The 288,358-nt window shown below is 40.0% G+C and overlaps 4 protein-coding genes, 1 long non-coding RNA gene, 1 other non-coding gene and 1 pseudogene across 14 annotated transcripts in view; 4 read left to right on the top strand and 3 right to left on the bottom strand.

Moving 5' to 3' along the window:
- Positions 1-15,511, bottom strand: part of ARID4A (AT-rich interaction domain 4A) — a 64,729-nt gene extending 49,218 nt beyond the window's left edge. For 4 of the 5 annotated variants that reach the window (XM_078053761.1, XM_078053764.1, XM_078053763.1 and 1 more), the window contains exons 1-7: positions 15,353-15,511; positions 14,215-14,271; positions 11,791-11,901; positions 9,615-9,680; positions 8,542-8,632; positions 1,016-1,095; positions 832-926 (exon numbers count right to left, since the gene is read on the bottom strand). In XM_078053761.1, the coding sequence (XP_077909887.1) occupies positions 832-926; positions 1,016-1,095; positions 8,542-8,632; positions 9,615-9,680; positions 11,791-11,901; positions 14,215-14,220 (449 nt within the window). In that variant the 5' untranslated portion in view covers positions 14,221-14,271; positions 15,353-15,511. Of the gene's footprint in view, positions 1-831; positions 927-1,015; positions 1,096-8,541; positions 8,633-9,614; positions 9,681-11,790; positions 11,902-14,214; positions 14,272-14,378; positions 14,398-15,352 lie in introns of those variants that run through there. The other variant, XM_078053762.1, reaches the window with a different exon arrangement.
- Positions 15,512-15,930: 419 nt separating this feature from the next.
- Positions 15,931-52,371, top strand: LOC118521247 (uncharacterized). 3 transcript variants are annotated; one of them, XR_013440714.1, is made up of 7 exons: positions 15,931-16,196; positions 17,103-17,153; positions 19,440-19,522; positions 22,118-22,171; positions 33,344-33,512; positions 50,689-51,138; positions 51,384-52,371. It is a non-coding gene; the product is annotated as an uncharacterized LOC118521247 (long non-coding RNA). The 3 variants fall into 3 exon arrangements; XR_013440713.1 differs by lacking the exons at positions 50,689-51,138; positions 51,384-52,371 and having other exon boundaries at positions 33,344-46,228; XR_013440715.1 differs by lacking the exons at positions 22,118-22,171; positions 50,689-51,138; positions 51,384-52,371 and having other exon boundaries at positions 33,344-46,228.
- PSMA3 (proteasome 20S subunit alpha 3) lies at positions 35,285-58,961 on the bottom strand. The gene is made up of 11 exons (XM_036117478.2): positions 58,803-58,961; positions 54,709-54,791; positions 48,157-48,280; positions 45,336-45,437; positions 45,181-45,254; positions 42,797-42,869; positions 41,934-41,999; positions 39,561-39,607; positions 37,301-37,368; positions 36,119-36,183; positions 35,285-35,451 (listed from the first exon to the last, which is right to left on the bottom strand). Exons 1-11 carry the CDS (start codon positions 58,821-58,823, stop codon positions 35,407-35,409), a joined length of 768 nt encoding a protein of 255 aa, XP_035973371.1. The 5' UTR covers positions 58,824-58,961; the 3' UTR covers positions 35,285-35,406.
- Positions 58,962-62,838: 3,877 nt separating this feature from the next.
- Positions 62,839-62,911, top strand: TRNAK-CUU (transfer RNA lysine (anticodon CUU)). The gene has a single exon. It is a non-coding gene; the product is annotated as a tRNA-Lys (tRNA).
- A 4,788-nt stretch (positions 62,912-67,699) lies between these two features.
- ACTR10 (actin related protein 10) lies at positions 67,700-95,001 on the bottom strand. The gene is made up of 13 exons (XM_036117475.2): positions 94,832-95,001; positions 92,385-92,457; positions 89,282-89,364; positions 88,333-88,441; positions 86,685-86,792; positions 84,009-84,076; positions 83,452-83,531; positions 79,198-79,233; positions 75,946-76,025; positions 75,794-75,867; positions 71,216-71,297; positions 69,546-69,747; positions 67,700-68,120 (listed from the first exon to the last, which is right to left on the bottom strand). Exons 1-13 carry the CDS (start codon positions 94,906-94,908, stop codon positions 67,939-67,941), a joined length of 1,254 nt encoding a protein of 417 aa, XP_035973368.1. The 5' UTR covers positions 94,909-95,001; the 3' UTR covers positions 67,700-67,938.
- A 36,087-nt stretch (positions 95,002-131,088) lies between these two features.
- Positions 131,089-256,695, top strand: ARMH4 (armadillo like helical domain containing 4). 3 transcript variants are annotated; one of them, XM_036117472.2, is made up of 8 exons: positions 131,089-131,199; positions 140,373-141,807; positions 145,579-145,833; positions 147,758-147,970; positions 169,473-169,730; positions 242,143-242,174; positions 249,043-249,177; positions 249,414-256,695. In XM_036117472.2, exons 2-8 carry the CDS (start codon positions 140,430-140,432, stop codon positions 249,480-249,482), a joined length of 2,340 nt encoding a protein of 779 aa, XP_035973365.2. In that variant the 5' UTR covers positions 131,089-131,199; positions 140,373-140,429; the 3' UTR covers positions 249,483-256,695. The 3 variants fall into 3 exon arrangements, with proteins under 3 accessions (XP_035973365.2, XP_077909885.1, XP_035973367.2); XM_078053759.1 differs by lacking the exons at positions 242,143-242,174; positions 249,043-249,177; positions 249,414-256,695 and adding an exon at positions 240,928-241,303; XM_036117474.2 differs by lacking the exons at positions 242,143-242,174; positions 249,043-249,177; positions 249,414-256,695 and adding an exon at positions 181,087-181,258.
- Positions 206,169-208,353, top strand: LOC144382784 (small ribosomal subunit protein uS2-like; annotated as a pseudogene).
- Positions 256,696-288,358: the final 31,663 nt, after the last annotated feature.

Below are 288,358 nucleotides of genomic sequence, written 5' to 3'. Positions count from 1 at the left end.
AAATTTTCTGAATTTGATAATCATACTTTGACTATGTAAGAGAATTTCCTTATTCTTAAAGTGTTTAAAGGTAGGTCTGATGCTTGCAATGTCCTCTCAGATGGTGTGACCAATTAAAATTATCATTAAATAAAAAATAATTATAATAGGTACCTACAGAGTGAATGATAAAGTAAATGTGCCAAAAAAATTTAACAGTTAGTGAATCTAGATGATGAGTATATGAAAGTTTATTATATAATTTTTTTAAAAGATTTATTTATTTTTAGACAGAGTGAAAGGGAGAGAGAGAGTGTATGTAAATGGAGGGAGGGAGGGGAATAGGAAGAGAATCTCAAGGAGACACTCTGCTGAACACAGAGGCCAAAAGGGGGCTCAATCTCACAACCTTGAGATCCTGACCTGAGCTGAAACCGAGAGTCAGACGCTCAACTGACTGAGCCACCCAGGAGCCCCGAAAGTTGACGTATCATTTTTAAGTTTGAAATGTTTTTGAGATAAAAAGGCTAAAAAATATATATGCTCACTTAAAATAGAGAATACATTACATCAACTAAGGAATTTGACAAAGTAACTCAAGACAAAAATAGCCTTTTTGAAAAAGGCGTTGTTGTGATAATTCTTGGACAAAGTAATGGGAAGAATTAAGAACAAGATCTGCTCAAGGTAAAATATCTAACATAAGGATAAAAGATACTATGGAAAAGTTACCTAAACAATTTTAGCCATCCTAGAAAAATCATTTGTTTAATGTTATAATATTTACATTACTTGTTGTAATACTGTATTGTAATATTTATATTACGTTACTGTATATGAAAAAACACTCACACAGGAAGAGAGGACCTCCTTCCTCTGTTTGTCTTCTTTGCAATTACTGGAGTTCCAAAATGCTCTGGATTTGTTAAGGGAAGCTGGTCAAGTGTCTAGGAAAGAAACAACAGACAAATTAAATCACATTTTGCCTCGACGTTAGAAGTTATTCAACCCAAAAAGCCCATCCATGGCACCCTACCTCGCTCTCAGCAAAATGTCTCTCTCCTTTTAGGCAAAGTGAAGTGCGTCTCAGTGTTCTCTCATCACCATCATCAAACACTACAATAAGCAAGAGATACCAGAGAATTTATGCACACTAAGTAAAAATTTCACTGCAGAGAATGCTTTTATTCCTATTTATCTAGGGCTTAATATTTGTAAGAACCATTATTTGTTAGTTATTATTCAAAACCTTTTAAAATTAATGTACATACTACATTTTTCATTCTGTAGCTGCCAAACATACGCAAGTTAAATGGCTGCCCCCAACTGCTTAGGTATCTATGTTCACTTGTTCAATTTCTATCACTACAGAACCACCTTCTTGAAACCACTAGCAACCTAGTCAAAGCATGGATTATTAAATTATCTTTAATCCTAGAATGAGCAAAAACCTGGTTTCTGGGGCGCCTGGGTGACTCAGTCGTTAAGTGTCTGCCTTCGGCTTAGGTCATGATCCCAGGATCCTGGGATCGAGCCCTAATCGGGCTCCTTGCTCAGCGGGAAGCCTGCTTCTCCCTCTCCCACTCCCCCTGCTTGTGTTCCCTCTCTCGCTGTCTCTCTGTCAAATAAATAAAATCTTTAAAAAAAAAAAAAACAAAACCTGGTTTAAAAAAAAAAAGGTATTATGGGTTTGTTCCCAACAGTTACCAGAAGTATCTCTAACTTCCAGGAACTGTTTGCCTTCTGGTAATGCTTCTTGGATTATTGGACTCTTCTACTTATTTGCATGATAACTTACTATAGGAGAAGTACTGGCTGCCAAATTCTAAAGTCGTAAGATTCAACTTTTTTCTTTTGCTAGAGAATGTAAGAAGTTTAGAAATAGGGCGCCCCGGGTGGCTCAGACAGTTAAGTATCTGCCGTCAGATCGGGTCATGACCCCAGAGTCCTGGGATCGAGCCGGGCATTGGGCTCCCTGCTCAGCGGGGGTCTGCCTCTCCCTCTTCCTCTGCTGCTTGCTCACTCGCGCTCTCTCAAGTAAATAAAATCTTTAAAAAAAAAAAAAAAGTTAAGAAATGAACACTGAAACAAGGAAACATCAGAAAGATGAAATTCTTTTTTAATTCAAGAGAGTTAGTCATAATTGCACAGAAGCTTCCTCAAAAGCTTTTACTACATTTTTTAAAAATCATACTGTGTGGAAACTATGTTTAAATATTTCAGGGAAATGGGGGTAAGGAATTTAACATTTTATCACTTTTATTCTCCATATAACTAGCTGTATTATTTTTATAGGTTTAATTTTTCAGAAATGCACTCTTATTTACAAAGTTTATTAAAAAGAAAATGCTCTCAGAAGACACCTGATTGCCCAGCACTATGAAGAAATAAAAAAGATGGAATCCTTACCTCAGATACTTATAATGAAAACATCAATAAATGTTTGTGTATCTTATGAAAGTAACATATACACAAAAATAATTACTTTAAGATTTAATCCTAATGTAATTCTAGAGGTTTTTCCGTTCTAACAGAATTAAGTTAGTGTTAATAAAGGGAAATTCTACATTACTTTGCTTTAATAATATTTAATCATAAACTTATTTTTTCATGCTAAGAACTTACGTAAGAGCACTCAACTTCTTCAATATTTGTCTACCTCAGTCAGTTCTTCTCTTAGACTAAAGACATCTAGTTTAAATTCTCTTACATGCAAGAGACAATGCAGAGAAAATGAAAAGTTCCTGAAGCACATATTCAAAGAACCATAATGTTTCCACAAAAGGAGCTGTGTTGTACACTGTCAACGATGCAGAAATTAATGACCACCTACAGACACAATGACAGGATGAAACACAACATCCTCCAACAATTACATTACTAATCTACAACTTGATTAACAGTGCTCTAAACATTTGCAACAAAACTATGATTCATATGGTGTCAAGTCTAATAAATAAACCACTGTTCCTTTAAAAATTCAAGATCATGAATTTATTGTACCAAACTTAAAATAATTCATTTATAAATATCCCTAAGTATACTAAAGAATAAAACCTTAAAAGTTCCAATTTTCCTTAATGCCTAGAATACGAAAGATGGTGACAATGGACACACACATACATGCTCATATGCACACACATTTAAGTGGAGGTATGAGGAAGGAAAATGAGACTGTAAGACCAATCAATAATATCAAATTTATGCAACAAAATGTTTTCCACAGTGTTTCATCATTAATCAAGGGCAGCCCCAAATCAAATGTTCTGATGAAAAATTCCCAAATTTTTTAAATATTTTATTTATTTGAGAGAGAGAGAGCATGCAGGAGCAGAAGAAGAGGGAGAAGCAGGCTCCTCACTGAGCAGGGAACCCAACATGGGGCTTGATCCCAGGGTCCTGGGATCATGACCTGAACCAAAGGCAGACACTTAACCGATTGAGTCACCCATGCACCCCTCTGATGAAAAATTTCAACAATATCTTTAGTTCTTGCTTTTTAAAAATAATCACTTTGAAATAAATTAGGTGTTTTTTTTTAAAGATTTTATTTATTTTTGTGAGAGAGTGAGTGTGCCTGAGCACAAGCAGCAGGGAGGGGCAGAGGGTGAAGCAGACTCCCCGCTGGGCAGGAAGCCCGATGCAGGACTCCATCCCAGGACCCTGAGATCATGACCTGAGCCAAAGGCAGACACTTAAGCAACTGAGCCACCCAGGCACCCTAAATCAGATTTTTGAAGGAAAAAATGCATTACACTTCAACATACTTTATCATGGGTAGAAATAATGTAAGAACAAAAATACTTCTCTAAAGGGAATTGTGGTACCAATAACAATTTTACAGTTTTACACAGGAACACTTACAACTTCGAGTAAACAAAGGGAAACAGTTTAAATTTATTTTGAACTCCTAAAACTATACAAAGGCATGTATTTAAGTACTTCATACAAGTTTGAAAATCTATATTACTATTCAAGATTTTCTAAAAGACAGAAAACCCAACAACACAGTGAACCTATTAGTCATGACATCCCTGATTATCCAGATCATGAGGAAGTGCCATCTATAAAAAGCTTCCTCTATAACTTTCACGTTAGAAGTTGATTTATAAATCTATGAAATGTTTTGTACTTGCCAAAACTGGCATCTGAATAGACCACTGAGTGCAAAACAGTATAAAAGCAGCATCTCTGGAGGCACCTGGGTGGCTCAGTCAGTTAGGTGTCTGCCTTCGGCTCAGGTCATGACCTCGGGGTCCTGGGATCGCCCCAAGTGGGGCTCCCTGCTCAGCAGGGAGTCTGCCTCTCCCTCTCCCTCTGCCCCTCCCCACCGCTCGTGCTCTGTCTCAATTTTTTTTTAAAAAAGTGATATCTCTATTACTATGTTACATATAAATACTAAAACATAATTTGACAAAAATGACAAAGCTAAGTCTCTTTCAGTAATGTTAATCATACTAGACAAAACAATGCCTATGTAAACAAATAGACAAAGCCTAACTCTAAACTGTTAAAATTAAAAGAAACAAAAGCAACAGGGATCTATCTACTAAATACAAAAGCTCTACCTGTGATCATAGCGCCGTTAGATGCTGGAGGATAGTAAGATAACAGTATATTAACTTTATCTCTCCAAAGATATAATTAGCTATCACTTATTAAGCTTCTATCATGTACTAATCCTCACAACAGCCTCTGCAAGGTAGGAATCACTATCCTCCTTTTATGATGAAATTGAGAATCAGAAAGCTACAGTTTTATTAAGGGGGATCAAAATGAGTAATAAATAGGCCTGAAGCACAGGCATAAAATGAACACAGGAGAGAAAGTCAAGAATTCTGACTTTACAAAAAGAAAATCTTATTATTGTATCTGTGTAGCAGTCACAATTAATAGTATATTTATATATACACATTTATATATTAAGAAAATATTTCGCATAATGGAATTAAAAACTTTAAAATTACATACCTTGGGTATAACCAATAGTTCTGTTACATAAAATCATCTGTGATACAGAAGTCCCTCTGCAGCCAAGCTCAAAAACTTCAGAAACCAAGAAACTTAAGAAATTAGCACTCAAATGTATAATGAAATTGACAAACTATCATGGGAATGCTAATTCTTATGGAAGGCCATCTAAACAATAGGTTAAAGCGTATCACAGGAATGCATAGGTTTCTTTTGGCTTAGTACTTTTTTTCTTAATGATTTTCTAGTCAGTGGAATAACCACCTGGTTTTGAAAACATTTGTGGTCGATTTTGGTTATAAAAAAACTTGTCATAAGAGGTTCTAACTAAATTAAAAAGCCTTATAAGCCTGCAGCACATTCTACAAAAGTCAGTCCATTCACCAGTTTAATCTAAACCTCCTCTACTCCATTAACTAGAACTTCCATGAGATCTGATCCAATTGACGTGCAAAACAGTAATTACAAGGCCTGAAAAAATCCTGAGTCTTAAAAAGCATTTGTCACAAAAATATATAATCAAATAGAGTTTGGGATTTTTTTTTAAGTTTTTATTTATTTGAGAGAGAGCGAGAGAGCACACTGAAGAGCATGAAGGGGGAAGAAGAGAGAGAATCTCAAGCAGGCTCCGCGCCGAGTGCAGAGCCCAACATGGAACTCGATCTCAGGACCCTGAAATCATGACCTGAGCTGAAACCAAGAGTCAGATGCTTAACCAACTGACCCACCCAGGCGCCCACAATCAAACAGATTTTAGTGTAAAATTTGATAGCTTACATATGTGTGTATATGCATTTTATATGTAAATTACTAAAATTAGTAACCATTCTGTTCTTTACATTTTCCTATTTTTCAGGTACAATGTGTTATTTTTATATTCCAAAAAGGTGAAAGAAGAGTAGTTTTAGAGTGTCTTATTGATGACAGCTGTATTTACCAGGAGTTAATGGCAACATTCAAATGAAGATAAAAATTCCAATCCTAATTTTGATACCTTTTGAATGACTAAAAGGATAATGATACATTTCCATATATTACACATTCCTTGTCTTTCATGAAAAAATAAGAACTGCCAAATAAATAAATAATGCTAGGAAGCACTGTTTTATTATAAGAAGAGGAACCATTTCCAAGGCTCAAAGAAACAAACAAAAAAAAATCCATAAACTGGAGCTATTTATTATTCAACATTAGAGAGCAAGGTGTTACTAGATTTTTAAAAGTTAGGTTATATTAGATCTGTAATCTCTTTCAAAATTGGCTATTCAGCTATCACAGAAAAAATACTTACATTATGTAAGTCGTTACCAGACTCATTAGATAATTTTTGATCACCAATGATCGTAACTCTTATTTGATCCAAACCAGTGGTATGGTATCCTCTTTTCTTTCATTTTTAATAGTCAAATTTTGAAATCATTTAAAGTAAAAAAAAATGATATGGAGATCATTAATACTTTGTGTAACTTTCTGATTCTACTTATGTAATACTTCACTAGGAATTAGAAATCAAGAAAAATTTCAGAAAAAAAGGAATTAAACCCAACAGGTAGTAGTCACTCAATTAAAGAAAAACATAAAACATTCATGACCTGTGAGAGATGACACATTTTATTTTGCCATCTTTTAGGCTCATTATACTCTAATCATTCTTTATATGGGCTACATCCTTCAGTACCTAAATATTCTTTATAGCAGAGTGTTATATTAAATATACTTAAGTGAATAGTGCTTTTTAACATCTTAAATTTTTTAGGTCATTTGCTGTCATTATGCAGATGCAAAAAACTTAAATATTTTGAATTTTTCTCCTAAGTCTCTGTTTCTCCAAGTATTGACTATTTTACTAAATGTGTACTACCTGCATTAAGTTCACCCAATGTAATTATAAAAAGAAAGATTCATGGGTTGCCATCCCCAGACCTAGTAAACTGAAGAGATTTGAAGTCCTCAAATCGTCATTTTTCAAAACAAGCAAGTGATTCTTATGTACACTAATGCTTGATACACGAATTACATGCAATTAAGATTCTAAGCTCTTTCAGAACAAGAATTATACAATTTCTTCTGTAATTACCCATCATAGAAAATCACCATAGAGAATGCTCAGTAGCAACTAGCTTTTAGAAATGCTAAAATGCCATTCATAGAGGATAAAGATCGGCTATTCTGGAGTGCAGAAGCCCAAAATGTGAAAACCTGAAAAGTATCGCTTCTGCAGAAGCATAAGCATTATATCAGTAAAACTTCACAAGTACTGTCAATGCAACCTTGATATTAAGTACCAAATAGGAGGCAATATTAGTATTTGAATATGAATCATATAATCTTGCATAATTTTGCATATATGAATGCCTGTAATTTTTACCACTGGTTTAATATACTAAAATTATATTTACTTGATTTCTAAGAGTTAATATTAAACTTGGTTTCTAAATCTCTAACAACTATCAACAGCCACAACCAAGCTTCCTAAAAATATGTAGTTCAGAATAACAGCACTGTTGTGAACCAACACCAATTTCTAGGAGATCCAAGAAGAATAAAAACAGTTAGAAAATAGTAGTTACATAAAACAAATTGGTACTACTAATAGCAGCCACGAAGTTAAGACACACGAAGTACAATTTTTAACCAAAGCATGTTGTTCACAGCTTTGAGCATCACCTGAAGATGAATGATTTTTACCCAAAGCAACAAACCAAGTAAACTAAAAGTAAACCTATAGGATAATTTCTTTTCCTTCTTTAAGGAAACCACACCATGATTACATCACTTATACCAAGACATAAATATAAAAACCAAACAATGGTATAGATGTTCAGTGTAAAACAAAAGATTGGATGTTATCCACAGGACTGTATAGTATGAATGTACTGAGAAGAGATTTGGAAATGTTAATCATTGCTATTTTCATCAACATAATGACAGCAACTATATAACTACTACATTTAGGTTTTAGTTTACATATATTAAGACACTTGTTGCTACTCACGACAATAAAGTTTTTTAAAGCCAGTATAAGCTTATGCATGGAATGTTAAGTATGCATTCACATTAGTAGCACATATATCTTTCCTGAAAGGTGTTACGGAGACTTGACTGGGTCAAAAAATCAAAAATTAAGCTATGATCATCTAGACTTGAATCTACTCTAGTCAGAATTTTTTTAGTCTTTAAATTCTGTGGTAACATCTGTATTACCCTTATGTAATGACAGGCAGCAATACAATAAAAGATTACAACTGTACAATCTTAATTGTCATTACAGGAAAAGTAAAAAAGTCTGATGACTTACAATACCAACTTGTATGAACTTTCTAATGGAAGAAAATAACCATATAATTTAACTTTCTTGAAAAGAAATAATCTAGGTATTCTAAAAAAGAAGTACATTCTTGGATGAAATAGCCACAAGTGACCAAAGTAATTATTTTTGTTACCAGCAGGTGTCATTAAAATTTTAGCCAACTATATCAAGTAAATTGACAGTAAAGAATACATATTTCTCTGCCAACATAATTCAGTGTATTTACAAAATAGAGGTATGCAATCCCAAATTAAATCCTATGTATTAAATTAACTACTTACCCACAGTATACCAACTAGCATCTGTCAACTTGCTGATAATAGCCTCCTGAAAGGATCCATCAGATGTCCTTGTTTCAACAATAGCTCCAACCTAAAACCCAGTATCAAAATTTCATTACCAAATTTAAACAAACCAAATCACTCCCACCAACTATGACCTGGGTTGAAAAGAAAAAAATACCTATGGTAATTCTACTTTACATTGACTTAGATCTTTATCATTTATAGTGCTCATATATTTATCATGCAATTTGAACCCCAAAACGCTTTGGCACAAGTAAGGTTATTATTACCCTTACTTTACACATTGAATACTGTGGCTCGGATGAGACGATGAGAACCCAGTCTCTTCAGTCTTACTTCAGAGCTTTTGTACTATATCATATTGCCTTCAAGGAAATTGTGGAAATGTAAGAACCAGACACCATAAGATAGCAAAAGTAGCTTCAATTTTCTTTCATAGAAACATCGAATATTGGATTCAGCATTCGTATTTAAGGGACCTTTTAGATAAAGGTTCACCTGAGAGAGGGATGGACCAGTTGACCTTCTTTCAGCTTCCAGACCTTTGTATATCAGATATTAACCGAAGTGGTATTCTGACATAACAAAGATTTATTACATAAACAAATGGCCATAAATGGATAGAAAACACAATATAGGTACCCACTAAATTGAATTATGAAGTCAACATACTTTACTTGTTAAGTTAGAACAACATAAGATTCAAATTTATGATACCAGTATATTCCTTAGCAGGCTTAATACCTCTGATGACAGTTTAAAAAAAAAAAAAAAGAGGTATTTAATCCAAGAGTTCAAAACAAAAGGTGGCTGAAAACTCATGTTTATATGTACTAACTTACCCTCTGTAAGATGACTTATCTTTCTAAACTAAGGATACAGCCAGTGTAATATAGTCTATACTAACTCTGTAACACTTCATTTGTATTTTTGTTTTCTGATTAACATTCTTATAAATTTTAAAACTACCTACAAACGTAAAATTCAGTAATTTACCATATGTATTTGTGATTTATCATTACAGATTTTAAACTGCAAAACATACGTACTCTTAAAGGACCCTTTACTTGGTCATCTTGCACCAACTGTGTAGTATTATCCTGTTTCAGGAGTACCTGCAAAACATTTTTTGCACAATAATTTGCACATTACTTTTAAAACAGCATGTTTATGACGTCTTTAATCTATGTGTTCTTAGCATCCTGTGCTTACTTCTGTTTTAATACTTATTACACTGTCTTATATTTATGTTTACTCTCTCTCCCATTAACTGTGAGCTCCTTGAGGGCTAGAATCCTCCTTCATCATTACACCAGCGTCAGCAAATGTCAATGCATATTACAGGCACTTCATAAATGTTTGCTGAATTAATGAACTATACAAGATTTATAATTTGTAGTGATTATTGCAAAAGTTTAAAACTGCCTTCATTGTTTCTTATCAACAAGTTATAAAAGATTCTGTCACAAAGTATATAAAAAAACAGTATCAAACTTTTATTGCCCACATACAAGGTAAACAAATTAAAACCAGAACACTGTTGGTCCTTTATAAAGTGAACCTAAATAATCATGATATGTAGTTCAGTTACAAATAAGTACTCCTTTTTACTACAAATCCTCCCAAATACACAGTGTAATCATTCACATAGAGCAAGTACCCAAATATGAAAATTGAAATTCCATATAATGTATAAGACCTCCCCAATCACTGTACTGATTTTAAATAAATATATCAAGAGCCACAATATTAACAGAAAGTTTAAATTCTCAAAGAAATCCAAGTAAATATTTAGTAATCAAATCCCATATAGCTGACATAGTAAAAAGGCCAAATGAAACAAAGAAATGTCAAATGATACTGTAACAATACCTGAAGAAAAATTTCATCAGATCAAAATTTAAACAGAAATCTTATAATAATCACAGATAAATCTATTTATCTGCCACACAAATCATCCTCTCCTAGTTCAATGGTTCTCATACTTCAACATGTAGCAGAAACACTTGAAGGGCTTGTTAAAATAAAATCACTGGACCCTACTCACAGATTTTCTGACTCAGTAGGTCTGGGGTCTGGGCCTGAGAATTTGCACTTCCAACAAGTTCCCAGATAAGGCTGATGCTGCTGCTCCAGGTCACTTACTCATTCAACATATTCTGAGTGCCTACTATGTATTGAGCACTACTCTAGGTGTTGGGGATAGAACAAGTCTAACATTTCCTCCTTTCATGGTGCTTAATTCTTATAGGAAAAGATCAGATAATGGAAGTGAAAAGCAAATTGCAAAACTGAAAGTACAACACGATCCAATAACAACAACAACAATACTGTTATGGTAGGCACTGCATAGTATCTGACAGACCATATCGAATCTTTCTGGAGTGGTATCACAAAGAGGACATTCATGAACTTTATTATACAGCTCTGTAATGTTAAAGATGTTTATAATAAAATACGGATTACACTTGTAATTTTAGTAAGATTACTAAAAATATTTATATAGGAAAACTACTGGACGGAAACACAAAAATGTTAATAGTAGTTTCTGAGAGGTAAGCTATGGGTATTAATCCTTTGGTACTTTTCTGTATTTCCAAATATTGTATAGGAATAATGTGGTGACCTTTTTTCTGGTCATAAAAGCATCTTAAAAATAAAATTCTTGGGTGCCTGGGTGGCTCAGTCGGTAAGCGTCTGCCTTCAGTTCAGGTCATGATCCCAGGGTCATGGGAGCGAGCCCCGCATCAGGCTCCCTCCTCCGCGGGAAGCCTGCTTCTCCCTCTCCCACTCCCCCTGCTTGTGTTCCCTCTCTCGCTGTGTCTCTCTCTGTCAAATAAATAAAATCTTTAAATAAATAAAATTCTTAAATCATTTTTTAACACTGTCTTAAAAACAATTTCCACTATATTATTTTTAATAATCACTTGAAATCATCTCTACCTGAACATTATGAAAGGGAAGAAAATAGATCATAGCCTAAGTAAGCATGCCACAACAGCAGAGAGCCAAATAAAAGGAAGTCTCATAAACATGCTGTTTTCAGAGAAGCATTTTGGAATAACTTCTCATTTTGAGTTCTTTATTTCTTAATTCTTAATGTGCTTTTCCAACAGTTTTGTACAAAACAGTGCTTTCACGTAATAATGATTCAATAAAATGTTGATTTGCAGTGTTCCCTCCCCAATTCTCTTCAATCCAGGTTGCATTAAAAAAAAAAATTACCTTTACTTTTACCAGCCTTTTCACAGTCTTAATTTTTGCCTCACAGAAGGCACCTCGGTACTTGGCACTGACATCAGTTCCCACTGTCAGATAGGCAGGCTCATCCGCCGCCTGATGAAAGAACATAAAATGTGAATGTCACTACTATTCTCCCCTACTCCAACCTCAAGCCTCATTAAAAGTTTCTATATTTAAAGTAGTAAGAACATTATTTTTTACTAATGTCATTAATAATTTGGAAAATACCCCAAAGCAAGCAATTACATTCCTTTACTACATAAACTATATCCTGACAACAGAAAACATTTTAAGTTTTAACTGAGAAGTATCAGTAAGGACATATGATAATGTTTTTTCCTCCAGATACAAAATGTTTCAACAATTCTATAATTTATTTAAGAAATGAACACATTTAAAAACAAAACAAAAGCAGGGGCACCTGGCTGGCTCAGTCGGTAGAGCATGCGACTCTTGATTTCTGGGTGGTGAGTTCAAGCCCCATGGTGGGCGTAGAGCTTACTTTAAAAATAATAATAAATTACAAAATACAAAAAAAACCCAAAAAAACAAAACCTCCAAAATCAGAAAAGGTATATTCATAGTAAGTGTCTCATAAGACTTTATGTTATTTAATTATGGTCTGAAAATTTTGTCTTCAAATTAGAAGAAATATTGCTATTAAGATTAATGCTAATAATACATAGTTAAATGTTTAATATAGCTACATTAAAGCAATATCTTTTTGGATACAGAATAACTGCATAGATAAGAAATGAAGTCGGGTGCCTGGGTGGCTCAGTTGGTTAAGCAACTGCCTTCGGCTCAGGCCATGATCCTGGAGTCCCGGGATCGAGTCCCGCATCGGGCTCCCTGCTCACAGGGGAGTCTGCTTCTCCCTCTCCGGCTCCCCCCTCTTGTGCTCTCTCTCTCTCTCAAATAAATAAATAAAATCTTTAAAAAAAAAAAAAAGAAATGAAGCCAATCATTGAAGCTTTCCATAAGGTAAAGCATTATTTGGGGGAACCAATGGCTAAAAGCTACATTTAAAAAAAATCTAAGTCTTAGGGCGCCTGGGTGGCTCAGTTGGTTAAGCGGCTGCCTTCAGCTGAGGTCATGATCCCAGGGTCCAGGAATCGAGCCCCACATCAAGCTCCCTACTCAATGGAGAGCCTGCTTCTCCCTCTCCCTCTGCCTGCCGCTCCCCCTGCTTGTGCTCCCTATCTGTCAGATAAATAAATAAAAAAAATCTAAGTCTAAATTCAGCTGATAAATGCAGAGATATGAACTAATGGCTCAAAACTTGGTGCTGTACCTAGTTTATCACACTAATCTTCCTGGTATATTAAAAAAATAAGCTTTACTAAAAAACATCTACTTTTAACAAATGGCCATAATCAGAATGATACATTAAAAGATGTGGGAAATTTCATTCTACCATTCATTTTAATCTTGAAGTAACAGAATGATTGTTATTCTAAGTCTGTCATTTTACCTACTTCTTTTCTAAGGTTAAATGTATTCATATAGGCTTGATTCAATATTGCTAAGTGCAAAGGTAACAGTGTACACTTGAGAAATAACACTTTTAAGTAGAAAATGATTTTTCCTTTTCCAGTAAGTTTTCCCAAGTAACATTAAAGAAGGTAATGTGTCATTTCCAGGAGAAAGAAAGAGAAAGTTTGGGGAAATGCTGTATTTCAGAGTTTAATACACTGAAACAGTAAATGAGTAAGGAATCAAGTACCTTTTAAAGTTAGTGCATTTACAAATAATGCAAATTGAAGATACATATCTGACTTGAAATATTCAATGCCACTGCACTACACAATGCTGTAACTTCCTTTCCCTTTAAGTATCACATACGATGTGTGCACTATTAGCTATCTTCAGAAGAATATATCTTTTTAGGTTATATGTAGGTTTTAAAATATTTACTATAATGACAACTAAAACAAAACATTAGTATCAGTTCACCTTCAAATATTTTAGCTACAGAATTTTTCGAAAAAGAAATGATCTCTCCCTTACACAATGCACATAGTCCTTCCTTAGAAAATCATACTGGCACTGAGGAAGAAAAAAAATTTCAAAAAATCCCCCAAAGAACCAAAACAGGACAAAAGCTTTACTTCTGCAAAGGCTGCTGCCAACACAGGAAGTGTTAAAAATACTAGCCCAATGGACAACAATGGAAAGGCTGCACCAGCCTTTCCAAAGTGCTAACTGCTTCAGAGAGGGGCCGGACTGACTGCATTAGACACAATGATCATTTCTCACCGTTTCAACACGTCCTCATTTTCAGAAAGCGCTGCTTAGTAGAGGAATCAATTTTGAGTAGAAAAAAAATATGACATTCCACAGCACCAGCCTCACGACAAGCAGTGTCCAGGGCACGAGGTTCAGAGCAGCGCTGACTCCACTTACCTTCATTTTTATTGGTGATCTGTGGGGTTCCAGCTCAACGAGCTATCTTCTCCGTCGCTAGAACCATGGGGAGGGGAAAGACAGGCACAGAATCAGTCAACAGAGGGGAGCGACCCAAGGAAAGAAAGTAAACAAACGCCAGCGGGGAGAGGCTAAACCCTCACCAGCGAAGGGATAAGATCCCCCGGAGGGCAGCCAGGACGCAGGAGCTGAGGAAGCAGCGAGAACCCCTCGGGCGCCAAAGGGCAGCCCTTTCCTCCCCGGAGTTCGCCAGCGGCCCACCGCGCCCCCGCCTTGCTCGCCACTTTGACCCGAAATGCTCAACTCGGGAGCCCCAGGACCGAGCGCTCTAGAAAAGGGCACGGCGCCGTTTGGGCTTCTCCAGGTCCCCCGCAGGCGGGGTCGCCGAGCTTTCGCTCAGCCGCCCCCCAGATACCCCGACTTCGGCCCGCGCCCCGCCTCCGCCGCTCGGCCCCCTCGGCCCGCCCCGGGCCCGCGGTGGCGGCAGCGGAGTGTCACGGCGCCATTGCTCTCCTTCCTCCGCTCTGCACCATGTCAGAAAGGAGAAGCGCTTCTTCACCGATGGGGCAGGGGCCGCGGCCTTCAGCCGGGAGGCGCGAGAGTGAGGGGAGACCCGCGCGAGGGAGGGGGCTGGGGGGGCGGAGAGGAGGAGGGGAGGTGGCCCGAAGAGGGTGTGGGAGGGGAGGGGAGCCGCACAGCGGCAGCCGCCGCCTCCTCCCCGCGCCCGCCTCAACTTTTTGTACAGCCCAGAGAGGTACCTGCCCCCGGCCCCTCGGGTCCTGCCACGGACTCCACAGGGAAGGACGCGCCGCGGAGTTGGGGACCGGCTCCCCCAAGCAGCCCGCTCCTCACCGCGCGGAAGCAAACTTAGCGGCGCGGCCAGCCCCACAGCCATTTTCCCGGGGAAGCCGCCGAGGAGGCGGCTGCGGCGGCGGTTCCCGCAGTTGCTGCCGCTGCTCCACGACTTGCCCCTTTGCCTGCGCTCGCCGCACCGCTTGCCCAGCACCCCCTCCCCACCTCCGAAGCTTCCAACTGCACCGGGACCCCGGGCAGCAGCACGAGCTGCTACTGCCGCTTCGTCCACTCAGTATCCCCCACTTCCCTTCTCCCCACCTACCAACTGCGGGTGAAGTGCGCGCTGTCAGCACCCGAGTCCTCCGCCCCACTGACCCCCGTGGGCCCCCGTCCGGGCAGCACCACTCCCGGCCGCGGCGGCAGTTCCTGCACCCGGTTCCCCACTCGCCCGATTTACTGCCACAATCCACCAAATAACAAGCTGTTGAGCAGACTCGCTTCTACACGAACTCCTATTGGCTGCTCATGACGCCGAGGAGCTTCGGATTGGAGCTCGCTACCTGCCGTCCTCATTGGATGTAGCTATGAAACTTCACGGATTGGTGCGAAAAACAGCAGGTAGGACATCTTCCACTTATGATTGGCTGTCTCCGAAGGCTAACGTTACTGGAGAATCGGGTATTGAGTAATCAGGTCCTGAAAAATGATTGGTTGAGGCGACTCCGGATGTGCTTGACTGAACACTGATTGGTAAATTGAGGGGTCAGGAAGAGCAGTTCGGCACGAGGATTGGCGGCGAAGTGTCCCATGGAAACCGAACCCGGAGCTGCAGCCAGGATTTGCACGGGGGCGGGGCAGGGTCTTTCCAAGGCGCCTGCGCTAAACCGGCTTCTCGGCGCCATTTTGTCTGAGCGGTGGTGGTCGCAGCTCTATCGCTTTTTTATGTTTCTGGCGAGAGGAGAGCCGAGGCTTTATCCCATAGATTCATTTTAGTGCGGCACCTATCCGCCGTTCACTCCAGGACAGCACCTAGTGAAGGTCGGAGGAGTCGCGGACTTGTCAAAAAGGTCGGTTGGAAGCTGTGGTTGTCCGAGTGACTGGGGGATGGCGCAGCTTTAGCGGCACCGGCACCGGAAGTGGACGGGCCGCGCGGCGGCCATGGCAAAGTAAGGTCTCCCTGCGGCGGGGTGGGGAGTGGGGGGGGGGGGCGGGATGAAAGGGGCGAGGCTTCCTCTCCCGCCGCGAGAGAGAAAGGGGCGGAGGAGATGTGCAGGTCTCTTTCTCCGGGCGGGTCCTTTGCATGGCTCTCCAGAGATTTTCTGGAGTCTCCTCTCCGATCAGTTCTTCCTCCCTTTGGAAGTGCGTTTCGGGAACTTGTCATATCGTCCATCCAAGTGCCACCCGCTGTGGGCGCCTCCTTAATTAACGCGGGGAAAGGCAAGGTGTTTAGACCCATCTGCGTGGGGAGAGATTTCCGCGTGCTGCTCAACACGATTAAGCGTTGAGCAACCTGCAGAAAGCTGCAGGGTGGGGAGTTCACTGGCTAGCCCAGACTCTGCTACTCTAACCTTAGGTAGGCGGCTGTGCCTTTCGGCACGGGGCTGATGCTACTCTGAAAGGAAATCGTAGTGGTTTTGTAGGGACTGAAAACACCTTAAATAAGAGGACCTCCCCGATAGGAAGTTTGTTCGGGGCAGCCATTGATTTTGTACCTTTAGCAGAATCTTTGTGTTCTGTTTAAAAAAACACATTTGAAATGGTGGAAGTGGAGTTTGAATTGGCAAGTTGTTTTAAAGAATGAAATAAAAAAATGTGAAATATCGTCGAAAATCCACGTTGATTAAATTTACTCAGAATAACTACCTAAAATTTTCATTCATAGCAGTGATTTTTCTCAATTACTTTAGAAGGTGGACTGTAGGTATTTTTGAGTGACCTAGGCACACTGGTCTGGATAGCTGCTTAAAATTATGCTCCTAATACTTCTCTTTTGAACCCTGTTGCTGTATTGATGGGTCTCCAGACTAGAAACGATTGTGTGATTTAATAACTTCTTGGGGTTTTTTTGGCAGTTGGTCTGAAGAAAACAAGACTTTCAGTGACATATCCTAAGTATTACTGAGGTGAGTTATAATTTCTGTAAAAATCTTTAGAATTGGGTAGACTGGAAAAGTTTTTATGGACCAGTGCTGTGTACCAATAGAGCCATAAATAGCGAAAATGGAAGAACAGTCATTGAAAGAAGCTTGGTTTGGTCAGGGGTTCAAATGAATCTGTATAATTAGCTTCCTGATGTGATCTTGTAGAATGAAATCTCAAATTTAGCACATACTTATGAATTTATCCATTCATGTAGTTCCCATTTATTTAATATTTTTATCACAGAATAATATGAACATTTTCAGGATTTTTTTCCTTACTAAAAAATTTTAGTGTGTAGAAAAGATATGTCAGTAAAAGTTTAAAAGGGAGGTGATTTATTTTTTCTTAGTAAAATAGTAAAACAATACAATACTGCTGAACTGTCCAGGGGGTAATCATCTATAATTCCACTACCCAACTTAAAAGTACTATCTGATCCAAATAATGCATGGCAGTGGGCATTGGGAAATTACTAAAAAGCCAAAAGAAGAAAACAAAAATCTCTTGTATTCCTTCCACCAAAAGGTAATTACAGTTTATACTGTAGTTACATATAATGCAGAGGGGTTTCTCGTTTTCATCAGCTTTGCTTTATAAAATAAAGGTCATTCTAGCTGTGCTCATTTTGTCACTCATGTTTTCTTCTTTATGGAAAATACTGGGAACATGGGAAACATTTTGCCCATAAAGCATTTTTCATGGTTGCATAGTGTTCTATAGGATAGATGTACCGTACTTTATATAATCTGATACCTTAATTTTTCTATGATAGCAATGTAATGTTTGGTATCCTTGTGCATGTTTTACAAGAGATTTTGCCTGAGAACTGTCGTCTGTGGCTAAAATACCTAGGCATTCTGTACATTCCTGATTATTTGGAATAAACTCCTAGAAATGGAAATATAAGACCAAAAGGATTATATATTTAAGGCTTTAGTCTTTGTACAATTGTCCATCAGAAAGCTTTGTTCTTACTGCAGTTATATTTTTTGCTGTCCTTTTTCCTTTTCCCCCCTATTTTTTCTGTTTTTTTCTTTTGCTTTATTTTTTAATTTTCTCTCCTGGGTCTCTTTATTCAAGTAGAATTATAATTTTTAAGTCACACATACTGTAAAATAATTCTGAGAATTTTTATTGGACCTTACAAGTGATTTCTTAAATTTAATATATTTTTGACTCTAGTTAGGTGTTTGTATAGTGGAATATTTTGCTACACAGAAGTGACATTTAGAGGATACTAAAAACAAATACTGTTTTTATGGTATAGTGAGTGAGTTTATTTTATGTTTCCTCGTAGCTTTCCTTAAAGTTTTCCATCTTTATGTGCATTCTCATGGTGCTTTTGTACCCTCATAGTACCCTTTATATTGTCTCTCATCAACTGTTTTGCAGTTGTTAGGCTCTTTATTTGAGACTCCACTCCCAGAGGTCAGCAACTGAGATTTTTATCACTCTTATGTTTCCCTACCTGATACATGATAGGTGCTTTGTCAGTGTTTGTTATGAACCTGTATGCACTCTTGTAAAATATGTGAAGTAAACCAACTTAATGTTTTCTTTAACAGTAATACTTTTCTAAGAACTTGTAGTGTTCTACAGATGATGCTATCTTAGCCTTCAAAATTCTTATAATGATCCAAATACTTGTTTTAGTATTGATTTGTAATTGCTAATGTAATACAGATTTAGAGAGTCCATTGAGAATTCTTGAGGATTTTAAGATATATTAATGGAAGGTGACTGTAGATGAATATTAACTGAACAGTCACTAGACCATCTTTTAGGTATTAATGAGAGAAAATTCATTATGATAGATTTGTTTTTCGTAACCTATTTCAATGAGCCCAAACTAATAGAATAATGTTCCCTACAAAATCAAAATCACCAAAATTTTTAATGGTGTGTCAATGATGAAAAGCTATTTTGAAAGCAGAATGCTTTATTTATTTGGTCAAGGCTTCAAATGAAGCTATGTAATTAGCTTCTTAAGGTAGTATTTTACACTGAAATCTCAAAATTAGAACATTCCTATGGATTAGTTTATCCATTCATGTGGTTCCCATTTCTGGATTTTTAATCACGGAACATTGAACATTTTCCTGATTTTTTTTGAGCCCATGTTAAAGTAGTTGACATACAGGGATCTCATCAGTAAAAGTGTTTAGAAGTGAAGTTTTTGTTTCTTTGTTTTTTAAGGAGATTATAAAATAGTCTATGTTCTGAGGACTGTGGCATACTCAAAACTAAAGGAAGTCTTTGTCTTTTAGAATAAAGCTCATTTTGTGGGAAAATGAAGGAATATGTTCCAGTTTTAAAAGACCTGGATCTGCTATTGAAAATTGTATTTCTGGTATGTAGTTTTACTTTACCTTTTATTTAGTAATTAAGATCAGCTGTTGCTATTTTATGTATGTATGTCACGTATACATGTATCTTGAAAAATGATCGAATTTGTTCCGCTGTACAGTTTCTGTAAATGTCTATGTTGAGAAATAGAACAGATTGCTGTGTTGAATGTACCTGCTCTCCTAATAGTTTCGTTATTTTTTGGAAAGTTACATAATTTGCTTATTTGTTAACAAAGCAATCTTTGCAATCCCTGTATAGTCTTTTTGCCCTATTAGGTGTCACTGCTGATTTTTATGGCCACCTGGAGGCATAGATGACTGGGGTTTTTCCACATATAATTCAAACTAGAGTGACGTCGTATTTTAGGATTTGGATTCAAGCTGATCTAGGTATCTGGTGGTGTTTCTACATGGCAAGGATCTATGTTCAAGGAGCTTATTGTTAATAAAAGAAAACATAAATAAACACGGAAAGTTAATATAGTTATTTCAAAAGATTCAATTTAGGTACGTTTTTAAAGATTTAAATCATGGCTTACGAGAATAATAGATTTGTCAAAGTTCAGTATACAATCAGATCTAATTGTTTTTTAAAAGCCAAATTGTAGTTTTGGGTTTTTTTCTTGTTTGTTTGGGTTCTTTTTGAGGGAGGATTAGAGGCAGAGGAAGAGAGAGAATCTTAAGCAGGCAAGCAAGCTCCATGCCCAGCACAGAGCCCGATATAGGGCTCTATCTCACAACCCTGAGATCATGACCTGAACCAGAATAAGAGTCAGACACTTAACCAACTGAGCCACCCAGGCGCCCCAAGCCACATTGTTTTATAATGCAGAACAAGAAGAAATTTACTTAGTGATCATTGAAGGATTTTCAAGGTTAGTGAGATATAATTTGTAAAATTAGAAGAAGGGGCAATCTTAGACTTTCTTAGTGGATGGAAAGTTGTGATCAAGAATTCAGTTATATGAAGAAAGCTATGTTTGGGGTAGTAAATAAACCAGTTTGGAGAAGATGGGTGACTAAAGATTACAAGGGGAAAATTGCGTGAGGCCAATTTATCAACATTTCTAGAATTAGCTGCACATCAGGAATTATATGGGATGCTTGTCGTCTATACAGGTTTGGGAACCTTGAGAGGGCCTTGAAAGCTGGGATTGAGCAGGAAATGAAAATTATTATTGTTCTGTTCTCAAATTTTACAAACCAAAGTGGAACTAAAAAAAAAAAATCACTTTTAATCCCGCTCTAACATCAGATTTTTAAAATTTCCGTCTTCCTTGTTCGTATGCATATTTTTCCTTTATAATTAGATGAACTTTTATTTTTCTTTGTTCCTTTAACATTGTAATAAGCATTCAATGTGACTACACAGTCCCTGTTATAATTTTAATGTCTGAAGATACTTCATCAAACTGTTTCAACTTCATTCTTCCGTTGCTTGACCTTTTGGGTTTCTGGTTTTTCAGTATTGTGTTATAATTATCATCTATGTGCATACAGTATCTTCTGTCTTTTGGACCGTTCTTTTAGGATTAATTGTCCCTCCCTAAGTTTAGCTGTCAGCATTGGGTAGCCTATAATTATAATCATTTTTGCTAATTTAATTGGTGCATAATATGTTGAGCTCTCCTTTTCTTTGTAGTATTTTTGTTGTTAACTAGTGAAGTGGGACCTTTTTCTGTAATTTCACTTACTGATTCATAGTAATAGACAAGTTCTGTCTTCAAGATCTCTAGCCATTTATGTAGCAGTCTTGATATTTTATTTCTTAATTCTTTGAGTTTGTTATATATTTAGTAGTAATTTGCTGCAGATATATTTCCATACAGTCTTCCTCTTTAATTTTAGTTATTTTTCTGGAGGGTTTTTGAATAGACATAGAGAGGTACAATGTACCCAAGATGTACTATTGGAAAGTCATTTGGAAACAGTGTCCAGTGTGACTGAAGAAATGACACAGGAATTAGAGGTAGAGAGACAGTTAAGATACTGTTGCAGTGGGGGCACTGCAGTTGATTAAGTATTCTGTTAAGTGTTCTGAGCCCTGCTGAGTGTTCTGAGCCCTGCGGTGGGCTCTGTGTGGAGTCAGCTTGGGTCTCTCTCCCCCTCCCTCCTCCTGCTCTAGTGCCCTCTCTCTAAATCTTAAAAAGATAAATAAATAAAGATACTGTTGCAGTGCATCAGCATGCTTGAAACTAAAGTAGGACCTGGAGAAAGAGGAAGGAATAGGTGAGCAAGAGATTGTGGGGGGGAGGGAGAAAAAGAGTTGGCAGCATGTGATCTCTACTTGATTACAGAGGTAAAGAAGAAAACAAAACACTCTAGATTTTAAAGAAGGGGGAATAGTTCATACCTTTAACAAATTTGGAAGGTCAGGAAAGGCCACTGATTAGTAAGGAAAATGAAATCAGTTTTAAACACGCTAGTTAGAGCTTGAAATGTCTGGTAAGCATTTATTATCAAAGTGCCTTTGAGGTCCCTAACTGGGACAAGGCAAATGCTCTACCTTACATTGTTTTCTGTATTTTGAATTCTAATTCCATCCTTCCATTAGATTTTAGTGTTTTTATCAAGGCTTTCTTATTTCTGATCTTTAGAGTACAACCTGGCTGCCTCAGTCAGAAGAGCATGCGACTCTTGATCTCAGGATGGTGAATTTGAGCCCCACGTTGGGTTTAGAGATTACTTAATAAATAAACTAAAAAAAAAAAAAATAATAAAGTACAACTTAAATTGAAAAGTTAAAGTGGATTAGTAAGTAAAATAAGTGCAGGGAAGCCAGATGATTCTCACACTAAAGGGGAGAGGTCAGTTCTTCGTTATTTAAAAAAATACAGTTTTAAGATAACATCTTAACAAAATATATGTATGCTTTTAAAGTGTTCAGGTATGTGGGGTGAAATATCTTCCCCTCCTCTTTTTTTCAGTGGACTAAATTTTGTGTGTTTTCTTTTAATTTTGTTTTAACAAAATACAGAGGTAACAGATGTGTGTGGAACATGAATGTTTAGCTAAGAGTCTTTATCTAAAATCTAAGTAAAAATGTTAATTGTCTTGTTTTTGGAAACCACTTTTATTTTATCACTTATACTGATAAGGAAGGGCTTGAACAATTAGAAATATTTAAAAAAAAAAAATTAGAAATAAAACATGGATGGGGCGCCTGGGTGGCTCAGTCGTTAAGCGTCTGCCTTCGGCTCAGGTCATGATCCCAGGGTCCTGGGATCGAGCCCCGCATCGGGCTCCCTGCTCTGCGGGGAAGCCTGCTTCTCCCTCTCCCACTCCCCCTGCTTGTGTTCCCTCTCTCGCTGTGTCTCCCTCTCTGTTAAATAAATAAATAAAATCTTAAAAAAGAAAACATGGATTAGGCTAATTTTTGAGTATTCTTCAAGAAGAAGAGCTTACTTTTACTAGTTAACTCTCTCGGTCCCTTTTTTCTTAGGGCTTTAGAAAATCTTATGTTTTCTGCTCTTTAGCAAGGGAAGAGTTACGATTTTATTTTAGAAAAAACAAGCTTTTTAAATATCAGTTTATCAGTCATAATATTAATTTTTTTCCCTTTTTCTTTTTGATTTGCCTTTTTAATCCATTTTTATAAAACTTAACCCATCTGGGATATGAGCTTAGGAAATTTGAGCCACTTTGTTACATATATCAAAATTGTGTTTGATCTCATTTAAATAAGCATTTAAAAATTTTTCCCATCATAGTGCTGGCTTTGAGTTACAAAACAATCTGTTTACAGATTGAGGAAAAAGTAAATACATTCAGAAACATTTATGCATTATAACATTTTTAGCATTTTTAGTTTGCAATGAGAATGTGGTTATTTTTATGTTTCCATTGCTTTCCTTTTATTAATCCCTTAACTTTGGTACCTTTTTCTTTTCAAAGATTGAGTGATTGGAGCTACTTACAGGATTTAGGTCTTCTCTGGGCCCCAATTAGAATGATAGCTTTTAGGGGCACCTGGGTGGCTCAGTCATTAAGTGTCTGCCTTCGGCTCAGGTGATGATCCCAGGGTCCTGGGATCGAGCCCCGCATCGGCCTCTCTGCTCAGCGGGAAGCCTGCTTCTCCCTCTCCCACTCCCCCTGCTTGTGTTCCCTCTCTCGCTGTGTCTCTCTCTGTCAAATAAATAAATAAAATCTTAAAAAAAAAAAAGAATGATAGCTTTTAAAAATAGTTCAGGGATAGCAAAGAAGATACTTCCAGCTTTAGAATGTGTAGGTGTGGCCAGGCTTTTTGTGAGAAGGGTGGTTTACAACAAATTTCTTAACTTCTCTGCCGCATCTGTAAAATGGGGATAATATATGTAGAACTGCCCTGACAATGTTGGAATTACTATTAAATGAGTTAATACATGTAAAGTGCTTAGAATGATGCCAAGTGTTTAGGAAGCAGATATTAGGTGGTGTTAGTGTGTCTGATGCTGTTACGTACTGTCACTCTGGCAGCTTTTAAAAGAATATGATATATTTATATACAGAAATAAAGCTTCTAGACTCTGCCTCCCATTCTAGACCTCCCAGTCTAGACCTAGCATTCTAGACCTCTCTCTCCAAACTAATTTGCAGTCACACTAAAACTATCATGGCTCCCCTGTACAAACTCTGTGTTTTCCCTAGTCTTTGTTTTTATTCACACTTTTCCCACAATCTGGAATGTTCCTCTATCACCACATAGTCAAAGACAGCTTTTTTTTTTTTAAGATTTTATTTATTTATGCATGAGAGACAGAGAGAGAGAGAGGCAGAGGGAGAAGCAGGCTCCCGAGGAGCAGGGAGCCCGATGCGGGACTCGATCCCGGGACCCTGGGATCATGACCTGAGCCGAAGGCAGACGCTTAACCATCTGAGCCACCAGGCGCCCCAAAGACTGCTTTTTAAGTGAAACTTTTGTTGATAACCTCTACAGCTATAGGTCATCTGTCCATATGAATTTCATATATTCTTAACATGATTCCTGTCACTTTCTGTCCTACATTGTAGCTTTTTATTCACTTAGATATCCCTTCACTAAATTCAGACATCCTTATAGACAGAGAACTGTACCTTATACACCTTTGTAAGTTTAGAACCTGTCGCAAACCTTGGCACTTAGGCTGTGGAGTGAAAGCTTACAAGATGTATAGTAATCTAAAAGGTGATATTTAATAGACAAATGCATGTCAGTAAAAATATGCTTTGTCAGTGTTTGTACACTAGGAACATCTTGCCTGATCAGTTACTTAAAATGACTCACTTGAGGTTTTAGAATTAAGTCAGATTCAGGAACATAATAGGGAGTAGAGCACTAGGGGGACTGTCCACAGGTCAAGGGTTTTCATTAGAATGTTTTTGTGCTGTTTTTTAAAAGGTGGTATATCTAATTAACCACCAGAGGTATTGGAGGTTTGGTTTTGTTTTGTTTTTTTAAGTAACTGATTTTTCACAGATCCACCCGCCCACCAATCTTCCTTATCCACAGTAGTCCAAATTTGTGAAAAGTTTGGCCAGGACTTAGAATACATCTGCTGCCAATGACAGAACATATAAGCCACCTGGCTCAATCAGTAATCTCACTTTACAAGTAACAGTTTTCTTACCACCATAATGCCTCTAGGCATGGAAAGTAGAGGTAATCAGAAGAGGAACTGGGTGAGATATTTCATGAGGACACTTACTTGATCCTCAGTTACTGAAATGTTGAGAGGGTCTTGACCTCTAGATTTAGAAGAAATGGGAATGGTGGGAAATGGGATAAGTTAAAATATCAGGCTCATGTTAGGCATTCATAAAGCTAAAGTGGCAAGTATTTACTCTTAGCTCAAAAATTCTCCGAATTTCTACAATAGTTCAGTGGGATGTTGGATTGAATAAGCATCTTAACATAGGAACACTGATTTGAAAACCGTATGTTCTGTGTTCTAATCATAAGCCTGTTCTCCTTGGTTGTGACCTGGGATACATTACTCTGCTTGAGTATCTGCTTTTAGAGATAAAGGGCACGGGGCTAGATACTTACAGCTCTTAATATACTTGAGAGTTCCAGTCCAGCACCATATTTTTCAAATAAGAATTACCAAGCGTGCTTCTAATATCTATATGTCCCTGAAAGGTTAACTGATTTTTAATAGCCTGTGAGAATCTGAATCAGATGTATCAGGTATTGACCCAATAATTTTATCACTTAAGGAAGTTGCTGCTATTCCTGTCCCATGGGATTCCTATCACATAGGATCAAATTCTGACAGAAGCTTTAATGTCCTACCTACCTCACTGTTTTAGTTAATAGGCATTCTAATTGCTTTCATTGTTTGGTTAAGACAGGTAGCTGAAATAATAGCTAAGGAAGATCACTAATTTCATTACAGTGAAGTTTCTGTTTTGTGTATGTGTGTGTACTGACCACACACAACAAATGAAAGTACAGTGTTCTCCAGTATTTTCTCTGGTAGTTCACTTTTTTTTTTTTAAGCCTATTATGACTGATAATTGATTTCATGTCTTACTGTGGACCTCAGCCTGCTTTTTGGGTGGGAAAAATGGACTAGGTAATAATGCCTTACATCATTTGTTAGTCTAACATTTACGAGGCACTTTGATATACTGCTATACTCATAAGTGTGATAGCTTAAAAGTTAAGATAGAACAAGATAGAAATTGTTACCTGGAAATACTTCTAGTTTCAACAGCAATGGAATTGGGCTGTGGGGGTTGGGGGAGGATGGAGAGAGCAGCTGAAAGAAGTCATGGAGGGGGGTTCATTTTCTTTTTTTCTTTTCAGTGGCTTATGGTATGTTTCATGGTGTGTTATTGAGTCTGTTCATCCTAATGGCCCACTTACGGATTTATATTTATTTGTCTTTGGGGCTACCCAATCCTGTTGAAGCATAAACAAAATCTTTTCTCCCAAGTTGATTCCCTCAAACCAAACCAAAAATCTTATTTTTTTTTCCTTTTAATATTTGTTTCTTAGTTTTATGTGTAGTCCTAAAATTGCCTCCAGTGTTTGTATAATTTTGGTGGCGTAGATCTTGGTCAGACAGGATTGGGGGGGTGGATTTGAAAGAATATAACAGAAATAAAAGCCATCTTCCCGTTTCTTATTCCTCAGTGAACTGCGTGATAATTGTCCTTAAGACCTTTAAATTGCCAAGGGAACCTTGGTAATCAAGGCAAATTTTTTGTTTTCCTCTTATATGTGAAGTTCTGCATTTTATTACACAGTCACGAAAAAATAGTTTGTTAACCAGTAAATATGTAAGCTACAGAACTTGCTCCTATATGCTGCCAAGTACTTGTTTTGTCAGATTTCCATATAGGGGAAAGAATGGATTTAGAGTAGACGAGCCTGAGTTTCATGTTTAAAGCATCTCTCCTGAATTTCAGTTTGGAAGATGTCCAGATATCTAGATGGGGTGGGGATGAGAAGATGGCACATCGTGTTTACAAGTGAAGTCATTTGTCAGAAAGCTTCATTTGGCTTTATATCCTGGAAGAGAGGGTTGCCAGGAAGGAAAAGAAACTTTTTGTTGTCAGAAATAATTAATGCATGACTTGCCAACTTTGTGGCTTGCCTTTAGGCTTTCCATGTCAAATGTATTTCAGTTAGTGAATGAATCATTATATTGCCTGCAAAGGAAGGATCTATGTTCATTTCTAGTAGACTTTTCTTCTAGAAATATCGAAAAACTTCCATTCAGCCACACATTTACTCCTTTTTCAGTAGGGACAGGTAAAAGGTCAATGGTGATTCAAATAGAAATTGGCTACATTGTGAATATTGAATATCTTTGGAGGAAGAGTTTGCAGTAAAATGATTTTAAGAATTCTTTTGCAACTGAAATAGTAAATAGAACATTTAGTTATACGGGATTAATTATCTGTTACTTTTTTTTTTTTTTTTAATTTATTTAAGTAATCTACACCCAACCTGGGGCTGGAACTCAGGACCCTGAGATCAAAAGTTACATGCTCCTCCAACTGAGCCAGCCAGGCACCTCTGTCTGTTACTTTTTTCTCCTGTGAAATGAACTTCTAATTAGGTGTTAATAGAGTGTGTTAGTGGAACATACTTTCAGTGTAAACCGGAATCCCCTCATATCGCTGGTAAGGGAATCTTGTATTAAGGTTCTTTTGCCGTGTGGAACCAAGTTCTATAAAATTTTCTTTGACCAAATTGACCTGATCTTCCTTAAGTCAGAGCTTTGTTTCTCTTTCTTGACCTGTCAGTAAAATAAGAAAATGCTGTTTAATCCCTGTGCATTTATGCTTTTTGTCCACCCTCATGTTGGAAAGTTCAGGAAACTGATACCAAATCATGAGATATTTGAAACCATCTACTATAAAGTTTCTACCAGAAACTTCCCTTTTCATCGTCTAGGTATGTGTTCCTATTTCTAAGACCTGTGTTTCTCTAAAATCCAGGGAAAAAAAGTTTTCAATAACCATCATGCCCTACAGCTTCATTCTCCATTTTGCTTTATAACAGAAATCTCATCTCTTGAAACCCTTTAACTGTCTCTGTTATGTTCTCCTTTTACTAAATCCAAATCAGTGATTCTCACATTTTAGTGTATTCACAAGCATCACACCAGATACTTGTTCAAAATCCAAATCCTGGGCCTCACGTCAGACCTTGTAAATTCAGATCTGTGGAGAATTCTTAGTTCTTTGAATCGGATGGAAAAACCGTTATGCATTCCCACTGTCATCTAGATTCTCTTCCTCATAGTCTTATATAGATTAGCCTTTTTACTTTGTTTCAATTATTGGCATCTCAGAAGTTTTTTTCTGCTAATTATTGACATCTATAGTTTTTCTCCTAAATTCACTGATTGGAGATCTCATCCACCAGATCTCTAGGAAACTGTCCTAGATTCCCTTCCTTGTTTATCAGAATTTATCTTCCTCCCCCTTCCCAAAGTACACATTTGAAGTTCAGTGTGTGTGTGTATTACACACAGTATATGTATTCATATTAAAACATGCACACATGGGGCACCTGCCTGTCTCAGTTGGTAGAGCATACATCTCTTGATCTCACGGTTTGTAAGTTTGAGCCCCACATTGGGTGTAGAGATTACTTAAAAATAAAATCTTTTTTTTTTTTTTTTAAGATTTTATTTATTTATTTGACAGAGAGAGAGACAGCAGGAGAGGGAACACAAGCAGGGGGAGTGGGAGAGGGAGAAGCAGGCTCTCTGCTGAGCAGGAAACCCGATGTGGGGCTCGATCCTAGGACACTGGGATCATGACCTGAGCTGAAGGCAGACACTTAACGACTGAGCCACCCAGGCACCCCCAAAAATAAAATCTTTAAAAAACAAACCCCACAAAAGTTCATTATGCTACTTCTTTTTTTTTAAGATTTTATTGAGCCTGAGCTGGGGGGGCTGGGAGAGGGAGAATCAGGCTCCCTGCTTAGCAGGGAGCCCAATGCCAGCCAGTCTCAGGACCTCGGTATCATGACCTGAGCCAAGGGCAGACCCTTAACCAGTTGAGCCACCCAGGCGCCCCGTACTTCTTTTTTACCAAAAGACCTACATTGGTACCTGTTAGTGCTACCAAAAGAAGCCTAAAGAAGATTTTCACTTTTATCAAAAAAAGGCAGAAAGCAAAAATTGTTGAGTGTGTTTTGCAGCAAGCTGTTAGCATGCACCCTGGCAGGGCGAGTGGCAGTGCAAGGCTCCTTCCCTGACAACTACACTCTGCATCAAGCCACCGTACCTTTGAATGTGTCTGTGAGCTTCTGCCTTTTATCTCCATATATTTCGTGCATCTGTTAGCAAGGTGCATGCTAAAGTATCAGAAAGGATTAAGAAAGGTTATTTTTGGGGTTTGGGAATGCTCAAAAATTTTTCAATATAAATTGTAATTTCTTGACTTGATGCCATTTTGGCTTATGAAAGGTTTCATAGGAACCTTCTACTTCTACTTTTCTAGACGGCAGGGGAAACCTGTACCTTGCTAATGATTTTTAAATGTTTTCCCCACTGGGTAAAGAATGTATCTTATTTAACTTGTTTATATTTAATCTTTCCTGGCAATATGATACATTATAGGCATCCAGATGTTTGTATTCAATCTTGTTATCACTTGGTTGCTACTGACTCAAACCAGCCGGTCTACTAAAGGTGATAGGTTATTGTCTTTATGCCTCCAGTTCTTGTATACCATTTCACTTTCTCTAAATTATTAGTATTTCCTTGATGCTTTTTTTTTTTTTTTAAGATCTTATTTGTTGGAGAGGGAGGAAGAGGGAGAGAGAATCTGAAGCAGACTCTGTGCCCTGAGCACAGAGCCCTGGGGCTCCACTCCACGACCACGAGATCATGACCTGAGCTGCGACCAAGAGTGGGACACTTAGCTGACTGAGCCATCCAAGCGCCTGTTCTTGGTGATGTCTTAAGAATAATCCTCTCAGCATACATTGGTCTTGAAGCCTTGTTGGCTTTTCCTGGTTAAAAGTTTTTAATAATTCCCTTTCCCATATGGATTATTAGTTGAACTCCCTATTTAAATGAATCTTCCTAAAATTGTGTTTCCACATAATGAAAATCAAAGTTCAAATCATACACTTCAAACACAAACTCAAGATGTGTAAGGACCCTTGCTATTCAACAACTTTTATGTATTAACCACAGTACACCGGCTTTTACTTTTTTTTTTTTTTTTTTTTTTTTTTTTTTAAAGATTTTATTTATTTATTTGACAGAGAGAGACACAGCGAGAGAGGGAACACAAGCAGGGGGAGTGGGAGAGGGAGAAGCAGGCTTCCCGAGGAGCAGGGAGCCCGATGCGGGGCTTGATCCCAGGACCCCGGGATCATGACCTGAGCCGAAGGCAGACGCTTAACCGACTGAGCCACCCAGGCGCCCCCACCGGCTTTTACTTTTTAAAAGAGTTGGGTGTTTGGGGCGCCTGGGTGGCTCAGATGGTTAAGCATCTGCCTTCGGCTCAGGTCATGATCCCAGGGTCCTGGGAATGAGCCCTGCATCAGGAGCCTGCTTCTCCCTCTCCTTCTACTGCTCCCCCTTGCTTGTGCTCTCAATTCTCTCTGTAAAATAAATACAATCTATAAAAAATTAAAAAAATAAGAGTTGGGTGTTTATGGAGTGCAAGGATACATAGAAATATGGTGGTTACCTCTTGAAAGGGGTGGTATAGTTTAAGAAGATACTTAGTTTTGTTTATTTGAATTGTCTGTTCAAATATTTGCCCATTTTTGTTTTGTTTTTAGAGGGAGAGGGAGAATCTTAAGCACTGGAGCCCACAGGGGGCTCAGTCTCACAATCCCAAGATCATGACCTGAGCGGAAATCAAGAGTGGGACAGGGGCGCCTGGGTGGCTCAGTCGTTAAGCGTCTGCCTTCGGCTCAGGTCATGATCCCAGGGTCCTGGGATTGAGCCCCGCATCGGGCTCCTGCTTGGCGGGAAGTCTGCTTCTCCCTCTCCCACTACCCCTGCTTGTGCTCCCTCTCTCGCTGTGTCTCTCTCTGTCAAATAAAGAAATAAAATCTTTAAAAAAAAAAAAAAAAAAGAGTGGGACACTTTGAGCCACCCAGGTGCCCCCAATATTTGCCCATTTTTGGATTGTTTTCTTATTGTTGGAATTTTGAGAGTTCTTTATACATTCTGGACACATGTCCTGTGTCAGGTGATTTGCAAATATTTTCCCCTTACAGTTTGTTTTTTTCATTGTTTTTAGGAGAGCAGAGCAGCAGCTTTCAATTGTGGTGAAATTGAGTATTTATGTATCATGTTTTTGGTATGGTATCTGAGAACCCTTTTTTAAAACAGTCTCAGAGATCTTGTTTTCTTCCTAGAAAGTTCTGGTTGAGGTACGTTTTGGTGTATGATCACTTTGACTTATGTATTTGGTACAACTTACGATTTGGTTTTTGGTGTTTATTTTTGCATGTGGATGTCCAGTTGTCCCGGCACCATTTGTGAAAAAGCACTATCCTTCTCCACTGATTCACCTTTTCACTTTTGTTAATTGACCATTATTGTGAGTCTCTTTTTAGACTTCCCCTGTTCCATTAATATCTATTACATGAACTTTATAGTAAGTGTTCAGACCAGGTGGTGTGGGCCTTGTCTTCTTATTCAAAATTGTTTGGGCTATTCTAATTCCTTTTCCCGTATAAATTTTAGAAACAGCTTGTTGATTTCCTACCCCCCCCCCCCCCCAAAAAAGAGCCTCTTGCAAACTGGGTTTTACATCATATCTAGAGATCAGGTTAGGGAAAATTGACAATACTGAATCTTCTAATAAGTTTATGTAGTTCATTGTTGATATCACCAGTATTTTATAATTTTCTACATTAAGTCTTACACAAATTTAAATTTCTACCTAAGTATTCCTGTTTTTGATGCCATTTTAAATGGTACATAATCCTTACTTTATAGATGAGGAAATTAACTTACCAAAGGTGACACTATTATATGACAAAGCTCATTTGAAATTGACATGGGCTTTAAACTGCTATCCTGGTTTTAATTAGGATGTTAATTTTCTTATTCTGAAGCTGTTGTGATTAGTGGTAGCAGAGAAGCCCTTCTTTTATTAAGAAAACTATTACAATAGTGCTTCTATTAAAAAAAATTAATCCCCCAGAGTTTATATATTTTCTGAGTTTGGGATTTCCAGAGCTGTCCCAGATCATAAACCATGTTCATCATTAGAAGCCCACAATGAATACAGTTGTGATCCAGTGTTGGGGGGGGGGGGGGCAGAGGGAGAAAGAGGATCTTAAACAAGCTCCACCCTCAGCAGGGGGCCCAGTGCAGAACTTGATCTCAAGACCCAGAGGATCATGACCTGAGCCGAAATCAAGAGTTGGTGCTTAACTGACTGAGCCACCTAAGCTCCCCTCAGTGTTTTTAAATAGTATGCCTTATCTTCCAGTTAACTAGGATTATTTTAATTTCAATTATTTATTATAAATTACTTCATTTTTTAAAAATTTGTACCTTTAAGCGTTTGAATGCCTACTGTGTGGCTGCTCACACCCAGTGGAGATACAAAGATGATTTCTCAAACAACTTCCATGGGCAGGGAAGGGGGTGTACTCTTAATTTATTACGGTGAGCACCATAATGGATGCATACACATGACAGTGGTAGAACAAAGGCTTTACTTGGTTGGGATTAAGAATAGCTGCACTCATACACACTTCATGTTTTGGAGTTCCCTTTTTAAAAAGAAAATAGTTTGGGGCGCCTGGGTGGCTCAGTCGTTAAGCGTCTGCCTTCGGCTCGGGTCATGATCCCAGGGTTCTGGGATCAAGCCCCGCATCGGGCTCCCTGCTCCGCGGGAGGCCTGCTTTTCCCTCTCCCATTCTCCCTGCTTGTCTTCCCTCTCTCGCTGTGACTTTCTCTGTCAAATAAATAAATAAAATCTTTAAAAAAAATTCAAAAAAATAAAAAAATAGTTTGACAACTTTTATGGGAAACACATAAAGGACTGAGAGGGAGAAATCTGACAATCATTTTAGAAAGCTTTCTTTGGCAGGTGGTACAAGTTCTTAAGAAAAACCACATAATAATCTAGGCATTGCAAATACAATACGGGTAATGGTAGAGCGCAGGAAAGTAAAAATAGAGATCAAGTCTGGGTTCCATTTCCAAAGGTCAGGAATTCAATAGAGAAATATCTGATTGAGTGTTCTGTATTAAGATTTGATTTTCATTTGTGGATTTTCTCTAGTTTCTTAATAGCATCTGGATAAGTGGGTGTTTTTACAAAATGAGAAGAAAATATTAATTTTTAATCTTAATTTGAAGTGCAAAACATATTGATGACCTACAGCTTGATTTTTGTCATTTATTTTTCAGGTCCCTTTATGAATGATGGAAATAGAAGCAAATGGATAGGCTTATCAGATAAGTGCTTTAATAGTCTAAATATATTTTATTATTTGTAATCTCTGAACCAAAACTTTGTTCTTTAAAACATTTTTTATTTCTCTTTTTAGGTAATACCAAGAAGGTTTACAGTAATAAGGTACTGGAATTTTTTTTTTTTTTTTAAGATTTTTATTTACTTACTTGAGAGAGGATAGCAAGAGAGAACACAAGCAGGGAGGAAAGGGAGAAGCAGGGTCCCTGTTCACAGCTAGATGCAGGGCTTGATCCCGGGACCCTGAGATCATGACCTGAGCTGAAAGCAGACGCTTAACTGACTGAGCCACCCAGGCACCCTGGTTCTGTTACCTTTTCTGAAAATAAATTTGTAGTCTTTTTTTTTTTTAAGATTTTATTTCTGAGAGAGAGCACAAGCAGGCAGAGCAGCAGGCAGAGGGAGAAGCAGGCTCCCCGCTGAGCAAGGAGCCATATGTGGGACTTGATTCATGACCTGAGCCTAAGGCAGATGTTTAACTGACTGAGCCACCCAGGTGTTCTTGTAGTCTTATCAAAGTAAAATGTACCAGCTTTCCCCCTCACCCCCCAAGGCTAATTGTATTTCTACAGTGCAGTTACAGTGCCCCCACTGTTGAGCCTAGATATCCATCCTATATAGAATATGTATAAAAGTCAACTGCCTCATAATAGCTGAAGAACCAGGTGTATCTGGTTATACAGTTTTAGATTTATCTGATGTTAGGGCATCTATAGTTTTAGGTGGCTTTAGCTGTTCAAATTTAGGTTTCTTTAGAGCCAGTGTCTATTCTTTTAAAAGGCTATTAGCTATATATACTATTGTGATTTTTTTTTTTTTTTAAGTAAGCTATGCCCAGCTTGGGGTTTGAACTCACAACCCTGAGATCAAGAGTCACATGCTCTACCACCTGAGCCAGCCAGGTGCCCCTATACTGATGTGAATTTAAAAAACAAAAAAAAAATAAAAACAGACTCACAGCACAGTAGAATATTTATGTGCCATTCATACTTTGGAAATGTATAGAATGGCCATTAGATTGGCTTAGGGAGCTTAGGGATAGTCAGCTTATTGATTAGGTGTATAGATAGACCCAATTTAATATTGTTTAGGTGTTTGTCATTCTTAAATATGTAAGTTGTAAAATGTAGTACATAATTTTACATAAAAGCCATGAAAATGACGTAATAGTTTTGAGTTGTTTGTATAGTAGTTAGCTATTCATGTATAATGATTTGCTATTTGAACTTCACAGATGTTCAAAGTCCAGCAGTATCCTGCTGCCAAACTCAATGAGTAGATTACCTTCTTAGGAAAGCGACAGTTGGAGTGATAGTGGCGTGAGCCCAGTAAAGGGTGTGTATACCTGGCATACTTGGCCTGAGTTACAAATGGTTTCTTCTCTGAGTACTACTGTTCAGGTTATGACAGTTCTTGTAGGCCTCAATACTGATTATATTCTAACTTCTTGTTTAGCATAAATTGTGGGTATTTTAATTGAACGGGTATTTTAATTGAACTTTACACATCAAGAAATTTTTTAAGTGACAGGATAGGTCCTTAAATCCACTCCTCACCACAATGAAAGGGGGAAAAAATTCTTCACTCTCCAACCTAAAACATCTTTCTTTTGTGTCACACTTAAAAGTGGCTGATGACCAACAATAATTTCACTAAATACAAAACTGGGTAATGGCATCAAGTAATACCTACTGAGTTGGCAGGGACTTACTGCACAAAACCCAGTGATAAATGATCTTTAGATTCTAGTTGAGTGATGAATGGAGCTTTGAATTAATGATTCCAAAGCTGCCTTTTGCAGTATCTTAAGGAATTTTTCAATAAGCGTAAACCTTCATTTTAATACCAAGGAAATATATACTCAGTTATTCCCCAACTTCAATCGTTACAAGACAAAAATTTAATAATGCAAATTGGTCAGTGGGTAGATAATAATCCACAGGGATAAAGAGTTACACGGGACTGTATTAGAAATTTAAAATTGATGCTGAAGTAAATGTTACATATTATCATCATCTGATTCATCTTCTTCCTTCAGTGATTCCTGTTAAGAGAAAGATAGTATTTAAAATCAATTTTTAAAATATATTTTTTAATTTTTTAATTTTATTATGTTAATTTTAATACTGAATCTAATTAAACACACTGAAAATTCTTTATAACTGAAGATGAACTGACTTAGAATAACATACCCAAGCAAAGAAAAGGATAATTAAGTGTATCCAAGCAAAGAAAAGGGTAATTAAGTGTATCTTTCTTTTTTTTTAAAGATTTATTTGACAGCAAGAGAGGAAGCACAAGCAGGGGGGTGGGAGAGGGAGAAGCAGGCTTCCTGCAGAGCAGGGAACCCGATGTGGGGCTCAATCCCAGGACCCTGAGATCACAACCTGAGCCGAAGGCAGACGCTCAACCGACTGAGCCACCCAGGCACCCCTAATTAAGTGTATCTTGTTCTAACAATCGACTGACTATATTCTTGATAGAACACACAGTATGAAAGCATTAAATGTCCTGGAAAACCCTTACCATTTTCACATACAAAGTTTTTGGAACCAGGGCAACCCTATCCCCACGGAGTATAACCTAGAAAATTTCTAACCTTAGTTCAGTTCAACTCTTAAGTGTTATTTAATAGAAATCAACCAAGTTCCTTTATTATTCAACACTTACTTTCATACTTTTAGCTAGAGTTTTCACACACTGCAGCTTACCTTAGCATATTTCTCTGCCTCTTCCCTTATATCTTTTGGAACAATTTCATGTCTTCCTTTTGTTACTGCAAATTAAGCCATATATTTAAATGAATTAGAAATGAGGACTACGTTGTGATTTCCAATACAATAAAATCTACCCAATCCATACATATAATCTACCTAATGTTAAAAGTTGTACTATGAGTAATACCAGATGCTCCGAACTTGTGTTGTTTTCTCCACGTAAGATTAAATCTGTCCAAATTTAGCTCTTATGAAAACAAATTATACAAGGATTTATCCTGATGCTATGATAAATTCTGAGCATTTATTAATGTGCAGCATGATTAATTTTTAAAAAGCTAGTCTTGAAATCCCATCCATGGTTACCATTGTAAGGAAAAAAAAATTGGTCATTTTTCAGTAAATGAATGCTTCAAAAAAGTAAACCATTCATAACATTAAGTCAATTAGGCAGAACTTCCCCCCTTCAAAAATACTACCTTGTAAGTTTGTTCTGGCTTTCTTTGTATTAGAAAGGCACTGAGTGGTAGGACACACTTTGGCACTACCCATTGCACTTGAACTTATGCATATTTCCATTACTCAGCAATTCTACTCTTGGAACAGAAATGCTACATACGTATACTAAAATTGTTACACAGGACATCCACAGCTGCACTATTCATTATAGTTAAAAAAGCCCACTGGAAAGAGCCCAACTAACCAGCAAAAGAGGAAATGAATAAATTGTGCGGTATTTGGACAATAGAATACTATACAGCAAGGCAAACGAACAAATACTGTACACAACACAAACAATGCTGAAGTAAAATCAGGGATAAAAGGATATACACTGTAATTCACTTATATAAAACTGAACAACAGGCAAAACTACCTATGAGTTAGAATTCAAGGTAGTGGTTACCTTTGGGGAGAAGGTAGAGAACTATAAATTCAAAGAGGCCCAAGGGGTGATCTGGGGAACTGGCCTATTTGTTGACCAGAGAGAGGACAGTGGTTATATGAGTATACCCATGTTATGATAATTCATCAATTCATCTGTTATTTGTATACTTTTTTCTGTGTGTATGTCATTACCAAATTAAGATTTTTAAAAAAGGGGAAAAACAGGCCCCAATTTTAAATTAGGTTTGGTACAGATGACTCAGAGCAAATAAATGTACAAAAATAACTTACTTTCACCAACCCAGCTGAGCTCTAATTCAAAAGCTTTATCCTTAACTTCATCATGTACTATGTAAATTCTGGAATGCAAAAGGGAAAATTAACATTTACTTGGTCATTTACAAACATGCACCCAGTCAACACAAATTAGAACACCCATACCTAATACAAACATTTATAAAATTACAGACACATTGTAGTATATATTTATGAACACTTCTAGAAAAGATAACAGGCTGGGTGGCTTAGTCAGTTCAGCATCAGTCTCTTGATTTTGGCTCAGGTCATAATCCTCAGGGCCAGGACCCTGCTTGAGAGTCTCTCCCTCTACCCCTGCTCTCCCTGTTTTTAAATTAAATTTTTAAAAAGAAAAGACAATCACACAAGGATGGATATATAAAATTAAATACTACAAAGGAATGTTTACAACCCAAGTTGTTTGATAGTTTAATTACAGACACACAACTCAAAAAGATACCTCAAAAGGAACACAGATTCAAATGGGGAAAGGCCATTATTACAACTGTACCTTTTCAGGATATTTGTTTATTCCTTTCATTAAATGATTATTTTTAAAACAAACTTACTAGTTTGCAATTATTACTGGTCTCTTCAATCTGAAGTTTCTGGCAGGTATCCTTTTTAAACCCCTTACCCATTTTATAAGAACTATATGCCCCTTAACCTAGCCTTCCAACTGTAATATATGCCAGATTGCAATAAACAAGGAGGCAGTGTCACACAACATTAAAAGTATCAGAGCAAAGCTTTCTTATTGTACCTTTTCTACCATCTTCACACACTTTTGGAGGATATTTTTAAAGCCTTGCTATAATACAAGAAAGCATCTTAATTTCTAGACTAAGTAAAAGATACATAGTGCTCCATTTTATTAAATGATAAGGGGATGGCTTTCCTACATGGAACTAATTAGTGTCTACTGTTACACCTAAACATAAAAAGCTGTGGTAAGGGCTAATTTCCAGAAGCACTTCTCAGTGAAGGAAATGGAGTTTATCACATTTAAACTGTTGTACAGGGGCACCTGGGTAGCTCAGTTGGTTGAGCGTCTGATTTGATTTCCAGAGGTCATGATCTCAGGGTTGTGAGACTGAGCCCCAAGTTGGGCTCTGCACTGGACATGGAGCCTTGCACAGGATTCTCTCTGTCCCCCCCCAATAAAAAAATAATAGTAAAAAGCTGTTGTACAATTCAGTGAGGATTATCTTCCAAGTGGTTCTACTGTAAGGTAATTCCCAGAGTTGCTCATGTTATTAACTGACAATCATAGAGTGGGTTCTGCTGCTTCACAACTGGAAAGGAGAGGGGTCTCTTGGTAAAAGTGGGGGAGGGAAGATAATGTGGCAGTAGCAAGAGTGATGACAAGACAAAATCATAAAACACTTCAGTATTTTATTACAACTATCAGTTTAGAAGAGATTAAGGGTACCATTTAAATATATATAAATATATAATGGAGCCTCTAGGACTTTATTTTCCTCGCATGTAAAACCTGAGACATTTGCACAAACTGCTGACTAAACCATGTTGATGTAATTCTAATGTGAAATAGTATGTTTATTACTTTTAAATCTGAAAAGCTGGCTGCAAAACTTGCATTTTATTGGATTTTTTTGAGATAATACATGCCTACATTCTTTGATCCGGAAGAATCATGAATTTTTTGAAGCATTCCACTCAGGTTTATGGACTTAGTTGTTACTTATTGTAGTCACATAAGCATTCTACTCTATGTACCTGTAATATGAACCACTTCAGGCTTTTTTAAAGCTGTTTTTAAATGTATTGAAATACCGCTCTTCTCATCTTCTTAGAAAAGATTTTATGACTAACATATCTTGCCCCCAAAAAGACAGATTGTATAAAGGAGCCAGGTTCATGGTTCATGTGTAGAAATAACTAGCTATAAACCTAAAATAAGTTTGTAAACCACATTCCTATTACTGGGATTTCTGAGATCTGAGAGAGTAGGAGTTATCAAATGAAGCTCCTAGAGGTCCAAATGTATCCTCCTACTCTTGAATTCTTTTACCTAAATAGCTTTATTTTGTCAAAAGCTATTTTTTCACATCCCATTCACTATCACTTGAAATATGGATATTCTCCTTAATGAGACTTTTTAGAATGTTAAATTCACCTTCTAAAAATTAGGCACGAAGTTATTTTAAAACACAAAACAGACCTTTAGAATTAATGTATTAGGTAAGGTCAAATGAAATATTTGTCAATGATAATAAAAGTTTCAACTTACATTTTTGCAACTTCTTTAACAACATCACGGCAGGTCATTTCTTTCATCTGTAGAAAATAAAATATTGAGTCATGAGTCAAAAGAAGTACTTTCCACTTACATAACTATTTTCAGATTCTTTTCACAACTTTGTCAATAACCCATATAAAATCAAAACCATGATACTGAATTTAAGAATACCAGTCTTGTTAGGAAATACACAAATCTAGTATGAAGGACTAACTACAAAAGCAATTGACATGGGCTTCAAAAAATTACTCCTGGAGGGTGCCTGGTGGCTCAGGTCTGACTCCTGATTTCAGCTCAGGTTGTGATCTCAAGCCCTGCATCAGGCTCTGCACTCAGTGTGGAGCATGCTTTGAGATTCTCTCTGTCTCCCTCTGTCCCTCCCTCCCCCTAAAAAAACAAATTGGTACTGGGAGAAGGGTAAGACTTACTTATTTGTGAGAATGGGAGGGAGAGCACAAGTCAGGGGGAGGGGCAAAGGGAGAAGCAGACTACCCGCTGAGCAGGGAGCCCTATGCAGGACTCACTCAATCCCAGAACTCTGGGATCATGACCTGAGCCAAGGGCAGAAGCTTAACCAACTGAGCCACCTAGGCAGCCCCCCTTTTTTGGGGGGGGAAGACTTAAAATAAGATAATTGAAATTCAAAGTGTGAGCCTTAATTATATCATGGTTTGAAAAAGTTACAAAATGACACTTGAGAATACAGAGGCAGTGTGATTACAGACTATTAGGTGTGATAATGATATTCTACAGAGATGAATACTGAAGCATTTAGGGATACAGTGTCACTGTAATTGTTTCAAATAGTTCAAGAAAAAACAAATGGATAAAACACTGGAAAATAACTTCAATCTAGATGGAGATAGTTGTGCTATTCTCTGATGTTTAAATGTTTTCATGTTAATTTGGGGGTGAAGTGGAAAAAAAGAATACCTATCTCTTCATATTTTTTCCCTTATAGGTTAAGTTCTATGATGAGTAAATTAATTTTATCATAATAAAGGCAAATTTAAGCAAACTTGAAAAAGCACATTTTTTCTTTAGATTTATTTTTTTGAGAGCACAGGAGTGGGGGGAAGGGCAGAGAAAGAGAATCTTCAAGTAGACTTGAGTGTGGAGCCCAACTCGGGGCTTGTTCTCACTACCCATGAGATCATGACCTGAGCCAAAACCAAGAGTTGAACGCTTAACCAACTGAGCCACCCAGGCACCCTAAAAAAGCACATTTTAAATGACAATTATATTTTTATATATGTTCATGAAATTTTTATTTCATAACATTCTTGGTAAGCAACATCAGAAGAAAAACAAGCCAGAGCAATGATGTAGAGCATGGGTTGGCAAACTCCTTTCTGTAAAGAGCCATATGGTCCATATGGTCTTTGGTCTCTGTTCAAACTACTAAACTCTACTTTTGTAGGGTGAAAGCAGCCAGAGACTGAATGTGACTGTGTTCCAATAAAACTTTAGAAAGAAGACAGTGTGCCATAGTTTGCTGACCGCTGATTTAGAGCATGTATTTGTCATTAAGTATACATACATGCTCCTCAAAGTGATGTTTCTCCATTCTTAGCTAGGATATGTTGGTAGTCCTGTATCTTGTTAGGATTTAACCTCAGAAAGGATAGATGACTGCTCTAAATACTGTATTTTTCGTGTGCGTGCGTGCGTGCGTGCGTGCCTGCCTGCCTTTAAGGGAAGTTTCTGATAAGAAAGAGTGAGCAAATACTGTTTCAACACTGAGTTGATCAATTTGGCTGAAATGAAAACAAGCACGTTAAAACAAAAACTTTTACACTAATAATTTATGGCTCTTGGGGGAACAAAAAGTGAGGAGTTGTAACAGGTTTTATGCCTTATCTAGCTAGGAACAAAGAAAATAGAAGCAGAAGGACACAGACTGTTCATGGTAAGACTTCACAGACAAAAGCTGTGCTCCAGAGAAGAAACGAAATAGTAAAACACCAGAGCTCTCAAACTAAGTAAGGCTCACAGAGCTCCCTCCAGATTTCTTAGTCTCTTATATTCAGAAAGCTCTGCTCAAAACAGCAAACTAGGGCGCCTGGGTGGCTCAGTTGGTTGGGCGACTGCCTTCGGCTCAGGTCATGATCCTGGAGTACCTGGATCGAGTCCCGCATCGGGCTCCCTGCTCGGCGGGGAGTCTGCTTCTCCCTCTGACCCTCCCCCCCTCTCATGTGCTCTCTCTCATTCTCTCTCTCTCAAATAAATGGATAAAATCTTTAAAAAAAAAAAACAGCAAACTATACTCTATGTATCCTTAAATGAAAAGGTTTCATTTGTGGTGATAAAACTTCACTACATGAGGATAATGTTACAGGAAAATTCAAGCATTAAGTATATTACCTGAAGTTTTTCTATTTCTGTCTTTGCAGCTTGCCTGGCTTTGCCAATGGCACAACCCCAATAACCCTATTTAAAAACACACACACAAAATACAGATATTAAGTAAATTGATACAATATCCTAAAATCATTATTGGCTATGACTGTCTATTTAAAGGTTAACAAAAGGATGTTAAATGACTTTCAAAAGTAAGTATGGAGTATTAAATACAAACATGTGTCTAATGAACACTAGGGGGCTCAAAAAAATTAAACAATTCTAGAATAATGTGGATTATTTTTAATAGAGGTGCTATACAAGAAAAATTAACATCATTATATATACTTCATGAACTAGAGATGTTTTTGAGATTAGGAATGGAAAAATTTTTAGCAGTATGACAAAAAGAAACAGGTAATTGCTCAATTCAATACTCTAAACCATTTTTTATTATACTGAAAAAGTTTTTTAAATGCAAGGATTCCCATTTATACTTGCATATAATAACAAAATATAAAATCTTTTTTGTAATTAGTAAAAACCATAAATATGTCAGAAGAGAGGTAAGGTAAGTAAAAATGCAAGAAATCCCACTTAAAATCCTTTTTTTTAAGGGAAGGTTTTAGTTTTAAGACATTGTTAATATTTATCACAATAAAGGAAATACCACATATTGAAATTTTTATGTTCACTATGTAGTTTCTGTAAATAGCATACTGAAGGCGATAAATCTTTCCTCTGCCTCATAACCACAGGTGGTCATGATAAACAAGAAATTGTTACTTTCTTTGAATTAATTTTAAAGAAACTTCATGTAATCCAAATACATGCTAATGAGATACCATTAAACTAGAAATAGGAACTCATGATTCAAAATTACTCACATATGAAACTCCTGACGGGTCAATCATGTAGAGCTGTGCACCATCATTCACACTGTAAGACCCTAACATGAAACTACATGAAAGTAAATTAATAGTTTAAACCATGGTTTTAATACCATAAAAATATTAAAAATTCAGTAAACAGAAAATTATACTTTCTAAGATAAACGAGTACACATAACTTATAATAAACACTTTGATGAAGTAATTTCAAAAAACTAGTATATACTTGAAATTGTTCAAAATTTATATGGCTTTGTTTAGTACTAAACTTGCTGATGAAACTTTCCTGGGAGGACAGCAGTGTAGACAAAGGAGTAATGACAGAGAAAAAACTAATGAGAAGGCCCAAGAGGTAAAGGCATACACATGAAAAAGCCAAGATAACAAAACTAACAGAAATACATTCAATCTGCCTCAAACTCTTGTTACATCCCTCATTCTTTCTGGGCTGTTCCCCAATATTCCTCCAGTTATTTTTCTACAGTAATCCAAACTCATTTAAAGTATTTTAATATGCTCGACAAATTAAAATTAGGCTGTTAAACAATCATATGAATTAGTGATTTTCTGAAATTTGGATTTAGTTTATCCTAGTAGAAAAGAAACCAGCTTTATCTTATGTATCAGTTCATGTACAGACTACTGTAACAGTAGCTGTCCAATTCCCACCCCTACAATCATTTCCTTCCATATTCATGAAACTTACCTTGCAGAATATATAACTGGTTATAATTTTAAAGCCCTTCCACGTTTCCTTAGTATGGAACACAGACTTCTGTATGATCTTGCCCCTTCCTACATCTTCAGTATCCCTCCTACACACCAAGAATACTGACTAGCTCTGCATTACCTGAAATGCCCATGTTGTTTCATACCAGTCCCTTTGCATGAAATACTCTTACCATTCCATCTACATCTCACATTCTTTTCCTTGCCATCCCTCCAAGAAAGCAACCATTCCCTAATTGGTGCTGGGCCCACTATAGTCAGTGTATATCCTATCATCTATAAAACTGTATCAATGAAAACTTATTCATGTTTGTGTCCCGCCCTCTCACACATATCTATGACTATCTCATAGTTTATGCTCAATATTTACTGAAAAAGTTCTCCACTATTCTTATTCCCTTAGAAATAGAGAAATGATGAATTCAGAGCGTTGAAAGGTTAAAAAAAATTGAAAGGTATTCTATGAAGTCTAAAAGCAAAGTGTTTCAATGTAATTTAAGTGAAAACCTTAAGAACAACTAATATAAAAAATGTCCACAGGCCTAACTTACTGGTGGTAGAATAAAACTCAGATTTTCGCTAAAACTCTGTCCTCAGTAATTTAAATATGACTGATAATAAACAACGGAAAGGCAGGACTGTAGCTAATAAACTTTCTACAGCCTTTTAAGAGTGGCAAGCAATCAGATGTTAGTAAATGTTTGACTTTGATCAAACAAGGACTGTTTATTTCTTTAAAGTTACAAACTAAACATGTCTTTTTAGGAAAATCTAGAGTGATGACAGGTCTGAGCCCTATTTAAATATTTACATGTATTTCAAGTCTTGATGCAACTGAATCTCAGCTTCCCTCCCCCCAAAATAAAAATACCAGCATTTCATCTTAACAACAGAAATAGGAAACTGACTAATGAGAACTATGAAATGCAATTTTGTATGGATTCACTATGGACTGCTAAACTCCCAATTAAGAGCACTGCACCTAACTGCTTAAAGTAAGTGCAGCCAATGGAAATTAATGAGAAAACTGAAGTGTCCCTTTAGTTGGCTACCTAATAATGTCAAGAGAGAATATATTTAAAGTCCGTTTGTTGTTTCCTGAAAATGCTGGGGTCTGACACCAGAGAATTTTTTTCTGGTTTTATTGAGAAATAATTGACATGCATCACTATACAGTGTACAGCATGATGGTTTGATTCACATGTATTGTGAAATGCTTACAGTAGGTTTAGTAAAATCCATCATCTCATAAAGATACAATAAAAAGAGAAAAAAACTTTTCTCCTTGTGAAGAAAATTCTTAGAATGTATTTAACAACCTTCCCCTATGTCACACAGCAGTGGTAACTAGTCGTCATACTGTACATCTCTAGCACTTACTATCTTAGAACCTTTATACCTTTGACCACCTTCCTCCAGAGAATGTATTATAATCAGATTAAAGTTATTACTAGGAGTTCTGTGTTTTATTATCACTCCAAATTTGTAGAGTCTTTTTCATTATTCAGAGTTTTTGTTTTGATGTACAGAGTTTCATTTAATCATTGCCCTAATACTTCTTGGGTCATAGCTCATACTTTTAAGGATATAAAAGGCTAAGATACTGGGGAAAACAGTACACATCTAACTGAATATCTCACAGAATTTCATACCTGCAGCCAAAAGGTCGAACGGCACTGTAGAGTGTATATGCATGTACATACATGGCCACTCTGTCTGCAAGATGCTATGAGGGGGAGAAACAGAAGAGCATATCAGCAAATTTCTATTACTGTTCAAAAGGCTCCTCAACATATTATCAACTTACTTTTAATGGAATGTTATAGCCAAAATTAGATCTAAAGTTGGAAGCTTCTTCTCTTGCAATGTCTGCTAAAGAACGAGCATCTGCCAACAAACCCGCTACTGCCTGAAAGAAAGGAAGTACCAATTTAGTAGATAAATACATTCCTAACACAAATCAAGGAGAGTGTATAATTACTGTAGGCTTACTTTATAACAAGCATCACCATTAGAAATAATTTGGCTTAAAGGTCTTTATAAGGCATTCTGGCATTCTGATTGGGTGGGATCAAAATAAAAGTATGGAATTATAATTCAGAAATTTACCAGGTGTGACTTGTTTGTTGAATGACGACATTCACAAGGAGTATTTCTACATTTAATCCTCCATGTCTCCCAATTTACCAGTTCACTATAAATAAGCAACAACCAGAATAAAACTGCTGGTCTTGATGAGGACTGATCTCTATTTAAAGTAGTTCTGTGTTCAAATTACTAAAGGTTTTGGTCTAAAAGGCACAACCTCAAATCTTTTTCAGCTTACGATTAAACTGCAATGACAAACTAAAACATGACAAACCACACATCTTCCAAGACTGGTAGCTTACAACTACAGTTACCAAACCACGTGCTGAGAGATGCTAGGGCACCGTACTGAACTCAGTTATGGAACACCTGGAATTTGGGGGATAGTTGTTGAAGTAGTTCAGTTTCAGCATTAGATCATTCAGTATTCCTTTTAATGCCATCATATTGTTAAGCACCTGGGTTGCTGCGATAAAAAATAAGTACCAAAAATCCGTGTGGAACAAGAAATGGGGGGGGGGGCCCACACATAATCTGATTCCAAAGTTTAGGAAGTTGTGCAGTGCACATTAGTAACTGTGATTGTTTAAAAATAAAAATATTTTTCTTTAATCATTATGTGTATTTTTTTCTCTTATAAGCTACTAAGTTTTTAAGACATAAACACTAAGTCATTTGGACCTAAATTCATAATAAGAACCACTGGGTACTTATTTTCGCATAGGGAAGCCATGAAAAAAAAAACTCACTGAAATACTTAGTACTGGGAACCAAGAAAGTCCAGGAACCACCAGCTCAGGAGATTTACAGAATTTCAAAGTAAGTGATATCAGAATAACAGGCTTTTTTCTACTGCTACCTATTAATAGTAGTAGTGATGAAAATTTCTAAAACATAGTGAGCACTTATTACATGCTAAGCATTTTATGTAATTTTTAACCTTGTAACAACTGTTATGAAGTAGGTCCTATTACTACCCTACTTTTGCAGGTGAGGCAGTTGTGTTTAGAATAACTTCCCCAAAGTTACCCAGCCAGTAAGTTTCACCATTTAAAGAATCTTCTATTGTTTTGGAGAAAGCTTACTGTGAAGTCCAATAATTCCCAAACCACTTGAAGATGACAACTGTGGAGACAATATTAACCCTTCATTATCTCCAACCCTCTTCAACATGTGATGTTTTGCCATTCCAGCTATTAGGAATGCCATCAGTTTCCTGGCTTTAAATAACAAATGGAACGAATTTTAAAGTTCTAAGACAAAGTTTTCCCATCACTAAAGTACCTTTAAGCATACATGATTTTTTTCAAAATACACCGGCCTAACGTTTGTTTTGTTTTTACTAAGTGAAAGAATGCATAATTCACTAGTTCCCTCCTATCAGCTGGGTTACAATCTGGCAAGTTTCATCAAAACATACCAGTTTCATATTGTGTGTCAACTATACTCAAATTTTAATAAATAAATAAATGTAGAGGTCCAAATGACAGAAAAAAAGTCGTATCAGTTTCACTGGCAGTAATTTGTTCAGGAGAGAAAATATGTTCAGAAAAAATAATCACTGAAGAAGCCAAAAAAAAAAAAATTATCTGTAGCTTTATAGTTTATTGCTTATATTTTATTGGTCCTTTTTGTGTTTGTAACACATCTCATTTAGAAATACCAAAGGTAACAGCAGAATGAGAGGGTCCTATAAGATCTCACCCTGCACAATGGACTCTGAAATAACTCGCAGACCATGCAGACCCCAGTCTGAATCCCATTTTATTTCTTTACCAGCTGTGAGTCTTGTTTTCTTATCTGTAAAAATGGGATTAATACTACTTTCACTGCGATGTCAGACTTAAAGGAGATAATTTATGTAAAGTGGTTCTAGCACACACGTCTTTTCTTCCTTGCCTTTTCAGTAAACAGAGTTAGAATCACTCCTTTAATTGTTTTGCTTATTGTCTGACTGAACAAAGTCTGACATCTATACAGAATGACTTCAGTATATACCAGTAATGTATTTATGGTTTCACTTGCAATTATGCAAATCAGTCACTCAAGACACCAGCTGCATAAAATAAATACAGTGATGTCTATGAAGCTATTAAAAAGGATGTGTTCACTTTTCCTTTCATTAAACATCCTTTCTTAGTGCTCCACCTTACTAAAAAGGTATTCTCTGATAACATCTTCAATATGACAGTGATCCCCACAAGAGATATGAAAAGCTAAAGATTCTATGCCTCTCAAGCATTCACCTTATCTACACTGCCAAGATCTCTTTCCTGCACATACTTCCCACCCCTCTCTCCCCTCGTCCCTTGAGGCAATTTGGTTTTTCATATACGTCTCCAATCAGGTTATAAGAACACTACCTTTCTTAGTGAACTGTAACTCTCTCCGATTACTTCTGTGGCTGCTCTCTAATCTGTTTCTGCCTCAATGCTGAAGTAATAAATGGGTTCTTATAATCACATTTTAATATATTCTAAACAGTTACTTCACAAGAAATTGGACAAGGCAAAAAGGAACATTTTTTAAATATGACCTACCATTCCAACATGCCGATCAACATTAAAAAGTCGTTTGTTGGAACCTTCTTCATAAAGTTTAGAAAGGACTAACTTTTCTACCCCAAAGACAACGCCATCTTTACATCTGATTCCAATAGCTGTACTGGAACAAGTAGAAGAAAATCAATTTTTTTAACAAAATAAAAGAAACTTCATAAATTAAACCCATAAAAATAGGTAACATTTAGTTTTTTACAGCATGCTAGTACTTTAAAACAAATACATTTGAAAACTAGAAAGAGGACAACCTAAAGTGTGATAAATTAGGTCCATATAAATGAACACCAGGTGACCAAAAAAAATCTAGCATACCATGACATAAAAAGATGTTAATACATATGCGAGAAAAGATGCCAACAAAATATGTACAAAATGGCAGAGTGTCTGGCATATGATATCCATATTATAATAAATGTTGATTTAGTTCATGTCCATTAAAAATGGTACATAAAATGCATAGCAAAGACAGGTTATATACAAACTTAAAAAGTTAACAGTGACTAATCTAGGTGGAAAGCTTAGAATTCTTTTGCTAATTTGCCTTTTCTGCAACGACCACTGCTTATAGCAAGTATATGAAAGAATATAATACACATTTTATACAACTGCTTAAAACAAAATGGATCTTAATCTCTGAAATGTGGAGAAATTATATTCTACCGTTTCAAGATAAAAATACATCATTAACTTTTTTTTTTTTAAGATTTTATTTATTTATTTGACAGAGACACAGCGAGAGAGGGAACACAGGCAGGGGGAGGGGGAGAGGGAGAAGCAGGCTCCCCGCAGAGCAGGGAGCCCGATGCGGGGCTCCGATCCCAGGACCCTGGGATCATGACCTGAGCCAAAGGCAGACACTTAACGACTGAGCCACCCAGGCGCCCCTCTTCTGAAATCCTTTTAATAAAAAGGGAATTCTGATGAGAAACCAGAAAAATGAACAGAGCCACACATATATATATTCCACAAAAAATTTCAGGCTTCCCTCATATTTCAGGTATTTTCAATGGCTCCCTTTCCAGTTTAAACTCCTTGGCCCAGCTTTCAAAATTCCTGAGAATCTACAAATTAAATTTGTAGCTTATTAAATTTCCTATTATAAATCCCACACACTACTGAATTCAACCTCACTAACATGCCCCAAACACCTATGTTCATTTTTGCTTTTATGTCTTTGTTGAGGTTTTCCTGGGTTCGAGAATACACTTCCTCCTCACCACTGTATATTTAAATAATTCTCCACAAACTTTTGCAAACTAACTTGAACTTAAACTCTACAACCTCAGGTAGCCTTTCCTAATTATTCCAAGTCATCGTCATTCTCACTATTTAAATCTAAAACATTGCTTATTCCAAACTACAAGTTCTCAAAGTATGGTCTGTGAACCCGAGCATCCCTGAAAACCCCTTCGAGGGGGTATGGGAGGTCAAAATTATTTTCGTAAGAATACAAAGACACCATTTAGTTTTTCCCACTACGTGGACATTTGCACTGCTGGTCCAGCGCAGAAGCATTCGTGGGTCAAACTGCCGGCACTTTAACACAAACCAAGGCAGTGAAACAAATGGTAGCAGTGAACTACTAATCACTGTATTTTTCATTTCTATGCTCTCACATTCAAAAAAAAAAGCTCACACAGTTAAAAAATTTTGTTGGGGCGCCTGGGTGGCTCAGTCGTTAAGCGTCTGCCTTCGGCTCAGGTCATGATCCCAGGGTCCTGGGTTCAAGCCCCACATGGGGCTCCGTGCTCCGCGGGAAGCCTGCTTCTCCCTCTGCCTCGCTCCCCCTGCTTGTGTTCCTGCTCTCGCTATCTCTCTGTCAAATAAATAAGTAAAATCTTTAAAAAAAAAAAAAAAATTTGTTAAGAATGTCCTTAAGAATGACGCCTGAATGGCTCAGTTAAGCGTCCGCCTTTGGCCCGGGTCATGATCCCAGGGTCCTGGGATCGAGCCCCGTGTCAGGGCTCCCTGCTCGGCAGGGAGCCTGCTCCTCCTTCTGCCTGCCGTTCCCCATTTGTTCTCTCTCTCTCTGATAAATAAATAAAATCTTTAGAAAAAAAAAAAGAATGTCCTTAAGAAAGCAGTAATTTTTTTTTTTTTTTAAGATTTTATTTATTTATTAGAGAGCGAGTGAGAGAGAAACAGCATGAGAGAGGAGAGGGTCAGAGGGAGAAGCAGGCTCCCCACTGAGCCGGGAGCCCGATGCGGGACTCGATCCCAGGACCCTGGGACCATGACCTGAGCCGAAGGCAGTTGCCTAACCAACTGAGCCACCCAGGCGCCCCAAGAAAGCAGTAATTTTTAAAAGCTGTTTTAAGATTAAAAAAAAAAGCAATAATTCTACTAGATGACAACCCTTGAGTACCTGTCTTTTTATTATTATTAAGGAAATGGAAGATACTCAAACATAAAATATGGTTGCCTAAAGGAAAAAGTACTGGTAAAACTGTTAAGTTCTGAACTTTTTCTTTTTCTTTTTTTTTTTAAAGATTTTATTTATTTATTTGACAGAGAGATAGAGAGCACAAGTAGGCAGAGTGGCAAGAAGAGACAGGGAGAAGCAGGCTTCCCGCTGAGCAGGGAGCCGGACGTGGGGCTCGATCCCAGGACCCCCGGATCATGACCTGAGCCAAAGGCAGCCGCTCAACCGACTGAGCCACCCAGGCGCCCCAAGTTGTGAACTTTTTCATGGAATACCTGTTTTTACCATCAAGCAATGTCAGACAAACTACAGTTATTTACACTTACATACGTATATGGCAGACTTTTTTTTTTCCCCCTAAAATGAACAAAATAAGCCTGTCAACTTCAAGGAAAAATGGACAGTATTTTGTTGCCTGTGATAAGACTCAAGTTTTCAAGCATAAATTGGAATTTTAGGAAACATATTCATCACCGTGAGTTCGTCTGTTTCACAAAACTTACAAATTTTTATAATCAGATCAGTGGTGATATTAACAAGTGTGATGTTTCCTTTTTTTTTTTTTTTTTAAAGATTTTATTTATTTATTTGAGAGAGAGAGAATGAGAGACAGAGAGCATGAGAGGGAGGAGGGTCAGAGGGAGAAGCAGACTCCCTGCCGAGCAGGGAGCCTGATGCGGGACTCGATCCCGGGACTCCAGGATCATGACCTGAGCCGAAGGCAGTCGCTTAACCAACTGAGCCACCCAGGCGTCCCTTTTTTTTTTTTTTTTTTTTTTTTAAGTGTGATGTTTCCAATTGTTCCAATAGATAGATGAAAAATATCAAATTTGGAAGATCTGTTATAGCACAGTGAACCAGTATTTTCCAAATGACTAACTTACATGCACGGGTAAAACATCTGAAGCGCAAGACAGTCCAACAGATTTTAATGTAAAACTACAAAAAGTTCATCATTAAGTTTTCAGAGGCCACACTGCAACTAACCTTTAAAAAGCTATCATTTGTCCAGTTTTGGTATAGCATCAAAAAACAACATCCATAATTATCTGAAAAGGCTATTAAAATATGCCTCACTTTTCCACCTACTTATCTGTAAAAGCCTTGATTTGCTCCACAGGCTTCAACAAAAGTAACAACATATTGAAGCAGATATGAGAATGTCTTACATTAAGCTTCAATTAACAACTGAGATTTACAAAAATGTAAAACAATACCAGTCTTCTCACTACACTTGTTTATTATTGTGAAAAAGTTACTTTTCATTAAAAATGTTAATATTAAATAGTTTACTTAATTTAAATTACTACTTACATTAACATGCAACTGTGATTATTTTAAATGAATTAAATATTTTTTATTTTCTCAGTTTTAATTTCTAATATGATAAATATTGACAGATCCAATAACATGCATAAATAAAAGTTCACTGGTCATGGTAGATATTGATGGAACTAAAGCCTAATAAATAAATGCTCTTTGAAGTCCTCAATGTTTTGGGTTTTGGTGTTTTTGTTTTATTTTTTTACAAGTAAAAGGGGGTCCTGAGATCAAAATTCTGTATAATTTTTGTTCCAAGCACTCTAGCCTTCATTGTTACATTGCACAATCCTCCTTTAATACCTGGGCTCCTCAATGCAGCTAATGGGGAAAATTATAATTTATAATTTAATCTTTCCATTTTTTTCTTGTGTATATTACCTTCTAGGGGAATACTTTGATAAAATAGTTAGGATCATGGTATATATACTTTAATAAAGTGCTTTTAAGTATTCACTTATATGTCATTGATTATTTGTTTTAGTAGTTCCTTCCTATGCTTAACACAATAGGTAGTCAGGGGCGCCTAGGTGGCTCAGTAGGTTGAGCATCCCATTCTTGGTTTCGGCTCAGGTCATGATCTCAGGGTCCTGGATCTAGCCCTGTGTTGGGCTCCACGCTCAGCGGGGAGTCTGCCTGCCCCTCTCCTTCTGCTCCCTGCTGCCCCCACTCATGCTTGCTCATGCTGTCTCCCTAAAATAAATAAAATCTTAAAAAAAACACAACATGTAGTCAAAAATATTTGACTTTTAAACTCCCAAGATTAAATTTCTTTTCTTTAAAAGAACTGATCCGCCCCCACCATTTTTAAAGATTTTAAGTAATCTCTACACCCAACACAGGGCTTCAACCCACAACCCCAAGATCAAGAGTCACATGCTCTTCCAACTAAACCAGCCAGGCACCCCAAGAATTGATCTCCTTTTGATGCCAGAATATAATCCTAAATATTTGACTAAACATTTTCTAACTATTAGCTTGTATGTCACACTATTATGAAAATTAATATACAACCTAATTTTTCCATTTTCCATTCTGTGCCCAAACAGCACTTAAAAATCGTCCAAATGTTTTTACATATATTTCATTCTTATGGTAAAGTATGTTAGGTAGTTAGGGTAGAGGTCTACATCCCAATTTTATAAACAAAAATAACATTCAGAGGACTGAACAGAGGCATCCTATATAATATTTCCATTAAGCAGCAGCTAGAAGGAAAATCTACATTTTCTGATCCTCATTCAATATTCTATTATACCCCTTTAAAAGAGGAACTTCTGTGGTATTTTTTCTTTATGCAGAAAAAAATATTCATTTTTAATGTTTTAATTTTTAATTAATTTGCTATAATGTTAACTATTTTAAGCCATATTTAGAAATAACTTTACAGAAAACAAATTCCGAAGACACATAGATCCTCATAGCCTAGTCTCAATTTTCTGTATTACATATGGTTTCAAAATGTATCTCCAGTTTTTCTCAATCAAGACTTCCTTTTCCAGCTTTTTAAACCAGTGAAAATCCAACACTGCAACAGAGGAAGAGAAAAACAGTAACTTTTTCCAAGTCTTTCTCCAGCTCCCTGGTCTAAGGGCCTATCTTCTGTTTACTAGGTCAAAAAAAAAAAAATCCTTGAAGAGATGTGAATGATATATTATGAAATATATATATATATATATTTTTTTTTTTAAAGATTTTATTTATTTGACAGAGAGAGACACAGCAAGAGAGGGAACACAAGCAGGGGGAGTGGGAGAGAGAGAAGCAGGCTTCCCGCCGAGCAGGGAGCCTGATGCGGGGCTCCGATCCCAGGACCCTGGGATCATGACCTGAGCCAAAGGCAGACGCTTAACGACTGAGCCACCCAGGCGCCCCTGAAATATATTATTTTTTAAAAGTCTCTTAATTCATCCCAAAGATTCCAAGATACAATGATCATGTAAGTATAACTGACTGGAAAATTTCTTCAATAAAGGACTTAACAATTTGTCAAGAAGCTAGTAATTTAACCAAGATGTTACACGGGTACCAAGTAATCATTTTGGCGCATTACTCTAAGCAATGAAAGAGTGAGGGAAGTGAGTCCAACGGAAGATATCTTAGTGCTCCTACACATTTTGGAGTACAGCAGCAGAACAGAAAAAAAAAAAAATCCTACTGGGACAAACCTGACTAACTGCATAGGACATTTAAAACACAAGTAAAGGGGCGCCTGGGTGGCTCAGTTGTTAAGTGTCTGCCTTCGGCTCAGGTCATGATCCCAGAGTCCTGGGATCAAGCCCTGCATCGGGCTCCCTGCTCGGCGGGAAGCCTGCTTCTCCCTCTCCCACTCCCCCTGCTTGTGTTCCCTCTCTCACTGTGTCTCTCTCTGTCAAATAAATAAATAAAATTTAAAAAAATAAATAAAACACAAGTAAATAAAAGATAAAATGACAAAGCAACAAACCTAATGGCCAAGGAAACGAGGAAATAAATCAAGAATTTCAAAAATGAAAATGGGCTAGCAAAGATGATAATGAATTTGGTTTTATACACTACATTTGAGACACAGGAGCACATCTAAGTGGATTATCTCGGAACCAACCGCAAATATAGGAACTGAGGTTCATGGAAAGATCTGACCTAAAAAGAGATCTGGAAATGACTAATAAATTGAGATTATTTTAGGGCAACTATTATTTTGTGTCAAAGTAACATAACAAAGCCTAATTACCAAAAATATAGAAAAGGAGATATTTAATACCTAGTTAAAAAACATGCTAAATTCCAAGTAAAACAATGTTTCTTACCTACTATTTTCCACAGCCTTCATAGCATATTCAACTTGAAAAACTCTTCCATCAGGAGAGAATGTAGAGGCTGACAGGTCATACTAGGAAGAAAAAGGCAACAATAAGCTTAAATAATGTATCTTTGGCAGTAATAACCTCACCATCTTTCTTTCTAAATGGGATTACCCATCAGAAATGTGTGTTAAGGGGCGCCTGGCTGGCTCAGTTGGTAGAGCAGGCGGCTCTTGATCTTAGGGACGTGAGTTTGAGCCCCACCTGGGGTGTAGAGATTACAACAGGCAGGCAGGCAGGCAGGCAGAGGAAAGCAGAAACGGGTGTGTGTTAAATCTCAAAGGTTTTGCTTTGAAGAGGAAAAGGAAGCATGTCAGAGCAGCAACAGCTCCTAAGAAGAAAGCTACTTTAGATGTCTGCTATTGAAACGCTGGCTTGGTCAGTAGAGCATGCAACTCTTGATCTTGGGGTTGTGAGTTCAAGCCCCACGTTGTGTGCAGAGACAACTTAAAAAGAAAAGCAACAGATACAAATCCTAGTTTAAGTCAGAATTTTTTTCACACAGAACACAAAGTTCATTTTTGTACAAAATGGAGATACTCTGGATTCCAGACCACCACAGTAAAGTGAATAAAATGAGTTGTCTGGATTCCCAGTGCATATTAAAGTTATATTTCGGGGGTTTTTGTTTGTTTTTTGAGAGAGAGAGAGAAAGCGTGAGTGAGGGGAGAGGTGGGGGGGTGGGAAGGAGAGAATCTCAAGCAGGCTCCACGCTCAATATATAGCCTGACAAGGGACTCAATCTCAGGACCCTGAGATCATGACCTGAGACAAAATCAGGAGGTGGATGCTTAAGGGGCACCTGGGTGGCTCAGTCGGTTAAGCATCTGCCTTCGGCTCGGGTCATGATCCCAGAGTCCTGGGATGGAGCCCCGCATCGGGCTCCCTGCTCGGCGGGAGCCTGCTTCTCCCTCTGCCTGCCGCTCCCCTGGTTTGTGCTCTCTCTCTTTGATAAATAAAATCTTGAAAAAAAAAAAAAGAGTTGGACGCTTAACCAACTGAGCCACCCAGGCGCCCCTAAAGTTGTTTACACTAGACTGTAGTCTAAAAAAAGAAAACAAAAAACAATGTACATACCTTAATTAAAAAATACTTCTTTGCTAAAAATTGCTAACCATCATCTAAGCTTTCAGTGAGTGGTAATCAATGATCACAAATCACCATAACAAACTTAATAATGAAAAAGTTTGAAATATTTTGAGAATTACCAAAATGTGACACAGACACAAGGTGAACAAATGCTGTTGGAAAAATGGCACCAACAGACTTGCTTGATGCACAGTTGCTACAAACCTTCAGTTTGTAAAAAAAAAAAAAAAAGAAAGAAAAAAACAATGCAGTATCTGTGAAGTACAATAAAACAAGGTATGCCTATAGTATGGTATAGTAGAAATAGAACTAAAGTCAGAACATGTTAATTCATTGCTGTCGCACTAACAAACTGTATGACCTTAAAGAAAAAATATAGCATTCAAACATTTGATAAGCATCCATTACATGTAGTCACTATAAGGAAATATAAAGAATACTCATTCTTGAAGTCTTTCATTTTCAAAGGAGACCAGGCACCAATCTAGGAGCTGGAAACCAGATAAAGGATTATGATGAAAATTCAGACAGGGTGAAGTGACAGTCTGAGAGCCTAGTACAGACAACCTGATCAGGGAAGGCCTTGCTAGAGCAGTTATGTTTAATTACTTAGGCTTAGCCAGACCTAAATAACAAGTAAGTAGCACTTTAGGATATGGAGGGTAGAAATAAGCCTAGCACAATGAGGGACAAGAAATAGGCCACTGTGTCTTGAGCACTAAGTGGTAGAGAGAAGGATAAATCATATCAGAGGCATGTAAAGACCAAACTATTTTGAGTCTCCTAGGCTGAAGCAGGAAGTTTATATCTTATTCTAAATGCAACTGGAAGTCATTGGAGTTTAAGCAGGATGGGGGGGGGTCCCGGGGGGTGATAGGATCTAATTTTTTTTTCAAACTTCATCTAGAAAACGAATTGTAGAGGGAACAAGGATGGAAGCAGAAATCAAGTATTCCAAAGGTAGTGGTTTAGACCAGAAAAAGAGAAAAAGACAGTATTTTTGAGGATAAAGTTAAAAAAACAAAACAAACAAAAAAAAAAACACCTTGTTATTGGATTGGCTCTAGGAGTAAAGAAATTAAACGTGAATCATGGACCTTTTTCACTTGAGCACTTAGAATTGGACCATTCACTGAGCTGAAAATTGTAGAAGATGCAAAATGGCAAGGGGACAGGAAAAGCCGAGGTCTCTTTTGGACGTATAGTTTGAAATGCCTATTAAACAATCAAGTGGAGGGGCGTCTGGGTGGCTCAGTCCCTTAAGCCTCTGCCTTCAGCTCAAGTCTCAATCTGGGGGTCCTGGGATAGAGCCCCACGTCCGACTCCCTGCTCAGCAGGGAGTCTGCTTCTCCTCTGCCTCTGCCCCTGCTCATGCTCTCTCTCTTGCTCACTCTCTCAAAAAAATAAATTAAAAAATTAAAAAAAAAAACTAAAAAACAACAATCAAATGGAGAGAAATGTCAAGTAAGCAGGTCTTCTTCATACCTGGAGTTCTTGGGAGAAGTGAAGACCAAAGATATGCCTTCAACAGTGGTGCTTCCTGAGTCTCAATTTCCTGATTTATTAAACGAAGATTAACTCTACTATTGTAATACCAAAATACCTCCCATGTTTATATTTATCAAGTATTTTTAAAGAGTTTTCAGGGGGCACCTGGGTGGCTCAGTCGTTAAGCGTCTGCCTCGGGCTCAGGTCATGATCCCAGCGTCCTCGGATCGAGCCCCGCATCGGGCTCCCTGCTCGGCGGGAAGCCTGTTTCTCCCTCTCCCGCTCCCCCTGCTTGTGTTCCTTCTCTCGCTGTGTGTGTGTGTCTCTCTCTGTCAAAAGGGTTTTCAGAACAAAACACTATTAATTGAAGGTAATATTAATGTAGTTGCAAAATCAATTTGCTACAATATGCTTAAATGAGCATCTACTAATTTAAAAATGTTATGACATAAACTTAGCATCTCATAACCGAATGAATTAAACCATTCGAAACATAAATCGCCTATTATCAAACTCGGAAAACCAGTATCTGGCCTTAATGCTGAGTATCAAAATCTTTTTTAAAGTGGAACTGATGAATTTAGAAACCCATTATTTAATGCCTCTAGTGCACACAACCAATAAATACTTCTAAACAAAAACTAGATTTCCTATATGGAAAAATACATAAAAAGAATAAGCAAAAGACTGCATATGTACAGTACGTTTAACACAGGAAAGTAGTAAACTGAGTAATAAGTTAAGAAGTCCAACTCCAAAACCCTCGAGTCCATTAACAGACGCGGTTAAGTCCCTAGCTAATGATTTAAATGTTTACGGTACTGATATCTCCAAGTGATGTTAAGTAATTTGTACAGGAAAAGCTGGGACAAAAGAAAAATGTAAAGGACTCTTCAGATTTCACTTTTCAGACAATTTTTCTATTAGCTCTGCCCCGACAGGGGTTCCAGGGACCCCTACTGAGCGGACGGTCAGTAAACACTCCAACGCAAGATGGGGAAGGCCCAGTGAGTCAGCAGCACCCCGGGACCTGCAAAGACGGTCCACAGAAAGCTCCGTCTCAGACCCTGGAATCTCAAGCCGCCCTGCCTCAGTGGTTCTCAAGAAGCTCACTGTTGCCCAAACCCTGCACACGCTATTTCAGGCTCCACGAGTTTCTACTTTCGGTTTCCCTAAGCGGCTAAAGAAAGTGACTCAGCGATCCAAAGCGGCTCCCAATCCTACTGCTGCGCCGCCAAGCCCGCTACACCTGAGCTGAAAAGCTTCAGCTCACGATCACCGCAAACGAGGGCCTACAAATTAGCGCAGGAAAGACTGCCGGTGACCGGACAACTGGAAGCGGCCCACTTGGCCGAAGGCAGTCCCGCCGCACCCCGAGGCGGCGCACCCCAGGCGGTCTGTCCGAGTTCCCTTCAACGCTGATCCGTCAGCTAGTCCGTTACGCCAAGACACAGCAAACTCACCCCAGTCCCGATGGAGCTCATCGTGATGAAACCTCCGGGGCACCAAGGGCTTCAAGGCCTAACGCGCTCCCCCAATACCGCAGCCCGCAGACTAGTAACAGGCTCTCTCATTGGCTGCTCTTTCAACCAATAGCCTTCCCCTCCGAGGCTCTTTCCTCCAAGTCAGCCCGAGGAACAGAGGATTGTGGGAAAAAGGGGGGGAATTGAGCGTGGTGGGCGGTGCGCGTGTACAGAAGCGAAGGAGGTGGGGTAAGGGGAGGGTAGCCGGGCTTCCTTCTTATTCAGTTTCTGTCAATCTCTGTGTCGCTGAGCCACTCACAGGTAATCGACTTGTTTGAGGAGGGGCTCCATTCCATTTCCTAGAAATTATTATTTACCTTTTATATTATCCCCTTCTTTCGCTACTTTATTCTTTCTTAAAGCAAAACGGAGAGATGTTCTTACACTCCTACAAAGACCAGAGAAAGTGATAGGGGAGAGGTCTCCCTTCACCCTGGGAGTCCTGGTTCCGACCCAGTATCTTGAGGGCATCCCCTTCCCTTTCTCACAAGAAGGAAGGAAGTTTCACTCTAAAGTGCACGTGTGCGCTCAGGTCGGAATTTTACAGAAGCATTAGTACCTTTTCTATGAGTATAACTCTATTTAGTAGAATTAAGGATAAGACTGATTATTTATTGAGTTCTAATATGTCCCAAGTACTGTGTTGAACACTACTGATAGAAACGGTGAAGGAGATAATCCTATCCCTAATGGAGTTTACATTCAATGAGAGGAAATGAACCAAAAAAAAAAGTAAATAGGCAAAATAGTTGCACCTTGTAGTTAGAAGGGAGAAGAGACAACAGAGGTTTGAACTTTAGGCCTGGTACTTAGGGAATGACTTTCTGATTGGCTAATATTTAAACTGATCGTTATAGGAATATAAGCTTGTTATAGGAACTGTCAGGTCAGTCTGACCTGTCACGGTGATTAAGGGGTTGAGGTGACAGGAGGTGAAATCAGAGAAGACATGAGACCGGACCTAGTGGTTTGGATTTTAATCTGGTTGTAAATGGAAGGCCATCAGCATCTTTTTTTAACTGTTAAATACTTCAGTATATTTCCCCCCAAACAAGAGCATTCTACATATTCACAATACAATTATGAAAATTAGAAAATTAACAATACTATTTTCTAATCTACACACTTTATTTAGATTTTGGCAATTGTCTCAGTTCCTTTCATAGCAAAAGAAAATCCAAGATCACCCGTTGCATTCAGTTGTCATGACTCTAGCCTCCTTTAAGCTGGAAAATAGTTGCTTAATATTAGGTTTCATGGCATTAACATTTTTGAAGACTACAAACCATTTATTTTATGGGATATCCCTCAATTTAGGTTTGTACGATATTTTTTCATGATAGGATCCAGGTGATACATTTTTGGCAGGAATGCCACAAAAGTAACCTTGCATTCATATTAGAGCATTAATATTAGGAGGCACATGATGCCAATTTGTTCCATTACTGATGATGTTAACTTTGATCACTTGCTTAAGATTTATCCACCATAAAGTTTCTATTTTGCCCTTTGTAATTAATATCTTGTGAAGAAATACTTTTGACACTATCCTTGTAAATATCCTGCTTCTCCTCAATCTTTCACCCACTAATTATAGTATCTGATGATTCATATTTGAATGGATTATTTTTATGATGCTTGCTAAATGGCGATTTTCTAATTCCATCATTCGTTCCACATATATTATTGCCTTTCTACTGTCAGGTCATCAGCAGTTTTTTAAGCAGGGGAATTATATGATCTAATTTAAGTTATTAAGTGATCTCTCTTGCTTCAGTGTGAAGACTGATAGATAAGGGAAAGTAGAAGCATGGAGACTAGTTGGAAAGCTATTGTAGTCCTGTGGGCAAGAAGTAACAAGAATGATTTGGACTAGACAGTGGCGGTGGAAGTGGAAATGTGCAGATGGATTTTAGATATGTAGGGCTTGCTGAAATATTGGATGTAGACAAAAAGGGAGAATGAGGAATTTCAGTTGCTTCTCCCGCTAATGAAGCATTATAATGAATGGTTAGTTTTTATACTTGAACAAATGGATAAAAGATCTGAATTTATTTGGAAGACAAGCCATTGAATTTACCTAACCCTCATTGAAATATTCTAGTTGCAATTTTTTCATGAGGAGTTTTAACGAGAGTATTTTGACAGGGTAGGCCGATAAAGTGCTAAAGAAAGCTTGAAGGTAAAATAAATACTACAGACTTGGTTAGGGGTTCAGTTAAACTTTTAACTAACTTCACTATTTGTGTATGATAAATGTGATTTGAGTGCCCAGTGACTACTATATATTCATTAATTAAGAATCTGGAGCTCTGGGGCGCCTGAGTGGCTTGGTCAGTTAAGCCCATGGCTTTGGCTCAGGTCATGATCCCAGGGTCCTGGGATGGAGCCCCAGGATGTCAGGGTCCCTCCTCAGCAGAGGAATTTACTTCTCCCCCTCCCCCTGCTCATGTGCTCTCACTCACTCTCTCTCTCTTTCAAATAAATAAATAAAACCTTAAAAAAAAAAAGAATTTGGAGCTCTTTCTAAACTTATCAGATGAATTGCCTATTTGGGAGCTGGACTCTTGATGTATCTTGTATCTTGGAAGAATGCATTGAATTGTGGTCTCAGGTTCTTGATTTGCCTGATTCACTGGGAAACTTAAAAGGTGTGGGTATGGATTTGTTTGTTTTAATTAAGTTACTCCAAATTACTTTTGGAAGTAGTGCATATAAAATTGGTATGTAATTTGCACGTATCTTTCTTATAGGATGGTAAGTTTTTTAAGGTTTTCAGAATCTGTTTTATATTTCTATCTATCAGAATACATAACTCAGTGCTTTGTATATGGTAAGTACTTAATAAATGTGTTCAAAATACAAATTAATATCCCAGGTACATTCTGCCAACTTATAAAAATAAACCGGAGTTTGCAATTGCAAGAAAAAAACTGTTAATGAATAATTGTATTTTAATACTTTATAAATCTTGAATTTTTAAATATTCTACTTAAATCCTAGGCATACCTTAAGTAATTTAAATGTATAATATTATTTTATGCCATACCTTAATATTTTTTTCAATTAAGTAGCTTAGAAAATGTGATGATCAATGTGTTTAATTTCTAAATACTGAACTTCAAGTATTCTTGTTATTCCTTGTTATATACAATTAGGCTTTAGATTGTCCCCATCACAGAGATTTGCAGAGTTCCTTGTCTAAAGTTCACTAGTATCTCAGAATATGTATATTTCCATAGGAGATTATTCCATTGTCTCAGCTTGTCAAAATTTGATCAAAATCAGTTCTTCTCTCTTTTCCTTTTAGAATTAATATTCTTTACCATAGGATTCAATGATTCTATAACCCTTTCATCCCAGCTTCTGTCATTTGAAGTGGGTGGTACTAACAACCTCTGAGAGTCCTGTCTCCATTGTCAGGCAGTTACTGGAAAGAGATCTTATTTTAATTGAACCAGAATCCGCTTCCTCAATTTAACTCTCCTTGGCTAGATCTCATTAAAGGAAAAATAGCTAAGCGCTACTGTTCTTCAGTGAAACTAACATCACAGAGGTTGGACTTTGTTTTCTAATGTTGCCCCCCAAATTGTAGGAATCCAATTTGCCTTTTGGTAGAAAGTCGCTAGCCTTAATAAGTGTTTCTGCAAAGAATATTAACACATTTGGCAGTAAATATTTTAAAACACTTAAGAAAAAAGATTCATTCACTGTAATAATATAGACTTGCATAAGTTTTAAGTGATCTTGGGATACCACGCAATAAAAATTATTAAATCTAAAAAAATTTTTTTAAATATTAAATCTAAGAACAATTAAAGAAATGTTTTAAAAGATTCTTAAAAATAATTCGGAAGTGCTTATCTAATAATATGTTACAAAATTCTTTTATGAATAAAAATAATGGTGGGGAAAAGAAAAGCAAATGTAGTTGAATACTCATCAAGAGAGAGAAAAACGCAGTTGCTTCCTAAGCGCCCGGCTAGCTCAGTCGGTAGAGCATGGGACTCTTAATCCCAGGGTCGTGGGTTCGAGCCCCACGTTGGGCGAGTGTTTTGGGATTTGATACTTTCCATTTTCACCTAAACATTTTAGGGTTTCTCCAAAGTATTATAACTAAGGAGAGTTCTTTAAACCAAATTAATCCAAATACTTTCAACATTAACCAAATCTATGGAAAAAAAGACTTCATTTTGCAAACAAAACAGGTCTCACGCTTGCGCACTTGAAAGTAAACGTTTCTCTTCCGCGATGCCTCCCCCAACCGCCACGTTAAGGCACAGAGGACACTGAAAGGTTTAAAGTCGAGACTGGTTTTCTGTGTTACTATGCATACTTGCACAGTTGTTGGTAGAGGGCGATTTTTCCTTTTGTCAGGACAAAATGATGAGCGCCAATTTTGGCAGCTTTCCAAGAACTAAGAGATCCTGTGTAAAAGCTGGCTTCCTTTCACGTCTATTTTACGTTTTCTTCCTCTCAACATAGGGCGTGTCCTGAGGAAAGGGGCGGGAGGCGGGCGACGAATACCCCCTGGAGGAATAAAGAAAGAACACCGTGAGAAACGCTTCTTGCCGTGGTCGGCCTTACACAGACCGTGCACACATCCAGTTTTCTTCCATTGTTCCTGGGACCGTCCTTGGGATCCATCCATCCAACTGGGTGGAAATCGGGAGGTTAGTATTCTGTTAAAGGTGAGGCTCTTTGACACAGAGGCACAGGAGAGCGGAGATGTGAAAATTCGGAGAGGCAATTAGGTATTTTGGGGAGGCAGGACTTCCGCCTTCTTCCCCGCTCTCTGAGAAGTTTGAAGTGATCAGCAAGAGAAAGCACGCCGCCCGAAGGCCCGTCCCAGGAGCTCACTGACCCCGCCAGGAGGGGCACGATCCAGGCTCCCAGCCCAAGCCAACCGCACCTAAAGCACCAGTGCCTATACCTCCGCAGGTTATCCAGCGGCTTTCCTGCTACTAAACGACCATTTTTTCCTCTCCCTTCCTTCAACAAACAAACATGCTGTTATTTCTTTATCTTAAAACAGAACAAAAACTTTGACCTAATTTTCCCGCAGGCGGTTACCATTCTATTTCTCTGCAGTCGCCTAAGCTCACCATTCGTCTCCCATGCCCTTCAAAAAACACCAAAAACCACACCTGTAGTTGAACCAGTTTGGTTTATTAGGCATCGCATAGAGGGATGTGGGGTGTCTGTTATGAGGGTGTTAGAAAGAACCTATTATAGGATCTGGGCTTTCCTTGGGTAATTTTGCGGGGGTGGGGACCCCTAACAAGTGAGGGCCCCTTCTGGTTTGGGTGTTCTCGAAAGCAAGGGCAATTCTACCATCTCCATAAAACTTATTAATAGGAAGAGTAGACTAAAGGAGGGATAAAGCTGAGATTGGTAAAGTCACTCATTTAGCAAGAGGATGTTTGCTGTTTCCTGTTGGATAGTGACCAATTTGTCTCAAGTGGATTTTTTGTGAGTCTGCAATGCAATCCCAGGCCTCCTGCACTTCTGACCAATTGGCTATAAATCAGGGATTCCCATAATCCTCTTCTCCAGGTTGATAATTTCCTGGAATGGCTCACAAAACTCAGAAAAAGTTTACTTATTCCAGGTTTATTATGGATACAACTCAGAACCCCCGTATGGAAGAGGTGCATAAGGCAAGGCTTCCATACTGTCTTCTGGCACATCCTCCTCCCAGTGCCTGGGATGTGTTCACCATCCGGGGAGCTCTCTGAACCCCGCAGGTTAGGGATTTTTAATGGAGGCTTCAACAGGTAGGCATGATTATTAACTCAATTTCCCATCCCTCTCCTCTCCCTAGAAGACAGGGTGTGTATGCATGTGCAAAAGTTCTAAGCTTCTGTGGCTTGGGTCTTTCTGGTGAACAGCCCCTCATCCTGAAGTGATCCAGGAACCCATCAAGAATTGTCTCATTAGAAAAAAAGACACTCTTATTACCCAAGAAATTCCAAGGGAGTTAGGATTTCTGTGTAAGATGCTCCTAACACCCCCATCACACAGGAAATTACAAAGATTTTAGGGAGCTCTGTGTCAGGAACCAGAGACAGAGACCAAATATGAGTTTACATCACACTTGCCTAACTTCTCTTTGTTCAAGTCATAAATGAGCCCAACCCTAACCACTGTTTTAATCAGCAACTACCCCACCATCTACTTTACCCTACACTGTTTTTCCCCTAAGTTATTTTCTAAGTCACTGTTACTATGTTTCTTCACTTTCTCCACCCCTTAGAATGGAAGATTTTTGTCTTGGCTCATTAATGTATCGCAAGCACCTAAATTAGTATCTGGCAGATGTTCAATAAATACATGCTGAACTGGTGAATTAAGTAGGGTGTATTAGTTCCCCTGGGCTGCTCTAACAAAGTACCACAAACTGGGTGGCTTAAAACAATGGAAATTTATTGTCTCACACACAGTTCTGGAGGCTAGAAGCTTGAAATCAAGGTGTACACTGAGTCATGCTCTGACAGGCTCTCTTGAACATTTTATGCTTGTTTCTGGTGTCACCAGCAATCCTTGGTGTTCCCGGGCTTGCAGCTGCCGAACTCCCATTTCTGCCTTGGTTATTACCTGTTTTCTCCCTGTGTACCTGTCTCACATGGCATTCCCCTCACATTATAAAGATACCGGTCATATTGGGTTAGGGTCTACCATAATGACCTCATGTTAATTTGATTATATCTGCAAAGACTCTATTTCCAAATAAGGCCATATTCACAGGTACTGGAGGTTAGGACTTCAACGTATCTTTCTGCAGCACACAATTCAACCCCTAACAGAGGGCTCGATTCCTTAACCTCAGCCAATAGGTGTCTGTCACTTTATAGCTACCTACCTATAAATCTCTGTTTTAGTCAGAGATCTTTTTCATACTATTCAGTGATGAAAAACCTCATAAATAATCAACAGAATTTTAAAAATCACGTTTACTACAAAAAATGATGTTACTAGTGAATCCATACTATTGATAACTAATGGTACACCTACTCCTGGCAATCCCACTGAGAGCTTTCAAAGTTAAGAAATAAAGGGGCTTTGTTCTTATGGAGCTTACATTCCAGAAAAGATAAAACCTGGATAGGAACAATTACAAGGTGAAAGTTGTAAGTGCATCAGTTATAGATACGTGCTTATGGGAAAAATGACTACTTTGGGGGAAGGGTGCTATAGAAGAGTGGCAGGTCCAAAGGATAAAAGAACCTCACTTTTCAGAATGAATATATTAGGAAACTGGATGGCAAAAGTGATCTTTCATAGTTTTAGTCACTGCTTTTAATATAGTTTTCAAGTTCTTCATGACCCAATCCTAAATTATAATTAGCAATGCTTCATCCCAATGCCAAATGTTTTAAGATTTTGTATAGAGAATTCAGTTCATATAGACTGGAATAACTCCAATTCTTAAAATTCTACTCATCCTTCAGGAACAAGGGTAAAAGTATATAGCTTTCTTCAACTCCGTGCTCAGAATTAACTACATCAGATGGGTTGAGGGATGGGGTAACCGGGTGGTGGGCATTAAGGAGGGCACGTGATGTGATCAGTACTGGGTGTTATATACAACTCATGAATTATTGAACTCTACATCTGAAACTGATGATGTACTATATGTTGGCTTACTGAATTAAAAAAAAAAACCCAAATATTATTTACATGAAAAAAAAGTTAACTACATCAATAACAAGCAATTGATATCCTTAAGGCTGCTACCACATTCTGTCTGTATCATCAGTTGCGTACCCGCCACTTCTGTTAATCTGAAAACCTCCTAAGGGTAAAGGTCCATGTCTCACTGTTGTAGCACTTACAGTGTCTGAAACTACACTAAACACACAGCAGTCAATAAATACTGAGTCTTAGTCTTGTGCTACTATAGTAGTAGTAGTACATGGTGACAAAGTACAGCTAGTATTTTTAAATGCACACACACACATACACACCAGTTCTTTCCTTTTTTTTTTTTTTTCTCCTTAAATTCTTTCCTATTCTTAATGCCAGGAACCAGCTCTTTCAAGTGTTAGTTGGTGCTGGTGTCTTCACACATAAAGTATATGGCAAAACTAGGAAGGACCCAAAAAGGACAATCAAAAATGACTAAACTATAAGAAAGAATGGACATGGGTTATACAGTCCAGAAAATGTATCAATTCCTACTCTGTCTTCAGGAATATGAGTACATTCTTCAGGAATAGGTGTATGTACTTTCACAGGCACCTGGAAAGAATAAAACCAGCAAAATTTCAGTAAGAGGTAGTTTGTTAAAAACAAATCAAAACAAATAAAAATTACAATTAAACGGTGACTGAGTACACATTTCCAAGAACCCCTATCCTGAGAAGATAAAAAGTACAAAAGAGATTAAAAACATTATGAATACATGTTTATAAAGCAGTTTCATAAAAATACATAAAATACCTTTGCATAAAAATGAAGTATCTTTCTTCTTAGAAATGTAGAATTATTCATAAAGAAACTGTAAAGTTAAAAAGGAAACATTTCCATACTTTGCTTAACAAATGTTTACCTAATCTACTAAACATTCTCAGTCCAAAGGGTCAAATATATTCCTGGAAAAGTAGCATTCTAACATGGACAGATAAATACCAAAACAAAAGGATTTGAAGAAAGAGACCCATGTTAATATTTGAAATACCTGGTAATGGTTAACATTATTTCTTCTTTAAATGAAACAACTGCTAAAAATAATGAAACTGATGGATTCTCCAATGCTCAGGGCAGATTATGTGAATTGTGGAGGGACAATGTTATTATTCTTTCTGTAAACTAAACTATGTAACAAACTTCCAAAATTAAACTGCTTTACTATATTTTATTGATATAAATACAACAAATTTCATAAGCATCAGCTATTTTACTGTTACACAAGAAGAACAACAGTCAAAAGAATTAAATATTAATGCAAAAAGTAACTAAAGAAATGCTTTCACTTCCATAAAATCATCTCTAACAGCATCCTATATACTTTGTACAATTTGCTTATAATTGATTAGATACTTGATACAAAGCAAAGCTGAATTTCAATCAAATTTTATTTCTCAGTGGAAAAGGCTCTCTTCATCAGCGGTGGCTGAGCTTTCCCGACATCAAACATCATTTCCAAAGGTGGGTTATTAAGAGAACACCAATCAGGTATACGGCCTGTCTGATTATAATACTCCTTTGAGACTGAACGGCTCCCAAGTATGTCCTGCAGTGCCCCAAAAATAGCTCCTGTGTGGTAAAAAATATTTTTATAGTTAAGATGAAAACTTTTACCAGAAAATTTTATGTACACATAAAACCACTTCATTATATGGCAAGAGAGAACAGGTGAAATTCAGTAATGCATATTCACACTCTTCAAAGTAATTGCAGTTCTTTTATATCCTGTATTTTGAATAACAGGGTAAGCCACAACTCCTATGTTGAAAGTAACTTAAATGGCCTATAGCAGATTATAGTGAAAATGCTAGCAAGCATTACTGTGTCTAAAAGCAGGTGAGGTAGAGAGGGGTGGAAACTATTTTCAATTCTGTGTAAATACAGTAAATAATACCTTTAGTTTTCTTTGCCACAACTCTAAGATTGTATGTCAATAAATAAAACAGCACTGTAAAACCCAGTAAGCATCATTATAATGCCACCCAAGTCTATGCTGAAGACTTTATAAAGACCCACATGGCAGTCTTTAAAAAATAATTTGGTAACTAAATCCATTTGTCCTAGATCAAAATTACATTTTTACCAAATTCTACAAGAAATACAATATTCATTTAAAATCTCAATACTTTTTCTAATGATCAAGATACATATTAGCTGCAGATGCATTTTAAAACACGTATCAGAACATATATAAATATACACATCCATGATTGTTTTTCTCTTCAAAGTAGTGTCTCTCTCTCCCTATATATATGTATCTTCAAAGTAGTCTCTCTCTCTCTCTACATATATATATAGTCTCTTTCTCTCTCTCTAGTCTCTTTTCATGTATATAGGCTATTTCCTTATTTCAATGAAACTATCATTTCTTATGAACTATCATTCAATGAACTCAGTCACAAAATAAAGTATAATTATAAAATAAAGAGATCAATTCTCACATATGGCTCACAAATTGGCTTTAGAAGGAATTAAAACAAATGTTATGAGCAACGGTAGTACCACTGGAATAAATGCACAGCTATCCATCACTAATATGAGAAATGACTTTAATTGGATGAAGTTTACTTAAAAAATTAAAGTGCAGGGGCGCCTGAGTGGCTCGGTCGTTAAGCGTCTGCCTTCAGCTCAGGTCATGATCCCAGGGTCCTGGGATCAAGCCCCGCATCGGGCTCCCTGCTCAGCGGGGAGCCTGCTTCTCCCTCTCCCCCTCCCTCTGCTTGTGCTCCCTCTCTCGCCGTGTCTCTGTCAAATAAATAAAATCGTTAAAAAAAAAAAAAAAATTAAAGTGCAAATGCCAAGAGAAATAGATATATGATTCTGACAATAACTTGAGGAAAAGTTAGTGTTCAAAGAAAATTATTTAATAGTTCTATTAGTTTGTTAAGTGAGCAATTTTTAAGACTGAATCATCTATTCTAATATATCCATTAATAATACCATTCAGGAACCAATTACTATATAATCATTATATCTTAAAAACTAAATTCTTACCTCCCAACCAGGCCACACAATTAGCCTTTGCAGGTGGAGTATGAATTCGGAATGTCTTGGTGCCAAGTGCTTTTTTATATTTTGGTTTTTCTACCAAATACCTTATTTCTGCAAGCAATCTGTGGAGGAATCCTGGCAACATAGATGTGCCACCCGTGACCACCAAATTCTCTGCTAGTTGCTTTCTGGTGTCTATTGGGCACTGTTATTGAAAAGAAAGAAAAAAAAATTTATTCTTAACTGTATAAATAATGCTTGATTGGATTCAAGAAAATATACAGATTATATATTACAAATTAAATAGGTGAGCATTACTATTACAAAAAAAAAAAAAAGGCACAGCAAGGTTTCTTTAACAAGGGAGTTTTTCATGCAGCAAATATAACCATGATAATACTGCCATATACTTAATATAGAACTTTAAAGATTTCAAAATCTAATAGTATAGAATTTAAAATTCCACAGAGTATATGGTAGTTATATGTGAGTATTCTCATTTTCAAGACAGAATGACTCAGTTGAGCAAAGAACATGAGAAGAAATAAAACAACTTTCTTTTTTAGTAAGTAAGTATGTGGAAACTTAATTTTTCTAAGGTGGTAACTTCACAGTTATTATATCCAGAGCCAGTTGTCAAGTGGGAAGATAACATTCTTGGAAAAATTGTTTCTACATCAGTTCTAAAAATTAGAATGTTAAAGTCTTTCACTGATGCTATGTTTTTCGTAAGAGTCTCTGAGTAGAACTGCCAGAGGTAGACAGTATCTTCCAAAGCGCTGGCATTTCACATGGAGTTCTGTGATGCCATAGTCATTAAACAAAAGAAACATACTATCATACACCCTGTGGAATTTAAAATTCAATACTACACAAACCTGCATTTAAAGAAACTACAAGCTGTACTAGGTACAAAATAAAAATCTGATACTGTTGCTACAGAAATAATACATGATAGCACTACTTATCCCTGAGTCTGACATGTTGTAAATACCCTATCTCAGTGCCAAAGTAAAACTCGGTAACTGTAAAATTTAACATAAAAGCTAAAAATTGTAACCAGTGGCTAAAATATAAATACAGGGGCGCCTGGGTGGCTCAGTCGGTTAAGCATCTGCCTTCAGCTCAGGTCATGATCCCAGGGTCCTGGGATCGAGCCCCACATCGGGCTCCCTGCTCGGTGGGAACCTGCTTCTCCCTCTCCCTCTGTCTGCCGCTCCCCCTGCTTGTGCTCTCTCAGTCAAATAAATAAATAAAATCTTTAAAAAAATAAAATAAAATATAAATACAGAATAACATTTAAAAATTTTCTCAGGTCGCCTGGCTGGCTCAGTCAGTAGAGCATAAGACTCTTGATTATGGGGTTGTGAATTCAAGCCCCACATGGGATGTAGAGATTACTTAAAAAATTTTTTTCTCAGGGCGCCTGGGTGGGACAGTCAGTTAAGCATCTAACTCTTCGTTTGAGCTCAGGTTGTGATATCAGGGTTGTGAGACTGGGCCTGGCATCAGGCTCCCCACTCAGTGTGGAGTCTGCTTAGAACTCTTTCCCTCTCACTCTGCCCCTCCCCCATGCTCGCTCGCTCTCTCTCAAATAAATAAATCTTTAAAAAAAATTTTTTTCTCTAAAGGGCTGTAGTTGTAAATTGAAACTTTTTACGAAATCAAAATACCTGTATAAGGGAATCCAGTATTAAAGTGGCAACCGATTTCTCTTCATTATCTTGTTCAAAAAGAATCTCCACAACTGAATCTCTAATGAGATCAAAAACAGAGTGCTTTGTCGGCATCATATAGTATGATACAGAATATACCATTAGTTCTATTTTTTTAAGTAACAGTACTATGTTAACATAGAATAATTATTAAACACAAGGTGTTTGCATTTGTGAATGAGAGGAATAGAAGCACCTGCCTCACAGGTATTGAGGTGAGGATCCAGTGAGTCAAGAGAACACTGCCTGGGGCGCCTGGGTGGCTCAGTTGGTTAAGCGACTGCCTTCGGCTCAGGTCATGATCCTGGAGTCCCAGGATCGATTCCCGCATCGGGCTCCCTGCTCAGCGGGGAGTCTGCTTCTCCCTCTGACCCTCCCCCATCTCGTGCTCTCTCTCCCATTCTCTCTCAAATGAATAAATAAAATCTTTAAAAAAAAAAAAAAAAAAGGAGAACACTGCCTGGTACAAAGGAGGCGCTCCCCAAGTATTAGCTACAACTATTATTATGTACAGATTAACATACAGTTTGTCCAGTTATACTTCCTTAAGCCTAATAACAGGAAAGGAGTGAAATTCTATAAAAATAGGATTCAAGAAGCATATCCACAGTGATACAAAAGATATAAAAAACAATCCTCTCCCCAAGCATTTCTTTGTTTTTAAAAATAACATATGGCAAAGATTGTTAGTTGCCTAATAAAATATCCATTTTCCATTTTCCTGTTCATTCTCAAATTAAAAGAACCCTATTTTGGGGTAGCACAAGGAAGATCTTTGTAGTGATGGAATAGTTTTATATCTTGATGGTGGTGGTGATTACAAAAATCTGTGTGTGATAAAATTACACAGAACTATACATACACATGTTACACCGACACCAATTTACTGGTTTTACTATTGTACTACAGTTAAGTAAGATGTAACCACTGGGAGAAACTGGGTGAAGAGTACATGAGCCTCCCTATATTATCTTTGCAATTTCCTGTGAATCTGTAATTATTTGGAAGGAAAAAAAAAAGATAGAACTCCATTTTTAAGGTGGATACAATGCCTCTCCCGAGTTAAACACTGTATTTACCTGCCTCCCTTGTAGCTAGATGTGTAGCTAAGTGACAATGAGATGGAGGTAGAAGTGGTATGTGGGACTTCTAGAAAGTCTCCTTAAAAAGGAGTGGAAGCAGGGGCTGCTGGGTGGCACAGCTGGTTAAGTGGCCAACTCTTGGTTTCAGCTCAGGTTGTGACCTCAGAGTCATGGGATCAAGCCCCGAGTGGGGCTCTGCACTCAGCACAGAGTCTGCTTGAGACTCTCTCTCCCTCTCCTTCTGCCCCTCCCCCCTACATAGATTCAATCTCTCTCTCTCAAAATAAATAAATTAAACAAAACAAAACAGAGAGGAAGCACTTTTTTCTTTTCCTTCCTAGGGGTCCTTACTTTAAACACAGATATAGTAGCTCCAGCAACCACCCTGGTCCCTAAGGACAAGGCTACCCCCCAAAGGATGAGAGAGATGGAAGGATATTTACATCCCTGATGGGAGTTGTCATACCATCCCTGGACTATCTACCTGTGAATTTCTTTTAAAAGAGAGACAAACTTTTTTTTTTTTTTAGGATTATTTATTTGAGAGAGAGCACGAACAGGGGGAGGGATAGAGGGAGAGGGAGAAGCAGACTCCCTGCTGAGAGGGGCGCCTTATACAGGGCTCAGTCCCAGGACCCTAGGATCATGACCTGAGCCAAAGGCAGACGTTTAACTGACTGAGCCACCCAGGTGCCCCGAGAGAGAAAAAATTCTATCTTGGTGAAGCCACTACTGTCAGGTTTGTGTAATTGGTGGCCAAACTGAATACTAAGTGATGCAATATAAAACTATCTATACATATGCATATATAAACTCTATTTCTTAAAAATAAAATTTAGATCATACAATGCATAGAATTTTGAAGCTTTCTTGAATCTTTTTCAAAACATAAAATTCTCAACCAGGAAAGTATACTGAGGCCTGCAGAACACTCAACACTCACAGGTGGCCACTTGCTGCTACGCCTGCATACCTCCATTCCTACCAGTTGAGATGAATGCTTACAGAGCATCAGTTTTCTTTTTCCAAGTCTTTTATTGTCAATAGATTTGATATTGAAATTATATAATTTTACAATTATTACTTAACCAACAAATACTAGGGTAGAAAATAAGTTGTTTTTCTATGTGAGCTACGCTGAATGCTTTGAAAAGACAAATACTTTTTAAATCTTTTTTTTTTTTTTCAAGATTTTATTTACTCATTAGAGAGACAGAAAGCATACAGGGAGGGGTAGAGGAAGAGGGAGAGAGAATCTCAAGCAGACTCCACACTGAGCACGGAGCCCAACACAGGGCTCGATCCCAGGACCCCAAGATCATGACCTTAGCCAAAATCAAAAGTCAGATGCTCAACCAAATGAGCCACCCAGGTGCCCCTAAAATCTTTTTAATATGGGTAATACAACCGTAAAAGTCTAGAAGAAAATGTCTATAAGAATTCTGTACCAAGACTGATTCACAAATAACTAAGTTTTCACTGCACTTAAAAACGAAAACAGAAACAAAAAACTTGGAAATAATAAACCATGAATTTCCTGGTTTATGTACACTTAACTCCAAACTCTCGAAGCAGACTTACCCTCAAAGAAAAGGTTCTAGAAAAAAGTTTGGCAAATAATTACATATTTATATACTTTAATATGTTTAATGTTTAATATATGGTTTTTTAAAATGGTCTTTTACTTTAAATGACCCTTCTGATTTACCAACAAACTACTGGTCTGAACTATGTCTATTAGGTTTCAAATGAACTAGATTTTCGGGGGCGCCTGGGTGGCTCAGTTGATTAAGCGACTGCCTTCGGCTCAGGTCATGATCCTGGAGTCCCTGGATCGAGTCCCGCATCGGGCTCCCTGCTCAGCAGGGAGCCTGCTTCTTCCTCTGACCCTCCCCCCTCTCATGTGCTCTGTCTCTCTCATTCTCTCTGTCTCAAATAAATAAATAAAATCTTAAAAAAAAAAAAACAAATGAACTAGATTTTCGGTAGGAAAAACATGTTAGCAAACAATCGTAAATTAATTGGGTTTAAAAGGTGAGACACAGTGGTTTTTTTATTCCCAACCTATTTTCCTACTATTACGTAACCAAAAAGCTCCGTATTAATTTCCTTCAACATCTATTTTCTTCTCTTATTTTGGGCTCCACTCAACAACCTGGAGAAAATTTAAAATAGTAATTTAATGAATATAACTTAAAAAAGAGGTAAAACGATTAAAGTTACTATCAAAAAGTATTACATTCTCACTTTTTTTGTTCTACCCTACCATCTTTAACATCTGTGTATTTATGTTCATCCTTTTAATATCTCAACCTCTATATTATCTCAGAATCCAACAGGCTCTTCAATGTTTACATAACTTTTTTCTGTACATCTTCTGATCTAATATTTTACAAATGAAACTTTCATAAATACAAATTTTATAAAGCTTGTGTATAAACATAAATGCTATTGTTACCAATATAATTATGTAAGTCCTTAACTTATATTGCATCACTGAATAGAATAATCTAATGAATAATGAAAAAGTGAATCACTAACTGGTCCTTAAGATTTAGCATATTTGGGGCGCCTGGGTGGCTCAGTCCATTAAGTGTCTGCCTTTGGCTCAAGTTACGATCTCAGGGTCCTGGGATCAAGACCCACGTCTGGTTCCCTGCTCAGTGGGGAGTCTGCTTCTACCCCTCCCCCTGCTCCTTCTCTCTTTCTCTTGCTCACTCTTTCTCTCAAATAAATAAATAAAATCTTAAAAAAAAAAAAAAGATTTAGCGTATTTGGAAGAATGCATTCTTTCTAACATGAAAACATTCTAAAGCAAGAGCCAGCAAACTGTGGCCTGCAAGCCAAATCCAGCCCGTTTTTGTAAATAAAATTTTATTGGAACACAGCCATACTCATTCATTTACATACTATCTATGATTGATTTTGCACTCCAACTGTAGAGGTAAGTAGTTGCAACACAGATCATATGGCTCACAAAACCAAAGCTTGGCTCTTTATGAAAAAGGTTTGCTGAACCCTGTTTTAAAGTATTATGCTTTAGGGGCACCTGGGTGGCTCAGTCGGTTGAGTGTCTGACTTAGATTTTGGCTCAGGTCATGATTTCCTGAGATCAGCTCCCCATCAGGTTCTGAGCTCAGCATGGAGTCTGCTTGAGATTCTTTCTCTCTTTCCCTCTGTCCCTCCCCCCAGCTCACGCATGTATGCTCTCTCTAAATAAATAAAATCTTAAAAAAATGTATTATACTTTATTCTCTACCATAGTTCTACTAGTAAATTAATTCTGAATTACTTAAATTTTTTAAAATTAAAAAGTTGAATAAAATTAATCATAAATGAGGAGGCCTTATGAAAAACACATAATTGTTAAATCAGCAATATTAAAGGCTTAGATATTTTTAAAGCCCAAAAATTCATTCTTGTTCATTATTTGCTCATAACAATTAAGGTCTACCTGATTGATCCAAGAACATGTAAAATCTTCTCTCCATCTAATGGGTAGTCAACATTTGGAGGTGGTGAGGGACGCTGAAATATAAATATCATAAGCATAAATATATAGGTTATAACCTCTGGAAAAAGAATATATATTTATTTTTAACTTACCTCAGTATTCCCATCAATATTAAATTTTGCTGCTTGGATTTTTAATCCACGTTTTAGATCACTTACAAAGCAAGTGCGCACTTATGAGAAAGAAAAGGAGACTGTGTTATGGTTTGTGATTGAATCAATCTATGTCCAGTTAAAACAATTCTATTCAAGTGAACATGCTAGTTATCCATTCTTTTGGATTTTATAAACTATCCCTGGCTTTAGTTTGGTTATGACAATTTATTCACAAATAAAGAACTTTTTCATTCACTGCGGAATCATAAGACATGTTGCATATTCATCTTTCACAAAATCACATAAAAAAAACACCTCTGAGGAAACTTTTTTTTTTTTTTTTTAAGATTTAATTTATTTTAGAGAGAGAGAGAGCACACGCAAGAGCAGGGGGAGGGAGAAGCAGACTCCCTGCTGAGCAGGGAGCCCAATATGGGGCTCGATCCCAGGACCCTGGGATCATGACCTGAACTGAAGGCAGATGCTTAACCAACTGAGCCACCCAGGCGCCCAGAGGAAACTATTTTTTGGTATTCCCTGTATAAAGAGTACCATAATAAAAATAAATTTTAGCATCATGAAAATGTAGCATGTTTCTTTGAACCAGACTGATTTCTATCTCTGTATCTAATCTTATGTATCTACCTATCTGATTCTTTTTAAAAATCTTGGTCAGAACACAAAGCTAAATTTTGCTCTTAGCCATAGTAACACTCCTTAGTTTAGTGTTTATTGACATGATTATTTTCTCCTTCTTGGCATAGCCCAACACTACCATTTTCCTTCTACTAGATCACCTTTTTTTTGCACTTTGAACATTTATTCTTTCAAAGATTCTTTTTTTTTGAAGATTTTATTTATTTGAGAGAGAGACAGAAAGAGAGAGTGAGAGAGCATGAGCATGGGGGAGGAGCAAGGGGAGAGGGAGAAGCAGGCTCCCTGCTGAGCAGGGCGCCCGATATGGGGCTCGATCCCAGGACCCTGGGATCATGACCTGAGCCGAAGGCAGATGTTTGACCAACTGAGCCACCCAGGTGCCATCAAAGATTATTTCTATTGCAAAGTACCTTTTATAATAAGTTCCTTCAAATTATTTTCACAAATATGGCGCCTGGGTGGTTCAGTCGTTAAGCGTCTGCCTTCAGCTCAGGTCATGATCCCAGGGTCCTGGGATTGAGTCCCACGTCGGGCTCCCTGCTCAGCGGAAAGCCTGCTTCTCCCTCTCCCACTCCCCCTGCTTGTGTTCCCTCTCTCACTCTCTCTCTCTCTCTGTTGAAAAATAAATAAAATCTTTAAAATAAAAAAAAATATTTTCACAAATAGGTAAGGAATAAAGTTTTAAGTAGAAACAAAACTGATGTTGAATGCAATCTAATGAGTTAATTCCTTGTAAAACATGTTAGTTAAATATATATTTATATTTTACATAAAATTCTTCTCATTCACTAATTCAAAATATATTAAGAATCTCCAATATGTTAATATGCTAGATAGTAAGCTAGGTGTTCAATACGCTAGATGGTAAGCTAGGTGTTCAAGCTACTTACATATTTTTTATTTTATTCAAGTCCTCATAGCTATCTTTGTCATACAAGATAAATACCTAGCCCTTAAGATCTTAGATACTTGGCAGAAGAAGCCACTGCAATAAGCATGTACAAATGACTCAGGTTTTACAATAACTGAAAAAATTTTAGGTAATTATACCATGTAAGTAAATAATAAAATGAAGAACAAGATCCATTTTGCAGCCCTAGCTCTAACTCTACCTTTGGTGTGACACTGAACAAATCACTTAATATTTTAACAGATTATCCCCAGGTCTCATTTAATTCTCTTATTAATTTTACATTGACATTCTCAGTACTGAAGAATATTAAATTATATTTTAAATGCCTTTTCTTTCAGTGAATCAAAATACCAGAAAACTGGGGTGCCTGGGTGGCTCAGTCAGTTAAGCGTCTGCCTTTGGCTCTGGTCATGATCTCAGGGTCCTGATCAGTGGCGAGTCTGCTGCTCCCTCTCCTTCTGTCCCTTCCCCTCCTGCTTGTGCTCTCTCGCTCTCTCTCAAATCAATCAATCTTACCAAAAAAAAAATCCAGAAAACTCCATTTAAAAATTATAAAAATGCACTCTAGCAAGGGAGAGGTAATATATCCTAGTAAAGTGAATCCAATATACTTTGGCCCCAAATTAGAACTTCCAAAGTCAGTAAAATGACCTTACAAATATGTATTTAAAAACTAGAGTAAAAAAAAACCTCGGGGCACCTGGGTGGCTCAGTCATTAAGCATCTGCCTTCGGCTCAGGTCATGATCCCAGGGTCCTGGGATCGAGTCCCACATCGGGCTCCCTGTTCCGCGGGAAGCCTGCTTCTCCCTCTCTCACTCCCCCTGCTTTGTTCCTGTTCTCACTATGTCTCTCTCTGTCAAATAAATAAATAAAATCTTAAAAAAAAAAAACAAAAACCTCTATACAACATAAAACCAGTATCTTTCTGAAGCAATTTATCTGTTAATTCATACTGTGCAAACTGTTAATTCCCTAGTAATCCTGTATACTCTATAATTGAGAAGTTTCTTCAATAAGACATCATAGGGGCGCCTGGGTGGCTCAGTTGGTTAAGCAACTGCCTTCGGCTCGGGTCATGATCCTGGAGTCCTGGGATCGAGTCCCGCATCGGACTCCCCGCTCAGCGGGGAGTCTGCTTCTTCCTCTGATCCTCCCCCTCTCATTCTCTCTGTCTCCCATTCTCTCTCTCAGATAAATAAATAAAAAATCTTTAAAAAAAAAAAAAAATAAGACATCATAAATAATGCCAAAAGCTTCCATAAATCTAAAGAAAAATAAAAATTTTATTTACATTATTCCATAGCCTATCCTGTATATTAAATATTTTTAGGATATTATATTATGTACTTAATATTATTTTGTACCTCTGTAAATATTTCTAGAAACACATGCCTTCTAAACTAATACTTAAGGATATGGGGCGCCTGGGTGGCACAGTCGTTAAGCGTCTGCCTTCGGCTCAGGTCATGATCCCAAGGTCCTGGGATGGAGCCCATATCGGGCTCCCAGCTCCGCGGGAAGCCCGCTTCTCCCTCTCCCACTCCCCTTGCTTGTGTTCCCTCTCTTGCTGTGTCTCTCTCTGTCACATAAATAAATAAAATCTTTACAAAAAAATAAAAATAAAAAAATAAACTAATACTTAAGGATAAAAAGGACAAAAATGGGAATTTAGTTTACCTTTAATGTCCTCTAAGACACCTTCTGGAATTGAACCTGAAACAGAAATTTTATTTAGAACTACAGAAGTTCAATAATAAGCAGAAACAGTCTGCTAAATTGCACAACATTACCACTTTCCATTTCAGAAAAATTTTTAAAAATATAAGTACTATAACTTTTTAAAAGCCAAACAAAAAAGTTACCTTTGTTTCTAGGGAAGAAACTTCATCATTCAAAGTCAACACACACACACACACACACACACACACACACACACACACACACACACACAGGAATATTACCCAGCCATCAAAAAGAATGAAATCTTGCCATTTGCAATGACATGGATGAAGCTAGTGTATTATGATAAGTGAAATAAGTCAGTCAGAGAAAGACAAATACCATATGATTTCACTCATATGTGGAATTTAGGAAACAAAACATATGAACATAGAAGAACAGAAAAAGAAAAAAAGAGAGGAAGCAAACCATAAGAGACTCTTAACGATAGAAAACAAACTGGTGGGCGGGGGGATGGGTTAAATGGGTGATGGGTATTAAGAAGGGTACTTGTTCTGATGAGCCCTGGGTGTTGTATGTAAGTGATGAACGACTAAATTCTACGGATGAATCACGAAATTCTACTCCTGAAACCAGTATTATACTATATGTTAATTAACTAGAATTTAAATAAAAATTTGGAGGAAAAAGGAGAATGTATCTATTCAAAGAAATCTATACAATATAGAGAGCCTTTAGAAAGTGGACATTTGGATATATTACCATTGTGATGTGATTCTGTTGCTAAAAATCTAGTTATCCAAGTCAGACTCAGAAACATTTTCTAACCTAAATTTAAAATCTTCTAAACTCAGACTTAACTCATTATTAAATATGTAAAAATATTCTGATTTATAAAAACATTATTTACATCAAGGAAGACAGAAATTTAGAGCTGAAAATGGAATCATGATTTCATAAGGGTACTCATATGCACTTCTTCCATCAGAACCTACATATCTTGTTAGCTATATCTTTTAAGGTATGACAGCCACTGAAACAAAGTATTACTATAAATTAAACTTAGAAGCCACACCTTCAAAATGTTAAGCCATAACCTTTAAAAAAAATAATAAATAATATTAATCGCATTGCTTTTTTGAGGAGCAAAAAACTTTTAGCATTAGTAAGTACAGCTTTAGAATTATTATTTATCATTATCTCATCCTTTCCAAATTCCTACTTTTGTGTGTTTCATAATATAGCAATAATAGTATGCATATAATTTATAAATAAACATACATACGTATTGAAGGTACATGCTCCAAAGTTTTTTACTGATGGGGCTAGTGTGCGATCAAAAAGTTTGAAGACTTCTATCCTTATGTGTTGAAATTCACCTCACAAAAGGATAGAGATTTCCAAAAAAATTTTAATTTGGCTATAAAGAGATGAGAGAAATGTAACTAGATTATAGGAACCTATAAATTAAGAATAAGTGCTAAAAACTGTAGCATTTCACAACTGCTATATACTCTTTAGGGATATTCAGATGAATTCCAACATACAACAAATCTGGTAATATGAAAAAGTTTTCTTTAGGCAACATGTAAAGCAGGCTTGAAAATAAAGGGCTTATTTTAGCTGGGGTAGATGCTGCTTTGGGAAGGGCTTCCTTAATCTTAGTGAATAATAACAACTATTTAAACTTCTCAAATAAGAGGGGCGCCTGGGTGGCTCAGTCGTTAAGCGTCTGCCTTTGGCTCAGGTCATGATCCCAGGGTCCTGGGATTGAGTCCCACATCGGGCTCCCTGCTCCGCGGGAGGCCTGCTTCTCCCTCTCCCACTCCCCCTGCTTGTGCTCCCTCTCTCGCTATCTCTCTGTCAAATAAATAAATAAAATCTTTAAAAATAAATAAATAAATAAACTTCTCAAATAAGAAATAGAAACAAGAGGTATTCATGGTCTCTGGCTCTGAACAATCATATCTAAATTTTGGTTAATTTAGGAGAATAAGAAGCATAATATTTTTATATATAATTTATTTTTAAACTGTACACTTTTCAAATCAATGTACTTAGGTTATCCTTTATAAGTTACTATAAATATACTAAAGTATATTATAAAGTATATACGAAAGTATATTTATTCTTTTTGAACTAGGTTCCAAATACTAAATGAAAAAAGCTCATTCAGAGTTCATTTAAGAATACCCAAGTATACATAAAATGTGCACTTAATCCTTGCTAAGGACCTTGACAAGAGATATTTCAAATGTGTTTGCATTTCTGATCCTCCTAATAAGCATGTCATTCAGCAAATAATGATATGATTTAATTCCACAATTAGTAGGACTACAAGGCTATCACAGACTCAGACTTTGGGGATTATGTGAGAGAAAGATTAGAGAGTCCATGGTGGTTGGTTAAAAAACGGTGTCCAAGAATGTACAGTTCAGAATTTTAAGGTAAGTTATAATTAGTTTTAAAGAAGACCTTCATTAAAAATATCTTGGGATGCTACACAAACCCATTATCTTTGGACACTTTTTATAAATTAACTGTCTTCATGACATACTAAAAAAGTAACAAAGTTTATCTGGAAAAGAAAAATTATAATCTAATCTATAGAATAGAGAATGCTATTATCTTAACTACTAAAAGAAAAATTGGAAAACAATATACGCAAGGATATATGTCCTAAAAACCTGCCTTTCTCTTTCCAACATTTATTCAGTGCCCAGGTAGTAAACTAAGTGCTACTGATTGAAAAACAACTAAGACAGGGATCCTCAAAAGTCTACGAAGGGAAACAGGTGAGTTAACAGGCAAACGAGGATGTGTCATATGTGCTATAATAAATACTACTGAGGACTTAACAGAGAGGGGAGAAATTTATTCTCCTCAGGGGAAATGAGGAAGGCTTTATAATAAAATGACATTCCAGGGCGCCTGAGTGGCTCAGATGGTTAAGCGCCTGCCTTTGGTTCAGGTCATGATCCCAGAGTCCTGGGATCGAGTCCCACATTGGGCTCTCTGCTCCTTGGGAGCCTGCTTCTCCCTCTCTCTCTCTCTCTCTGTCTCTCATGAATTAATAAATAAAATCTTTAAATAAATAAATAAATAATAAATAAATAAATAAATAAATAAATAAATAAATAAATAAAATGACATTCCAGCTGAGTCATGTAGAGGGATCAAAAACCCAACATCCCAGGTAAAGAAAGAGAATAAATAAACGCTCATGGTTGTGGGAGGACTAGTGGAGCCTAGAAGACTATATGAAATTTACTGTAGCTGAAATAAGTCACACAGGGTTAAGTTTAGTAGTTTAGGGCTAAGAGGTAGAAAAAAAGTCAGATTGGGAAGAAACAAGTATATCAAGCAAATAATTTGGATTTTAAGCTGTGGAGCCAGCAAAAATCCTTAAGCCGTGTAATCAGACTTGTATTGTGTAAGTTATTTCTGGCAACAGTATGAAATACTAAACCAGTCCAGAGAGTCTCCTATAATAATCCAAGCAAGAAATAATGAGGGTCTAGTTTACAACGTCTTTGCTTTCAGATGTTCAGTAGTATAGATGATAGAGAAAAAGATATGAAATTTAAGAGAGATTTCTGAGGGAGAACTGAAAGGACTTTTAACTCCAGTTTTCTAAAATGAGAGATAAGGAAGATATCATCTTTATCTGAGAATGACTTGTTGAAATGAATTTGGAAGAAGAGATAATATATTCACTTTTTGAAGGTCTTAAGTACGAGGTACCTAAACATGCCTAGTTTACACCTAAAAATCAGTTGGAGATATGAATATCAAGAAGGGTCAGGCCCAATGATACATTTGAGAATCAACTGCATATTGACGTAGCTGAAGTTATAAAAATAGATGAGATCACTTTTAAAAAGCCAGGAGGAAGAAAAAATGAAAACCAGATACCTAGGAGAATATCAGTAGAGAAAGCAAGAGCAGAGGAAACCAAGGAACATCACATAATAATAGAACACCATAAAAGGAACAGAGGCCTGAAAGCAAAGAGAAGAGATAATATCAAAAGTATATGATAATCCACAATGTCAAAAGTTCTAGAAAGGATGACCAAAATTAAACTATTGGATTTGGTAATTAAGAGGTCAATAATGACCTTATAATTGGAGCAATGACATCAGTGATGTGAGGGAAAAGAGAGTAACTATACAATGAGGTAGAAAACAAATGAGTCGAAGAACGACAAGGGAATGTAAACCACCCTTAAATAGTTTAAAATAGTTTTACCCATCACGGAGGGAAAGCTCTGTTCTTTAGCAGCACCTGTGTCAACAGTACATTGCTCCAGCAGCTGAGTTTCCAACTCCCTGAAATTAAAAAAAAGTAGTTACTGGAACTAAAATATTGTACTTGATATCCTTCTCTTAATACTTTTACTACATAATAGGTTATAATGCTTTAAACTAAAGTGGTTTTATCCTGGGGCGCCTGGGTGGCTCAGTCGTTAAGCGTCTGCCTTTGGCTCAGGTCATGATCCCAGGGTCCTGGGATCGAGCCCCACATCGGGCTCCCTGCTCGGCAGGAAGCCTGCTTCTCCCTCTCCCACTCCCCCTGCCTGTGTTCCCTCTCTCGCTGTGTCTCTGTCAAAAAAATAAATAAAATCTTGAAAAAAAAGGTGGTTTTATCCTTAAAAGATGAATACATCTTTATATAGAAAGAAGGGTAATAGAAAATGGACTAAATAACATTAAATGTCCATATTACCCTTTATTGATCACTGTCAAAAAATTAACATGTTTTTGTGGTACAGGTGGAGCAAATGTGCTAAATCCCAAGACACTTACTTGTGAAGAGCTTTTCCTCCTAGGGGGAGCGCTCCCCAACAATTTAGTACTGGGATTCCTTCATATATCTATAGGGTAGTTAAGGGTACAACTATTTTAGGAGATAAAACATGGCTTCCTTGATACTTTCCTCACCTTCTGCAGTATTAAGTCAACTTTGGTAACAAAGTCTTCATATTTTTAAAAGAGTTACAGAAAAACCAGTCTTTTTTCATATTCTTCTTCAAAGAAAAAGGTTAAACACACACATACACACACACACACAAACACACACACACAGAATTCGTTAGTTACAACTAGGGTGTCTAATAAAGTAGCTACTTGAAATGTGGCCAGTCTGAATTGAGATGTGCTATAAGAACAAACTTGATACCAAATTTAGAGGACTTAATACGCACATACAAAAAACCCTATAAAATATCTCATAATTTTTATATAGTTTCTATGTTGAAATGATAATATTTTGAATATATTGGGTTAAATAAAATATAGTAACTTCATCTTTCACTTGTACTTTTAAAAATGTAGCTCTTAGAAAAATTTTAAATTACATATATGTCTCACATTGTATTCCTATTAGAGCTGAGAGGAGTGGACAATACTATACTGTGGATGTTACCTTATTTTCCATATTGTTTTTGCTGATGTATATAAGTACAATATTTATAAAAAAAGGAAAGAGTATATTGGTAAGAACATTGGCTTTGGAAACAAACATGAGTTATACATCTTGGCTATGTGCTTATATGACCTTGGGTATATATGACCTTGGGTAGATAACCATCTACCCCAACTTTCAATCTTCTGCTTTATATAACAAGGAGAATAATACCTATGTTGTAGGATTGTTATGAGGTTTTTGGTTTTTTTTTAAGATTTATTTATTTGAAGGGGGGAGGGGAAGAGGGAGAGAAAGTCTTTTTTTTTTTTTTTTTTAAAGATTTTATTTATTTATTTGACAGAGAGAGAGAGAGGGAACACAAGCAGGGGGAACAGCAGAGGGAGAGGGAGAAGCAGGCTTCCCGCAGAGCAAGGAGCCTGATGCAGGGCTCGATCCCAGGACCCCGGGATCATGACTTGAGCCGAAGGCAGACGCTTAACCGACTGAGCCACCCAGGCGCCCCGGGAGAGAGAGTCTTAAGTGGACTCTGAGCACAGAGCCCAAGGCGGGGCTCAATCTCACAACCCTGAGATCACAACCTGAGCCGAAACTAAGAGTCAGATGCTCAGCTGACTGCGCCACCCAGGCACCCCACTGTTAGGAGATTTAAACACAAAATACTTCATATATATTTTTAAAAGATTTTATTTATTTATTTAGTGGGGGGGGAGCGCACAAGCAGGGGGAGTGGGAGAGGGAGAAGCAGGCTCTCTGCCAAGCAGGGAGCCCGACGTGGGGTCCGATCACAGGACCCTGGGAGACCCAAGCCGAAGGCAGACACCCAACCGACTGAGCCACCCAGGCGCCCCAGAAAATACTTTATATTTTAAAAACTATTACCTAATTTAGTTCTTTAGGAGCTAATGATTCTTGATTTCACTCCCCCAAGTATTTCTTCTAATAAATACATATGTAGATCTCAAAACTTCCTAAGAGTCATGCACTTACATACTTCAACGTCCTTTTCAATGGAACAATATCCACTGTTAACAATTTTTTTTTTTTTTTAAGATTTTATTTATTTATTTGACAGAGGGAGAGAGAGAGAGAGCATAAGCAGGGGGAGCAGGAGAGAAGGAGGCTCCCCACTGAGCAGGGAGCCCGATGCGGGACTCCATGACTGAGCTGAAGGCAGACACTTAACCATCTGAGCCACCCAGGCACCCTCACTATTAACATTTCTAAGAGCCTTTACCTATACTCAGCTTACATGCTTCTAATGACAAGGAATGCACCAGTGTATAGTCACTAATTCCATTTTGGGATAGCTTGAATTACTAGGAAGTTCTTCCCAGTGGTGAATGATATAAAACTAGAGCACTGTTAAGCAAGTTATTACATGCCAGGTCATATGCTAAATACTTAACATACATTGTCTCACTCAAGTCACACAATATCCCCTTCATGAGGTGGAATTATTATAATTCCCATTACACAGATGAGAGAACTGAGGCCCAAAGAGATTACTTGATTAACATCATACAACTAGTAAGAAGCATTGCCAAGAATTACCACTTATGTGTGTATTTGATTCCAAAACCAAAATCATAAACCCTATACCCTACTGTGCCTCCAATGAGAGAAAAAGAAAAAAATGTACTTACTTTTCCACAGCAAGCCCTTCAGCTATTTGAAAGCAGATTTCGTGTTTTAATTTTTCTTGATTTAACTTTCTCATTTTAGTTTCTCCAATTACTCTTTGTATGATCTTTTCTTAGAACTTGACTAAGGTAGTCAAGTACTATGACACATCCTAATTAGCTAATGTTCCTCTTAAAAATTGAACATAATATTCATGAGGTCTGACCTCTGAAGTACATACCAGGACCAAGTCACAATGGTAATTTCTACAAAATTTAAGTCTCACAATCCTGTGAATTTTTTCCACATGGGAATTTATACTTGTATATGGTAACCCCAAATAGTTTCATTGCATGAAAACCACTTATAATAAGCCTAATTATGTTAAAGTAGGGTAAAAACTGAAAAATCAGCTGCTTGACAAAAAAAGATACAGGTAACACCAGGCTCTCCCTATATCCGCAATCCAGGACCATAGCAGAGTTTATCCCAAGTGTCAGAAGAGCCATTAGATGACTTGGAGCAAGCAGGACAGATGGAACCTAGAAAAGAATAAAACCAAAATAACAATAACAACAACAAAACCAGTAGTTGAAGGTGTTTCCCATATATTTCAAATATACTTGAAAAAATTCACAGTAACATTATATTTATGATACCTTTCAACCATTTTATGGTGCCAAGAACTAGTTTGTTGATTTATTTGAATTTACACAATCATGTAAATATACAATAAATAAAAACACTCTTTAAATTCTCTAAGTTATTTTATTCCAAAATGACAATTACGAAACTTTTTTTTTTAATTTTTGTTCTCTCTCTCTTTTTTAAAAGATTTTATTTATTTGAAAGAGAAAGAGAGAGCACAAGCAAGTGGAGCAGCAGGCCGAAGGAGACAGAGAAGCAGGCTTCCCGCGGAGCAGGGAGCCCGATGCGGGGCTCGACCCCAGGACCCTGGGACCATGACCTGAGCCGAAGACAGACGCTTAACCGACTGAGCCACCCAGGCGCCCCTGTTCTCTCTCTTTTGGAGGGAAAAATGAAAGGGATAAAAGAAGAGGTACAGAAACATAAATTCGAAAAAAGATGCTTAAATTTAAAAAAATAGATGTCTTTGCCATCAAAATGAAAATTAAGAAAAAGATTCTTGATTGTCTTAAAAAAAAAAAAAAAAAAAAAAAAAGATTCTTGATTGTCTTTATTTGCAAAGTTTGTAATATGAGCTCTACTTTTAAAACATAATATAGCAGTTAAAATTAAATTGAAGAGCTATAAAAATCCTTAACTCTGTGTGACATTTTCAGCGAGAATTTGCCAGATCTGGTGATACCCCAAATATCAGATAAATATTCAATCAAAATATGAAAGTCCTTATAAACAAATGCTAAAATATAATGGCCATATTTCCCTTACCTAAAGGTTGTGTCAGAGGGCAGGGCGGGGGATAGTTCTAAGTAAAGACATTGAAAAAGGCATGGAGGTGGCACCTGGGTGGCTCAGTCAGTTAAATGTCTGACTTCAGCTCAGGTTATGATCTCAGAGTCCCGGGATCAAGCCCCACAATGGGACTCCCCACTCGGCGGGGAGTCTTCTTGTCCCTCTGCCCCTCCCCTTGCTCATGCTTGCTCTCTCTTTCAAATAAATAAATAAAATCTTAAAAATAAATAAATAAATAAAGCCTAAAATGAAGGAACTGAAGAATTTAGAACAGTCAGCATAACTAAACAACAGAAACTAGAAAGACCTGAGGAAAAAAACACATTATAAACACCACAGCAAAGAATATACCTTTTAATTCTAAAAAAGTCCTCAAACAAAAAAAAACCTATGTTAAAATAAATAAATAACAGAAATATCAATAAGAAATTGTCAGTTACCTAAGTATTGGATGAAAGGCTGATTACACATGAAATAATCATACAAAGAAAAGAAAATAAATGGTCAATTTAAAATCGCTTGAGTTTAATCTCACCTGGTTTCTCAAATGCACGTGTAAAATATATATAATGAAGGAAATTAAACAAGGACCTTTTAGTTTAAGTTTTAGTACCTACAAAAAACAACAACATAAAAAACAGGTACCTCAAAATATTTGAAAAGAACCCGAGTGAGTGTCTCTCTGAAGTGGGAAGGACATAGTACCGACTCGATAACCACAACTCGGCGGTCTCTAGGATTCACCAACAGATGCCTGGAAAGTGATAGTTTTTACTTATGAAAGTAAATAAAAGTTGGTATTCATTTTGGCACATAATGCAATTTTGTTAAGAAAAGAGAAACTATACTACCTTAGCTCAAGATGTTTTATGACAAAAAGACATATTTATTTTATTACCCTGGAAACGTAACATTCCTGAACTCTAATTATTAAGTGCTAGTTACTGTGTCAGTATCTTTACATCTGTTACTTCATTTATCTCAGTAAACAAAAGCTACAGCCTAGTATGAATACACACTTGAGTCATTAAAAAGATTTTTTCTTTTTTTAGGTTACAAAAGTAATATATGCTCACAAAATTCCAAATATAACAGAAGTTTATAACTTGGAAAGTACAAATACCTTACACTTCTACTAGCCAGAAACTATCATTTATAGCAGTTTGTATATTGTCATTATGGTCCATGCATATGAATGTATTTTAATAGAAGCGTTTATTCCACAGATGTTCTGAAACTTGCTTTTTTCAATTATCAATATATCTAAGACACCTTTTGTATGACTACATATAGATACAGAACTCTTTTTTTAATGGCTGTAAAGTGTTTCACTATATGGATATATAATAATTTAATTATCCAACCCCCTTTATTAATGAACATTTAATTTGTTTTCAGCATTTCCTTATGCTTGCCAGTTATCTAGTCTTCAAATACATTTTGGAAAAGGTTGAAAATAAGCAAGTAAAAATGCAGTGGAGGTCAACTTTTTTTTTTGCATCAGATGTAACACAACCAAATATTACTATGACCGGCATTAGGAAAATCTAATCACAAAAGCTGGGGGTAAAAAACAAACACAACTGCATCTTACCTGAAATACAGTATGTGGATGAATTCCTTCAGGTAGGAATACAATTCTTCTGTATTGATATTATATTGAACAACTTTGATAGGCTATAAAAAAATTAAAATAATTTATTAATTTATAATAACAAAATAATCTCAAATTAAAACATGCTTATTTATTGTACTAATGCATTTTCTGATAATAAATCACAACTAATCTTTATTGGGAATAAATGCAAACATTAAACATAAATAAATCACTTAAATTAGGAATCTTTAAGAATGGGCCTAAGATAACAGAACTTTTTGCTTTGTGGGGATAAAAGTATGTGTCCACAAGTAGAAAGCTATGCTCATTTGCATTTTTCCTCCATCTGGACTTACCATTTTGGCAGGACTGATCAAAATCACTGATTAAAAAGTATCAAAAGCTTCCTCAAACACTCCAGAGTTGGTCCAGTCCCTGTAAGTCACACCCAAAGCAATAACACTTTCCCTTTTGTAAGATCACCCCACTTAATTACTTGTGAAATGTCTACCTTCCCATTAGACTACATACTCTAAGGTGCAAGAACTGTTCCTAGTTTGCTTATGATATATCCTCCTTCAACTGACACAGTACCAGGCACCAAGTACATGCTCACAAACGTGTGGTGAAAAACAGCACTAAACAGTATATGCAAACACTACCAGCCCATGAGTGCTAAGTCAACACCAATAGAGAACAAGGGCTTTACTTATGATCCTCAGAAAGCTGTAAGTACTCTGATGCATCACTGGCAGACCTCTCTTCATTTACTTTTAGTGGAAAGACCATTAGCTCAGCTGATTTCATGATTTTATGTAGCTTAAAGAAGGTTCCAAACCATGTATGGCTGATTATAGATTAATCTTCAAATACATATTTGTCTTTTCAAGATGAATATAAAAGCTAAAAGCACTAAGAAAAATATCAATGAGAATGTTAAAGTTCTAAGTCCAGTCAGGAATCTATCTAGAAATTTATCAAGTATCACATTAACCTCAATTATTATAAAGCAAAAGAACATGAAAAGTGAATAGACAGGAACTTCCATCACATTTTGAATACACACCACAAGTACCTACTATATTTCTAGCTTATGCAAGGATTTGCGGGGAAAAAAAATTGTATATACCTATCTTTTGTTCGTTCATTCATTCATTCATTCATATAGGCTCCCTGACCAGCATGCATTCATTCATTCATTCATTCATTCATATAGGCTCCCTGACCAGCACTGAGCCCAACATGGGGCTTGAACTCACGACCCTAAAATCAAGACCTGAGTTGAGATCAAGAGTCAGCCACTCAACCAACTGAGCCACCCAGGTGCCCCCCCAAAATTTTTATTTTTTTAAGTTTTTATTTAAGTAATCTCTAAACCCAACGTGGGGCTCGAACTCACAACCCTGAGATCAAAAGTTGCAATGTTCTTCTGACTGTGCCAGCCAGGCACCCCTGGAAAATTTTGAAATCAATAAAGTGATTCCCTAATCAAGCATAAATTAAAAAGATTTGTGAATCAATGTATTTCTTGTAGATCTTAAAGATGTATCCCATTACCAAATATAAACTGATGTACTAATCTATTTTGTTACAATATGTACTTTTATAAAACCAAATACCATATTTCCATTGCTAAATAAGGGAATAGTATCTACATAATGTGAAATTTGTATTAGTTCATGTTAGACAAGAGGAGCTGAAATGATAGCAGAGTTATAACTTTCATCAAGAAAAAGAAAGTTGGGGCGCCTGGGTGGCTCAGTCAGTTAAGCGGCTGCCTTCGGCTCAAGTCATGATCCCAGCGTCCTGGGATGGAGCCCCGCATCGGGCATCATGCTCAGCGGGGGAGCCTGCTTCTCCCTCTCCCTCTGCCTGCCTGTCTGACTACTTGTGATCTCTCTCTCTCTCTCTCTCTGTCAAATAAATAAATAAAATCTTTTTTTTTTTTAAAGATTTTATTTATTTATTCATGAGAGACAGGGGGAGAGAGAGAGAGAGAGAAAGAGGCAGAGGCAGAGGGAGAAGCAGGCTCCCTGCTGAGCAGGGAGCCCGATGCGGGACTCTATCCCAGTACCCTGGGATCATGACCTGAGCCGAAAGCAGACGCTTAACCATCTGAGCCACCCAGGCGCCCTAAATAAAATCTTTGAAAAAAAAAAAAAAGTCATCAGCTCAGTGGCCACACACATAGGCATCCTTTAAGATCTATTTTTCAAAAGCTTAAATGAGGGGCCCTAGATGGATCAGTCCATTAACGGTCTGCTTTGGCTCAGGTCATGATCCCAGGGTCCTGGGATAGAGCCCTGTGCAGGGCTCCCTGCTCAGCGGGGAGGCTGCCCCTCCCTCTGCCCCTCCCCCTGCTTATGCACAGGAGCGCAAGCGTGCGCCCTCCCTCTCTCTCTCTCTCTCTCTCACACGCGCGCGCGCGCTCTTTCTCAAATAAATAAAATCTTCAAAAGCTTAAATGATCTTCTGTAGCAGGGGCTCCCTTCCCAAAGCAGACCCTTTCATGACTCTTCATTGGGCTGCATTTCCTCTTGGTTCCACCTTAACAATAGCCCCACTGGCTCAGAACTGACTTCCATCTGCACTGGCTCAGCACCCACTGACCAACATTTTCAATCCATTATTCCATTTTATTTTTAATATCCCCGAGAGAGCCTCCAGGCACTCTCAGTTGCAAGCCAAAGCTATTCTAATTTTTTTCCTGAGGAATCAGTTATTACTTTTGCTAGTGCTGTAATTACAAAATTATGTGGGTTTTATAAGGTCTGCCCCACCATAAGCCTACTTTTATTTGTGATGGAAAGGTTTTTCAGGAATGCAAATATTAAGTTATGGCAGAAGCATCTGTATTTGATTTTAACACGTGAATTTTATGGCATGCAAAATTATTCTTCCTATTGCTCTACAATTCCTGGTTGGTCAAATTAGCTTTGGTAGGAAACTTAAAATGAAATAAAGATTTAAAATTTTTTTCTTGGAATACAGTCATAAGTTACATATTTAGCATTGTTCTAATCAATCTTACTTGAAGTCACATTAAAAAATATTTTATAGTACAGCACTTGTTTTACTAAATTGTTAAAAAAGTCAATACCTTAGGCAGCCCAGCTTTTTTAATCACACTAGGAATTATGCATCTTGGACCAGTTTCTCCAGCAAATCCACACCTGAAAATAAACAGAAAATTGAAACATTCAACTTATTGTAACATTCTATGTATTTGTCACAGAAACAAGTTTTTCTGCATTTGTTTCAAAGCAGTGGTCACAAAAACATATGGAAACATCTCTGATGTATTAAAAGGGACAAAGAAACTAAGAAAAAATTAATGCCATCTATATTCATAATTGTGTATTACAGGTAAAAAATTGTTTCAAATTAGTGATATCGAAATGAAACAGTATACTATTTTAGACCAGTATGTACTTTTTATAGTTTTTTTTTTTTTTTAAAGATTTTATGTATTTATTCATGAGTGAGAGAGAGAGAGCACACAAGCAGGGGGAGCGGCAGGCAGAGGGAGAAGAAGGCTCCCTGTTGAGCAAGGAGCCCAATGCAGGACTCGATCTCAGGACCCTGGGATCATGACCTGAGCTGAAGGCAGATGCTTACCTGACTGAGCCACCCAGGTGTTTCTCAGTTTTAAATTATAGCTGAATTTTAGGCAACACATCTCTACAACCCTGGATTATCTGACTACATTATATGACTTCACTTACATAATTCATGAGTTACTCATAATTTCATCACTCTAATATTAATTTCCATATTTATGTGTTTCCTTTTGGTCTTTTTTTTACATTATGTGTATTTGACATAATCAGGATGTTCAAATGTCATGAACTTCATATAATAAGCTTCTGCCCAAAATGGTCTTGGTATTTTAAAAACCTCATAATATTTCATCCTTAAAAAAATGGTTCACCTGGGACGCCCGGGTGGCTCAGCCGTTAAGCGTCTGCCTTCGGCTCAGGTCATGATCCCAGGGTCCTGGGATCGAGCCCCGCATCTGGCTCCCCCTGCAGGAAGCCTGCTTCTCCCTCTCCCACTCCCTCTGCTTGTGTTCCCTCTCTCACTGTGTCTCTCTGTCAAATAAATAAAATCTCAAAAAAAAAAAAAAAGATTCTCCCAAGTATTTAGGTATTTGCATGTATGTTTCATGTTAGTAAAACAAAACCTTTCTAAAAATTCTGCTAAAAATGATCACCATGTAAGTTTAGTCTTAACATGATCTCTTCTTATCCCGCCTAGTTTCCAGTACTGCTCTCCTATTCCCAAATAGCTCCTTCCATCTTCTACTAGTTACATCTCCATGTTTATTTGCACCAATGCTCCTCAAATACCCCAGGATGCAGCCCACTGGTTGACTTCAATTCCTTTCTTTTACTTCATAAATTCATCTTATTACCCTCCTCTTGATTTGTCAATAATCATCTTCCTGTATAGTAACTTTCTGCTTCTCATTTCCTCATAGCCAGACTAATTATCTTTGGGTGTCAGCCTCAAGGTATTTATTATGCTATTAAAATAAACATTTAAAATAAAACATAAATAAGGGAGGATCTTGCATAGAACAGTAAGAGAATGTCATGGACCAAGAATGTCATGGACCAAACACATAAACCTGTGTTTAATCCAATTCTGGAGCACCTGAGGTCCAATACTTAAATAGGCGGTTTTGACAACTTATTCAACAAATAATTATTAAATACCTACTATATACTAGGCAGTGTTCAGATATATATAAAGATTTTCAGATATTTCTATTTCAAATATCTATACAAGAGGCAATTCTCTTATCGTCCTCTTGAGCCCAGTACAAGGGCTCACAACCCCAAGTCCAAGGACCACTGTGATCGTCCGCTAACCTCTGAAACCGTGGGCAAATATTTTAAGGTTTGTGTATCTGTGGCTTGCTTTCGGTCGTCAAACGGATCTATGCCATCCAAAAGACTGAAAGCCACTAGTGTTTACAAGCTGCCTTTTAAAACATCTCAAATTTCCTAATTTAAGAGTTCGGGGCCGGGCACAACAAAGGATCTCGTCTTACCTACAGGGCTTCACCTCTTTGTTTATGTGTTCCGTCTCTCTAATTGGACTTCCTACTCTTGTGGAGCAATGGCCCTGTCTTATATTTGAATCTCCGGTACCAACAGACGCTCCATTCAATAAACGTTTACGTTACAGTTCGGTTGCTACCCTCCTAAGCAGGTAAGCCCAGGATAAGGTCTAAGCCATCGCTGTCATCCCCTGCATGGATCACACCAAAGGGTCCGTTCAATCCGGGGTGACAACCTGGGGCGGCGGCGAAAACCATTCTCCCGAAGCCTCCTGGGCCTCTCCAGGAGTCAGAACGGGATCCTCGGGACTCGTATAGCCCATGTTGAAAATAAATAATAAGGGCCGTAATTTGCGGAGGTGCTGGAGGAAAAAATGGAGATATGGCAAACTGCCCCGTGAGCCTGGGAAGAGGACCGGGGCCGGGCCTCGACCACCCGCCCTCCCCTCAGGACGACCGCAGTCAGCGCCGTCGCCACTCACTTGGTAAAAGCCTCTCCTAGGTCTATCACGACTGCCGTTTTCTCCCCGCCGCTCCCTAGGCCTTCATACAGCGGCATGGTAGTAAAGACCACCGCAAGAACGAGAGCTCCAAGGCAGGCCCCACAAGTTTCTGCTCTCAGTGGGGCGGAGCCGAGGCGACGGCGCGTGGGCGTGGCGACGGCGGGGGCTTCGAGTGGCCGCGGCGCGCCGGGCCCGGGCTGTTCCGGGCTATGCCTCACTCCACGTCGGATTCAAACCCTTGCAGGCGTCTCCGTCTCCGGTACTAAGGAAGAAGAGACACGGGCGGCCGCGGATCAGGGTGCGGGGGGATAAAGGGCAGAAGCGATCAGGCGCGCTGGGCGCCCCGAGTGGGGCGGAGACAACCGGGTCCTTCCCGCTGGCCACGCCCTCACATAGTGCCGGGGGCGGAGGCTTCCACTGCAGGGTAGCTGATAGTTTCTGGTCTTCAGGTGGAGGCCAGTGAACACAGATAAAAGCCTCAAAACGAACTTGTGTAGTCTTGGGGCGAAATTTGTTGTGCCAGGTGTTTTGCCTATCGTTTATGCTTCACAGGAAATACTGACAATAAGTGTTATTTTCTTACCTGTGCGAACTGAAACTCGGAGAGTTTAAATAACTTTTTGGTGGTCATTCCAGTGAAAGTTTTAATTTTAATCCAAAGAAAGCAGTGAAAGTGGCATCTGCGAATCTATGGAGGAACAGATGGGGTGGGTTAAGGAAGGAACAGTGATCCAGGGGTTTCTGTTTACTCTAAAACTGAGAACCTGTGTAATCCGAGAAAAGTTAGTAAATCTTTCTGTGCCAGTATGGGCACACAATCGGGGTTATATAACATGGACTGTTTACCAGTGTATCATGTCACTGCTCTACTTTTCTTCTGCTGAAGTTGCCCATGGATACGGGAGTTTGTGGGGTAAGTTGCTGCCTTGTCTCTATAGGAAGAGGAATGACCTGTTCATCCCCAGTATGTCTTCCTTACTTGTGTGGATAAGGTCTTTCCGTAATAAGAGTTAAGGATGTACAATGCAAGAGGTTAGAGAATGTAATTCACTGTAGAATTTATTGATCAGTGATCTTCCTGAAAGCAATTTGCCAGAAGTAAGAGGATGAAGTTGGAATTGTGATAAGGAACGAAGCTTTAAAAAGAGTGGAAAAGGATGAAGCATTTTGCTTCACAGGGTTAGAGTGAATAGGGCCCTTCACTCAGGTTCCAGTTCTGTTTCTTCTGCCACCTTCTGTCAAGTTTCTAATACTTCTGCTTATCCATTTTCTGTAAACTTCACTGCTACTTCACAAGGTATTTGTGAGGATCAATTGAAATTATATTTATGAAACAATTCTGAAACTAGGAAGTTTTATCACCCATCCTGTGTTTTCCATGAGTGTTCACCAACTGTCTTAATTTCCTAGAGATGCCATAACAGAGTACTATAAACTGGGTGGCTTAAAACAGGAGAAATTTATTCTCACAGTTCTGGAAGCTGGAAGTCCTGGATTAAGACCATGGCAAAGCCATGCTCTCTCTGAAAGTTCTTGGAGAGGATCCTTCCTTGCCTCTTGCTAGCTTCTGGTGGTTGCCAACAGTCCTTGGTGTTCCTTGGTTCCTAGGTGTATCACAGCAATCTCTGTCTCTGTGGCCATCTGGCCTTCTTCCCTGCATTTCTGTGTCTTCACGTAACGGGCTCTTCCCCGTGTTTTCATATCATTTTCCTTCTGTGCATCTCTCTGTGTCCAAATTTCCCTCTTATAGGAATACCAGTCATTGGATTAAGGCCCTAATCCTAACCCAATTTAACTTGGTTATATCTGCAAAGACCCTAATTCCAAATAAGGTTTCCAGTTGACAAGAATTTTGGGGGGGATACTATTCAGCCCAGCACACCAGCTAAATGTTAGTGTTCTCCATGGTTCTGCCCTTACACCTCTTCTTACTGTATACCGTTTTCCTTTGACAATCTCCGCCACTCCCATACAGACAGCTAGACTCATGTTTGTTGAGTTCTATTTGCTAGCTCTTTGCCCTCACAATAACTTTACGTGTTAAGTATTATTATCTCCATTTTACAAATGAGGATATTAAGGACAAGAGAGGTTAAATAATGTGCCCAAGGCCTCTCAGCTGGAGTGGCAGAGCAGGAATTCAAACTCAGTCTGACTCCAGAGCCAAAACTACACTGCATAATTATAAAGTAGTTATACATTAATTCAAATAATTATAATTTATCATAGAATTTTGAAATCTTAGTATATGAAGTAACCTAAGAAGTTTTCAAATCTAAAGTCCAACCTAATACAAGACTTTCCTGTCCATCTGTGATGAGAGTTTTCTCCCCAGATGTTTCCATTGATGAACAGAGGGCTCATAACTAGTTGGGATTTACAAGGTACTGAACATGCATTTGGAAATACAACTAGGGGTTTAAAAAAGAGCAAAATGCTATTAGGATAATCATTTTAAAGAAACCAACTCGGGGTGCCTGGGTGGAGCAGTCGGTTAATCATTCGACTCTTGGTTTCATCTCAGGTCCTGATCTCAGGATCTTGAGATCAAGCCCTGCCTCGGGCTCCGTGCTCAGCATGGAGTCTGCTTAAGACTCCCTCTCCCTCTGCCCCACCTCTAAAATAAAAATAAATGAATAAGTCTTTAAAAATAAAGAAAGAAGCTGAACTTTTCCAGCAGCTTGGTATAATGGACCAGAGTCAAGTCCTAGCTCTGTTAGCTGACTGACCTCGGGAAACTCCATTAACCTCTGGTGCTCAGTTTCCTCATTTGTAAAATGAGGAAGATGTACAAGCAATAATAATCAAAACTAGGTTGAACTGGGATCTGTATCCCTTGAGCCCACACTCCATAGTCTCCCCTGCTCTCCCAGCTTCTTTTTCCTAAGCCCAGCATTCCTATTCTTCTGACCGTTCCTCATTTTTGTAGTTTTCAGGCCACTTATGAGCCCATTTACCCACTTCTGGAATTTTCCTATTTTGTTAATATGCCCCATAAATTATACAACACCCAAGATATGTCTGAAGAGTTCATAGCATAACAGAGCTCAACTGTCTTTCTCCAACTGCTGTGCTTTATTAATTTGTAACAGTGGGTTTCTGTGTTTTATTTCCAGTCATGCCATACTGTTGATTCAGTTGTCTCTCACCTTGGAAATAAAAACCTAATGTGTACTGAAATTTGGAGCTTTATACCTCTTTATGTTAAATTTGATTTGGCTAGTTTTGGTCCATCTTTCCAGTCTTTCCAAATGATTAAAAAACAAAAATCCAGGTCTTTTTGAATCAAGAGTCTGGCATTAAACATATTAAATAGAGTGTCACCCTCAAGTTTGAGAAGCATGCTTTCAAGTTTTTCACTCCTTTATTTATTGAGGGCATATTATATGCTAGATCCAGAAACTACAAGAATAGGAAACAATGGTCTCTATTCACAGACGATACAGGGGAGATGGATATATAAAGTAGTAAGTCCTAGTCTGGAAATATATAGAAAGTATTAAAGGAGAACAGAGGAAGGGAACCAATCAATTGCCTATGGAATGGTTGGAACTGCTGCAGGGAGGTATCCATTCATCCATTCTTGAATTCAAGCTGATGCTCTGTTAGGCACTGGAAGTACAAACATAAAACAAAATTCCTAGCTTCAGGAGCTTATAGTCACATTTACAGACAAACTTTTAAAACTTGGTAAAAGCTAATGCTTGGATGAACATGGTGCTTTAAAGGCAGAGACCAAGGAACAACTTGAAATTTTTCAGGGAAGGTGGGACACACTACATGAACTCTCTAGAAGCCTAGAGGCAGTTTTCCAGTTGAGCTACAGAAAGGGCATTTCAGGTTGAGACAACTGCATGTGGCAAGAGTTTATAAGAAATTTGGTAAGGCTAGACGGGTAGCTGTCAATTGTCAAGAAGTGGTGGGTCCAAATCATTAAGCCCCTTACTGATATGCAGGAGAGTTTGGACCTTATGCCATAATTATTAGTCACCATTCAAAATATGTTAAGCAAGGGAAAGACAATATATTTGTGTTCAGTTTGATCAATTTGTGTTCACTTCTTCCCCCACCCCACCCCCGCCCTGAGGGGAGGGGGAGGGGCAGATGGAGAGAGAGAATCCTCAAGCTGACTCCCTGCTGAGCGGGGAGCCTGATGATGCAGGGCTAGATCCCAGGACCCCGAGATCATGACCTGAGCCAAAATCATGAATTGGACGCTCAACCAATTGAGCCCCCAGGTGACCCTGTGTTCACTTCTTTTACACTGGCATAGACCAGGGTGAAATGGAGCGGATTGAAATTGGTGGTGAGAAACCAATTTGCAAGCTATTGCGAGTCCATGAGAGAAATGATGACCATTAATTAGCAAATAATATATATATGCAACAAATTACCTTTAAAATGTTCCCCATATGGGAGAAGACAGAATTTGTATTTAATAACAATAAAATTGCAATAAGGCACTGATTACAATTTAGAGCTGTTTTTTCAGACACTGTGTTTGAAAACATGGTCAGAATGGCTTTATAGTTCCAATTGTATTAGTGCCTCTAAATAAATCAGTTTTTTCTAATGTACAAGACTTAATAGAATTGCAACTGTCATAAGGCAGCTTTATTTTTCAATTCTTTCTGCAGGTTATGTCACCAAAATGAAGATAATAACTAGCTCTTGAACCCATATTGATAAACTGTTCGCTCTTAGTCATAAAAGTCCTCTTCAAAGCTAACAATTACTTAGTTCAGGAATAATTTTGGGTCCAGAGTGGCTGGGAAGGTGACCCTAATCTTAGGTTTTTGAATGCACTGTAAAAGCTCTTCAGTGTTTGATCGATGAAGAAGTGTTCATTAGAACCAATGACTCAAGTAGTTGCCTTTGTAGCTAGCAATCTGGAAGTCTCCTAGCCCCTTCTCATTCAAACTTTTCCTATCCTAATCAGTTGCAAAGTTCTATAGTATAGTATAAACCTTATCTTTTCCATTCCTACTTTGTGATCAGGATTATAACAATACCTGCTTAATTGGTCTGCCTGCCCTCTCCACAGTCCCTTGTCTGTACGCAGGAGGAGCACTCTAAAGGGCAAATACAGGCAGCTGCCTGAATGGCTCAGTTGATTAAGGGTCTGCCTTCAGCTCAGGTCATGATCCCAGGGTCCTGGGACCGGGCTCAGCGGGGAGCCTGCTTCTCCCTCTCCTTCTGCCCCTCCTCCCACTCTTTCTCCCCCACACTTTCTCTCTCTCTCTCTCAAATAAATAAATAAAATCTTTACAGAAATAAAATGCAGGGGCGCCTGAGTGGCTCAGTCGTTAAGCATCTGCCTTTGGCTCAGGTCATGATCCCAGGGTCCTGGGATCGAGTCCCGCATCGGGCTCCCTGTTCCGCGGGAAGCCTGCTTCTCCCTCTCCCACTCCCCTGCTTGTGTTCCCTCTCTCGCTGTGTCTCACTCTGTCAAATAAATAAAATCTTTAAAAAAAAAAAAAAAAAGAAATAAAATGCAAATACAATCATAACACTCTGCTTCAAATCTTTCAATGACATTCTGCAGTTTTCAGATAAAGCAGTAGCTATATCAACCTACCAGTAGTTTCCCAAATATATCCTGCTGCTTCACACTTCCCATATTGTGCCTAGAAGGCCTTCCTTATCTAGCATCTTCGTTCTTCGTCTTTCCAAAACTTTGCTGAAGTATCACCTCCTCTGAAAAGCTTTTCCTGACCCCTGGTCTCTCAGTCTATTTAGATCTTCTTTAGCTGGGCCTCCATGGCTTTCTGTGCACATTGTAGCACGTGAAAATATTTTTGTGTTTAGCTTACAGTTGTATCCCTAGTGCCTAACAGAGCATCTGGCGTATAGTAGGTTCTGGATAAATAATTAATAAGTAACTAACACTTATTACTGTAATCTCTTATTTACTGCGCCTTTACCCTGACAGCAGGGATTTTGTAGACCAGCACCTAGTTAGAACTGAGTATGGAGTAGGCTCTGGCAGTTTGGGGGGTTTTGTTTGTTTGTTTGTTTGTTTAGAGAGGGAGAGAAAGACAGGGTGGAGGGAGGGGCAGAGGGAGAGAGAGAATCTGGAGCAGACTCCGTGCTGAGTGCAGAGCCCGACCCAGGGCTCGATTCCAGGACCCTGAGATCATGACCTGAGCCAAAATCAAGAGTCGGACACTTAACTGACTGAGCCACCCAGGCATCCCAACTTTGGTAGTTTTTTGAATGGATGACAATGGTATGGAAAGATGGCCAGCTAAACTGCTCCCAGCTCACATTGTAGCCAGTTGGCAAGGCACATATGAAATTGCTCTAGACTTTGTATGTAGCTATCCATCTGTGTGATTAACCACATACTCCTTTTGAAGCTGACCTCTCAACAAATATTTCATGCCATGTTTCATGAATACTCATGACACATTGTAATAAAACTTCAAAAAATGAACCAGAGCTCACAATGAGCTGGAATTATGGTGTGTGTCCTCTTTTGGGAAAGAGAAGTAGTTCACTAGAGAATAGTTACCAGGAACCGTGTTAAGGTCAGAACATATTTGGGCTGATTTATCACACTCTTCATTTTTGCAGAGCTACATAATGAAAATTTATTGCTAACTATAAGGTATGGCAAGATCTTGAGCTATCAATCACAGAATCCATTACTCACAAATATTTAAACTTATAAAGGCAGAGAAAATGGACTAAAATATTTAATAAAGATTTTAATAAACCATACATTGAGCATAAATCTATGTGTTTGTTGAACTAGCATCCTATTTCATTAATATTCTACTATAAATTATTTCATGCTGAGCCTACACATGGTAGAACAAAAATGGAAGTTTTCTCGTTTCCTCATATTCTTACCTCAAGCCAGGGTCAGGGTTGGAATAGAGCCTAATTTGGAGTTTTTTGTATTGTGCTAAAATGAGAGAATGAAGCTTTTTTTTTTAAGTATTTTTTTCTGTTAGTTTCAAACAGAAAAGTTTAAGATTTTATTCTGACAAGATAGAATACATAGGAATGGCTGGATATAGACCTGATTTTAAAAAAAAGAAGGTTTGCAATACAATGACTTAAGAGTGTCTATTTGTGGGGCGCCTGGGTGGCTCAGTCGGTTGAGCGTCTGCCTTCGGCTCAGGTCATGATCCCAGAGTCCTGGGATCGAGCCCCACGTGCGGGCTCCCTGCTCAGCGGGGAGCCTGCTTCTCCCTCTCCCACTCCCCCTGCTTGTGTTCCCTCTCTCGCTGTGTCTCTCTCTGTCAAATAAATAAATAAAATCTTTAAAAAAAAAAAGAGTGTCTATTTGTTACAGTTATACTACTCTAAGTATTCGTTTACATTCAAGGCAGTGATGGAAGGAACATTATTCCTTAGGTAACTGATCTATGCATAATAGCTTTATGGTTTTGTTGAGGCATCAGTAAGAAATAATAATGCTGATGAAAAAAGCTATTTGGGGGGGAAACTTTTGATAAGTTATACATTTTTATTATAGAAGATTCCTCTTTTATTAACAATAGCTATGATTTTTTGATTATCCACTCCATGCAGGCACAGTGCTAAATCCATTATCTCATTTTATCCTCACAAATCCTCATTAGTCAACAAATGAAAAATAATTCTTGCTCAGAGAGGTGAAGTAACTTGTATACGTTCATACCACTTGTATGTGATAAAACCTGGAATTGCTTTTTCTATTGCCCCCCACTGCATTTTGAGAAAGATGACAGCCAAATTATAAATGTGGACATCAGGCATGCCTGAAGGGAAAAAAATCCAGAGCCAAAACATTTAAATAAATGTGACAAGATGCCTCTAAAATTAAACAGTGCATTGAAGGGTGTGATTTGTTCAGCTACAGAGAAACTATTCCCAGACAGTCTAGATGATGTCTCTAATCAATATGCTTGGCGAGCGAAAGATATTCCATTTTTTGAAAAAGCTCCCACACATTTTAGCTGAAAATAGTTAGTCATTTCATAACCAAAGAGGGAGAGTAATCCTTTAACGTCCATATGGCATACGTTTTGTGAGCTTATTTTTGCATTCCCTTCGGTTTGTTAAGCCCCAGCCCGACAGGATCCCTTGGCAATGAGAAGAAACACTACCATGTGTGTTCCACGAGGACACATGCAAAGCGCCTCTTCTCCAGGTCCTTATCTGACAGAGCTTGTTTTGCCATCTGGGCTTATTGCTTGAAGTTATAAATTCAAATACCAGGAACAATGACTGGAAATTTTATATGCAGCATGTATTGTTAAAATATTCGAGATGCCATCGTGCTATGGTGGTTATGTTATTAACAAAAGAATTCTCTTGTAGAGTGGCAGGATAAAATATTTACAGATAAAATTATATGATGCCTGAGATTTGCTACAAAATAATATGAGGAGGTGCAGATTTAATTTATGGTTGGGGCAGATAGGCCACGGGTTGATGGCTTTGGGGCCTGTGTAATGGCTATTTGGGTTTCTTTTTCACACTACTTTATCTACTTTTGCATATTAAAACATAGAAGTTTTTGTAGGGCGCCTGGGTGGCTCAGTTGGTTAAGTGACTGTCATCGGCTCAGGTCATGATCCCAGAGTCCTGGGATCGAGCCCCGCATCGGGCTCCCTGCTCCTTAGGGACCCTGCTTCTCCCTCTCCCTCTGCCTGTCGCTCCCCCTGCTTGTGCGCTCTCTCTCTCTTTGTCAAATAAATAAATAAAATCTTTAAAAAAAAAAAAACCATAAAAGTTTTTGTAAAAAACCTAAACAATACAAGATTAAATCACCTCTTGGGACATGTATTCCTTTTATGATAGTTCTTACCTTCAAGGACGCCATTTAGGCTGTACATACAGTTCTCCAGGTATGTTCTGAGAGGGTGGCTGATTGTCCATGGGCATCAGTGCATATGGACAATATTTACATCAGGATCACATTTTTATTCTCATTTTGGTGTTTGATACTTTGATGTAATTTTTCTCATTGGGTGTCCCCCAAAATAGCATCATTCTTCTCACTATTTCCTGGGAGGTTTATTGTGGTGGTCATCATTGTCATTATCATTATTTTGTGGTACTGTGGTTTTGTAGTGGCAACAATTTGGGAGTGTATGAGTACATTTTTTGTGGCGTGTGGCAGGCATATGTCTTGTCAAAGTTGTCTATGGTTTGGAAATATTTATGATGCATTGGTCTAGTGATTGGTCTAATTATAATGTCTTTGTCCTCACTAACCACCAAGAAATCACTTTATACTTTACCAAAAAAATTGGCAAAGCCTAGCTTCACACTCCTAGAGAAAATGATATGCCAGACTGTCTAAAGTTGTCAGTAGGCATATTGATAACACAGAGAAAAAATTGTCGGTCTATGCACTGTCATTCAAGGGCAAAGGTAGAAGCAAAAGCAAAGTGGCATGTCAACTATTCTTAAATTTAAAAAAAGTCAAACCAAACCAAAACAAACAAACAAAAGCAAAAGTGACATATATCCATCAACTGGTGAGTAGATAAACAAAGTGTGGTATAGTGATACAGTGGAGTATATTCAGCAATAAAAAGGAATAAACCACCGATACATGCTACAACATGGATGAACCTAATAGTCATGACACTGAGTGAAAGAAGCCGGCCAAAAAAACCCCACATATTGTATGATTTATTTTATATGAAATATCCGGAAAAGATGAAAATATAGAGATAAAAAAAATAGATTAGTTATTTCCCAGGGCTGAGGTGGGGCCAGGGATTAATTGTAAATGGGCATTAGGGATTTTATTGGGGTGATGAAGATATTCTAAAACTGGACTCTGGTGATGATTGCATAATTTGATAAACTTAATAAATTTACTAAAAATCATGTAAGTGTATACTTAAAACTGATGAATTTTAGGTTATGTAAATTATACCTCTACTGAGGACTTGGTTTTCACTGTACATTTGACATTGCTGAACATGAGAGATGTGGTAAGTCATCAAAGCTGTTGAATGGGATGGCCTCTGGAGAAGGCTTGCTTGTCACCTCTTACAACATTACAAATGTCTGTTCTCCATCTGATTTGGAACTCCAGCACCAAGAAGTTTTGTACCAGAGATTGTGAGTGGATGGTGAATGTCTCTTAGAAATAACATCTGCGCCTGGGTGGCTCAGTCGGTTAAGCGTCTGCCTTCGGCTCAGGTCATGATCTCAGGGTCCTGGGATCGAGCTCCGCTTGGGGCTCCCTGCTCAGCCGGGATTCTGCTTCTCCTTCTCCCTCTCCACCCCTACCACCCCTCTTGTTCACTCTCTCTCTTCTCTCAAATAAATAAATAAAGTCTTTAAAAAAAAAAAAAAGGAAAAGAAATACATCTGCATGGCTTTCTTCTTATCACAGGGGAAAAGGCTTCCCTTTTTTGATCCAAAGCTAATCCCTCCGGTTGGACTCTGGACTTCATTCCCTACTCCTCCTGGGGGGTCTTGTTTCCTCAATTACCTGCCTTGTTTTCTTTCCCATCAGCATCTTTCCAAAAAGGTTAGCTAAGTCTTCCTTTAACCTATCTTTTCCTCTAGCAACTACCCTATCTCTTTCCTTTCCTTTCCTTCTCAACTAACCTTATAGAAAGACTCGTCTATTTTTGTTTCATCTTCCTTACTTTCCATTATTCCATAACCCACTATAGTCTAGATTTTGCCACCTGACCAAAATTGCTCTTGCCTGACACATCAGTAATTTTGTTGGTTCCTGAATCCAATGGACACATCTCAGTTTTAAACTATATGACCTCTCTGTACGTTTTCAAACTCTTTGACTCCTCTCACTTGAAACTTTCTTTTCCTTTAGCTTCTACAATGATACCCTGTTTTGGTTTATAATATTTTATGAATATTTCTCTGGAGTCTTCTACTATTCTGTCTACCCCTTAATATATATTATCCATCATTTTGCCCTTGGCTCACTTCTCTTCTCACCTCTACACACTTCTCCTTGAGTTATCTCATCCTCTTCCATGGCTTCATTGACCATGTTATATTCATGGCCACCCACCCACTCCCTAACAATCTATACCTCCAGCTTGGATCTATTCCCTGAGTTTAAAACCTACATTATCCGACTACCTACTGACTGATTCTTTGTAGTGGTCTCACAACTGTCTTAAATTCAACATGTCCAAATCTTAACTATTTACAGTTCACTGAAAAGTGGCCCTATGGCCTACATTTCTTATCATTCTAATAGACCTCCTTCCGGGAGCCCAAACCAGAAACCTAAATAGTCATTCTCAACTCCTCCTTCCCTTTTACTTCCCATATTGAACCAGTCGTGAAGTCCTGTGATTTCTTTTCTTGTATATCTCAGGTCTGTTACCTCCTCTCTATCCTCGCTACTACATGAGATCACACCTTCATCACCTTTCTCTTTCACTGTCTAATTTTGCTTGTAGTATGACACAACACGGTAGCCACAGAAGGATTCTGTGGGTTCTGTGCACTGTCGCTTGGGACTTTATGATCAGTAAATCCCTGAGAGGGAAATTTAGTGAATTCTGTCTTTGCAGAGTTCAGGGGTCAGATAGATGCAGGACTTGGAGAAAGCATCAAAGATGGCTTTAGCTAAGTCGCCCCATTGGCAGTGTAGCTCCTAGCAGAAGTATAGTGGTTATCCACATGAGTCCTCAGCAGCAGTGCCTTAGGCACAAGAACAGGGAGAGTTCATTTAAGGACAAGAGTAAGATGCACCCTAATGAGACCCAGCACCCTATCACCTTGCAGAGAGAGTTCACCTGGCAAGAATGAAGTGCTTATTGATCTTGTTCTTCTGATAGTAGCCTCATCTCACAGAAATTAAAGTAGCTTGGTCAGAATGATGGCACCATGGATGGTAGTTTGAATTTCTTGGGGCATTTGGACTGCCACATCAACCCAGTGGCCACATACAACTTCAGCCTGGGTCCTTGACTGCTCTGGGTCTCTTTCAGAATGGACAAGATCTTCAGGGCTTAGAGGGATTGCCCTGGAAAGGAGTAAAAAAAAAATCTCAGACTCCTTAGTGGACAAGGCAAAGAGATCTCCTCCAGGGAAGCAACCTCTGTCCCTTGAGCAGCTTGAATACCAGTACCACTCCTGTCTTAGGCCTCCAGCGTCCTGGTCATCACTGCCAAAGGCTTCTGTAAACTGCCCCAGCCCCCAGAGTCCTTCCCAGAGCCTCAGGGCCCAACCAGAGGCCCAGTGTCCTCATCTGCCATTTGGTGTGTTCTCTAAAAACCTAAATCACTCATCATTTCTTTCCTATGTTATTGGAACTGCTTCTTCACTAATTTTTCTGCCTTAAATATTGTCCTGTCCCTTCACATTTCTCACTTCTTTTTATTTCTTCACACTGCTGCCCAAGAGATCTTTCTAAACCACAACCCTGATCATATCTTCTTCCTGCTTAAAACCCATAACCATTAGGATGAATTCCAGATTAGTTAGTATAGCAGACAAAATCCCTGAGGACCTGATCCCTGCTTGTCTCTCCCTGGCTTTGTCTTCCCACCATTCCGGTCTTAGAACTATGCCAACCATGCTGAACTATGAGCAACTATGCTGTGTTTTTTCAGTTCGCTACTATGACTTTGTACACTGCTCCCTCTCCCTATCTCGACTGCCTTCAGCCTTCAGGATTTAGTCCAGACATTCCCTTCACTGGGAAGTCTTCCCTGGCCTTTCAGGTTATACTAGGTACCCTTTCTTTGGGTTCCTTTAATCTTTGGTACTAACCTTTCATTACATTGTCTTGTAATTTTCCTTTTTCTTGTTTATCTGCCTTTGGATTGCAAAATCTTTGGTCTGAGGATAGTGTTTTAACTTTGTATTCCCAGAGTTGAACATACAAAATATTCACTAAATGGATTTTTAAAAAATGCATCAGTGATGCATAGAATAATGAAGGAAGGAAGGATATGATGAATGAATAAAATAGAGCCTGTAATTTTTTCCCCTGATTTTTAACAGAGCATAAAGACAAGCCAACTTACTTTCAGAGGAGAGGTCCAGACTTGTTGCTCTAAATGACTACTGCATAGTACATAAAATGTCTACAGAGAAGGAAATTACGTGAAGGTTTAACCTAGTAAACTCAAAGAGAGCAAGTTCCCTTGATCGTTTATTTGTTCTGACCTTTAATGTGACTTTATTGTTTATAAAAACAATCAGCATCTAGTTTCAGACTTCCCAGACATAAATACTTTGATTTGGGGATTATTACTTCCTCTTGCATATGAGAAAAGGAAATCAGTAAGAAAACAAACAAGAAGTGGGTCATTTCAGGGGCGCCTGGCTACCTTAGTTGGTGGAGCATGTAACTCTTGATCTCCAGGGTCATAAGTTTGAGCCCAACGTTGGACGTAGAGATTACTTAAAGATAAATTAATCAATTAATTTAAAAAAAAAGTGGATTATTTCAATGGGTATCGTGTTGAATTCAACATCTTTCTTTCTTTCTCTTTTTCTTTCTTTCTTTCTTTCTTTCATGCTACCCACTTCTTCCTGGCTGCAGTCTTTTGCATTTACCCATCAATGTACACCACTGTGCAAATATATCATTGAGCATACCATCCTGGGGTAGCACTTCTCTCCAATTACATCAGTTAATTATGATTCAGTGTTTGTTTCTAGTTCGGTAAACAGGACATGAAAAAATGTCAAACTAAAGCTGGCAGATGTTTTGCTTTTGACATAAAAAACAACTCCCCCCACCCAAGTATAATTTGATTTTTCTGGAAAACTTCAAACATGTTTTGTAGTTTTAAACAATATTCAAGCATTTTAAGTACATACATCTTATTAAGTTTTTTTCTTGGCAAAACATTCATATTGTATAGAGGTATTTCAATTAAAATGTGCCCTTTCTCCATACACACACACACACACACACACACACACACACACACACGTTATTTTACACAAACGTGATCATTGGTCCTAAAAGTTTTTTTCACTTAATATACTTTTGATGTCTAAACTTGTACATATATTCTCACCTCTCTTTAATAGCTATAGTTTTAACAGTTTTCCATGGATTTTTTTTTTTTAAGAAGAGTCCTTTTGGTGACCTTTAGGTTATTTTTAGTTTTCCACTATTATCCAAAGCTACAGTGAACATCCTTGAAAAAATTTATATAATCTTTGGTACTTGAGCAAGTGTATCTATAAGATCAATTCTTAGAAGTGGAATTGCTAGGTCAAAGAATATAAATATATGTATATATCCTTTATATATATTTTTTGTTTTTTTTTTTTAAAGATTTTATTTATTTAACAGAGAGAGACACAGCGAGAGAGGGAACACAAGCAGGGGGAGTGGGAGAGGGAGAAGCAGGTTTCCTTGCGGACCAGGGAGCCTGATGCGGGGTTCGATCCCAGGACTCTGGGATCATGACCTGAGCCAAAGGCAGAAACTGAGCCACCCAGGCTTTCCTGCATTACTATTTTAATGTAACTTTCTGTAACGATAAGTGGGGCTAAATACCTTTTCATGTGGTTATTTTAGATTGCCTACTTATGTTCTTCATCCATTATTCCATAGAGTTGATTGCCTTCTTATTAGTGGCAACACCAGAATTCCTGCACAGGGAAAGCTTAAGATAAGAAACCTTGCTGGAAAGATTAAAGCTAAGGACCTTGCCTTGAAATTGTGATTGCACAGTACTTTACCTAAGGTTTCGAAAAAGTCAATTGTCCTTATCAAAGAATGGAGGGCAAGTAATGGAAATAGCCTCCCCATCTCCCAGTCCCTCCTTGATTTCATCACTGCTTTTATTTTTATAAGAGCTCTTTGTTTATTAAATAAATAAGTCTTTTATATTATGTTTGTTGGGAATATTTTTCCTGGTTCTTTCAACTCTATTTAGAGTAATGTTTACCCTTTAGAATTTAAATTTTTTTTTTTTTTTAAAGATTTTATTTATTTATTTGAGACAGAGAGAATGAGAGAGAGAGAGCACATGAGATGGGGGAGGGTCAGAGGGAGAAGCAGGCTCCCTGCCGAGCAGGGAGCCCGATGCGGGACTCAATCCAGGGACTCCAGGATCATGACCTGAGCCGAAGGCAGTCGCTTAACCAACTGAGCCACCCAGGCGCCCTAGAATTTAAATTTTTTATATGAAATATTTTATCATTTATTTATGGCTTCTGAAATAACTGTCATATTTAGAAAATACTTCCAAGATGCAAGACTATAAAATAAAAAAGTTTACCCATTTTTTTCTGGTACATTTATGTGGTCATATATTTATGTTTAAATTTCTGATCTACCTGGGGTATATTTTTGGCAAGAAAGAATACAGAGATCCAGCTTTAAAAAAGTAATTTGCTGGGGCGCCTGGGTGGCTTAGTTGTTAAGCGCTTGCCTTTGGCTCAGGTCATGATGCCGGGGTCCTGGGATCGAGCCCCGCATGGAGCCCCGCATGGAGCCCCGCATGGAGCCCCGCATGGAGCCCCGCATGGAGCCCCGCATCGGGCTCCCTGCTCGGTCGGAGGCCTGCTTCTCCCTCTCCCACTCCCCCTGCTTGTGTTCCCTTTCTCGCTGTCTCTCTCTCTGTCAAATAAATAAATAAAATCCTTAAAAAAAAAAAAGTGATTTGCTGTTTGTCTCATATAGTTATGATTTTAAAAAATGTTACTTCTAAAACTCAGTCACGATCTAACTAGAGGAAAATAAACACATGGGCTTCCTTTTCTTGTAATTCTTAGAACTTGTTCCTATTGCTTTGCAATATTTCAATGAAGACACTCGTTTCCCAGTGTTTATTCTGGTTCAGAATACATCTTAATACAAATTAAATGCTGTTAAAATAAAGTGATCTCAGGAGAGAACAAAACATAAATGGCTAGATAAATACATACAATTAATTTGACATAAAGTTGACTTTATTGTCATCAATACAAGACAATTCTTTGAGAGTAATTTCTATTATTTTTTGTGTGCCACTCAGCAAACTTGCTCCAAAGAATATATTATCTCACTGTTAAGGTTATATCCTATATTTAGGTGATTTCTTATTGTTCTCTGTTTAAAAATTTAAAAGAATGTTTATTAAAGCATACTTTTTTTTTTTAAGATTTTATTTATTTATTTGACAGAGAGAGAGATAGGGAGAGCAAGAACACAAGCAGGGGGGAGTGGGAGAGGGAGAAGCAGGGTTCCTGCTGAGCAGGGAGCCCAACACGGGGCTCCATCCCAGGACCCTGGGATCATGACCTGAGCCAAAGGCAGATGCTTAACAACTGAGCCACCCAGGTGCCCCAAAAGCATACTATTCTTAAAGGCAGAGAATATGTTTTATTCAACATCATACTGGTACAGAATAAATAATTTTTGAATAAGCAGGTGCATGTCAAACTGTGGAGTGTATATCTTAAAAGGTATATTGGTGATCATTAAAATTTGAGATTAAGACTTTTTAAAAAGGGAAGTAGATTTCATCCTGTGAATGGGGATTTTCTTCTATAGGTTTTTTTTCTTCTTGTATTAAGGAAGAAAAAAAAGAAACCTAAGTCATATTCATGTCCAGAGTTTATATACTGAGCATATTTTAATTCCAAATATATCAGGAGTCAAAAGATAATACTGTATTTTGATACAAAAGAACTCAACTGGAAGAATGTTCTCATTTATTAAAAGGATCACAAGTAAAATAGGTTAGCCAAGCCAGCCCCCTCTGCTAAGTCTTGGGAGTTAACAACCCAGGACATTAACACATAAGGCTCTGCTTCTGTGCCTGTGTCCTTGAGGCAGAGGGACTGTGACAAGGGTGTGGGGGACTGGGAGGAAGGAGTTGGAGGACAACAGTATAAAACAGTATAAAGGTCTGAGACCCGATCACTTGAAGCTTCTTTTTATTTATTTATTTATTTTTTAAAGATTTTGTTTATTTATTTGACAGTGAGAGAGGGAACACAAGCAGGGGGAGTAGGAGAGGGAGAAGCAGACTCCCCGCGGAGCAGGGAGCCCGACGCGGGGCTCGATCCCAGGACCCTGGAATCATGACCTGAGCCGAAAGCAAACGTTTAATGACTGAGCCACCCAGGCGCCACCTCACCTGAAGCTTCTGAGTGTGACATTAGATATTCCCCCACAGAATAAGGCCCTACAATTTTACCTAACTCCACTGGCCCCCCTCTCCAGCTGGGAAGATGGGGCAAATCCATGACTTGGTTTAGGATGCTTTATTCATACCACTTGCATTTTAAGCCGCATCCAACCCTGGGGAAAGCATGACTTGGTGATCTTCTATTCTGGGACTTGGGGCAGGAAGTTGGTTGATGGATGTCATTTTTATATTTCCTTTATCATCCCCTCACACCATAAATGGAATTTCTTTTTTCTCTTTTTTTAAGTGCATGAATTTAATAAGGGCTTGATTTAGTTTGATCATGCCGGTGGGCTTGGGAAACTACAGCAGGCTGTAATTTTTTTGTGTGTCAGCCTACAGAAATCATTCTGAACAAAAACAACCCTAGCTTCGGCAAAATGTAGGCAGTAATTAAGGTGAAGATGGGAGCTTTTTTCTTAAATGATTAAAAGAGTTTCTGTGATTTTCCTTACCAATGCAGCACTGGACTGGGAGAACAATGTGGTGAGATTTTCAAGCTCTGAGTTCCTGGAAAGAAAAAAACAAAAGCTTCTCAAGGACATTAAAAAAAATCATTCTCATTAAGTGCCAACAATTATTTCTATATTGACATATATTTGTTGATTGTTATATACATATGTAAAATATGTATTTTTCTTTATTTAAAAAATGTTTTTTCTTACCATTCCCTCTCCATTATCATACAATAAAAAGTTGTTCTTCTGTTGGTAATTATCACCCCATATATATTATATATATATATTATATATAATACCATTATATTTTTATTTTCAATTACAGAATTAATACATGCTTCCTTTTCTTTTTTTTTTTTTAAGGTTTTATTTATTTATTTGAGAGAGTGAGAGAGAACATGAGTGGGGAGGAGGGGCGGAGGGAGAAGGAGAAGCAGACTCCCCACTGAGCAGGGAGCCCAATGTGGGGCTCAAACCCAGGACCCTGAGAGCATGACCTGAGCCAAAGGCAGATGCTTAACCGCCTGAGCTACCTAGGCACCCCAATACATGCTTTCAATAAAATATTCAAGCAATACAGAAATGCACAAAGTAAAATTTTAAATTCTTCTTTTCTCCACCCAGTCTATTCCTTAGAAGTAGTCACTGATAAGTAGTATGGTGTCTTTCAGGTATTTTTCTGCCTGTAAAACATTTTTTTCAGGATCCAGTTTGTATTGTAGAGAAGCAACAACATTACTTTTTGGGGAGATAGTTTGTATTTTGAATTCCAAACTTGTAAGAAAGTTGCAAGAATAGTACAAAACCTTTTCATCACTCAGATTCTCCAATTATTAGCATTTTACCACTTTCATTATTTCCTTTTTGATTTTCTGTGTGTATACATACATATTATTTTTTCTGAACCATTTGTAAGTAAGTTGACTCATGCTCCCTTTCCCCTAAATACTTCAGTGTGTATTTCCTAAGGACATTCTCTTTCATAACCATAGTGCAAATAGCAAAATCAGGAAATTAACATTGATAAAATATACTATCATGCACTCCATAGCCTTTTTAAAAATTAAAAAAAATTTTTTAAAGATTTTATTTATTTATTTGACAGAGAGAGATACAGCGAGAGAGGGAACACAAGCAGGGGGAGTGGGAGAAGGAGAAGCAGGCTTCCCACTGAGCAGGGAGCCCCATGTGGGGCTCGATCCCAGGACCCTGGGATCATGACCTGAGCCGAAGGCAGATGCTCAACCGACTGAGGCCACCCAGGCGCCCCCACTCCAGCCTTTTTTTTTTAATGGTTTTATTTATTTATTTGAGAGAGAGAGAGAGAGAAGGAGCACTGGGGAGGGGCGGGGGGGGGAGAGAGAGAGAGAGAGAGAAGCAGACTCCCCACTGAGCAGGAAGCCTGAGGCGGGCTCAATCCCAGGACCAGGAAATCATGACCTGAGCCGAAGGCAGACGCTCAACCGACTGAGCCACCCAGGCGCCCCCACTCCATAGCCTTCATTCTATTTCTCCCATTGTCCCACGAGTATTACTTTTTAAATGTATCATATTTTTCAAAAGGAATATATCAACAGATATGTGCCTTGAAATTTTTGTACAAATGTTCAAAGGAATGAACTGGTTGACTAACCAGAGATGATTAAGGCACTTCTACCTTATCTCCACACTCCCCTCCAGCACCACAAACACACACATGTCCTTCTCCTCCTTCCCCTTTTCCAACTGGCAAAATCCCACTCTATCGTCATATCGTCAAAGCCATCTATTTGACGTTTTTACTAACCCAAACGCCATTATGTGCCCTTAGTTTTGCTTCGTTTGTGTGCCCTTAGCCTTTCTGCACAAGGCTGCTTTGTAGCATTTCCCATTATACCATCACTGTTCAGATTTCTACCTGGTAGCTATACTGTTTTAAGCTCATGGAAATCAGGGGCCCTCCAGCACCAGTCTAGAACTCAGAACAGAAAGCATCTTCAACAAATGCTGGTTTAATTCTATATCATCTATAAGTCTTTTCTTCTCCTGGGCGGGTGCCAACAAAATGAATGAGATACTAATTGCCTTCTTGTAAGTTGCATTCTTTTTTTATTTTATCTGAAGTGTGTCATATTGAAGAAAGGGAAAAAAATGTTATAACATAAGCATCTACCTGAATTGAAAGCTACAAAACATTGCTGACAGAAAGAGCACCTAAATAAATGCAAAGGCATTCTGTATTCATGTATTGGAAGACTTAATATTAAGATTAAGACTTAATACTACCCAAAGCTAGGGCGCCTGGGTGGCTCGGTCGTTAAGCGTCTGCCTTCGGCTCAGGTCATGATACCGGGGTCCTGGGATCGAGCCCCGCATCGGGCTCCCTGCTCAGCGGGAAGCCTGCTTCTCCCTCTCCCACTCCCCCTGCTTGTGTTCCCTCTCTCGCTGTCTCTCTCTCTGTCAAATAAATAAATAAAATCTTTAAAAAAATAAAATACTACTCAAAGCTAACTACAGATTCAACACACTCTCATCCACATTTCAACAGTGTTTTTTTGTTTGTTTGTTTGTTTGTTTTGTTTTTTGCAGAAATGGAAAAGATAGTCCTGAAATCCATATAGAATTGCAAGGGGCTCTGAATAAACAAAACAATTCTGAAAAAGAACAAGGTTGGAGTATTCCTGATTTCAAAACTTATTACAAAGCTACAATAATCAAAACAGTGTTATTTTGGCATAAGGACAGACATACAGACCAGTGGGATAGAAATGACTGGTTGGAAATAAACCCACTCATGGGGGCGCCTGTGCAGCTCAGTCAGTTAAGCGGCTGCCTTCAGCTCGGGTCATGATCTCCGGGTCCTGGGATCAAGCCACGAATCCAGCTCTCCGCTCAGCAGCGAGCCTGCTTCTCCCTCTCCCTCTGTATTCTCTCTCGCTTTTGCTTTCTCTCAAATAAATAAAAATCTTAAAAAAAAAAACCCATTCATGTATGGCCAATTAATTTTTTAAAATTGTTGTAAAATACACATCACATAAAATGTATCATGTTAGCCATTTTTAAGTGTACAGTTCAGTGACATTAAGTCATTCACATTGTGCAACTGTCACCATATCTTCAGAACTCTTTTCACCTCACAAATTTGAAACTCTGTACCCATTAAACAGTAATATGCCAATTGATTTTTGACAAAGGTGCCAAGTCTGTTCAATGGGGAAAGAAGAGACTCTTCAATAAATGGTTCTGGGATAAGTGGATTTCTACATGGGAAAGAATGAGGTTAGGTCATCCTACCTCACACCATATACAAAAATTAACTCAACATGGATCAACAACCTAAATATAAATATAAAGGCAAAACCCATAAAACTGTTAGAAGACTACATAGAGGTAAGTCTTCATAATCTTGGATTTGGCAATGGATTCTTAATATGACACCAAAGCACAAGCAACAACAAAAAAATCAGATGAATTGGACTTCATCAAAATTATAAACTTCCATGCATCAAAAGACATTATCAAGAAAATGAAAAGACAACCTCAGAATGTGAAAAAATATTTGCAAATCACCCATCTAATGAGAGTTTAATATCCAGAAGATAAACAGAACTCCTAAAACTTAACAAAATGATGAACAACCTAAGTTAAAATTGGACAAAGGGAGTCTCTGGATTGCTCAGTCAGTGGAGCGTGCGACTCTTGATCTCAGGGTTGTGAATTCAAGCCCCACGTTGGGTGAAGAGATTACTTAAAAAAATTTTTAAAAATTAAAAAAAAAAATAAAATTGGGCAAAGGAATTGAATAGACATTTCTCCAAAGAAGGTTTACAAATGACAAGTAAACACATGAAAAGTTGTCAACAGCATCAGTCATTAGGAAAATGCAAATCAAAACTATAAGGAGATGCCACTCCACACCTACTACAATGGTTATAGTTTTAAAAACTGGAAAATAAAAAGTATTGTTGAGGATTTGGAAAAATTGGAAACATCATGCATTGCTAGTGGGAATATAAAATGTTGCAGCCTCTGTGAAAAACAGTTTGGCAGTTCCTTGAAAAGTTAAACACAATTATCATACGACCCAGAAATTTCACTCCTAGGTATATACTCAAAAGAATTGAAAAGTGTGACTCAAACAAATACTTGTATGCCAGTGTTTATTGCAGCATTATTCACTGTAGCCAAAAGGTGGAAATTACCCACATGTCTATCAAGAGATGAATGGGTAAACAAAATGTGATATGTACATACAATGGAAATTTCTTCAGCCATAAAAAGAAATTAAGTTCTGATACATGCTGCAACATGGATGAACCTTGAGAACATGCTTAGTGAAGGAAGCCAGTCACAAAAGGACAAACACTGTATGATTCCACTTACAGGAGATACCTAGAATAGGCAAATTCATAGAGACAGAAAGTACCTTAGAGGTCATGTGGGAGAATGAGGAGTTACTGCTTATAATGGTTATAGAGTTTCTGTTGCGGGTGATAAAAAAGAAAAAACAAAAACAGTAGTGGTGGTTCCACAACAATTAATACCATTGATTTTTATGCTTAAAATGGTTAAAATGGCATATTTTATGTTATATATATTTTATCACAGCAAGAAACTATTTGAACCCTCCTCAGTCTGAGCCCCATATGGTTATTAGAGGCTAGTTACTTCCTAGAGAGAGTGAGGGGGGAGACATAAATACATAAATTCAGAACCAAGATGAGGAAGAATGTCTTTTATATAAAGTTTGGAATCTCAACCTCTGGGTTTTCAATTCTAGTTTGCATCGGATTTACCGGAACTCGATGCTTTGTCCTTACCCATAGAGATTCTCATTCCTTAAGTCTGAGATGGGCTGGAACACTGATATTATTTATAAGCTCCCCCAAGGTGAGTAGGAGGCAAAAACTGCAAAGAATTTGGCTCCGGCTACTGCCTGGAGAGACCCTGACTGCAAGAGTCCAGCAGATCTTTGCCCTTTTAACGCCAAGGTTAGGTTCTTGCTCTCAGTCTCTTCTGGCTCACAGTGAGCGCTCTGGACTTCCGTCTGCACCCCAGCCTGGGGACCAGTCAGAGGGTCAGTGTTCCACCGACTCAGCATCAGCTCACAGTGACTCAGCACCCGGTCTCAGCTGTTCCTCCAGATCTGATCTTGTCTTCCCAGCTCCAACCTTGCTCCCATTTTCTATCCCAGTTTTGATAATTGGGTCTTTGTTTTGTCCCCAAACCCCTGTCCTTTTCTCACTAGTTTTGTCAGGGGAGACGGTCCCTGAATCTTGGTCTCAGGACAAAGATTTTCCTGTCTTGGCTCAGTTTTGTTTTGTTTTAAATGTTTGAAAGCACTCACTTTCAAACTCTTTGTAAGCCCCCGTCTATTCCCCAATCCCTCCCCATTCCCAATCCCTTCCCATTCCCAGTCCCTCCAATATGCATGCTTCCCATTTAAATTCCTTTTCTTCTTTCCACTTGATCTCCAGGGGTTTGGTGCCGTCCTTAAGGTCCCCACTTCCGACCCCATGTACCTCTCCATGAATATTCCATCCTGAAGCTCTATCCCAGCAAGCTGCAGTCCAGCTGTGGAGGCATGTCTGCAAATGCAGTGGCACCTGGCCCTAGCCTTCTTCTCCATGACTTCTCGGGATTCCCTGGTCCTGGGCCCTGCGCAGATGCCTGTTGGAATACGTCATTCCCTCCGCTGTTTCCCGCTGCCCACTGCGGAGAAGGGAAAGGGAACAGTTTACCGGCCTCTTCAATGTTTTGGGTGCTGCACTAGCTACTTGGTAGATGGCATTGAATGTAATAGATCCTTTTAACTTCTTTGGGGGCGGGGATGAGAGTATATATGGCACAGAGAGGTAAGGTAACTTGGCGAAGGTGAACGCAGCCGGCTGACGGCATGACTAGGAAGTGAAGCGTGCTGGGCTCATCATGCGGGGCTGGACCACCGTGGGGGTCGGGTACAGGTGGGAGCGGCGCGGCAGGCTTCAGGCCTTCCGGGCTCCACTGCTCCCTTTCTCTCTCAGCTCACCCTCCCATGCCAGGCAGTGATGGACGGCACCAGGCACTTCTCCTGGTTTGTTGAGTATTTGCAGTAAGTCCCAGTGCCAGCATGAAGGATTTTTCCTCTTCTTTTTATGGTCTTGTTTATTGCTAATTCCCTTTGTGGATGATAAAATTAAAAGTATGTCTTTTAGGTGGCATATTTATAGTAACTAAATTCCTAAAAACATTTTTTAGATACTGAAGTATCTAAAAAATGCGGGAGTATATAGTGATAACCTGCAATCTATAACTATTGACCAGCACATTTTTTTTTAGACCTTCAGCAAATTACACGTGCTTTGATCTCATTGTCAAGAGAAACCCACTTCTCACCTGCTCGATATCTGTGTAGAGCAAGAAAGGAACCCCAAGGGGCTCCTGGGTGGCTCAGGCGTTAATTGGCTGCCTTTGGCTCAGGTCGTGATCCCAGGGTCCTGGGATTGAGCCCCACATCGGGCTCTCTGCTCAGCAGGAAGCCTGCTTCTCCCTCTCCCACTCCCCCTGCTTGTGTTCCCTCTCTCGCTGTCTCTCTCTCTGTCGAATAAATAAATAAAATCTTAAAAAAAAGAAAGGAACCCCAAAATTGACTTCCTCAGTTGTCCTATTAAGGGGGTATACACCCCAGAAGGTGTACCCTGAAGGTAGCTGGCTCATTGCCAAAATGCCCAAGGCATAGCTGAACTTTTTGAAATTTTCTGTAGGGAAAGGAGCCTCTCTAGAATTCTGATGATCCTTTTAACTATTCACATTTGTCTAGCCCTATACAAATTTTTCCTGGATTGCTTTATGGAGAGGGCCAATGCAATTTCCATTCCAGCAGAATTTAAAGACCTATATTTAACTATTTAAGGAAGTACATTTCAGTTCCAAACATAATTTAGTCAATTTCTATTATTAAAATTCAAATCATTCTAGATACCTGGGAATGATTTTTAATTTCTTCTTTTACTCTCCCAAGTCCAGGCAGTTACCATATTCAGCTGCCCCTTCCCTTTCTCCAACCACTTGCTCAGAATGCTTCCCTCTTGCCTTGTAAGTAAGGCCAACTTCCTTGGCTTGGCATTCACAGCAGCTACAATCTGGTCTCCACTTACTGCTCCAGCCTTATTTCCCATGACCCTCCTCTGCAAATTACAAGCATGTTCTCACTCCTATGTCTAGTTCATTCCAATCCCCCAACTGAATGCCCCACCCTTGTAACTCTGAGTCCTAATTTTCCTGTCGAGCTAGCTCAAGTCCCACTCTGTGGAGAATTTCCCAATCAGGTTAGCACACAGTTCTCTCTGCTTTCTCTCTTTCTCCTTTATCACATAAATCACATAATACTCTACTTAGCACAGTGATCCTGAAACCTAATAAGTGTTCAGCAGAGCGGATAAGAGGATGGGCTCTGGAACCAAACCGCCTGGTATCCCAGGTATCCCAGCTGGTATCCCAGCTCAGCTGCTTGCTTGCTTTGTGCCCTTTGACAACTTACTCAACCTCTTTGAACTTCAATTTCCTCATCTGTGAAATAAGGGCAATAACTGCACCTCATAGGGTTGTTGTATATAAAGTTATTTATCCTTTTATGCATGTATTCTATCTTTTTTACCTAATGTTTGCTTTTTGAAGGTAAGTATTGGCTACCTATGCCGTTCATCCCAACTACCTAGGAGTGTTCTGGTTCAGGTACAAAGATATACCATGGAGGAATACCTGAGTGAGAAAAGCATCATCTTGCAATGTAAGTTGTAGGATATCACAGGTGGAAAAAAGCCCAGAAGGAGAGAAAACAATGCTTGGCCCTGGAATAAAGGTGGGAAATGGGGGGCAGGGGGGAATGTCAGCAACACTTCTGGAGGAAAGAAATTTTTCAGATCCTTAGAGAGGGGAGACGAGAGGATTTTGGCCAGTGGATTGGAGGCCCAGTTCATTTCCTTTGGAAAAGGAGTGCCTTTGGCCACCTGGGGGGTTCCTCTGATTCTAGAGTGCTGAAGAAGCTAGTGCAGCACTCAGAGCCTAGGAAGTAGGACTGACGGGTTGCTCACCGGTTGGCTTGAGGCTCAAGGGAGCAAAGGAGAGGAGACTACTGTTTTCTTTTTGGGATGCCCAGTCCTGCTCACCAGTTTTGGAAAGGAGACAAAATTTCCATCTGGTAGTGCAGACAGTGAATTTGACTGGTGTGTTCCTAGGGCTGAATCACTTAGGCTGCTGTATGGTGCAGCATAGTGATGGTGTTAGTGGTATTAGCGGTGTGTGTGTGTGTGTGTGTGTGTGACTGGGTTGATGGGGGGTTGTATGTGACAGGCTGTGTGTTTGTGGAGGGCATTCAGGCTGGGGAATGGTATGAGTGGGGAGGAATACAGGTCGGAAGGTTCACGCTGGGGTAGGTGAATGACTCAGGCTATGGAATGGTTCCAGCTGGGAAGATGCATCCTGGGGAGATTCAGCCCGGGGAAGATAGACTGAGGGTTACGAATTGGGAAGGTACAGGCTGGGTGAGGTTGTGTTAGTTTTCTAGGGCTGTGTAACAAATTACCACAAATTTACATCCGTTCATTTGTTCTCAGTTCTGTAGGTCAGAAGTCCAGGCTCAGGGTGGCTGAGTTCTCCACTCAGGCTATCAGAAAGCTAAAATCAAGATGTCAGCTGGGCTGTGTTCCTTTTTGGAGCTCATATTCTCTTTCAGGCTCCATAATTGTTGGGAGGATTCAGTTCCTTTTGGTTGTAGAACTGAGACCCCCAGAGCATGAGAGAGAGAGAGAGAGAGCACGAGCAGGGGGGATGGGTAGGGGGAGAGGGAGAAGCAGACTCCTTGCTGAGCAGGGAGCCTGACGCGGGACTCGATCCCAAGACCCTGGGATCATGACCCGAGCTGAAGGCAGACACCCAACCAACTGAGCCACCCAGGCACCCCGAGACCCCTGTTTTCTTGCTGGCTGTTGGCAGGGGCCACTCTCAGCAAACAGAGGGCACCTTAGTTCCTTGCCACATGGCCCCCTCCATCTGTCCTGTCATGCTGACTTCCCCGTCTTAACTTCTTGACCCAGATTTAAAGGGCTCATGTGATTAGATGGGGCCCACCCGATTTTAAAGTCATCTGATTTGGGGTCTTAATTATATTTGCAAAATCACTTTATAGGAACACCCAGGTTAGAGTTTGATTGAATATCTGGGAGAAAGTATGTGCATATCAGGGGCCAAGAATCTTTGGGGCTGTCTTAGAATTCTTCCTTTCACAGAGGGATATATGCAGGAAGATATAGTCTGGTGGGAAGAGATGCAAGCTAGGGTGCATTCAGGCTGGGGTGACTACAGCTGGGGAGTGATATAGTTTGGTGGGGGGAAATATGTTGGGGGTATGTAGGTTGGGGAGGATACAGCCTGGGCAGTAATTGAGGCAGAATGGGATGCAGGAGGCAGGCTTAACACCAATGCAGAGACTGGGCACCTGAGACATGGCTATTCTGAACCTGAGTGCCATGACAGAGGCATGCCCAGGTGTAATGAAGAGGGGCACTCGGCCCAGCCTAGGCCACCAGGACAGTTTCCTTGAGGTGATGCTCAAGGTGAGTCCTGAAGATGAATAAGCATCTTTAGCCAAAGAAAGGTGAGACAAATGTTCAAGTCAGATAAAAGAACATGAGCCCAGGCACAGAGGCATCTATATAAATTATGATGCTTAACTGTAAAGCCAAATCTTTGATGAAGTCATTAAATATGTTCTTCTTTGATGAAGCCATTAAATATCCTTTGAAATAGGATAATGCCACCGAAGACAGCCCTGTGCAGAAGGGGAAGAGCCCTGGACTACAAATCCAGAGGCATGGGTTCCTGCGTGGGCTTTGCAATCTCTTGCAGTTTCAGTGTCGCATTTGATGAATAAGGAAATTGGGGCAGAGATACACCTACATGACTATAAAGTGTTTCAGGATCCCCAAATAAGATAAATATATTCAATGTTTGTAATAGGCCAGACACCATTACAGTTTGAACCTATTTACAGCTATGTAAGCGATATAATTGGTTCTAGGTAAGTGAATTTTCATAAAATGTTAGATCAGTTGAATAATAGCACAATTTCAGCAAATTAAAACATGTTTCCTGCCTATTTAAGAATATTTCTGGTTGTGGGAAAAAAATTGGTGTTAATGGGAATCCCCTGGTGGATATCATCCAAATTACTTAGTTAAACTTGAGAGCCTTCTTGATTAAATTTCTTCGGTGAGATTCTAAGAAAATTCTACAGAATTATGCCAAACTCCCACTCTAAAATCTAGCCCCAGAAAATTATTCTTTCCATCATAAACTTGAAATTTAAATAGGGGGATATCAATAGGTCTGCTTCTGCTCTCAGAAAGTTCCTCAAGGGGGAAAAAAGTCCATTAGCCATCAACTCAGGAAATACCAGCTTTTATACCTGAAAATCAATACCTCATCAACTGAGTCTGCACTGTGTTTCATATAATAGTATTTATTGACCGTGTAATGGGTGTTAAGGACACTGTGCTAAGTATTTTCCATATTAGCTCATTTAATCCTCCCAACAAGCCTAAGATATCAAAACTATCACTGTCTTGTGAAGCTAAAGGCACACTCCTAAGCACTTAGATTCTGGAACACTTGTTTGCTCTCTTACCCTAGAAGGGCCAAGAATCTTTAGGCCACCTGTGCAGCGAGTTCTCTTTCCTTCTGCAAGACACAGGCTCAAAGACACAGACAGAGTCTATGATCAGGGAGAGCCACTTTGTGAAAAAGTATCACCTGTGGACTCTTTGGCCTGAAATGGGCTTTTTTGGGGAGAAGGTCTATCTCATATTCACCCCCTAAATATGTCACTATTCTGCTTCAACCAGGGATGCTATTAAAAATACTTAGAATGGGGGCGCCTGGCTGCTCAGTCAGTAGAACATGCAACTCTTGGTCTCGGGGTTGTGCGTTGGAGCCCCACACTGGGTGTAGAGATTACTTAAAAATAAAATCTTAAAAAAAATCATACTTAGAATGGCATGAGTACTACACTAGCCAATCACAAGAGACATCTGACTGTGCCAGACATTAGTGGACCCCCCTTTCCTTGGGATGATGGGGAGCTGGTGAGGGAGTTGAGCCTGGGAAGAAGAGGGCATTGGGAGGACTTAGAGTAACAGCTTGCGGTAATGGATTTACACCAACTGATATGGAAATGCTTCATTATTTTAACAACCCGTGTGTGTATGAAGTAAAGCTCCACCCTGGCCCAATCCCACTGAGCTTTCCAGAAGGAAGGGCTCCTCTCAGACATATCACCCCCAGTCCTCAAAGTTTCTACCTTCAAGGCTGTTCCTGAAAAAGCTGGAAGAGGGAAAGGAGGAATCTGAGTCTCCTCTCTATCCCTTAACTCAAGTGCTTTGTCCCTCATTTCTCCAGTCAAAAGTCCACCTCTGGGCCCAGAAACCAAAGTGGACAAAGAGCAAGAGGGCGGAGGTAACCATGTTTGTCTCTGTTTCTTTCCCTGTGATGAGAAAATGTTTCTAGCTTCTAATATTTTTATGTCTTCCATATCTTTATCATCTGCTTACAATGCCCTTCATGTCTGCCACATTTCCTCCTCCCAGGTAGGGGGAGAGGGAGAAGAGGTGAAGCTAATTGCTTATATTTGTGCCGTGGGCAAAAGAATGGGCCTGTAAAAGTGCTCATGAATGAATAATGCATTGCACCACGTGGGATTGGGTTATAGTCCTCAAGGCTGCCTCAAACACAGCAACACGCTGGAATTCAAGACTCTGAAATCAAAAAGGATTGGGCCAAAGTGCTCAGGCTTGCATCTTTGAAACAGGGAACAATGTACACGATGGAGAAGACATTAAATTTCAAAAGCAACAGTACAGAATCTGGGAAGCCCGAAGTATGAGGAAAGGAAACCATTGAATTGGAGAATTGGAGTCTGACAGAGGAAAACAAGTTTTTTGTTTTTTGTTTTTTTTTTTAAGTTTTGTGTTTTTGATGAACCAAGCAGAATTTGATCTGAGTGAAAAGTGCTCATCCACGTAAGATGACTGCTGAGAACAATGTCATAAAATGAACATCAGCTGGCCATGGTAAGTACCTTAAAATGGCCTTTACAAAGAGAGAAATGGAAAGAAAACAAAACATGTCACTGTGTCTGAAAGCCACTTATAGAAAGCTCCTCAGAGCAAAAAGAGAAAAGAAAGAACATTACGTGATCATCCCATTTATCTTTACCGGGAACTTTTTGGAGACAAAGTCGTTTCTTCTTTTGTGGTGATGCCTCGCACTTTGGACCAGTCCAAAAGTAAATAATTTTCTCTGTATGAGACATATTTTCAATCATTCTGATTCTGAAGGAAATTTTTTTGCCTTTGGCTATTTTTTGTAATCAAGTTACGAATGAATTGCTTTGAACTGATTCTGCAAAATGCGTCTTTTATGTCTACTGTATATTGCCGGTCTTGACAAAGAATAAATAAAACAAAACACATTGCTCTGGCTATTTCAGAGGATCTGAACCTGGATGAAATATGAGTACTGGATTCAGCTTGAAGCAGTTTTTTTTTTTTTCTTTTTTAAAATCTTACATGCAGGGTATTTCTTGTTCATGAGCAACTCCTTTTTAAATAAATGTGAACTTTACCAGTTACAAAGATCACAGACTTGTGGTTAGAAGGGGACTTGAAATATCAATTGGCTCAGTTCTCTGGCTTCAGACAGGACATTTATATACATGGGGTAACCCCTTCTCATAGGATGAAGAAAATAATTAAATCTTGAGTCTCAAAGCCACTTACATTGGACTTTATCTTCCCAATTTGTATGAGATTAATATACAAGTTCTGAAGGTCATCAAACTTCCTTCTTATGTTGGTAGTATTCAGTTTATGCCTCCCCGTTGTAAAATGGTGAGCATTACTATGTTTATTTTGGTAATAAGCTTATGGCCATAATTAAATAGTTAACAAATACTTTCTCGAACAGCAGCTATGTCAGGGCACTGCCATGTTGTCGTGGGAGATGTGACACTATATAAAACACACTGTCTCAACTCAGAGAGCTTATAGTTTTGGGGGAAAGGAAAATGGTTACATAACACATGTACTAACTATATTAAGACGCATACTTTCCACATAGGCTTTATCAGATAGTTCCTCGCCATAGTAGTACAATGAAAAGAGGTGATGAAAAATGAGTACTACGTTTAGATCATTGAAGAAACATATGAGGAAATTTTATATTATATATTATTGGTAATATTTATGTGTGTATAACCTTTTCCTCTCAACTAAATTCAAAGTGTGTGAAGAGAGTTGAGTTCAATTGTATATCTCCACCCATACCACATACTTTCCACAAAACAAAAACACTTGTTGATTGATGAACCATGGAACTAAAGCCGATACCAAAATAAATGCATAGCCCACATTAAATGATCCACTGCTCATTGCTTCCTGTCTATGAAACACACAAGTAATTCTGCTGTCCTCTAAGACAGTTTGGCCAGAAGAATCAGACAAAATGTACAGAGGCAGGGAATTTAGCAGGAGGTTGAGTGCTATAGTGAAGGAAAATCTTAAAAAAATTTTTTTGGCAATGATGTCCAGGCCACATTTATTTTATTTTATTTTTTTTAAGATTTTATTTATTTGTTTGACAGAGAGAGGGATAGCGAGAGAGGGAACACAAGCAGGGGGAGTGGGAGAGGGAGAAGCAGGCTTCCCGCTGAGCGGGGAGCCCGATGTGGGACTCGATCCCAGGACCCTGGGATCATGACCTGAGCCCAAGGCAGACGCTTCATGACTGAGCCACCCAGGCGCCCCTACTCTTGTGTATTTTGAATATGATGTTAATACCTGCATCATATTTTTAGAAAGTAAAATGAGCAACATTTGTTGGAAGGCAGATAATTAACAATAATGCAGTTAGCCTCAGTAAATATATTTGGTAGTTTCCCCACATTTACAACTATTCCCATAATGTCCTTGTTGAAGGAGCTAATGGTGTTTCATCAGGAATCCCAGCCAGAATGAAATGAATCCTTTTTTAGAAACCTAGAACAAAAGAGACTATATAACCTCTTTCATTAGTCTATTCCAGTTTCTAAGAACTTTCTCTGATAAGAGTGCTTCCTTGGGCCTGAGCTTTGCCCTCCCTGGTAAAGCCATTCTCTTTAATTCTACCCTTAGTAGAGGCAGAGAAGAGTAAACCATCTTTCTTTGCAACATAGGCTGTAGATAATGTATACCATTAAGTCAGGAATAAATATTTCATGCTCATTATTTAAGATAAGGAATCTATTAAAATCACCGATTTATTTACCATTAGGCACATAAAAAAAGAGACAAGGATGGAGATGACTCTTTTGTCTGACAGAGAGCAAGGCAATTCATAGCTTTTCTAGAGCTATAAATATCATTTTGAATGCAGTTATTCACAATGACAAATTCATTTAGGATTAAAGCATATATTACACCTTTGATGTTCAAATCTCTTAAAAAGAATTTTTACAGGGCACCTGGGTGGCTCAGCTGGTTAAGCGTCTGCCTTTGGCTCAGGTCATGATCCCAGGATCCTGGGATCAAGCCCCACGTTGGGCTCCTTGCTCAGCCAGGAGCCTGCTTCTCCCTCTGCCTGCCACTCCCCCTGCTTGTGCTCTCTCTCTCTCTCTCTCTGTCAAATAAATAAATAAAAGCTTTTTAAAAAAAAGAATTTTTACAGTCTCACAAGGACATTATTTATGGCTGGAAAAAAAAAGGGATGAGATTTCTTTCTTGTAAATGGTTTAATCCTTGACTTTATCTAAAAAGTTTCTGTTTAATTGGCCTGTATTGTCAGAACTTTTGTTTCCGTACCCACATTAGTAGTCCTTTCCTCTCTTATCATGCTTTTTCAAGGCAACAGACAAAATTCGATTTGTTAGAATTGAATCAGAAAGTTCAGGGCCTGAAGAAATCTAACACTTAATAAGAGAATATAGAAAATAACAGATTTTATTTTATTTATTATTTTTTTGAAAATAACAGATTTTAAAAAGAAGGGAATGTAAAGCATATAATATTCTACTTCTATAATGATAAGGCTTCTTGGGGAGAGTAGAGAAGCAAGAGGATTCATTTGGGTGTTTGCATAATAAGAGTTAAAGACAGATAAATATAGTGGGCTGTTAACAGTTAAAAGCAACTACAGTGTATATAAACTTGCTGTTCCAAAGCTTTCTTTAAGGAAAACCATTTTCTTATTGGCTTTATTCTACTTACCCGTTTTTCCAATAAAGGGCATACTAAAGACATAATTTAGTATGAGGTAAAAATCTAAGCTTATCAGCACCCAAGTAGGTCATGTCAAGTAGTCTGAGGATTTTGGCTGCAATGAAAATATCTATCAGAATTAATAAAACAGATTCTACCATCGTTACCATTATTTACATCATCATCACCATAAGCATCAAATATTTATTGAATACCCAGAGTGAGTGGAGTATTCTTAGCAAGACTATTTCACACTAAAGTCTACTCCTGGGAATTTCACTTTAAAAATTAAAAGCAACTGGGAAGTCTCCAATACAATTAGGTTCAGAGAGTAGCTGGGCAGGGAACATTGGGAGATGCTGAAAAGCTTGTGTTCATAAACCTTTAGGAAGGTCAGAAAAGAAAGACTATCTTTTGTAGTGAAGACTTAAATATGCAATTGGCAAATGACTCCTACTCTATATAGCAGCAGCTCCTGTCCTCCTTCCATGGCCAGACGTCTTTGCTGGGTGCCTTGGGAAACTGTAAGAACAACACATCCAAGGAAGGAGTTTTACAGAGTTCAGAAATAAAGGGAGGGAAAACCACGGGGAAAGACAGCAACAGTTGTGAGGAGATTTCCAGGTAAACTCAGCCTTCCAGAAAGATTTTTCCTCAGATGCTTCTTTCATTTCTTTTGTTCTATTGCCTCAAGTGCTTGTTGCTGGTGGAATTTCAAATGAAAATAAGACGAAACAAATAAAACTAAAAACATCCTCAGGAAACAGTGGTGCAGTCTAGGGAAGTCCTACCAGCTGGTTTTCAAGTGCCCTTCTGTGAGACTTTAAGTGGTACTTATCTTGGTGACGTCAGCCCTACTCAGGGTCTCCTTTTCGCTTTTGCAAGAGATACCCAATTTTTGTGGGCATTGAAAGTAGATTTGTTATAAACAGACACACATAATCCAGCTCACATATTTATTTCAGCAGTGTCTTAAGGGCATTATACATGGGAAATCAAGCTGTCAGATAGTTACTTGGTACATGGGAATCAGAATAAAGAGAATTAGTTGGTACACTATGAAGCATTTCTACCCAATTTAAGGCTAGCCTTATCAAGAACACCATAATGCTCAAGTCTGCATTGCCAAGACTCTCCTTTCCGGATGGTATTTGAATGGACATTGTCCACTCCTGGCTCTTGGGGTTGGTTATCCGGTTGTTTATTACATGTGACCAGTTTCTTTCTGACACAAAGGCTTTTACCAGCTAGGATGAAATAATCATCGAATACTGCAAAGTTTATCAGGTAAAATACAGGATGCTCAGTGAAACCTGAATTTCAGATAAATAGTATTTTTAGCATAAATATGTCCCAAATACTGCACGGACATTCTCCATTTTTATTTACTAAATCTGGGAACCCCAAAACTTCATTCCTGAGCTTCTTTTCGTATTACTTTAATTGGAGTTTTGGGTGTTCCCAAATTTTCTTAACACACACATACAATTTCTTGCTTCACCCATAAAAGACTAAAAAACATTCATTGTGAGTGGATTTATTGACTTGACTTTTAGATACAGCTTTCCCTGATTTACAATTTGTGTGTGTGCTGGGGTGGAAGAGTGGGTCTTATTATCCCTGCCACGTACCAATAGCAGCTGTTGAGATAAATTGCATGAATCAGAGTTGTTTAAAGCAATACAAACCATTTGGGAAAGGAAAAAGGATTAGTATAAATGAGTTCCAATAAGATCACTTTTACTGTATAGCTGTATGACTGTATGGAGGAAAAGGAAAGTAAGAATTCTACTATGGGAGAAAGGTAATTTTTGAGAATGGAAAACTTTGAGTTTTAAGTAAGGCAAATCTGGGGAGTGGAGCTTTGTCGTTGGGACTTAGAGTATTATGGGTTTCAAGGACAACACTAGGATGTTAGAAAGGGATGCAGAGTGGGAGGCAGATGGATTTCAAAGAAACTTTGGACATTTCAAATATGTATATAAGACTAGCCTTAGATGCCTGGGGAGCTGGAATCCCTTTCTCCTCTTGTCTTCTCCTATTCTGTTTGGTCCTCTGGTTCAACCTGATTGGTCAGGTTGTTATTTATTAGTAGTAGTATTATTTTACATGCATTTGGGTCAAGTAGACCCAGTTTTGTGGTCTAGCTGGGAATCTTACCATACTATATAACATTGTTTTTATGAGATATGGTGTAAATTTCAAACACCTGACATAAAAATAAAATGTTGAAACACAACTTGCTCAGGCTGAGTATGGCTTATCCACCTGGTGGGTACTGAATTCAGGTAGAAGGCATGGTCACAGTAAAATGTATTATATTGTATTACATTGAATATACATAAGAAAACAGATCTTATATATTCAAATCAATTCAATCACATTCCATTCAACAACTCTTTGTTGACAGCCTTTCTGGAAATACAAAGATAATCTCTTCTAAAGAGAGGTGGAATGGGTAGGATAATGGTGAATATCTGAGATTGTGTTAGGTGTGTGGGGTCAAAGGTAAACAAGACCTTGCTGGGTCTTGAAGGTGTTTACAAATTACTACAAAACAGGACTAAGACAGCTGTTATAAAGAAGGGAATTAATAAGTACAAGAGATAACATATGTGAAAAGTGCTTTGCAAGTGTCAGCTTCTGTGGGGGTTGTTCTAGAAAGGGCCTTTAGATTCCTGACATCTCTTTTTACCCACAATGAGAGTTAATGGAAAAAGTAAACTGAATCATTGACAAACTCAAGGATGGAGGTCATGAATTCCTGGTGGCTACATTAGCCATAAGATCTTGGGCAACTTACACAGCCTTCAGCCTCAACTTCGTTCCCTGTTAAATGGGGATTGCCATTATTTCTTTCAGGGTTATTGAGTAGATTGAGCAGACACTGAATGAAGAACCTAGCATTGTTCTTGGAAGGAGTAAGGGCTCAATAAACCATACTTACTAGTTAGCACTTATTTTTAACTTCTCTGAGAAGGGAATGCTTTGTTTAGGGCTACTTTACACGATCCTACTTAGGGGCACGCCTAAACCGAACAGTTTCCACAAGGAATATCCTGCAGCTTCCGACGTGCATCCTTTGCCTTAATCGGACCAGAGAAATTCGGGCTCTTCCAGCGAAAACAGTGCCCTGGCCGTAGGCACTGAGGGAGTGCTGCCTCAGAAGCCCAGGCTTCGAAGAGGGACAGCAGGGCAGGGGGTCTTCGGCGGCGTCCCAGGAGCCGGGATCGGAGCGGGACGACCCCCCCCAACCCCCCGCCCCAACCCCGACTCTGCCCCGGCGCGGGAGCGGAGGCGGGGAAGTGGGCGCCGAGGGGCGTGAGGCGACGGCATCGGGTGTCAGTGCCAGCGGAGGCGGGGCGGGCACATCTTCCCGCCGCCCAATCCCCAGCTCTCGTCGTGGCCTCATGAATAAGCAACAAAGCGAAGCGTCCTCCTCCTGGCGTCCCAAACGGCTGAGGGAGCCGCCGCCGCTGCAGGGGCCGCGCCGGGGATGCCCAGCGCCGGCGCCGCCGCTCTCCTCCGCGCGCTGCTCGGCTGAAGGCGCACAGGTGAGCACGGGCCCGGCTCCTGGCGCTCGGGCGGCCGCGCCTGCAGACGGGGCTCCGGGCAGAGACGCGGCCGGGGCCCCGGGCGGCGCGGGGTCGCCCCGGGAGCGCTGCGGTCCGGGGAGCGCGGCAGCCCGGGGCTCGCCAGGCGTGCGCCCCGAGCCCCCACCGGAACGCTGTGCTCCCGCGCCGGGTGCGCGGGGGGCAGCTCGGGGCGCGCTGGGCGCGGCGCGCAGGCCTCGTAGGACCCGCCGCACTCCTCGCTCCAGCCCAGCCTCCCGGCTCCGCACCAGCGCGCGGGCCTTTGTGCTGGCGGGGCTTGCAGGGCTGGCTGCTTTTGTGTGGGCTTTTCTTTCTTCTCTCCCTCCACTCCCGATCTCACGGCTGTGGTGAAGTTCCTGAAGACTCCGGTTTGCTCCTTTCAGAGCATCGATCTTAATGTCCCCGATGCCAATCGGTGTCCGGCAGCCGAGGAGCGAATGGGGGCTGCAGTGGCCACCGAAATGTGTTCTGCTACTTTGCAGAAAACCAACAGTTGTGTGTTTAGCGCAGAGATGGCACGGAACCTCCTTGCTCAGACCCTGACCGGTCCCCCAGGACACGGCAGGAGGATGCTGCTTGGAAAGATCGCTTAATTGGAAAGAGGGCCTGTGGGCTAGACACGGAGGAGGTGACCGCAGAAGGGTTGGTAGGTGTCGCCTGGAGGTGCCCAGATATCGCATGTGCGTCCCGGTCACTGACAGAACCCGACCTTTGAGGTAACAAACATGGAAGCCCTGGCTGGTGAGCTGGCTGAAGGTAGCCGGGGTGAACAAAATCTAGGACTCTCAAGAGTTCGGAGTTCTCAAAGATGAGAAATCTTTGCCTTCGCAAGCTGAGCTCGAGGATCTGCCAGGATCTTGGCACCTAATTTCAGTGCAGAGCTGATGTGGAGGAGAGGAGAGAGGATGCTTTAAAGTGTCTGCATTCTTTCTTTGGAAGTTTTAGTTAGAAACTTAAGGGGGAGCAGGAGTGGTTCACAAAACCATTCATAGAGCTCCGAAGGACTTCTATAGGAAGGAAAATGTGTGGTCAGAATTTGCATGCCTCCCTTTCTTTTTGTGTATGTCCTTGCTCACCCTGTTGGACTCCAAGGAGTATTGTTGAAGCCAGGCTTGTTTAAAGTCATTGACTGATTTCTGCTCACTTGCAGGCAGAAGCCCTCTGTAGCATCTATTGAAAGAAACTCAAAACCGAGGTGAGATTTCAGAGTATCAGAGCATTGTTGCTTTTACACACAATACAGATTTAAGAGTGGTCTGACTTACTCTTATGACTAAGGTGGAGCTGTTATATTTGTCTTAATAATGAGACAAACACTTATGCAGCAGACTTGATATTGATTGTGTTTATTTGCAAAACTCCCAAGACTCACTAAGTCTAAGGTAGCTACAGCAACAGAGCCAATTAGGGAGATGTGGATTTGTCTTTGTTTTCATAGGAGGCTTCTTACCATTATATCCTGGTGTTTCTTGCTAGACTTTTCAATATCATAATTTGTTATTGCAGAAATGGTTTAAGGCAAGGATAGAATCAAAATGAGGAAGACGGGCTTACCTGCTGTAGAAAATTTCCACTCTTTCAACTAAAGGTGTACTTCAGTCTTTATATTTAGCAGATGTTTGCCTGAAAAGTTGTGTATGGAATTGCATTTTTGTTCATTGCATTTTGTTTTGTTTTGTTTTTCTCACGTAGGGAAGCTGGGTTTAATCTCTGTAGAATGAAAACTCATTAAGATGTGTGGTCAATTCTGTTTTTCCATATTGTGTTTACTGGGTGATTATAAGAAAAGTATCTGAATCAAGTTTCAGCTTGAAATGTTAGATATTATGTTTATTCCTTGAAGTGTCTACCTGGTGATTACTTTCTCTTTAAATGCCAGCTAGTACTTAGAGATCTTGTCAAGCAAATGAGGTTTGTGAACCACAAAGGACAGAAATGAAATGTCAATTTGGGTCATTGAAAAGAACTGTGTGATGGATGGAGAAGAGCTTGTTGACCAAGATGGATTCGGACAGGATTGTGCAAACATCAGGCAATTCCTCGGTCATTTTGTCCGCAGGAGAAGCTGAAAAAGGAAGCTCTATGGAAGTATCTAGGGGAAAAAAAAGGATGTTATGGATGGCTTAAATTGCTCACATTCTGTAGTTTGAGGGAAATGTATGTCAGTATCACACTAATATGTCTTAAATTGAATGATACTTAAAACTTTTTCTTCAAACTGTTTTCATGTCTATTATCACATTTTGTCTCTTTTCCACCCTTTGAAGAAAACAGAATGAGCATTGTCACCTCCACTTTACAACAAGGCAACCGAGTTTCAGTGATTTGCCCAAGGCAGAGCTGGAACTTGAAGCCAATGCTTAAATCTTCAGTTCAGCTTCTTTTCCCGGGGATAGGATGATGCACTAGGGGCTATAAGCACAGTTATCTTCATTTGTCTACACTGCTGACTTGTGGAGAACAAAGCTCTTGGGCTCAGAGTATGTAGAAGTTAGTTGTGGTCTGCAGGGATGGTAGAGCACTTTGCTGGTAGTTGCCCGTGTAACCTTCTTGACCCCAGCCTACTTACACTCTTCCCTGTCAGCACTGATGCTGCTTTCCTCCTGGGGAATGATGCTTTTCTTTGTGGTTACTCCGTTCTCCCTCCTTCCACTGTGGCCAAACATGCTGCTAAAAGGATCATCTGTCATTCCAGCTACTTAATTTATAGTGAAGAATGACGGGGGCCAGGTGATCTTAGAGCCAATATATTAGGCCGGTGACAGCTGTCAATAGCACAGTGAGTCAGACAGAGGGTAGTGTAACGCTGCGTGCCACAGTTGGTTTGATAGGGCCAGAGTCTTGATAAACTCAGCTTTAGACAAATGAAACAGCATTGGCAAGAGAACCTTAAGGATTAAAAAAAAAGGAAAGGTAAGACAATGACTATTGAGGATCAGGAAAAGTACAAAATGGAAAGATTATTAAGATATAAACAAAGAAGGGAAAGAGTTTTGTTTTTCCCTCATCAAGCAAAGAATCACTAATTGGTTTTTAAAATGTACGATGGTCATTGGAAGGCAAGTTGACCTGAAGCTCTGAGACTTGTCACTTGTAACTGTTGATCAATTTTTCTAAGGAAATAAACTCTGAAAACCTAAAATAGAACAGAAATGAGAATACAGGTAGTTATTACTATTATTAAAACGGTACATTGAACGAGTAGCCAAAATTGGCCAGGTGATGAACAAAACATACAGTTAGAGATGGATAGACCATGGCATGTCATTGAAAATCTGCATATAATGGAGACTCTGAACATCCTTTTTCACGTTCGTAAATGGTTATTTATATTTGCTTCACTCCAGCAAATATGTATTGAACACCTCCTCTGTGTGCCTACCATTATTAGTAATTACATGGCAAACAAAGGAAGCTAAAACACCAATGTTTGCACGCAAAGAACACACTCTTATTTGAGATGGCAAGACTTACAGATCTGATGATTTGTGCTGTGTTGGGAGAAGGGTGGGAAGAGATTGGACCAGGCTTTTTTTGTGACAGCAGTTAGTAAACAGGACGTGACCTGAGGGCCAGGGTTTGGATACCCAGGGTAGGGAAGGAGGGAGTGTTCTGGCTACTGCAGTCTTATGAGTGAAACTTGGGAGCCTGAAATGAGTATGTCACGTAAGGGCAATCTACTCAGCTGGTGATGGTTTGTACAGGGCACTAGTGGAGCGGGGTTACATTATAGATATGGACCTCGGCAGTTGGAAATTTGGTGACATTCAGTGATGTGTTTGGCAAAGGGAGGGAACTTGAAGTCTGACAGAATTCACAAGTTCAAAAACAGACATGATCACATAGGCAAGTTAATTGTTCTCTATAAACTTGTAGCTTTCTCTAAAAAAAAAATAATGGAGATTATGGAAGTGCCTATCTCATTAGGTGGTTGTTAGGATTAAATAAGGTAGTTTACATAAGACACTCCACACCTGGCCCATGGCGTCCTCCAAATGGTGGCCATTTTTGATTGGTTATTGTCATTTTTATTCTTAAGAATAAACCGTCTGGATTGTATAAAACGGACTGGAGAGGAGAGAGTCTGAACAGGATCATCATCTGGGAGGCCATTAAAATAATAACCATCAGTGAAGTGATGAATATCAAGAGATATTATGAGGTGAGGGATCCACAGAGGTTGTGAATCTAGAATGTAGAGAAGAGTTCAGGATGATACCAAAGTTTAGGTGAAGAAGATGGTGTGTCTGAGGTGGCACCCAAGTATCTTCCAGGAGACAGTGAAAACCTAAGATTAGGCAGCTTTCTTCCCCAAACCCTATGCCTGCTATTTATGGTATTTGTGTTTATCCTAAGAAGAGGAAAATATCAGGCAGTTTGTCCCTAGCTTTTTGGCATACTCTATAGGCCTCCTGTGTCTTTAGGGCAATGCTCATGTTCCTTCTATATTATAAATGGAATTAATTTCCTTGAAAAAAGTAGCTTTGTCACTGATGAGAATGTTTTCCCATGCTGGTTCCCCTTGTGTCTACATTTTGGTAACACACTGAGCAATAGTATACATTTTAGTTGGAAAAAATGTTGACCAAGTGTTTAAAAAAAACCCTGATTATTAAATCTAACAAGATGACTAAGTCTGTATTTTTTATGTTTTATGTTGTCTTTCATTTGTCTTTGTAACTTGAATATGCCTAGACTTGACAAGGAAACAGATTCTGGACTGTATCTATTTAAGATTGTCAAAGATAATGGGTGACAGGACAGCTTATCTGCCCACTGGTGGCAGAAATGCAGTACATTGTTCAGAGGCCCTCGGAGCCTGGGATACCTTGATAGCAAGTGATAGACGAAGTGCTGCTGACTTGCTCTGAAAGGGATGCTTTTTAAGCTAGTGTAGCAATTTGGTTAGAGTTTATTTACCTGAATTAATTTGCACTGATGGATAATAGTGGAAAGAAAGCAGCACTGCCATGGTGTGAAAGAAAAGTTAGAGAAATATTCTTTTGTTTGTTCAATATTCTTATGATTGAGTTAATTTAAGATAATTAAGACACACAGTACTAATTAGCAATGAAATTTCCCCACCTCCCCTTCCCCTACAAAGCAGGCTATAGACACTCCTCTGTTTGTTCAGCCAATATTTACTGAGCATTTCCTCTGTGCCAGGCTCTTTGCCAGGGAGGGGATACAATGTTGAGGAAAAAAAAAGAAAAAGGCGTATAGCCTTCAAAATATGCTTGCAGATGATTCTTTAGTTTTAGACATATGGCTGTTAAATTGACGACGGTCAGCCTTTTCTTATTTATTCTGTAATGTCATGTAGCTCTCACTGGGGGCCACCAAACTCATGGGAGTGGCTGTGTGAACTTGTGCTGTGCTTTGAAAGATGGAGAAAGACCTAGAACTTGAAGGTCATTTGCCAATTTATCTGAGTTGCAGACATACTACCTGCTGTCTCTTATAGGCTGTCTTTTCTGCGTCTGTTAAAGTGCAGGCATAGCTTGCAATAGTGGGGAGAAGGAACATATGGCCGCAATACACAGACATAGAATAGGCTCGCAGTTCACCCCCATTTTTTCTGTAGTTGGATTTAGGAAGCAGGTGGCTGACACTTAATTACAGAAGGAAAGTCTTTTAGAGCAATGGCAGAATTCCCTTCACACAAAAATTCTAAAACTCAAGATCTAGCTGAAAATAAAACCTGGAAGGAAAATTCTGTTTGGGAAAAGCAGTTGAGGTTATATTAAATCTGTATGGTTTGCTTCCCCCACTCTGATTTGTTTATAAGATTCTCCTCTCAGTCCACATGACTCCAGAACATGTAAATAAGATGTGAAACATCCATTCAATCATTTGAGTGCTTTGCCTACTTGATGGCGCCATTGTTGGAATACGAAAACGTTTGTATTTTAATTTTATGACCTGTAGATAAAATATGAAAATGGAATCATGGAGGTAGAAAGGATTTACAATGTTTTTTTGTTTAACTCCTCATTTTGTCAAAGGAAAGACTGAGGCCAGTTGCACAGTATCCCATAGCAAGTTTTAACAACAATAAAGCTAGGATTCAGGAATTGTTTTTCTGATTCCAGTCCACGTCCCTCTAAATTCTATTGTTATTCCGATGGCCTGTTTTTTTCAGGTTTTTATCCAGAAGCATGGGATCATGTAGACCAAGGTTTTAGGCCACACCCTACATTGTCTGGGATGTTTAGTAAGATTTCACTGAATGGGAAAAATATTTGTTCAGGGAAGAATAGATCAAAGGGTTCTATAGCTTTTACATATGTTCGACTATATACACTTTCATCGTTCAACTTGTCCGTACAACGATGTGGTTTCATCAGCCGTGAACGTTTACAGCCCTTCCGTGTTTTTGTTCTGAGGAGTGCAATTAGAAGCAGCAAGCCAAATACTCTTACCAAACCTGTTACCTGGCTATGAAGTGGGATTCTTTATGGATCATTTAAAGTAGGGTGATAACTAATGTTCAGAATGTGGACATACCTTGGCACATGCTATTCCCTCTTTTTCAAATATCTTTCCCATATTCTCTCCTTTTAAAACAATGCTAGCTGCTGGTATGTAATTTAATATTTAAATAAAATTGTTACAGACTCTCCTCCCACATGTGGGAAAACTTATCATCCCTCTCACTATCTCTGAGGAATCTTGGTGGGGTGTGGTGGCTTTTTTCTAGTCACCTCTGGCTTCAGTTTTCTTCTGCTGCTAAATTTATGATCCCTGATATGTGCTGTTCCTTTTCTGCACATCATCTTATTCCTGTATTCTCCCAAAGTACTGTGGATTCAAAATTTCTGTGTAACAAATCATCCCTAACTTGGTGGCAATAAATGCTTATTATTTCATACCATTTCTGTGCATTAGGAATTTGGGAGCAGCCACGTTACTAGGTGGTTCTGGCTCAAGGTCTCTCAAGAAGTTGCAGTCCTGATGTCAGCTGAAGGAAGCTACAGTCATCTGAAGGTTTGACTAGGGCTGGAGGATGCCTTCCAAGATGACTCATTCATGTGGTGCTGGTAGTTTGGCAGGAGGCCTCAGCTCCGAAACCAGGGGATTCCTCTTTCCTTGTATAGAAAAATTCAGCCTTCTTTTTCTCTTCAGCTGTCTAGATCATGCTCTAAGGACTTGACCTTTTCTTGGTCACAAAAAGACCTAGAAATGAAACAGGGAAGCTTTGAACTTAAGGGGAGAAGGCCCTATGAAAACATAAACTTTTATATTTTATGTGTGCACATTACATGCTTAACCCAAGTAGTTTAATGATCAGACATGAAAGAAGGAAAAAATAATAACTTTTATAAAGCTTAAGTTTTTATTTTAGAATTTTCATTCCTAGGTTTAACTTTCTAGAACATCTATAGCATCTGAGAAATTTCTGATGATGGGAGAAGAAAGCGCCCAAACAGCAAAGTAGATAAAACAAGAACTAAAACTCATAAGTTTGGGGGGGAAATTAGTAGTTTTGATATAGTTTTAGTTTTAACAAGAGTTTTTTTTTTTTAAATGCAATAAATCTCAATTTTATAATAGTATGTATTCAGTAAAGATTGCTAATTTAAAATGTGTTTTGGTTCTCTTAAATAGTTTTTTTTCCCCTAAAAACACATTTACTTGCCCTCTTTTACCTTTTCTACTCCTTAAATTTTGAAACATCAAAGGTTTGCCTATAATTTTTATAGTTGTCGCAGAGAAAAAAAATAATTTAAGTGTTTTAAAGAGAAATTTAAAAAAATACTTTATTTTTTTAAATAGGGCATAATTTTTAAATATGCCCATAAAAAAAGGGCATAACGACAGGCAGGGCCGGCAAGCCAGAGGGCCGGTTTGGCTGCGCGGCTACACGGGAGTGTGCGGTAGCCGAGGGCCGTGTCCCCGTAAAGCTGAGAGCTTTTTTTTTTTTTTTTTGTGCAATACACTTTTATTTTCCTTTTACCTTTGCAGTCATCTTTGAGTAATCGTTGTGTAAACAATAGAATGGAATGAAATTACATTAAATTGTATGCAAATGGCTCTAGAACACCTTAACAATTCTGACAAGGCAATTATAAATAACTTTTTCTTTCCTTAGTAATATATATTTGCTTTTTAAAGTGCATTAAAGAGTTGTCATATCTAGGGTTAGCTAGGAAAGAGCAATGGTACCATCCTGGGAGCCCACCTCCCTGAAAGTTTAGACTCCAATTTTGAAAATCCTAAGGTTTACTATTGCATAACATATAGTCAAACAGAGGGCTACTTGGGTTGAAAGTATTTATTCTTGAAATTTAACAGCATTTTACCTTTTTAGTCATTGCACAAAACCCTATTTTTCACTCCATCTGGGTATTCTGCCGAATTTCAAGTAAAACTCAGATTCTGGTAGCTTCAAGTTTATCAACTTTGGAACAACAAATCCTATCACTTAAGGAGAAGTCAAATCGGAGAGGGGTACATAATGAGCAGTCTAATAGAATGGCAACATTTTATATAGCATTCTATACGTTCCAATGAAGCAAAGTAGGCTCCACGTCCAACATGGGGCTCAAACTCACAACCCCAAGATCAAGAGTCACATGCTCTACTGACTGAGCCAGCCAGGTGCCCCTAAAGATAAATTTTAATTGAAAATCATTTATATACCTAAAGAAACCTCTTGAATATAACTGGTATTCAGTATTTTATGATAATGTTTAAAAAGTTTTAAACCATACTTGAAACTTTCTCTGAATGTAATATAAGTAAATGTGAGATTTACTTTCTATGTCTTGGATATGTAGCTATTTCTGTAGTCATTTGACTACATGATTAATAGCAGAATTTGGGGAGAATATTGCAAATGTGATTTCAAGGGTAATTTTTTCAAATAGGTATTTAAGAAGCAATGAACTTAGTCCTTGAACTATGTGTACCTCTTCTAGAGAGCTTCAAGTTAAATCAGCTGCAGAATTCAGCAGGGAAAAATGAACTGGGTTATCCATGTCCCAAAGGTACCAAAGAAATAGAACAGCCGTCTCTTCCATACCATCTCTGAGTGTGAAGTCAAGACTATTTTACTTAGGGTTTAATTTAAAGGGGCTTATTTACAAAATATACATTTATATGACAGCTTGATATGCTTTATTTTTCTGCAGGACTCAATTACTGGAATTGTCAACTTTGCTGATTTATGTGCACATTTCTCTTCCACTATGAGCAGACCAATTGCATTGCACATTTGTCTGGCATTCTGTAGCCTTGTACTTGTCAACTTTGCCACACAATGTGTGGCCTTCCCCAAAATGGAAAGAAGGGAGATAGCACATGTTCATGCAGAAACAGGGCAGCCTGAGAGGATGAACACAGATGACCTAGAAAATAACTCTATGACTTCAAAGTGCACTCCCCGGTTGGTGGTCTCTGAAGATCCAGTGATGGTGTTAGCAGGACCATCAGCAACGTCATTAAATAAAGTATTTCCTACTAGCAAAGAAGCCCATCCAGTAGGAGCTGGACTCATGCAGCCTAACAGCCCCAGCATTTACACTGCTACTGAGACAGTGGTCCCTGCCGAGGAGGAAATGTTTGTTTCCAGCCAGCCAGAGAGGGTGTCTCCTGAAAGCCGACTTTCCAAGGCCATGCTAACCAATCCTATCCCTGCAACTGCATCTCTGAGTGTCGATGAGAAGGAGGAACGCTTGGGTAGTACCATCATTCAGCCCATCGTAGAAGGGACCACAGAAGCAACACAGGGTTTTCTGAGCTATGTGGATGATCAGTTGTTTGCAACTGAAAGTCAGGAAAGAGTTAGTCTGGGACATTTACCTTCATCTGATATGAATACTAAAGGAATGCTAACCGCCAATCCCAGGACTGAGAAATTTGAAGCAGACACAGAACACAGGGCAGCTTTTTTCCCCGGTGCTGAGCCCGTAGTGGGCACGGAGCCTGGAAGCCCCATGCCTGAGAGGGAGAAGCCTTCGCAGATGACAGCTGATCATACCCAGACTGCTGCCATCAAGCACTGGCTCACAACCTCTGAGTACACCCTGAGTGTTGAGCCAGAAACTGACAGGCTGCTGGGAGCCCCAGGAGTCCCAGTGAGTGTCAGCACAGCTGTTCCAGCTGCCTCTGTCGGAAGTGATGAGTGGGATGACACCAAGTTAGAGAGTGTAAGCCAGATAAAGACCCCAAAGCTTGGAGACAACAGAGAGACTCAGGTGGGAACGGAAATGTCTCAGACAGCCCAAGAAACCGGTAATGACCCTATGGAAGGTATGGAAGAGGGCAAACCTATGACCGAGGCTGCAGAGGTGGCTCTGGGGCTCCTGGAAGGGGAAACACCCATGCAGACAGCCCTGCTAATGGCACATGGGGAGGCGCCATCATCTGCCTTCGCCGATCAAAGTTCCTTTACTCCCACAAGTCCTATGGAAGTTAGGAAAGTCTCTGTTGTAAGCCTCTTCCAAGATACCGCAGACTTCATGGAATCCACTAGGGAAAATGATGCAATGGTTTTCTTAGAGACCACTGTTTCCATCTCAGAATATGAATCTGAGGCTCATCAACCATTGGGAAATACATTGAAAGGTAAAAGAAAGAAAAACAAGCTTTGTTTAATTTGGAATGTTTCAATCTGATTTTATTATTATTTTTTTAAATTGAGATGTAATTGACATATAGCATGGTATTAGTTTTAGGTCTTGTTTTATGTTTTTTTTTTTTAAGTGATAATTTAGAAATAAGTTATCTAAGTTTTAATGAAAAACAAAAGTAAACAAAGAAAAATATATTTTGTATAAAAATTACACCCAAATATAACCTCTGCATACAGGCCATGGTATTCAACTGGGAACAGTTTGTCCCCACCCCCATCATTTGGCAGTATTGGAGACATTTTTGGTTGTTATAACAGAGGGGTGCCCCTGGCATCTAGTGGGTAGGGGCCAAAGAGGCTGCTAAATATCCTAAAACCCCCATCCACAAAGATTTTTCTGAGCCAAAATGTCAACAGGGCTGAGAAACCCTGACAGACTGATAGCTTTCAAACATGTTATTATGAAAATGTATAACTATTCAGGAAAATGTTAAAGAATTAGCTATATATTTAAGTGGTATAATAAACAGTATAGGATACTTATTTACACGTTGTTGTAAAAAATACTTACATCCCTGATATTTCTTACCAAAAAGCTTTACGTAAATATTTATCTTATAGCATTAGCCATATGAGTTCTTCGACTTTGTTTTCCCAAAAAGGTATTCATCTAGAAATCAGAAAAAACCCCAGTACTGATAAATCCTCTCTGCTGGCTTGATTTAACACTACTTCCTCTTGGTCTTTATATCTGTGAATTTTATGAGCTGACGAGCCTTATATTTGTTGCTGATGGATAATGTTTTTCTTTTGGTATGTGTAGTTGGTCAGATAACAGCATGAGGGAAGGATAGACTTAGTGTAATGTGCATATGCTTACTCCAAATTGTTTTGGAATATGTACATCTTGTTACTTCAGCTAAGTAGCCTAATTAATGGAAATATCAAATTAGTAATGTGTTTTATAAAGTGTTGAGATTGAATTAAAATGATAAGATTGAATTTTACATGTCCTATCCATTTTTTAAATTTTTTAAAATTTTTTAAAGATTTTATTTATTTGACAGAGAGAGACACAGTGAGAGAGGGAACACAAGCAGGGGGAGTGGGAGAGGGAGAAGCAGGCTTCCCGCGGAGCAGGGAGCCCAATGTGGGGCTCGATCCCAGGACCCCCGGATCATGACCTGAGCCGAAGGCAGACGCCCAACGACTGAGCCACCCAGGCGCCCCTCCTATTCATTTTTTAAAGACTGAAAGACCTAGCATACTATAAATTTTCATAGAAGCTTCGAGAAATTGGGATGCCTGGGGGGCTCAGTCGATTAAGCGTCTGCCTTCAGGTCAGGTCTGGGATCGAGTCCTGCATCGGGCTCCTTGCTCGGCAGGGAGCCTGCTTCTCCCTCTGCCTGCTGTTCGCCCTGCTTGTGCTCTCTTTCTGTCTCTCTGACAAATAAGTAAATAAAGTCTTAAAAAAAAAAGAAGAAGCTTCAAGAAATTGTTTTGTATGTTGGTTTTTAAAATTTCATTAAGAGAGTTGGGTCTCCATGACCATGAAGATATTGGGTATGACTGTACAAGAAGTTTACTTCGATTTTCCATAACATTTTAAGATATTCCTGGAGCATTAAGTCATATAGTTCCAGATTATTCATCACGTAATTGAATCTGTGATTCTTATGTATTAGAATTGCATTAGCTTGTATTAATACAGCCTAAAAGGTAAAATGAATTTGGTGATTGTCTGATTATTATTTTGATTATTGAATATACTCCTTACTTAGTCATAATTGCTTCACTTAACTATGGTCTCTCTCTTTTTTTAAGTTTATTTATTTTTTTAGTAATCTCTACACCCAACGTGGGGCTTGAACTCACGAACCATAAGATCAAGAGTCACATGCTCTTCTGACTGAGTCAGCCAGGTGCCCCTCCACTACAGTCTCTTAATAGGCAACTTCTTTTTATTCCCAGCACATAGCACAGTATTGGCACATAGTAGGTGCTCCATAAATACCAGGTCAGTGGATGCGTAAATGAAGATAGAGAACCATTCAGACTGAAGTTATCCAATTTGACTGCCTGCAATGTTCAAATTAATCAAAAAGTTTCTAAATGTTCTTTGTAGAGAGAGGAACAGTTAAATAATTCCTTTCACTTTAATTTTTTTGTTGTTCAAGCTAAAAACAATATGAAAAACTGAGATTATTGACAACAGTAGTTAGAGAATAACCAAAAAGCTTTCTACCTGTTTTCTGGCGATTATAAGTCTTTTTCAGAAATAAACAACTGGGGCTCCTGGGTGGCTCAGTCGTTAAGTGTCTGCCTTTGGCTCAGGTCATGGTCCCGGGGTCCTGGGATTGAGTCCTGCTTTGCGCTCCCTGCTCCGCAGGAAGCCTGCTTCTCCCTCTCCCACTCCCCCTGCTTGTGTTCCCTCTCTCGCTGTGTCTCTCTCTGTCAAATAAATAAAATCTTAAAAAAAAAATTAAAAAAAAAAGAGAAGTAAACACTCAAATGCCAATCATTTAAGGGCCTAGGAACTACTTAGGACATTATCTTCTTTAGGATATGCAATGATTTCTTTGTGTTTTTGGTTATTATGAACAGATGAGTAACCTGAGATTATCATCAGTTCTCAGATTCAGCTTATTCTTTCACAGGTTCAGTTGAAGGTCAGGTTTTAAAAGTAATCTATAATAATTATCATATTATTATTTTTTCTTTACAGGAAGTAGGGAGAATTAGAAATGTGAAGAAATTTTGAATGATAATTTAAAAATTTCCAGCACTGTTTCTAGTTCTTACTCTTTTTTTCTCTGATAGCAGTCACCACTCAAAGTTGATATTTGTTGAATACTTATATAATACTGGGGTATGTGCTAAGTGTTTTACATGTGTTGTCTATTTTATTTATTTATTTATTTATTTATTTATTTATTTATTTGAGAGAGAGAGAGAGAGAGCGTACACGCGAGAGCTCGCGCTGGGGTGGAGGGGCAGAGGGAGAGGGAGAGAATCTCAAGCAGATTCTGAGCTGATTGCTGATCATAGAGCCCGGGGAGCAGGGAGGCGCTCTATCTCAGGACCCTGAGATCATGACCTGAGCTGAAACCAAGGGTCTGAAGCTCAACCGACTGAACCACCCAAGGGCCCCTAAAGTCTGCATTCTTGACACTATGATATATGGCTTCCATGGAATGATATTAATACCTACCTCCCCTTAGTACACATTGGAAGATAAAATAATGTCCACCATATACTTAGTAGTGTGTGTATATAGCATATAATAGAATTATATGTGTATATAGCATATAATAGAAGCTCAGAAACATTAGTTACTGTAATAATTACTCCTTTATTCAAAATGCTGGCTTTCCTTTCCCCTTTAGAAATGCAAATGTGAAAATTAATATATATAAATGCTGAGAATTTTTGAATGTAACTTAGAACTATATAATTTGTTTCTTAACAAACTGGTTATGTTAATATTTATAAGAGGGAGCTCAACTGTTGATCTTTCTATTTTGTTTTGGATTTTATGTTTTACATATTAACTTCTTTATCTTGGTCTTAGATTGATTCATCGCTCCTGAAAGCAGCAACACTGAAAACATTTATTTGCTGGCATTTTGTGTCTGAGCGATGCGTTTGCCTTCCCATACTCTGAAATAGCTGTCTTCTTTTTTTTCCAATTTATTAATTATAGAGTGACATTTTAAGGCATAGGGAATTTGTCTATTTTAAAATGTTGTATCCCCCCTTTTAAGACATCATCACTCAAGAGATGACAACAGCTGTTCAAGAAGCAGAAGCCACTTTATCATTGGTGACACAAGAGCAGCAGGTTTCTAGCCTCGAGGTTACTGGAGAAAATTGTAAGACTGAGGAAGGAAAAGAGCCCCTCTCCGCCACATCTGGTGTTCCTGCTGTTACTCAGCTGTCCAGGAGGTGGGAGCCTCTGCCCACTACAGTTTCAACTACAGCCGTGCCTCTCTCTTTTGAAGTTACTTCTGCTCTGGAAGGTTTGTAAAGCAGGGGGGTGGGGGGAAGGGAGGGAACTTGGACTCAGAATTTTGGGGGTGGATCTTTTCTGAGTTATAAGCAATAGAATGAGTGTGGCACCTGGCTCTGTCCCCAGGGTATACACACACATCTCACCTGGAGAGTGAACCGGAAAGGTGGGTGAACTCTGTTGTTTGGAGGGATGTGACAAAGCCTAACAGGATGAGGGGTTAGTTCCCAAGTGAAACCTGGTGGCTCATCGCTGGGGCCTGGGAAGGCCAGACCTCCTGAGAACTCTCTCCTTGTTTGACAGCTCTGGCTGCTGGGAGGCAGGGGTGCAGCGAGAACAGTGAAGACCTCGGTTCAGACCCCAGCTTTGGCCCTCACTAGTATTGTGGCCTCAAGCAAGTCTCCTCACGTGTCCAAGCTTGGTTTGTGCATCTCTAAGTAATGCCTACCTGTCTTACAGGTTATTGTAAGGATTCGAAAGAATGGCTACAAAGTGCTTTCTATATAGGAGGCCCTCAAATGCTCTGATATCTTAAGGAGAGCAAAGTTTTTAAATCTTGGTGATCATCAGAATCACCTGGAAATTACAAAAATTATTATTATTTAATTATTGTTTTTGGACCTCATGTCTCTATAGCATTATTGGTCTAAGTAAAGACTTTTATTTATTAACTGAGTTATTTTTAACAAAGTAATAAGTATCTCCTAATCCTGCCCCTCCAAAAATACTCTAGGGCCTGGTCAGTAACCTACATGTAACCCCATCACCCTTCCCACTTCACCCTCGTCCTCTTCTGATGTTAACTGTCATCTTGATTCTTGTGTTCCTCATTTCCTTGGTTTCCTGCTATCTTAGTTTTATAGTATCTGTATTTATGCCTAAAATTATGCATTTAAAATATATTTTAGTAGTTTTTAACTTTATAAAAACAGTATTGTGCTGCAGATAGCCTTTTTGGGACTTGTTTGTTTTACTTAATAGTCTATGGCTAAGATTCACTTACTGTGAATCTTTTGTTTTGACTGTTTATAATATTCCACTATGAAAATAGATCACAGTTTATTCATCTCATCTTCATCCAGTCTCTCCTAGCAGTTTGCATTTGGGTCATTTCCAGGTTTGGCTATTGTGAACATTGCTTGCTGCCATGCGTACTCTCTTGTATATTTTCCATTGGACACGTGCAGGAGTTTCTCTTGGTTAATATACCTAGAGCTGGGTTCTAGGTATGAATGTTTGACTGTAAGGGGCAATGCCTCACTATTTTCCAAAGTGGTTGCACCAATGTATATTCCTAGCAGCAATGTATGTGAGAGTCTGTGGATCCATATCCTAGGAGCTTTAAAAAATAGTTTTTCCAGCTTCACCACAAAGGAGATTCTGATTCAGTAAGTTGGGATAGGTGGAAAGCATGGAGATGGACTTCTAAAAAATTACCTCAGAGATTCTGATGATCTACCAGACATGAAAAATAATACTATTCTAGAGTTTTTTATATTTGGGAAAACCTGGGGCTAAATCTGGCTGCGTTGAAATTGAGCATATTCTAGACACAGATACCCTTGCCCTTTGACTTGATTTTTAAAAGTAGTCTTTGGCATATATTTTAATACTTTTTTGTTACATTTTCTATCTTTGGCAGTAAATCATATAAAATTGTGCAAAATCCATAATATTGTCAGTAGAATAAATGGGAAATCAAAATTTAAAAAGAAAGTTCTGATTTGAGACAATACATCTTCCCAGACGATAAAGTGCCTTGCATAGCTGGATTGATGCACTGTGGGAAGGGGGGAGCTGGTCTAAAGTGCCAAACTTAGTGTATATAAGATACTGGTTTCATTGATCATTTCTTGCTTAAAAAGCAGAAAGATATGTATGCATTTCCCCTAATGATCATCTTTGGGTCAAGTGCTATTTCTTGTGTTTGACAGACCTAATAGACACTGTCACGGGGCCAAACGAGGAATTGTTCACACCAGTTTGGGGCTTTCCAGTGACTCCCCCTGGAATAATGGAGGAAGCAGCCAGCCTTTTCCCAGAGCTTCCTGATTCTGAGACGTCCTCGGAGAGAAGAACCGTTGTCCCATCCAGTAGCCATGTTAATACAGCTGCCTCATATGGCCTGGACCAACTTGAATCTGAAGGTACCCATGCTTTGAAGGGGTCTTTTCTAGGACTGATTGACAGAGTCACTGAGCAAATGTTTTTGAGAAAAGACTAAGGAGAAATGTATTCCATCTGCAGTGTAGATCAGGGGTCAGTAAGCTGTGGCCTGGCCAAATCTGGTCTGCCATCTATTTTGTATGACCTGCAAGTTAAGAATGATCTTTACATTTTCAAATGATTGAAAAAAAAATTAGAAGAAGCATAATATTTTGTGACATGTAAAAGTTAAATAAAATTCAAATTTCAGTGTTCCTAAATGAAGCTATCTTGGGACCCAGCTGCACGTGCTCATTTACATCTTGTCTGTGGCTACTTTTGTGCCAGATCAGCAGTTGAGTAGTTGTGACAGAGACTGCACACAAAGCCTAAAACATTTACGATATGGCCCTTTACTGAAAAGCCTGTTGACCTCTCGTCTAGATCAGTAGTTCTTAACTACAGGTGAACGTTAGGATCACTTTGGGGAGCTTTCAAAAAATTCTGATGCCTGATTCCCCCTGGATTTTCTTAGGGGGAAGTTTTAATGTGGATTGTGTTTTCACAGCACTGCTCTGGTTGTTAGTGCTGGGTTTTTTTTGTTTTTTGTTTTTTGTTTTTTCTTTATGAACATTTCCGGGTTAGGATGTTGGACTGTTTTGAGAGGAGCAGTCTTGTCACCTGTTACAACGGAGAAATGCATGCCAGATTATACTTTCCAAGACATTGGCTGTGAGCATGAAAAAGATGCCTGGAGCCCAGCCGCACATCCACAAACAAGAAGACTGGAAATGTGATGAAAGGTCATGTAATTAATCAGCATTTTGGCAGGTGAACGGCTTCTGGCCGGAGGTGCAGAATGTCCAGAGATTTGTCATGCCGAGTTTCTAAAACTAATCTAGAGGACAGGTAAGCTTTTGGGCACTAAATTAGCCATGGGCTTGATGCCGTAAAGACATAGGATGTGGTATTATTTGATATTTCGTCTCCTGTAGAGCAGGGAAGGTGGTTCAGCCAGGTTTGCCGCAGACTCTATCCCAGGCTCTCAGGGTAACACTGGCAGTCTTCTGCCAGAGAAACATGACATTTTAGGAGTATTCTGGAGAACGCCATAGTAGGATGCTGGTTTAAGAAATGGATCAAAGCAAGCTCTGAGGCTAACAGCTCTCGCACTCCACATTGAGATAAAAATCGTATGACTTGGAGGTTAATCTCATATTAGCTGTCTGCTCTCCTTGACGCCATCTGGAAAAAGCAGGTTCCCTCAAATTAACCTGAGTTAGAGATGACAGCTTTACCCGGCAGGGCTCATTAAATCAGAGAAAAAAAAATATATTTGTGAGTAATCCATACTTGTGAAACTGCAATAATTTTCTAAATTTAGTAGATGATGGCAGTTGCATTGAAATATGTGAGAATTTTCTTGACTTGCCTAAGATGTCCTGGAGTTTTAATGCTTTTCTTCTACACAATTCGATTCTAGCTTCTTTTTGAGAATATATTTTGTCAGTTTTTGATCGAAATTATGATCCTCATCAAGGCTTATGAAAGACATTATTGGTTTAAAAATATCCTTTCTGCTACATTATTGGGCTGAAGACAAGATTTTGAATGAACACACCTTTTCTTCTAGATCCTGGGAAGTATCATTTATGTTTAATTAGTGTACATTAATAATGTCACAGTTAATTTTATGCTGGTGCATCTACTCCTCTGGACTATGCTTATTTAAACAGATAAGCCGACTAGACTCTTGTACGTGTTGGAGGCCTCCAGTTTCAGTGCATGTTTTTCCACCTTGTCCAGGAATGTAAGCTTTGGGGGAAGGGTTTTAATTCTATATAGGCTTATACCTAGAGGCAGATAATTTATTCTTACCCAGAACAGTGGGTTGTACTATGTCAAGTTACCTACCTTTCAAGTTTTAATCTCTGTGATGAGTTGACAAATGACATACAGTTCTCCAGCTTGTGTTTATTTAATTATATTATTAAACTCCTTATATATTATTTTAGTATCTTCTTTCCCACTAGGGGGCAGAAGCACTTCTCCAGAGAATGGAGTATTTTTCTCAATGGGATATGGGCAAGACCTGCCCTTATTAGACAGCAGACAACCAAGAAGCCAAGAACCTTTGTGGAAATTTCTGAATGTTTATCTTTTCAGGGATAATTAAGGGCTCAAATGAACCTCAAATTTGTACCGAATTGGCACCCTGTCATCTTTGTCTCCTTCTTTACGTCTCTAAAACATCATCACTGAGTGTCTTAGTTTTCTAGGGCTACCATAACAAAATACCACAAACTGGATGGCTTAAAACAACAGAAATTTATTCTCTTGTGGTTTTAGAGCCTGGAAGTCTGAAATCAAAGTGTAGACAGGGCCATGCTCCTTCCAGTGCCCCAAGAGGAGGGATCATTCTTGCTTCTTCCGGCTTCTGGTGACCTCACGAGTTCCTTCGCTTGTGGCAACATAATTGCAACCCCCGCCTCCCTGTTCCCGTGGCTGTGATCCCTCAGTGTGTCTCTCTGCCCATATTTCCCTGGTCTTACAAGAACACTAGCCATTGAATTAGGACTCACCCTGATAACTTCATCTTCACTTGATTATATCTGCCAGTACCCTATTTTCGAAGAAGGTCACATTTACAAGTGTGGCAGGTTATATATATATTTTTTTTCTGGGGTTGGAATTCAGTGCATAACAAGGATCTGCCTCTGAGAAGTTTGCCAGCCGGTCTAAAGGCAGACGTGCTCCGGCTCTGTAAGACCCACCTGAGAGACGTGCATTGGTAGAGCCGGAGAAGTTTCAGTGTGTTTGCCATTTCTCCGTTGCTGAGGAAAGCCTGCCTCGATAAGTGCGTACTGCCCTGTGCCTATTTTGGTAGGTCTTTTACCTTGTCAGCAAAAATGTGGTGTGATTTTTGAAGGGATGATGGTTTCTCTGTCACCTTGCCTGATATATTTTACTTCTCTGTACTTTTTTTTTTTTTTAAGGGAATAAATGTTTTCAGGGTGATAAAAAATGCATTATACTTATCCCAGGCGTAACTCCACTAGGGCTGCATTCATCATCTTTGACATATAAACATGGCGAAATGTTCTAATTTTTTTATTCAAAGTAGGATAATGGCAAGTTAGTTGCATGTATATAACTGCATAAATGAATTTTTGAACATGATCTCTGTATAGGTTGATATCCATTTTTTGGTGAATATTAATGTCTTTCTCTGCTCCAGAATGGGAACTTAACAATTTCTGATTACTTATGATAATTTGCTTGGATTTTTTTAATCTGGGTTAACTGCCCTTATATTTTAATCCTAATAGCAAATGGACTAGGTCTTTCAATATTTCTTACTGAAAGAAGTTCTGCTTTTTTTTTTTTTTTTTTAAATTTAAAGATCCATTTATTTGAGAGAGAGTGTGCACATGCACGTGCACAGGTCAGGGGAGGGGCAGAAGGTGAGAATCTTCAGGCAGACTCCCTGCTGAGCATGGAGCTCCTGGTGGGTTCCATCCCACAACCTATGAGATCACACAACCTGAGTTGAAACCAAGAGTCAGTTGCTCAACTGACTGAGCCACCCAGGAGCCCCCCTGCTTTCTGTATTTTGGAAATCCAACTGAGGGTATCTATTTACTCTAAGTAAATCAAACTTATTTTAGCCTTTCCTGTATTCCCACAGAAGATGGGCATTTATCTGTGCTGAAAAATTGTAACAATAATTCCATAGGGTGGAAGGTTATTGCTTTAACAATTCAATATTCAGAAAAAAATCAATTATGGGTTTATTTGTCCCAAGTACTAGGCTTCTAAGTACTTGTGAGAGGTCAGAGTACAAAAAAAAGATTTCTTGTGATTAGGTTTTGGCAGTCCTTCCTCACACCGCCAGCCTTCCTCCCTTAATGTTCGGAAGGCAATATCTGGGCCTTCCAGCGAGTGGGAAATGGGAAACTACTTGGTGCTTGTCATGGTGCTGACCAGACAGACTTGGGAACATGGTGAATTTGCTTGGATTGTCTCAAGATTGCCCTGGGTTAGCTTATTGCTCGTCTGTAAGAGAAGAAGAAATACCAGTGTCCCTGGGCTGGAGAAGGTGAATTCTTGATCTGACTGATCCTATTTAATGTCTTTCTCTAGGCATAATAGGGTGAGTGTTGGGGCTGCTAATCCAGTGCCATTATCCCAGACAGTTCCCATTTCCTCATGTTCCACAGGCCCATTTATTACGGGCTTTCTTGAACAAACTCACAGTAATTGATTCGCTGGAGAATTACCTTTTTTTTTTTTTAACTTACAATGTATGTTATATGTAAACCTTTTTTTAACATATAAAGAGATTTTTTAATTCTTAGTATCCAACAGGAAAGTCATGTTTAACCTTTCTTTAGCATCTTGGTTTTTAAAAAATAAGATGAGATATATCATTTAATTTTAGCTTTTTCTTTCCTGATGGTTTTTTCCCCTTGTTTTTGAAGACCATTTTGGTAGTCCTTATATTTAGGTTTTCAAAAATTGCATTTTTGGCAGCACACGTAAGGCAGAATGCTGTCATTGTGTCATTTGTCGTTTATTCTGGTGACATCCATTTTCCTGCCTTTGTGAGTGTGTGTGTATGTATTTAATTTCATGGATGTTTTCTACAGTCCTCTGAGAGCATTTCCATTCTATATTTGCAGCACCTTTTCCTTTCTTCTGCTGAAGAAATAGTGGTGTTCTCTCTCCTTTCTTACTTGGAATTCTCAGTTCTCTCTGTCCTCGTTCTCTCTGCTGATAACATAGGAATTTCAGAAGAAAGTCCTGTTGGAAAAGTATGCCTTCATTCGGATGACTGAACGAGACTTCTGGCAGTGTGGCGGCCTCATAGTTGCTACTGAAGTCAAGATGCTTTATTTTCTTATCGGTCAATCAGAAATGAATTGGGAAATGCATTAAGTGGCATTGTGGAAAAGTCTCAGAGATGGTTTTCTTTAATAGCTCCATTGAGGATACTTAAAATCATGCATAGAGTTTATGAAGTGTTTGCTCTTTACTTGCACTTTATTCACAAAATCGATGTTTTTGGTCTTCCGGTATGCACTCCTTTTCGGAGAGTATTTTCCTATTATTTTCTCAATTCTCATGTAACTTTTCAACTCAGAAGGCAGCTAGGATGGATGAATGAGACAGAGTATTCAAAATCTTATCTTGAGGCCATATTTATGAACCCCAGTTTATGTGATTTACCTTTGGGTACTGCTCAGTGGAATATAATAGGAAAGATCAAGTAAGGAGTAAATTTGAACTGTTGCCCACCATTACTTGTAATACTGCAGTATGAGGTTAAGGATGTTCACTCTATTTTTTTTTTTTTTTACATTTTTATTTATTTATTTTATTTGATTATGTTATGTTAGTCACCATACAGTACATCATTAGTTTTTGATGTAGTGTTCCATGATTCATTGTTTGCGTATAACACCCAGTGCTCCATGCAATACGTGCCATCCTTAATACCCATCACCGGGCTAACCCATCCCCCTACCCTTCCCCTCTGAAACCCTCAGTTTGTTTCCCAGAGTCCATAGTCTCTCATGGTTCCTCTCCCCTACTCTGATTCCCCCCTTCATTTTTCCCTTTCCTTCTCCTAATGTCCTCCATGCTATTCCTTGTGTTACACAAATAAGTGAAACCATATGATAATTAACTTTCTCTGCTTGACTTATTTCACTTAGCATAATTCCCTCCAGTTCCATCCATGTCGATGCAAATAGTGGGTATTCATCCTTTCTGATTGCTGAGTAATATCATTGTATATATGGACCACATCTTCTTTATCCATTTGTCTGTCTCAGCTCCTTCCACAGTTTGGCTTGTGGACATTGCTGCTATGAACATTGGGGTGCATGTGCCCCTTCTTTTCACTACATCTGTATCTTTGGGGTAAATACCCAGTAGTGCAATTGCTGGGTCATAGGGTAGCTCTATTTTTAACTTTTTGAGGAACCTCCATACTGTTTTCCAAAGTGGCTGCACCAGCTTGCATTCCCACCAACAGTGTAAGAGGGTTCCCCTTTCTCCACAACCTCTCCAACATTTGTTGTTTCCTGCCTTGTCAATTTTTGCCATTCTGACTGGTGTAAGGTGATATCTCAATGTGGTTTTGATTTAAATTTCCCTGATGGCTAATGATGGTGAACATTGTTCACTCTAATTGTGTTAAGAAGGAATACAAGTTTTGGCCTTTGTTCTTGGAAATGCTTTGGGTTTCATTTCGCCTCAGTAACAGAGCCACTTAAATGATATACAAATGCGGAAGATGAGTAAAAGAGTATTTGATGGAATATGACCTTTGTTTGACTTTTAGTGATGAATTGATTTGCTGAATTAGATGCTGAATTCTCCCCTCCATGCTTGTTCTGGCAAAAGCAATGGAAATTTAATAAAAATTAATAATTTTATAACTATTAACATGAACACAGGAAACATCTAATACCATTGCCAAGTACATTAGGGAAGGATGATCTTTTTTTTTTTTTTACTTGTTTTTATCTTTGCATCTTCACATATATTACATGACACAGAATTGCTGGTGATTTCAGTTATCGATTGCCTTTTATAGTAAGTCATTTTGTTGTCTTGTCCTGAAGTCATCATACTTTCTCTGGCATTTATGATAGATCTCTGTTTTTAAGTACCAATATGTTAGTCCAGTAAATTACTTAGCACTCAGAATGGTCATCCCACGTTTGCTACTCATGTTCACAAAGCCAGTGGTATTTCAGAAATATTTAAGCAATATTATGATGTATTACCCTAAAGCTTTGCTTATAAATTCTGCTGTTGAAGAAAGATAACTGACATGACTAAGTTTTCTAGTATGCTTTCTTATCATAAGGAATTCATTTATTGGTATGATCTCAATTAAGCAAAAATTATCCTGGAGCTGACTTTTTCCTTTTTTTTTTTTGGAGAATTGTTGCCCCCCACTAGAAAGTAGAAAGTTAGTACTGCTTAGTAAAACTCACCCTTAGACACACATGAAATTTTACATGATGGCTCAGGATGACAAAAGGATTTTGCCTTATGTATATCCAGAGGTTTTGTTCATTCATTAATGTGCACATTTAGCAAGTATTTGTTTGGTGATTCAGATAATAAAAAAGAAGAGATGGGAGTGGATCTTGCATAAATGTTAGTAGAAGAGTTAAGACAGATACATAAATAACAGAAATACAAGGTAGAAGGTGGGAAAGTATCGCATAACATATATATACTCATTGTTCTATTGATATTTATACAAAAATAAGTGATGACAGACCCAAAAATATGGAAAACATTCTAAAGGGTGGTGAATAGATACCACATATACCACACTAGCAGTCGGTTTACAGACACGTAATCAAGCATATTTTTCTAATTTAGCTTATTGGTTAGATGAATTATTTCTTTTTAAAATTTTTTTTTAAAGATTTTATTTATTTATTTGACACAGAGAGAGAGAGGGAGAGCACAAGCAGGGGGAGTGTCAAGCAGAGGCAGAGGGAGAAGCAGGCTCCCTGCTGAGCAGGGAGCCTGATGTGGGACTCAATCCCAGGACCCCGGATCATGACCTGAGCTGAAGGCAGTTGCTTAACCGACTGAGCCACCCATAGATGAATTATTTCTTAAGAATAGGATTTTTTATAACTTTTTAAAAAGATTTTTTATTTATTTGAGAGAGAGAGAGAGCACGCACAAGCAGGGGGAGGGGCAGAAGGAGAGGGAGAGAAGCAGACTCCCCACTGAGCTTGACAACCCTGAGGTCATGACCTGAGCTGAAATCAAGAGTCCGACGCTTAACCGACTGAGCCACCCTGGCGGCCCAAGAATAGTTTTTAATAACAGAAGCAACTGCCTTTCAATGTAGAGGAGGCACCCAGGGGCTCCATCTCAGGCTAGCAAATATTTGATTTATAGGAAACTGCAGCATGTCTCTCTCGAGGAGGATGTTCAGAACGCAGGCAAAAGGATTGGTTCTGAGTGATTCATCTGGGCTCGTACTCCAGTGTTGTGAATCCTTGTGAGGACTGGTCCAAACGGGGCTTTCCACGTGTGGTGGTTTTGTGCAGTTGTGGAAGCAAACGTGTAGCTTATAACCACATAATAGGCTGTGGAGATTTCAAAGGCGTTTTAGATATTTGCAGAAAATTAAGGCATTTTTAAAAGGCATGCTTTTTCAGTATGAAGCTAGACATAACTATCCTTTACTGGTGTAAACATGATAATTTTATTGCATGAGTACAAACAATCATAAACCTTAACAATGTATAAAATAACATAAGGATATTATCAACTGCACTTTATCAGGCTGTATTCATAACCATGAAGTTGTTTTGGCATCAGACTACCTCTTATCACTTCAGTGTATACACAACCCCAAAGGGAAAGAGTAGAATAAAAACATAATGCATCAATTTGAATGGCCTTAGAAGATTTTAAGAATGTTCACACTTGGAAACATTGCATTTGTCTTGAAAGATTAACATTGATTCTGCCTAAATTTACCAGTGCCTTTTCTTCTTCAGCCGTACTACCTCCTTCTACATTGTTCTCCAAACAAAATAGTCTATGGAAATTTCTTCTATTAAAAACGTGGAAAGAATCTCCAATGTTTTATTATGAGAAGGAGATTCTCCAGGTGGGCAGAGGGCCCGACACTGCTCCCTCAATTTTCTCAGGGTATCTGCTACACGTGTTCTCTGAGGGGTCTTATATCCTATTAAAACTCTAGCCCAGGGACGCCTGGGTGGCTCAGATGGTTAAGCATCTGCCTTCGGCTCAGGTCATGATCCCAGGGTCCTGAGATCGAGCCCCGTATCGGTCTCCCTGCTCAGCGGGGGGCCTGCTTCTCCCCCTTCCTCTGCTTCTCCCCCTGCTCATATTCTCTCTCTGTATCTCTGTGTCCCGAATGAATAAATAAAAAAAATCTTTAAAAAAACCCCAAAAAACTCTAGCCCGAGCAAAAGTGAAAACCCTCTCTCTTGTGTAGAAATTCAAAAAAATACTTGGCTTGAACCTAAGGGAACACAAAGCAAATAAAACAAGAAAATAAAAGAAACACAAAGTGAATTAGGCTCACAACATACTGATTTCTCTGATCTTACCTTAGCTAATAAGCTCTCAGGTCTCCCAGACCCTGACCCATTCCACTCTCTGAGAAGGTTTTTTTATATTCTATACCCAAAGTGTTAGAATAGTTTTCAAGCACCTTGCCAGGGTTTCTGGCTACTCAGCTCTTGCCTTGTTTCCTATACAGAGTGTATTTTTTTGTCTTCCTCCTCCCTGCCCCCACATGGAAGAGCCAAGACCAAGACATAAATTTCCTCTAGGGCCCCCCACCAAGTAGGGAATCCCCAATCCCACATACATATTATCAGCCCTGTTTTGCAGGTTGAAGGACATACCTTCAATCCCTAGGCAACTGACTGCCAGACAACCATCATGATTGACACCATCCCACCCTTAAGAGAAAATCCCATCTGTTAAAAGCACGGCATGATTCATGTCTAGGCAGTATAACACTGTTCTCACTACACAAGAAATATACCTGTATGATAATAGGCTCACTATCGCATTTTGTAATATATAATAGTTAGTGCTATGCTACTCTATAAACAGAAGGCTATGAAGTTAAAGTTAAAAGAGGACAGGAAGGAGAAATAGAAACAGTTCAGCTCAAACTCATCCTCCTTTATGAAGCCTCTCAGACCACCCAGCCCACACTGAGAAGCAGTATAGACCTGAAAATAGCTCTGGTTCTGGACTTAAATGGACATAACTCTGTTTAAGTTTTAGCTCCGTCATGAATCAGCATTATGATCTTGACCAAATTGTTTAATTTCTTTCGACTTCAGTTTTCCTATCTGTGTAAAGCAGGGCTATTGATGTTCCTATCTTTTCTTGTAAGAATAAAATGGGATCTTTCATATAGTAAATGCTTGCATGACCTGGAGTAAATGCATAATAAATATGAATATTTTATGTCATTTATCAATTAAAATTAGGTATCATTTATCATTTACTACTATGTATGAATTGTTATAATGAAATAGTCCCATCTTCTCCATGCAACCATGGGTCAGGGGCCAGGTGGACAGCGTAAGTAAGCAAAAAGGAAGGCGCCTAAGACAGTAGGGAGTGGTGAGTGTGGTGCAGTGGAGAGCACATACTCCCTCTGATCCGGACAGATCTTGTTCACATTGTTGCCAGGAGGAGTATGTGAGCTCAGTGGTGCCAGATCTTGGAAGTTTTTCAGGATAAGCTGAAAGTTTTGATTTTTTTGTGGAATACTCTGACATTTTAAGTGTTGGCATTCAATCCACAAGTTTACCTAATCCCATTTCATTTTTATTAGTATGTGCACCCAAAAAGAGTCTTATTTTCCCAACAATAGATCGTCAGTTTCTGCTCTTAAATTAGCTCTCCAGACCTCCTTAAAGGCAGGTGGGCAGGGTCCGATCTTTCTTGTATCCACATTGGCCTGTGGTTACCAAGCATTGGGTAAGTGATGAATAATGGAGTGTATGGTTTTAGGACCACTATCTTGTTTATGAGACTGACGCGCTGCCCAGTGCACCAAGAGGGCCGCTCATTATCTTGTTTAATTGATGTGCTTGCTACTTGACTTGTCCTGCTTGTTGTTATCATTTTAAATCCAGTGCTTGTTTTGGGCCTGAGGTTAAACACTTTTTATGTGAACAAAGAAGTGGTTGCCAGTTACATTCTGCTAGAAATCCAGTGGGAATGTGCTTAGATTTCTTGCATCCCATTGTGGGGTTGAACATTCCTTTCATTGGGATGCATATCAACATCTGCACTCAGGCAGGTAACAGGGAGCTCAGTAAACTTAAGTGATTCTTTAAATTCATTTTGGGAAGCCAGAGCTGGAATATTCCAATTCTCTGGGATTCAATTCATTGTTAAGACTAATAACATAAATATTACATATATATTCTATTGTATATATCCAGTATTACATGATAAAATGTGAAAGCATTTCGTTGGCAGGAAGAGTTAAGACTTTAGAAATGTAAGAGAATTCTATAAATTTTGAGTCAGCTTAACTTTGTGAGCTGCTGAATTTGGTGGAAATTATTTCAGAAGCTTCTGGGGTTCCCAACCCCTTATGATACCAGAGAGCCATCTGCTGGAGAATTGTTTCATATCCTCAAAACAAATTTAATTTTTTTCTTTTCTGGCTTTTCAGTTTTGTACCCAATTTGGTGCCCAAGTTCAAACAAGTCTGGAAAATAAAAGCAGTGCCATCCCCAGTGCTTCAGCCTCTCTTTAAGTGTGGGAACCATTTGGTTACAGTGGCTTTTGATTATATTTGTATAGGGATTGCCAGGTAAACACATGCCAACAAATGTTTCCTCTTGATTTTATTTTCTCTTTTTACAGATTTTATTTATTTATTTATTTGAGAGAGAGCCAGCGGTGGGGGGAGGGCGGGGCGGGAGGAGAGGTGGAGAGAATCCGAAACAGACTCCTCGCTGAGCTCAGAGCGCTGGAACCAAGAGTCCAACACCCAACCGACTGAGCCATCCAGGTGCCCCCAAATGTTTCTTCTTTTAGAAATCTGTCACTGGGATGTGTCCGAGCTACTCCATTTAAGGGGGAAGTGGGAGAAAGACTAATACATACTCAGCATCTGCCCAGCCAAGCCACCCTGTTTTTTTTTTTTATGGTATTCTTTCTCTTTTTCATGTGCCCTAATGTGTTCACTTTAGATTTAATTTTAAACTTCGTAAAGGAAAGAAAAGGGCCACTAAAAAGAGAAGTTTGACACTTAAAACAAAAGATGATGATTCAAATTGATGATTGCTATTCCAAAGAGATAGAATATACAGGTGAGATCCTCTTCTTCCTGTAAATCAAAGAGAGACAGCTTGCTGAGGCACCTGGGTGGCTCGGTTGGTTAAGTGTCTGTCTTCAGCTCACATCATGATCCCGGGGTCCTGGGACCGAGTCCCACATCAGGCCCGTGCTCAGAAGGGAGTCTGCTTCTCCCTCTCCCTCTGCTGCTCTCTCTCTGTCAAATAAATAAAATCTTTAAGAAAAAAAAAAAAACCACAAAGAGAGACAGGTTATATTGGGTATGAGTATTACTATTGGAATTCTTCCTACCTCCGTTATTGGGATGATGTATTCTCAACCAAGGTTCCCCTCATTAGTAATACTCTGGGAGTGCTAGCTATGTCTCTAGCTTCTGGAAATCTAAAAATGTCTAAACTGTGATAAAAATGGGATGAGAGAAACTGGGGATCTTGGGTGGGAGCTGCTTATTAAATTAATGGCAACTGGACTTTGTAGCAGAGTCAGGTTACTCAGGCCACGGCCATGGGGTAAATTTTCTCCCATACGTCCTATTTGATTTCTTTGGGAGTTAACCCATGGTTCTGGTCCTGAACAAAATTCAAACTCTTGGTTTTGGTAACCTTAGGCAGAAATGTTTGCAACAAATAAAACAGGCCTGACCTAGAGAGCCAAAAATTCTGGGTTATTAAACCTGTTTGAGGCTCTGCTATGATATTTAAGCATTCAAGGCAGTTCTATCACTAGCTATGCAGGCCGTAGGCAAAACAAAGTTTATCAAACTTGCTTTCTGTTTCGCTGACAGTGTAAGCTTGGAGGATAATGCCTGCAAAGTATTTTGAGTCCCTCAGAAGAAAAGCCCCATGTAAGTTCCAAGTATTGTTATGGGTTATAAAACAGCTATTGAGGGATTCTGTCAGAGAGTGGCCAGACAGGTAAAACTGGCTTAGAGAGGATACTGTCTAGACAGATCTTTTCTTTTCCCTGCCATCTGCAACAGGACATTCTCTGTGGAAGCTCTGGACACACTACTTGGTATCACCAAGCATCTCTTTACCATGTGGCACTTACCCTGACATCTCTGTTTAATGCTTTACAGTTTTCATGGTACAGTTTCAGTTCCCCTCAAGCCCAGCAATGAGACATTGAACCATGTCTGCATCCCCATTGGACGCTGAGCTATCTACTCTCCAAACACCTGTGTTCGGTTTTTTGGCTGACACCTGTCAAGTTTTCACTGTTGTTAGGTGTCACAATTCTTGACAGTGGACATGCCAGCAAGTGACTTGATCTTAGTAAGGATACCATGAAACAATCCTGTTAGGTCCATGGCAAGGAGCCTCAGTCAATGCTGGACCGTGCATCCTGAATTCCGTGGGACACCCTGAGCTGATGCTGGTTCAGCAAGAGTGAAAGGGAGTTTATGCAATGGGTGTCACGTGCTTGGGAGTGGGAACAGTGTGAAGTGGGGGAAGGGTTTTGTCTGTCACTAGAGGTGGTTACTCAGAAACCATCATGACTGCCCCCTTGATTGCTGTTAGCGTCCTTGCGATTGGTTGGTATCATGAAGTAATCAGTGTCAAGTACCCTGGGAAGAAGGAAGAGTCAGTTGGGAGGATGCACTTCCCATACGAGGTGACAAAACTAGAAGAAATTTTCAGGCTGAACTCTATGAACCTTCCTTACCTGGACTGCAGTGTTTTGTCAGGGATTCTCAGGACAAATAGAACTTTAAGTCTTTGATCACTATTACTTGGTATCTGTTATATCCGATAAACCAAGAGCAATTGCTTCTTTTTAGAGGTTCATTTTTTCCCCCTTTTCTGTGTCATTTTAATATGGGATAATTGAGTGTGTGTGTGTGTTTTACATTGATTCACATGCTTATTTAGGATTCAAATAAATGAAAATAAAATTGGGGTTTAACAGAGTTACCAAATTCAGAAAGCATTACCCTATAACCTTTAAATACAACCTGGTAGAGTTATAGAGTGAGTTCTTTCTTTTTAGTTCTTTGGATCAGGGATCCTGTTACTGTTTTTGGCACAGTTTTATTTGTCGAACGTTTATTTCATGTCATTGCCCTTTGTGTTCAGAGCTGTTCATGACATCATTGTTGCTCTTGGGTGTGACTAGTTGAAAGACTGGCGGAAATAGAGATGACTTTCTCTTTAGTTTTTATGAATGGAAAATCAAGGCATACAACTCTGGTTTGTTTTGCACCTGTTGTTCTTTTTTTAAAATTTTATGTGAATTCAATTTAGTTAACATATAGTGTATTATTAGTTTCAGGGGTAGAATTTAGTGATTCATTGGTTGCATATAACACCCAGTGCTCATTCCATCAAGCGCCTTCTGCACCTGTTGTTCTTATATGTTGCCCTTGTGCTTGCTACAAGATTATTTAGAGGAATGTGTTTGTTACTAATTGTTTATCAATTGTTACTCTGTGTTTTTTTAGACCTAGGCAGTTGTTAAAAACCTGGATCTAGCTCATTGTTTGTGCATTCATTCACCTGTCCATCCACTCAACAAATACTTCTTGAACACTGCTGATGGCCAAGCCCTGTGCTTGTCATTGGTTATACAACATAGGACAAGGCCATCCTTCCTTTATCCAGTAGTTTTCCGCCTTTCTGGGTCAAACTGCAATCACGTACATTATTTTGGTGATATTTGGAAAGGTGATCATACCTTTTTTTGTTACTGATCTGTAAGAGCAGTCACTGTTCCACAGAAAATTGCAGCAGAGTACCGCTGACATTCTACTAAAGATGTTTAACAGCTACAAAATGATCGTAGGCTCCTACAAAATAAGAACATTCACTGGTTGACAAAGATAATGAGGAAACAAGGCTATAAAAGAGAAATCTCACTCCAGAAAGGCTTGTTTTCCTCCTGTCTTCTCTGCACAGTTCCTGAAACTTCCTTTTTCTAGAGCTATCTTCTCAGGCTTGCGATGTAATTCCTCAAGTACTAAAAGTGACAAAATAGTAAACCTTTTAAGTTCCTTTGTGCTGAAGGGCAGGGTTGATGGTACAAGGGGAAGGCTTTCCTCTCTTATCCCCTACGGCTGTCAGGGCCCTTCTTTCCTTTCCAGTATAAATTGTATACTACTCCATAGGGCGTTTCTGGAGAGAGTATTCTGCCAAGAGAGATACCATGGCATGACATGGCATCTCATGTTGGGCATTTCAGGACAGGGAGGAGGAGAAAGAAGGCTCCATTAGGTTGGTTGAGTGTGGGACGGATTATGAGACATGTTGACCTAAGCAATGTCATTCAAATCACATCATGAAGGTAGTGATCATTTTGTTGGCCCAGGCTTGCTTACATGCAGCCTGACTTTGTCCTTTTCATTATTTTTATGGCTCTGACTTTATTGAGGTATAATTGACAAATAAAATTATAAGATATTTAGAGTGTACATTATGGTGATTTGATATACACGTAACATTGTAAAGGGATTCCCACCACTGGATTAATTAACAGAGCTATCACCTCACATAGTTACTTTTTTTGTGTGAGGACATTTAAGTTTTACTCTCTTAGCAAATTTCAGTGATACAATACAGTGTTATCAACTATAGTCACCATGTTATAAATTAGATCTTTAGGCCTTATTCATCTTAGAGCTGACAGTTTGTACCCTTTTACCGATCTTTCCCTGTTTTCCCTACCCTCTAGCCCAGGGCAACCACTTTTCTACTTTCTGTTTTTATGAGTTAGACTTTTTGTTTATTTTATGAGTTAGACTTTTTTTTTTTAAATTTAGATTCCGCCTATAAGTAATATACCATGTAGTATTTGTCTATGTCTAAGTTCTTTCACTCAGCATAATGTCCTTTTGTTTCATCCATGTGGCAAATGATAGGATTTCCTTCTTTTTAGAGGTCAAATAATATTCTATTATACGTATATCACATCATCTTTATCCATCCATCTGTCAGTGGACATGTAGGTTGTTTCCATACCTTGGCTCTCGTGAATTATGGGACTATGAACCCCAGAGTACAGATATCTCTTTGAGGTATATTGTTTCCTTTGGATATATACCCAGAAGTGGGATTGCTGGGTCATATAGCTCTATACTTTAAGGAGAAGGAATTAACTGAGCTTTTTGAGGGTCATGTAGAAGTTGTCCTTGGTGGGTGGTAGTGGTCAGTGGTCAACAGTTCAGTGATGAGAGCTGAAAACGCAGGGCTTTGCCTTCGTGTTCCTAGGGGATCAGTATCATACTGTCACAATTATTCCATCAAGTGCAACCCTTTTCGGTTTGTGGAAAGAAAAGGCAGCTAAAAGTGATTTTATAATGCTTTAAAAATAAAGAAATGTTCTTTTTTAGCCTATGGCCAATTTTTGTCTACAGGAAGGTCAGCAAAGCCATCAAATAGTTGTGATGATTCCTGATAGTTTTCTCCAAATTCCAGTGACCCCATACTTTTTCTCTGTCCAGCTTCTTCCTCAGCTTCTCTTTATAATTAGAGTCCCTGGTCCATCTTTATTTTCCCTGAGATTTGTTGAGATATTGTTTTACTTCACTGAGATATTGTTGACATATAACATATGTAAGTTTAAGGTGTACAATGTGATGATTTGATACTCTTATATATTGCAAAATGGTTACCCCAGTAAGGTTAGTTAACATTTCTATACCCTCGCATAAATACTATTCTTTTTGTGTTGGTAATATTTAAGATCTACTCTCATAATAACTTTCAAGTATACAATACAGTGTTGTTAATTATCGTCACCATACTGCACATTAGATCCCCAGGACTTACTTGTGTTACTGTTGGGAGTTTGTACTCTTTGCCTGGTCCATCTTTAATTACTTCCTTCACACACAGTCAACCACCTCCCTCCCCCACCCCTCCATCACTGAACCCTTCTAGCAAAATTTGCTGCCGGTTCAATCTCTCTGCCTCCTCTACCCCTCCCACCCATGCCTGCACCCAAGCAGCTGAAGGTGGCTGGAGAAAAACACAACCCCCTTAACATGTCTCACTTTAAATGTATGATGTCACATCTCAAGTGGGCCCACAGGGCTGCCTGCCAGTCCTCCCACATTTTCCTGGGGAATTCACTTGTCCATTCTCCAAGATGACTGTTTCACACTTTCTCCTCTCACCTCAGACCGCCAACATTTCTTTTTTCCTTCTTAGTTTCTTATTTGACTGAGAAAATAAAAGAAATATGAAGACAACTTTCACATATTCCCACCACCAGATCTGTCCTCCTGCCTGCCCCTGTGCCCACTGCAGTGGAGGATGGGTCTGAGCCAGCCTGTGCCCTGGGTCCCATCCCTTCTCTGCCATAGCAAAGAAACCAACCTCACAGAGTGGCCATGGTGAGCCAGGCTTAGTCCTAAGTACCTTACATACTAACTGATGTAATCCTACAGCAGCCCTGTGAGGTAGGAACCACCCTAGTTTTACCGATGAGGAAGCCGAGGCACTGTAAATTGTCCACAGTCACACAGCCACACTACATTTGTGTGGCTCAGGTCCACATGTGCAACCGTGGCCAAACCTCATCTCCAGACATTCCTCCAGCAGCCCTGTCCCCTGTCTCCTGACCATCAATTTCCCCCTCTCTACCAGATCTCACCCATAACTTCCAAGCAAATTCTAGTATCTCCTATTTTGAGAAGGTACCCTGGGCCCTACATCTCCTTCCAGCTACCCTCTTCTGTCTCTGTTTTTTTTTTTTTTAACATTTTTTAAAATTTAAATTCAATTAATTAACATTTAATGTATTATTGGTTTCAGAGGTACAGGTCTGTGATTCATCAGTCTTATGTAACACCCAATGCTCATTACATCATGTGTCCTCCTTAATGTCCATCCCCCACCCTCCTCCCCTCCAGCAACCCTCAGTTTGTTTCCTATGATTAAGAGTCTCTTATGGTTTGTCTCCCTCTCTGATTTCATCTTGTTTCATTTTTCCCTCCCTTCCCCTATGATCCTCTATTATGTTTCTTATATTCCATATATGAGTAAGATCATATGATAATTGTCTTTCTCTGATTGACTTATTTCACTTAGCATAATACCCTCTAGTTCCATCCACATCATTGCAAATGGCAAGGTTTCATTTTTTGATGGCTGTGTAATATTCCATTTTATATATATATATATATATATATATATATACACACATATACACACACACACACACACACACACACACATAAATATACCACATCTTCTTTATCCATTCATCTGTCGATGGACATCTGGGCTCTTTTCATAATATGGCTATTGTTGTCACTGTTCTTTTTTTCAAAGTTTTGTAAGTTTTTTTTTTTTTTTAAATATTCGCTGTATCTACTTTCTTTTTTTCTAATTTTCTTTTCAACCACTCTAGTCTTCCTACCATTCCACAAAACAACTTAGGTTAAGTCACTAATCACTTCCAAAGTGTCAAAGCCAGAGGTAATGTCAATGCCGGAGGGACAGTCTCAGTTTTCTTACTCAGGCCCTCAGAAGTGTTTTATTCCTTCGACGCTGTCCACACCTCACTCGTTTGGTTTTTCTCGCACCTCAGTGGTCACTTTTCCGTCTCCTTTGCTGGATCTCCCTCTGCTGGCCAACTTCTAAACGTTCGATTGCCCAGAGCTTAGACTGGACCACTTCTCCTTCTGTCTTCACTCATTCTTTTGGTGATCTCAGCCAGTCTCAAGGCTGTAAATATTATTTCTAAATCAATGAGTCCTAGATTTTTATCTCTAGCTTTGATCTTCCCTGGGCTTCCAGCGTTTCCACTTGGAAGTTATCAGCATAGCAATCACATAATTAATGCGTCTCAAATAAAATTCTTGATTTTGCTCTTTACCCTTTAGTTTCCATCTTTAATAAAGTGAGATCTTCCTTCCACATCCCACATCGTAATTATCAGTAGGGCTCTGCCTTCAAATTACCTTCACATTACTCCCAGATCTGACCACCTCTTCCTGCTTCCAGATCTACAACCTCATTCAAAGCACCATCATCTTATTCCCTGGCTTGTAAAATAGCCTCCCAGTGGGTCTCTTTGCTTTGTCTCTTGCTCTGATATAGCCTGTTTTTCACCCTGAAGCCCGTCATTCCTTGTAAATATATATTAGATCTGACCCCTTCCTACCCCTCCCACCTCATTTCCTGTCCCTTCTTGCTCCCAGGCCAGTCTTTGCCATTCTTTGAACACAGCACACATCTGCCTCAAGACTTTTGTTTTTGCTGTTCTTCTGTTCCCTGCTGCTGGGAATGTTCCTCCTGTAGATATTGACCTAAATTAAACAAGAACATTCATTATTTTGGTATAATCTCTGTTCAAACTTTACCTTACCAGAAAAGCTTTCCTTGATCTCCCCATCCAAAAAAGCAGAACCTGCCATTTTCCATCTTCTTTCCGGTTTTAATCACAGTGTCATGTTGTATTATATCTCTTTGTGTGTGCTATGTGTCTCCTTGAGTGGCCTGTCAGCTCCATGAAGGCAGAGACAGTGCTGTTTTATTCCTAGTGCCCGGAACTAGGTGCTTGATAAATAGTCATTGAATTTTTGGAATAGCGAGAGGTATTAAGTCGTACAAAATTAGAGGATATATAAGAATGAAAGGTTAGATGTAATATTTTTTAAAAGTTAAAAAAAACCCTGTAAACAAGAGGTGCAAAGGAATGTGTGTGGACAACATTGTCTAGAAGCAGAAAAAGAGAGTCTCAGAATTCCTGGGTGGCTCTAATCCTCCCTCTTTCCTTCTCCACCATCCCAGGAGAGTTCCTTTTTGCAAACTGCCTTGTGGAGAGCTAAGACAAGAGGCCAAGGGCAAGGCCTTCAGTGAGCTTTGTGAGCTCTCATCAGGGGCTTCAGGGTGCATCCATGATGAGGGGGGAGCCTCGAAGTATTCCTAGAAAATTAAAATTGGTGAAACAAAGTAAAATTGGGGATCATACGTTTCCTACACCTACTCCGCTTAAAGCATTGAATGTGACAAATTGTGAATTGAACTCTTATGGTGATGGTAATGATAATGGTTTTTTCAAGTGTGCTTTTCTGACTGTCTTTGATCAATATCCTATTTCCTAACCTCTTTTAGAGTGGAATTAAGAATGTTGATGTAATCATTTCCACTTTCTTGGGTCGGTCTTCCAACAGGAGCCAGGAGTGCATATATGTACCTCTCACTTAACATGTTGTGACTTCTACTCACTGATATGGAAGAAGAATAAAAGGAAAATTCTGCCCAAATGATGAATTTTCTTGTTTAGTATTATAAGATACAAAAGGATTGGGACACTCTTTAAGTTCTGTTAGTATTTTAGTGTGCTTTCAAATGGGCAAATCTTTTTTTTTTTTTTAATCGAAGTATAGTTGACACACAATGTTACGTTAGTTTCAGGTGTACAACACAGTCTCTACGTTATGCTTGTTCATCACAAGTGTAGCTACCACCTGTCACCATACAATGCTATTCCAATACCATTGACTATATTCCCTGTCCTGTACCTTTTATCTCTGTGACTTATTCATTCCATAACTGGAAGCCTGTATCTCCCACTCCCCTTCACCCACTTTGCCCATCCCCCATCCTTTCTTTCCTCTGGCAACCATCAGTTTGTTGTCTGTATTTATGGGTCTGTGTCTGCCTTTTGTTTGTTTGTTTATTCATTTGTTTTGGTTTTTAGATCTCACATGTAAGTGAAATCATATGGTATTTGTTTTTCTCTGTCTGACTTATTTCATTTAACATAATACCCTCTGGGTCCATTCATGTATTGCAAATGGCAAGATCTCATTCCTTTTATGGCTGAGTAACATTCCATGGTATTTATATATACCACTTCTTTATCCATTCATCTATCCTTGGATACTTGGATTGCTTCCATATTTTGGCTATTGTAAATAATGCTGCAATAAACGTGGGGGTGCATATATCTTTTTGAATTAATGTTTTCATTTTCCTTGGGTGGAATTACTGGATCATATAGGATTTCTATTTTTAATTTTTTGAGGACTCTCCATACCCATCTTCTACAGTGGCTGCACCATTTTGCATTCCCACCAACAATGCACGAGTGTTCCTTTTTCTCCACATCTTCACCAACACTTGCTTGTCTTTTTGTTTCTAGCCATTCTGACAGGTGTAAGGGGATATCTCATTGTGGTTTTGATTTGTATTTCCTTGATGATGAGTGATGTTGAGCATCTTTTTATGTTTGTTGGCCATCTGTATGTCTTCTTTGGAAAACTGTTTATTCAGGTCTTCTGCCCGTTTTTTAACTGGATTATTTGTTTTTCTGGTATTGAGTTGTATAAATTCTTTATATATTTTGTATATTAACCTAGTGGGTCCACCTTTAATGGCCTCCAGAAAACAGGGATGGGATGTTTTCTACTTTTGTAAATATAAATTTGACTACTAAAAATTTATATTACCTGAACTTTGACTCCAAATAAACATGCTGTGTACGAATGATCTGACATAACTGTGATTTTGAAAGTTTAAAACAGGTATATGGTGAGCACATAATCCTGCAAGGCCCACATCGCCCAACTTCGGCTATAAAATTTGTTTCCAAAGGTCAAGCACAATTATTTTGTAGTGTTTGGGTCATTTCAAAAGATTCGTATGTAGGCACTTACTGTATTCCTTTGTGTTTCTTGTTGATTTCTTTTTTTCCTAGAGGGAGAAGAAGATGAGGATGAAGAGGATGAGGAGGAGGAAGATGAAGAAGAGGAAGATGAGGAGGAAGATGAAGAAGATAAAGACACAGAGTCCCTGGATGAGAGCTTGGATGGTGATGCTGAACTGCCTGGGTTTACTCTCCCTGGCATCGCGTCTCAAGAACCTGGCTCAGAGCAGGGAAACCTGGGCCCTTTGGATGGAGCTACCTACCAGGTGCCAGACGCCATCAAGTGGGAACAGCAGAATCAGGGCCTGGGTAAGAGTCATGCGTGTTTCCTTCCTCCTCCCTCTCCTCCTTTTATTTTTCTAAGGTGGCAGCTTTCTTTCTTGGCATCGATTATGGAGCAAAATGGATTTTCTGGTGATGTTTATGGATGGTTCATTTCAGAAAAAGTCATCAGTTTTTTCTTATATGTTTATATTTAGTGCTCTTAAATAGCCAGGCTCCAAACAGTCCCCAGCTGCCCACTAAGAGCACAGTTACCTAGTTTTTGGAAGGAATTCCATCTTTCCTTCCCAGCTGGAAGACAACTCTAGGTTTATGGGAGGACTTCCAAATGGGGAGAAGACGTGAGTAACCAGTGTGCTGAACAAGCAGCGTGAATGGTCTGAAGTCACTAAACAAATATATGGTGTTACCTTCTGTCGCTGTGGAATTTGCTCCCTAGGAGAAATTCTTCCCCCCACCCCTGAGTGCGTGCTCAGCAGTCTTGTTGCTTTTCTGTTTCCTCTTAAGGCTGCATTTGGTCGTCAGATACAGGCTCAGTTCAGCAGTCAGTGTCCAGACACCCACGTGCTTGCTCTCTCTCGGGCATGGCCCGAATTATCCTGGGGAGGCTCCATGGATGCAGGCTGACCTCACCGCAGACACTCTCTTCCTGGTCAGCAGGGACGCTCCCCCATCTGTCTCCTCTTGGCTTTTTCTGGAGAGATGCTATAAGCTCTGGGTGATTCCTTGAGGCCTTCCACTTCTCCAAAGAAATACCCCCTCTGAAATTCTCTGAGTCTTTAACAGCTAGCCCCATTTATAACCTTCAGTGCAGCAGAGGTTAGGTTTAAAAGTCAGTGTTGGGCGATTTCATTAAAAATTTGGATGTTGGTCTGGAACTTTGCTCTGGAATATCATACTCTTGTATCGTGGTGCCTCGGTTGAAATGTCCAATTTCGAATCCTATTGCATATGATTTCTTAAAGATCATTCTTCTCTCTCATGAAAACTCTCTTTTAGATCTGTGGTGAGAAAGGGTGAGTGCATTAATACGAGTGCAGAGCTGGAAAATCGCTGTGTCAGGTTATTGCATGATTGTGTAGTTTAAAATAAGCTCTTTTTAAAAAAAAAAGATTTTATCTATCATCTATCTATCTATGTATCTATCTGAGGGAGAGAGAGCACATATGCGTGCATATGAGTGATGGGGGCTGAAAGGGGCAGAGGGAGAGGGAGAAGTAGGCTCCCGGTTGAGGAGGGAGCCCATGTGGGGCTTGATCCCAGGACCCCAAGATCATGACCTGAGCTGAAGGCAGGCACTTAACCGACTGAGCCATGCAGGCACCTCAGCTCTTTTTTTTTTTTTAAAGCTGAAATTGGACTTGGTAAAACTTTTAAAGGTTTACGGTCTAAGGAGGAATGCTTTTCTTTGATGAACTGTCCTTTCTGTTTGGTTAATTAATTCATCCAACAAACCTAACTGAGCACCTACTCTGTTCCTGGAACTTTGCATGGCCCCAGGAACAGAGAGAAAAGCAAGAGTGGTGCCTTTCTTTGATTAGAGCAGAACCCACTTCATAAAGGTTTCAACGTGGGAAGGGTGAGTTTTATAATAAAAGTAGGTTATAAGAGGGCGAAGCAGAAATATGGAAGCTAGCCTTATTGTCTTCCTGTGCTGCTTCCTGATTCCAGCCCCCATGCACAGCTAAGTATTCTTAAATTAGAGATACCAATTTAGTGACTTGTTATGCTTTTAAAGGTGATTCCCACAAGTCCTGAGATTTTTTTTAATATATCCGAGTTTCTCTTACTATAATAATTTACCATTTCCCCAGAAGTCCCTTACCTTTTACTGTTACTTCCTTTCCTGGTAAACTCATTTTATCAACATGTTTTTAGCACTGAGTTTCCTGGGAACCAAAACAAGGAACAAATCTTCCAAGCTGGTTTTTTTTTTTTTTTTTTTCCCTTCCACTGTGGGAAGACTGTGTTTGAGTAATGTCTGGGACTAGAATTTTATTTGCTCATCAACATTTTCTTAGAGTGACAGGAGTATCTCTCCTAGTCACTTACAACCAGTAATAACTTCTGGATCAATATTAATTGATACAGTTTTCTAAATACTCTGAGGTCAGATGAGACAGGAAAACCTCTCCTACTTGTGATGGATTTTGTGGTAAGTAGAATAGTGTCTGTGTCCTAATCTCTGGAACTTTTACCTGGCAAAAAGGACTTTAGCGAGGTGATTAAGTTAAGGATCTTGAGATGGGGAGGTTATTCTGGATCATCTGGGTGGGCCCAATATAATCACAGGTGTCCTTGTAAGGGGGAGGTAGGAGAGTCAGAGTCAGAGAAAGAGATGTGATGAGAGAGGCAGAGGTCAGAGTGATGTGGCCATAAGCCATGGAATGCTAGCAGCCTCCAGAAGCTTAAAAAGGCAAGGAAATGGATTTTCCCCTTGAACCTTGAACCTCTAGAATGCAACCCTGCTGACACCTTGATTTTAGCCCCTCAAGACCCATTTCAGACTTTTGACCTGCAGAACTGTAAGATGATAGATTTGTGTTGTTTTGAGCCATTAAGTTTGTGGTAATTTGTTACAGCAGAAATAGGAAACTAATACAGATTTCAGTAAGTATTTCATGGGAAGCATCATTTTAGGAGTAGAGCTACATGGCAGCTGTAGTCAGAGTGTGAACATTGTAAACTTAAGTGTAGTTTTTCTTTTTCAAAGATTTAAGTATTTATTTTAGAGCGAGTGAGAGAGAATGAGTGTGAGAGTGGGGGGAGAGAGAATCTTCAAGCAGACTCCCTGCTGAGCACAGAGCCCAAGGCAGGGCTCAATCCTAGGACCCTGAGATCATGACCTGAGTCGAAATCAAGAGCCGGCCACCCAACCTACTGTGCCCCAATTGTAGTTCTTCATGAATCATTAAAAGTGCAAAAATTGAGACCTTTTAAAAAGTAATTCTATTTAATATAATACCACTCTAATTAACCTTCTTCATTCTTGTTTTCAGTTGGGTTATGTTATTTATAAATTATCACATCCTATTTTATAATTTGAATGATATTCCAAAGCAAATGCTAAAACCCATATAAACCTTTAAAAATGAACAGATTGAAGTGGGTAGCTGGGATTGGCTAAAAATAACACAAACTCTTTGAATAGATTATAGTTTCATTTCCTGTGAAGTAACATGAGCAGACAACTTAGATGACTTTCTAAGCAAAGCATTAGATTCATGGCCTCAAATTCTCTGAACTTCTGTTTTCTGCTTGTCACATACACTTTGCCTCTAAAGCTTTGGAGGGAGAGATCTCAGCTTCTTGATCTTGCTGTTGAGAGGTGTGAGTGGAATGAACTGTATGTCGTCGGGATAGAGAGAATTAACAGTGAAAGTCCCCTGTTATGGTCGAGGTGGATCGATTGATTGGTAAAATGCTAGTAACATATAGGAAGTTCTTTATTCAAATATGCAGAATCAATTTCTTCTCTTATCTAACAAGTTCATTTTCAAATTTATTGGCAAGGACCTGTCCAGAGAGCAGACGTGGTGACTCACCCCACTTCTAATCCTGTTATATACTGTAATAAATCACACAACTATGCTTTTTAATGTATAAAATCAATATGACCAAAGTTGAGTCAACATATCCATTTTAATGCCAAAGCATTTCCAATGTAATTAATACCTGGGGGTTCTTTCCTTTTTGTATTCTATCTCTGTCAGGATGCCTCTAGCTATAGGTAGCAGGAACCTTAAATTGGTTTGAAGAGTAAAGAAATCTATTTCTTTGAAAACAAGAAGTCCAGAGACAGAGCTCTTGGGTCAGTTGACTCAGTAGCTCCGCAGTCATCAGTGACCGAAGTTTCCCCATCTTGCTGCACTGTCCCCCTTGGTGTGTGACTTTGTCCCTGGACTGGCCTCCTTATGGTTGCAATGGCTGCAGTTACTTCCAGCGTCCCACCCAGAGAAGACATTGTCCAGAGAAAGGAGGCTGTCTTTTCACCATGTTTCTTTCTTAAGAGAGAGCCTTTCCTAGAATCCCCCAGTAGAATTCTTCCTGCCTCTAATCAGCTGGGGTTAGGCCACATGCCCATTTCTAAACAGTCATTGCAAGGGGTCTGTGATCACATGGCTGGTGGGATGGTTGGGGGTGGGTGTCAATCACCAGGTGATCACCCGTGATTCCTGTGTGTTTCTGTTCACTTCCTTGTATCTGATACTATCCATGTCTCTTCTATCCTCTAAGAATCCCGTGGTCAATCCTGTTAAATTAATGACCTTATTTTTAATATGTCTTGAGTTCATAAGTTCTGGATGAGAGCCCGAGGGAGGCATTGTTCCATTTTCTTCCTCAGGAGACCATTTTGACTACTTTTCCATTTGGTTGATGTTCTGGATGGACAGCGCTTCCAAAGCCATCAAGTAGTTAAGTGCAGAATTATTATAGCTATCTTCACTTTTTTTTCAAAGCCTACATCTAACATTAGAATGGGCTTTTGATTTAGGAATAGAATACTTTTCTCTGGAGGTCTTTAAAAAACATGATACGTATTTAATTAACAGACTAGGGTTGTTTAGCAGAAGAATGAAGAGCTCTATGTATCTATCTTTTCATCAGACATTCAGTGAGCACCTACTACGTGTGTGCTGTATGCTATGGAAATACTGACAGGCTGACATATGATAAATTACCATGGGGCAGAGAGTGGTCCCATAGATGTGAGGTCAGTGGTTGAGCAATTCTACTGCGAGGACCTGAGTCATCACTTACAACCAGAGGTTGATTTGAGTGGCAGCCATCTGTGAGGTGTGACTTCAAGGGGGTTTTGCCTGGTCCCCTAATTTATATCACCCTTTCTGCCTTAACATGGTGCCTACTTTTCAATATTAGAGCCTTCCTTTGGATTGAGATTGAAGGCCTTGAGAAGGCATTCAAAAAATGCAGATCTGCTATCTGGCAGGATAACTCATTAAGATATTATCATTTATTTATTATTATTGTTATTAATTTGCCAGGCTCATTAGCTCATGATTTTGGATGATGTTAAGACAAAAGAGAAAGGAACACAAGACAATGAACTGTAGGCAAAGCGTATGGGGGTTGGACCCTATAGAAACCGAGCACTTGACTGTGGGAAAGTCAGGCCTTTAGCCCTAAAATATGCCAGCTCTTCTCCTTCTTCCCCTTGTGCTCCTTCTTATTCTTTGAAAACACTTAACATGTAGCTGAGACTGAACACTTAAATATACTCCAACTTGGGCTGTGGCAGCAAGGAGAAGATGCTCCGCAAAAGACAGTGACATTTCAAACAACTCTCCACTGCAACAAAAGTCAGTGTATTTTGATGTATAACATGTTAAGCTATGGATTAAAAGGTTGCTCAGGAAGCTTCCTGGGCTAATGTAGGTAAATATATGTATGAAAGGAGAGGGAGGAGTGGAACCTTAATCCAACATAACCAGCACAAAGTGAGTGGCAGATTGGCTAAAGCCTCCAGACCAGTGGTTCTCAATCTTGGCTACCCATTGGAATCACCTAGAAAGTGACACAATATACCGAAGCCTGGGTCTTACCCTAGAGGACAACTGTCCTAGATTGATCTACTGGTTGTTGCCTTGGGGTAAGGCAGCTTCTGTTTATGCAGGGGGATGGAGAAAGAGGATTTTAAGAAGTGTTTGTATATTCTATGAATGGAATCCCCATTAATAGAGATTTACATGGCTTTTAGTGATCTTCTGTATATTGTGTTAGTGTGCCTTAAGAAAACCCTCCCCCAGCTTTATACAGTCACATTGAGATCAAACTTAAAGTCAATATCTATGCTTTAGTTTCCCCAGAAAGCCAATGGTCACATTATGGACTCCTGAATCTGGATGGGGGGAGGTTTGTCCCCAGACTTCTGCATCTGGGAAGACTGAGCATCTTCTGGTGTGGGTGTCCTCGGTGGGCATCTCCCAATTGCCTGGGGTTTCTTCCTGTCCCAAGTTGGTATCCAGGGTTTCTAGATTTGAGGGTAATGCCATTTGCCCTTTCTTTGGAAAGGACTGAATTATTTTTTCTGGTCAGAAGGAGCAGAAGATTTAGGTGCAGACCTCCTTTTTCACATAGGCAAGGCACCCTGACGCCAGACTTTAAAATAGAGATCCCTGCCTCTCTCTGCCTCATGAAGATGAGCCCATAAGAGAAAAGAGGTCAGTCTGCAGAGGAGGACGCCTTCCAAGGCCAAGATTTTATTTCTTCATAGATCTTTCCATTTGAGCTGTTGGATTACTTGCAGGTTAGTACTAGTTGGAGATTCCAGGGGAGAAAAATCTGTCCATATGCCTGTGCTGAAAGATTCAACAAACTCAGGATTTCCGTAGGCTTTAAAAGCACTTATTTCCTGAATTTTCCATTTACTTATTTTTATCCTGTTGTATTGTAGGTATTTTTGTCAGGAGCCTTAAATCCTCTTTTTAGCACAAGTTAGGTTATAAATAGGGTAAATTCATAAAAATGAATAGACTTCCTTCCCGCTGACCGTTTCCAACTGTGCTCACAAATGTCTGCCGAGGACCACAAAACAGAAATTCATATGAACCAAAAGTCAACAGGGGAGCTGGCCAAGCCTACAGAAAATCAGGTGCTGGCCTAAAAACAATTTAATGTACTCTTGTTCCTTCCTGTCATTTTGATGTTCATGACCCTTCTGATGAGCAGTTATGTGTATTGGCTACAAACTTTCGTGTTCCTTTAACATAGGAAATGTTAAGCTGTTTGGAAAGAGGAAAAGATTGATGGCATGGAAAAGTTTGTGGATTGTGCTAAATTTTTTTTTAAGACTGACACCTAATGACTTTTCAGAGCTGTTTGTAAGACTTTTGCACCAACAATCTCAGGCTGAACTGAGGCTTCAGGAATTCATTAATTCTAAGAGTCATAGGCAGAACTCAGATCATTAACACACACACACACACACACACACTCACCGTTCACTTTGCCCAAGTTCGCTGTGGGACACTGAAAGTTCCCTTCTCCTCCTAAGTTTCTTTTGAGAAAACGAGTGAGGAAAACCCACAAAATGGACTTAGTAGAGAGTGTCTCTACAGCATGGTGACAGCCACAACTACCCATGTGTACGATTTTTATGTTCAGAGCAGCTAACTCCCTCAGACATAAAGCCTCTCTGAGGATAGTCCTGTGTTGAGGAAGGGAAATCAGTGTTAGTTGTTAAAATAAAAATCTTTGCACCAGCCGTGTCTCTCCAGTACTGAGGTAGTAGGTTCTGCATGATCTAAAAGAACTGCCAACCTCTCAAGCTGGCCTCAGGAAGCCAAAGCTATTTTCAAAATTCAAAGGACTTAATGGTGCAAAGCAAAAATACAACACAGCAAAAGGGAAGGAGGGATTAAACCAAGGAATCAGACATTTAGATCAGGTCACTTGGAGATTCAACAGTTCATGGATAGGAAGCATTTTTGTCTCTTTTATATATCACTGGTATATTCCAGCACCTCCACGATCCATCTGGGGTCTGCTTTCCCACTTTACTTTTCCTGGCTTCTCTGGTCCAGACTTCTGCCTTCATCAGGCTGTTGTCTCTGTCATCAGAGCATGCATTTCTGCAGACATGCGTCTGTCCATGTGCAGCTCTTGCCGAAGCCTTTCCTGGAACCCCTAACTCACACTGAGCGCTCGTTTGTGAAACTCGCCCAGCAGTTATTGTCAGGATTGCTCAATTTCCATTCACCCACTATCTCATTTTGCTTATTATTTTTTGGGAGCCTCACAACACTTAGCACTCAGCATTGAGTACTGTGGATTGCTTAAAAGGGAGTTCTCTTCCAGCTCGTGACCATTCTGGGCCTGAAACTTTCCGTCACCATTGGCAGGAGGGATGAGTATGCTTTATTGCTCTCTGCCAGTTAAACAGTAGTCCCTTATGTAACTATCCTGAGTTGCAATATGGGGCCGAGGTGAGGTTTTTAAATGCAATTCAGCTCGATTAATGGAAAGAGCATTAGCTTGATTCATGGACAAAATTGGTAACTGATAGGTATTGAAGGCTTCCCGTAATGCTTATAACTGACATTAAGCTTAAATATCATGTGACAGGTAGAACTTCATCTGATAATAACTTTCTCTGGTTCTCTGTACTTACCCCATAGTAGTTTTTACATCTACAAAGCCTTTAGTAATGAACTAATTATAGCATGCCTTTGGGTCATAAACCATAGATAGCATGTTGAAGGCCAGGTTTTTGGGAACATAATCTAGCATTTTATTTTATTTTTCCAACTTTATTGAGATATCATTGACATACAACATTGTGTAAGTTCAAGCTGTACAATGTGTTGATTTGATATACTAATATATTGCAAAATGATTATCAATGTAGCATTAGCTAACATCTCCATTCCATCACATAACTACCATTTTTTTTTTTTTTTTGGGTGAGTAATCTAACATTTTAGAATATTTTTTTTTTCAGAATGAACTTTAAGTGATTCTACATTGAAGAACTGATCAGACCTTGGAAATGTTGGGCCAATTACCTTCATTGTCTTAGCATCTGAATCACATAGAATCAGATGATTGCATTCCCACAGTGATCTATCACTCAAAAATTTTCCAAATAGTGAATTTGGTGGCGTAGTGGAGATAAGGCCTTTGTAGCTTCTACCAAAGAATATAAACAGCCATAGTATCAGCTAGGTGGAAGTGAGAAATTTATTGAGCCTGATTCTCTTTGCTACTGGATTAGAGCTTCCCCTAGTCAGAGAATCCAATTGTCTTTTTATATCTTACTTCTGGGTGCAGGAAAACTATAATTATAATAATAGTATTTTAAATGCTTTAGGGTCCCACTTTGAAAAAAAAAATTCTCTTTTCATGTCTTTAATGCCATATAGGAGATCCTAGATATTTAGTTCTTGTGTCAAAGTTTCACTAAAAATAAATTTGGACTGTTGATTATGGAAATCCTTCTGGAAACCTACACTCAAATATCTTGGCTCCAAATTATTCATCTTTATTTCTACAATGATCTGTATGAGATAATAGACTTAATGCTTTACAGAAGCTGAAGCCCTTATCTGTATTTTCATAATTAAATTTCATTGAATTAGAGAATTAGGGGGAAAAATCACATTTCTTTCATTAGGAATGGCTTTCTTATGTGAAAATTCAGCAGTCACTTTTCCTTTAGAGAACTAGAGAAGGAGTACTGGAACTAAGCCAGAAAATAATCTTTTCATCAGCTACAGTTAATAAAAACATTAATAAGGCACATTACATCTGAGGAGAATGCTGTGAACTAATTCCTTCGTAATCAGAATGCACTTGTAGGCTCAGTTGGGGAATTATGGTGATATAATTTAGTAGGCTCTTCTGAGAATTAAACAAGAAGAAATACTGAGAGAATTGGGAAAATTTTCAGAAAGGAAGAAATGAAATATAAATCGCCCTCGTTGTAAAATACAGAGGGAAGTAAACAAAGGTGATGTTAAAAAGCTTCCAATTATGTTAAAACAAAATTGAGAAAGTAGTGGAAACAGCGTCCTTATCTCTTGATTTGAAGTTAGATGGTGTAAATTAAGGTGAATTATTTAATCAAATGTTATTTGTACACCATACTAAGAATCTGGAATATTTGGAGTCTCTCAGACATTATTTGATCACCAAAGAATGCTCTTGACTTTTGGATTTCAGAAATTAGAACAATTCAGCAGTTTTTCCCTGTCTCCAGCTGAGACCATAAAAGAAGGATGCTAAAGCCTCAAAGCCAAGCTTAGTGATCAGGGGTGGTTGAAGTCAGCCCATGAACTTGTTCATTTCATTTCAGCATTTGAGAATTGATAACCGCAGGGTTCTGCTTTTCCAACTCAGAACTGTTCTGCTTTTCTGTTGGACAAAAAGATTCTTTCACAGAACCTGGCACAAAATATAGATATATGGTCAACAACAGGTCCCAGTTTCAATTCATGTGGAGCATCTTTAAAATAAACTTCACAAACATACAGATTATCGAGACCCAGGGAAGGAATTTAAAGTGAAGAAGTGCTCACAGCTGAGGGAATTTTGATTGCATCTTCCATCTCTAAGTTTTCCTGCAGGGCTGAAATATTTCTGAAATAATGGGATTTGAATTTTAAGCTGCTCCTTTTGAAAGAGGACAGCAACTGTTTGAAACAGGATGGATTTGATGAATCCTTGGGGATAAATACTCAAAGTAATGTTGGCTACTTCCAACTGCTTAAGGTCTGATATGAAATCAGCCATAGGCAGCAGGTGAATGACTACCTGGGTTAGTTTATCACAGGCCTGATAAAGTGTTGCACATCCTGCAGGACCAAGTCCTTGGGCTTCTGAGCCCTGCCGCATGGGAAGCAGATGGGTCAGGGAGGCCATGCACAGAGAGATAAGGTGAAGAGCTGTTGCCACATAGCCCTTACTATTCAGGGCTGAGCCATTGAAACCACAGAGACAACTCATTGACTTAACCCACTAATAAAAACAGGGTTGGGGCAAACCGTGGGAAAAACTATGATGCCAGGAAGTTTGTTTTCAGAGGAATCTTGCAGCCTTTTCTTCCTCCTTCTCCCTGGTCACCATCCTCCTCATCCTCACCTTTGCACTCTTCCTTTGAGCTCAGGTGGCACCCCTGCAGGACCTCCCTGGCATCCAGAGGGACCTCGGTGTTCTCTTAATTCCTTTCTCTGTATTGAAACACTCTTTCTCAAAGACCTTGGTTTGGAGACTTTTGAGGGACATCAATAATTCATAGTTGTTAAAAGATACATTTTAAAATTAGAATTAATCATAATTCTCATTCAGCTATAAAATGAAAATGTGTCAGAGATTTTGAAAAACTCATTAATTAATAAAGGAACCAGGCAGATGCTACAACCAGTTCAAAGCAGAGATCAAAGAATCATAAATTTACATAGACTCAAGGACCATTAAAATGCATTTAGAAATGGACGCTGGGTGACTTTTTCCGATTTTTTTCAACTGGAGAAGAATTATTTGTATTGCTCTGAGTTATCTACAATTTAAAGAGTTGTAAAATAGTCCAAAGGCAGTGCAGAGCCCTAATGGAATCATGTAATTTTCAGAGGCTTCAGCATGCCATTGCAAGGGTATTCAATAGTCTCTTCCTTATTCTAAAGTTTATATTTTTTTCTAACACCCTAAAGTAAGAATACCTTGTAGCCCTAATTTGTTTGGAAACATTTCTATTGTGAAAGAATACTTGTTAACTCAGGGAAGACATTGGATAAGTGGGAATGTATCTGTTAGGGAAGGCCAGCTGCTGTAACAAACAACTCCCAGCTCAGTGGTTAAACATAATGGATTTCTTACTTGCCCTTTCACAGTTCCCAGTCACTCACTCAGTTATACTTCCATCCAGGGTCTCCACATCTTTTTGGGCCTAGGCAGCCTCACTGGATCCACTGCATCCAGCCAGAAGGGAGGAGAGAGAAATTAGGAAAGCCTGCTGGGAACTCTTCAGCTTGGAATGGACTGTTCCACTCAGATTATGTTGGCGAGAACTAGTCATGTGCCCCCACCTGCCAGGTGATCACGGTGGTAGTAAATGCGCCGTAGCTGAAGCAAAAGCAGCTTGGTGAACGCTTTGCATTTTCAGGAGTCTGCGTCTAGGAGCAAGTCCCTTACAAGGCAAACCCCAGAACACTATTTGCTGTTTATAAATTATTGCTCGGTCATTAGTGATGAGCAGAACATAGTGTCTCCTCTCCAGGAGCATGTGAGTCACAGGGAAGAAAAATCTGTACTGTGAGGCAGGATATGACATATGCTGTGGACAAAAAAAAAAAAAGTGCTCTGAAGGTACCAAAGGATGGAAGAGTAATTTCAACCAGGAGGAACCATGAGAAGCATTAGAAACAACATACAGGTTGGCAGTTGAGAGCCTAGAATTTGGAGTCAGGAAATCCTGGATTCAAGCCTTCGCTTTACCACCATTGACCCTGGATAAGTTTTCAAATTTTCTGAGCCTTGGTTTTCCTAACTCTAAAAAGGGCTTAATAACTCTCAGTGCATAGGCTTTTTGTAACATTACATGAAGAAATATACATGTGCAAAGTGAAGCAAAAGCTCATTTATATGAAACCTTAAAGGTTAGGTTGCTTTTAACAGGCAGTGAAAGGCAAGGGGTCTGCTACAAAAAGGCCCTTGGGTTCCATTCCTTTCCTGCCTCTCTCCTCAGGGAGCTTTTATATATGGGTGTTCCTAATCAGACTGTATTTGAGAAAAGGGAGTCCACTTACCAACCATACATTTGAAAACCTAGATATTTTTGAAGAGTATAATAGTTGAACTGTTTAAAAACCTGACAAGGATTTCTAGCAGCCTTTGCTGATTTATTCCTTCTTTCCCAACAGTGGTTGTCTGCACAACACCCAATTAACTATTTAGTTTAACCACTGTATTGTGAAGCAATTGCCTGCCTTAGAGACAACATAAATAATTGATTAGTTTTTCACTTTTCAGATATTATTTCTTTAAGCTATAGATAAGGTTTCTGTTTCTTATTCTACATTTTTGCCTATAAGGTTTTTTTTCCAGGTTCATTTATATATTTTAATTTTGGCAACATGTAGGATAATTACAAGAATGCTGTTAGGAAGGAAAAAAAAATCACATGACTACCTTCAGAACATTTAGCATGAAAGCAGTAGCATTAAGATATGAACTTGAAGGAACGCCTGGGTGGCTCAGTCGGTAAAGCATCTGCCTTCGGCTCAGGTCATGAACCTGGGGTCCTGGGATAGAGTCCCGCATCGGGCTCTTTGCTCAGCGGGGAGTCTGGCTTCTCCCTCTGCCTCTACTGTTCCCCCTGCTCGTGCTCGCTCGCACTCTCTCTGGCAAATAAATAAATAAAATCTTTAAAAAAAAAGATATGAACTTGAAAATTGAGAGTGTTCTATCCTACTTAGTTTCCTCATATAAGTTCATATTCCAACTTCTCTGCATGAATGTCTTAATATTTTTATATAGCTGAGCATAATCCTTAGGAAAAAGCAAGTGCAGTGAACATTAACATGCGTACAAATTACCTGGGGATCATGATAAAATGCGGGGTCTGATTCAGGTAGGTCTGGGGTGGGCCCCAAGATGCTGCATTTGTATGAAGCTCCCAGGAGATGTCGATGCTGCCGGTCTGTGGACCACACTGTGAGCGGCAAGGGCCAATAGACATAACTTTTTATCTGGGAAGTTGAGGAAGCCTCACTTGGGAGATTAAGGGGTCCAAAAGGTCTTTTTAAAAAGGAGTTAGAATTTCATGGTATCTGCTTTTATTAAAGCTGCAGTTGGTTGGTCCTCCCATCTGTTCAAGACAGAATTCGTGGGGCGCCTGGGTGGCTCAGTTGTTGCGCATCTGCCTTTGGCTCAGGTCATGATCCCAGGATCCTGGGATCGAGCCCCACATTGGGCTCCCTGCTCGGCTGGGAGCCTGCTTCTCCCTCTCCCACTCCCTCTGCTTGTGTTCCCTCTCTCGATGTCTCTCTCTATGTCAAATAAATAAATAAAATCTTAAAAAAAAAAGACAGAATTCGTTAGATTCTTAGACTAGCTCATTTTGGCCCTATTTTAAAATTTTAATAAAATTTCATATAATTGTGTTGTTTTGTTTACTCTTAACAATAGCGACAAGGGTTGTCTTCAAAAGCGAGAGTGCCTTGTGTGTTACCTACTGCGGAGGAGCAATGTGGACGAATTATGCCGTTCTTGACTAGCGTGTCTAATCTTACTGACAAGTCTTACCACGGACCCAGCTACTCAGATCATTTCCATGGTTATTAGTTTTGCTTATCAGAAGTGTGGAATTTTAGGACTTCCCTGTGGCTGGTTGGAGTGTAGTGCCAAGGAAGCCAACCCCCAGCTCCATTCAGGTGAGGATCACAGGCTGAATCCTAAAAAGAAGCCCCGGGCTGTTTATTACAGGAAGGTCCCGGTCAGAATAAATTGGAACAGGGCAAGTCCAGCCTTGTTCTTGGAAGAAAAATATCCAAGTACATCTTCAAAGTTTTTATTGAACACCTACCTTTTACATAGCATTTTTTTAAAGAGAGACAGAGAGAAAGAGAGAGGGAGATCTCGTGAGCAGGGCGTGGGGAGGGGGGTGCGCAGAGGGAGAGGGAGAGGCAGACTCCCCGCTGAGCAGGGAGCCGGATGCGGGACTTGATCCTAGGACCCTGGGATCATGACCTGAGCCGAAGGCAGACGCTTAACTGACTGAGCCCCCCAGGCACCTCTTACATAGCTTTTTTATGGGCACATTAACATAGAGTAAAATTAGCTTAGAAGCTCTCATTAACTGGATGCTTGCTCTATATCCATACTGCTCAGCACTTGATTTACTTTACATTGTTTGAGTTTCATAGGTAGGTATTATTATTCTCTGTTTACAATGAAGGAAACCTCTGGGTGTGCTTCAGATCAAAATGGCTCCCAAATTTCCATGGTCTCAAAATAGCCATGTCATTTCCAGGCATCACATCCCAATGTGATGATATCCAACTCACAATCTTTTTAAGGAAGAAAGATTCCCAGGAGCTGCTCACAGGTTTTTTTTTTTAATCTCGTGTTGGCCATGGTTGTAGCATATGCCATGTCTAAACCAATCACTAGGAAAATAAATGGAACTATATTGGTCCCATTGAATTAGGCCTGGGGTCAACTGAGTATAGCCTTTGGGCCAAATCCAGTCTGATGTCTGTTTCTGTCAATAAAGTTTTATTGGAACACAGCCATGCTGTTTGTTACCCATTGCCTGTGGTTGCTTTCACCATGCAATGTCAGAGTTGAGTGGTTGCAACAGAGACCTTTTAGCCTGCAAAGCACAAAATATTTGTTATCTGGCCCTTTACAGAAGAGGTTTGCCGACTACTGGCATAGAGGCCAGTGAGGAGCCATTTCCTACACCAAGGAAGGGGCTACCTGGACAGAATAAGGGTTCTGTCAAGAAGTAAGGAGTAAGTGGCTGTTGGGTAGGCAACCCGCAGTGACTGCTCCAGAAGGGGACTCTTTCTTCCAGTGAAGCAGATAGGCTCTGACGGATGTTTGTGTGGGAAGGTAACCATAACAGTGACAGGACAGTATCTTAGACTGAAGTCAAGTGAAACGTATTAGGTGAAAGTAAAAGCAGAAGTGATGACTCCTAGGTCTTGACATGTGAGGGTTTATGAACAATTCTTCCAAATTCAGGTCGCTCAGCTAGTGCAGGGTCCCCTGTAGTTCTCAGGGGTCACGTGTGACAGGATCACCAACAATGGAGGGGAGCAGCTCCTAAGCTTTTGCCTTGCCCTGATGAAAGTTTTAATTTCTGAAGACAAAGGAAACAAGAGGAACTGCGAATATGATCAAGGCAGCACTGGTAGCCAAAATGTGAGAGGCCATGGCCATTTCATTTCCGAGTAGGAGAGAATGCTGGGCTTACTTAGCCACACCTCTGGACTCCAGCAAAGCAGAAAAAAAAAAGCCGAGAGAAAAATATTATCCCTACCCATTAACTGCAAATAAGTACATAACTCATGATTGGTAGTAGTTTCTAAAAATGTCTGTTCTGATAGTACAACTAAAAATGAACCTGATGAGGAAGCAAACAAAAGGTGGAATTTAAAAAACCAATGTGGTTTCAGGAGGAATTTGGATTTCAGAAGAAGAAGAAGGCAGTGTGTGTGTGTGTGTGTGTGTGTGTGTGTGTGTGTGGGAGCAGTAGAGTCAGAAAGATGGAGATTCTATCCCTTGCTAGCTCTGGCAACTTGAGAACATTAGTTAACCTCTCTGAGCCCCAGTTTCCTTATTTGTAAGTTAGGAGAATGATATTTAACCATACAGAGCATTCTTGGAGGCCAGTGCATCCACTCTCGCTCTTGACCTCATTTTTTTTTTTTTCACTTGGGGGTATTGTTGTATCTATCAGTTCTTACTCTTTAAAATCTTCTGATCTTACCAAACCTTTTATAACTGGTGTGTCATTAAGGGCTAAATGTGGTTTAGCTCAGGGGCCTTTAGCTTGTTTCCTTTGGCCTCCCCTGTCCCGCCTGGGCACTCAGGTGATGCTCTTTCAAGTTCCCCCTTGCCAGGTCTGCTCCTTATTCCCTTTTTGGTCAGCTTCTATAGGACCACCTTTCAAACCTCCAGGGTCCCATTTGTTAACTCTCTTCCTTTCTAGCCCTTCCTTTCTTGCCTCCAGCTCCAGTACCCAGTTTTATCCCTCCTCCATTTTCCAAAGGTTTGTTCTCTTTTTCTTTTAAAACAACGTTATTGAAATAAAATTTACATATCATAAAATTCACTTGTTTAAAATGTACAATTCAGTGTGCTTGAGTGTATTTAGATTTGTGCAAGTATCACCATAATCTAATTTTAGAACCTTTCATCACCCCAAAATCACCTTGAACCCATTAGTAGTCACTCTCCCTCCTGCCCCCCAAACCCCAATGCCCCTAGCCCTAGACAACCAGTAATCTACTTTCTGTCTATAGATTTGCTTATTCTGGACATTTCTTATGACATGAGGTCGTTTGTGACTGGTTTCTTTCATTCAGCATAACATTTTTGAGGCTCATCCATGTTGTAGCTTGTATTAATACTTCATTCCCTTTTATTGTTGAATGATATTCTGTTGTATTGATATACCATATTTTGTTTGTCCATTCTCCTGTTGAGGAACATTTATGTTGTATCTACTTTTTGGCAATGATGAATAATACTGCTAAGAACATTCATGTACAAGCTTTTCTGTGGACATATTTTTTCATTTCTCTTATGTAGATTCCTCAGAGTGGCTCGAAGGGGGGACTCAATGCAGGGTTCGATCCTAGGACCCTGAGATCAGGATCTGAGCCAAGTCAGATGCTTAACTGACTGAGCCACCCACGTGCCCTGCCTTTTTACTTTCTTGATGGTGTCATTTGAAGCACTGAAGTTGTTAATTTTGAGGAAGTCCAATTTATCATTTTTTCCTTTTCATTTGTGCTTGTGGTTTTGTAGCTAGAAAATCATTATCAAGGTCATGATGATTTACTCCTATTATAGTTTTCACTCAAAAAAATCCATTTGAGTTAAAATTTGTGTATGATGTGAGGTAGTCCAAATACATTCTTTTATATGTAGATATCCAGTTATCCCAACACCATTTGTTGAGGACTTATTTTCTTTTTCTTAAGCCCATTTTTAGGAGCAGATTAGCCTAATGTTAGCAAATGGCAAAGAGAAAGCAGAACCTTACAATGCTATTTTGCTTTTGTCTTTTTACCAGGGAACATGGTCTTCACACAATGAGGAAGAGCAAATATTTAAGCCCTAAATAGGTGAAGAGATTGTAAGACATTAACTATTTTAAATGGATTGTAAATATTGCAGATAAATTATATCCCAAGATAGTATCTAAATGTAGGGTTGTGGTAGCCTTAATGTTTGTGGAATAAGAGTAAATGGGAGAGGCACTTACAGGCTAGAGAGAGTCAAACAAAATCTTAATTTGCATCAACAGAGAATGGTAGGCTCTAGAAAGTACACATAGGAAAGCTTGGGATATTAATCCCAGCAAAATTGTCTAAAGATAAGTAGATATCTCCTGGATCCTTGGAAAGGAGTGTTCACTAGAAGCCTGGGTAGGTTCACTCTGAATAAGTAACACCAAACTAGCCTCAATTGTTTGTTTCATGGGACTAATAGACAATAATACAGACACAGTGTACCTAAACTTGAGCAAAGTATAGCATAGCTTACAGGTATCCCTAGAGACGAAATGGAAAAATACACTCGGCATAACAGTGAAGTCAGCTGGGTTTGGTGATGGTAGCCCAGATAACAAATGAAATAATGTCACTTGGAGAAAGCCATGAGCCTCACTGTTAGAACTTGACCCATTCAGACCTTTTATTAATATCTTGGATGAAAATACAGAAGGCACAATAAAATGTTAGAAGGAATACATTGGATGACAAGGGTCAAGACTAACAAATAACTCAGAAAACTGGCTAAATCTAATAAGACGAAAGTTAAGGGAAACAAATATGAAGTCCCATACTTAGATTCAAATAGTTGACTACTCAAGCTCTGAGTAGAGGAGGCTTCATTTAATAAGAAGTATTTCAAGTGGAAAAAAAAATCTTAAGTGTTAGAGTTGACAGCGATCTCATACGCATTAACAATGTGAGTTGCCTTCAAAGAGGATGCATCATTTACTGAAGTCTAACATTTGGAAAAAAGAAAGTAGTGCTCTAACTTCATAGTGCGCTTCATTGCCAGTCTTCATGTGTCAGACTCTGTTGGGGTTGGAGTGTCACTAAAGGCTGTCAGTTTGTGGGAGTTTTTTCTCTCGGTTCTGAAAACAGTGGTACAAATTGGAGTTTCAGATTGAAATAAAAGACACCCAGTCCTTTCCTGTCACTGAGCAACTTATGAAGGGAGGAAAAGTTGGTTAGATTTCTTTCTTTCTTTCTTTGCTTTGTTCTTTTCTTTCTTTCTTCTCTCCCCCCCCCCGCCGCCCCCCCGCAGGATTCCTTTAAATAACACTGGATAGTAGTGATTCTTAGGAAAAGGAAGGATAGTGACTCGAATATCTAAGGGGTCATTCATCCTTGGCTTCATTCCCAAGTGCTTTCCATGCATATGGGCATCTCTCCCATTTCCATAAACTTTGAGACCTGGAAACTCATTATACTGCTTAATGATGAGGGAACTCTTCAACAACAAAATGATAGCATACACTCTTCTTGCGTGTTTTGTATGTACCACGTATTGGCTATGATGGAAACATAGAAAACCTGATTTAATCCTCACAATAACCCTAAGAGATAGATAGTAACGTTTTCTCCATTTTACATATGAAGAAATTGAAGATCAAGGCCATATATCCATCCAGTAAGTGGCAGAGCTAAGAATTAAATCCACATCCATTTGGTGGTAAAAATGCTGCTCTTAATAAACAAATCCAAATTCCCCTCACAGTTTTGTGAGCCCTTTCCAGTACCATGCTGGAGCTAGCCCATACTGGATTGCAAGAGTCGATTGTTAAAGTTTCAGGAATTTTGTAAGCCAATTGTTAAACCCAGCCATTATTAAAAATCGAATTATATAAACTTAAATAAATTGTATTAAAACATAGGTAAACACACTCAAAACTCTTCACTTCCTAATTATTTTACTACATTTTACTTCCATCTGTGTTCTTGAGGTTATTTACATCTGTATGGTGGAAATACTATATAGTGGTGTGCTACTGTGGATCTTTTCCCAACTCTACATTCAGTGATGTCCTATTGGTAGCTTGAAATTGGTTACGGTGAGAATATTTATACCACAGAAATGGGCAAGTGTTACAAATCGGGGCTTGATTTACTGTTTTGTTGATTGCCTAGAATTAAAGTGATGGAGAAAATGTTAATAATGCAGATTAAACTTTAAAAAACATGTTGGATCTAGTGCCAAAGCTGAGGGCGGCTTCAGTTTAATGAATATAATTTGTATCAGGGTGAGGAATAGTTGAACAGTGGATCGCTCATCAGATTTAATAGCAGTAAATTTATTGGGAAAAGAGTTAGTGGAAGGGGATGTCAAACCAAAGATGAGTTGCAACCATAGGCTAGTTACAGGTAGAACAATTTGGTGAAAAGCAATGAAAGGGTTCTGTGAGAATCAGTTGGCTGTATAGCACTTACACTAAAGAATTGTATATCTGTTTTTATTTGTACATTGTGTGCTGTGCGTTCTTTATATCAGTAAAATTTGTAATAAACACACACCTGCCTTTTCTCAGGAGTGCTGGTTGTAAGTAAGCATTTACCAGGATATCACCGCTGTGTCCGCATGTTTGGTCTTCAGTGGAAATGAAGAACTTTTACAACCATGCTACTCTGGCGTTCTTCCATAATTTTCTCTTCTCTAGGCAGAATAATCTGTGATTCATTGATCTTTTCCTGTGGTTTTATTTTCCATGTTTTCTCTCAGCAACCTGCATTCGGGCAGAAATCTCTTTACTTGAGGTGTGCAGAACGAGGCACACACAGTATTCCAGAAAGGAGATTACCCATGCTGGGTGGGAGACCTGCCTCACTGGGGACCCAGGATGGTGCCTGGAATGAGCATGACCTGGCAATCTGGAGAGAGACATGACTTCCTGACCTGCAGGAGGCTGTCCTCATTAGTTATCTTAAGCAAAAGTTATTTTATTCTTTTTTTTTAAAATAAGATTTATTTATCTATTTTAGAGAGAGAGTGCAAGAGCGAGTGTGAGTGGGGTGTGGGGCAGAGGGAGAGGGAGAAGGAGAAATGCAAACTCCCCACTGAGCGTGGAGCCCCACCTGGGGCTTGAACTCATCACCCTGAGATCATGATGAGCCTAAATCAAGAGTTGGACACTTAACTGAATGACACATCCAGGTGTGCCTAAAGTTATTTCATCCTTTTTTTTTAAAAGATTTATTTACTTATTTAATATATATATGTAGAGAAGAGTGGGGGGGAGGGGCAGAGGGAGAGGGAGAGGGAGTCTTAAGCAGACTCCGTGCTGAGCTTGGAGCCTGACATGGGACTCGATCTCATGACCTTGAGATCATGACCTGAGCCAAAACCAAGAGTTGGATGCTTAACCAACTCTGCCACCCAGGCACCCCAAGTTATTTCATTCTTTTTTTTTAAAATTTTTTATTAACATATAATGTATTATTTGTTTCAGGGGTACAGGTCTGTGATTCATCAGTCTTACACAATTCACAGAGCTCACCAAGTTATTTCATTCTTCAGCAAACGTTTGAATTAAGGTGAAGTCGAGAGTTCTCTGTAAGCATAAACTGCATTTCAGTGGCTGCTTCTTGAATTAGGCTACTAAGTATTGGACTTCTTGGTTTATCAAGAGAAATGTAAATATAATAGAATCTCTTCAATGATTCTGTTTGGAGATTTAAGAAGTAATACTTCCATAAATTTGTATGATCCTCTTACAGTTTACTAAGTATTTAACACATATGACCTTGCTTGTCCAAACAGTGAGAGAAACAGGGCGCTATTAATATCCCCATTTTACTGTTGGGAAAACAGGGGCTCAGGGGAGTTCATAACTTGTTCCAAGTGCAGAGCTGGTTGGCAGAGAAGCTAGGTCTGGGGCTGCCAGTTTGTTTTCTCCGTCTCCAATGTCCTTTCCCTTCAATCTGCTTAAACAGAAAATCCCATTGAACTTGTCATCATCTATCTTCTAAGCACAAGTTGAAAAAAAAAGTCTGTCTAAAGGTAAATTATAGCTTTAATTTTTTTTCTGAAGAAGTAAATAAATCCATTCTTTCTGAGATCAAGTGAGGAGGTGAAGAGGAGGTAGCAGTGGATTGCCTGCCAGGTTAATTGCTTTAGAGCTCAAAGGCACTGAGCATGCCTGTGCACACACCAGAGTGGGTGTCAGTTGACAGAATGACCTGAAGAGGGGACGGCAGCTCAGGGTGGGTGGTTTGACTTTTTACTTTACTTCAGGCAATAAACGTAGTCCTCTCTAAAATCTGGGATTCTGTAAACATTTGAGTGTATGACTTGGGATATGTTTGTCTATAATCACAGGCAATATAGTACTTTTTTTGTTTTTACACTTTTTGTGGCAGATTGGCTTTAGTGACGAGGCTAACACAGAGTGACTTCTTTTTTTTTTTTTTAAAGATTTTATTTATTTATTTCACAGAGAGAGAGACACAGCAAGAGAGGGAACACAAGCAGGGGGAGTGGGAGAGGGAGAAGCAGGCTTCCCGCGGAGCAGGGAGCCCAACGTAGGGCTCGATCCCAGGACCCTGGGATCATGACCTGAGCCGAAGGCAGACGCTTAAAGACTGAGCCACCTGGGCGCCCCACAGAGTGACTTCTTAAGTGAACAAGGGGCACTAGAAAAATAACAGGGTTACATTACTTTTGCAAAATGACGTAAGGATGTTTTCTTAAACTCTTCTAGGTATCCTGATTTTTTTTTCCCCCACCACTCATTTAGTTTGGAGTTGCCATATTTTAATGGTCCAAATTCCCAAAGAGGTGGCAACTTCCCAAAGCCAAATGTAGACATAGAGGGGGTATTTAGATAAAGAGGAGCTTATATTAGCAATACATTTCCTCTAGTGAGGCTCTTTCTTTCTTTCTTTCTTTCTTTCTTTCTTTCTTTCTTTCTTTCTTTCTTTCTTTCTTTCTTTCTCTCTCTCTCTCTCTCTTCCTTTCCTTCCTTCCTTCCTTTCTTCTCTTTTTCTTTCTTTCTTTTCTTTTTTTCTTTCTGAATCTTAAGCAGACTCCATGGCCATCCTGATGTGGGGCTCGTTCTCACAACCCTGAGATCATGACTTGAGCTGAAATCCAGAGTTGGACGCCTACCCAACTGAGCCACCCAGGTGTCCCTAGCGAGGCATTTCTGCCATAATCATCCCCCCTCCTCATTCAGCAAGGTTCTAATGAGGGGCACTGTAGCCAGGAGTTGGTATTGAGGGCTCTGTCGCTCATTTGCTGTGGGATAGGTTAATGAATATACACTCAAGTTTCCTATTTGTAAAGTGGAAATAACAGTCTGTAAGACTCATTATGCAGGATGATAGGGTGACACCTGAACGCCCTGAAGTCTTGTCTCAGGCACCACCTGCAATCTGCAAGTGGAAGGTGACTCTTCCTCCATCTCAGCAGTAGATGTCGCTGCAGTCAACTAAAATTACAATAAAGCTCTGGCCAAAGGGATTCTAGTACAGGAAAAAGGAAAGGAGCACTAATAGCTATTAAAATGAACAGAGCATCTAGCATTCTTCCCCACCCCAAACTCAAATCCTTTACAATATACTACTGTTTATTATTTTTAGTAACATATGTCCGATAATGGACAAGTCTCTTCAGAAAAAAAAGTTGATTCAGAAAACCATTTCATTCCATCTTTCACTTATTTACCAATTCATTCATTCAAGAAATACTTACTAGGCACCTGCAATGTGTGAGGCGCTTGCCAAGCTCTGGGCTTACAATGATGGATAGTACAGACAGCCTGACTTTATGGAGCTTCCTGCCTGGTGGGAAAGACAGGCAATTAAAGAGGTAATACCAAAAAAAAAAAAAAAAAAAAAAAGAAAGAAATAATTACAGTATAGAGAGATTAGCATAATCCTAGGGCATGTGCTAGATGAAAAGCAGACGACAAGGGGACCTGGCTGAGTGGAGGGGTCAGGGATGGTCTCTGGGCTAAAACAGTGTTTCAGAAGATGCCCATATCATGCATCCAGGCACAAATTAGAAAGCCAGCATCTGGATTCCTTCACTCCATTTAAAATTCCCATGGGTTCTTGTTGTGGTTCCATTTACCTCCTTTGTCACCAGCACCATCTGAGATGCATAAAAATCGCCTTCCATCCTAATGTTACTGAGGTAATTTGAAAGGTCTAAAAAATTAACCATGATTTGTATTACTGACATGACCTCTCCACTGAGATATTAAAAACTGCCTAGTGTCTTTTATATGTCAGACACTTTGACAGATAGTCTTATTTTATTAGTGTATGATATATGGAAGTTAAAATTGAATGTTGAAGCAATCTGTCTTCCGTTGTTTCTATATTAATTCTTCACTGGGGTGTTTGGATTAAACAAAACCTTCATGTTCCATCAGGATGTTGAAGTTAGCCTAAAACATAGTGGGAGCCACTTGGGTGACACTTACGTGACCTGGCTGGAGGGAAGGACTGGTCATGCATTAGAACTTGGACATTTTAAGCAGATAGTAAAGAAAGAAATATCAATAAGGAACATGAAGTTACTCTGATCAATATTTGCTGTATCTCCAGCAACTCCCAAATTATATTTCGAAGCCTTGAATTCAATCTATTGCATCCCAAATATTGATTTTTGGATGAATAAAAACAAGTTAGTAAATCTGAATCCCTTATTTTTAGGAGATTCAGTGTAAAGACAGCAGAAATGTATTCTGATGCATCAGTAACAGCTTTTCTTGCCTCCTTTTCAATTAGGATATGCAAAACTAAGTTTGCTTTTTTGAAAACTTAACTCTGAGGTCTGCACTCACCTGCATTTAATTCATTCAAAAAACCTTTCTTTGTCACATTACAAAAACCATGGCCTCAGGGTTAGTATGACTGTATCTGTTGATCTTTCCAACTATTCTCCTTAGAATAAAGAAATATTCCAATGTGCCGGGTTACAAAATGAATCGCCAAGAGTTAGACATTCAGAAGAGCAGAAGGCATAGCTGTTTACAGTGTCTCTTAATTTACAAACATGTTATGTCTTCTCTTCTATTTCCATGCTCAGGAAGCTAAAGTGTTTGGTATTGTCTTAATTTATAAAAGGAAACATTGTAATATCATGGGAGGAGCCCTGGGGAAACTTCTTGAATTGCTCTGGCTATGCTTCTACTGTATCGTGTGGTCTTTGGTAGCCCCCTTCATTGCTCCGAGCTGTAGTTTTTTTCATATATTAAAGGGCTTTGGATGGACCTGAGGTCACTATGTGGAAGCTCCTTTATTTTCCTTTGTGCTTCCTTCTTTTTGACTCAAAAAAGAAAAAGAGGCAGCCTACCCCCTGTCCAAGTCTACCCCTTCCAGCTGTGATCTGGATCCTATCAACTTCTGCCTCCCCTTTGAGCTGCTAGGGGGACCGAGCCATTTGGGAACACTCATTGTTAAGTTAGAAATCTGAGTGTCATCTCAAATTCCTGTCTGTTTCCCTCAGTTCCCACAGCCAGTCAGGAGCAGAGTCACATTCATTCTTTCTCCCGAGTGCCTGGTCAACTCACCCTTGCCATAGCACCATCCTTAGGCCAGCATTGAGGTGGTTTTGGAATATAGGTGAGGTTTGGTGGGGTGAAGTCTGGGGCCCACGACCAAGAAAGAATTCTTGAGGCGTCTTTGGTGCAGAATGGTGGTTTATTAAAGCATGGGGACAGGACCCATGGGCAGAAAGAGCTGCTGCACTGGGATTGTGAGGGATGGCTGATTATACTATGGGGTTGAGGAAGGTAAGGAAAAAGGGAGGTTTCGAGAAAGTACTTTCATATGTTAAAGAAGACTCACAGGACTCACAGGATACCGGAGGCCTTGCCATGGTCAGGTTAAGGCATTAACTTACTAGATAGATAGTTGGGAGCTTCCTGGAGGAATGTTACATTCTTCTTATCACATGTCCTTATCAATGGGCTGCAGGTTTAAAAGAAATTCAATTTTGTTTACATTTCCTTCTGCCTCAGCCTCCCTCAATTTTATGAAGGGGGGGGATGATGTTAGGGCTTCAGGAAACTGAGTTATGGGTCTCTGGAAGTTAGGCTATTGATAAGAAAGCTTATTCCTAGTAAATCACTAGGACATTCGTAAACTGAGGGAGACTCAGGTCTTACAGGATTGTGATCTCTACAAGTTAACTATTTGTTTTTCCTTTAGGGCAGCCAGGAGTGCCTGAGGAATGTCACATATATCCCATGGTGGGGGGTGTTGTGGGGTGTCAGCTTCTGCTTTGTCCTCGGCTTGCCTTCTGTTCCCTCATCAGCATTAGCTCCTACCCAAATTATTGCAGGAGCCTCTTTACCCGTCTCTGTTGCAGTGTCTCCCACCTTCCAGTTCATTCTCTGCACTGTTCTCAGTGATATCTTTCTGAAACACAAATCTGATTGTTGAGCAGCGACTACCCTCCTGCACAAATGTTTATATTGTGAGAGAGGCTGTTATGCCAGGTTCTGAGAGACAATCAATTTGAATAAGACAACACAGTGCATTTAAATTAAAACCTTGTGTTGCCTACTTCATTTACCTATGGGATAAATTGAGTTTCCTTTGCATGGCCTTTGAGGCTGCGCACATTTTGGCTTTAAATCTGCCTTCCTATCAACTTCCCTTCTGCCGCCTTGCTTCTTGATCTGTGTGTACTTCCCATCCCTGCTCATCCTGAGCATGCATGTTTCTAAGATTTTGCCTACCAAGGTCTCTGTCTGGAATTCCTTTTCCTGCTTCTCCTATGTCTGTCTGTGGAATGCCTACTCAGTTTGTAATACCTGATGCAAATGTCATCTTACTCAGGGAGAATTCTCATGAATTGATTACTTCCTTGTTTCTACTTCTACAGGCCTTTGCTGACAGTATTATATTGCATTTGTTAATGCCTGTCTTTATAAGATTCTGAGCTACTTGAAGGCAGGGAATCATGCTTTATTCACCTTTATGTTCTCTGTGACCTATCTTAGTATACAGCACGTTTCGGCAGCTCCATAAGCAGTTATTGGTTGACTAAAAGAATTGAGAGCAAGGGAATGGGGGGATGAGGTAACAGGGTGATGGACATTAAGGAGGGCATGTGATGTAATGAGCACTGGGTGTTACATGCAACTGACGAATCACTGAACTCTACCTCTGAAACTAATAATACTTTATATGGTAATTAATTGAATTTAAATTAAAAAAAAAAGAATTGAGTGCATGCCTGTGCATACACGCATGGGTAGGAGTGGTTGTTGCAAGCATTTCTTATCTGAGTGGAAATGTCAGGGACTGTGGAAAGAAGAAACTTGGAAGTTGCAACTGGCTTGTTGATCTTCTAGGTAAGGTTCAGATATCTGCAGGTAGATCCTGATGGCCAAGGAATCTTTGGACTAGATCTTTAGAGTTCTCTTTAAGCTGTAAGAGTTGATAACTTCATTTTTGGCTACATCACTTCAAATCCAAGAGTTGGAACACTTTCCTTGTAACACTTTTGCCTGCTGGCGAAGAAACAAAGGTAGTTTGCTTAACATAACTTGTCACTGTCTCTTTTCTTAGATCTCTGAAAGCTACTTTGTGTCCTTCAGTGACAAAACATTAGGCTCATTCCCAAATGAATTGGTTGTCAGGTAGGCATCATTAAGGTTAGTGAAATGTCTCCATTTCAGCTGAGCAAGGCAAATGTGATACTGTCTAATCATGACAGGCATGATGATGTGATGTTCCAAGAAGTGAAGAACATCTTTCAAGGCTACAAGATACTTCATGTGTAGGCAATTACTCTAGTCAGTGAGTAGTAATCAATATGTAAAGATTAAGGTGGGAACATTAATACTTACTTCAATGCAGAAACATCATCATCTAAAGGTATTTTGGGGGGCCAGGGGGAGGAATGAACTGATACTCTACTACATCATTTCCAGATGTGGAAAGTTGATTTTTATAATAAATTTGCAGACATATCCATTCAGGGATGTGAATAATAAAAAGAACTAAAAGCTTTTTACAAGGTCTCTTTTCAGTATCTGCTTGCCTCATATTCTTGCTTCCTATTCATCCTTTAGCACCTGTGTCACATCCATTATCCTCCTGAAAAGAAGAATCATTCAGGCCACTTAAATGTTTCAATGACATACAGTCCATTAGAATTCAGAAAAAGCCCGCACTTTCCAAAGAGAAATGTGACACTATCTTTCACTTATTCTTTTTTCTTTACTTGAAGTGAAATTTCAGCTTCTCTTGGGATTTCTTATTTTATATATTCATAAGGTGATGATTTTAGCAGAAAATGACCTGTCACCTCCTAAAAACCACTTGCTTGGTTGGCTAAAGGGAGTAAGGCAGGGGTTAATATTAGTCCATTTCCCCATTTTTGTTTGTTTATTCTGACTATGAAGCAGTATATGCTCAAAGCAAAAATTTTGGATAAAATATATAACCCTGGCTTTATGCCCAGAAACAGCTGGGTAGGCTTCTGGCTCTGTCTACCACCCAAAAGAACCTTTATTTACAGCGGACCACAAAATCACTCAGAGGCCAGGGAATGGTGCAAGTGTTCTGCTACCATTTCCTTTGGGTGTCCTTTCAGGCTGTGCTGACTCTCCGTACATGAGTGGTCAGAAGTCCCTCTTTCTTGGGCTCCTCCGATTCTTTTTTATCACTCTCCTGCTGGGGCTCCATCCTCTTCCTACCAGCAGAAGATGGGAAGGCACGAAGATGAAAGGCGAGGGAAGCCTCTCATGCCACTTTTCAAAAGCATCTAAAGAAGATGGGAAAACTCATCCATGATTCCTCTATTCAGAGGAAACAAATGACCTGTTATCTTCCAGTCTATGCATTTTTTCCATAGTTGACATTGGAGTTTTTCCACTTTATATCAGTGCATTCTAAGTTACATTGTAGATGCGTTAAGTAAAATATATCTGCTTAAATTAGTAGTAACCATGTTTATTTTATCTGCGATAGTATTTACCTTTGAGTGTAATGATTCTTACATTTTAGTGCTTCTGCAATCATAGATAAGTCTTACAGTCAATGTGTATCTTTAATGTCAATGGTAAGTCTTATCGTCATCGACCTTTTAGGATCCATGAATATAGCATCTGGAAGTAGTATGTGTAGTAAGCTGCTTTTGATTTTTTTGTCTTGGAAAAGTGACCAGACTGACCTTCCTTTATGATTCAAAAATTATTTCTCTGAAACCTTAAAAGCCTTCTTGGTCCCTGCTTATCTCTAGTTACTCTTTTTTTCTTTGTGTTTGATTGTGGTAAAATTCACATAACATAAAATAACCATTAACCATTTTAAAGTGTACAATTCAGTGGCATTTAATACATTCACAGTGTGACACAGCCATCACCTCTTTCTAGTTCCGAGACATTTTCGTCACCCCAGAAGGAAGCCCTGTACCCATTAAGCACCTCCTCCCTCATTCTTCTCTTCTTCTAGCCCTGGCAATCACTAGGTTGCTTTCTATGTCTATGGATTTGCCTATTTTGGTTTCCCTGTTTACTCCAGAAGGTAGCTATGAAGAACAGGACTGTGGCACATTCCAGCATGTTGATACACACCGAGATACCAGTGATCCGGACTGACCACGAAACATGCCGGCTGTTGATAGTTGTAGAATTATCCTGGAGTTTTTGACAATTAGTGGGCACTTTATGTGAAGTGAATAACCAAGCAAAGCTACTAACAAGCAAGGCTGTGGAGGTGAAATGTTAGGAGCAAGGCACAGCTCAGAAGGTCCTCTGCTGTAGGATCTCAGCTTTAAGGTGTCAGCTGAGACTGTGGTCTTCTCTCAGGGTTTGAACGGGGAAGGATCTGCCTCCAAGCTCACACGGTTGTTGGCAGAATTCAATTTCTTGTGGGTGGTAGGACTGAGGACTTCAGGTTTTGGTTGGCTGGAGGCTACCCTCAGTTCCTTGCCATGTGGGCCTCCCTGTAGGGCAGCTCGAGACATGGTGATTTGCTTTAAGAAAGCTCACAAGAAAGAAAGCCTGCTAGTGAGCCAGACATTACAGTCTTATGTAACATAATCATAGAAGTGATATCCCATCACCTTTACCATATTCTGTTAGTTAGAAGCAAATCATAGTTTCTGCCCACACTCAAATGGAGTATGAGGACACTCAAGGACATGAGTGTCAGGAAGTGCAGATAACACATTGTCATACTCCTGTATAAATGGGTCAACCAGTTACTCATGTCTATCTGCAGTGTTGGCTTACACTTACCCTCCCTTGAAGAGTAAATTAGGGAGAGAAATGGGCTCATTCTAAAGGACAGTGTAGGCACGAGTGGAAGCTCTGTGAGTGTGCTTTATATTTGCAGTGATGCATAGAAATCACAGTGACTCACCATTTGTTTAGATCTTTCAAGGGAAACTGGAAAAAGGATGACCGTCTCTGGAGAAGATACTAGATGATGGTGATGCCTGGTGGGCTCAGCCTGAATGTGTGATTTGAGTCTTGAGGCTTGAGGGGACAGAGTGTCTGCAATCACACAATAAGGCAATGCGGATAGATTCTCTGAAATCAGTGGCATTGTTTGCTAAAAATTTATCCTCCAAAGTCCGGTGTCAGCCAGACTTATTCTGAAGAAATTCTGAAACCATCTCCAGGGCTCTATTTTGATGCAGAAAGAGTGAACTGTACTTTGCCTGGCAGCATACTTTCTGTGAAACATTTTTTTGATGTAAATGGCGTTACCCTAGGGGCACCTTGGTGGTGCAGCTGGTTGAGCATCTGACTCTTGGTTTCGGCTCAGGTTGCGATCTCAGGGTCATGGGACTGAGCCCTGTGTTGGACTCCATGCTCAACAGGGAGTCTGCTTGAGATTCTCTCCCTCTCCCTCTGCCCCTCCCCTGCTCTCTGTCTCTCAAATAAATAAATCTTAAAAAAAAATGGCATTACCCTGCTTGATTAACAATACCATGTGTGTGATTTTGCTCTGAATTACTCTTGAATCTTTTAAAAAATCAATGATACCTAGCACAATATCACATACATGGCAGGCACTAAATAAGAATTTGCTAAATTAATGAAAGAATTAAAAAGAATATTTTATACACTCTGGTGGTAATTATAGGAAAGGAGTCTTTCAAAAGTTTTGGGTAATAATTGACATTATTGGAATAAAATATTGTATTTGTTTTAAGAGCACTCTTGTCCCTTGATAATGTTGATGTCTTCTGCCCTGGCTGGGAGGTGTCATTTTTTTCTTTCAGTACTGTGAATACAGTGGTTATGAATTTCAAGAGCAAAGATAGTGTGAATCACAAATGTTTCACAGCATTAGATACTCTTTGACAGCTACTACCTGCTCATTCTTTATTGGTGTTTTTTAATTAAAGTTTTTGCTAAATTTCCATGCTTATGATACTATGTCAAACTAATCAGGAAGAAGCAGATAATAATTAAACATTTTGGGAAAAAGTAATGAATGCATAAATGTTGTAAGTGGCAGTTTCTTTAATATAACTAATACTACCCTGGAATTATTTAAAGTAAAATTTTGATGCCAATGTCTTAGGTGTTGGATCAACCTATTATTAATATTGTAAGTGTAGCTAATTCTTACTTAGAAGTGTGTGGATTATCTGCACTGATCATTTACTCCCAGATTCGATTTTGTTGCTAACCCAGCTATTTCTAGGCTACTTACTTGAATTGCTTCTTCCATTTGATATAAACTGAGGGATTACTGGTGCACCTGGGTGGCTCAGTCGGTTAAGCATCTGCCTTCGGCTCAGGTCATGATCCCAGGGTCCTGGGATCTAGTCCGGCATTGGGCTCCCTGCTCAGCGGGGAGTCTGCTTCTCCCTCTGCCCATCCCCACCGCTCGTGCTCTCTTTCTCTCTCTCTCAAAAATAAATAAATACAATATTTTTAAAAATAAACCGAGGGATTACAAACGATTCTTAAAAATTGTCTAAGAAAACGTCAATAGAAAAACCAACCAAATTCTAGCCAGTTGAAAAGTTTTTGTTCATTTTAGTGTTTACACAACTTCTTGCCTCTGTCAGTCTGTGTGATTGAGAGTTAACCATGCTGCTTGACACAGGCCTCGGTTCTGCTTTCTTATTGATCAGGGGAGACATGAGCTGGGGAGGTTGTGATAGATGGATAGTACCAGAATGTTCCTGGCAAACGCTCTGAGACTGTGTCCTTCTCCGACTCATTAAATCAAAGCAGAATACTGAAAATGATATGCCAGGCATGGCAAGCCTTTCTTAGGATGCAGATAATCACATTTTCTGCTCATTTGGAAAGAACCATGACTTGACTACTGATCTTTAATAAAATGTTATTTTAAAAGAGCTTGTAGAGCATCCTTCCCATTTTTATCTTAAAAACCCTCCTTTGGACCATGGCTCCTGTCAGGGGTTGAATTGTATCCTCCTCCCCCAAAAAGATATGTTGAAGTCCTAACCCCTAGGACCTATGAATGCAACATTTGGAAATAGGGTCTTTGCAGAGTTCATCAGGATGAGGTCATTAGGAAGGACCTTAGTCCAATGTGACTGATGTCCTATTAGAAGAGGGAAATTTGGACACAGACACACAAAGAGAATGCCATGTGGAGTCACAGAGACACAGACACACAGGGAAGGAGCCATGTGAAGACTGAGGCAGAGACTGCAGTGATGTTGCCACAAGCTAAGGAACACATGCATCTACCAGGGACTGGAAGAGGCAAGGAAGGATCCTCCCTTAGAGTCTCTGGAGGGAGCATGGCCCTTTCAACATCTTTTGTTTGTTTATATATGTATGTATGTATGTATTTAAATTCCAGTTAATTAACATACAGTGTTATATTAGTTTCAGGTGTACGATATAGTGATTCAGCAGTTCCATATATTACTCAGTGTTCATCAAGATTAATTGTACTTTTTTTTTTTGCTGTGAGGATTCCGTCCTTCTTTTTTATTTATTTATTTATTTATTTATTTATTTATTTATTTATTTATTTGATGTAGTGTTCTATGATTCATTGTTTGCGTATAACACCCAGTGCTCCATGCAATACATGCCCTCCTTAATACCCATCACCAGGCTAACCCATCCCCCCACCCTAATTGTACTTTTTTTTAAAAAAAGATTTTATTTATTTATTTGAGAGAGAGAGAGAAGGAGGGAGAGGGAGCATGAGCAGGGGGAGCAGCAGAGAGAGAAGCAGACTCCCCACTGAGCAAGGAGCCTGATGTGAGGCTCTATCCCAGGACTTTGGGATCATGACCTGAGCCGGAGGCAGATGCTTAACCAACTGAGCCACCCAGGCACCTCAAGATTAAGTGTACTTTTAATCCTCATCAACTATTTCACCCATCCCCCACCCTCTTCCCTTCTGGTAACCATCTGTTTGTTCTCTACAGTTAAGAGTTAAGGCTCTCTTTTTTTCCCTTTGTTTATTTTTTTGTTTCTTAAATTCCACATATGAGTGAAATAATTTGGTATTTGTCTTTCTCTGACTGACTTATTTCCTGTAGCATTATACTCTCTAGATCCATCCATGTTGTTGCAAATGGCAAGATTTCATTCTTTTTATGGCTGAGTAATATTCCATCTTCTTCTTTAGGTTGCTATGACCAATGTCAGAGAAATTACTGCCTCTGCTCTCTTCTAGGATTTTTATGGTTTCAGGTCTCACATTTAGGTCATTAATCCATTTTGAGTTTATTTTTGGGTATGGTATAAGACAGTGGTCCAGTTTCATTCTTCTGCATGTAGCTCTCCAGTTTTCCCAACACCATTTGTTGAAGAGACTATCTTTTTCCCATTGCATAGTCTTTCCTCGTTTGTTGAAGATTAATTGACCATATAGTTGTGGGTTTATTTCTGGGCTTTCTGTTCTCTTCCATTGATCTATATACCTATTTTTGTGCCAGTACCATACTGTTTGATTACTACATTTTTGTAATATAACTTGAAGTCTGGAATTGTGATACTTCCAGTTTTGTTTTTCTTTTTCAAGATTGCTTTGGCTGTTTGAGGTCTTCTGTGGTTCCATACAAATTTTAGGATTATTTATTATAGTTTTGTGAAAAATACTGTTAGTATGTTGATAGGGATTGCATTAAATCTATAAATTCTATAGATTGCTTTGGGCAGTATAGACATTTTAATAATATGTATTCTTCCACTCCATGAGTATGGGACATCTCTCCATTTCTTTGTGTCTTCTTTAATTTCTTTCATCAATGTTTTACAATTTTTAGAGTACGCGTCTTTCACTTCTTTGGTTAAGTTTATTCCTAGGTATTTTATTATCTTTGGTGCAATTGTAAATGGGATTCTCTTCTTAATTTCTCTTTCTGCTGCTTCACTATTAGTGTATAGAAATGCAATGGATTTCTGTGTATTAATTTTGTATCCTGAAACTTACTAAAGTCATTTATCAATTCTCGTAGTTTTTTGGTAGAGTTTAGGGTTTTCTATATAGAGTATCCAGGTCCTATGCAAATAATGAAAGTTTTACTTCTTCCTTACTAATTCGAATGCCTTTCATTTCTTTTTCCTGTCTGATTGCTGTGGCTAGGACTTTCAGTACTATGTTGAATAAAAGGGGTGAGAGTGAACATCCTTTTCTTATTCCTGACCTTAGGGGAAAAGCTCTCAGTTTTTCCCCATTGAGTATGATGTTAGCTGTGGGTTTTTCATATATGGCCTTTATTATTTTGAGGTATGTTCCTTCTAAACCTACTTTATTGAGGATTTTTATCATGAATGGATGTTGTACTTTGTCCAATGCTTTTTCTGCATCTATTGAAATGATCATATGGTTTTTATCCTTTCTCTTATTGATGTGATGTATCACATTGATTGATTTGAGAATATTGAACCACCCTTGCAGCCTGGGAATAAATCCCACTTGGTTGTGGTGAATGATTTTTTTAATGTATTCCTGGATTCAGTTTGTTAATATTTTGTTGAGGATTTTTACATCTATGTTCACCAAAGATAATGGTGTATAGTTCTCTTTTTTTTTGTGGTGTCTTTATCTGATTTTGGTATCAGGGTAATGTTGGCCTCATAGAATGAATTTAGAAGTTTTCCTCCTTCTTCTATTTTTGGGAATAGTTTAAGAGGAATAGGTATTAACTCTTGTTCTTCTTTTTTTTTTAATGAAGATTTTATTTATTTCTCTGACAGAGAGATCACAAGTAGGCAGAGCAGCAGGCAGAGGGAGAGAGAGAAGCAGGCTCCCCGCTGAGCAGGGAGCCCGATGTGGTGTTCGATCCCAGGACTCTGGGATCATGACCTGAGCCGAAGGCAGCCGCTTAACCAACTGAGCCACCCAGGCGCCCCGGTATTAGCTCTTCTTTAGGTGTTTGGTAGAATTCAGCTGTGAAGCTCTCTGGCCTTGGAATTTTGTTTGTTGGGAGTTTTTTGATTACTGATTCAATTTCATTGCAGGTAATCAGTCTGTTCAAATTTTCTATTTCTTCCTGCTTCAGTTTTGGTAGGTTATATGATTCTAGGAATTTATCCTTTTCTTCTAGGTTGTCCAATTTGTTGGCATATAACTTTTCATAATATCCTCTTTAATCATTTGTATTTCTGTGTTGTTGGTTGTTATTTCTCCTCTTTCATTTATGATTTTGTTTGAGTTCTCTCTCTCTCTCTCTTTGATGATTCTGGCTGGGTTTATCAATTTTGTTGATCTTTTCAAAGAACCAACTTCACCTGGTTTCATTGATGTGTTCTATTTTTTTTTTTTTAGTTTCTATATCATTTATTTTTGCTCTAATCTTTATTATTTCCTTCCTTCTGCTGGTTTTAGGTTTTGTTTGTTTTTCTTTTTCTAGCTCCTTAGGTGTGAGGTTAGGTTGTGTATATGAGATTTTTTTTTCTTGCTTTTTGAAGTAGGCCTGTATTGCTATAAACTTCTCTCTTACAAATGCTTTTGCTGCAACCTAAAGATTTTGGACTGTTTGTTGTATTTTTATTTTCATTTCTATGTAATTTTTAATTTCTTCTCTAATTTCTTGGTTGACCCATTCATTGTTTAGTAACATGTTATTTAACCTCGTATATCTGTGCTCTTTCCAGGTTTTTTCTTGTGGTTGATTTCTACCTTTCAACATCTTGATTTTGGATTTGTAACCTCTAGAACTGAGAGAATACATTTCTGTTGTTTTAAGCCATTTAGTTGGTGGTACTTTGTTATGACAGTCCTAGGAAACTAAGACATCCCCTCCCCCTCCCCCAACCTCTTGAACTCCTGCTTTCTTCTTCTCCTTCCCTTCATAGCCAAGCTGCAAGTTGGCTGGATTGCATCACCCCACCAAAACTGTTCTTGCTGAGAGACCTCCCAGGAGGACTAAGCCTGCAGAGCCTAGAGCCCACTTGCCAGGATTCAAATCCAGACTCTACTCCCTGCTAGCTGTATGAACTTAAGCAAATTATTTAACCTTCCTGTGTCTTATTTTGTGTTTATCAATACAATGAGCCTATCCCTGGGGACCATTTTAAGGTTTAAAAGAATTAATACAGCTAAAGCATTTAGCATGGTTCCTGGCACATAGCTAACAATGTGCACTTATTTCTATAAATATAATTTGCCACATACGTTGTCCCTTCCAGTTCTTACATTACCTGACTCTCTGCAGCACTGGACCCTACAGGCCACTTTCTCCTCCATGGCTCCTTTGGTCCATTGCCTTCTGGTTGTCTTCCCCACCTCTGGTTGCTGCTTTTCTAAGTTTCTCCTAGGAAGGCATTGTAGCTTATGGTTAGAGTTCTAGTGTTAGAATCTGACATATCGAGGCTCAATTCTCAGCTTCACAATTATGAAAGTGAGTGATTTTGAGCAAGTTAAACCTTATGAGCCCCAGTGTTTTCTGGATAAGATGGGGATAATCTTACCTGCTTGGGTTTGTGTGAGGAGTAAATGGGATAATATAAACAGAGGGCTGTTGTAAGCTGGATTCTGACTTTCACCTTCACCTCTGGCTCATCTTCTGACCCCCTTGTTGAAAGCTGTGGTGTAAGGCTCTGCACTTGGTGTCATCTACAGCTCCAAGGGGAGTCATTCACTTAAAGTGAAATGTGCTACAGCAGTCTTCCTCCTCCCCCAGATTTGTTGTACAGATAGATCTCTGGAATATACTTAAGGCACTGAGAAAAGTCCTAGCAAATTGAAACTTCAGTCATATTTCATGTTTTAATCTCATAGCCTCTACATTCAGTGGTTACCAGGTCCTGTGGTTTTGATTTCTCCTACAGCTCTTAGAAATATCTTCTTTTTGGTCCTTTTCGCGCTACCCAGGGAAAGGTCCATACGGCGTTGTTTTGTGTTCCCGTCCTAACTTAAAGGGAAACTTTCACAATGTCCGGAGCTCTTGATGTCCTGCAAATGAAGGAGGAGGATGTCCTCAAATTCCTTGCAGCAGGAACCCATTTAGGTGGCACCAACCTTGACTTTCAAATGTAACAGTACATCTACAAAAGGAAAAGTGATGGTATCTACATCATAAATCTGAAGAGAACCTGGGAGAAGCTTCTGCTGGCAGCTCGTGCTATTGTTGCCATTGAAAACCCAGCTGATGTCAGTATCAGATAAAGGGCTAGTATCCAAAATCTATAAAGAACTTATCAAACTCAACACCCAAAGAACAAAGAATCCAATCAAGAAATGGGCAGAAGACATGAACAGACATTTTTCCAAAGAAGACATCCAAATGGCCAACAGACACATGAAAAAGTGCTCAACATCGCTCGGCATCAGGGAAATCCAAATCAAAAGCTCAATGAGATACCACCTCACACCAGTCAGAATGGCTAAAATTAACAAGTCAGGAAACGACAGATGTTGGCGGGGATGCGGAGAAAGGGGAACCCTCCTACACTGCTGGTGGGAACGCAAGCTGGTGCAACCACTCTGGAAAACAGTATGGAGGTTCCTCAAAAAGTTGAAAATAGAACTACCATACGATCCAGCAATTGCACTACTGGGTATTTACCCCAGAGATACAAATGTAGGGATCCGAAGGGGTACGTGCACCCCGATGTTTATAGCAGCAATGTCCACAATAGCCAAACTGTGGAAAGAGCCAAGATATCCATTGACAGATGAATGGATAAAGAAGATGTGGTATATATATATATATATATATATATATATATATATATATACACAATGGAATATTATGCAGCCATCAAAAGGAATGAGATCTTGCCATTTGCAACGACGTGGATGGAACTGGAGGGTGTTATGCTGAGCGAAATAAGTCAATCAGAGAAAGACATGTATCATAGGACCTCACTGATATGAGGAATTCTTAATCTCAGGAAACAAACTGAGGGTTGCTGGAGTGGGGGGTGGGGTGGGAGGGATGGGGTGGCTGGGTGATAGACACTGGGGAGGGTATGTGCTATGGTGAGCGCTGTGAATTGTGCAAGACTGTTGAATCACAGATCTGTACCTCTGAAACAAATAATGCAATATATGTTAAGAAAAAAAAAAAAAGAAGAAGATAGCAGGAAGGGAAGAATGAAGGGGTAAAATTGGAGGGGGAGACAAACCATGAGAGACGATGGACTCTGAAAAACAAACTGAGGGTTCTAGAGGGGAGGGGTGTGGGAGGATGGGTTAGCCTGGTGATGGGTATTAAAGAGGGCACGTTCTGTATGGAAAAAAAAAAAAAAGAAAGAAAAGAAAACCCACCTGATGTCAGTGTTACATCGTCCAGGAATACTGGCCAGCGAGCTGTGCTGAAATTTGCTGCTGCTACCAGAGCCACTCCTATTGCCAACCGCTTCACTCCTGGAACCTTCACTAACCAGATCCCAGCAGCCTTCCGGGAGCCAAGACTTCTGGTGGTTACTGATCCCAGGGCTGACCACCAGCCTCTTACAGAGGCGTCCTGTGTTAACCTGCCTACCATTGCTCTGTGTAACACCGACTCTCCTCTGCGCCATGTGGACATTGCCATCCCTTGCAACAACAAGGGAGCTCACTCAGTGGGTCTGATGTGGTGGATGCTGGCCAGGGAGGTTCTGCGCATGCGTGGCACCATTTCCCGTGAACACCCATGGGGGGTCATGCCTGATCTCTACTTCTACAGAGATCCTGAAGAGATTGAAAAGGAAGAGCAGGCTGCTGCTGAAAAGGCTGTGACCCAGGAGGAATTTCAGGGTGAATGGACTTCTCCAGCTCCTGAGTTCACTGCTACTCAGTCTGAAGTTGCAGACTGGTCTGAAGGCATGCAGGTGCCCTCAGTGCCTATTCAGCAGTTCTCTACGGAAGACTGGAGTGCCCAGCTGGCCACTGAAGACTGGTCTGCAGCTCCCACTGCTCAGGCCACTGAATAGGTAGGAACAACCACTGAGTGGTCTTAAGCTGCTCTTCCACAAAGGCAAACAAAATGGAAATAGAAATGGAAAAGGTTGACAGAAAATAAACAGTTTGTAAAAAAAAAAGAAAGAAAGAAAAAGAAATATCGTCTTTTTGAAGAAACCAAACTGTAGCTTTGGAAGGGATAACAGGGGAACCAGGCATGATGTCTGATGGAAATCAACAGTTCCAGTCCTGATTTCAGAAAAGATGGATTCTAAGACAGCCAGTGAGTTTGGCTGAGCAGAGCAGAAATCCAGAAGTGGTTCATGTGTGGTGTTAGACAGGGAAGGTTGTCACCAGTAGGAGGTGGGCTAGAAGTATAAGAATTGGATTCTGGCAGGTAAGGTGCCAGGGTCAACCCTTAGAGGAAGGACTGGTGTAAACCAGGCAGGATTTCAGGGACTCCTCGCCAGTGAGCTGGAACTCAGGGAAGGTCTCTGGTCTTAGACTGAGCAACTGATCAGAATTAGGAATTTGGGTCTTTGGACTGAGCCTGTTCAGGGCTGAGGAGTAGGGCTGCAAGGGACTGTGGGCCAAGATACTCATGGAGGAACCTCACCAGGTTGGGGTGCAACATGGCATCTGGAATGCAAATTAATTCTAAGCCTTACCAGTGCAGCCAAGGGGCTCAAGCAGGGCCTGTTGGTGCAGGCTTCTTCTGTCATCATTACCTTGGAAACCAAGGAAGGCCAAGGCTGTGTCAGTGGTCCCAGCTGGGAAGACCTGGAGAGGAAGAGAGACAGAGAAAATCAAGCTAATAGATACATAGTTCATCATTGTGACCATTAGGAAAACACATAGAGGAAGTTTGGGAGTCCAGGAACTCTGAAAATATCTTCCCTTTGTGCATTTGCTGTACATATTCTATGCAAACCCCATGGCAGCCCACACACCTTAGAGGTAACTTTCTCCCTGGTATTGATTGCTCTGAAGAAGCAGTGGCCTCTTGCAGCTAAAGAAGCATTTGTAAATAATATTCTGACTCGGAAATGCTCCATGTGGTTGCCTTATTGTACATCTCTTAATACAGAATCTCTGGGCACAGGTCTATAGGGATGATCTACAAGATCAATGTCATAGTTGTCCAGTTATTCCTTGCTAGCAATATCTGGATCTAAGACTCACACACGCTGCAGCACCCAGTGATCAAACCACATTTTTGGAGGAACATCAGCTATGAAGGGGTAAAGATAGTTTCAAAATCTTTATATCCCTACCAGGCCTTCACTGGTGTTTGCTGATGGTGGTTGATTTATCTGTTTGAATTAGGACCAAATTGCCTTCCACAAGCTCTATGGAGTTAGAATAAAGAGGCAGATTGGTGTAGTGAGAGTACAAAGCCAAGAACAAGCTATTCCCTGTTAGTGACAGTTATGAGGAGACAACAGCAAAGCTGACTCATTAATGCTGCTTTTACTACCCTGTTTAGGAGACTCTAGAGATGAATTACTCAGTCTTTTCAGTGTAGGCACACAAAGTGAAAGAGTGAACAAACTATAGCTCAGGAAAAGTCCACGTAAAGTTGAAATTGTGATCATATTAAATAAGATTCAAAAACTAATCCAATATTGATTAAGATGGACAATAGTCCAATGGACTTAATATAAAGACATTGAAAGCATTTTTCCTTTTTGCAGATTCTAGGACAGTTTTATGTTTTAGTTTGTCTGAATCTCACTTTGTTTTCTGTGTATTGACGACATGGCTTAAAACCATAAACAGCCTCTTGACAGGTCCTATTACTTACCTTTTCAATTGCTTGAAATCTGTAGCCGTGGTCACAAGGGAGTCAACCGGGCTCTTCAGATATACCAGGGAACTCACACATAATGCAGCATCCAGGGTTTTATATTCTGCGCACATGGAAGGATGCTGCCTTTGGAAAAACGAACCGGAGTATAAAATTTTTCCTATGCATTAATAACTGCGGGCTCTGGTCAAAGCCCATAGACTGTAGCTGGTCATCATTTCCCCATAAACGCCACAGGCAGGGGGAGTTATTGCTTCAGAGGGTTTTTGTGGCATATTTTTGGTGAGTGATGTGGTGTGAATTGGTATTTACAGGGTACTTTTGAGATGATTAGTGTCCAAAACATTAGTTGAGTCATTTCCAGTAGTCCATTTGGAACCTTCTCTGTAGGTGGCAGCCGAAGAGACATGTTGAATTGACATTCCCTAGACCTGGGCAATGCATACTTAATGGAAGAGGCTGGCCATAAATATTGCCTTTAAAATTAGAGCCCACTCTGTGATGAGATTTAGCATCCTTGCCAGGGCTCTTCTGAAACCTTGCCCCGCTGTGTAGGGTCTGGCAAAGGGTTTGGCAGAGTGGCCTGGCATCTGGCATTCGGGGGGGCACCTCCAGCATGACCTCCCAGATGGATATGTACCCTGAGAGACATAAAACACCAGAAAGGCCGTTAAGGTATTTTATGCAGCTTTCTCCTGTTCCTGAAGACTCTCAGCCTTAAACTGTGCTCATGCAGCTCTCTTCTGATAATCATTGGTATCCTGCAGACCCTTCTCTTTGTGTCTCTAGGATGGGTTACATGCCCATTTCAAACTGTGTGCTCTTTCTGCCCCTCTCCCCGACATTACTCAGCATTTAAAGACTTCTGCTATAGGAATCGGTCCCCTCCTTCATGTGTCCTTAGGGCTTGTCCCAAAGACTCTCCCCAGGTCTCTTTCCATATGGCCAAGGATATAGTATTCCGGTGCTTGCTTCTTTGATTTACTCTAATTTAATTTGTGAGCACGGCTGCAATGAAAAACAATGGTGGAAAAGAACTGACTTTCCTATCTTTCCCTTCTGGGTCCATTATTAGTACTGTCTCGCTTTGCTGAAGAAGAATGAAGAAGCAGATTTGAACAGGAGAAAGGATGATGACCTTTGGCACTCTAAAGCTCCGCGTGTTTGAGTTTGTGGGTGTACTGTGGCCATTGTATGTTGCTTGTTTAAACTTGCACATGATGCTGTTCCTTCAGAGCAATACAACCTGGATTTCTCCAGCAAACTCTTCTGTTGAGGTCACATAGGTGGCAACTGGGTTTTTGTGCATTTGCTGCAGATTGTTAGAGCCGCTTCTTTAAAGATCATCTAGTTCAGGTAACATATTTTACCCCAGAGGATACTTAGGCCCTGAGAAGCTAAATAGCTTGGCCAGAGTTATAACCTGTGAAAATCCCAGATCTCTTGTCACTCAGTCCCGTGTTTCCGGTCATCACATCTAACTGCCGTGCTTATTTCATTCCCTTGATCCCTGTCCATCAACACACACACTCATGTGCACACACACACGCACACACAGGATATGGCATTAAAAAAAATAAAAAAGATTTATTCATTTATTTTAGAAAGAGAGAGTGTGGGGGGAGGGGTAAAGGGAGAGGGAGAGAGAATCCTCAAGCAGATTCTCCACTGAATATGGAGCCTGATACGGGGCTTGATCCCGCTGCCCTGAGACCATGACCCGAGCCAAAATCAAGAGTCCAGTGCTTAACCAACTAAGCCACCCAGGTGCCCTGCATATAGCATTTTAGAAAATACCACTGGCTTTAGAATCACTCATACTTAGGTTTGCATTCTACTCAACAATAACTACTTATAGACTTGGTTAATTTGTTCTTCTAAGCGTCATTTTTTTCTCATGTGTAAATCAAGGATAATAAGATTTCCAAGCTCCTAGGGTTCTTGTGAGGATTAATTAATTTAATGTGTATGTAAGTTGTTTAACAAATTGGCACCTGATAAGTGCCCAATAACATGTCTGTCTGTCTGCTCAATAAAATCTTTAGCTATAGTTCCATCCATGTATACCAGGAACTGAGCTGAGTCAAGGAATTAATGCAAAATGATACTTATTAAAGTAGGAAAGCATCAGACTTCTTATTATAGCTCTTTTATAATTTCATTTAACCTCATTTTGGTTACATTTTATTGGTTATATACTAAGATTGGCTAGGGTGAGCTGGGTTATGATAACAAAGAGACCCAAAAATAATTCAGTGGTTTAACAAAGAGAGAAGTTTTTTTTTTTTTTCTTTCTCTCACATAAAAATCCAAGGGAAGCGTTCCAGGTTGGAGGGTGGCTCTGCTGCATGGGTGATTCAGGGATGCCGGTTATTTCTTAAGTTGGGGCTCTGCATCCACCAGGGTGTGGTTCATGTTGGGGTTGCATTTGTGGGGGATGGGGAAGGGGAGTGTGAAGGAGGCTTGTCTGGACCCCAAAGTCACATGTCACTTCCACTGACATTTCATTGGCAACAACATAGTCCCGAGGCCACCCATAACAGCAAAAAGATAGAAAACTAGGGCAGTGGGGCAGGGTATACCCAGCTATGGTTCTGTTGCTATAGAAGGAGGGGAGAATGGACTTTGGTGGGCAATTAGCAGACTTTGCCTTAGAGCCCAATTCCAGAAAGCCAGTACTGGTGAGGGGGATGTGGCATGGTAGAAGGAGTTAGCAGGTTTCTCTAGTTCTTCCAGGGACTTGCATTGTGACCTTGGCCAAGGGACCTATATCCTTGCACATCCGTTTCCTGGGACCAATGAGCTCCAAGATTCCCTCTAGCCATGTGACACCCTCTCTGACCACCTGCCTCAAGGGTTCTCTTTCTCTTCCTAAGACTTCTCTCTTCATTGTGTATCTCATGGCCCACAACTCATACAACTTTATTTGTTATAATAAAGCCCTTCACAGGGGCACCTGGGTGGGTGGTACAGTCGGATAAGCATCCAACTCTTGATTTTGGCTCAGGTCATGATCTCAGGATGGTGAGATTGAGCTCTGTGTCAGGCTCCACGCTCAGCGCAGAGTCTGCTTGAGACCCTCTCTCCCTCTCTGCCCCCTCTCCTTGCGTGCTCTCTCTCTCTCTCTCTCAAATAAATAAACAAGGGTGCCTGAGTGGCTCAGTCGTTAAGCGTCTGCCTTCGGCTCAGGTCATGATCCCAGGGTCCTGGGATCGAGCCCCGCAACAGGCTCTCTGCTCAGCGGGGAGCCTGCTTCTCCCTCTCCCACTCCCCCTGCTTGTGTTCCCTCTCTCGCTGTATCTCTCTCTGTCAAATAAATAAATAAAAAATCTTTAGAAAAAAATTTAAAAAAATAAAAAAATAAACAAATCTTAAAAAAAAAAAAAGCCCTCACAGCACTTTGCAGGTATCAGAAGATCAAAAAAATCTATGGGTTGGTTGATTGGTTGGTTGATAAATATGAATCATTTGGAGCTCATTGGAAAAAGAAACTATGGATATGAAGGTACTGCAGAATGATTTTCTTTGGGAATGAAGCAGAGCTGAGAGAATAACCTCTAAGGTCTTTTCTGGGCTCACATTTTGTGATTCTGTGACTCAGCAGCTCTTAAGTTGGGAGGAATCCCATCTTAGTTCCCTCTAGTGACATTCCCTCTAAAAGATTTTTATCATCAAGTTGAACTTGATGAGAGTTTCAATCTCCTCCAGTGGCTCCTGCAAGGTCAATTTAATACATATTAAGTGTTAGAAGAAAATACTCTTACCTGTATGAATAGAGCTATATTTTAAAATCCTTTAGCAGTCTAGGTAAGGGTCTGAGTACTCACAAGATGCATGGATGTAGAATTTGCTGAGGTTTTGAATCACATTTTGTACATTTAAATCCTAAAACAAATCCCTCAGAGGTTCACTTTAAAAACAATGTATTAAGCATTTATTCTATAAAAATCTGAGTCTCTGCTATGAGGACATCTTCCATCAAGTTTGTTACTGGTGGGCAGTGACTGAGTGCCAAATAATGTAAAGCAGTACTTCTCTAAAGTTCATCGATTATTTGAGTCATCCGGGGATCTGATCAAAATGCAGATTCTGAGTCAGTAGTTGTGTGATTGCACCTGAGATTGTACATTTCTAACAAGCTCCCAGGTGATGCCCTGATGCTGCTGGTCCTTGGGCCAAGCTTTGAGCAAGGAAGTAAGGAATATTACCTATTAACATGGCACTTTGAAGATGCTCTGGTACTGGTTAAGTATGAGGTAATTATGTTGCCCTACATTAAAGTTATTTGCATATATGGTCCCTTTAAGACTATAAGATTCTGGGGGCACCTGGGTGGCTTAGGCATCAAACTCTTGATTTTGGCTCAGGTCATGGTCTCAGGTCCGTGGTCTCATGGTCTCATGGTCTCTGTGCTCAGCATGGAGTCTGCTTGTCCTTCTCCCTCTGCTCCTCCCCCACTTAGTTGCTCTCTCTCTCTTTCTCAAATAAATAAATAAATAAAATTGTTTAAAAAAAAAGACTATAAGATTTTGAAACCCAGAAAAGAGCCCTGTTTATTTCACCTCACTTTCTCCTATGAATTTAGCACACTTTCATGTACTTCATAAGCCTTTACAACTACTTGGGTTTTTTGTTTGTTTGTTTTTTAAAGATTTTATTCATTTATTTGAGAGAGAGAGTGAGCATGAACAGGGAGGGGAGAGGCAGAGGGAGAAGCAGACTCCCTGCTGAGCAGGGAGCCTGACATGGGACTCAATCCCAGGACCCATGAGATCATGACCTGAGCCGAAGGCAGACGCTTAAGTGACTGAGCCACCCAGGTGCCTCTACAACTATTTGTTTAATGAATGATTGAAAAATTTAACTGAATGCTTATTTTGTTCCAAGTAGCGAGTAAAGGATACATATACCTCCTTGACCTGGGACATATTTTGTTGCCTTATCTATTAGAATTAATAAATGAGAGGAAGCGTGGCCCCATGGAGGGTCAAACTGGAAATATTTTTTCTTATGCTTTATTTCCTCTCTGCAGTGCAGACCGCTGATACATGCATTAGCCCGTGGCTTGGGCGGTCCTCAGGACTCCCGGAAGCCACAGCAGCCATTCAGGTAGAAGACACGCAGCCTTCCATTGCTTTTTCCATTTTGCCATGGCAGCTCCATCAGTGCCTTTCTTGAAATCCAGGTCCAAGGGAAAGGGGCCTCCATGGTGTGACCCAGGATGGGTGGGAAATAATGAGTGTTTTTGGTTGTCCCAGACCAAACCAGATGAAATGAAAGGACTTAAATGGTGAGGCATGAAAATTATATTTTAATCTAAATTTTCAATGTGGTATTTTTGTGCTCAAACCATCACAAAAATTTCTATGTAACACTACAGGCCGCTATAGTCTTACTGGCCAATGAAGTTCCCACAGAATTGCTTTACAAAAAAAACAAAAAAAGAATGTCTTTGCATTTTATGTAGGCAGGAAGCCATATAAGTATAACCTTGTAGGTAGCTGACTCTTCATTGCACATTTCAAGATGGTTTCAAAGCTTTTCATATCACTCAGTTGGTCAACACAGAAATGGAGAGGAGTGGAAAGTGACCTTGATAATGGCACAGTATCTGTGTGTCACTCACCTCCCTATGAGAAGTGAAATGGCTTGTGTGACCGTGACCATGCCAAACTTACTTAGCTCCGCCCTCCACCTCACAGGTAGAGTCACAGCTTGGAGTCATCATCACTCACATGCTCTCCCAGACCACGAGCCCTGGGCCAACAGATTCTGTGTCTCGCTTTTCTTACCTGTAAAATGAGGATAGTAGAATAAACACTCCTCGAGAGGCACTAAGTCGCAGTCTTAATTTCTTAGCATCCCAACTCTAAGGAGCCAAATCTTTGTGGCTCTTTAGAGCTTACAGTCTACCATATGATAACATAGCCTCGATTGATAAATCCTGAATGGTATAGGAAGGTGAAAGACATGACATAAAGACACATGCATGATTGTCACAAGAGGATGATGATGTGACTGATGTGACTTGCGGCACTTGTAGACAGTCTTTCCCAGCCAAAGTAATAGAAACTTAGGTGAGAATCCCGCAGTGCTAGAGACCACCCAGCATGCTCCCAGACACTGTGACTGTCCTCATGACACCTACATTTTAGTAGGGGGAAGGAGACAGACTTTAATCAAGCAATCACCAGCCTTTAAATTACAATTATGATAAGTACCATGAAGGAGAAGAGTAGGTGGCCAGAGATCTTACAGTAGGGGCAATGACCTGAGGGGGTCAGAGAAGGCTTTCCCAGGCAATGTGTTTGTGAACCTAGAATGTAGGCAAAGATGGAATACTACTCAGCCATCAAAAACCCCAAAATCTTGCCATTTGCAATGACGTGGATGGAACTGGAGGGTATTATGCTAAGCAAAATAAGTCAATCAGAGAAAGACAATTATCATATGATCTCACTGATATGTGGAATTTAAGGAACAAAACAGAGGATCATAGGGGAAGAGAGGAAAAAATAAAACAAGATGAAACCAGAGAGGGAGACAAACCATAAGAGACCCTTAATCATAGGAAACAAACTGAGGGTTGCTGGAGGGGAGGGGAGTAGGGGGATGGGGTAACTGGGTAATGGACATTAAGGAGGGCCCACGATGTAATGAGCACTGGGTGTTATATAAGACTGATGAATCACTAACCTCTACCTCTGAAACCAATAATACATTAAATGTTAATTAATTGAATTTAAATAAAAAATGAAAAAAAAAGAATGTAGGCAAAGAGGAGTAGAAGCTGAGACAGAAGGATTTCAGGCAAAGGAAATGGGTTCGTGAAGGCTGGAGGCAAGAAGTATTTGAGGACTAGAATGAAGGCCAGTGTGCCTGGGGTTAAGAGGAATCATGTGGTGGCTGGTGAATCAAACAGGGACCAAGTCCTGCCAAGACCTTGCTGCCAGGACAAGGATTCAGGATTTCATGACATGGGTCCTAGGAAGCCATAGAAGGGTTTGAATGTGCTATCTGAATTTTAAAGGCATCACTCTGGCTATAAGATGTCTTGTAAGGAAAGCTACACAAGGAGTGGAAATGGAGTAGAGGAGAAGCAAGAACAGATGCAAGGACGCCAGGGAGGAGCTTGTCACCATAGATTGGGTGGGAGGAACAGTGGCTCTTATTGGAACAGGGAGGAAGTGGATGGACTCAAGATTAACTGAAGAGGTAGAGTCAAAAGGTCTTGGTGATTGGATCTTGGGATGGAGGCAGGGGAAGTGTTAGAGGGGACTCATTAGTTTTTGGCTGATGCAGTTGGGTGGGTAGTGGTGTCATTACCGAGACAGGAAGACCAGGGGAGGACTTAAGTTAGGGGTACAGTAGGGGTGAGAAGGGGAAGAGATCATGAGTTAAATTTTGGGTGCATGAGAGACACTAGAAGGAGAGATAATGTTTGGAGCTTAGAGGAGAGGCTGAATTTGAGCTACATATTTTATAGTCTTCCACATTGGATGGCAACTGATGCCATACGAGTAGATGATAATGCCTAGGGAGCAAGTTTAGAGGGAGAAGGGTAATGGCCTGGAACAGAGAAACTTTAATAATTCAAAGGTGAGGTAGAGTAGGTCAAACCCCCAAAGGAGGCTGAGGAGGAGTAAAGAGATAGGTGAGAAGCGTGGTGTCACAGAAGGTAAGGAAAGGACTGTTTCAAGATGGAGGGAGTGGCCGACTGAGGGAATATGGCAGTGTAGTAGACAAACAAGCCCACAAACAACAACCTGAAAACATTTTGCTAAAAAGCCCTGAAGTCAAGAGGCAGTTCAAATCAAGAACTTGTAGAGTACCCCCACGAACCTGGCTTTTTTCCGTCTTCCTCCTTTATAAAATGGGAATGGCACTGGAGTTGTTCTGAAAACTGCACGAGATGTTTGCAAAATATTTAACACAGACCTGGCGCCCCGTCGGTGTACAGTAGACATTAGCCGAAGTGATAATGAGCAAAGGAATATGGTCTTCCTTGGATTGAACCCAATTTGAGTAAAGCAGCCAAGAGCTCTACACCAGTCTCTGCAGACCTTGGAGAAGGGTCTGTTTGCTCCTTCCCCTTTCCACATGGCTGCATCTGCAGGGTTAGATAGTGTCGTACTAACAGCATTTGCCTTGCCAGTTGGAAAATCGAAGCACGGAGGTTAAGGCCATCTGGAAAGTGCTCCACTTGAAGCCAACGAGTTAGTAGGTGAATGCCATGCTGTGGGACCTGGGATGTGCACTGTAGACAAATTCCTGAGAAATCCGGGTTTGAGTCTGTTGTTTTTGTTTGTCTATATGAGAATAGAGATGGATACAAAAGCTTTTATCAAAAATACTTCTGGGTAGAATCATTCACCCCCTGAACCAGAGGGGAACATCTGCATCATAAGGGGAACATTAACTCAGATTCAGGGTCAGGATTCAATAGCTGAGACTTAAAAAAGCAAATGTTGCTTCTATTCTGAGCTTGAGTGGAGGTGCCTGAGCTATTAGAAGGGTGAGCTTGCTATGTGGCACCTCAGGTCTCTGAGCCATTCACTTCGACAATCCTCAGAGGGAAGGGAGACCCCCCCTCCCGCCGACCCCGAGTTTCTGTAGTAGTAAAAATACTCCTTAAGGGATGCCTTCATTCAGTATTTGTGACTGTCTTTGCCACCATGGGGACTTCACCGCTTGTCATATTAATTCTCACTAAGAATTAAGTCTTCCCTGTGAGATTGTACGCCCCTTGAAGGCAGGAACTGGGTCCTGATCATCTCTGTACCTGCCGTCCAGCAAGCATCTGGTCACAGAAGAAGCCCAATAAATTGTTGAAATGAATCAACACAGAGACTTTGTGTAGGTTTATCAGGTTCAAAACATTTGGTTCTTCTGGGCCTACATCTTTCCTTCTACTTGTAAAATAGATGCTTTTGGTGCAGAAACCATCAAATATAAAACTCAGTGCTGACACAGATGGAGAGAGAAGCTCTTTGGAAAAAAATGTGAAATGTGAGTGTCTATGATTATGACATTTTTTTATAGCTCAGAAACAAGTATATCTTGCAGCCAGGAAACATCATCTATTCTCTACGGCATGGTCTTTGATTTTGCGTAAGTTTCTTTCTCTCTCATCAGCGAAGCTTAATGCTATTTTGATCCTAAGTCCAGTAGGTTGGTTTTCTTATTTATGAAGTAAAAGTTTTAATTATGGGCACAAAGCATTTCCAAGTTGCATTTGAATGGCTTTCTCTCTTCTTACTCCATGTCAGTCACTTAAAAAGATTATTTTCCTCTGCACTCCCTTCTCAAGCTTCCGAACGTCATAGGTCTCCTGCATCTTTCTCCTCTTGCTTATGTGCTTATGTTCTTTTAATTTGCCTTTAGTTCTTCTCATTCCCAACATTTTCTTTCTGATTTGTTCTTGTTCCCTTCAAAAAAAAATTGCCCCTCACATTAGAAAAAGTGCCAAGATCTCTCCAGAAGCTGACAGGCATAAAGTGCTGACCGCCTCGGTGAACGGATATTCAGATACTTTGAAGGGCAGAAGAAGACCATATTGGTCAGTATAGAGGGATATCGTTTATCATTATGACACAAACCCAGTTTTAGACAGCCTCCTATTCTTTATGTCCAAATAAGGTTTTTGAAAAGCAGACCATTCACCGGAGTAGGGCAATCCTTTAATCTTCGTGCTTCACCTCTGATGGAGTCTATGGCAACTTGATGTAGCTTGATGTCTTTGTATTTTTAGAATGAGAAAAGTATCTATTAGTTAGCAAAATTCATTTAAATACCTGGCAGATGACAAGATAAACATGCAAGTGTGTTTGAGGACGAAGCCTTGGGTTTTCCCTGTTGTGAGCTTTTGTGACTTTAACTTTCCAGAGAGTGTCACTTTGACCTCTCTTGTGAGGAGACCTCTTGGGCAACGTGGATAAGTTTGTACTCAGCTGACTGGCGCTCCTTTTTACAGGATTCTACTGGAGCTAAAAAGGTGACTGTTACAGCTTCCTCCCGATCACACCCAAGGCTGCAGACGTTTTCCTTTTCGGCTTAGAGAATATGTCTAAGTTCCGCCTGCCTCTGCTTCAGACCTGCTCACTCATCCGGGTTCCTTGGTTTCTGTTCTCTTGGTAGCCACCCAGATTTTTCTACTTTACCTCGTTTTTCTGGATGGATGCCTATTCAGGTGGTTTGCCTGGCTTTTTGACTTGGTGAGTCCCTAAGGCCCCTTTTCCCTGTGCAGCTTCCCACCCCTCAGTCAAGCTCCTAATGACTGCAACTCTTGCCAGCCTGGATCCATTGACTCGGATTCCTACTTACTCGTTGGGAATAGAGAGAAATCTTGGAGTGCAGATACCTCCCTTGAAAAGTATATATAGTTAGTGGTGAAGAACATAGGCTCTGGATCCAGACTTTCTGGGTTCAAATCCTGGGTCTGCCCCTTATGAGCTGTGTGATCTTGGGCAAATTGCTTACCATCTCTTGCCCAGTTCTGTTGTCTGCACAATGGAAATAATGGTTGTATCTACCGTACCCGGTTACTATGAAGAGTAAACAAGCTAGTCTTTATTGTGAACTTAGAACAGTGTGTCTGTTATGTAGTAAGCACGGTATAGTATTAACTATTACCAAGAGTTTGAAGTCAACATTCACTGAATTCTGACCCTGCCAGGAAGAAGGCAAATGGATTAGACCAGTGTTTATCAAAGAGAGGTCCACAAGTTTACTATGAGAAATTTTAAATCTTGTGCTTACATTTGGATAAGAATGTGAACACCTCAGGATAAAGATATTTTAGGTTATTTTTTTTTTTTAAGATTTTATTTATTCATTTGAGACACAGCAATACAGATAGAGAGAGAGAGAGCATGAGCAGGGGGAAAGGTAGAGGGAGAGGGAGAAGCAGGCTTCCCGCTGAGCCAGGAGCCTGATGTGGGGCTCGATCCCAGGACCCTGGGACCATAACCCAAGCCGAAGGCAGACGCTTAACCATCTGAGCCACCCAGGTGCCCTCATATTTTAGGTTATTTAGATGACTCCTTATAGCTGAGTATGTGTGTGATTGGAAAGCCTGCATTTGCATTGTGTTTATGATCACATCCTCATGCGGTGAAGGCCGTGACATTGAGGCAGGCTGCAGGAAGGCAGGCCTGATCCTGGCTCTTGGAGAGAACAGGGGAGGGGAATCGAGTCTCCTACGACACATGTGGCCTGAGCATGCCACACTGTCGGGGACCGGTTCTGCGGCAGTCAGCGACTGGTGGGGTCGTTGTGGATTTTCTTCAGATTCTCATTTAATTTGTGAACTTGTTTTAGTTTTATAGTCATACAAAAGAGCTATCAGGATTAGGGGTTTATATCTAGACCTAGGTTTTCATTTAAGTAACATTCTAATAAAAACTTGTTAGCACCGGAGGATCATAAGCCTTTTTGTCTTGTAAGAAGGCTCTGCCCATATATTCGTCAAACCTGAGAAAGATTAGGCTCTCATGATTCCCAAATGCCAGTTCACAAATTGTGCTAGTTAGGTTACCAAAAAAAAAAAAGGGGGGGGGCTGGGGGAGATGTGTGCGGGAACCTGTTAGAAATATAACTCTTGGGCTGTGTCCTGGAGCTGCTGGCCTGGGCCTGTGAATTTGTATTTTTGCTGAGTTATCAGGTCATTCTGTTGAGTAACAGGTTGGGGCCTTTTTGGAGCTAAAGACCTCTCAATATTCTTCATAGTCCTAGGATCTTAGAATTAAGGGTCTTCGTCTTCCAAATTGAGATAATCATACGTGTCCCTGTTTTGCTGCACAAGGGAGTAGTGAGAATTAATGAGGCAATTTTATAAGTGTTCTTGGAAGAAAAGTACCATTAAAGTATAATATATCGAGGTCAGAATTGAGCTAGATCATCTCAGCATGCAAATTGTTCCATAGGAGCAAAGAGGTGACTCAGGGCCTTAGCATCATCAGAGGGCTGATTTTTGCTACCAGGGATCCAGTTTCTAAAAGTGTTGGTCCATCTTCGGCATGGGATCAAGCCCCGTGAAACCTGGTGCGTTAATGTGAGATTTAAATCAGTAACGTGGTGGCAGCAGAGGCAGGGAGGCTGGAGGAACAGGTCTGTGGTAAGAAGCCCTATGCTTATTTATATTAGTTTCTTGGGCTGCCATAACAAAGTCCCACTGACTGGATGGCTAAAAACAAGAGAAATTTACTCTTTCACCTTTCTGGGGGCTAGAAATCAAAATCAAGGTGTTGGCAGGGTTGGTCTGTTCTTGAGGCTCTGAGGGAGAGTCGGTTCCATGCTCCTCTCCTAGTTTCTGGCGTTATGGGGAATCCTTGGTGTTCCTTGACCTGTAGATGCATCATTCCAATCTCTGCCTGTCATCACATGGCCATCTGCTTCTTCCTGCGTGTCTGTGTTTTCACGTGGCCCTCTCCTCTCTGTGTGCCTCTCTCTCTTATGAGGACACAACTCGTATTGGATTAAGGGCCCATCCTACTCCAGGATGACCTCATTTTAATTTAACTAATTAATCTGCAAGCACCCTTTTTCCAATTAGGTCACATTCTGAGGTACTGGCTGTTAGGGCACCAACATATCTGACGTCTTTTTGGAGGACACAATTAAACCCATACCACCATGTTTCTGTTTGCATAAGGAAGCGCAAAATGTTTTACATTTCGGAGTGAATTCTTTTCCCAAAAGTGATTTGAAACACAGAGCGCATTAGTCCTAAGAAACCATGCTATATGTCATGGGGGAGGGGGTTCCCCAGGGCAACCCATAACAACTGATTTAGCTCACAATGTACCGGAAGTAGGGTTTCTTTTAACCAACACACCAGAAGAGGTCCCAGTCAGAAAATGTGTTCCAAATTTCAACTTGGGGTGCTGGGAGCCCATTTCTTTCCATCAGCTCACAGAAGCTTCATATTTGTGTTTATTTTTCCCATTTCAATTCTTTTGTGCTTATTTATACTTCTCTCTCTCTCTTTTTTTTTGGTGTGTTCCTGTTCCCTATTTTGGTTCTCATATTACCTTTTATGTTGTTAATATACCTGAAATCTCTTGTGAAAAGTGTGGAGCATGGCAATGGGAAATGCTCTGTGCTGTATGTGGTCTTTTTCCCTCTTCCCCATTAAGGTTTACTTGTCACAATCCTGTTTCCGCAGCATCTTCCCTGCAGTTCTAAGATATGTAGCTACCCGGTGTATTAGCTTCTCTATTGTGAATGTGGAGTTCCTGTGTATTCACTTCATATCCCATAGTATTTTGTCAGAGGGGCTCTCAGGAATGACAGTAGGTTATTCTAATGGGTTGATACTGTATAATCCTCAAATCATACTATTGAAATAAAGTTTTCATGTTGGCTGTAGGTTTCAGTTCTCTTCTTCCCATTCCAAGTTCCTTAATGGGCCACTGTCACCTGTTCAGGGAGTCTTTGGCCTTAACCCTATATGAGTCTTCCTTTGGATGACGAAGAGTTTATGGGAAAGATTTTTTTAAAAATTCTCTGGAAAGCCCTTTTATGCAATCAGGTGTTAGATATTAGTAAGGTGTTGTAAATGTGTGTCCAGATATCTTCAGAATAATCAGGTGTGAACAAACTCAGTTGAATAGGCTTTTCTTTTTTCTTTGATTAAAAGGTATTGTGTTTGTTCATGTCCTCTGGGAAGTAGAGTCAAGTTGGGATTGTGTGTGCAGGAGATTTAGCGTGAGGACACCTGGGAAGGATGAAGGGAAGGACACAGGAGGAGGCTGGGAGAGCTTTCAGACGAACTTTTCGGCTCAGATCTGACTTCTGTGAAAGGACAGGTGGAAAGAAGGAGGACTGTGAAGGAAAGGACTCAGCTGACAGCTCAGTTCTGAGAATGTTTTGGCCAGGCTGATGGTGAGTTCTTGAGGCAGAGTTGCCCACCGGGGGGCCCCTCTGTCCCACAGGAATGGGCCTGCACTGGTACCCCACCATGCTCAGCCAATGTCTGGGAGCTCTCCAGGGGAAACGTGGACACTAAACAAATGTGGTTGTGGAGCCAATGTGGGGGGTGGGTAACCCATACTCCCCCACAGCGGGAGAGCCAATCAGTGCAATTCTGTTGTTTTCGCTGGGATCTCCTGAGGGGCCCATGAATTTGGATGGTAAAAATTACATTCTTATTTTCACCAACTTCTGACTGAATTGTAGTGTTCTCTCTAATTATGAGTGGAGCCAGTGGTCATACTAGTATTAACAGTAAGTGTGTCTTTCTCACCAATAAATACTACAGATATTTTTATATCAACATTATGATTGTCACAGATAATCTCAATATGTCATTTATGCTCATCATTACTTTGAAGTTATGGTAGCTGTTAGACCTGCTGCTAGTTCTCCTTATATAATAACAGTAAAAGGCATATTTATTATTATATCACAAATTTAAAAAATAATTTGATAATGAGATTTAAATGTAATTGTTTCTTTAGAGTTCTATGTATCTTCTTTTATGCATTTATAAACATTATTCCAAGAGGGGTCCATAGTCATCATCTGACAGAAGGGTCCATTGCTCAAACATGGTTAAGAACCCCTTGTGCAGTTAGTACTCAGTAGGTATCATATTAATTATATTAGCTCAGTTATCTTTTATCTGGCTCCAAATGTATGAGAACAATAGCCTCAGTCCTTAAGAGAATATATTATTGTAGAAGATGATTCATTAATTCAACAAAGAGGGTCTCCCACATGGCAGGTGCTGTGCGGTGCCCCAGCAATGAGCAAGACAGACACAATCCCTATCTCAGAGAGTTTCATCGACTAACAGGAAAGGCCATCATCTAACAAGAACAATTATGATTGTATTACCATGCTAACAATACGGGAATGACAGGGTGCTCTGGGTGTCCGAGGAGAGGGACCTCGTGTAGAGGCTGGAACAGACCTCCCTGAAAAGCACTCTTTGAGCCGAGCCTGAAGTGAGTAGAGGTGAGTTGGGAGGGAGAAGAGGAGGTGAAGGCCGAGGTTAGAGCAAGTGTGAAGATTTGGAGGTGAGGCACACTTAACTCCTAAGAACTGAAATCACGCAGACCTTGTAAGCCACGTGAAGTTTAGACTTCTTCCCAAAGGCGTAGGAAGCTTTGAGGGGGTTTTAAGCAGGGAGTGATGTGATCAGATTGCCTTTCAAAAAGATTGCTTGGAAAAAAACCAGGGAAGGTTCTCGTGGTGCTAAGGTGAAAATGAAGGCAGGCTTCTGTGAATGTATGGCGGGGGAAAACAGGGTCAAGGAAGACGATTCCCGTTACTCTTGTTTGACTTCTTTTTGGCCCTGTGTGAATGACTGGGTCTTGAATTTCAATTTGTTAGTCTATCGTAAAACACATTAAAATCTTCCTGGAAGCATTTTTCTTAGAGTTAAGATGTTCATAGTAGCTGCAGTTCTCTCTGAAGTCTATTGCAGATGCCCCTGTGTGAACAAGAAACCTCACACAAATCTCGGAAAAATATTTCTGGATCATGCCGGGCCACGGAGAAAGTGGATGTTGTTTGGTTATGTTCTTAGTGTACATTTGTTACTTGCTACACCATTGATGGCCTCTCAACTTCTACATTAAGAGGAAAGTAAACTTATCATTAATAATGTAGGTGGTTATATTGCCAGTTAAATGAAAGGTCTCTGGCTGCTTCTTCATAAGAAACTCATAATGGGTTCAAGGTTTGTTTGTTACTAGGTAAAAACAAGTCCATTTTGGTCGATGGCTAATTCAGGACCATGAGCAGTTAGGCAACTCATAAAAGTGTTTGTATGGAAATGAGTCTCTGGGATAATCAGATTTTATTTCTAGTGTCTAATCAATGCCCAGAGCTTTGGGGTTTAATTATGTCTGCTGAAAAAATACAATTCAATTTCTCTTCCTCCCTTTTAAACATAACTGCAGCCTTTATTTTAATTCATAAATATGCAAGGCTTTATAGATATTTTCTGACACAGTACCTGATATTATTTAGATACTTAATAAATGTTGCATTCTTTTTCAAATGAATTAAAAACATATCCAATAAGAAACCTACGTAAGAGTTTCTTCCTGGCTTCTCTGCTTATGGTCTGGCAGTTGACTTGTACATTTTATGGTTACTCCAGAGAAATAAATAGTTTAAGTGGGAAATTGTTCTGATAAGAGGAGATTCCTGTTTTCTAGTCATCTGGGCAGGCTGACTTGAATGTAATGCTGGGTGTTTGTTTGAGTGGGGAGTGTGGCAGGTGGGTATTGGGTGGGACCTGAGGCAGGATGAGCTGAATATGTGTGGCTGGAATATGAATTCTACCCTTTTGCTTCTCTATAGTTTCCACCCAGCTTCCAGGAGGGCCCACAAAGCTTCTTTACCTCTTTGATCATCACTTAGTGTGCCCATCTTTTGTCACTTAGCATAATGTTTTCAAGGTTCATCCATGTTGTAGCATGAATCACTACTTCATTCCTTTGTACGGTTGAGTAATCCTCCATTGTATGGATATACCACATTTTGTTTACCCATTCATCAGTTGATGGACACTTGAATTGTTTCCACCTTTTGGCTATTGTGAATAGGGCTGTTATGAACATTCATGGAGAAGTATTTGTTTGTTTGTTTTTAAGTCTTTGGGGCACATACCTAAGAGTGGAATTGCTGAGTCATATGATAATTTTATGTTTAATTTTTTGAGGAACTGCCACATTATTTTCCACAGTGGCTGCACATTTTACAATTCTACCGGTAATGGATGAGCGTTCTGATTTCTCCACGTCCTTGCCAACACTGTTATTCGCCATTTTTTTTTTTAAAGATTTTATTTATTTATTTGACAGAGAGAGACACAGCACGAGAGGGAACACAAGCAGGGGGAGCGGGAGAGGGAGAAGCAGGCTTCCCACCGAGCAGGGAGCCCGATGTGGGGCTTGATCCCAGGACCCTGGGATCATGACCTGAGCCGAAGGCAGACGCTTAACGACTGAGCCACCCAGGCGCCCCTCCCCATTTTTTTTTTTTTATTATGGCTTTCCTAGTGGGTATGAAGTGGTGTCCCACTGTGGTTTTGATTTGCATTTCCCTAATGACTAATGATGTTCAGCATCTTTTCATGTGTTTGTTAGCCATGTGTATACATGCTCCAATATGGGTGAACCTCAAGAACATTATGCTAAGTGAAAGAAGCTGGACCCAAAAGGTCGCCTATTACATGATTCCATTTATATGAGATATCCAGAATAGGTAAATCCAAAGACACAGAAAGCAGATTAGTCATGGGCTAGCAGGAGAGGAGAATGGAGAGTGGCTGCTTAATGGGTACGGGGTTTCCTTTTGGGATGATACAAAACATTTTGGAACGAGGTAGAGGTGATGGTTATAAGACATTGTGAATGTGCTAAATGCACTGAAGTGTAATGCTTTAAAATGGTCAATTTTAGGTTATGTGAATTTTCCCTCGATAAATAAAAAACTGAAAACACCTGGTTAGAAGTTGGTCTGCATTTCCAGTCCCAGCAGCATGAGGCAGAGAAATTCTGCGTAAATTAAAACAAAAATTTAAAATATGCATCTGAGTTCAAAAGGAAAGCCATTGTCGCCATAGGCAGCACCCTGAAGCTCGAGCAGTAGCCTCCTGAACCAAAGCTATGGGACCTTAGGGCAACTGGGGACCACATATAGAAGCTGAGATGAGGGGTGGAGTTCAACACCAATGTGGGGCCAATAGACACGGCCTTGGGCTGGTGTAGGGGAGGAAGCAGGAATTCAAACCCTTGCATAATACAGCATTCTAGATATATGCAACTAATGAATCATTGAACACTACATCAAAAACTAATGATGTACTATACAGTGGCTAACTGAACATAATTAAAAAAAAAAAGAAAGCATTCTGGAAAAAATGCCTCCCTGTGAAAAGGGGTCTAGAAAAATACCCTACACGGGCCAGAGGAACAGCAAGGGAATAGCTCTCTTCCCGGGGCTCTGAGGGGGAGAGAAAAATGACGCCGAAGCCCTAGGGTTGCCTTCATCATGTAAGAACCTATAACTGAGAAATCAGCGTGCACCCCTGTTCTAGGCGGGTGGGTGAAACCGCTGGTGTCCTTGGCACAAGCAAACAAGAAACTGCTTCTCTGTAGTGACATTTCCACGACGCAGGGTGGACAAGCTTCCTAGCGAGAAACAACCCCCGGTGAAAAATAAGTCCACGTGAAAAACCACAGATCACCCGAGGAAGTATTCCAGCATGAGGGAGAGGAAGTAGAGGTGATGGGTAGGAGGGTTCGAATCTCAAGAACCTGGCAAAGTAGAAGTATGACTGAAATGATTAAAGAATAAGGACTTGGAGATTGGCTCTACTGCCTTAATAAAAAGTTTCCGTGGATAATTGAACAGCTGCTCCAGGGAGCATGTGCAAAATTTGCTTAGGGGATTTAGAAGGAGGAAAGGTAGAGGCTGAGGTTGTTCACCTGCTGTCCGTCCTATAGTGGTTCTGGCGAGACCTTTAGGTTTTTTCCTAAGGATCAAGAGCTCAGGGAAACTTTCTAAGTAATCCATTTAGATGGAAGAAAAGCTCTGCCTTTCAGGGTATTAACTGTGGTGCTCAGGTGCTCTTAACCAAAGATTTGCCTTCATTTCTCTCGAGAGCGCAGCTTGGTATTTGCCTATTATTGTGAGGAGTGACACGTTATGAGCTGGTAAGTGAAACTTTCAGAAACAAACGTTGAAGCTGCCTTGAAAACCACTTTAGTACTTACTCAGCTGCCCACGTCTAATCGACTGCATCTGTTGGCTGAGCCACGGCACTCGGGAGGCGGAAGCTTCTTGCTGACTAGGCAGAACCATGCCCGCAAGTTTAGGTAAGGGTTGTCGGCAATATGAGACTTCAGGTTTCCGTGGTCCCTGGCTAGTCTTCTCTTTGCCTCACTGTACAATCAAGCCATGGCTTTCATCAGTGGAAGTCCCAAAATTTATGTAAAGGAGAGGGGTGTGTGGGGACCTTGTCAAGACGCTGACGTGGGCTGTTACATTCCGTGAAATTTAGAATAGGGGACTGCAGGAAGGGCTGATGGGACCCTATGGTGACCAATGCCTCACATCTACCTTGGGATGGGAAATTTTAGATTCAGTGGATCCGGCAAGCAGCACACACACAAACTTGACTTTGCCCTGGGGGCCTGATGAGACTGCACTTCAGGAAGCAGTAAACTTTCTCTTGAAAGTTACGTATGAAGACCAAACAATTTTTTTCACCAGTGGCATGAAAATCAGATAGTACAAATGTGAAGAGAGAAGTGTAAGAGTGAGTTGGGGAGAATTTCAGGTGCCCTGAGCATGGACTCGGTGCTGTGGAGTGGTAGAAATACAGGTCAGAAGCCTCCGTGCTCAGCAGAACTTTCAAGGGAGTCTTGAGCAAAGCGCAGTGATTTTCTCGTTCCGCCTTAATCAGGTGTAGAGGAGAAGCATAGACAAGTTGTTTTTTCCCTCATGAGCAATTTGTATATCATGCTTCTCTTTTTAGTAAAAAAAAAAAAAAAAAAAAGCACACGTGGAGGGAGGCTTTCTTCTTCATTTATGCATCACGTATTTCCATATGTATTTCCATATGGATTAAGTTCATAACAGCCTTCTCCTCACTGGAGCTGGTAACCATACGGTTTAGAGTTTCTCAATATGGTTAGTATTCCTAAATGACCCCAGCAAGACGTGTAGATGATTACAAGACATTCTCTTTGCATCCTCCCACTAGGTATCTAGTATCGTTCCTTAGCTTGCAGTTAACTAAAGGCATGCTTAATGTTACTTGAAAGTAGAGATTAGAGTCTTTGGGCTCTTTGTACCCTTCTCTCTAAATCTCAGTGTATAGCCTGGAGAATTAATAGCTTCTTAGCTGCACGACTGCTGCTCACTTAGCCCTATGCAAGCAAAGAAGTACGTCGTTCTATTCATTGGAATCTTGCTGTTCTGTAATTATGTGAAGAGCAAATGATTATAGATAGAGTTTCTCTGTGATGTTTAAAACAGGTAAATTTAGCATCATTAGAGAATAATTTGGTACTAAAAAAAACTTAAGATTTTTAGAAAAACATGCAAACAACATTGAAAACTTAGTAAGTTTTATTATTCTTAATGGTGTTATGTAAGTTGGGAAGAAAAAAGCTTTGCTGTTTCTTAGGCTAGAAGAGGCACTTAATGGTTGAATAACAAGGAAGAAAGAGAGCTGCTCTCCATTTATTTCTTGACACTGTAGAAAGACTATAATTGAAATTAGTTTACATGTGTTTTGAGCAAAGCACGGTGTGCTGACATTGCACTTCTTATTCAGGTGGAACATACATTTCTCTTTTCATTGATTAGCATAAAAATAAAGTTTCCCACATTATTGAAAGACACAAATGATATTGAAATTTTCACTATTAAAGAGACTGTGTAACCCTTTCAAAGTCAAATGTGAACTAAGTGGAATTAGCTATGAAGTACATCTCACACAATGCTTTAGGGAGTGGGTATGTCTTATAAATCCGGGTAGCCTGAAGCCCTTCATTTAGAATTAGTTTAGATCAGTGGAGATGGCATCTGCCCTGAATGTGGCCAGCTTGTCTTTCTTCCTTGCACCTTACTTCTGTTCATTCTAAGAGTTTGTTTTCGTGTGCAAAATAAATAAAGTTGATGTGGCATAGGGCAGGACTACTTATGTGGTGGCAGAACTAGACTAGTGTCTTAGTTTGAGTTCTCCATGAAGGCAGACCCTGAGTCTGGATTGGGGTGCAAGGAGTTTCTTTGGGAAGGAATCCCAGGAAGCATGGCGAGGGAGCGAGGAAGTGAGACAGGGTAGGTGGAGAGCCAGCAAAGGGGGTGTTGAATGAGGGGATTATTGCTGGGGCTCCTTGCTCTTGGGGAATCTCTGAGAAGCTGTGTGGAGCACACCTCAGGGGTGAGGAAATCTGGGGAATTTACCGAATGTGGGAGGCAGAATAATGCTCCCTCCCAAGATGTCCACATCCTAAAACCCAGAAGCTGCAAATATGTTGCCTTACAAGGGGTACTTTGCAGATGTGATTGAGTTAAGGACCTAGAGATGGGGAGATTATCACAAGAGTCCTCGTAAGAGAGAAGTAGGAGGGTCAGAGTCAGAGAAGAAAATATGACGAAGGAAGCAGAGTTTAGAGAGAGGAGATTTGAAGTGTGCTGTTGGCTTTGAAGACGGAGGGAGAGGCCATGAGCCAAGGACTGCAGACAGGCTCTAGAGGCTGGAAAAAGCAAGGAGACATGTCAGCCCTGCTGACACCTTGACTTTAGCCATTGAAACTGATTTGGATTTCTGACCTCCAGAAATATAACAAATTTATGTTGTTTTAAGCCATTGAATTTGTGATAGCTACAGTTGGGGACGAATATACCCACCAGCTCATGGCCCTCATTGATTGAGGATGGCTTCTAGAGCAATATTTCCTCAGTGCTTCTGCCTAGCCCCACATGGGCTCTTATGACTGGAGGATACCCTCAGGCAGAGAGACCCTCAGGCCTGCATAGGAAGGAAGTGGGCTGAGGGCATCTCTGCATGGGCCAGGGCACCAGTGGGCTTGGCTTTACCTGGACAAAAGATTTCATCAATGGAATATGAAGTGTCCTCATAAACACTTGAAACTTTCAGCACAGCTAAAAAGGAGCTGAGCTGGAATTTGAACCCAGGCCCTTATGGCTAAAATATATGCCTCAATCAATGAAGGCCAACATAGTGATTTAACAAGTCTATACTTTATGCTATGCTCACCACAAGTGTAGAGATCATCTGTCACCATACAACAAATGCAATTTTGCCCATCCCGTCACCCCTTTCCTCTCTGGCAACCATCAGAACCAGTTTGTTCTGTGTGTTTACAGGTCTGTTTTTACTCATTGTTCTGTTTTTAGATTCCACAGATAGGTGAGTTGATACAGTATTTATCTGTCTGACTTAATTCACTTAGCATACTATCCTTTAGGTCCATCCATGTTGTTGCAAATAGCAAGACTCATCCTTTTTTATGGTGGAGTAGCGTTCCATTATATATATATGATGAGATCTATATCTATATCTATATCTATTTATATATCTATATCTATATCTATATCTATATCTATATCTATCTATCTATCTATCTATCTATCTATCTATCTATCTATATCTATATCTATCTCACATCTTCCTGATCCATTCATCAGTCAGTGGACACTTGGGTTGCTTCCATATCTTAGCTATTGTAAATAATGCTGCAATAAACATAGGGGTGCATGTATCTTTTCAAATTAGTATTTTAGTTTGGGTAAATAACCAGTAGTGGAATTACTGGAGCATATGGGATTTCTATTTTTAATTTTTCGAGGAGCCTCTATACTGTTTTCCATAGTTGTTATGCCACTTTACATTCCCACCAACAGTGCATGGGGTTTAAAAAAGGGATTCCTTTTTCTCCACATCCTTGCCAACACTTGTTATTTCTTGTCTTTTTGATTCTAGCCATTCTGACAGGTGAGAGGTGATCTCTCATTGTGGTTTTGATTTGCATTTCTCTGATGATGAGTGATGTTGAGCATCTTGTCTTGTGTCTGTTTGCCACTTGTATGTCTTTTTTGGAAAAATGTCTATTGAGGTCTTCTGCCCCCTTTTCATTGGATTATTTGGGTTTTATTGTGGTGTTGAGTTGTATAAGTTCTTTATACATTTGGATATTAATCCCTTGTTGGATATATCATTTCCAAATATCTTCAGGGAGAACCTGCTTTTAACAATCCATGTTCTCTTGTTTTCTTTGTACCTTTCTGCTTGCTAGAAGGAGACCAGAGGCGTCATTATATTCCCGTGCTTTCAGACTTGCATTAAATAAAATTTCAAGAAACGAAACAAACCAGAATCAGTGGGATTAGAATGAATCGATAGCTGTGGGCTAAGGAATTATCCAAGTGGAAGGGACCCAACTCCTTGTGTTCCTCACTGTCAGCGATCCACCATTAATCTCCATTTGCAAAGGTCTACAGAATTTTCTGGGGTTCTTTTATTTTAAAAGCAGTAAGGAATTATAAATAATTTGGAAAATTCTAAGAATACAGGGAATAAAAGAAAATCACCCATAATTTTACAACCTACTGATGAATTCAGTTGACACTTAGATGTATGTTATCCCAATTATATACATAATATTTTTATCCACAAAACTTGAGCTCATGTTTTATATACCCTATTTTTTCATTTGTAAAATACTAAGTATTTTTCTTGAAATTATTTATTTATTTATTTAAGATTTTATTTATTTATTTGAGAGAGAGAGAGAGTGCACACAAGCAGGGGGAGCGGCGGACAGAGGGAGAGAGAGAAGCAGGCTCCCACTGAGCAGGGAGCCCGATGCGGGGCTCGGTCCCAGGACCCTGGGATCATGACCTGAGCCGAAAGCAGATGCTTAACCGACTAAGCCACTTAGGCACCTCTTTCTTGAAATAATTTAAATTTTTGTATAATATACCACCCTGTAGATATAACCTAAGATATTGTTTTCCTTTGAGTGTTTAAACCAATCCACTGTGGTTGGATATTGATGTTGTTTATGTGTTCTATTCCATTTTATTTTTATTTTTTTAAAAGATTTTATTTATTTATTTGACAGAGAGAGACACAGTGAGAGAGGGAACACAAGCAGGGGGAGTGGGAGAGGGAGAAGCAGGCTTCCTGCTGAGCAGGGAGCCTGATGTGGGGCTCGATCCCAGTACCCCAGGATCATGACCTGAGCCAAAGGCAGAGGCCTAATGACTGAGCCACCCAGGTGCCCCTGTTCTTTTCCATTTTAAATAACTTTACAGTAAGCAGCATTTAACAAAACCTTCTGTGCATATCCATGATTAACTGTTTAAAATACATTTCTCTCACAACTGGAACTTTGGATTAAAAAAAATTAAACCTGTAAAAAACTTTTAAGATAGATTGCAAATCCCTCCTCACATCTCTGAAAAGTTATATCAGTTCATACTCCTCTTGTCAGTGTGATGTTTCTCTATTTTTAAAAAACTACAGTGCTGATTCTCCTCTTTACAATCTTTTCTTTTTTTTTCTCCTTTTTTTCTTGTCTTGCTTTTGCCTGCCTTTATCAATTTTTATTCCTTAAGTTTAAAAATGATCATTGTGTAAAATTTATTTTGACACTGCCTCGTACATTTTCTTGAAACAGTTTATAGAATCCTCATGAAAAAAGAATCATACTTACTCAAAAATTATGAACTCACTTAAAATTAATATATATTCACTGAAAGAAGGAAGAAATATTTATTAAGCACCGGAGTGTCTGATACCACGTGAAGGACTCTGGCAGATGCCTGAGAAGCACAAGGTGTAGTAACCCTCAGGGGTCTCATGATCTTAGTTGGAGAAATACAACCAAGCTTGCCTATTTTAAAGAACAGTGCTTTCTCAATCTTTCTAGACCCTTGCTCCCCAAATACTATCTCATTATCTTCTGTGTATCACTGATCTCACTCACTGAGAAGACTTTGCCCAGCTTTTTTTTGTAGTTTGTATTGTCAACTAAAGAATCAGACCCATTGAATGTGCTCTTTCAAACTCCTTATACATAGACACGCATCCTATTCTGATGTGCATTGCCTCCCCCAGTGGAGAAGTACTGCCTTAGAGAATCATCCAAAGCAGGATTCTATGAAATTTACTCTAAGAACCTAAGATAAAGACAATTAACCAGTGACACCTGGCTTGATAAGTCCTAAGTTAAACTGTTTCTCTTTTTTTGTTTTTAAAAGATTTATTTATTCATTAGAGAGAGAGAGAGAATGTGTGAGTGTGCGCACACGTGAGCTGGGGGAGGAGCAGATGGAGAGGGAGAAGGAGGAAGCAGACTCCCTGCTGGGCATGGAACCCCATGCAGGACTCTATCCCATGACTCTGAGTTCATGACCTGAGCCAAAATCAAGAGTCTGAAACCCAACCCACTGAGCCACCTAGGCGCCACTAAACCATTTCTTTCTTTCTCTCTTTTTAAAGATTTTATTTACACAAACAATGAATCATGGAACACTACATCAAAAACTAATGACATACTGTATGGTGACTAACATAACACAATAAAAAAATATATATATAAAAATAAATATTTTATTTATTTATTTGAGAGAGAGAGAACAAGAAGGGGGAGGGGCAAAGGGAGAGGGTGAAGCAGACTCCCCACTGAGCAGGGAGCCTGATATAGGACTCGATCCCAGGATCCCAGGATCATGACCTGAGCCGAAGGCAGACGCTCAACCAACTGAGCCACACAGGTGCCCCTAAATCGTTTCTCTTGACAGTGAACTTCCTATAGTTCAAGAGCCTGTTGGGGCCTCAGACCCTGGCTGGATCTCTGCCTCCTTTCCCTCTTCTTGGAGCTGCCCTCACCCTGCCATCCACAGGCAGTCATCTGGCCCTTTTCACTCCTTCCACAAAGTGCTCACATTTTCCCATTTCTACCTCGGTTTTGTTTTACTCATTATATGATATACATCCTATTTCCTGATTCCGAGCATCTTGCTTCACAGGTTGGCATTCTGCCTTGGGCCCAGTAATTGGCTTTCTTGCTCTGTCCTTCACTCTCTGTCCCTGCACTGCTGCTTGTTATTCACTTCTCATAGACCCTATGGCCTCTTCCTTTCCTCACTGGAATTAGGCCCCATACCTTCTGCTGACCCCAGTGTAGAGCACAGTGCCTGGCCAACACAATGTGCATAATAAGTATTTGTTGAATGAATCAATGAATTGGAAGCATTCTCTTGCTTGAATTTCAGTTTATGTCTTGGGCTTAGTTGAGACATGTTGAAATATTCATGACTCACTTGTCTTTGTTTGTCTCCTTCTGTCCCAGGTTTCTTGTTTTTGTTTTATTATTTCTCTACACCAAGTACTGTCCTAAACACATGGCCCATGTTATTTTTAGTCTTCACAACATCTTGCAAGACAGGTGTTACCACAGTCATTTTACATATAAGGAAACTGAGGGTCCCAGAGGTTCAATAATTTCTCCAGAGTTGCTCAGCGAAGAAGTGAAGTGACTTCACTTCTCCATGGAGCCACTAACCCCTAGGCTCATTTCTAAGGTTCCTGTGCTTTCTTCTTTTGGCCTTCCCATAACTGGTCGTATCTTGATTGTACAACACTATCTTTGCCTGAATCCCAGTGGAGACAGAAGGAGTAATGAAGGAAGGACAAAGCTGAGAGATCTTGCCAAGATCTTGACATAAGAGATTGAAGCCAGGGACTGAAGGAGATAGAAGAGCCCAAGGAATGAAAATGAAAACACAACTGTTCAAAATCTTTGGGATGCAGCAAAGGCAGTCCTAAGAGGAAAGTATATAGCAATACAAGCCTTTCTCAAGAAACATGAAAGGTCTCAAGTACACAACCTAACCCTACACCTAAAGGAGCTGGAGAAAGAACAGCAAATAAAGCCTAAACCCAGCAGGAGAAGAGAAATAATAAAGATCAGAGCAGAAATCAATGAAATAGAAACCAAAAGAACAGTAGAACAGATCAATGAAACTAGGAGCTGGTTCTTTGAAAGAATTAAGAAGATTGATAAACCCCTGGCCAGACTTATCAAAAAGAAAAGAGAAATGACCCAAATCAACAAAATCATGAATGAAAGAGGAGAAATCACAACCAACACCAAAGAAATACAAACAATTATAAGAACATATTATGAGCAACTCTATGCCAGCAAATTAGATAACCTGGAAGAAATGGATGCATTCCTAGAGATGTATCAACTACCAAAACTGAACCAGGAAGAAATAGAAAACCTGAACAGACCTATAACCACTAAGGAAATTGAAGCAGTCATCAAAAATCTCCCAACAAACAAAAGCCCAGGGCCAGATGGCTTCCCAGGGGAATTCTACCAAACATTTAAAGAAGAATTAATACCCATTCTTCTGAAACTGTTCCAAAAAATAGAAATGGAAGGAAAACTTCCAAACTCGTTTTATGAGGCCACCATTACCTTGATCCCAAAACCAGACAAAGACCCCATCAAAAAGGAGAATTACAGACCAATATCCTTGATGAACATGGATGCAGAAATTCTTACCAAAATACTAGCCAATAGGATCCAACAGTACATTAAAAGGATTATTCACCATGACCAAGTGGGATTTATCCCTGGGCTGCAAGGTTGGTTCAACATCCGCAAATCAATCAACGTGATACAATACATTAACAAAAGAAAGAACAAGAATCATATGATCCTCTCAATAGATGCAGAAAAAGCATTTGACAAAGTACAGCATCCTTTCTTGATCAAAACTCTTCCGAGTATAGGGATAGAGGGTACATACCTCAATATCATAAAAGCCATCTATGAAAAACCCACAGCGAATATCATTCTCAATGGGGAAAAACTGAGAGCTTTCCCCCTAAGGTCAGGAACGCAGCAGGGATGTCCACTATCACCACTGCTATTCAACATAGTATTAGAAGTCCTAGCCACAGCAATCAGACAACAAAAAGAAATCAAAGGCATCCAAATCAGCAAAGAAGAAGTCAAACTCTCACTCTTTGCAGATGATATGATACTTTATGTGGAAAACCCAAAAGACTCCACCCCAAAACTGCTAGAACTCATAGAGGAATTCAGTAAAGTGGCAGGATATAAAATCAATGCACAGAAATCAGTGGCATTCCTATACACCAACAACAAGACAGAAGAAAGAGAAATTAAGGAGTCGATCCCATTTACAATTGCACCCAAAACCATAAGATACCTAGAAATAAATCTAACCAGAGAGGCAAAGAGTCTGTACTCAGAAAACTATAAAATATTCATGAAAGAAATTGAGGAAGACACAAAGAAATGGAAAAACGTTCCATGCTCATGGATTGGAAGAACAAATATTGTGAAGATGTCAATGCTACCTAGAGCAATCTACACATTCAATGCAATCCCCATCAAAATACTATCCACTTTTTTCAAAGAAATGGAACAAATAGTCCTAAAATTTGTATGGAACCAGAAAAGACCCCGAATAGCCAGAGGAATGTTGAAAAAGAAAAGCAAAGCTGGTGGCATCACAATTCTGGACTTCCAGCTCTATTACAAAGCTGTCATCATCAAGACAGTATGGTACTGGCACAAAAACAGACACATAGATCAATGGAACAGAATAAAGAGCCCAGAAATGGACCCTCAACTCTATGGTCAACTAATCTTCGACAAAGCAGGAAAGAATGTCCAATGGAAAAAAGACAGTCTCGGGGCACCTGGGTGGCTCAGTTGGTTAAGCGGCTGCCTTCGGCTCAGGTCATGATCCCAGGGTCCTGGGATCGAGCCCCACATTGGGCTCCCTGCTCGGCGGGGAGCCTGCTTCTCCCTCTCCCTCTGCCTGCCTCTCTGCCTACTTGTTCTCTCTCTCTCTGTCAAATAAATAAATAAAATCTTTAAAAAAAAAAAAAAGGAAAAAAGTCTCTTCAACAAATGGTGTTGGGAAAATTGGACAGCCACATGCAGAAGAATGAAACTGGACCATTTCCTTACACCACACACAAAAATAGACTCAAAATGTTGAAAGACCTTAATGTGAGACAGGAGTCCATCAAAATCCTAAAGGAGAACACAGGCAGCAACCTCTTTGACCTCAGCCGCAGCAACTTCTTCCTAGAAACATCACCAAAGGCAAGGGAAGCAAGGGCAAAAATGAACTATTGGGACTTCATCAAGATAAAAAGCTTTTGCACAGCAAAAGAAACAGTCAACAAAACCAAAAGACAACCAACAGAATGGAAGAAGATATTTGCAAATGACATATCAGATAAAGGGCTAGTATCCAAAATCTATAAAGAACTTACCAAACTCAACACCCAAAGAACAAAGAATCCAATCAAAAAATGGGCAGAAGACATGAACAGACATTTTTCCAAAGAAGACATCCAAATGGCCAACAGACACATGAAAAAGTGCTCAACATCGCTCGGCATCAGGGAAATCCAAATCAAAAGCTCAATGAGATACCACCTCACACCAGTCAGAATGGCTAAAATTAACAAGTCAGGAAATGACAGATGTTGGCGGGGATGCGGAGAAAGGGGAACCCTCCTACACTGTTGGTGGGAATGCGAGCTGGTGCAACCACTCTGGAAAACAGTATGGAGGTTCCTCAAAAAGTTGAAAATAGAGCTACTGTACGATCCAGCAATTGCACTACTGGGTATTTACCCCAAAGATAAAAATGTAGGGACCCGAAGGGGTACGTGCACCCCGATGTTTATAGCAGCAATGTCCACAATAGCCAAACTGTGGAAAGAGCCAAGATATCCATCAACAGATGAATGGATAAAGAAGAGGTGGTATATATATACAATGGAATATTATGCAGCCATCAAAAGGAATGAGATCTTGCCATTTGCAATGACATGGATGGAACTGGAGGGTGTTATGCTGAGCGAAATAAGTCAATCAGAGAAAGACATGTATCATAGGACCTCACTGATATGAGGAATTCTTAATCTCAGGAAACAAACTGAGGGTTGCTGGAGTGGGGGGTGGGGTGGGAAGGATGGGGTGGCTGGGTGATAGACATTGGGGAGGGTATGTGCTATGGTGAGTACTGTGAATTGTGCAAGACTGTTGAATCACAGATCTGTACCTCTGAAACAAATAATGCAATATATGTTAAGAAAAAAAAAAAAAGAAGAAGATAGCAGGAGGGGAAGAATGAAGGGGGGGAAATCGGAGGGGGACAAACCATGAGAGATGATGGACTCTGAAAAACAAACTGAGGGTTCTAGAGGGGAGGGGGGTGGGAGGATGGGTTAGCCTGGTGATGGATATTAAAGAGGGCACGTTCTGCATGGAGCACTAATGAATCATGGAACACTACATCAAAAACTAATGATGTAATGTATGGTGATTAACATAACAATAAAAAATTTAAAAAAGAAGAGCCCAAGGAGGGTAGCTCCACATTTTCAACCTGAGAGAGCAGGAGAGTGGGGGTATCACCAAAAGAAATGGGTAGTTAAGAAGTATTATTCCTGTAGGTTGTTAAATCAGATAGTGGTTGGAATTCCAGTGACTCTTTACTCCCTGGTTAACCATGGGCAAGTCTCTTAGCTTCTCTGAGTCTCAGTTTCCCCATCTTTTCCCGGAGCATAATCTTCCCTCACTCTCATGTTTGTTTTTGGTTTGCTGATCAAGTGATGCAGTAGATTCGAACCTGCTCTGTCAGGGGTCAAGCCATGTGCACCTGTGGTCTGGCATCACTCCTGTCAATATGTTATTACTAGAGTTAGACTGTAAATGGAGACCCAACTGTCTGTGTCAGGGGTCATCCCACTGTGACCCGTGGACCCACCCATCTGGCCTGCTACCCATTTTTGTATGGCCCATGAGCAAAGAATGTCTTTTACATTTTAATATGGTTGAAAAAAATCAAAAGAAAGCTATTTGTGACCTATGAAAATTACATGAAATTCAAAGGTCAATTTATTGGAATATAGCCAAAACCCATTAATTTATGCACTATGAGTGCTTTCACACTGCAACAGCAGAGTTGAGTAGTTGTGACAGAGATTATATGGCCTGCAAAGCTTAAAATGTTTACTATTTGGCTCTTTACAAGAAAAGTTTGCCAATCCCTTGTCTACACTTTTTGGGAGGTGTTTCTAGGTCTGCCACTCTGTGTCCTTTCTTCCTATCTGTTGAAGCTCCTGGACAGGAAAGGAAATTTAAGGAAATCTTGAAAGGTTTTTGTTGGCTTACTAATTTCTTTGATAATATTTGTCTTCTTTTTTCCTTTTCCGTGCTTTTCAAAATAGAATTTTTATTCAATGCTGAATCATTTTAAAAGGCAATTAAGGATGAAGAACCCCATTACTAACTTCAAACTATCCTTAATATGGCCATACAAACCATAAGAGACCCTTTTTTTTTTTTTTTTTTTAGAGTGAGAGAGAGTGGGAGAGGCAGAGGGAGAATCTTAAGCAGACTTCATGCTCAGCGCAGAGCCAACTCGGGGCTTGATCTCACGACCATGAGACCATGGCCTGAGCCAAAATCAAGAGTTGGACACTTAACTGACTGAGCCACCCAGGTGCCCCAAACCATAAGAGACTCTTAATGATACAGAACAAACTGAGGGTTGATGGAGGGAGATGGGTGGGGGATAGGCTAGATGGCTGATGGGTATTGAAGTGGGCACTTGTGATGAGCCCAGGGTGATGTATGTAAGTGATGAATCACTGAATTCTACTCCTAAAACCAATATTGCCTTGTATGTTAACTAACTAAAATTTAAATAAGAAAAAAAAGAAGAAAAGAAAAAAACCCATGGCCATTCTAACACATGTTTTCATTTTGAATGATACTTGTTCTGTTCTCAGCATATGTACTTCCAAATGGTTGTAATAATGGTCTACTTAACACTTCAGGGTTGATGTACTCCTTTTCGGTGGCTTTTTAAACTGTTACTTGGTTATTACCTTTATTTTTTAATAGTGGTTGTATTGTGATGGAATGGTACAGTTTATAAGCTATATGTATTTCAGAAATACTTCCTCTTTTTGCCTTTGGTCAAAATTTTTTCTTCAACTGTGGATGCAAATGCTTCTCTTTGGAGCCAGTGCCCATTGTCCCTTCCTACCTTACTTTGTTGGGATACTGGTTCAAGTGCAGAATACCCACTGAGCTTAAAAACTGAGAAAGATGAGTAACGTTAAGGAGAAAATGTCAGATAAGAAATGAACTTGATAATTAATTAATAAATTAATTGATTAGTTTATTTATTTATTTGATGGTACATGGGTTGGGAATGAACTTGATACTTTAAAGGTGATTTCATATCTCCTTACCCAGACCTCCCCCAAAGCATTAAATAGTAATACAAATACGTTTAACAAATAAAAAATATTCTCTGTTCACCTAATGATGATGTGAGGGATATGTTTGTGCTTTCTGTTACATTTTTAAACAAATGAGAATAAAAACAAGACTAATACTGTCATTATTACTGTTAATACTGTTGACCCTTTCACTACATTTCATACAATAAAACCAGTGTATCAAATTAACTTAATACCATGAAATGTAAGTTATCGAATTAACTTAACTCAATGAAATATAAGAAGATGGATATTTACATTTTATTCTCTTATTTTCCCTAGTGAGAAGCTGGATGGAAAAACTAAAAGACAAGGTAAGAGAAGTATTTTCTTCCTTTGGATTTATCTTAAAGGGCATGGCTTTGTCAAATAAAAGATCTTCAGAGTAATGGAGCCTTAATTCATCATTCTGATTCTGGTTATCTGTGCAAAGATGCAAGGCCACTTCCAGGTGCCCAACAAGAAGGAAGACCTTCCCTTTAAGTTCCTTCTTGTATAACACAGGGAACCTTATTCTTTGGAGCACCATTCCTTCTTATGAAGGCATTATCTACTATGCTCAGCTGGAAAATATCCTTGACATATCAAGGTGGAGTTTCTTCTAGGGATCAGCAGTGTAATCCCAATTTATTGGCTTTCTTGTCCCAGTGCCAAAAACCCAATGCCAGGTTCTTGTAAGCCTGACCCTCTGTATGAGGAAGAAATACCTTGGATTTTGGAAAGCATTGATTCTTCTGACCCAAAGGCAAAAATTGATGGACTTGAGTTAAGAATAGAAGTTTGGGATGGAAAGAGCATCCTTAAACCATAGTCGGGGTGGTTTGGAGTAAAAACACCTGGACGCCTGAGCACTCTCCTTAGATTACCTTCTATGTAGTCTCTCATAGTGCTACTACATACTGGGTGACAAAGGGCTGACTTGCCTGGAATGGCCAACAATAGAAAAATATTTCTCTCTTGCGTTAATTCTGCCATCTATGTCTGTGATTGACAATATTAACTTCCTTCCAGGTTCCTGTTTTTCATTTTCTTTTGATTTTCAACACTCTCCAAGTTTACATTTTTTGGTTACCTTAGAATTTTAAACTGGAATTACTCATAAAAATATGGAATTCTGAATTCCTTGCTGTAGCCTGTGTCAGATCTCATTACTATAACCCAGCTCAGATTTAACTGGAGGTTTAGTGAATGGAAATCTTTTCAATTGCCACATATTGAGTTACCTTTAAATCACCAGTCCCAACATATACTTCTGTTGATGGTATTCCATATCTTTTTTATTATTTGGAGTCAGTTCTCCCCGTATTTGGATGATTAATATTTATTTTGCTGCAGCTTATTGTTGAAGAATAAATTACAATGAAAATTGTAAGATTATATTCTCATTACTATCTTTGTGCTTCTCAGTAAAATTTAGCATAGATGGTTTTAAGAATGAGACTGTTTTGTGGTCATACTTATTAAAAGTGATGTTGAAAAATTTTAAGTATGTTGAGGTTAGTGGAGGCCATTTTGGTATCTGTAACAGGTCCAGTTGTCTAAGGGAGGTATGATCGGATGGACTGAGCAGGATTTGGGGGAAATAAAGCTCAAAAGTTAAGAACTGAACACACTTACATTAGTAGTGCTTCTTGTTATTTTTCAGAAGAAAATAGGATGCAATGAAAAGGAATAGGCTTTGGTAGATTAATTTAGGAACCCATATATCATTGTTTCTATAGAAAATATCCTCTGAGTAAAATTGTGTACCAGAAAACCCTTAAGAGAATAAATTTTTACATGACACCAGTTTTGAAGTTGGATATTGCAAAATTTCTTACCTGTATCTATAGATAGCTTTGCCACAATTAAAAAAAAAATCTGTGCAGCTTTATAGAAGTTTGTATTTTCTATTTCTGTAGACCCTTCTTACCTTGTCTCAAAGGCCTGGCACCTTCTTGCTATCATTTTCACCAAGAGAAATAATTTTATGTGTGACCTTAGTTTTCTGGATTATTTTGAGTTTTTCCAGCCTTCTCTCTATTTTCTTCTGGAGTATTTTTTCAGTATGTCTTCATTAAAAAGAAAATAGAAGAAAAATAGTTGAGATTCTGTGTTTGGCTTATTTGATGCCTTATTTCTTCATATTTTGACTTTCTTGGAGGGACTCACTATAATCTTTCCCATATCCCCACTCCCCCTGTTGTGTAAAATATTCTACACTTACCTGCAACATGCCTTCTTATGTGCACACACACATACGTGTGTACATATATGTATCTTCCACTCTCGCTTCCCTCCTTCATGTGTCTAGCTAGCTAGCTAGTTGGCTCTCATCTATAAAAGTCTTGTTAGTCATTATCTTCAGAAACTATTTGAGAGCGAAACTATTGCCTCTTTGATGAAAGTCACAGAATCCCTTAGAACTGGAAACTAAATATTTATTTAACTGGCTCTTTGGCCAACCAGGACATCTCAGTTTAGCATTTTTCAATTGTACCTGATATTGGTATTTCTGTTAGTTAATTTGGCTCTAGAAAGAATAATGTTCTAAAAAGTTCTGGGGGTGCCTGGGTGGCTCAGTTGGTTAAGCATCTGCCTTTGGCTCAGATCATGATCCCAGGGTCCTGGGATCGAGTCCCACATCGGGCTCCCTGCTCAGTGGGGAGTCTGTTTCTCCCTCTGCCTCTGCCCCTCCCCCTGCTTGTGCACGCATGCTCTTTCTCTCAAATAAATAAATAAAATCTTAAAAAACTTAAAAAGTTCTGAATTATTCCTTTTACTGTTGTTTAGTCTTTCTATATTAGCTAGGATTAAGATCAGCTATGAATGACAGAGAACCCCAATGACAATGGCTTAACCAAGATAGAAGTTTTTCTCTCATTTATGAATCTGGAGGTAGCAGTCAAGGGTTAATGGGGAGCAACACTCTGACAGGCACTCAGGCTCCTTGTATTTGATGTTCCACCATTTGTGACCTTCATTCCCAAGGTCACCTCAAGGTCCTGGATGGCAGTTCCAGCTTAGCTAGGTCCATGTTCTAGCCAGGGGAAGGAGGATAAGGGAAGGTGAAGACACCTCTTCCCTCTTAAAAGGGAAGATAAGGGCACTCTTATTCTCAAAACGTGGGGGATAAAGGCTGTGCTCCCCTGTTGAAGAGCATGTCGGGAAGCTGCACCTGCCACTAATGTATTCTCTTCTGAGTGAGATTTATCACATGGTCACAGCCAGCTGCAGAGAAGGCAGGGAGCAGTGATCGTTACTGTGCGCCCAGCCGAAATGGGAGGTTCTCTTGCTCTGAAAGAAGAGGTGAATGGCCATTGAGGGACAGTCCCTATACTCATTCCATCATTACTCTTCTTTCTGGCTTAATGTCCAAGTTAGTGATGCTCGTTAGGCAAATCCTAACTTGGCTACCTATTGATATGTCTTTTCAACATCTAAAATGTTTCTCAAAATTGAAGAGGCATAGCAGCTTTAGTTGTGTAGTAAAGACCAACCCTGTTGTTATGTCACCAAGATCATTCTGTTTCTTCTGGCTTTAGGAAATAACCCAGAAAATGGCTGATCCAGACTATATTGCATAGCACTGATTCTCAAGTGTGGTCTGGACCAGCAGCGTCAGCATCACCTGGGAGCTTGCTAGAAATGCGATTCTTGGGCCCCACGCTATACCTACTGAGTCAGAAACTCTGGGAACGGGGCCCAGCAATCTGTTTCAACAAGTCTTGCAGGCGATTTCGATAGATGCTCAAGTCTGAGAGCCACTGTTACAAAGCAATATAAGGGCACTGTCTTAACTCAGCAGACTTGAGACAGTACAGCATATCATTTGGTTTTCTTATACCTTTCTTGAAAACAGATGTTTCTGAATGACTACGTTATTGTAAGAAGGAAGAATACCTTTCTCATGAATGTAATACAAAGCCAACAAAAACCCAACACAAACACAAACTAAAAACAACTATATCTAGTCGTATTTTGACTTACAATCAATTTTAAAAATGCAAAACTTTTTATTTGGAACTATTTTCAAGTTTACAAAAAAGAGATACAAGAATAAGTACAAAGAATGCCCCAATACCTTTTACCCAGGTGCACTTGTTTTTAACATTTTACCCCATTTGGTTTATCATTTGCTGGTCTGTCTGCCCATCTCTGCCTTTTTTTTTTTACCATTTGAGGAAAAGTTGCATATACCATGGTGCTTTTACTCCAAAAACTTTATTTCCTATGAATGGGAATATTCCGTTAGCAGACATGTTGCAGTTATTAGCTTGAGTGCATTTAACAATGATACAGTACCTTTTATCAAATCTGGTATCCATATTTCAGTTTTTTCAACAGACTCAAAATAATCTTTCTAAAAGCATTTTTCTTCTCCAGTGTAGGATCTAGTCTAGGGTCATGTAACACATTTAGTGTCATGGTTCATTAGTTTCCTATACTCTGGAACATTTTTATAGCCATCTTTTGTCTTTCCCGACACTGACTTTTAAAAGAATATAGTCCTTTAAAAAAATAGAATAGTCTTCATTTTAGGTTAATTGGGTGTTTCCTCATGATGAGATTCAAGTTACCCATTCTCACTTGGAATATACCCAGGTGCAGCTATGTCCTTCTCAGAGTATTATCTGTGGAGATACATGTACGTCCAATGATTCTGAACAGAGAAGAGGTACTAGGCAGGGTTTATAACTTAGAAAATATGTTCATGAGTCTTATTTGTTTTCATTTGTGTAGGAAACAAGTCATGGGAAATTCTTTTTTTTTTTTTTTTAAGATTTTATTTATTTATGAGAGAGGGAGCGCGAGCACCAGTGGTGGGGGAGGGGCAGAGGAACAAGGAGACTCCCCACTGAGCAGGGAGCAAATGTGACGCAGGGCTCGATCCCAGGACCCTAGGATCATGACCTGAGCCAAAGGCAGATGCTTAACTGACTGAGCCACTCAGGCACTCCAAGTCATGACCAATTCTAGAAGAAGAGCCTATTCTCCATTAGTGTTGAAAGAGGAATGGTTAAAATATATTGGAAGAGGAGAGATTATTTGGATCCCATTTTTTAAGTGTAATTTCAAAGCACAGGCAGATCACACACACACACACACACACACACACAAAAGAGGGGACAAAAGAGAGGAGAGAGAGAGATATTAATTGAATTTTGGTGAAATCTGCATGATTTAAAGCTCTAGAAACTAGAGATCTAAATGTCTAAATAAGAAGTAAGAGAAAGAGTGACACATTTTGGAATAGTCATGCTATTGGGTGTGGGTGAAGTTACACAGCACGAGGAGACCCACACAGAGATTGACCAAGCTGAACTTCCAACAGCTCAAGTATCATCCTTTGAATGTATACCTCTTTAGAGTCTAATCTACGGGGCTTAAAGTTGATCATATTTCAATACGTACATTCGTTTCCATGTACTGGGAGTGATGGTTTAAAGAAATATATTCACAGCTCTTATGAGAGTTCCAAAACTTTGCTCTTGTCCAGTATTTTCCCATATGGAAAATTACAGTTTTATAAGCCTTAAGTAGATCTGGAAGGACTTTAGAAAAAGTTTGGGTTTCTGCAAAGCATATTAATTTGTTGAAAAGTGACTGGGCTTTGTTTCTTGGAGAAAAACACTTAGTATGCTGATGAACAATGCTATTGTTCTCAAATTAATGGAAAAATTTCCATATTCTGCTCTAACACAAGACTCTGGAAAGCAGAACCAGTGAGTGAGCTGTCTGTGTGCAAGAGGGAGCTGCAGTTTTGTAAAGGGCTCGTGTATTCCTTTGGTTTACTTTTGGAAACACTGGGAAAGCATCACAGTCTGCATACTTCAGCACTTTTTAGAAAACATTATTCTCTGTCCTTCTCTGATTTTGGCTCATTCTGAAAGGTACTAGAAATAGTTTGTGCTATATTAGAAATTTTAGAAATAGTCAAATAAATGAACAAACTGACTCATGGGTTCCCCCCCCACCCCCGAATAATGCCTATCTAAAGTCTAAAAAAATTTTTTTTTTTTAAAGATTTTACTTGACAGAGAGAGACACAGCGAGAGAGGGAACACAAGCAGGGGGAGCGGGAGAGGGAGAAGCAGGCTTCCCGCTGAGCAGGGAGCCCGATGCGGGGCTCGATCCCAGGACCCTGGGACCATGACCTGAGCCGAAGGCAGACGCCCAACGACTGAGCCACCCAGGCGCCCCTAAAGTCTAAAAATTTTAATGTTTTATGTATTTTGTCTGGGTAGGCTTCTAGCAGGGGCCTTCTTCAAAGGCAAACCAGTCTCATGTTCCTCTGTGAAAGGGCTCCAGGTAAGTACATAATGCTCTAGGCCCTGAGGTGTCATACTGGCCAAGATGCAGAGAGCACCTTTAGTATGACGGCCTTACCCTGAGCTTGGGAAGATCCGGAGCTACTTACCCAAGCCCGGGGTGTGTGGACATCATGCTGCTCACTTAGAACCAGCGCATCCATAGTGACACCTTGGGGACGTTGGAGACACACCAGATATCAGATACCTCCAGGTTCTTTTGCAGGTGCTACTGTTATGACAGTGATCTTTGCACCCTGCTCTGCCACTTCTCTGAGGATGCGCAGAATTCCCTCCCAAGCCCCAACTTTGGTCTTGTCCACTGGGCAGATTTTTCCTTTCATATAAATCCCATGTTATGTGCATACCCTCTCCCCTCCTTGTCTTTTCTGTCTGTGCCCCAACATCTAGCATCCTTCCTTTTCCCTTTCTTACTGTAATGCAGCTGAGATTGTGAGACAGCAGACCACCAATGTCAAGGCCCTCCCCTCAGCCCCCTTGGAGCTTGTCTCAGGCTGATATTTCCGACTTATAGCATTTTAATAGTCTTGGCATTCTCAGAAGCTTACTTGACCCATCTTTAATACAAATTATATTTCTGCCACCAAACCCTGATGTTGACAAATGTGCATTAGCAAGTAGCTGGAGGTGCCATGAGGTCTGGGTGATTTATTTCAGTACTTCTTCTAAATACTCGAACTTTCCAAAAATAGTCATACCTTTCTCTCTCTTGCCTTCTCCCTAAAACGTGCCTTTATGCTAGGTGCTATTTTATGACAAAGCAAGTAGGAGGATTCCAGGTGTTTAAAAACCTGCTGCCATCGAGCAAAAATGAGAAACCCAGGGCTGTGGTCTATTTAGCATCCTACTGGGCGTCTCCTTTTCCGTGCAGGCTGGCTACATGTCTGGGATGCTGGTTCCTGTAGGGGTCGGGATAGCCGGAGCCTTGTTCATCTTGGGAGCGCTCTACAGCATTAAGGTTATGAATCGCCGAAGGAGAAACGGCTTCAAAAGGCATAAAAGAAAGGTATGGAGCCCACAACAGCAAAACCTCATCCGCTTCAGAACATGCCTCGCTTTTCCAATTTGCTTAATAAAGCACACAGGGCTTAATGAGGCAGGCATGGTATTGACATGCCCAGTGGTTTGGATTAGCTGCTGGGCTTTGGCTGCGTGTGTTGGGGTGCCTTTTAAAGGGGCCTGTTTTTCAGTTTTGCTCTGCAGTGGAAAGGGTTTAATGCTCTTCTGTTTTCCTTTCTCCAGCAGAGAGAATTCAACAGTATGCAAGACCGAGTCATGCTCTTAGCCGACAGCTCTGAAGATGAGTTTTGAATCTGACGGGAGTTTCACTGGATATTCACCTGTGTTATTATTTTACTTTTTATTTTGGGGGCAAAAGAAGAACAGCAGCCTGCCACATCACTGCTGTCAGGCCATCCGGCTCATTATCTGCCAGGCAGTAGATTTCTCTTGTACTGAGCAGGAAAGGCATGTTGTAGACTCACTGTAATATGCCGTGCTTGTTTTTCTTTGGTAGTGAATTTTCCACAACCATAGGCTATCACTTATCAATATGCAGCGCACATGTTGCTCACTAGAAGTTGCTAGGTAAATATTTTGTATTTTTCCAAAGGGCCTTTTCCTTGGTTTACCTGCACTAAGCATAATGATTATTGCTGCCAAGGCATATGTTGACTCTGAAGTCGAAATCTTAACAGAGAATAGCTCATGATGACTGCGTTCGGCCCACTTGAGGCTGTAGGCTTCTGGGCCATGGTACATCCTACATTTGCATCAAAACGAGCAGCAAGTTGGAATGAAATCTTCTTTGTCAAGAAGATCTCTCGGCGCATTAGGATTATGTGTAGATTTGTATCTATCTTGCATTCTATACTCCAGTCTCCCAGTTTTATTATTTTGCATCTTCTGTCTTATTCTCATTCTTGGCAGGAAAAAGAAATGCACCAGAAATAATGCATTAAATGGACTCTCAGTCTTAATGTAAACTTGCTTTCTTAAATAGTGTAATTGAATCTGACAGACGTATCCATAGATGCTTACATGTTTATCAATAAGAGGTGTTCTTTTGTGTATCATTTGACTTTGCAAGAAGAAATGAGGAAGAAATCAAGAAAAAAGTGAGGCAGGTAAGCTCTCAGAGCATTTCTATCTGCCATTCACTATTGTGAATTATTCAGAGCATTGCTTTGCTACTTCTGGGGGCTTGGCCATGGAATGATGGGGCCACCGTTGGTTCTTATTTGGCTTTATTAGAAAATGGACATCCTGTGGTAGATGTAGCCTCAGTGGCCAGAGTCCCAGCCTCTCTCAGGGCATTCCCTTTTGGGGATGTTGGCCTATGCTAGATCATTTCTCATTTCTTTTGGAGTGTAATTCCTTGCCCTATCTTTTGAATCTGAGTATTTGAGTTGAATTTTTAGGTAAAGATGTGGCTCATTTGCATGGAAGACTAAAGGTTCCTGGTAACACTGTCCTTACTGCTTGACACATAGAAAACTTGTTCACAACTATGGGAGCCTGCTCTGCTGTATTCGAGGCAAGCTGCACAGTTATTCCTCAGAGCTACTGTATGGGGTAGGACAGATGTTTTTGTTCTCTCATTTGACTGGAGACAGAACTGAAGCAGAGAAGGGAAATGATTATCCAAAATTATCCCCAGGAACAATCAGGACAAGAACCCACTTGGACTCAAAACCGTGTATCCTGATCATCATTCAATGCCCTTCCACATACTTTGCAGGAAGCAGTGACATTTCAGAGCCCTTCTTTAAAACCAAGATTCTAAGGAAATACAGGAGACCCTTGAACAACATGGGACTGTGCTGCATGGGTCCACTTCTACGTGGATTTTTTTCAAGACAGTACAGTACTGTAAGCATGTTTTCTCTTCCTTAGGATTTTCTTAACATTTTCTCTTCTCTTGCTGACTGATTGTAAGAATACAGTATATAAAACATTTTATATGTGAAATATATGTTCATTGGCTGTTTATTTTACCAGTAAGGCTTCTGGTCAATAGTAGGCTATTAGTAGAGGTTTTGGAGAGTCAGAAGTTATACATGGATTTTCAACTGTGCAGCGGGGTTTGCACCCTGAACCCCTGTGTTGTTCAAGAGTCAACTGTAGTTGGTTGGCCAAGGACCATTTCACATGAATTCCTGTCTTTGTTAAATGAACGATGCCTTACAAACTTCCCTCGTACACAAGTTCTTTTCCTCTCCCACCTCACGATTTCCTTCACAACCACATAAATTTAAGTATCCCTCTAGAGAACTAATAGAGAAACCTTTCTAGAATCCATTCTTGAATGATAGCTAGCTTACAAGAATGTTTTCATCAAATAATTTTTTTTTTTTTGCCAAGAGATGTAAGCAAATGTGTGAAATTGGTCAAGAGAAAATGAGAAGCTATATACAATCAAATAGAAGTTAACAATTGATAAGTAAGCTCACGGTTAGGTTTTAAAAATAAAATTCAGAACCATGACACTCAGAAGTAATTTGTAATTTCACGAGCAGAGACATCCTGCTATTGCATAGGGTATGTTTGCCTTTTTTTAGAGCAGCCCCTTGCTGTGAGTGTTCCTAAGGTTAGGGGAAGGTGGGCATGATGTGGTTTCTGTATTCTTGACAAGCTATTTATAGCAGACACACAATAGGCCATTTCATTCAGCAACACATGGGCGAAGCTGATGGCTATTAATGCCTTGGGCTACTCATAGTCTGTAGTTTGAACTAGATCATGCCTAAGAGGTTGATCTTTCAAACTATAGAGTGATAAGGTCACAAATAATGGACACGTATTTTAATTTATTCCAGAAGGCTATGGGGATGACGTGTGTGCATTTAGGCCTCAGCAGAAATGGCTCTGTAGTCCTTTTTGGGACAGGTGACTGTTACAAGAAAAAGAGATGACTTAGATCACAGTGGAGTTCTATACAAACCCATTTCAACACTGGGTTGGTGGAAGGTTCTGGGATGTGTTTATTTTGGCCATTTTCCTCCCTGCCAGTGATTGTGGAACACTGATTTTCAGTGGTTGGCTGAAGTTATTCAGAGGAAAGGAAAAGGTTGTCATGTTCTAAACAGAACCCGAGATTAGGGGTGCTGCCACCAGAGGAGGGCGCTGAGCTAGTGGTTATACCGTAGTCCGATTAAAAGTAGTAAGTCAGGCACCAGGTAGGTTTACCTAAAATAAGTGATTTATCTGCTTATATTTGCACATTAAAAATAAAAAGGCAACTCTTGATTCTAACAACTAAGCTTAAACCATTCAGCAGCACAACAAGGAAAGCTGTCTGGCAAGGGGTGCTGTTAGCTGCAAGGTTCAGTTGCTAACACCATCCTTTCTGAACCAGATTTACCCCCTCAGACCTGCATGTGTCCCAGTGCAGGGGCAGGAGAGGTGGAGGCAGTGTTCCCCAGACTCTGGCTCCTAAGAATCATACTCGTGCAACACACAGATTCCAAGGCCCTGCCCCAGACCCAATGAGTCAGAATCTCCAGGGGAGGACTTTGGGATTCTTGTGCCCAGGAGTTAGAGAACAGAGCTGGGAGGGCATCTATCTAGAGAACAGCTTCCTTATTAAAGACAAGGGAGAACAGGTCCCTTGTGGAAGAAACCCTTTCCCTAGTCAGCTATCCAATAAATCACACCTGCCATGGTGGAGAAAGGAAAACAAAAGGAAAGAGTAAAGGGTAGAAGTTTCTAGAAAGAAAATGGAATGCTGGGTCAGAGAGAAAAGCGTTCCTCCCATGTCCCTGATGCCTTTTTCTCTAATCAGAAGATAGTACTTTTCTTTAAACCTCTTCAGATTTTCCTCTCCCGTAAGTTGCTTCTTTCAGTAGCTGCTGGCTTAATTTATATGCAATATTTGGAGTTAATTAGTATCCCAGGGAAACAGATTCCCTTAGCAATGCTTTAGCCTTGGCTTCAGCTCATAAATTGCCTCAGATACAGTCTTCCAGAAACATTTCTTAAAGTACCTGCATCTCACATAGGTCAGTAGTGTTGTGGGGAAAATTTTAGAGCACCGTTTTAGAACACATTTAAAGTAGCTTTAGCATGGTCAATCAAAGCTTATTCTTTATTTCGTTATTTTTTTTAAAGGCTAAGACTTAAAAGTCAAATGTTACAGAGATATCAGAAAATGATGTAGAGCAACAAAGAACATTCTGAATGCCTGGTGCTTCTCTCCATGCTCCTCCAGATATCTCCTTCATGTGGAAATCCAGATGAAACCCCTTATTTGGAGTCATATCCACATCTTGGGGAGAGAAGCCTCAAATCATCCACGGGCATCGTGATTTCTGTGGATATGAATAATCAGTGTTTCTATCAGCTGCCAAAAAGCAGCTTTCGGGAGTAAGGTATATTGTCTGGCACAAGTTTTTAGCTGCGTGGCCTTTTGGCAAGATAGGCTTTGTTATGACTACAGGGAAATCTGTTGAAAAAGAAGTCTCTACTTTTTAGGGTATGTGAAGGTATGGTTGCAAGGGAAGAAGTGTGGGCAGAAGAAGGAAGAAAAATCTTGATGCAATGCAGATATAAACATGGCACAAAACGCTGGAATGTGCTGGAGGAGGCCAGTGTTCTGAGTGGACTGATGCTTGGAAAAATGATAAAGAGAAGCAAGGAGAAAAAGGCATATGAGATAGACCATTGGCGGGGGAAGGGGCCCTAAATCTAAATTTGTTTTCATCCTCTCCCTCACAGAAAATTCTATACCAGGTAGAATGGACATGAGTGGGAGGGGATTGAAGCCTGAGACTGAGGAGACCAAAGGAGCTTCGTTGCTTTAAGTAAGCTTAAGCTCAGTTAAATATCTTTCTTAATTACACTGAGTTCAAATAAGTGAATATAAATCTCTAGAAATAGGAAATCATTTGAAAACAAAATAATAGTGCTGACCTAATAAAAGCCCCTTATTTGTATGTTTAGCATCCCCCATAAGACACAGACCTTTCTGGGGTCTGTTTGCTCTGCTAATGATCAATTTTGGTAGCCAACATAGCTGGAAACATAATTCTGTTGCTTAAGTTCTACATGCGACAAAAATAATCAGCATTTATTTTGTAAACCACTGTTAGCCATACAGATGCTTTGGGATTACCCTATACTGGGTAATCGATGCATCTAATTTCCTATTAATTAGCTTAAATTTCTACTATGTGTATATAGGATAAAGGAGAGGAAAGAAGGAAGGAAGGAAGGAAGGAAGGAAGGAAGGAAGGAGGAAGGAAGGAAGGAAGGAAGGAAGGAAGAAGAAAGAAATTTCCTCCAGGAAACAGCAGTAAAATTGCTGGGTCGACTAGGGAGGTGAGGGTTGGGGTTGGGGGGACACATGCAGTGCAAAATATGAGGCTGATCCTAAAGAGTCTGCTTGGTTATATCAAGGAATTAGGACTTTATTTTGAGGGCATTTAGAGGCATGCAAAGATCTTATGCTGGAAAGTGGTGCAGTCAGGGCTGAGTTCATGGGAAGACTGGATTGGCAAGGTTAAAGTAGAGTCGGGGACACCAGTCATGGGCTGGTGCTGCAGTGTTGGTGAGAGGTGACTGGGACCTGGACCAAGGCTGCAGGAGTGAATGGAGGGGGAGGATGGCTCCCAGAGGCGTTCAGGGCAGGGAAGCAGAAGGACTTGGGGGTTAATTAGATGTTGAAATGAGGGAAAAGACAGTGGTTAAAGCTGACCGTGGTCATGGCACTTTTGAGGCTCTCCAGAAATCATAGAGTCTCGTGTCCTGGCTTCTGGAGGACTGACCCTATGTTATCCCAGCATAGCCAGCCTGAGAGAAACTAACTTACATGCTGCCAAAAATGTGTAGGCAACTTTCACTTTCTACATAGTGTATGTAAGTACATGGTCATTCTCTGTAACTTTTAATAGAGGTTCCAAAGTAATAACTTTAATAAAACTTAAATGAAACATCTGGGAAAACCCTCCAAATACCTTTAAGTGATTATATTATTTTGGTTAAGCCCTAAGTATGAATTACTATCTAGTATCTGATTGTCTCTCTTGCTTTGAAAAGACTAGTAAGAGTTTCTCATTTGTTGACATGAGAACCAAAGCTCTGGATCTTTTTTTTTCTTTTTCTTTTTCTTTTTTATTCATAAGAACCAACTTAAGCATTTTATGCCTATGGAATGACTGTCTAATTCTTTTTCAGTTTTATTGAGATAGAGTTGACATGCAGCCCTGTGTAAGTTTAAGATATATACGGAATAATACAGGTGTTGGAAAGTGATTACCACAGTAAGCTCAGTTAACAGCTGTCTCCTCACATAGTTACAAAAAATGTGTTTTCCTTGTGATGAGAACTTTTAGGATCTTTTCTTAGCAACTTCCAAGTACACCACACAACGGTGGTAACTCTAGTCATCATGTGGTACAGTATATCTCTAGTACTTATTTATCTTATAACTGGAAGTTTGTACCCTTTGACCACCTTCCTCCAGTTTTCCCACCCACCCCACCCCATTCCCCAGGATCTTGTTTTTCTTGAAAACAAACCTAAGAGGCTTCTTTCAAGGCTGGTCTGTGTGAGGCTACGTCAGGGTCTGGGTGCAGCCATAGAGCAAAGCAGGCTCCGTCTCCTGGTGCCGAGCGGCTTCTGTGAACTTTTGACAGTTGTCATGGGTGATCATCAAGTGGTTAATCTTCCTTAGCAGATGAAAAATAAAGCAAGTTTTCCATGGTTGCCATGTCAACCCAAGGCCGGATTCTGGAGGGTTCAGGGCAACAATGTAGGATTGAGGAAATGCAGAAAAGCACGAGAAGAAAATAATGATCACTTTAGTCCCACTCCCCAGAGACAACCATGAATATTTTGGGCTCTATATTTCTCATCTTTTTCTCTGTGTATTTATGATATGTTCTGTATACCTACTTTTATTTGTACACAAAAGCAGGATTATAATTTACATGCTATCTTGTTACCTCCCTTTAGCTACAATTTTTCATAGCTGTTTCAAAGAAATAAAGAGGAGGGGCGCCTGGGTGGCTCAGTCGGTTAAGTGTCCGACTCTTGATCTCAGGTCTTGATTGCAGGGTCGTGAGTTCAAGCCCCGAGTGTAGCCTACATTAAAAAAAAAAAAAAAAAAGGAATAAAGGGAAAGAAAAGAGCTTGTGAAAATCCCAAGGTTGTATTTGAATGAATAAGCTGTTTGCTGTTTTTTTCTCGTTCAGATTTATCTGGCGTTTGATTGTCTGTGACTGCCCAGTTACCTCAAGACACTTATGTATGATGTAAATGAAATGAGAGTTGAAAGGAGAGAAGTCTCTGTAAACACAATGCACACAGGCTAATGTTACATCCCTGCACTCTGAGGGATTGGAGAAGATCTTCCTCTCTGCCTTTGCTGCCAAAGCAAAAGTTGTGAGCTTTTATAATTAGACAGTAAGACTGAATTACTGTGAATACTAGGTGGTAGTGTGAGAAATAATGGGAAAGAATACACTTGCTGTAATGACCTAAATTGATTAAAGTGACCTGAATTGTTCAGTTCAATTCTCTTGAATTTAATTAGTATTTTTGTGTCATTCACTATAGCGCACACATATTTTCTATATTTAATTTCACTTGACTAAGGTTAAATGGCCAAATGTTCACTGTTATGTCCATTGTTTTCTTCTCTCTGTCATTGTTATAAAGAGAAATCACAGCTTTTCACATCCCCCCTCCACATCTTCCTAAAATTTTAGATATCTATAAAAACAGTTAATGGAGCCTGGTGGTCCATTTGACCAAGACCTTTCTAAATGTCTCCACTAGCCCGTATCCTCCAAATTTCTTGCACAGAGTAGGATATGAAATTAAGTAAGGCACACATTAAGGCCCCATGAGTTTTATTCTAATAATATTTTCTTTGGTTATGAAAGTGGATTCTTGTTCATTAGGTATTACTAGATTAAAATAGAATGGTGTCAGCACTTGGCAAACTTTGAATCTTTACCGGGAGGATGATGCTCCTCAGGACACATTTCTGTTCATACTCAAGGCCAGGAGTTGATCAAAAGTAGCTGGGAAAAATTTTTGCAAATAAATGAATTAAGGTCTTACTTACTTTCTATTCTAAACAACGAGGGTCTTTTTAAAGTTCAGTTATGGGGACTCATTGAATAGGTGAGTTTATGCTGTATAAATAAAATGTGAACTAAAAAATGTTAGTGCAATTCACATTTATTTCTATTTAGTGCTAATAAAATCATGAACATTTATTGAACTGTTGCTGTGGGATGAATGCTGTGCTCAATGCTTTACCAGGGAAAACTCACTGAGTTCATGCCAAAACTCAATGAGGGAGGCACCCTAAGTCACCAGTGACTCTGCTGTTGGCAGATAATTATCCTTGACAACAGAAACATAAAACAAGAACTCCAATAACAATTGTGTTGATTATTTTTTCATGCTGTGGAAACTGTATAGCACTTTGGCCATAATTTTTTCTCAATTTTTAAAGTATTTAATTTTTACTGTATCATCCCATGGTGAACATTGGCTTTGGGGTTCTGTCTGTCAGCTTGGGCTGCTGTAACAAAAACCCTAGACTGGTGGCTTAAACAGCAACATTTATTTCTCACAATTCTGGAGGCTGGGAAGTCCATGATGCGGATACCAGCATGGTGGGTTCTGGTGAGAACCCTCTTTCTGGCTCGCAAATGGCAGCCTTCTTGCTGTATCCTCTCATGGTAAAGAGAGAGAGCTAAAGTGTCTCTCTGTCTCCTTACCGGGGCACTAATCCCATCATGGGCACTCCACCCTTAGGGCCTAATTGAAACCTAATTACTTCCTTAAGGCCCCACTTCCTAATACCATCACACTGAGAGTAAGAGATTCAACATACGCATTTTGGGGAGGACATACAAACATTCAGTCCATACAAGGCAGACAATCCATCTCCCAAGGGCTCCAAGGTGAGGAGCCCAGAGAGAAGATGACTACATATTGAATTATATCGGGAAATCGTTGAATGAATACCTGTGGCCATATAAACACCTTGCTTCAATAGGTAGTGTTCAACAGACAATCCAGTTATTCAAAATTGTTTGGAGTTAGCATCTATCATTTACTGGAGAAATAGTTTGCAATTCTTAAGTAGTAAATTCAAATTTATCACAGTGATCTAAGATAATTTTATAGCTTAAAGTACTTACGTTTGGTTCTGAAATAAAAACAAAAAGAATATTTGTGATGTGCGACTTGCGTAATGTCATGAGAAAATCTATCCCATTATAGCCAGCCGCCACATTTTAAAAGTTGAGAGTGCACTCACACATGGACGGCCTGGAAACACGGGGGTGCTAATCCAGTGGGCCTTAGCCAACGGGGATGGAGACTGATGGGGTAAAATCTCCCACCATTCATTGCTCATATGGCTGGTTCTCTGATACATTCACGAGGGCTCCTCAGAATGTCTCTTAGGATAGAGTATTGGGCTGTCAATTGCAGTGTGCCTTGAGAACCCATCCTTGTATTCTCTTTCTTCTTTTCCTATTTTGCTGCAACCTGCATGCAAGACTTTGTCTCAGGCTCTGCTTTCAGGGAACCCAGGCTGCCATAGTTGGGACTGAAATTTTGGAGAGTGATCCCTCACTGGACAGAGATAATAAGGACCCTCTTATTGGTGGTAGGTGGAGTGGTAGTACCTGGCCAGCAGCATCACAGTGACTAAGACTTACCTGCAAGCAGAAGGTTTGGGTTGTGTGGTAGCTATGGTCCTTAAGCACTATAGGAGCTACGGTGATTGTAAGGATTGAGTGGGCCGGTGTTTTTAGACTGCATTGGAAGCTTTGAACAAAGAAAATGAGGAAAATGATTGGGTCAGGTCAGTCAATCATCAACACAAGGAATCTTGTGAAAGCCAAAAATGTCTCTATGATAGTGTTTTAGGAGATTCATCTGTGGATTGTGCTGAAATTCTCATACTCAAGGTCACCCTCCATGCAAGCAACCTAGACAGCCAGAATGCTGGCCAAGGGTGAGAGGAATCTAGATGGGAAATGGAGGAGGGAGATGTAACAGCAGCAATCGTTTTTGCAGAGATTATGGCTGCCTGCCAGCTTGAAGGGGACTATGGTAGAATGAATTTAAAGAGAGGCACAAACAAGTGTGAGAAATGGATTGTATCCGAAGACACCGTCTGTGCAACACTCCAGATCTTCCTGCTCATGCCTCTTCTTCGGTCACCGGGCCTGTGCACTTTAATCAGCTTTGCATGGATGCAACTTGACAGGGATGACCCTTATGCTTGGCCTCTCATTTATCAGATGCTGGAGTGTCCTGGCACCACACCTTGGGAGTCAGATCCATGCTCGGGTATGTGCGACTCACACATATGAGGGGGTTGGCATCTGTAGGGCCGCCTTTGGCCAGTGGGGATGAGGGTTGATAAGTGCTTTCCTCTTTTGGAGTTGCAATTTTCAGGGCTCCTTGGAGATCTGGTGGGAGAGGCTTCTAGTCACCTGCATCAATGGCCAACCTGTTAACACATCCTTGATAATCCTGTCCCCCTTTCACTTTTCACTCCTCTGCCTTATACTTCTATCCCTGAGATCACGTTTTCAAACAAACTGCTTCATTTAAGGCGTTGTCTCAGGTTCTGTTTTGGGGAGAGCCCAGATGAAGACAGTGAGAGGGAAAGTAAGGTTGTGGGTACAAAGCAAAGGAAGAGACTGTGACCTACTCTTAAATTGCAAGAGTATTTCAGGATATCAGAGCCCATTTAGTACTATGATATCTCTAATAATGAAGATGACGCATTTAGGCCACATGCTTACTTGTGAGAATCTCTGTAGCCAGAGGATATAGCAATTTTAGAGCTGAAAGCATCCTTGGATCTCATTTTTAGCCTAACCCCTTTATTTTCAAGAAAAGGAAGTTTGGGCTGTGGATATATTCCAGGACATCTGATAAAGGGGATTTTACAGTATTTCTAGCCACCCAGTACTAACCAAAATAATGATGAATATTCCCCAAAATGTAAAATTATATACACCTGAGTCTTACAGACAAAGAAACATGCAAAACAGGGTTAGGGTAAGGTTGGTTGAAGGCTGACTATGTCCAAAAAGTATGGAGGGTGGGAGTATTTCAGAGAGAGAAAACCACCTTTCCAGCAGATAGATTTCTCTTGGGACTTGTTACATTTTTGGCCATGAAAGAAGAGAACTAAGGCATTCTGCGCACCAAGAATGTGACATATTTAGCTATTTGAGGGGGGCACTATTATCTCCATTTTATAGAGCAGGAAGTGGAGGCTCCAGAGAGGTTAAGGGACTTTCTAAGATGTGTTGTAATCCAAGTACTTTTGATTGTAATCTTTCCATACCACCTTCCCATATTTCCTCTACCAAAGGGGAGACCCCGTTTCCTCTATCCGCAGCAGTTCTAGAGTTGATATGCAGCCTTGCTAGGGTTGTAAGCAAGAGTCCATCAAAGGTAGAAAGAGATCACTGATCATTCCTTCTGGTCCCTCACCCCAAAGCTCTTAGGAAAGGAATGACTCAATTTTACCTTTAAGACCAATTTAACATGCCTAGTTTCTACCTTTTTCTTCCCACTCCCACCCAAAAGTTTCTACCAGATTGCTGGTGATAGCTAGAAAATAATTTGTTTGAAATGAAGAAGACAGTTTCTACCTAAAATAGCATGGAACACTAATTTTTAGCAGGTAAGGTAGTTGTATGAATCAAAGTCCATGAAAGTATTTTTACAAATCAATGACAAGATATTTAATAACATTCTTAGTGCTTTTGATAAGAGATTCATTCATCTATTTGATGCACTTTTATTTTTTGAGTGCTTGGAGCTGTTCACTGTGGTAGGAAGAAGAAATTTAAATGAATTAAAATGAAATTAAAAATTAAAATTCAGTTTCTCAGTCATACTAGCCTTATTTAAGTGCTTAAGTAGCCTCCTGTGTCTAGGGGCTACCATATTGGACAGAGTGGATATAGAACATTTCCATCATCACAGAAATTTCTGTTGGACAGTTCTGGCCATGCGGGCACACTGTTAAGTTCTGGGGATGCAGCAAATAAGATAGATACGGTCCCTGCTTCATGAGCTCACATTTTAGTGGGGAGAGAGAGACCAAAACTATGCAAATGAAATGATAATAGAAGATAATTGATACTATAAAGGAAATCCATAGTGTGCTGGGATAAAGACTATTAGAAGGCCCTTACTCTATATAGTGAGGTCACCTGAGAGAGGAGAAGAAGCCACTGGGAAGGGCAGTTGAGGCAGAGGGCAGAACAGGTGTAAATGTCTTAAGAACATGCCATGTTTCCGGGAAGGGGTGTAAAGAGAGTCTGAGGGCTCTGGACTATCTGGGGGTGGGAGTGGGGGTGGGGTGGGGGGAGAAATGGCCACCAAAGGGCACCATACAAGGAGGCTAGTGAGAGAACAGCTTGAGAACAATATTTGAGAACAACAATTCCTAAGCTTTAGTGTGCACTAGAATCGCCTGGAGAGCTGCTTAGACCACAGATGACTGAGTCTTACCCTCTGACTGTCTGGTCCAGTAGGTCTGGGTGGGGCCTGGGAACTTGCATTTCTAACAAATTCCCAGGTGGTGCTGATGCTGCTGGTCTTAGGACCACACTTTGAGAACCACTGATTTAGTAGATGCCTCTCAATTTTGGTAGGAATGAAATCTTAGAAAGAGGATGTAGCTGACCTGATTCCACAGCTAGTTAGTGGAAGACCCGGGCCCCAACAAGGTCCCTGGGCTGAATCCTGGGCTCTTTGCTTTCTACCAGCCTCTCTGGTGTTTTGCACCTTCGGATGCCTTCACAATTCATGCTCTTTGCTCGCAGTGAAATCGTGTACACCTTTCTGCAGACTTCTAGTCTGCGCAGTGCAGGGGAAGCGGCTCCCGATTGCACCATAGACGTGGCTCCCTACTGTGATGCGTGACATAGAGACTACGGACTTAGCAGCTGCTCCCAGAATTTTTCTTATGGAGGGAGTTTTGTTAAAGTGAGTGCATTGAAAAACTGCTATGTGTTGAAGAAGGTGCAGGAGCCAAAGCAAGAAAGAAGACAGGGGCACCCGGCTGGCTCAGTTGGTAGAGCGTGCAACTCTTCATCTCAGGGTCATGAGTTCGAGCCCCACAATGAGCCTAGAGGTTAGTTAAAAAATAACTAAATAAATTGTTAAAAAAAAAAGAAAGAAGACAGTTAAACTGCCAACTTTGCTTTTTATTCTTGAGAAGAGGACAGGCAGAGAAAGGGAAGAGAGAAGACGGCAAGACAGGGGCAAGCCGGGCTGTGTGTGGGGACAAGAAGCCAGTGACAGATCCATGGTGCCAGAGTGTCCGAAGTTGCTTTAAAGAGAAGGATGTTTAAGGTTTGATTGAAGTTGTTTGCATTGCTTCAATGAAAAGTCTACCAAATATACACAGGTCCTGTGAAAAAGTGTGAAATCAGCCTAAGACTAAGTTCCATGTTGGGGTCAATGTGACCCAGAACACATTCTGGGATATGGGCGGAGAGTGGGGGCAGAAAGTGAGTCATTTCAGCTGAAGCGGGAGCTCAAAGGCAGGGAGAGAAGGGGAACCCACCAAGGCGCTGCTGGTGATCTGGACTTTCCCAGGACGTGGAAGGGGAGGACAGCAGAGGGGCCGGCAGAGTGCAGGAGCCTCACCTCCATCCCACGGGGCCATGAATTGGGCTTCCTGTTGGTGACACAAGAGAATGGGCTTGGCCTGGCTCAGAGAAAGGCTTCCCCTGCCAAGCTCTGGCCAGGTCATTCTCACAGTGGCCCTGACCATTCGGGGGAATGCAGGGGTGACTCTGACAGTCTGGGGAGAAAGCGGGGTCCAGGACATAGCCCTGACTATGAACCATGTTTGCCTAAGGGACAGCGTCTGGGAAAGGACCGAGGATTTGAAATCAGAAGCTGGACTCCCTTCCCTGTCACTGGTGGCCTTATCTGGTGTTTAACCAGAGGAGAGAATGGTTTAAAGTGTGAGTTCTGGAGTCAGACTGCCAAGATTCCTAATCCCAGCTTTACCATATTTAGTTGTGCTAACTTGAGCAAGAAATTCAGTTTCTGCCTCAGCCAGGGTCCTGGCAGGAACGCGATGGTACACTCAAGGAATTGAAGTGAAGAGTTTAACAAGGATTATTTTTAGGGGTGTAGGAAGGTTAAGGTAACCCGTGAGGGATGATAAAGCCCCCAGCGACTAACCACAGGGGAAACCATTATCACCTTTCTGCCTGAAGGGACAAGAGGAAGGAACAGGGTTCCCTGAACCCTGGGAAGGGCTGTAGTGCTGCCGGGGGGGCGGGGCGGGGGGGTGCACTGGACCAGAGGTATGGCCCTGGGAGAGGAAAGCAACCACTGCCCAAACAGACCAGGCAGGGAAGGAGGAGGCGGGGCAGGGGTGGGGGGAGAAATGCCCATCCTTTTCTTATCCTGGCTTCCCATCTCAGGCCACTGCCTCCCATTGGCCCAACTCAGCTGGAACCATGGCAAAAAGGCCCCGTTGGTACAGTCACAGAGGCCAGTGTCCCAGGGACACATAGCGGTGCAGGGAAGGGAACAGAACAGATATGGAGAGCCAAACCCAGGGTCACCAGCCCAGCTTCAATAAGCCTTAATGTTCTCATCTGTAGAATGGGGATGCTAACAGTAATGGCAGTTTCCTCACAGGGTCATTGTAAATTTTAAATAAGACGGCGCATGCAAAGCTTGGAGCTCAGTGTCTGGCCCGCGGTACATGCTCAGTGTTGTTAGCTATCATTATTATGACATTAAAGGTAACCACCCGGGCTGTGGGAGAGACTCTTCTTTTGTGGACTGTAATCCTGATTCCACGAGGCTCCACCCTCTAGGTCCTTGCTGCCGAATAACCCAGGTAGGAAGGTGTTCGGCGGCCCATGCAGATGCCGAGTCACGGCTGGTGAGTAACACGCTGAATCAGAGGATTGGCAGGAGCTTTCCTCGTGCTTCTTTTTGAGCCTTGTTGATATTTAATATGCCAAGCTAGATGAAGGCTTGGCTGTCCGATGGAGGTGACCAGCTTTACTTATAGACTCAGATTCTGCGGGGTGAGTGGTCCCAGGCGTGCTTGGATAATCACTTTCCTTCCCCCAAGAAATAATGAATGTGTATATTCATGGAGATTCTGGAACTGGCCTAAACCGTAGATGCAAGCAGCCGTGGCTTGGAGCTGCCCAGCACAGTTGTCTCACATTTCCTTTGTGTCAATGAGGGACTCTCCCTCTCCCCATCACTGTCCCCAGGCTGAGCCTAGCAGCTGACCTGGCAAATCATAATACCTTATTCTTTTAGACCTGAATTGATCCAAGGGTTCAGAGGTGACAGTTTCTTCTTTAAAGAAAGGAGACATACAAAAATCAGCTCTTGGTCCCTTCCAGATCTAGAGCTTCTGTTTAAAATAAACAACTAAAAGAGAAAACCTTAGTTTAAACACTCCAGTGATTGACCACAGGTCTTTTATTTTACTCGAGGCAATAGAAGCATATTGCTGATGAGTGCAGGCTTTGGAATCCACAGGCCTCGGGCCCAATCCTGCATGTGACCTGGGCAAGTTTCTTCATCCAAGCTCCTCCTTCTTCCTCTGCGAAGTGGGGATATTTATTGTACTTCTTCCCCCAGAGCTCAGCATTTGGTGGTAGCGCAGGAGTTGGAGTAGGTGGAGGATGGAGGGCATGGTGTCCTGGGGGAAGAGTAAACAAGATCATGTATGGAATTGCTTCCTTAGTGACTGGTACAGCTATCATTTCTTATTGATATTTTTAAAGAACCTCAAAGCATAGATGTCTCTGGAAGTACAGGGAGCCTCTCCCAGCCCACAGAGTTCTAGGTAGGTTTACACGGAAAAGGTCAGAGAGGTTTCAGCTGTTCATCTTCACCCCCAAATAAAGTCAAGGCCAGCGTTCAAAGAGTGACTACAGTTTGACCCAAGACGTGGCATGAATCAAGAATTACACTTGTCAAGCTCAGTGGGATTCAGCCAGAGAAGGTTTTGACTGATTCAATGTTTCTCCCAATGTAAGACACAGTAATGGCTCTGCCTGATCCTACAAGGAAATAGAGCAACGAGGGTTCAGTCCTTCCTTCTGGTGTGACAGCCTTGAGAAAGAGAGGAGACGCTGGTCTGGCTCTGGTGGGCAGCGGTGGGCTGGGGTCTGCCTCGGATCACACACCGGGGAGGCTCTGGTAGTGTTACGATCACACTGTCACATGGGAAAGATGCTCGGCCCCCGGCTGAGCCGTGGCCCAGGAGGAGCCATGAGCCCCTGCTGCCCGGCCCACCTTTGCTGCATAAATGGACTTCTTTCCTTTTTGAAGTGCCTAGTGTTAGAGAATGCTCCATTCCATTGAATTATTCGCAAGGTTATAGCTGCTGTAATGGGAGAAAAGGAAATAGAGAAAGCCATTTTTGCCCCCCGGCCACACCTATAATCTGAATATTTCATTTTTTTCTGTTCCCTTCTGTCCTCGCTCATATAACTACATGGGTTTTTGACAGCTGAACCCATAGCAGAAATTCTGTTTTGAATTTTTACTTCGTTAAGCTCTGGAAACAATGCTTGTAGACTCCGTATTCTCCTTGTTAAAAAAACATCTACAAGTCCACCACTAGTCCCTGCACCCCCCCACCACATGCCCTCGCCTCAATTATGAAGAAATTTTCAAAGACACCCGTATAGTTTCAGGGGCAGGTGTTTTGCTGATTGGCATGTCCATCATTTTAGAAATTGCTATTTGGTTTCACGTATAGAATTTGATTATACTCTCTTCCCTTCAGTCTTCTTGCTCTTTGCCTTTCCCAGAAAGGGGACCTGGAGACTTCTGATCTAAATATCAGATCCCGTTGTCTCTGCAAGCATCAGACTCACCCAGAAATGTGTGTCTCCACAGTGTATGTCCTAGCCTGAGGCTCCCACCGAGAAGAGACAAACCTTGTAGATGCATTCTGGATTCAGAAATCGGGGCCACCCGGCCACTGGGGCAGTGGTTCCAGAGAGCTCCTGAGAAAGGACAGGGGACTGTGGGGGTGACAGTCCCCCAGACAGAGATCGACTCTTTGACAAGAAGAGGAAAGTGAAGGCCTCTCATTCGCTGGAAGAGAGGGAGCTCTAGGAAGGTAGGGAAACCTTCATCTTCACCACCTGTCATCTGGCTGAACCAGGCTAGGCTTCTGGACTCACAATGAAGCTTGACAAAATGGGTACCCCAAGAAGGTGCCCTTTAAATTGCCTCCATTAGCTGATGAGACACTTGATTCCCCAGAGATGGTTATAAACTTCAAAGCTTAGAGTGGCTGGTTTTTGAGAGAATGAACATATATTCAGTTCATCTGAGTTTATGCCTATTGCCTTGGCATGCTAATAATAGTGCCCCTTCATTCTCAAAAATGATATGGTCAGCCTAGTTTTTGAGGACCCCGATATAATTCTAGGACATCTAAGATTGAGAGTATTGTCACATTTGCTGGGAAAAATTTTGTTTGGGGTAGAAATATCTGTGAGCCTGAAGTTCAGAGGCAGTGACCGAGAGGCGGTAGCCCCTGGGATGCCAAGGCAGGAAGACGGGTTGGCCCTCCCCTCCTGCCCCGGGGAGAAGGGCCTGAAGCAGCAGGAGCACCTGGTGTTTGGAGGTGCAGTCACAGCAATGCAGGAAACTGAGTTGTTGAGTGGGGCCGGCTGCAGCACATATGAGGGTTGACCTCCACCTATTTCCCATAAATGAAGAGAGAAATGGGGCCAGTTGAGTCAGGGCTCCAAAAAGACTTGATGGGGCACGGACCACACACTTCTAGGGTGGCATTTGATGCTTTGACTTTTTCAGTAGCCGGTGTGACCTCCAGAAACCAGGGTGTCATTCCAGTAAGAAAGCAGGCTACCTCTCCTAGGTCCTAGCATCATATTCTTCCTACTACAAACCATTCTCTCCCTATCCGGCTAGCCCCACCTGCCCTTTGCTTCTTTCTGCTCACATCCCTCCCCTTGGATCCCACTGTCTTTTCTGAATCAGAGGCAACGTGGAACAACCTTGCCCAAAACAAGAATGCTGGTTCATCAGGGAAGTTGGGAGGCTGAGCAGCTGTGGACACAGCCGGTGCTTGGAAGCCCTTTCAGCAGGGTCCGGTGCTGTTTTTGCTGAGTATTGCTTTTCAGGAGGCAACACCTATAAGTTTTCAGCCATACAAAATCATCAGAACAACATTTAGCTGCTGTTGGCCGGAGTGGGGCTCTGGACACCATTTTGTCAGCACAGCAAGCTTCTACCACCCTGCTTCCGACAACTCAGCATTCCCGAAGCTCACTCCATTCCCCCTACCCGCACTTTAAAAACCTGCCCTTTAAAATATCTCCCCAAGAAAGAGCAAGTGCCTCTTTTGACCGTGTCTGCTGACATGGTTTTTAATTTGGGAAAGAGGACGAGAAGCCGTGTGGAAGCGTTACTCGCTGGGAGGTCAGAGTCTCCTTGGAAGAGCCCTAATTAAGGACTCAGAATGATTGACAGGTGGTGGAAGCCCACGAAAAGCACACGACATGCAGCAGAAGTCAATGTCTGAGTTGCAAAAAAAATTAAAAAAAAAAAATTGGCAATGGGAGACCTTGAAAAACCTTTGCAAGTAATACTATAATTTTGTTCCTGAGTTATACATGTATAAAAAGTCTCTGAATGGCTGACAAATGAACCCAGCATGGACATGCTTTGACTTTCTTAAGCGGAGTGTAATATGTTAGTAGCAAGTTTATTATTTCAAATTTAATGGAATCTATTTTCTAAACTGTGCAGTCTTGCTGAAGAACGGTCTTTGAATGTATTCATTTGGGGTTAGGGATCTGTGAACAGGGAGGTGTGATTTACTGCTGTGAATAACAAAAGTGTGATGAGAAGGCAGCCCCATAAGAGATGAAAGGGTGGACACAGAAAATTAACACCTGCAACATTCCTCCTGTGCTCTGTGTTTGTATATGTTCTACAGTATCCAGCTGCACCATTTTGGAGCAGGAAGGAGGTCACGTTTCTTTGAATACTCAAATTACATGACTATGAAACCCGATTTATTAGCACTGGAACAGGCTTCTTCCCAGCCTCCCTATTCATGAGCCTCAGTGGTCCCGAACCTCAGTTCGCTCATCTCTGAAACAGGGATAATACCAATAGCATCCACCCCATAAGGTTGTTGTTCTGATTAGGTGAGAAAACACATTGGAAAAACTTAGCACAGCCCCTGCTGCATGGGAATTTGATAATGTTGTAATCTCCCTTAAGCACAGTGGGTGGGTTCTGATTACATGTGCTCAGAGGACAGAAGATCAGAAACGCAGCTCAGCTCTCCAAGGAGAGGGGATGTTTAACTGCGGTTGCTTTGGCTACCACAAGGTGTCGCTGGCGTCCCCAAGGGCCCGCGCAGTTCCTCCGGGCGTCTTTCAGAAGGGAGCTCAGAGATTCCTCAACGGCATTCCAGGTGTAGGGAACAGAGGAGCGCCCCTCTCTCCATAGATATATTCAGCCATGGGTGTTCCACGACACCCTGGGCCTGCGGATCCAAATGCTATAGCTCTTTCACAGCACTGTCTATGAAATGATGCAAGATTTTTATATCTGTGTGATTCAATATGGTAGCCACTAGTCACAGGTGGTTATTGAGCAATTGATTACTTCCTTTCCACCCTCAGCTTGATAGAGAATTAACTGACATATAACATTGTGTAAGTTTAAGGTGTGCAATGTGATGATTTGATACATGTATACATTACAAAATAATTGCTACAGTAAAGTTTGTTAACATATCCATCACCTCACATAATTGTAATTTGTGTGTGGTTAGGAATTTTTAAGATCCACTCTTTAGCAACTTACACGTATGTTAACTGTAGTCACCATTCTGTGTATTAGATCCCTAGAACTTGTCTTATACCTGAAAGTTTGTACCTTTGACCAATATCTCCCCCTTCCCACCCCCTCCAGCCCCTGGTAACCACCATTTTACTTTCTGTTTCTGAGTTTGGCTTTTTTTTTTTTTTTTTTTTTTAGCTTTCACAGACAAGTGAGTTCATATTTTGCTTTCTCTGTCTGACTTACCTCACCGAGCATAATGCCTTCAGGGTTCATCATGTTGTTACAAACGGCAGAGTTTCCTTCTTTTCTATGGCTGAATAATGTTCCTTACATATAATTTTCTTTATCCATTCTTCCATCAACCGACACTTACTTGTTCCCAGATCTTGACTATTGTGAATAATGCTGCAATGAACATGGGGCTATAGTTACCTTTTCAAGATAATGATTTCATTTCCTTCAGATATATACCCAGAAGCGGAACTGCTGGATCAGATGGTAGTTCTATTTGTAATTTTGTAAGGCACCTCCCTATTGTTTTCCCTAGTGACTACATCAATTTACCTTCCTACCAACAGTGTACGGGGGTCATATTTATAACGCGTAATTGGGATAGATACTATTAATAGTTGGCAGGACTTTCACATGGATACCCTGACCTGTGGATTAAGAGCCAGAATCATAGGAAGTGTTCTCTGGATGTCCTGAAACTATTCCTACACCTCGCCAAGGTAATAAACCAGAAGGGCATGCCTGATGTCAAACCTTCTCTCTTCCAGTAAGCTGGAGGAATTTTCTGCTTTTAGGAAGTGAAATTTCTGGGTTCCATCATTAGGTTTTAAGGCCCCACAAACTCCCAAGTGCCTTGGCGTCAGTATTTATTTCTATAAAGAAAGACCACTGGTGTGAAAAGCTTGTACAACACTTTCATGTAACTCAGGGTACGCCCGTCTGGCAGGACACCTAAAGCTGATTCTAATACTCTCCTGGACTGGTTCTTTGAAGCTGTGACATCAGGCTAGCCCCAGCTTTTGATGACTGGTGGAGAGGAGGTTACTTGTTCCTGTGCGGTCAGCTTGTAACAAGTCTCTCTCTCTGGAACTCTCTGGATTGTAAGAAGAGTGGTCACTGGCACAAAATGGTCACTTTGATCACCAACTCTTTGTGGAATATGATCATTCCTGCAATTCATGTAGGGACAGACAACCCGAGAGCTTTACAATGGCACTATTATTTTCATTAACACATTGAAATGAAACTTATTTGCTTTGAGAATCCCGAATGAATTCAGCCTGGTAATTGGCATATAGACAAAGTGGTTGTAAACTGCATTTCTTCCTTCCTTTGCTTTCCAGTATAGTCCTGAAAAATCAGCCACTGAGGAGTTAATTTTTGATGCCTAGTTAAGGTTAGGAAGTGTTTTCGTGTGGTCTATCAAGGATGATGATGATGATGAATACTAACAGGGCACTTACTGTGTGCCACGGGCTGTTCTAAGTGCTTTGCATCTATAAAATCGATTCAGTCTTCGCAACCTTAAGAGGTAGCTTTGATATTCTCATCCGCTTTGCGGATAATCCTTTCTTCATCATTTCTTGAAGCTACCGCCCACTGGTGAAAGGAGAGGACTGACGGGGCCGGTCTCCACCTGAGCCACCTAGACAAATCCCATCATGGCCCATCATGACGCCTCCCAGTCCCCTAAACCATTTGATCCGATGTTTGTTTCCATTTCTCATTTACCTTTCCCTTGGATCTAAGCGAGTAGGAAATACTTAGGTACTGTCTAGCAACCTGTCTGTAGGAGGTTAAGAGGGCCACAAATTAATTAGTACTCCTAGGAGAAGGAGAGTCTAATTCACCTCCCTTTGCATCTGAGCTGGCTTCGGTGACTTGTTTCATGTGGCAGAAGCATTGTTTTGAAGTCCCTGAGGCTAGATCACAAGAAGGCTTGCAGCTTCCACCCGGGTTTCTGGGGAACCTCAAGCTGCAGTGGAAGAAACTTAACGACGCCAAGGCTGCCATGCTGAGAGGCCACGGGTGGGGGCTCAGCTGGCCGTGTCCGCTGAGCCCCACCCTCCAGCCAATGCCACAAGGCACCAGACCTGTGAGTGAAACGGTCTTGAGCCTCTACACGAGCCCGCCTCCCAGCTGGCTACCACCAGGTGACCTCCGCTGAAACCCTACAGAAAGGAAGAACTCCTGACCCATGAGATCATGAAATTTAATAAAATGATTGATGTTTTAAGCTGCTAACTTTTGGGGTAGTTGTTACGTAGCATCGGACAACCCGAGCACTGTCCGGTTTTGGAGAGCGGTGGTGTTGGGAGCAGGGGGTGGTGAGGGAGAGGATGTGGTGGAGCAGTGTGGGTTTTGGGGAGTGTTACGCACATAGGTTAGAGAATTGCTATTATCACTGTAACTGATACAGTTACACTGAACTTATGACAAATCAAGGGAGAGAATGCTGATAACTTTCAGTTCTAGGCAGGAGTCTGGCTTGAGGCTTGCTTGAACTTCCTTTCTTGAGGCCGGAAATACCCCGATCCCCTTTTGTAAGTCAGGTGGTTTGAAGTGGGCACCTGTTATATGCCACCTGAAGAGCCTGAATTAAGACTCCGTAAGGTCCCTCTTGGCCCCCACGTCCTAGGACTCAGAGGGCTGTGATTAGGCCATGACATTGATTCTGCAGGAAACAGCATCTGCCTTCCGCTCCTGATGAGAAGCTTCCAGCAGGGAAAAAGAACCCCAGGATGCTGCCCCTTCATCCTTCATCTTTCCCTAGAAATTCGCTATAGAAGCTAAGGTATGTAGACCCAATTGAAGTGGTGATTTGTGGCTGAAATCCATAACTACTCCTGGAGACAATGAAACCTTGTGATTACGAGCAGCCTCCTGGGTTCTCTGGCTGCCTGCAAGTTATGTCTTTCATATCCTGCAAGGCAGCGCTTACATAAAGACTAATTATTCCCATATAATCACCCACAGGAAATTTCCTGGCATGTAGCTAAAAGGAAAATATCACCAGCACCCAACAGGTAATGGGAGACGAGCAGAGCAGATGCTGTGGGGACCCAAGGAGCCTGACCTCCCCCGGCGCCGAGCGGATGTGGCAGCTGGAGAGTGCGTGGAGGCAGTACGTGGTTTGCTTGGGGCTTGCGAAATGACTCGTTTAGGTTTTTTGTGCCTTATTTTACTGGTCTGTGGAATGAGTTTAAAAACAGTACCCATCTCACAAGGTGGTTGTGAGGATTAAATGAACTATTTGTGCAAACATTAGGATCAGTATCCAGCACCTAGTAACGGAGCTCGCCATCATCGTATTCTCCTCCCCTGTCAAAGGCTCAGGGACACGGTTTTGTCTGCTGGGCTGGGCAGGGAGTGACTAGGCTTCCTCGCGCATGGAGCATCCCAAGGTCTCCTGCTTGGGGTCGTGACGGTGGAAGTGAGACAGCTAGGCTGAGGGCTGGGATCCTGGCTTTGGATCCTGGCTCTGCCGGGAGTCAGCCAAGTATCTTGGAACCAATCATTCCAACCCTTTGGGCCTCTGTTCCCTTTCTATAAAATGAGATGTTAAGGCTCCTTCCTACCTTAGTACAATGTACTGAGATGGTCCATTCTTTCTTTGCCCTGTTTTTAAAGCTTTTTACTATTTAATTACAGCAATTGCAGCATGTTTTTGTAGTTTGTCACCAAATTCCAGCTTGAACCCGTGTACTTCTTTCCAGCTCTGCTGTCACATCCTTGTCCAGGCCATCCTCTTCTCCCACCTGGACCACTGCTCTAGGCTCCTAACTGATCCCCTGCTTCTGCTCCCTTCCAGACTCTTTCCAGATAGCCCCCAGAGCAGTCTGCTTAAAAATGCCACTCTCTGGCTTAAAACCGTCAGTATGTTTTCTTTATATTTAGAATAAAATAAAATAAAATAAAATAACATTTTACAATAAAACACAAATGCCTTTTATGATCTACAAGGTGCTGTGTGATCTGGCTTCTGCCAACATCTCTTCATCTGATGCCACTTATCTCATCTTTTCCACGATCATCCAACCTGGGCCTTCCACCAGTGTCTGGAACACACCGAGCTCTTTTCCACCACATGCTGTTCCCTTTGCCTGCTGCATGCTGTTCCCTGTGCCTGGAATGTTCTTCGCTACTGTCCACAGAGCTGTCCCCTTGTAACCACCCGTTCTCAGCTTAACTTCCGTTGTTCAGCCAGACCTGTTCTACCCATTGTAGCTAAAGTAGGTTCTCCCACTGCTTTTCCATCTTAGCTTCTTGTTTGTTTTCTTCTTAGCTCCTAATCACAATTTCATTTCCTTAATTTGTTTACTGATTTTTTTATTTGTTTCCTTCACTAGAATACAGGCTCCATGAACACAAAGACTGTTTTTCTGTCTCGTTCACCGTTTTACTACTAGCATCTAATTCAGGGTCTGATTCATAGAAGATGCGTGATAAATATTTGTTGAATAAATGAATGGTTGCCCCTCATCCTGCAGATAAATTGCATATGTCCTTTAGCCTTTGTGAATGTGAACCTGAACCCAGGCCCTCCCTCGTTCTGGAAGATTGTATCTGAAGGAGGCCTGAACTCGGTCTAGGTCAACATTTCAATTTGCATCACTTGTTGGCTATTTGAAGAACTAGCTCTTGATCACCAGCTGGTCACTCTCATTTCCTGAGCCTGTGAGAACAGTCAGAGGGGTGGGGTCATCTTATATAATCATGGTTTCCAGGAGCCCTCCCCCACGAATGGGAAGAGGGAGACTAAAGATGGTCATTATGGCCTGGAAAGATGTTACTGTAGTGCTGTATCAGACTCGCTTGGCCAAGGTAAGCCCCCAGAGAGACACCAAGGTGATCTGAGCCTTCAGAAGCACAACTGCCCACTGCCTTTCTGTCCCCACCTCTGTGCCTTTGCTTGTGCTCCTTCTCTCCCTAAAACGTGTGCCTGTCCCTCCTTCAGCCTCAGCACGTCCCTTGGTCAGGAAGGCTTCTCCCATTGCACAATGACCTCAAGACCCTTAAGATTTTTCCTTTCTCTTAGCCCTTGTTTAAATTCTTATTTATGTTTAGAGAATTGTGAATTGGTCCAGAGCTGGAAAGAACCCCATGACCTCGTCTGATCAGGCTCCTGGTCTTCTGTTGGGAAGAATACCGTGATTTATATGCAGTGGGGGTACTGTACCCTGGGGTGGTTGAGAAAAGGGTGTGAGCCTACACAGTTAGTTGGTGTGAAAGCTTGAGTTAGAACCCAAGCCTTCTGCTTGCAAATTCTGTGCATCTGTCTTTAGCTGGAATTTAAGTGCTATTAGGTCTTATATACTGTGATAGTAATAGCTTACATTTCAACAATTCCTTTGTGTTAACAACTCTGTGAGATAGGTGTACAGACTTAGAGTCTCTCTTTGGTTAACAGAAATGTTTGAGGCCATAGGACTAGGATGCTAGGAGAGGTCCCTCAGTGGGATGATGGGAAAACAAAAGTATATATGTGATTTCTCCTTCCTGCCCCTTCCAGAAGAAGAGGAGTGCAGGCCTGGGGAGGATAGAAGCTATTGCCAGGGAGGAGACAAGCCTTACTCCCCAGAAGACTGTGTGCACAGGCGAGAAGCAGGGGTCTCAAGCGTGCTGTGCATGAGGGTACAGTGCTGGGAAGGGGGGAGGAGCCGTGTTGGGGGAGGGTAAGATTTTTCCAGAATGATTGGGAGGAAGGGCATGGGAGTAGCTGTGGGGGCTTTTAGGAGTAGGAGCGATTCTTCAAGTCTGGTTTGTCTAGTGTATGAGAACCCCAGAGAGGTTGAGGAGAAAGACGGTTGAAAAGTCACCACTACTGAGAGGAATGAGGAAGGAAAGGGAGAATGGGTGGTGAGGAGCTACCTCTGTAGGTTTCTTTCCGTTTCTTTTTTGGGGAGAGGGGTGCTAACTTGAGGGAATAGCAGGGTCAAATTAGAGAGCCTTAAGGATTGTGTCCAAATTCTGATGCCACTGAGGGGAGTTGGGTTGGGCCTGGCTTGGGCATGGGCTGGGAGGTCAGGAACTCGGTTCAGGTCCTGGGGTGGGGCAGGCAGGGCTAGTACAGAGAGTCAGTCCCACGAGAGGCGGCCTGGGGCAATGCCTGAGCGTAGAGTGGGCTGGAGAGCACTGAGGGCCAGTCAGGGCAGCCAAGCCCTCTGGCTATTCTAAGAGCAGGACCAGGGCCAAGAACCAAGACCAGACTGTGGTCCGGAGCAATGGGAACCAGCCGGGAGTGAAGTGAGGAGGGTCCTGGGGGAATCCTGGGGTACGGCATTGAAGGAAGTGTTTATTATACAGCTTCCCTAAAGTTACCAACAAGAAAAAAGTGCACCAGATTTTAAAAAATTATGCCTTCAAGGAATTTGTTTACTTTTTGTAAAAACAATTTTTTTTGATTCCAAGTTTCTTGGAACTCTAGACTTTTGCACAATCATTAATTCAACAATTTGTTGAGAATATACTATGAGACAGGGGTGCCTGGGTGGCTCAGTCACCCAGTGTCTGCCTTCAGCTCAGGTCATGATCCTGGGGTCCTGAGATTGAGCCCCAGTTGGGCTCCCTGCTCAGCGGGAAGTTTGCTTCTCCCTCTCGCTCTGCCCCTCCCCCGTCGTGTGTGCGCTCTCTCTCTTAAATAAATAAATAAAATCTTAAAAGAGTATACTATGAGACAGATGTTGTAAAGATATGATCTTCTCTTTGCAAGTTTGGAGAAAACAGACCTGCGAACAGATAATCCAAAGTTTAAAAAATATTTTTCTATATATTTAAATTTCCTACATGTATTGCTTTTCAGATCTAAGGGTAAAAACAAGGTGGATTTTTTTTTAAAGAACTCTATTGTTTTCTTGTTACCTCTTTCATATGAGAACAGCATTCAAGAGAGTTTTAAGTTTTGTGCAGAAATTTTGTTTAGTGGACATCCACTGAATGTGCTGAGTTTCTATTTTTGGTTGAATTCATGGAGACCTTGATAAATATTCATTGGTCCTGGAATCTAAGTTTCTAGTTTTTTAAAGCTGAATAATGTATTCTAGAAATACTAGTTTGAACACCTCTCACTCCATAGTTTTTTAGTTACAACAGCTCATGTCAAACAAATTGGATTTAAAATGATTAAACACTGGGGAGGGTATGTGCTCTGGTAAGCGCTGTGAATTGTGCAAGACTGTTGAATCTCAGATCTGTACCTCTGAAACAAATAATGCAATATATGTTAAGGAAAAAAAAAAAGAAGAAGATAGCAGGAGGGGAAGAATGAAGGGGGGGAAATCGGAGGGGGAGACGAACTATGAGAGATGATGGACTCTGAAAAACAAACTGAGGGTTCTAGAGGGGAGGGGAGTGGGAGGATAGGTTAGCCTGGTGATGGGTATTGAGGAGGGCACGTTCTGCATGAAGCACTGGGTGTTATGCACAAACAATGAATCATGGAACACTACATCTAAAACTAATGATGTAATGTATGGGGATTAACATAACAAAAAAAATCTTAAAAAAAATAAATAAATAAACGCATGGTGTCAGCCACACACACACACACAAAAAGTAAATGGTATTTTTTTCAAATTTTTATTTAAATTCCAGTTAGTTAATATATAGTGCAATATTGGTTTCAGGAGTAGAATTCAGTGATTCATCACTTAATGTACAACACCCAGTGCTCATCACAACAAGTGCCCTCCTTAATACCCATCACTCATCTAGCCCATCCCCGCCCACCTCCCTTCCATCAACCCTCAGTTTGTTCTCTATCATTAAGAGTCTCTTATGGTTTGATTAAATTCCCTCAAAGTTGAAGAATTCATATTAATGGAGAACTTTTGAGTGCAAAGTTGGTAGGGAAACTCAAAGATGGGAGGGGGATAGTGGCCAGGAACACCTGCAGAGCTGATTACCATTTGGCTTGTTCAAGCTCTTTCTGACTAGAGGAGAGTGAGCTTGGATATGATTACCCTTTCTTTGAATATGCAAAGTGAATCAGATGGCATAGATCTACACTCAACTTCAGTGAATAGATTGCATAAGTAGAGAGCCCCTTGAATTAGGGAAGCTACACCTGTGCTTACAGGTCTTTAAGAGTATCACTTCATACCTCTTCATACCTGTCAGAATGGCTAAAATCAACAACATGAGAAATAACGGGTGTTGGTGAGGATATGGAGAAAGGGGAGCCCTCTTGCACTATTGGTGATGCAAACTGGTGCAGCTACTGTGGAAAACAGTGTGGAGGTTCCTCAGAAAGTTAAAAATAGGACTCCCCTACCATCTAGCAATCACACTATGAGGTATTTACCCAAATAATACAAAAATACTAATTCAAAGGGATACATGCACCTTGATGATTATAGCAGCATTATCTACAATAGCCAAATTATGACAACAGCCCAAGTGTCCATCAATTGATGAATGGATAAAGAAGATGTAGCATGCATCTACATTTATATACATATATAAAATGGAATATTACCCAGCCATAAAAAAGAATGAACTCTTCCCATCTACAACAACATGGAGCTAAAGAGTATTATGCTAAGTGAAGTAAGTTAATCAGAGAAAGACAAATACCATATAATTTCACTCACGTGGAATTTAAAAAACAAAAGAAATGCACAAAGGGTAAAAAGAGAAAGAGAGAGAGGCTAACCAAGAAACAGACTCTTTTTTTTTTTTTTTTTTTAAAGATTTTATTTATTTATTTGACAGAGAGAGACACAGCAAGAGAGGGAACACAAGCAGGGAGAGCGGGAGAGGGAGAAGCAGGCTTCCCGCTGAGCAGGGAGCCCGATGTGGGGCTCGATCTCAGGACCCTGGGATCATGACCTGAGCCGAAGGCAGACGCTTAATCGACTGAGCCACCCAGGCGCCCCAAGAAACAGACTCTTAACTCCAGAGAACAAACTGATGGTTAGCAGAAAAGAGGGGGTGGGGGAGGGGTTAAATAGGTGATGGGGATTAAGGAGTGCACCTGTTTTGACGAGCACTGGGTGATGTATGTAAATGATGAATCACTATATTGTATACCTGAAACTAATATTACACTGTATGTTAACTAACTGGAATTTAAATAAAAACTTAAAAAAAAGTATTGAGGTCAGACACTGGGGAAGGTGGCATGCTCTGAACTCAAAAACCCTGAGAGGTTCCCCACCCCCACACTTGCCCGCTCACTTTTTGTGGTATACCACAGAGCTATTTGTGTGGCCAACTATCCTTATATGACACCTGGGAGGAAGAAGACACTCTTGGCCCTGGATTCTCTTGCATACAGTTGGCTTTTCCACCTTAATGTCTAGAAAGCCAACACACTTGTAACTGCTTACAGAAACCTAGGCTAAATTAACTGTAAGTCTTATATTGCTTGAAGCCAAATGTTACCCCCCCACCCCCACACCACCACCTCTGCTAACACATTTCTGAGATCTTTATGTAAATGAGCAGAGGGAAGGTGATTCACTTTACACAAATTCAACTTACAGAATACATATTCAGAAATCTACTGTCTATTTCTTATTCATGTCTAGAGGATTGTTTTCCTCTGGAAGGATGGGCACCTTCCAGTGTTATAGGGATGAGTGGATTGTTCTGATGACCACCATAAGTTCTTGTCTTGAGCTGAGCCATCAAAGCCTTAATATAATATATAATCTTGCCAATTGGAGAACAGATTTGCTATTTTCTCATGATTTTCTAAGGGCTTAGGCAGCCTGATTGCTGTCACTCACCAGCTCCTCAGCAAACAAGAGAAGGATTCCAATCTCCTACTGTGAATTTGGTTTCAACTTCATTCAATGCCTAAAATCTCTTTCAAATTAAGACTGTTTGAACAATTCCCTTTCTTTATGCCTCTTGTAATTTTTGCCCATGGGCATTGAATAATGCCTGAATACAGTATTCTAAGAAGACCCATGTTGCTCTGAAATAATTTTTTTTTAATTGAGAGAGTTCACATACCATAAAATGTATCCTTTTAAATTGAGTTTTAACCACAGTTCACTGTCTAGTATATTTTCCCGAGGTTGTGCAACTATCACCACTACTTTCAGAATATTTTCATTACCTCCAAAAGAAGCCTTATACCCATTAGCAGTCACTCTCCATTCTCCCCTCCCCCTAAGCCCTATCAACCACGAATGTACCTTTTGTCTCTATGAAATTCTAGGTTAATTTTATATCTATAATTCTGAGCAAAAAATAGCTGATAGATAGCTGAAGTCAGCTCTGGGTTAAGTTCCTATGCATAGCAACATTTTAGATGAAGAAATAAGGTTAGTAGCAAGTGCTAAAAGTAAAAGAAAAAAAGGTGAGAATTTGCTTATCAAACTTTACCAAGTGGAGTCACAACAGAGTGGTGTGTTTATGGCAGAGAAGAAGAATCCAAATTTTACATATAATTCTTGCTATTTTTTTTTCAGTTCATGGAATCACTAGAAGTTCATCAGTTTGGATCCATTTAATTCAAAACCTTTTAAAATTTAACAAGATTGAGTTGAGCTAAAAATTACTTACAAACTTGGAAGACAAGGTTTGCCAAGTAATTTTATAGTTTAAACAAGATTGCAGGAATATAGGTTATCTTATTAAAGAGAACAAACTATTTTGGCATTTTTAGAAGAATCTATATACTTTCTAGTAACGACTGAGCTCATGTCAAATGTCCTCTTTTTTTTTTTCCATTGAGGTATAATTGACATACATTATATTAGTTTTAGGTGTACAACATAATGATTTGATATTTGTATATATTGTGAAATGATCACCACAGTAAATCTAGTTAACATCTATCACTAGACAGAGTTACAGCATTTTTTTTTCTTATGATGAGAACTTTTAAAATTTACTCTCTTAGAAACCTTCAGGTATTAATATAGTATTATTAACTATGGTCACCATGCTGTACATGACATCCACATGACTTATGTATTTTATAACTGGAAGTTTGTGCCTCTTAATTCCCTTCACCCATTTTGCTGATCCCCAACCCCCTGCCTCTGGCAATCACCAATCTGATCTCTGTATCTATGAGCTTGGTTTCCTTTTTTTTTTTTTTTTTTGGTTTTGTTTTTTAGATTTCATATAGAAGAGGTCATATGGCATTCATCGTTCTCTGACATTTCGCATAGCATAATGTACTCCAAGTCCATCCATGTTGTTGCAAATGACAAGATTTTTTTTTACAGTTGAATGCTATCCCATTGTGTATATATAATAGCGCATTTTCTTTATTCATTCATCTGCTGATGGACACTTAGGTTGCTTCCGTATCCTGGCTGTTATAAATAATGCTGCAATGAACATGGGGGTCCATATATCTTTCCAAGTTATTGTTTTCATTTTCTTTGGATAAATACCCACAAGTGGAATTGCTGGATCATATGGCAGGTCTATTTTTAATTTTATTAAGAGCCTCCATACTGTTTTCCACAGTGGCTGCACCAGTTTGCATTCCCACCAACAGTGCACGAGGATTCCCTTTTCTCCACATCCTCGCCCACATTTGTTATTTCTTGTCTTTTTGATACTAGCCATTCTGAAGTTGTGAGGTGATATCTCACTGTGGTTTTGATCTGCATTTCCCTGATGATGAGTGATGTTGAGTCGAACGTCCTATCTCTTAATTCAAGAAGTCCCTAGTCTGGCAAGGTTTGGCTTGACAACAAGCTGTGAGTTGTTAATTTTTGTACCGTTGTAACAGTTCAGGTAATCCATTAATTTGGCAACCCATTAACCTGAGCATGAACCATCAATCAACGCATAAGAGATAAGAGTAGAGGCAGGCGAAGTCCTCTCTAATGAGATGGAATTGTTGCCAGATCAACAAAATCTGACTGGAACTTGATTTAAGCTGTTAACATATCAGAAGGGAAAAGCGTCCTTCAGAAGACGGGATAGTTGGCTATGGAAGAAGGAAAAGGGAAATTCTCAGAGGCCATGGTTGGCAGTATCATTCAAGCCCTGTCTAGAAGTTGCCCAAGTCCAAGGACACAGCCTGTCCTTGCTCGGTCGAGGTGGGTGCCGCAGAGCCTGAAGCCATCCTGCACCTGAGTCATGAGCCAACTCCCCAGGCTTACTTCCACGCTTACCAAGCAGACTTCTTCCTAATTATAATTTGGATTTCTTTGCAGATTTTACCTACAGGGGGAGAAAGCCTGGCTGATCATTCCAGTATCTTGGCAGATATATTTCTTGTTATAAATAATTGGTTTATGAACTATTTCATATTGGGATAAATGTTAACTTACACCTCTCTGTTGGGGTCCCCCACACTCCCAAGGTCCCTGGAGCTCTAGGCCCTGACGGTCCACATGGACTTCCTAAGCCAACAGGACAAAGGGCCAGTCCCTGGACGCTGAGCATCATCTTGTCACTGACAGCGACTCCATGGCTCCCCTTTAGACTTAAATGGTTCTTAAAAGGGAGCAGGCCGCATTTTTCAAAAGTAAAAGTATTTACTCACCCATCTTATCTCATTTTTATGTACATTTCCTCTCCAAGTTCGGCAAATACGTTTACTCCCATTTGGCAGGTGGAAGAGTTGAGAAATGAAGGTTTTCCAGGGCCACTTAATTAAATGTTGTGCTAATTTAAAGCTCTTGAAGTCCATTTTGTATTTAAATTTTCTCAAATTACTGTGAAGGATTCTTGGTATTGAGCTCAATAAAAGGTAAATAATTGAGAGTGTGAATTCAGGTTAGTGTTTTGGGTTAATTTTCCTTATTTGAAGCCTGGTTTATTTTAGAATTGATTTAATTTTGGCCTTGTTTTCTTTCCACCTGGAATGAGTACTTAGTGTGAAACTTTTGTTGGAGTTCCAGTGAAAATTCTGCTAGAACATTGAGAAGTGGGTTTGGTATTTCGGATCAAGGACCATAAATAGATGCTTGCTTAGTGTCTCCATAGTCTGCTTGTTGGAATTTAACCAAAGGAAATAATTCAAAGGAGGAAAGAAAAAAATATAAAAGGTTCATTGTAGCATTGTTGACGATATAAAACTAATCTTAGATCATTTAGAGGTCCAGTAACATGGCCAAATAAATTATGGCAGATCCCACAGGTTATTGAAGAGCTGTAAGTCAGCTATGAACATTGTGTAGTGACATGGAAATATGGAAGAATGCTTACCAAACATTTTAAGATAAAAAATGCAGAACACTTGTGTGCCTTATGTCACAACTGGGCAAAAATAAATATAAATGTATAGGGAATGGACAGATTGCACAGAAATATACAGACAAGTATATTAGGGATGTAGGTACATTGAAAAAATTTCCTTTCATGCTATATTATACATAAAAATCATTTAATTTTGCAAAAAAATGTCAAAATTATAAGGGAATGAGGGTGTCACTGAGGCGTTTCATGATGATCTCTTTCTGGATACTTTTGGGTAACATTTTCTTTATATTGGAATTCTTTGGTTTTGGCAACTTTCTTCTAGAATAAACACCCAGTTCTTATTCCTCTCAAAATTATTTTCAGGATAATCTATGCATTAAAATTTTCTAAGATTGTGATAAAAACTTTCTTTTTTCTTTTTTTAAAGACTTTGTTTATTTATTTGACAGAGAGAGAGACAGCGAGAGAGGGAACACAAGCAGGGGGAGTGGGAGAGGGAGAAGCAGGCTTCCCGCCGAGCAGGGAGCCCGACGTGGGGCTCCATCCCAGGGCCCTGGGATTATGACCTGAGCCGAAGGCAGACGCTTAACGACTGAGCCACCCAGGCACCACTGTGGTAAAAACATTCTTAAGGGCTATCTTTGATTACAGCATAATACTGTGTGGTGTAATGTCTGGCACCCTGATCTAAACCCAGGGTCCAAGGTCCCCGTCATCACTCTGCCAACTAACCAGCCCAGGGAGCTTGGAAAAGATACTTAACATCTGTGGGCTTTGTACCTTCCTGTGCCTGCCCTTCTCAGACTACGATCTCTCAACCCCTCTTTCACATTATAGTAAGTAGTCTTTGAATATAAATTTTAAGTTCAAATTTATATTTCCAAATTCTATGCTTAGTCAGATTACATATTTGAGTTCTGAAACTAGTCTTGATTTTTCTTGACAAGTTTAATGGAGTAATAACTTTGGAAGACTTTCCTAAAAAAGTCAGACTAAAACCCTAACCTTTCTGACATTTCACCTTCACTCCTGATCCTTGGGGAGGTTTCATTTCGGCGTTCCAAGCAAGGGTTTCCCATGTTCTGGCTCTTGTACCACTCTGATCTCCAATGAGATCTGATCTCCAGCGAGATGGTTTTCAAGTTTAAGTGGACCTCAACATCCCCTGGACGGCTTCTTAAAATACAGCTTGTCAGGCTCCTGATTCAATGTATGATTCAGAAAGTCTGGGGTCAGACCTGAGATCCTGCATTTCTAGTAAGTTCCAGGTGATGGTCATTACACCGGACCACGGAGCACACTCGGAGAGCCACGTCTCTGGAGAAATACGTGTGTAGCAACACGAGGAGGCGTGTAGAAGAAGGGGCATGCTGTCCTTGCAGCACTGTGAGGAACCGCAAAGTATTAGGGCCCATGTAAAGAGCTATCAGTGGGTGAACGGCCCCAACTATTCATCCTAGAGAATATTATACAGCAGGAAAAAGAGGGAGGTAGATATGGTTGTGCCATCAGAGACTAGCTAAGAGTATTAGCTCTGGCATCAGATGCTGTTTGAAAACAGGGCTTCGAGTGTGAAGAAAATGGAGAATCTGCATTATGATTTCAATTTAATATGTTTGAATCATTTTATTTACTGGTAACATCACTTTTTGAAGGGAAGAATGCCTTTGGCTATGCTCCTGATTTAAAGTGGTCCCGCACTCGTTGAGTTCGTTGGAACCAGATCAACGAAGTCAGAGTCAGTGGGCAAATCATCAGGAGGCCAGGGGTGACCGCTTGTACAACAAATACCTGACAAATGTGTATTTTGTTTTTTAAACAAGCATTCATGATCTCAAGGTTATAAGTCAAAATCCTTGGCTTTATTAAAGTTCTTTGCCTTTCATAACAAACACACTAATAATTTAAAATGCATGCTGTCAAGATGCAAAGTACTTACAGATTTATTTGATCTTTATGATAACTGGTATCTAAATATTTACTTAACTTCTCTCTTACCTATCAAAACAAAGGTTAATTCTTAATTCACTGCATTTTATTCAGAAAGGACTTTCATCTGAAGTCTCCTGGTATAGAAGCTGATGACTTCTTGTCTCAACTTAATTTTGGTCAAGGGTAATCTAAAATATTTGGGGCTATAAATATTTTCAAAAGATTTTGTTTATTTGAGAGAGAGAGAGCATAAGTGGGGTGGGGGCAGAGGGGCAGAGGGAGAGGGAGAAGCAGACTCCCTGCTGAGCAGGGAGCCCAACTGGGGCTCGATCCCAGGACCCTAAGATCATGACGAGCAGGCGCGTAACCCACTGAGCCCACTCAGGTGCCCTGGGGCTATAATTTTTAACTCCACATGGACCACAAGCTGTATGATTGTGGAAGGATTTTTTTCCCCCTTCTCTGTGCTTCAGTTTCCCTCTCTGAAATAACAGTAAGAATACCCACTTCAAAAGGATGCCAAAGATTAAATTAGATAATACGTGTCAGTATTTGAAACAATATTTGGCACACAGCCTCTAAGGCATAGTGGGTGAAAAAAAATCAAATTGTAGAAGATTGTATACAGTATGACACCATATATATAAACAATGCTCCAAACAATTCTGAATGCTTTTCACAGGTACATATACATGCAAGCAGATGCAAAGAGCAAGATCTAGAATATAGTGCAAACTGGTATCAGTGCTTACCTCTCGAGACAGGAGGAAGGGATTGGATTAATTTCGGACATGGTCAAAGAGGATTTTAGCTTTATCATTAGTGTTATTTTTAAAAATTTTTATTTATTTATTTATTTATTTATTTATTTATTTATTTATTTGAGAGAGCCAGCGAGCACGAGAGAGAGCAAGCACAAATGGGAGCGGGGCAGAGGGAGAGGGAGAAGCAGGCTCCTCACTGAGCTGGGAGCCTGATGCAGGGCTCGCTCCCAGGACCCTGAGATCACGACCTGAGCCAAAGGCAGATGCTTAACTACTGAGCCACCCAGGCGCCCCGTGTTATTTTTATTTTTACATGATGGATTTATTTAGTAATACTTATGCTTATTTACTGTACTGTATTTACTAAGACAACCTATTTGTCTTCTCTCAGAAAAATTCACCTCGTGGGTTGATTAAAGATTCAAAGATAAAGAACATTTTGAAGTCAAAAGTGGAAAAAGTGAAGAATTGTTACATATGAATATATTCTTACCTTAATAAAACTGAAATTTTGTTCTTTTTTATTCTGGGTAATATTTCAGACTGTCATTAACATTTAATTTTTTAATTTAGTTGTTAATGAGAAACACCAATCTGATCTTAAATTTGTTTTGACTTCTGCCTTTTTTTCTCCTTTAAAACTGTTTTTAATTTTTTTAATTTCTAAAAAGTGTGTTTTCCACTTCGCAGGTAAGTTGTTTGTTGTGAATAGTTTGGCAGAAGTGACACCATATTGTTTTCCTTTGGTACCGTATTTATTCCTAGCCGGGATCAATCTGCATAAATCAACACTGTCTCTTTTACAACTTTTTAATAGTTTATGTCAATTTGTTAAATTATGAAAGGCACTTTTGGTCTACTATCTCCACTAATGAATTATGCATCAATCAGTTTTTATCTTGTTGGTTAATATTTAAAGATATATTAGAGAATTCTCAGTTATAGACCATAGGCCTGCAACGGAAATATTGTGCTCTCTCTTCTTCTCTATCCAGGCAGGAGAACAAACTTTACACTGATGGAAAAATACTGTATATCTGAGAATCACAGTAGCGATAGAACATTGATTAGGCAAAGAGCTTATGGGGAGCAGCTAAGAGGTGGGAGAGGATACACACAGATTGGGGAACTTTAAAATAGTGGCCCCCCCAGCTTTAATCTGTCTCAGAATCACCAAAAAACTCTTAGAATGCAGATTCTTGGATGCCACTCCCAGACAAAATGGGTCAGGGGCTCCGAGGCAGGGAGATTGTGGGCCATACACTGAGAAGCATTCCTCACGGCTAGTTCCTTGCTGCTGGGAAATGTTGCCAAGAGCTGCCCTTGTCCTAAGTGTATCCTTTTTCTTCATCTGCCCAGAGATTAGGCAACAAAAGCATACAGTGCCCGGGGAAGGACATCTGGCTGACCAAGTACTAGGAGTCTGTGGAATGGGTAGTTAAAATATCTCTGTGTTAAGAATCTTTGTGCATCCTTGAAAAATGAAATAACAGGGCAAGTTGGTCGATAGACCGACTCTTTGTTTTCTTACATCCTCACACTAAGCATGGGGTCCCCATTAGGACCTGCAGCCTTTTATGTACTCAGCGAAGTGACCTTTTTTAGACCCTCCTTTGCAGCAAAATGTACCTGACCTGATTCTCAGGAGCTCACGTTTATGCATTCTTCCTGGTGATAGCTCATGTATTTTATAATTTAATTTACGATGATCTGTGCTGGGTAACAAATCTTTGTGTTAGGTGCAGTTGTCATTTTCCTGGCTTATCCATGTGGGTCCACATAATCAGGAGGGTTCTTGAAAGTTGAGGAGATCAGAGTAATGCAATGTAAGGACTCAACTCACTGTTGCTGGCTTTGAAGACAGACAAAAGGGAGGACTAGCCAAGGTGTGTGGGCAGCTTCTAGAAGCTGAAAAAGGCAAGGAAATGGGATTCTCCCCTAGAGCCTCTGCACAGGAATGCAGCCCTACTGACATCTAGATTTTAACCCTGTGAGACCCTTATCAGACTCCTGAGCTACAGAACTGTAAGATACTCAATTTGTGTTGGTTTAAGCCATTAGGTTTGTGGGAATTTGTTACAGCACAATAGAATACTAATATACTAGGTGAGGCCACTTGGGATCATAGCACCTTAATCTAAAACAATGTTTGTTTGTTTGTTTTCCCATGGGAATATTAGTCATTACAGAAGACAAGTTCAAAAGATTCCTGGAGGCACCTGGAAGCCTAGCGATATCCCTCAAATCCCAACATATATGCTAGGAGTGTCTATACAAAGAACACTCTCCAAGATGGTTGCCCTGACCTGTTCCCTGGGCTGTAATTTTCCTCCCCCCTGCCAAGCTCTCGCCAAGGCATCTTGCCCTTCACTTCTGTGGTTGCCTGTGATTCTGATCCCCATCTACTTCCACCACCCAGTAGCCTTCTGCATGCACCCAGTGTAATGTTTCTGCGCCAACATGAGGAATTCTGCACAACTCCTTCCGCCCACAGAGAATAAAGAAGACTCCTTTCCCCTAGGAACAATGGTAGGTTAGGTCTGGTGTTTGCTTGATGAAGTTACTGAGAAAAGTAGGTTTCACACTGATAGAAGTATTGGTTCTAGTTTTTCTGCAAGAGCTTTGATTTTTAAAAAATTCTAGAATCCCTTTTCCTGGGGGAAAGATTCAAGCCATAATCAGGGCATAGCTTTTGTCCCTCTCTGCCCGCTTTGCTCTCTTCCTCCTTACTTCTGCAGAGAAGTTGGACACACTGGTGTGTGTGAGAGGTGAGTGGATTGCAGCAAGTGGGTGACCCTTTCCCCCTGAACCCTCAACTTGCCAGCCACGTGAGCTTCCTCTGTTTCCTCCCCATGGCTGTGTCTCCTGAGATTGTTGAGATCAGATTCACATTCACCAAGGGGGTGATTTATCTCTCTGGGGTGAGAACACCACCTCCCTCAAAGTCTGCCTGTCCCAGTAAATGCACAAGTACAGTGGCTCTTGAACAACATTTCTGCAAAAATGAAAATTCTGGGAGTTGGACGGGCGGGCAGCCGACTATCCTCGAAGACAGGCCATGCACTGCCTGTCTTCTTCCCAGCGCCCAGGCAGTGGTGTGCCCGCTGAGAGCCCCCGTATGGGCTGACTCCTTCCATAGGGATCAGATGGCTCATATCTATTTGGTGACAGCTTGGTCGCGTGTTTTTTTGTTTGTTTTTTGCCTTCTAGGGACCTGCTACTGAGCCCGAGTCCCTTCCTTTTCTCCAGTGAGTCTCCAACCCCAGGGGCTGCTCAGTGAGCAAGGTGCCTCTGGGCCATGCGGCTGAGGAGCTGAGAGCAAGGACCTCAGAGGAGGGCACGGCTCTGCCCTGCAGGCTGCTCAGGGCTCCTTCCCTGCCCCCTCTGTGTGGGCCTGTCTCGCCCCAGGGGAATCTGCTTCAGCGACCAGCAAGCCACATGCCAAGAGCATGAGAAGAGCTGAGCGCCTGACCGGGTGTAGCCTGGGCTGCCTCCCTTTTCTAGCAGCCACCGTCC

This window comes from Halichoerus grypus, chromosome 8, assembly GCF_964656455.1.
Source record: "Halichoerus grypus chromosome 8, mHalGry1.hap1.1, whole genome shotgun sequence".
NCBI lineage: Eukaryota > Metazoa > Chordata > Mammalia > Carnivora > Phocidae > Halichoerus > Halichoerus grypus.
The sequence above is the reverse complement of the archived record's forward strand: the minus strand, read 5'-3'. Positions and strand labels throughout refer to the sequence as shown.

What these genes read in the sequence shown, in the direction of transcription:
- PSMA3 (XM_036117478.2), bottom strand. Translation starts at nt 58,823, where the DNA reads ATGAGCTCCATCGGGACTGGG. An exon ending in TGAGCTCCATCGGGACTGGG is followed by an intron (nt 54,792 to 58,802) that starts GTGAGTTTGCTG and finishes TTTTCTTCCTAG; the next exon opens with TATGACCTGTCAGCCTCTAC. An exon ending in AAGGCTGTGGAAAATAGTAG is followed by an intron (nt 48,281 to 54,708) that starts GTAAGAAACATT and finishes TACTTGTTCCAG; the next exon opens with TACAGCTATTGGAATCAGAT.
- ACTR10 (XM_036117475.2), bottom strand. Translation starts at nt 94,908, where the DNA reads ATGCCGCTGTATGAAGGCCTAGGGAGCGGCGGGGAGAAAACGGCAGTC. An exon ending in CATGTTCTTGGATCAATCAG is followed by an intron (nt 71,298 to 75,793) that starts GTAGACCTTAAT and finishes TGATCTCATTAG; the next exon opens with AGATTCAGTTGTGGAGATTC. An exon ending in TTGTGTGGCCTGGTTGGGAG is followed by an intron (nt 68,121 to 69,545) that starts GTAAGAATTTAG and finishes TTTACCACACAG; the next exon opens with GAGCTATTTTTGGGGCACTG.
- ARMH4 (XM_036117472.2), top strand. Translation starts at nt 140,430, where the DNA reads ATGAGCAGACCAATTGCATTGCACATTTGTCTGGCATTCTGTAGCCTT. An exon ending in GGACCAACTTGAATCTGAAG is followed by an intron (nt 147,971 to 169,472) that starts GTACCCATGCTT and finishes TTTTTTTCCTAG; the next exon opens with AGGGAGAAGAAGATGAGGAT. An exon ending in ACAGCAGAATCAGGGCCTGG is followed by an intron (nt 169,731 to 242,142) that starts GTAAGAGTCATG and finishes TATTTTCCCTAG; the next exon opens with TGAGAAGCTGGATGGAAAAA.